Source organism: Pseudorasbora parva, chromosome 4 (genome assembly GCF_024679245.1).
Source record: "Pseudorasbora parva isolate DD20220531a chromosome 4, ASM2467924v1, whole genome shotgun sequence".
Classification (NCBI taxonomy): domain Eukaryota; kingdom Metazoa; phylum Chordata; class Actinopteri; order Cypriniformes; family Gobionidae; genus Pseudorasbora; species Pseudorasbora parva.
Genome location: NC_090175.1, coordinates 29,377,238 through 29,665,595, shown reverse-complemented (window position 1 = coordinate 29,665,595; position 288,358 = coordinate 29,377,238). Strand labels below are relative to the sequence as shown.

The following is a 288,358-nucleotide window of genomic DNA, read 5'->3' as shown; positions in this document are numbered from 1 at the left end:
TGTAAAGTCTATGTACTGAACTCTTATTATTTCACTATGGCAAGGTAAATTAAATTTTTCATTCTCTGGCACCTTTAAGGACAGTGTAATGCCGTTTTCTGTACAGTAGCCTATATAAATGCATATGCGCTCGCCTTTCAATTATGCAATGCGTCAGAATAACTTTGTTTCATATATAAGATTAATGTTGGGAAACTTAAACTTGTAGATAAAGTACCCTATTTGAGATTGAGTGTATATGAATGCATCACAAAAATCCCATGCCATTTAATAGAGGATGAAGCGAAAGTTGTTTTACACTTCGTGATAAATGCCTATTACATACCTTATTTAATATTTTGTGGTAAACATAAATCCGTGGCAACCGCATGACGGTAACAAATGCGAACGCGCTCTGATGAGCTGATGACTGGTGAGCCGATCTGCTTGATAAGGATCACGCCGATCACATGTTAATGCAATGTGTAAACACAGCCAGAATAGGTTACCAATACAGTAGATTATTACTGATAACAAGCAAATAAATAACAAGTAAATCACATTAGACGTCATAGTCTAAATTACATTAGATGCTGCTCTCATATGCAGTCAGATTGGATAATTGGTAAGCATTCAAGGCTTTTTGGTGAGTCGCACACAGTTTTTGTGCTGGTGTCATGTGCTCTCTGCTTGATTTTTTTATATTTATATCATGTTATCCAAGAATAGTACGTCAAAAATGTGTTTCTACTGAGTAGTGCTCCATACTATCCACTAGCCAGACCGATAAACAAATACAGACCGGAAGTTAACTTCGGGCCAGAAGTGTAACCATAGCAACGTGTGTGCATTTGATGAAACTGTCTATTACTGGTATGCACTGTGTTGATTTAATGACTTTAGCTGTTTTTATACATCAGAATCCCATCTTGCACTTGTCCACTGCAAAAATACCTCTTTAAAGTTTAAAAAGATGCACTTGCAAGCTGGAGAAGAGTTTATTAAGATGCTCATAAAAAGCAATGCGACATGTACTTCATAAAATGTAAGGAGTTTATTAAGGAGTAATGCAATAATATGAGAACTTGAAATTTATTTAAAATACTCATGCAGAGGATATGATGAATTTTGTGTTTCAGGTACATCTCGTGGCGGTAGAGCATCACAAACTGATGCTAGCAGTGCTAGTGGGCATGACAGCTGGGAGTCCCGCAGCAGTCTGAGAGAGCGGAGCTCAGAGAGGAACGCTGACCGTGATCGCTATGACAACGACAGACCGAGAGGAGAACAGCCCAGAGATGAACGCAGGGGAGGACACGCAGAGAGAGATCGCCGTGACAACAGAGAAAGAGGTGACTAAGCAAGAGATGTTCATAATTTTGGGAGCCTGTTCTATATGACAATCATATGGAATTAATTGGATATCCTAGATGCACAATATAGATGTAACATTACAACTGTATCTGCACAAAAGGATCCAAATGAATTGAACTTGAACTAATTTACGTGCTAGCGAGAAATTTTACTGGCTTTGTGGATGTGCTCTTCCTGACGCAATTCAAGCATTAAGAGTTCATGACAGTCTACTGTGTTATCATTATAATGTTATGTTGACACTGCACATCTTGCACTTAAAGGTGCACTATGTAGTATTTCTGCAGTAAAATATCCAAAAACCACTAGGTGTATTGTTCAGTTGAGTACTTACAATATCCCAAATGTGTCCAACTATTTGTAAATTGTGAGAAAATTGCTATTTTAACTAAGGAACGGGACGTTTCAGCATAGCGTTTGAGGGAGTCGCCTGTCAATGGCGTCATATCTGCGTTACCCTCGGTTTTATTCTGAAGAAGCTCTTTACTCTTAGCAGTGTGAACATGTCACAGCAGCGCCAAGCGAACGCACAGAGTAACGTCATAACATCTTTTTAAACACTCTTAAATGTATCTAATATGATGAACAGAGCTGCTTTACCTTATAATCATGACCGGAAAAAGTGGAAGCGCGCGCGCCCAGCGACTGTGTCCCGCCCCGTCATAATAAAAGTCCCGGTGCTCGCGAGCTGTGTGTTTGTTTATCAGTCGCTCCAGCAGCTGTGCTCAGCTCCACAACACTCGGTCCTGCTCTGCTTTACACTACAGTAACGTTAATAACCGCATCTATCAACATGATTTCTGCCCAAGTCCTATTTTCCACCGGCTGTGAGGTGAAGACCACATGTCCCAAGATACTGCGCTCACACTTGGCGTCATCAAACTACGCCTTTGTATAGAATAGGTGCCCTTCAGTGGACGGAAAGTTGCATAGTGCACCTTTAACTATATTTTCATCTACTTAAGTGATTCCAGACATTCCTGCGCATTAAAACAAAAAATCCGTAAAAATAAATATGCCTGCTGTTTTGAATAAATTACACTGCTGGATTATTAATAAAATCATCCATGTTTTGGAGAAGGAAATAAAATCTAAAATGAATACCACAGACTGTCTCAAATAACAAAATCTTAGTCAATAAGGTCAGGCATTGCATTTGAACTGAAACTGAAGAGTGAATAAACACCAGTAAACTCAACCTAATGCATTCTATATGAGATTAATCAAAGTAAAACTGCATCTGCAGAAAAGGGCGCAAATGCGGACATTACATTTTATTGTGCTTGTCTGAATGTGTAACTCCCGTTGTGGATGTGCGCTTCCTGTAACAATGATGCTGAAACGGCATCATGTTTCAATAGTGTTTTTTATTCATGTTTCAATAGTGTTCTCATTATGATTTTATGTACATGGCAGATTGGCACTGCACATCTTCCACTTAACTGTATATTAATAAGCATGTATTAACATATTCTTTTAAACGGCACACTCAGCAACGTGGGAAGCGTTGGGATGCTCACAAACAGTTTACATCTGTTAACTTGTTTTAAACACCTTTGTACCCCAAAGCCAGTTATGTTATAGCCTTAATGTCACTGAATTGCTGTCAGAGTTATATAACAGTCAATCATTGTTTGTGGATACCATAAAAAAGGAAAAAAAGAACAGATGTTGAAATTTGATTTGCACCAAATGTATCTATCAAGCATGCTGTTTAAAAAACAAAAACAAACATGCTTTATAATGATCCATACACAAGATGATGTCAACAAGTATCTTAGATGAAGCCCATTTTGATCTAGTGTTAATGAAAACTGCCCAAACAGACGCTTTAAAAAATATAAAAATATCACAGAAGTTTAAAATGAATGAAGGTCAATGTGTAAACAAAATCCAATGCTTGCATTTTTCAAGTTTAATGGCTAATTTCAGGAATAAGACACAAGGGTTTCCATTAACTAGTCAAAAAAAAGTTAAAGGAATTTGCCACAAAATGGTAATTAGTAACAGTATGTGTTTGACATTCATTAAGCTTTAAAGCTTGATGGACAGAAAGGCAACAAGGTTATTTAGCACAGCAACAGTAATTTTCTTCTATGTAAAAAGTTCTGTCAAGCTTCCAAATACGCAAAAAAGTGACAAAAACACCATAAAGCAGTCAGAGTGACTCGTTTGAAATAGTTAAACTGTTCTGAATTCATACAGTAGCTCTGTGTAAGGAACAAGCCGAAATTAAATGTTCACTACTGGATATTTTCAATTAAGTGCATATGTCTGTGAACTGTTCCTTTAACATCAGATGGCATGAGAGCAACTTTTGGTGTTATTGATGGAAGTTTATTTTTGTTTGACAGAACAAAGAGCGCCCTCCCCTGGCCGCCAGCAAAGCCGCGGCGAGGACCTTGAGCGTGAAGAGAGGAGAGATGATCGAAGGAACGATCGAGGGGATGACAGACGAGATGACCGTACCCGTGATCGAGAGAAGGACAGGGATCGAGAAAGAGAGAGGGAACGGGAAAGAGAGAAGGAGAGAGAGAGGGAAAAAGAGCGGGAAAGAGAGGCTGAAAGAGAACGCGAGCAGGTCCGGGAGAGAGAGCGGGTGAGAGAGAAGGAAAGAGAACGAGAGAGGGAGAGGGAGGAGAGAGAAAGGGAGCGGGAAAGAGAGCGGGAGGAGCGAGAAAGAGAGCGAGAAGAGCGGGAGAGAGAACGGGAACGAGAGAGGAAGGAGAGGGAACGGGAAAGAGAGCAAAGAGAGAGGGACAGGCAGAGGGAGTGGGAGGAGAGAGAGAAAGGGAGGGAAGAAAGGCGGGACAGAAGAGAAGAGCCACGAGAGGATCGGTCCACCCGAGATGTTCATGAAGAGAGAAAGAACACGTAGGTTCTCTAGTATTATTGGTCACTTTTATGTACATCAGCTCAATCAGCTCAACTGATATCAGTGAATTTAAATATCTCTAACAGCAGCCCATAGCCAGTATATTTTATAAATATATCATGCATTCCTATTTAACCCCTTTAAAAAAAAGTCAAAAGCTAATCTGCACCACTTAATGTTTAGCTATAAAAATAGAAAACACTATCTTGCAGACTTGAGTATTAATTTCATATACATGGTGAGCTTGTGAGTCCTCTAATAAAGCAGGATGTTTTGTGATAATGACCAAATTATATAACATTTGCACAACTGCTCAACTTTGGGGTCAGTAAGATTTATTTGGGAAAAAATTACTTTTATTCAGAAAGGATTATTTATTGTTTCAAATAAATAGTCTTTTGAACTTTCCTACATTCCTGAAAAAAGTATATAATGGTCTCTATATAATGAGAAAATAACTGTTTTCAACATTTGAAAATATTAAATATTTGCTGAGCCAAAACAGCAAATTAGAATGATTTCTGATAGACCATGAGACACTGAATACTGGAGTAATGATACTGAAAATTCAGCTTTGCCGTCACAGGAATAACTTGCATACAATTGCAGACTTTTCTGTATTTCTGATCAAATAAATGCAGCCTAGGTTAGCACAAGACTTAACCATAGTTCAGATATTATAAACATTTGGAAAATAATACACTTCCTCAGGTTTTTTTAAATCATATTTTGCCTTTCTGTTTGTTTGCAGCCGTAAGAGACACCGTCCTGAGAACACTCCCAGCCCACGGCCATCTCCCAAACGAGGGCGAGATGTTAGCCCTGCGGACAGTGACGGTTACAACAGCACTGAGGAGAAAGGTAGGACTTTATCTGAGCAAGTGAAGGTTATGTTTTCACCCCTTAGTGAAAACATGAACTTGGCATACTCTTGCTCATAGATATTTAGTGCACATACACAGAATATTTGCACTTAAAATGTATGGTTTTGTTTCAGGCGAAAAACACAGACTGCTAAGTCAAGTGGTTCGTCCTCAGGAGACCGCTCGCTCACCTGTCCGCTCCTTTACTGATGAAAAACCGAACCGCTGGAAGGATGAAGAGCGGCGTGTTGATAAAAAAGAAGGCCGTGGCCGCCATGAGGAGGTAGATTCCCGTGCTGAGAGAGGAGCAGGAAGAGGAGCAGAGCGACGCGGAGAACACGCTCCAGATGTTTCTGCTACGGGCATCTCTGACTCCAGGAGGGGAAAAGAGCAGAGGGACCTCCCTTCTGTCGCCATCACTCCTCCTCCCATGGAGGAGAGAGACTCTTTATCAGCCGTTCATGAGGAGGGCAAAAAAAAGACTAAATCTCAGAAGAAAAATCTGAAGAAGATCCGGAAAGAGGTGGAAGTGCCATCTGTAGAAGGGGACCGCAGTAACCCTGAGCCCCCATCCTCCTCCACAGTGCCTGAAGCTCCCCAGGCTCTGCTCTCACCCCGCAAGGTGCCCAAGAAGAAAGCCTTAGAAAGGAAGCGCAAGCGCTCACAAGGTGCCGAGTCGGATGTTTCTGAGGACGAGCTAGTAGCCCAACACCCCCTCAGCAAGAGACGGCGAGGCCCACGTACACCCCCACCAATCAACAAGGATGATCTTCCCTCCCAGAGGGCTTTAACGGCTGGACAGAGTTCAATCTCAGCTAAACTGGAAACCAACTTCAGTGACTGGTCTGATGAAGACGTTCCAGAGCGAGGTGAGAGCTCCTCTGCCTCCCTGCCACCCGATAGGCCTGCGGAGCGCCTGCTTCCCTCAGAGCGTCCACCCAGAAGGGGTGCACGTGTTGTGGGCCGGGACCCCCCTATCGCCCCCCTGCTTCCTGACCCTCCGATGCTGATACAGTCTCTTCCTTTACAACCGTTATTGCCGCAACACATGCTGCGTAAACCACAGCAAGCAGACATGCAGCAGCAGCGTAGCAGTAGCATGGGCAGCAACCAAAGCCGTGCGTCTTCACGAAGACTACGCTCGCCCTCCAATGAATCGGCTCACCGGGATGAAGGCCCTCAGGGGCTGAGGTCTCGCAGAGGACTCATGCAAGGTGCAAATTCCCGGGAGAGAGAACGAGAGCGAGAGAGGGAACGGGACAGGGAGAGGGAACGAGAGAGGGAGCGAGACCGGGAGAGAGCAGCGGCCAGTGAACAGATGGGAGGAGAGAGGAAGTCGAGGATTGATCAGCTTCGGAGAGGAGAACCCAGTCGGAGTACCTCCTCAGGTGAGTCTCCTTATAGAAGCTTGTGTAAGTGGGAACTTTTTGGAATCTCTCAATTGGTTTGACCAAAGATTAAGGAATAGAGTAGGGATGGCTCGATACCACAATTTTGGCTTCGGTACGGTACCACAATCTAATACCGAAGTACCGATATTAAATCGATACCACACAAGTCTAATATTAGCGCGGGTAACGTTATATTGCACAAGAATGAGTACAATTATGCAAGTTTTGAGTTTATAACGTGGAAAATCACCACAAATGTTTATTAGTAAATTAATTAGCAAAGCTTATCACATCAAATCAATCATTTGAAAATTTTCTTGTGAGAAATAATTGCAGCAAAAATCTCTCAAAATTAGCAAATTGCTTCTGGGTTGAAAAGACATCGCACTACACTAAAGCAGTCTGCATAATCCGATTCAACATTTCACGTTCGTCTCGGAATGGAGAACAGAAATCAATTGAACATGCAAGTGATTTTATAGCATTTCGTAATAACAGTTACAGGAGACATGAGCTCATAACAGCGACACACACACACACACTCCTGTAACGTAGAGCTCGCACATTACAAATTAAATTTCCTTAAACAGTCAAATACACAGAATTATGTAAAAATGTCCATCTTTAGTGAGTATTCACATAAACACAGTCGGCTGTGTCTAACGCGAATGTAAACAGTGCAATAGTAACGTTACGCATGCAAATATTATGAGATCTAAATGTCATTGGTTGAAACGAAAGCTGGAGATTTTGTGATATTCGATCTTATGTTAGGCTATGTATGTGCGTTGATCAGTGTAAAAAGAAAATAAATGTCTAAATGAGATGGTCTGAATGATCCACTGACCTGTCGATCTCTTCAGAAGTCTTAAAGTCAGGATAGTGACAGATGCTTCTTGGCTAGGTTTGATGGTTCTTCATCAGTTTTATAAGCAAAGTAATTACAAATTCCACTTCTACTCCTCTCTTTATTAATTTGTTTTGGGCATCTTGAGTGAGATTCAACTGCTTTATCCATTTTGTTCGTCTATGTTGTTGTCATATTTGCCGGTTGTTTCGGGTCAGTTTGGGTAGCGCGCTGCCATCTAGTGGTGAACTTCGGAAAAGCAGCATATACCGGAATGTGCAAAATCAGGATATCGTACTGTTTGAAATAAAATATATACCGGTATTTTTCCAGTACCGGTATACCGCGCATCCCTAGAATAGAGTACCTACGTGAAAAGATTGGCAAACGATCAAAACAACATAAAGAAAAATATTCTACATGACGAAAATCAGTCTAATATCATTCTCAGTATTTAGTGATTTGGCATTAGCTGCAGGGAATTTTCACTCGCTATCACAAGCAGGTCTTGTTGTTGGTTACCACAGGAACCGCTTGAACACGCTTCCATTCATTTGCTTTCATTTGCTTTCACAGACCGGCAGGACTCTCGGAGTCACAGTTCCCGCCGTAGTTCACCGGAGTCTGAGCGCCAGGCTCGTTCCAGAGCCGGCTCCTACGATAGCCGTGAGCGTGACCGAGACCGGGAGCGAGAACGTGAACAGTTGGATCGAGAGCGTGAGAAAAAGGATCACCGTCAGCTGCAAAATCAACAAACCCAACAGAGAGATTGGGAACCTGAACCCCGTGAATGGGGCGGGCGGGGAAGAGAGCCCCTCCTCCGTGGCAACCGGGAACCAATTAGAGAGAGAGACATGCGGGAGATGCGTGACAGGGAACGACTCTTACCTGAAGGGCTGCTGGCACATGAGCGAATGGATCGCGAGCGTGGTGAAAGGGACCGCGAGCGTGAACGGGAAAGGATGCTTCCGTTTGAGCTTCAAGCCCACAGGGAACCAAAGAGCAGAGGTGAAATTAAGATGGAGAGGGGAGAGTATGAACCTCTGTTACCCAGAGAAGCTCTCATGGATGTAGATAAACCAGCCGACAATTCACACCTGCAAGGGGAAGCATCTGAATTAGAGAAAATGGATAGTCTTGATGGTAAGTCAACCCACTCCCCACACCCATTATTTCTCAAAATATAGTCTGATGTATTAGAAGATTGTTAAATTTTACCATATGTATGTGTGTTTGTTCTTTCTCTCAGAAGAAGAGGATGGAAAAGTGGAAGATGCGCCGTCTGTTGTGTCAGGTGGTGAGGAGTATGAGCCAATCAGTGATGATGAACTGGATGAGATTCTGGCAGACAGTCAGAAGAGAGATGACCAACAAGATGAAGAAAAGATTTCTGGTACGTAACACCAAGGTCCTGTGAAGACGCATATATCAGCACAAACAAATGGTCCGCCATAGTCAAATCTGCTCACAGTTTCATAATGATCCTCCAATGTGCTCCATTATGTGATTTAATATTCATGAACCCAGCAGCTCATCAATATGTTGTATGTATTATAGGAGCCAATTTGATGACGGGTATATTTTACTTTAGCCATAAATACCAGAAAATAGTGTGATCAATTTAAGTCTTTATCGCCCATCCCTATGGGCAACAAACTCAAGCTCCTCCAGCATTTCTTTTTAAAAATTCAAGTTTTAGACCTCTAATTTGTGACCAGTGTTTTCTTTTGCTCTATTCTCTGCACTTCTGCATTCGTCAATATGTAATGCATTGGGTCAGAGTTCACTCCAGTGATTTACAGTATATAAAGTTATAAATATGGATATTTTTCTTACAATAACACATCACTTCAGTTTATAAGGCCTTTATTATCCCCCTGTAGCCGTATGGATTACTTTATAATAGAAGAATAGATGCACTTTTTTGGTGCTAAAAAAATTGTATAATCTACTCCCTTTATAAAGCTGAGAAGGATACTTTTTAATATAACTTTTATTATAACTCTTAATATAACTCTGATTGATTGTGTTTGGCGCGAAGAAGAAGGTCATACACCTACGATGTCTTAAGGGTGAGTGAATTATGGGATAATTTTCTTTACTTTTTTTAAAGGATAGTTTCCCCCAAAATTTTTTTCATTAGTTTACTAATCCTCAAGTTGTTCCAAACCTGTATACATTTCTTAGCCTAGAAATCTAGACCCACCCTAGCGGCAGCAAATATAATCTGCCTGTGAGTGTCGTCTAGCAACTCTCAATACCCTTCTGAGTTGTTTTCGCCTAACTCTTGCCAGGCCAATCACATCGTGTATAGAGTGGATGGGTGGGGCCATAATGACGGCAGCCGAGTTGCGTTTGCATGCTTCTAGTAAACACAGAAACTGGCGAACGGTGGATTTTCGAATCAGCTTTGACCGCGACTCTGGAAGACTTGAAGTTAAGCTTTTCTCTGAGAAAAGAACAAAGAACGGCACTGAAGTCATTCTTAAAAAGGAAAGATGTGTTCGGAGTTTTGCTGACCGGATACGGCGAATGTTTAATCTATCAACAAGCTCTGTTACAGAATATAACATATATAATATAATTATATTCTGTTCTATAGAAGTCAGTGTTATTTGATTTATAATGTATTCTTTTTGCTTTTGATGTGACGTGATGCTCATGTCTGGTGTAGGCGGGTTTCAGCTGTTAATTATTTTTTATTTTTTTAAATGTGGGGAAAAACGCCCGCGGTAGTAGAGGCGTGGCTGTTTGCTTTGAGAGTGGGCGCTCATGGGCACGAACGTGCCTGAGGGTGACAGGTTGCAGGAGACGCACTGTCAGGGACTGCTGAAATTTGATGCGTCTTGCATGGAAGTTGGCAGAAAGCGCAGAGCCCAACTCGACAGCAGCAGAGAAAGCGATTTTAACCCTCCAAAATCTAAAAAGCCATGTGTGGAATAATGTCAGTAAAAATGTTAAGCCACGAGATAAAGTGTATGCAAGCTGCGTAGGATACAGTTAGCATACCATGCCTCCTTTTATTAACGTTAAACAGAAACATTACTAAAGTGTAGGCTACTGTACTGACTGAATGGATATTTGCATGGAAAAAGGATAAATGCACTGCTTCCACTGGTTTGATTATTTACCATTTCATGTCAAGGAAGAGTTCCATGTTTACCACAGCATAGCTCGCTTGGAGCGTTCAATATGCCCCAAAACTTAAATTAATAATAATAATATTTTTTTCAATCACTAAATGAAGTCAAACTTCAGTTGCTTGCACAAAACTCTTGATTCTTGATCAGCACTCAAAGTTTGTTCATTTAAACCGTTATGCGCAGAGGGCGTGAGGGAGAGGTCGAAAGAGAGAGTGAGTTCTGCGGTCTTGGCCATTAGTTGATTTACTTGTTTTTGTGTAATTAATATATTGTCAAATATGTTTAAACTTAAATAGACTACCTATACAAGTAGTTATGTCTCTTTGTATTAATTTGTCCTGTCATTGACGTAATGCATGAGCATTACATCAATAACAGGACAAATTAATACAAAGAGAATGCGCATTGACAATGCGCACCCAGATGTTTGAATAGTTCGAATATTCTGGTTTTTTTTTTTAGGGAATATTTGAAAGTCATTTTGAGCAATTTTGACAGCCCTAATCAGATGTTAACTGACAGAACGTCAGTGGGCAGAGCTTGTTTAAATAAATGCTTATTTTATAATGAGAATGTTTTGAGCTATAAAAAGTGCTTTAATGATGCAAAGTTTTTGTTTAATGATACTAATGTTAAAATTTGTTCCAGGTGAGACCCCTTTATTGTGAAATAGTTTTTTTAAACAAGTGCCAAAATTAAAGCTTGTGTTAAATGCAAGAAATTAAAGGGTCAGTTCACCCAAAAATGTAAATTCTGTCATTAATTATTTACCCTACTGTCGTTCAACACCTTTAAGACCTCCGTTCATCTTCGAAACAGAAATTAAGATATTTTTGTTGAAATCCAATGCCTCAGACAGGGCTCAATGTCATTTCCTCTTTCAAGACTCATAAAAGGCACTTAAGACGTCGTTACAAAGCCCATCTCACTACAGTGGCTCTACAATAATTTTATGAAGCGACGAGAATAGTTTTTTGAAAAACTAAAAATACTAAAAAACTAAAAAAACTAAATAACGACTTATATAGTGATGGGCCGATATCAAAACGGTTATGAATCAGCGTAATGAGTCGCGATCCGAATCATGAATCGATAAATTGATTCATAACGTTCAAAACTGTTTTAAAATCGGCCCATCACTATATAAGTTATTTAGTTTATTTTTTGCGCACAAACTATTCTCGTTGCTTCATAAAATTATTATAGAACCACTGTAGTGAGATGGACTTTGTAATGACGTCTTGGAAGAGGAAATTACATTGGTGTCAATGAAGGCCTTTCTGAGCCATCGGATTTAAAAAAAATATCTTCATTTGTGTTCCGAAGATGAACAGAGGTCTTAAAGGTGTCGAAGGGTAGTACATTAGGGTAAGGTAATTATTGATAGAATTTTCATTTTTGGGTGAACTAATAACCCTTTAAGATGTGCATGTTGTAATTTTGCTTCTTTAAAATAATGAATATACTTATGAACACACATATTTTTTAATAATATCAAAAAAGTTTGCATTGTGACAATTACAATGAATGTGGTCATCTCTAGCACAAAACAAAACGTCACATCTGGCCACATGTAACTTTTTCAGTTTGAACAGTTGATTTAAATAAATTGAGAAAAACAAAAGATTTACTAATCAGACAAGCCCATGACACTGACAAATATGGAGAAACTATGAGATGGTAATGACCATCTCAAAATTCCTCTACCCAAATTTGAACTTTTCATAATATACTATTTGCTTGTTCTGTTTCAGGGCCTCTGGATGTGATTGATGTAGATTGGTCCAGTTTGATGCCCAAGCAAAAACAGGAGCCCAGAACTCCCGGAGCAGCACTGCTGCGATTCACCCCAGGGGCTGTGCTCCTCAGAGCAGGAGTGTCCAGACGCTTAGCTGGGCCTCAGCTCCTTGCCAGAGTTAAAGAAGTGTGCTCCAGAGAGTTGGAAGACCCTAAAGGTGAATGTGCAAATATACCTTTGAATGAATATTTTAGTTTTATTATAAAAGACGCTCTACTGAATTATAAAAGAAGCTCTACTTGTAGCATGCAAATTGATTTTTTTTTCTAAACAAGTGACTTTAATCTCAAAATATGAATCCATAGATGCTGATAAACTCTTAGAGCATGATCTGGGTGCTCTGAACATGGCTGCATACAACAGAAGACTGGAGAGGGCCAACCTACTGAGGAGCCTGGGCCCTTGCTGCAAGGCGCTATGTGCTCGCCGAGACATTGCCATACGTAGACAGCTCCTGAAAAATGACAAGGTGCTCTTATGGCCTTTTTAATATGGCCCAATACAGTTAACTTGTGAAATATATTTTACCATGTAATTATTCCTGTGATGCAAAGCTGAATTTTCAGCATCATTACTACAGTCTACATTACTACATTACTACACTCACATAATCCTTCAGAACTTATTCTAATATACTGATTTGAAAAGAAACTATCACATTGCGTAATCTTTTTTTCTTTCAGGATTTTTAAATAAATATAAAATTCAAAAGCATTTATTTGAAATATTTGTTTTTGTAACCATGTAGAAGTCTTGACTGTCACTTTTGACAAATTTTATAAACACTGAATAAAGGTATTAATTTATATTTATATATTTATTTATATATATATATATATATATATATATATATATATATATATACTATAAATCTCATCTTGTAAGGGGTGCTATTTGTGTGATTTTAAAAGGGATAGTTCACCCTTAAGAGTAGGATAGTTGTCATTTTATTACTCATCCTCATGTTGTTCCAGACACGCAAGACCTTTGTTCATCTTCCAAACACAAATTAAGACATTTTTAAATTATATCCAAAAGCTCTCTGACCCCTCCATAGACTGCAATTTGATTACCACTTTCAAGGCCCAGAAAGGTAGGAAAGACATTGTTAAAATAGTCCATGTGACTCCAGTGGTTCAAGCTTAATTTTATGAAGCGACAAGAATACTTTTTTGTGCATAAAACAAACAAAAATAATTACTTTATTCAACAATTTCTTCTTGTTTGTGTCGGTCTGCTACACAGTTTACATTGTAAATATAGTGCAGTGCTTCTGAGTTTGGTGACTCACCATTGGCCGATGCTGTTCATGAGAGAACCATGCGTGTATGCATGTGATGCGGATACAGGGGCTGGCCAAAGGTGAGCCGCCGTTCAGACGTAGAACTAGGAAGTGGTAATTTAATTGCAGTCTATGGAGGGGTCAGAGTTATCAGAGTGCATCAAAAATATCTTAATTTGTGTTCGGAAGATGAAAGAAGGTCTTGTGGGTTTGGAACGACATGAGGGTGAGTAATCAATAACATAATTAAACATTTTGGGTGAACTAACACTTGAACTGTTGCCTTATAATATAAATATAAAATCCTAATAATTAGCTTAATAATGGTGTATGTGATTTCAATATTTGGTTTAATGCTTCTTTATTCCTCATGTAGGGCACTACCAAGCAGATCTACACCAGCGCTCCGGTTGTGGACAATGAACTTGTGCAACTGAGTTTGCGTCTCTTTAAAAAGAAAATGGCTTCCAGCCAGTCGAGTGCACAGGAGAAGACTGATTCAGTCTCTGCAGCCCAACAGCTTAGCACACCAGCAGAGTTGTGCGTCTCCTGAGCACGCTCAGTGAGTACAGTCTGAAAGAACTGATCTCAGATCATGTTAACCCATACTATCAACGATTATTGTAACACTGAAACTGCTTTTAAATCAGTTCTGATGGAGGATTTATGCTCTAAACCTCAGAAGAACCATAGAGACTGGAAATTCTAGCCTGTGGAGATGCTGTCTAAGGTTTCATGACCCTTGAACTTTTGAATCAGAAGTCATAACTATGTACTGCATCTGAACTATGTCATTTACATTTGTTTTAGTTTTTTTGTAATGTCAGATGTGAGAACAACGGTTGCTTAATGTTTGTGAGATTTAAAATGGGTACTGAAGATGTACAATAAAATGACTGTTATGTGCATCTAACTTTTGTTCCCTTTGTTTTGAAACATTTTTGTGATCCGTCTGTTTTAGCACTCATGTTCTCAGTGGTTCCTTGTTTTATTAAAACATGATTCAAGAAAAGTTGGTTATGATTCAAGAAAAGGTGATTTTGTTACGCATGTATCAACTTTGTTGCTTCTAAGTGTTATCCATTATAATACTATTAAATACTCTTACATAGACTGAATATTTTATATCCCATAAATTAGATTGGCAGTAAATATTAACCAATGGGTGTATTAAAATATTTTCTTGTAAATTGGTGATATTAAAAATAGGTGCTAAATGAAATATATCATTTACAGAGAGCACAGCATTCTGAGTAGAGATTTTTATTTTTATGCGTTGGTGTTATTCTCTTCCGCATTAGAGTCCTCCGCTATCCCATCATGCTGTTCGTGACGGGTGACGTGTCTGAGGAGTCAGATGCTGCTACGCAGGCAGCAGTTTCGCTAGCGCTTGTGCTTAGTTATCACCAATGTCTGGATTTTGAACGCATATCTACATTTTACGCATGTAAATACATCTTCCGAATCCTTAACCAGTCGGTCAAGGCAAAATGGTCGTGTTCCACCGTGTCCGTGTTGTTTTTTTGTTGCTTTTTGTGTGCGGATCTCTGCGGGACGCGTTGAGTTTCTATCTTCCTGGTTTGGCCCCGGTCAGCTTTTGTGAAAAAGAAACGAGCGAAAAAAACAGTGATGTGCCAGACTGCAAGGTAAACATTTACATTAATAAGCATAGTTAATAATTTCGGGCAAATGTATGAGATGTGTCGTTTTTCTTTCTCTAACGGAGTGTCTTGTGCTGCGTGAATGCTAGCTCCTTATGCTATTGATGTGTGCAAGTTGTGGAGACGTTATTGATAAGAGCTAAACCTAACGTACTCATTTCAACTCTTGCACAAACTTTTTATTGCCAAATAACTGACTTTTCCTTTGACGTTGCGTCTGTGAGGCCTTCAAAAGAAGAGATTCCGTTCATTCTCATGTGTCGTCTCCTCACCTGGAGTAACGTTAGTTTGTCTTAAAAAAAAAAAAAAGTAAATTCTAAATTAATTTAATCAGCCGGTGCTTTTTTGTTTTATATATTATTTACATAGAGCACAAACATTTGGAAAAATGTTAGCAACTGACCGCCTCACTTTTAATGTATGGTGGCGATAAATTTACAATTCAACTAACGTTACGGTCTCTCATACCGCAGCTTTTGAAGTAACGTATTCTAGTATAGTTCCGAGGTGAGAGTGCACAGCGCACAACAGTTCATTAAAATCATCTTCATATGCATGATGAACGAAAGAGGTCACGAATCATTTGGATGCATCCCATTGACTAGTTAAAGTTTGTGTCATGACGCTCATTATATTATTGTTGAATAATGCAATTCAATAGTGTGTTAAATAACAGCTGGGGAATTAGCAGGTCTCACTGTAGACGTCACGTCCACGTTAAAACTGGTTCAACAGGTGTGACGGACGTTTGTTCTCCTTATGTCCACATTCTTTATGGGGGGGGGGGGATTCTCTTATACACTGCAAACAACTCTTAAATGCATTTCCTTTGTAAATAACTATAGTTAAACTATAGTTAAATGTGGTAGCCATAGTTTCCACCTAAATAAATAGTTACACTAATATTTTTTTTAATAAAATATCATACAATAACACTTACCTTTACTGCAATGTGACTGTTAAAAACAGCACCATCATCATCAAGAAAATAAAATACATCTAAAATACGTTTTACACAGTATCAAAGAGATCACATATGAATGTGTTTTACTGTAGTAACTGACATTTTGATGGGCACTATGGTTCTTATCATGGGCGTCTGAACCATTTTATGTCGGTGGGGCAAGACCCACCCACTTTTTAAAATCAATGATATGGGACCCACACACTTTTATCATATATAATTCTGCTCACCTGACCCTAACCAATAAACATGTTATTATTAAACACGTTATACACTTTATTGGCACTTTTATATGTTTTCTTCATTTTTATTGAAAATAAATGCCTTTCCGTTCTGATATGTGATAGGAAAAGGGAGTAGAGTGAGTTCCTCAAAAGGCGAATTCGAACCTCTGGCTGATTTGCATCAACTTTCTGCCATGCATCTTACCCCTACACTATTGTCACTAAACAATCTCTTTTTTTTTTTTTACAGTGGCCATCACGACACATGGCACAGCGTATGAACATTTGCATGTCAAAAAAAAGTGAATGGAGAAAAAAAGTTAATACTAGGGCACAATATATCAGCCTTCGTATCGACCGATGTATGGCCCTTTTTAATGTTATAGTAATCAACCCAATAATTACCTTTGGTGGATATGTTACAGCCAATAAATAATGGATTATTTTCTTCAGCTGAAACACTTTAGATATACGCTTTTTGCAATGGCCCATGATGTTTTTGAATTTCTTGAAATATGATTGGAAACATTATCGTCTTTTAAATATAAAGAATATTGGTTATCAGCTGAAATGTTCATATTGGTGCATCCCTTAATTTCAAACGATGGCACATTTGACTGTGAAACCACAGAAATTACCGTGGACATTGCCTTAACCTTTACTGCTTCTCTTTTCCACAGTCATTCATTGAGCTGTTTGTGAACAGGCTGGATTCTGTGGAGTCTGTGTTGCCCTATGAATACACAGCGTGAGTAAAAAACATTTGTCATTTTTGTCATTGATGGATAGTGTTATATACATCTAAAATATGTATTGAAGCCACAATATGTTTAATTTTTTGCCGCTAGAGGTCGTTTATTTCAAAACGAAGGTGTAGCTTGATGGCGCCTTGATTTTAATGAGCTTTTGTAATGCCGCAGACGACTGCTTCCGCTTCTTCCGGTCATGCATATGTGGGGTAATGCAGCGCTGTTTTATCAAAGTTATGTTATAATAATGCTACTCTGTGCGTTCGCCACTATGAGACACTTGTTGCACATTGCAGCAAGTTAGAAAGGTATTAGTCATGGTAAAACAAGGTAGTCGCAGTAAAATGAGACTTAAACAATTAAGACCAACTGTGTTAAGCTATATAACACTGATTAGTTTTCTGATGATTAGTGTATCCAAGCAGTTGCTCACCTGTTTAATAAATATACACATAATATATGAAAAACATCTTTGGTATTTCCATGGTTTCTCCTAAATAAAACAAATCAAAGGAAATCAAGGGTAATAGGTATTATGTCATTGATGCCCAAGGCAGTGTTTCTATTTTTAATTTAAGTTTTTTTTTTTTATCTAATATTTATATTTTAGTTAATTTCAACATCATTTCAATGAATGCAAACACATTTTAATAGTTTTATTTTTAGTTAATGAGCAACACTGATGAAATCTTACTTTCCCCCCCTCACATTTATTACTAGACAGTACAGGTTTTGCATGAGCAACTCTTTCTTTTGCATTGGAATTTACAAAGCTGAGGGAAAACCTGAAAAGCATGAAATTCAGTGATGGTGTGTGCAAAACACTAGGGAGACACTGGAGAAGGAGGAAAGGAAACTTTGAATGTAGAGATTTGTACTCAGACTGTCTGCAGGCTGAGGAGGGAGCGCTGTTATCTTAACACAGACTCCTTTCAGTCAAACCACCGCTGTATAATCAAATGGAGGCAAAAAAATGTCTTACTTTTCCTCACAAGACATTCAATATGGCATATGCTCTGCATTATTAATCCACTTTGCACTTAATGTCTGCTCAAATGCCTGAGGTTGTTCTGTCTGTGAATTAACATGAGTGCTCATGTGACAGCTTTCTTTTAATAAAATACACTTTTGTGTTGTCTGATGAAAAGAAGATATTTTGATCAATTCTGGTAACCAAAAAGTTACCAAGTTATTGACTTCCATTGAATGGTTTAAAAACACTGAAACATTTCTCAAAATATTTTTTTAATGTTCCAATGAAGAAATAAAGTAATACAGGTTTGGAATGACACAGGGGTAAGTAAATAATGACAGAATTATCATTCAGAATGATGTTATTTTTCGGGTGATCTATAACTCACTGATTTCCTCCAGTCCAAGCAAGGCCTCAAAATCTGTTTGTAGTTTATGAAGTTTTGTTGTTTAATGTTTAGGTTAATGTCAGTTAATTTTTTTGTTTTATAACTACATAGTGAATAAAATTCTTCACTAAGAATTTGAATCCATTTTAAAATGCTCACACCCACCCAATAGTCTACTGTATAGAGAATACGGCAACTTTGCGAGCTGTGTTTAAATATTGACAGACGAAATATTTTTCACTTTACATGTCATGACACCGGATAAATAATTAAACAAGACATCCATCTTAGAAGTGCAGTAATGGTGCATTCATGGTGTTAACACTTCTAATTGGCTTTGAATGGGAACATCATGCATTGGCGAACTGAATTGTGGGTTCCGTTGCTTGCAGCAGAAGTTGAGAAATGTTCAACTTTTCAAGGGATACTTCACCGCTTTTTCATATTAAACTGTTATTAATATGAAAAAGCGGTGAGTATCCCTTTCAAGCGCCAAGCCGCCAACACAGGTGTTAGCCAATCAGATTGCCTATGCAAATACCCTAGCCAGTTGCATTCATGCAACATCAGAAAAGTAATCCGATTGGCTGTTATCACTATGATGGTTTCATCAGCACCAGGCTTCAGACGCGCCCCTTCCGTCACGCATTAAAGCTGACGCCCCATGTGAATGCAGTTTAAAGTAGCATATCTGAAACCTAACCAATCATACTGGACAGATTATCAAGTGGTAGATTTTGTGATGGTATGACTGATATTCCAAACATGTTGTGTATGGTTTATTTTGATGGTTAACTGTGTCCAGAAAGCTTTATACTTCATTATTTTTAATCTTCCAGGTTTGATTTTTGTGCTGATCAGTCTGAGAAGCGTCCATCTGAGAACTTGGGTCAGGTTTTGTTTGGAGAAAGAATTGAGCCGTCCCCGTATAAGGTATATCACACAATTGCTATTTTAGCAACACCTATATCACAAAATGTCTACCTTAAGTGCAATGTAATTCACTTGCGATAAAATTAAATGCATAATTGAAAATTCATGTCCACTCAAGGTCTGACTTTGTCCTTACTTCAAAATTTACATTGCAGTAAATGTATTATATTGTTCTCTTTAACATTAGCATTTTATTCAGTGTCATTGAGTATCTCTTTTTTTGTCTAGTTTTCCTTCAACAAGAATTTGGAATGCCAGCCTGTTTGTGTTAAATCTTACAAAACTGATAAAACGGATGATAAAGCCAAACTGGACTTCCTCAAGAAGGGAATGCTCCTTAATTACCAACACCACTGGTGAGGCTGTCACTAAGTCTCTTTCTTTTCCAGCAGTAACACAGAACGACGTCTTAGAGAATGAAGCATAGCTTCTCATGACTTACTTGTCTCTCTCAGGATTGTTGATAATATGCCAGTGACGTGGTGTTATGATGTGGAGGACAATCAGAAGTTTTGTAATCCTGGTTTCCCCATTGGTTGCTATGTCACGGATACAGGACGAGCCAAAGATGCCTGTGTTGTCAATGTGAGTAACGCTTACCCACAACCTTTTCACAGGTCATATGTTAAGTAGGGTTGTGCCAATAGATGATAGTTAGACATATCACAGATTGCTGATGCCTTTTACTATATCAAAATTATAATTGCCTTGTTTTTCCCATAAATGTATTGAATAATAGTTATTAATATTATTATTATTATTTATAGGTTATTATTATTATTATTATTAAATGAATAATCATTTGCCTTCCCTAATTTCATAACTACATCACCACAGTTGTAACACCAACACGTGGACGTCCAGTGAGGATTGAGCACTCCTCAATGATAGCTTAAAATTAATTTAAATATATTATTATAATATATTAATATATTATATTAAATTATAATATAATATATTAACATACATTTTATTAATACTTTCAATTGTGGCCTAAAGCACCCAACATAGAATCAACATAGGATATGCAAACTAAATCTCTTTTTTGGATAAAGAAAAGCAGTGTTGCTAAAAAAAAATGATGGATGATGACTTCATCTTTACCTTTACCTACAGTGACACTGTTTTTTTTTTTTATGATCATGAGTCGTATATTAGGCATGCGCAAGTCAGTTATTATTAATGCGCAAACAAACCCTGTGTGCCCTCTCGGCTTACTGATCGCTATAACATCATATTTCTGCATAAGCACAGTAAATATAAATGGTTGTGGTATTGTTTTAAAGAGGGGGTTAATGAAGTGACAGATACCAAAAGCTTGGACAGTTTTTGCTTTCACAAGTCATGTAAACGTGTTAACCCATTTGCTTTATCATAGTAAAGTCATAAACCCCTTACCTTGATTTGTCTGTTTGTAAACGCGTTTGTAAGGTCTTATGAAAGACCTTTGGTCTTAATGAAAGTGCGCACATGCTTTATTACAGGAAAGCGTCCTTAATGTGCATTTAAGCACGTCCAGACAGTGTGAGCCTTCCGCGTTAGGAGGAAGAAATAAATTGCAAGCCTGGCTCTTTCTTGAGCCAAGAAGTTATAAAAATGTGTTCTTAAATCTCAAAAGGTATACAAGTTATATATCTATATAAGTTTACTGCTGACATGTTTAAATATTCTTCAGTTTGTAATGCTTTATTTAACATCACAACAGACATATTACATGTAATATGCGAAGTCTGATACAGAAATAATCAGGCTATGTTTTGTTTGACTACTGGGAAATAACCTGATTTATTAATAAACTCTTGTGAACGCAGTTTACTTGCAATGCCAGTGGTTTTATGCTCCTTCACTGGCATAGCTCTCATGTAAACTTGGTAAATTCCCTGTGTGATATCCACAGGTTTGACATTTGGGTGAAATATTTCAATGCAAAGTGACATTTTTCTTCATCACCAACTACATCTTGGCTTGCAAAATGACAGAAAAAAGATTCCTGTGTTTATAAAACAAAATTCCTAATTTCCTGTGATTATAAAACAAAGTAAACAAATAAATGAGTAAAGAAACAAATAAGCTAATTGACCTCACCCATCCACTGATATCATCATGCATCTCCGAGATCACAGGCTGACTATTCAACGATATGACTGTGGAGCATATCGCCCAACACGAATGATGAGTGTTACGTTTAATACAACTTGTTCAAGAAATGGAAATGTTCACACAGGCTGACTTCAATGACAAAGACACCTTCTACATCTTCAACCATGTGGACATCACTATCTTCTACCACAAGGTGGAGACGGAGGCTGCTGGTGCCAGACTGGTCGCAGCTAAATTAGAGCCCAAAAGGTATTTGAGGCTCTAAAAATTCCAACCATTAATATTGCAGCAGAGAATTAGCCAATTAAGATTTAACAAAAAGCACAACAAAATATTTAATTGTCAGATTGTGTGGATAATGGTAGAAGGTTTATGTTAATATGTACATATGGAGTATGTTTCTCTCTCTTCTTAAAGCTTTAAGCACACCACCATAGACAAACCAGACTGCACAGGACCTCCCATGAGTCTGAGCAACAAGTTCAATGGAGAAATCAAGATTCCCTACACCTACTCCGTCAAATTTGTGGTCAGTGATTTTAAATACTTCTAATTCAGCCTTATAGGAATAGTTCACCCAAAAAGGAAAATTCTCTCTTTATTTACTTAGCCTAATATTGTTTCAAAGCCATAAGCCACGTTCATCTTTGAAACACAAATTAACATATTTTTTATTTTCTCTTTAATCATTTTATCCATCCATTGAAAGTTTGGACAGTCAGCATTTTTTAACTCCAAAAAGTACATAAGGACATTGTAAAGTTAATCCTTATGAATCGAGCGGTTAAATCCGAGTCTAGAACACAGACTATCGGTTTATGTGATAAACAGATTTTATTTTTTAGATTTATAAATGCATATAAACATTGATTACCACACACATACATAGAGCACATTAAATAAGGTAAACAAACTCAACCATGTGTGCAATAACCAATGAGGTTTGACTTTGCGCACCAAGCAATTAAGATTCAGCTTCCGTTTACCATATTTGATGTGCTATGTATGAGCGTTGATCAATGCTTACATGTGAATAAAAGCCTTTGGTTAAATTTGTTTGTCATATAAAGTGATCATGTCACTTTCACTGGTTTTATTGTTTATCATATACTACACTATGTATGAAAATTAAAGCGATGATTACATTTACATTGATTGGTTGAGTATGTAAACATGTAAATTTGGGGTTGTATACATTATTACAGACCAGGTTTACAGTGCAACAATAAGTTTCATACAGTATGTAACAGTCTCCCTACTCTCTCTCTATTAACAAATTGGTTATTTAGCCTGTAAGAGACTGGAGACTCTTGCTGTGTTTTAGGATGTCAGTGTTTCTGCAGAGCTCTTGTAAAACTGCCGGTTTGGTGTTTGCAGGAGGAAAAACACATCCGCTGGGCCTCTAGATGGGATTATATTCTTGAGTCTATGCCACACACCAACATTCAGTGGTTCAGGTGAGAGCACATATCACACACTACATAGATTTATATGGCCTTGTCCTAAATTACATACATACATGTTTTCCCTGTTCTCTTGAAACATGTGATTTGAAAATGTTATGCACAATTACGCATGTTGATGATACATTATCAAATATATGTACACCCCTTACATTGTCACCAAAGTTGGAATGCAGAGGGTGTTATCTGGCTCAGGGTCCATATCCTAATAAACCCCTAATGTAATTTAGCTAATTAAAACATGCATACTCAAATGTTCTGTTCTCTGCCACCAGTATTATGAACTCTCTGGTCATTGTGCTCTTCCTTTCGGGGATGGTCGCTATGATCATGCTCCGAACACTCCATAAAGACATCGCCCGATACAACCAGATGGACTCAGTGGTGAGTTCTGCTCTACAACTATCATGTCACAGTCTGATATGTGATCAGCCCTCTCGTGTGTGTGTGTGTGTGTGTGTGTGTGTGTGTGTGTGTGCTTGGTTTTGTGAAATATCAGGACACAAATGTGTATAATGACAAGGCTATGACATGGGTATTACAAGGAGAGGGTGAAATATACCCATGTCCACACTTTTCAAAATGCTTATAAATCATACAGAATTCGTTTTTTTTTTGTTGAGAAAGTAAAAATGCAGAATGTTTCCTGTGATGGGTAGGTTTAAGGGCAGTGTAGGGGGATAGAAAACAGTGTGTACAGTATAAAAACCATTAAGCCTATGGAATGCACTCACATTTCACAAAAACAAATGTGTGTGTGTGTGTGTTAGGTTGTTTTTTAGTACAGCCAAGTTGTCTTACAAACTAAGCACACTGGTACATACACTCTATTGTGTGTAAGTTAACGAGCGCAGCCTACAGGATGTGTATATGTCACTTGTGTTTATATGACTTGGATCATTTGCTGCCAGCAATGAGGGTCGCACTGATGAAAAGAGACAAGCATACACACATATCTACCTTCACCAGTGGCAGCTCCCGGATGTTTTGTTGGGGGTGTAAGGTTAGGGTGTGCTATAGTAAAATAATTGAATTCTGTAGGTAATGAATGCCTAAACTGCAGGTATCTAAACAATATGCATACAACGCAGCATTTTATTTATATATTTTCCTATTATTTGGGGTCCTATTATACTTTCTTTTTTTTTTTTTTGAGGACAATACATGACAAAAGTTATTTTGAGATGAATCTGAAGTTTGCGGTGTTTTGTTTGAGATTAAATGGGACTGCATAATGATTGATGATTGGCTGTTGAGGATTTAATTAAAATGATTACTAAAGCGGGCCATACCTGAATGAGGCATAATTGACTTTTCTACCATTAAGTCAATGGTTTATACATGTTGGCACAAAAAACACCTTACATATAATTTTTTGACTAATTTCATTAACATTTAAATAGAAATTGTAATCGGTCTAAAAGTTAGTTGACGTAAGTCAGCACCTTAAGGTAAGTAGGTCATTGCTTCTTGTCTATAAAAAGTATCTGTACACATGACAGGAGGAAAAAAATGCATATCGCATATTCTCTTCATTAGGATTTTCATATAGCAACTGTTCAAGTGTCAAGTAAGTTTCATTCATAATGTTTCTCCTTTACTCTTACATAAAATGGTCCCCTAGTGCTGCCACTGGCCTTCACCCTTGATATGAGTCACCTATAATACACACACTTCGCATTCAGATCACTTCATATCTTGGTATATTTAGCCCCTCCCATCTGGTGTTGGAGGTCACGCAAGGTCAGGCGTGATGCACACATCTGTTGCTTTTACGTCTTCTCTCTTTCCTGTGTCTCACCATGGCCCCTCCTCCCTCCACACACATTAGACTCATTAAAAACAGATCGAGAGTGACACAGTGTATCATTGGTCTGAGCAGCAACCAGCGTCTTTTCTTTGATCTCCGAGAGCCGTAATTGGGCTTTAGACCCAAACCCACGCCTGAACTGGGTTCCGTTAGCTCCTGCTATTGTTAAAGCCTCGCTTTTCCACTCCATCTATTCCAGGAGGATGCCCAGGAGGAATTTGGCTGGAAGCTTGTTCACGGAGATGTCTTCAGGCCTCCTAGGAAAGGCATGCTGCTGTCTGTGTTTCTGGGCTCTGGGACTCAGATCTTCATCATGACATTTGTTACTCTCTGTAAGTGTACTGAGAGATGAGCAGTCGTGTACAATTTAAGCCCTTATTGACAGAATGCAGGTTTTCCTTTTAACTTTTTCATTTACTTTACTTTAGAAGTTTGTCTTTGGCATAAAAACAGTCAGATGTCTAAAATCAATGCACAAATATCAAAATAATGTCCTAATTAACATGATCTTGACTATTATTTAATGGATGATACTCAATTAAATGTGACGAGAGGGAATCTGACAATAAAAAAATGAAATGCAGCATGAACAAAAATACAACAATGGTAAATGTTTGCTTTGTGATGACTGACAAAATTAACTTTCTTGTGTATCTTGTGATGGAATTTGATGATAGTTTGAATTAACTTAGCGTTCAAATTTTATACATTTATGCAACCCTGAACTTGACAACGTTTTCCTCCTCTCTCTCGCTTGTGTCTTATAGTTTTTGCCTGTTTGGGTTTCCTGTCACCTGCCAATCGCGGAGCTCTGATGACATGTGCGGTGGTGCTGTGGGTGCTGCTGGGTACTCCAGCTGGTTATGTGGCTGCCCGCTACTACAAATGTAAGTACACAGCAGAGGTTTGACCCTTGACCTCTGATCCTCCCTTCATTAGGGCTGTCTGCAGTTCGTTAGATTTAATTAATGTCAAAGGAGCCCTCTACACGAACTGACAGGCATACACGCCCCTGCTTCTTTTTTGCTTTAGTTGTGTTTGACGGCTTGTGCAGATTACAATGAGAGCTTACTCTTCTTTTTCCAGACCTGCCGTGTCCTACTATGATATCAGTTGTAGATCCATCTGCTGAGCTATGTCTGTTTTAACATCAGTCATTCAACAGATGTTTAACTGTCTCCTTTGATCTTCCATCTGCTTGTTTCTTGCTAGAAATGGAATCATAAATTCATTTAATAATCAAACATTTTTATTATTCTTCCCACCAAATGTGATGCACAGGTTTGTAGGAAATAACAGCTAACAAAAAAAATTACTTGAAATAAAGGTAAAAAAAAAAAAACTTTAATTGGATATAACTAAAACTGAAATAAAATAAATAACTTTTATAGACATTAAAAAACTATAGCTATAGCTAGTATCTCAATGATAAAATAACACAGAGGAAGCAGGCCAGTGCCTATGGCTTTCTCAATACTTCCCAGTGTCAGTCAGAATAGCAGACATACAACTTACATGTCCAACCTAAATAAGATAACAGTTAGTGTTTTCCTTATATGTGAAATATAATGTGTACTTTACTGTTTTGGGTGGATTTTGGAAGTATATTTAAATGCAGTTTTATTTAATATTATCCACCTTGTGAAATGGTCGAGGAGTAGTTTTGACTTTTTCACACACACAAAAAAAAGTGAACGTTTTTAAATGTTTAAAGTCATAACAAAAAATTATTTAACAATCATTTTAAAATGTCAAATTAAAAGTCAGTAATGAAATAAAGAGAAACATCACAAGTAAACTCTTAAGAGCTCAAACTTAAATACACACAGGAGTGTTTGAAAGCAGCTGCTTATCAGCGGGTACCGAATGGAGTAAGTTCTCTGTACTTCCAAAACAGTTTTATTTTTACAATTACAGTATCAACTTAATGTCAAAGTACCTGTAATTTTGATAACACTAATTATTAGGGGTTGAAAGGAAAAAAAGTTTCTCCAATGCATCACACACAAAACCCCTCAAACCTTCCATAAAATAAGTTGTTTAAAGTGGTTTACAAGGGCATTCACAGCATATGCACTGCGAGAAATGTTACACTTGCAATGTGCGGTCTCGTCTGCAGATATTTCAGTGCTTTCTCTTACAAATCATCTATGAAGGCATCATTTATACAGTTGGGAATGCAGTAGTATTATACAGTCAATACACGAAACTCACTTACTGACCGATGGCTGCTTTCAAATGCTTGCGTTAAATCTACTTGCATCTCAAAAATGCTTTTATGATGCAAAATGAATATAAGCACAGTCAGTTATTCTGACATCATACCACTATTAGCATCCACATCAGTGGATGATATTTTGTTTATTCTAAGCGCGTTCTGCAGCTTTAAATGCTCAAGCTCTTTAAAGCAGGAAGGATTCTAATTGGTTGTCAATGTTTTTATCATTCATTATTCAAAATTCTGGAAGTGATTCAAACTATATTGTTTCTCTGTGCCGTTATAGTTGTGGTGTGGACTGCTATTCTTTTATATTTAGAATGATTTTAGAACTATATCTTTATCGTTTGTCATCCTTGATGTGATCTGTCTGTTAGGTACTGACATCATTCTGTTTAATACTTGTATGGTTTCTTGGATCCTCTGTTATTATTTACTATTTTCTTGAATGTTTTGAAGCTATATTTAGTTTGATAAAATTCTTAACATAAAATAGTTTTAATTAAATGTATAATTCATTATTCTAAAAAGTACTTAGGTAAAGTAGGTAAGTAGGTAAATAAAAATTTACAAATAAATGTAATATTTGAAATCTGTAAATGAATTAATAAGAAAAAAAAGTTCGTTTTGGGATCGGGTCGTCACTCCTAGAATCCGAATCAGATTGGATTGGATTGTGAGGTGCCTAAAGATTTCCACCTCTACTAATTTCATGTAAAATCTATACTTTTAGAGCGTATTAAAAATATGTGATATAAGATGCTGCCTCACATGCCAGAATATATTTAGGACCCCTTTTTATATTATGCACCTAATAAAATGTAAAAGTAAAAAAAAGGAACTCTGGTCATTTTCTTTTTGTGGTTTAATATTTGGTTTTGTAAAATGTAGTTTAATATTTGGTTTGTCACATGTGCGGTCAACTGGTCTCTCTCATTTTTTCCAGCCTTCGGTGGGGAGAAGTGGAAGACCAATGTCCTGTTGACAGCGTTTCTCTGTCCAGGGTGGGTAAATGAGAAATCCATTATTCCTTGAATTTAAATCCAAAGATTTCATTTCATTAAGCAGTTATATCGTTAAATGTAAAGGTTATTGGGAGATCTGGGCCATTTTGCTGAATTTTAAAAATGCAATTTGATGTCTTGTGGTTTGATTAAATATGGCTTGTTGTTGATAAACCATTTTCATGCTTTTTCAGGGTGGTGTTTGCAGATTTTTTTGTAATGAATCTGATTTTGTGGGGCGAGGGTTCATCAGCTGCCATGCCATTTGGCACTCTGGTGGCCATCCTGGCTCTGTGGTTCTGCATCTCAGTGCCTCTCACCTTTATCGGAGCGTACTTTGGTTTCAAGAAAAGCGTAAGCTTTCTTTACTTTCAGATTGTTTCCCAAAAGCTTTTTTCAAACTAACTTTTTCCCCACCAGCATTTTTGAAAAAAGTTGCATCAGCGCTAGCATTTTTGATCATTTTCACAAAAAAATATATTTGTATATGAATATCTGAACATATAAAGAGAAAGAACAGAGCCTCTGCTTTTATGCAAAAAAAAAAATCTAAATTCTTAACATAGATGGAGTAGATCCATCAACACCCCAAATCTTGCACAGTCCTATAGCTCGTCCTGGGTTGACATTTCATTGGGCAACATTAGGCAGTTTTGATTTATATGCTTGTTTAATGTTCACGGTCACGTTATTTTACATATGCAGCAGCTTACGTATTCTATCGCTTGTTTAAGCTGCTGTTTCGCCTGTGTTTTGATCAGGAGATTCGGTGCTTGTTCAGAAGATGAAGATGATTTTAAAAGAATACTTATGAAGAGGTCACGCGAAGTGTGGCGTGGGACCATTTTGATTTAAAGACTGAAATAGTTGGCTGCAAACATTGCGTTGCGTGTATAAGAAGTATACACCACAGCCACGACTCTAATGATCTTAGTACACCCTTAGTACACACTTAAACAAAGTACACCCGTCCTTGGTTAATGTCGGTTGCAGTGCATCCTGCTGGAAAAGTTAGCGCGGAGGCAACTTGTGCATCCCAGCAATGCCAGTCTCCTCAAAGCGGGTGTGTTCGTGGCGTGTCCGTTTTTACACACTACCTGCATGACGCGCATGTCTCAGAAGCGGCTCGAGCCGAGAACGTGTGCATGCTAGAGAACCGATGCCTATTTTTCACCCGACACGCAAGCGTGTTGAAAGCGTTTCCAGGCAAAATTAGAATAGAACAATATGTTTGTCATTTTGACACGAAGGCACATTAATAAATTACATTTTTATGTTTGAAAGTCTCTAGGTTAACGTAAATGCAGATATAGGCCTAATTGTAATTAAAAAAAACATAATTATTGATGTTGAAATATTACAGAACTAAATATTCGGTAGCATATTTTGCCAACAATGTCTTTGCTGTATCATTAGTCTATATATTTATGTTAAACATGAAGTCTAGCCTTCCTGTACATCACCTAACATTATAGCAGCATTACATTACACATATCAGACACGCTTCTGGTGTGCAAAGGCATGGAAAAACATGCTGCATTTTTGAATTACAAAAGTTAAATAATTAATTTTATTATAGAAAATATTAATGATTAATTGATAGTCGATCGTTAATTCTCCCGACGATTTGACTAAGAAAAATGTATCGAATGCCCATCCCTAGTCTGAAAGAGAGCTTCAGCATGTCCCCGTCCTCGCGGACCTTAAGAGGTTAATGTAATGTCACTTTGATTTGTCTTTATGTACTGGCAGGGTAACGTTAGCGTAGTGAGATACAAATGGTATGTGTTTACTGATGTTCGTTAGTTCATTGACAGATTGATGTTACAGCTAATGCCAATAAAAACTTTATTTCTGTTTTGTCGGTTTGTCAGTGATGCGTAACGTTATCTATGCAGTGTAATAACTGTTACAACACGATTTGTTTTTTGACAGTAACAGACACCGTTAAAAACCATCTACATAATTAAGCTTAGTGTTACCACGACCACATGAACTTTAAAACCAGCGTACACAGTCCATAATGCATTGGTCATTATAAACGTGGGATTATGAATTATATTGAGAACGTCATACATAGAAAGCATGCCGTAACGTAACTTACCCACTTTAGCCGCATTCATCGTGAAGCGTTTCAAACTACATTCACTTCTTCTGGAGGGGCAGCAGGAACACGACAGATCTGAATCCTTTATAAAAAGCATAAAAATCCTTTTTAAAGCAGTCTGGTGAGAAATGATTTGCGGTTCGCACAAACATAAAAGCATTGACGAAAACAAAACTCAGCCACTGCATCTTCAGGGGTTTGGATTTAGGAACATCAGAATGACTGCTGTGTTCATTATTACACCCAAGGACAGACCACTAAAATCGCTTGGACGCCATTCTGCTCCAGGGTAATGGCGGACTGTGCTGATGATGACAGAGCTCGCTCAGGGCGGGTCTGAGATGAAACGCTGCTTGTCACTCATCAATCGTGGGAGGGGCGTCCGACCGCGTGACATCACGTGGTCGAATAGTTTGATTTGAAACAGGGGAAAACATATAAGGAGATTTAAAAAAAAAAACACTGGATGGGTTTTTATCATTATAGGATGGTTTGTGTACAGGCACTGCCAACACACATTTCCATACAATCAGCTTGTAAAAGTGCATGTACCATTATATGACCCCTTTAAAACACGGAAAGCCTGACCATTACGTCAATGGTGGAGAAAGAGTTAATTTGCTTTATTAAATAATCCAGAACACCATCAGTTATCCATAATTATCTCTTTTTATTGGAAGTTATACATGTGTATTTTTTTTTTTACAATCAGGGAATTGAACATCCTGTAAGGACCAATCAGATCCCCAGACAGATTCCAGAGCAGTCCTTCTACACTAAACCTCTTCCTGGCATTGTCATGGGTGGAATCCTGCCATTCGGCTGCATCTTCATCCAGCTATTCTTCATCCTTAACAGCATCTGGTCAGTGCTGATGTGAAGTTCATGAGTCTAATAATGGTTACTCAGTACTCCTGTTTTATTAGGCTTTACGAATACCAGAGCATGAATCCAATTGGTTAAGGTTTACAAACCAATGTAATCATTTATGTTGTAGGTCTCATCAGATGTACTATATGTTTGGCTTTCTCTTCCTGGTCTTCATCATCCTGGTCATCACCTGCTCTGAGGCCACCATCCTCCTGTGCTACTTCCACCTGTGTGCTGAGGTGAGAGAATGCGAAATGCAAATTTCGGACAATTGTGTGGGTGTTTTTTTTAATTTATTTTTATTCACTTGTTTTGTGTATGTGTCATCTCTTAGGACTATCACTGGCAGTGGCGTTCCTTCCTGACCAGCGGATTCACAGCTGTTTATTTTCTGGTCTATGCCATCCATTACTTCTTCTCTAAGCTACAGATCAGTGGACTTGCCAGCACCATTCTTTACTTTGGCTACACCATGATTATGGCGCTCATCTTCTTCCTCTTTACAGGTGTGTATAGAGCAGGAGTGTTGATCTCAGTTTCTGCTTGGGACACATTATTTGTACCCCTGATGGCCACCTGAATATCTAAGACCAATTTCATAACTCATTAGAATCTCAAAAAGCTGCTACTACGGAGTAAAACATTAAACTCTAATTATTTTAAGAGTAGTCTATTTACGCATTTATTTCTTTAACCATATTATGTAACAAACATTACAAGTGTTGCAGGTCATTTAATTAGTTCAATTTTACGGTGTAATATACTGGCTTTGTTAAAGTTGCCTATTAGGTATAAAAACTGTTTTCTTGATGACATCTATATATATTCTTTATATGTTTATTCTTTCAAACTCTGTTTCATCGTGGTCATTTTTTAATAGACTCCTAATGGTTTTATTAAAGGGTTACTTCAGCGATTAGAAGTAGATTTATACAAAGCCATATGCTAATTTCCACCAACCCAATTGTCATTCCAATTATGAAATATGTGCAAGTAAGCAGTTAATCTCGTCCTGAATGTTCTAAACACACCGGTGATTGGAGGCATAAAAGGGTTAATATTTGCAAAGGAAAGCACTAACTGAGTGATTGTGAAGCCCTAACACTGAGAAGTTTCATTCATGCTTTTCAGAAATTAACTTGCAAGCTTAACAAAATGAGGCACGAGGCAAAATATGACATGATCAGGTTCACAATATAATTAACTTATTTGCAGAGCTCATGAATGAGGTAACAGGCCAGTTTTGGCCCACAGGCCTTGAGTTTGAAATTTATAGTGTAGAAAGACCACAATTCATAGAAACTTATGCTTTTCACATAATTTTAAAGTAGCTTTAAAGAAATTAGATTGTTATATCATGATAAATACTTTGGAGTCATCCCGAGGCCCCCTTGAAAGTTTTCCTCCTTGAGAACCACTGGTCTATAAAAAGTCAGCATTAGTTAGCTGCTGTTGAGACTGTAAGTGAGATAAAACGGGGAATACTCGTGAGGTGTGTGACTGGTGATGTTACAATGGTTACTTGACAGGTTGTGATTGCAGTCCTCAGTTAGCAACATATACAGTGAGGAAAATAAGTATTTGAACACCCTGCTATTTTGCAAGTTATCCCACTTCCTCCCACAAATCATGGAGGGGTCTGAAATTGTCATCGTAGGTGCATGTCCACTGTAAGAGACATAAATAAAAATACATAAAAACATACAAATAAATAGCTAAAAAATAGTGATTTCTGGATTTTTATGTATGATACAGCTGCAAATAAGTATTTGAACAACTGTCTATCAGCTAGAATTCTGACCCTCAAAAACCTGTTTGTCTGCCTTTAAAATGTCCACCTCCACTCCATTTATTATCCTAAATTAGATGAACCTGTTTGAGGTTGTTAGCTGCATAAAGACACCTGTCCACCCCATACAATCAATAAGAATCCAACTGACATGGCCAAGACCAAAGAGCTGTCCAAAGACTCTAGAGACAAAATTGTACACCTCCACAAGGCTGGAAAGGGCTATGGGGAAATTACCGAGCAGCTTGGTGAAAAAAGGTCCACTGTTGGAGCAATCATTAGAAAATGGAAGAAGCTAAACATGACTGTCAATCTCCTTTGGACTGGGGCTCCATGCAAGATCTCACCTCGTGGGGTCTCAATGATGCAAAGAAAGGTGAGAAATCAGCCCAGAACTACTGGTCAATGACCTGAAAAGAGCTGGGACCACTGTTTCCAAGGTTACTGTTGGTAATACACAAAGATATCATGGTTTGAAATCATGCATGGCACGGAAGGTTCCCCTGCTTAAACCAGCACTTGTCCAGGCCCGTCTTAAGTTTGCCAATGACCATTTGGATGATCCAGAGGAGTCATGGGAGAAAGTCATGGTTAGATAAGACCAAAATAGAACTTTTTGGTCATAATTCCACTAAATGTGTTTGGAGAATGAAGAATGACGAGTACCATCCCAAGAACACATTACTGTTAAGCATGGGGGAGGTGCCATCTTGCTTTGGGGTGTTTTTCTGCACATGGGACAGGGAGACTGCATTGTATTAAGGAGAGGATGACCAGGGCCATATATTGCAAGATTTTGGGGAACAACCTCCTTCCCTCAGTTAGAGCATTGAAGATGGGTCGAGACTGGGTGTATATTACCCAAAGCACACAGCCAGGATAACCAAGGAGTGGTTCTGTAAAGATATTATTATATTTCTTATTGCATGTTAAAGGGGGGGTGAAACACTCAGTTTCAGTCAATCTCATGTCAATCTTGAGTACCTATAGAGTAGTATTGCATCCTTCATATCTCCGAAAAGTCTTTAGTTTTATCATATTTATAAAAGAAATATGGGCTGTACCGAGTCTTTCCCGAAAAAACCGAGCGCCTGGAGGCGTATCGTGTGGGCGGAGCTAAAGAATGACGAATGTGCACAAAGCGGTGATGTCCTCAAGCGTGGAGAAACCCATCTAGCTCAGCTAATACAGATAATGATCCACAATCAAATCTGAGGCTGAAATAAATTGAACAGGAGAAACGGCAACATCAGGATGTCCGTCTCTGTGGTATGTACTGTATTTAGGGGCCTTTGTGTGTCTTTACGCGCAGTTTATGAGGACATGATTCGGTTTATGGACTATTGTATGTGACTAGACCTTAGAGGTAGCAAGCAAAACGGTTTTGCACGTCACAGTCAGACTAGTGTTATACAGAACAACAATGGAGTAACCGTTAGCGCATTTGAATGACGAAGCACGCGATCGTATCGTTTACTGATGTTTACTCATGCGACGGTAGCCAATAGCAGAGACATTTGAAGCAGTTTAACTCACCGGCTGCTTCCAAAGCAGGACCAAATCTTTATCGCTGGGACCGCTCCGTCAAAAACACACTTCTTTGGTATGATTTGGTGAAGTCCTGTGACAGCAGTGACCGTGGAAATCCACTTTGCGACGCGACTGAAGCGATGCCTTGAAGCTTCCCGTCATTTCTGCGTTCAAATTGGTTCAAATGCAGCGCTGCCTTCCCTGAATGCTCTGCTGAAGCGTTGAAGTTGCTCGACGTCACCCATAGCAATAAAGTGGAGCGCGGCGCGTCATGAGTGTTCACGGACGACTGGATCTGCACCTAAGAGACTGTTTACAGCGTGCATTTCCTCTCTCTCCCTCTAGTTACGCGCGCGCGCACCCTTCCGGGAGAAGAGCCCGTACAGCCCATACAAGGTCCTTCCGATCTATTTAACGTCAAGTAGACCCATTACTCGAAAAAAACTCGCCGAAACTTGTGAGAAACCGGAAGGAGTATTTTTAACACAGAAATACTCCATCAAACGTCCAACATTAGTATTTGAAACTTTGTCTATGTTTAGGATGGGAATCCAAGTCTTTAAAGGTGTAAAAAGCTCAGTATGCATGAAACAGCATTTCACCCTCCCTTTAAGGTTCTGGCGTGGCCTAGCCAGTCTCCAGACCTAAACCCAATAGAGAATCTTTGGAGGGAGCTCAAACTCTGTGTTTCTCCGCGACAGGCCAGAAACCTGACTGATCTAGAGAAGATCTGTGTGGAGTAGTGTGCCAAAATCCCTGGTGAAAAACTACAGGAAACGTTTGACCTCTGTAATTGCAAACAAAGGCTACTGTACCAAATATTAATATTGATTTTCTCAGGTGTTCAAATACTTAATTGCAGCTGTATCATTAAAATAGTTTAAAAATCATACATTTTGATTTCAGGATTATTTTTTTGATTTTGTCTCCCACAGTGGGCATACACCTATGATGACAATTTCAGACCCCTCCATTATTTCTAAGGAGGAGAACTTGCAAAATAGCAGGCAGTTCAAATACTAGAAGTAGAAGTAAAGGGAAGTAGAAAGGACAATGATATTGGCAATAAAAATCCTAGTCCATTGAACATATTTTAGTATAACAATACACCTGTAGGTGTGGAAGAACCAGTCAAATCAAAGCAATAACTCGCATATTAGTATATAAATATTTCAGAGCAAAGCTATTTCTTGGAAGGCAACCATTTTGACATCAACAAGAAATATTTAAAAATGTCATTTTCACTGTGCTATTAACCCTTTGAGTTCAGAGCACTTTATCAAGTAAAATTGTGGGATATACTTTGTTCCAAACATTCAATGTTTGTAGGCTGTCTTTGTGTAATTTACACAATATTGTGTTGTATTTTAGTAATCTCAATTTGTATTTTTTGCTTCCAGGTACAATTGGATTTTTTGCCTGCTTTTGGTTTGTCACCAAGATCTACAGCGTGGTCAAAGTGGATTAAGTGAACGCAATCTCAGATGAGACTGAACTCTTCTTCGCCCAATGTGAGATCCCAAAGGGAGGGACCTGAGCGCTGTTTAACTTACTCTGTTGCCGCGGCGACCCTGCTTTACACCAACAACTTTGAATCAACAAATTCCTTTTACTTTGCTGTGTATGTGTGCGTGTGCATTAGTAGTGCATATTCAATTTGAAGAAATCGACACCTCTGCTTCTAACAGAATACAGCAAACATACGGCCATTGCAACTCGCTCGAGTAATTACGATTTTGAGTTGTCCCTTGTAAATATTACTTGCTTCTCTTTTTTGCTAACATTCAAATGAAAGGGTAATAAATAAATTACAGAGAACTTGCTCCAGTCACTGAATCTTTCAGACATATGATTTTGTAAATAGCATTTTTTTTTTCCTAAAATGCATCAAAAAAGAAACTAGGGGTTAAAAACAGAAGGACTTCATTCTTTGAGAGTTGATTTAGAAGTGAGGCTGTGTGAATTTTCTTTCATCATGTTCATAGTGTACAATTACTGCTTGCGTATACTTGTGTATAACCAGTGGGGAGGGAGGATGTCTATTTAACTTTTTGTTTGGGATTTTGTTTCTCTCTGTTTCCATTTATGCCTCAACACTTTGTGTGCCTCATTATCACAGAGGAAAATCAAGACCTTTTTTTCGGATAAGACCAGGTTTGTGAAAATGTGAAGTTCCCCGTCCATACACAGGGGTGCTGGTGTGAAGTGATTTCCTTTGTATATATGCACAGCATTTAAACGTGTGTCCATAAAACTACATTAGCTTGGTTGGTCACTCAGTTTTGGTTTTTGTCTTCTCTGATTTTGAGGTAATGAGATTACAAGAAAACATATTAGAAATAAAACCTCCTTGTCTCCAAACACATCAGTTTACTTGTTTGTTTCAATGTATGAAGTTCTTCTCTGTTTTGATCATTTGTCCATTTTTCTTTTAATTTTTCTATTCCATAATATCAATGTGAATAGGGAAAACACATTGACATTCTCTAAAAGAACATCTTCAGCATAACATCTTAGATTTTTTTCACTTTAGAATACTAACTTAGTAAAAAAAAAAAAAAATTATAGGATTGTTTGACGCTTGATATTGTTAAGTGTTATGTTCTGCTTGTATTTTATTGGCCTAGCGCCGTTCTAAGAGCACTGGGACTTTTTACGGTTGGTTTTTACTTGGTAGTTTTTTTTCCTCTCCTCCCAAGGTTGGTTACGTCATTAGTGTCAGTTGGTTGGCGGCCAGACAGAGCGACACGCGTCATAATCTGAAAGCCACGCCCATCGAAAACAAAAACCCGTCTCCGTTGACTTTCTATTGCGGGAAGCGGCCTCCTTCTCATTTCAGACTTATTACAAAAAAACGAACAATATCTAAAAGCTGATATGTGACAAGGTGTACAGAAAACAAGCGCAAAACCCAGAAGTTTTTATAAGCTGTTGACCCAAAAAACGAGCGTTTAAAGACATAAAAGTGCAGAGCGGGACATGCGAGATTACGCTGAGAACTACGCCCGCTGGAGGAGAAAGTAATCAGCGACAGGAAATATCATATATAAAACTGACATTTGGATATTTGACAAAATGTTTACTGCACACGTAGACATACTGAGGCATACTGAGTGTCAGGATCCAAAAATTGACCTAGTCTTCCTGCTGAAGCATGTCTTTTGTCTACTTAAACGCTCGTTTTTTGGGGTCGACAGCTTATAAACACTTAGTTATGTGTTTTTTAGCTTGTTTGCTGCACACCTTGTCACATATCAGCTTTTAGACATTGTTCTGTTTTTTGTTATAAGTGAAAAAAGACGAGGCGACCGCTTCACGCAATACAAAGTCAATCAATGGAGAGCGTTGGATTGTTTCCCCCAATGTGGGCGTGGCCTAAATGTGGCGGCAGGGAGGAGGGGCTTTCCCGGGCTAAAACACTTAAAGTAAATGCAGGCGGGGAAAGAGTTAATATAAATTAGTGGAAAATTATATTGAAAGTGGAATATTTAAAACAGCGAGCTCCTTTTTGTTTAACGGCCAGCAGGTGTTCGTTTCAAGTTTGTAGCGTGAAAAAAGGCACTAATTTGCTATTACTTGACATCCCGGAGTATGTATGATTATAAAATATATGTGCAGGGTTTTTTTAGATTTAGTGTGTGTATGTGTAGAAATAGCAAATGTGTGTGTCATAGTAAACCCTAACGTTTCCATAGACATGATTTTTTTTATAGTGCACGTGTGTATCTGTCCCTGTCCCCTAAATCTAACCACCACACAAAACGTTTTAGCATTTTTATATTTTAAAAATATATATTTTATTTTATAAGAATATTTTATAAGCTGTTCCGTATGAGGACTAAAAATGGTCAAGTATTTTGGATATTACCATCCTTGTGGGGACATTTTTTTATACAGATTGTACACCAAAAAAACGATGTCAATGGAAAGTCCCCATAAACCGTTTGTGTGTGTGCGCGCGCGCCTTGTTTGTTTATCCCTTCCAGATGGCTGCTTCAGTCACTCTTTTGTTGTGTTGCTTTTCTTTTGCAGGAGACAAGTTTTATTGCTTCTCGTAATGGGTCTGGACTATATTCCACACCTGACAAAATGGCAAGCGGCTTTGGTGGAAAAACGTATCCTGCAAGAAATGGCTTCAGGCTTATCATCATAAATCTGACAGATTTCACATGGCTGAATTGTCCTGTCATTTTCACTCACTTACTCTGCAGAAATTTGTATTGTTTATCTGTTATCAACACAATAGAGATTTTTGAAAAAGACTGATGAATAACTGCCATTTCCTGGTATCATGTAGGCCTAATGTTTAGCTGTGTTGAGTCATCCTTTTATAGTGAACTTCACCGATATTTTCTCTCAAACATAGGACAAACCACCATTTGTTTTCTTGATGTCTGGTTTATTATTGCAGGAAATATTGGAAGACACGTTATGCCCCTTTTGTAGACTAGTTTCATGGTGAATACAGCATTCTTTTAAGCACTGGTTGCAAAAAGTAAAGTTCCACTGGGCATGTCCCACTTTTTAGGTTGCATCTAAAACAGTGCTCAACAGTTACTGTACATTATACTGTATGCTTAAATCATATGAATTAAGATATTCTATAAATAAATGTCATAAATATATTTAATGTGAATATATTGTCAAAGAAATGTGTTGGACGTAGGCTAGCTGAATCAGCAGTTCTATATTTTTTTCTTTCAAGATTCTGTGATCCTTCCTCACCATCATCCTTTCTTGTTAACGTGTTCCTCTGAACAATGGCTGACTGTGGCAGTGGTTCGTAAATAGTGTGGGTGGACAGCCTTTCTCTTTCAAACTCACTCCATATGAATGATCACTTTCCGGCTTCCATCACAGTGCCCTGATCTGAGATCAGTCAGTTCTTTCCCAATTCAAACGTTTAACTTAGTCACACAGACTGCACAAGAGCTCTCAAATCAGCTATAAAGTGCAACTTTTACCAAGAGCCATTAAAATGAGGGATTTTCACGGCTGAATCACTCTCTATTCTAATCCTGCTTGCTAAACGCTTCATTTTGGGGCTCTTGTTCTTATTCAGACACCCAAATGAGGGAAAGTCTATTCATTGGATCAAAGGCTTGAGTGGTTTCCTTTAAGGACGGAATAAAAACTCCTGAGAGTGTGTCTGCTGGACAGCTCAGTGTTAGTCAGCTGTGTTGTCGGCTTTAAGAGTGAATAACACCAGCCTCTTTTGTTTAATGAACACATTCAGCATGATAAAGAGTCTTTGTGGGGTTTTTCTTGCAAATGTAGACAGAATCAAGAAGCTGCAAGTAAACTTAACATTTCTACATAAGGTTCCTGCACTATATGTTTTCTCATTGGACACTTCAGTTTGTCTGGCCACTGAAATCTTTGAGACTTTGTTCTTACTTTATCATATCATAACTGAAATGTTTCCATATATTTATATATTGCCCCCTAGTGGCTATACAGAGTTTTATGATGCATGATGAGCTTCCCACTGCCAAAATAGTCACTTTTTGATCCAATAATTGTAGTTGTGGTGAGCATAAGAGACTTCTTTCAGAAACATAATTTTTTTTACAGACCGCAGACTTTTGAACGATAAAGTTCATTATTTTAAAAATTACAAGAGCATTTAAATTGTATCATGCTTTTGTTTTCCTTCAGCTTTTTGAGTTTGTCCTGAGAAAATCAATCCAAATTAAATAATAGAGTTTGTCACGGTTCTGTAGCACTGCGGAGGCTTTGATGAGGTCATAAAATGTAAAGAATGTCGGTCACCCAGTGACACCAAGACTTTCTCTCTCTTTTCTCTCATTCACTCTCTTTTGTCTCCTTCTCTCCTTATGTTGTTCTCCCACTCTTTCTTTTTGTGGTACCTCAGCTTTGATGAAGTGATTTGCAGGAGTCTGTTTAATTTCTGTTTTTTTTCAGTCTAAGATTAAATATGTTTTCATTTATGACCACTATGACCACAAATCCATCCATAAATTAATAAATAAATAAATAAATAAATAAAACACTACTCAACCATGACAAATGATTTGTTAAAAGGGATAATTCACCCAAAAATGAAAATTACCCCAATTTGAAGACCAAAAAAAGTACATTCATCCATTATTATTAACATCCTCCACATGGATCCGGGGGGTTAATAAAGGCCTTCTGAAGGGATTTGATGGGTTTGTATAAGAAAAATATCCATATTTGAAATTTTATAAACTTAAATATCTGCCATTCAACGTATAAAGAAATTGTAACACCACTCTCAGTCAAACCGCTTACCCTACTATATCCTTGTCATACAGTGCATCTGTAAAGTTCACAGTGTTTCACTTTTTCCAAAAAGTTTTTTTTTTTTTAACCTTTATTTAACCAGGCAAGTTACTTAAGAGCAAGTTCTTTTTTTTTCTGTTATTTATTTATTTATTTTTGTTATGCTACAGCCTTATTCCAAAATGGATTAAATTCATATTTTTTCTCTCAATTCTACAAACATTACCCCATAATGACAATATGAAAGAAGTTTGTTTGAAATCTTTGCAAATTTATTAAAAATATAAAACGGGGGGAAAAAATATGTACATAAGTATTCCCAGCCTTTGCTCAATACTTTGCTGAATTACCTTTGGCACAAGCTTGGCACACCTATTTTTGCCCAGTTTCTCTAATTCTTCTTTGCATTGCCTCCCAGTTTCCATCAGGTTGAATGTGAATGAGCACAGTCATTTTCAGAACTCACCAGACTTCATCAGGTTGAATGGGATGTTCGATCGAGTTCAAATCTGGGCTCTGGCTGGTTCATCTCACAGACATTCACAGAGTTGTCCTGTAGCCAGTTCTTTGTTATCTTGGCTGTGTGCTTATGGTTGTTGTCCTGTTGGAAGATGAACCTTTTGCCCAGTCTGAGGTCCAGAGCGCTCTGGAGCAGATTTTCACCAAAGATGTCTCTGTACATTGCTTAATTTATCTTTCTCTCGGTCCTCACTAGTCTCCAAGTTTCTGCCACTAAAAACATCTCCACAGCATGATGCTGCCACCACCATGCTTTACTGTAGGGATGGTATTGGCCAGGTGATGAGTGGTGCCTGGTTTCTTCCAGACTTGATGTTTGTCGTTCAAGCCAAAAAGTTAAATATTTGTTTCATTAGACCAGAGGATTTTGTTTCTTGTGATCTGAAAGACCTTCAAGTGCCTTTTGGCAAACTCCAGGCGGGCTGTAATGTGCCACTCTACCATACAGGCCAGATTGGTGGAGTGCTGCAGAAATGGTTGTCCTTCTGGAAGGTTCTTCTCTCTCCACAGAGAAAGGCTGGAGCTCTGTCAGAGTGAGTTTTGGTTTCTTGCCACTGTTGCCTTTTGCTTGGCTTGCTCAGTTAGGGACACTACAAGTTCGAGTTATTAAGTTATTTAACTAAATATCCAAATAAAATCATTTATTAGGTCTTAATTAATTGTGTAAACTATAATACTGATCTGCCAACATTGTCGCTATATGATCAATTAAAATGATAAGCTGATAACATCACCGTTTTCTCCAGAACGACTGTACAGCTGAATAATTTTTTTTTGTGTGTGCAATATTGTCCTGTTTAACACTGTGACGCTGCTTTGAAACAATCGTCATTGTAAAAGCGCTATATAAATAAAGTTGACTTGACTTCTTTGTCACCTCCTGACTAAGGCCCTTCTCCCCCGATCACTCAGTTTGGCTGGGCAGCCAGCTTTAGGAAGAATCCTGGTTGTTCCAAACTTTTTCCATTTACAGATGAGGCCACTATGCTTATTGGGACCTTCAATGTGGCAGAAATGTTACTGTACCCTTTCTCAAATCTGTGCCTCTATACAATCCTGTCTCAGAGGTCTACAGACAATTCCTTGAACTGTATGGCTTGGTTTGAACTGTGGGACCTTATATAGACAGGTGTGTTCTTTTCCAAATCATGTCCAATCAACTTAATTTACCACAGGTAGACTCCAGACCAATTATAGAAACATCTAAATGATGATCTGTGGAAACAGAATGCACCTTAGCTCAATTTTGAGTGTCATGCCAAAGGGTGTGAATACTTTTTCATTTTTTATACATTTTCAAAGATTTCAAACAAACTTCTTTCAAATTGTCATTATCGAGGATGTGCTCATGGCCCCGGGCAGACTTCGGAAGCGGCCCTACCAGATCCATTGTTTGTAGAACTGAGGGGAAAAAATGAATTTAATTCATTTTGGATTAAGGCTGTAATGTGGAAAAAGTGAAGTGCTGTAAATATTTTTCGGATGCAGTATATGTCGAGTAAGTTTAATGTGGAAGATATTTTACTTTATAAGGTGTTAAATATGGACATTTTTCTTACACAAATACATTGCTTCGCTTCAAAAGGCCTCATGTGGAGTATGTTTATAATGGGTGGATGCACTTTTTTGGGCTTTCGTTGCCATTAGAATGCTTGGATTAGCCTGGAGATTTTTTTAATATAACTCCAATTTTATTTGTCTGAAAGAAGAATGTCATATACAACTCGGATGGCTCGAGGGTGAGTAAATCATGGGATCGTTTTCATTTTTGGGTGAACTAACCCTTAAAGGGTGACTCAGATGTCTGTGTGCTACTCTGATCTTTAAATAAAAACGAATCATTCAGTTTACCTAAGCATAAAATCTCTAGTTTTCAAACAGCTTGTCAAGTCATATTACACTTTGTCTGCAATTCAATCTTTAAGATAACTTCATCTAAATATGTAAGTCCTGATTATATATATTGTCCATGCTTGTGCCGGAAATGACCAACTGGCATAATATTGTCTTTGCTTTTTTTGCCTCTCCAAACACTTTTGTCCACTGTCTCTCTCTTTTATCTCTCTCTTTCTCTTTCCTCCACCCACTACAACCACTTGCTCTCTTTTTCCCGTCACGGGTCTTTTAGACTCTTTGTCCCTCCGTCACACTGCAGACGTTCGTCACTCCCCTTCTCCTTTTTTCCCCTCAATCCTTGCTGTCTTTCTTATTTTCCTCCCTCTCTTTCTCACTCTTTCACCCCCTTTTCACCTGGAAAAGAGGGTCAGTTGTGGCCCTGTGTCTCTTGGGGCGTCCCGTCAGATTCTGATCAGTGGGGTGTCTCTTTGTCCTCTTTCATTCTGGTCACAATAGGGCCGTGGAATGCCAGCGTGTCCGTGTCCAATCCTCACTTGCCCTACAATGTCTCTGTGTCTATAACCGATCGTGCAATCTGGTTATTTGGTTTGCCGGGAGTCAATAAAAACGCGAGGCCTTGAAAAGATGACCCCGTCCATCCTGCGAAACCCCTCCCAATGCTTGTACAGGTCCTCCCTCAGATCAGACCCTCCTGTCTCACGTTTGCTTTCAACCATTTTATTTATGAAGAAGGATGGATATACAGTAGGTGGTTATTCACTAATTAAAAGGACTGCCTCATTAAATCTGTTAGATTTGGATATTTGTACACAAGCAATCTCTTTTTGAACATTTAGACTAAATTCTTCTGTCCTCTACCACATTATAACAACGGATGGTGTTGGGTAAGTGCAGATTGTGTGTAGAAAGGCAAAAGTGGCCTTTCCAAGAGATCAGATTAGACTCCTGAAGTTAATTAATCCCACTTTATCCTGTTTCATACACTACACTGCCTTAATCCTGTCTAATGACTCCACTAAGACCTGTTTCATGTCCTTTGAGATTATTTTGTAGTTTTGAGGTTTGTTTTCCATTCAGATACTTGAGTTGACTGAAATGGCGCCACTGAAGTGTAAATAAGAATAAGAACGTCTTAGGGTCAGTATGTACAGTTCATCTGTGCTCTGTTTTAGGGTTAATTATGCAATGAGTCCCAGTAAGTCTGACGCTGATTGATGCTGGAGGGCGGTTGGAAGCGTGGATGATGGGATTTAGGCCCTATTGAAGTCACTGAGGATCCTTGACACCCTCAAGAGAAGTAGCTATCAACTTCTTCATTTAAAGCCTCTTAAGAACTGTAGGACACACATCCCATCTTAAGTGTAGTTGATCTACTCTCTACTGAATATTTTCAACACAAAGTTTAATTGATTGGGGAAATTCTATTCTATTCTATTCTATTCTATTCTATTCTATTCTATTCTATTCTATTCTATTCTATTCTATTCTGTTATTCCATGAAAGTCTTTATCAATGCACAGTTTTGCCCTATTGGACTTTTTTATTTTTATTGATTGGTATCAGACGTTGATTTTGGACATTTAATTTGTGCATGCTCATTTCCCAGTTTGTGTGTGTCTGTGTGTGTTTCCATTTATCTTAGTCATCATCTAGCACTCACTGGAAGTACATTTAAAAAAAAAAAATGCAAATAATTCAGTAAGTCTGTTAAATTTAATATTTACCCAATCTCAAAATGAATATTGCATATATATATATATATATATATATATATATATATATATATATATATATATATATATATATATATATATGTGACGGGGTTAAGAAGATAGTGCAGGTGAGTTCCCCGAAGGGTGGATTTTATTGAGTGTTGTGGTGAAAAAGTGGTGAAGTCGCTGGTGCAAGGAACCACCACGTCACCCTGGCGTTGGTGTCTTTGGCCCAGGCCATCCATTAAAGGGGAGCATGGGCGGTGACCAGGATGAAGTGACGGCCCAGGAGGTAATAGCGGAGCTCCAGGACTACCCACTTGACGGCCAACGCTTCCTTCTTGACAGCCGTGCACCGTTGTTCCGCCGGGGTAAGCTTTCGGCTGATGTAGATCACCGGGTGTTCCTTACCGTCAGTGACCTGGGAGAGGACAGCTCCCAAGCCGGTGTCGGATGCATCCGTCTGCAACAGGAAGGGGCCGTTAAAGTCGGGAGCCCGGAGCACGGGCTCTGCCGTGAGGGCTGTCTTGACCTGCTGGAATGCCGTCTGCTTCAGGGCTCCAGGCCACCTTCTCCGGCTGCCCCTTCCTAGTCAAGTCTGTCAGGGGAGAGGCTAAGGAGGAGAAGTTAGGGATGAAGCACTGGTAGTAACCCGCCAACCCCAAAAAGGCCCATACCTGAGTCTTGCAGGTGGGAGGCAGCGCGGAGTGGATGGCGGTCACTTTCTTCTCCTCGGGACGGATCAGGCCACGTCCCACCTGGTACCCCAGGGACTTTGCTTCCCCCATGGCCAGGTGACATTTCTGGGGGTTGGCGGTCAGTCCAGCCCAATGGAGCTCCTACAGCACCATCCGCAGCTGGTCGAGATGGTCCCCCCAGGTCTCCGAGTGTATCACCACGTCGTCCAGATACGCGGCGGTGTGGCCCTGGTGCAGCCGTAGGAGGACGTCCATCAAGCGCTGGAACGTGGCTGGGGCCCTGTGCAGGCCGAAGGGAAGGACCCGGTATTGGCAGTGGCCGCTCGGAGTGGAAAAGGTCGTCTTCGGCTTGGGTGCTGCCGTGAGGGGGACTTGCCAATACACTTTGGTCAGGTCGAGGGTAGAGAGGAACCGGGCCCTTCCCAGGCGGTCGAGGAGCTCGTCGACGCGGGGCATGGGATAGCCGTCATGCTCTGAGACCTCGTTCAACCGGCGGAAGTTATTGCAGAAGCGGAAGGTAACATTGGGTTTGGTAACCATGACGACTGGGCTGGACCATGGGCTTCTGGATGGTTCGATGACCCCTAACCTCAACATCTCCTGCACTTCCTCTTCATCGGCGTGTAGCAGAGCTTCCGGAACCTGGTAGGGCCGTTGCTGTGAGTCCGCCCAGGCCGGGGGGAGAACACCGCAGAAATCTGACTGACCAGGTGCTGCAGATCGGCCTTTTGGGCGGCGGAGAGCTGGGCATCCATATCCACAATCACGGGAGGTGACTCAGCGAGGGCGGATAGCTGGAATCCGGTCCCGACCCAACACTTCAGAAGGTTTATGTGATAGAGCTGGTCTTCCTTCCTCTTCCGGTACTGATTTAACCTCTCCACAATCCCGTCGGTCTGGGGATGGTAGATGGTCGTCCGAAGCTGTTGTACCTTCAGCAGTTTGCAGAGGTCCGTCATCACCCGAGACATGAATGGAGTTCCCTGGTCAGTCAGTATCTGGGCTGGCAGGCCAACCCGGCTACTCAGTTTAAACAGCTCCTGGGCGATGGCCAGCCATTGATCTTGACTTCCGCCCTTGACGCTTTCACTGTGGGGACTGCACAGCCCACCAGCCAAGCTCGTCCCGGTGAGCGGGGTCCCTCAGTTGGCATGGGTTCATCTGCTGGGCCAGGAACCGGTGGTCTGCTGACTGGTCGCGGGGTGCCCTCCGGCGCGCGTCGCTCCTGGACCACCCTCTGGGGAAAAGGCAGCGCTCGTTCCCCAACCTCCCAGTGTTGGGCGGCCTCCGCCAGCTCAATGGCCTCCGCTAGCTCGTTGATGTTGCCAGGGTTCCGCATACCTGCTGCTTGACGAAGCGACTCGCTCCGCTACCTGGTGGGCGGTGGGACCCCCGGCCATTGAGAGGTTCGCGGCCTGAGCCCGGGCAGGCTGGCGCGCATCGTAGGTCCACTCGTGAAACAGCTGGGCTGCGCTCAGTGGTGACAGGCCAGCCCGGCCTAAGATCTCTTTTTTCAACTCGTCATAAGATGTTCTCTGTTCAGCTGTCAGGGCGAAATAGGCAAGCTGTGCTTCTCCCGTCAGTAGTGGCACTAGGATCCGGGCCCACTTGTCTCAGGGCCACGCCTCTCGAACGGCGAACGCCTCAAACATTTGAAGAAAAAGTGCCACATCATCATGAACGGTCATCCGCGGCAGTAATTGTGTCGCTTGGGCCTGGGGGTTAACTAGCGGAGTTCGCTGGGCGGCAGCAGTGCGGAGCGCGGCGAGCTCCCGCTCGGTTTCCCCTTGGCGGGCGGCCATGATTTGCTGCTGGCGGATGCTCACTTCGGTAAGGTGTTTGAGGAGTTCGTCCATTTTAGGGGAGGAGCGCCACCTGGGGAAACAGAAAAGAGACTTGTGCCAAACGAAAACCAAAAATTTGTGAAACCAAAAACGTGAGCCCAACCAAAACAAACAACAAACAACATGGCATGAAGCTCCTGTTCCACCCAAGCCTGCAGTCTCCCTCTCATTTACTGAAGCTTTCGCGCCTCGATCGCCCCCCGGTGACCGGTCCCAGTATAGCCGCCCCTCAGTGATTTCTAATGGACTCGAGGCAAACTAAATAATAAAATTACACTTCAAAATGTTTTCCCCAAAGTTAGTTTATGTCACTGAAGGCAGTTATCATCACGATGATTTCATTTCAGGTGTTCGTTTTAAAAATGAGTTTAGTTTGAGTTAGTTATTTGATGCTATAAAAACGGGGGGTGTGACGTCATGATTGACAGCTGAGACTGACGGCTTCTCTGAGTGAAGTTGTCACTGAGGCACTAACGGACTTTTTTCGAAATTTTTGGGAGCAGATTAGAGCTTTAGCTTTAATTCCTACATTTCCATAACTGTTTATTTCACACCAACATAATTAATTGTTCTGCATCTGCGAGAGTGTGGGCGGGCTTTTGATATCGCAGCTGTACTTCCTGCTCTACTTCCTGCGCTCTACTGCGCAACTCCGGTCCCGAAATCGCTACTGCGCAGACTCGGTCCCAAGATGTCCGCGCCGTGCAAGGCCGTCTGAAAGCTTCAAATCTGCCAAGCGGAAACGGATGATGTCGAGTCGTCCATATTTTTTTACGGTCTATGGTTCCACCACATCCCAAAGATGCTCTATTAGGTTGAGATCTGGTGACTGTGGGGGTCATTTTAGTACAGTGAACTCAGTCATGTTCAAGAAACCAATTTGAAATGATTTGAGCTTTGTGACATGGTGCATTATCCTGCTGGAAGTAGCCATCAGAGGATGGGTACATAGTGGTCATAAAGGGTAGCCTAGAAATCTAGACGCACCCTAGCGGCAGCAAATTTAATCTGCCCACGAGTGTCGTCTAGCAACTCTCAATACACTTCGGTATTCGCCTAAGCCGGCCGGGTGGGCGGGGCCATAATGATGACGGCCGAGTTCGTTTGCGTGCTTCTAGTAAACACAGAAACTGGCGAACGACGGTCTTTCGAATCAGCTTTGACCGTGACTCTGGAAGACTTGGAGTTAAGCTTTTCTTTGAGAAAAGAACAAAGAACGGCACAAGTCATTCTTAAAAAGGGAAGATGTGTTCGGAGTTTTGCTGACCGGATACGGCGAAATGTTTAATCTATCAAGCAGCTCTGTTTCACCTTCGTTGCTCTGGTTGGTTGTTGCGCTATCCTATAGTGTGCAGAGGGAGTTTGAAAGACAACCATTTATACCGCCCCCCGGATTGAGCCCTGTCAATGGTGAGTTTCCAGACCAAACATCTTGATGTGGGTCTGGCTTGTCAGGCTACATAAAGGGATGGACATGGTCAGGACAATGCTCAGGTAGGCCGTGGCATTTAAACGGTGCCCAATTGGCACTAAGGGGCCTTAAGTGTGCCAAGAAAACATCCCCCACACAATTACACCACCACCTCCACCACCACCCTGCACAGTGGTAACAAGGCATGATGGATCCATGTTCTCATTCTGTTTACACCAAATTCTGACTCTACCATCTGAATGTCTCAACAGAAATCGAGATTTATCAGACCAGGCAACATTTTTCCAGTCTTCAACTGTCCAATTTTGGTAAGCTTGTGCAAATTGTAGCCTCTTTTTCCTATTTGTAGTGGAGATGAGTGGTACCTGGTGGGGTCTTCTGCTGTTGTAGCCTATCCGCCTCAAGTGTTGTGGCTTCACAAATGCTTTGCTGCATACCTTGGTTGTAATGAGTGGTTATTTCAGTCAAAGTTGCACTCCTATCAGCTTAAACCACTTTGCCCATTCTCCTTTGACCTATAGCATCAGCAAGGCATTTTCGCCCACAGGACTGCCGCATACGGGATGTTTTTCCCTTTTCACACCATTCTTTGTAAAACCTAGAAATGGTTGTGTGTGAAAATCCCAGTAACTGAGCAGATTGTGAAATATAGCTACATCCACAATATAATAATGAACCAATAAGAGCTTGTGGTCAAGATTTCTACCTTGACTATATGCTTTGATTTAGGAACAACAGACCCCTGCAATTCAGTAGAATCTCAGTTTGACATCAAAACCCGATAGACAGTGTTTATATCTCATAATACAAACTAAAATGCCTAATACTTCACTACCAACTCTTTTTTCCTTTCTTCGTTCTGAGGGAAAACAGCATTGAAGCTTGTAGTTTTCATAAGAAATTGTCATGCCATTCCCTTGTGGTGAACCAGACGTTTAAAAGAACCATATCATATAGCTTCCACTGTGCGAACCCATAATAACCTGAAAAGAAATAGGCATTTATGACCTGAAACAATCTTCACAGCTAGAGACTCCATTAGTGTCCTCTTTGCCTATGGCTCCAGCATCGGTGTGTGTTAACTTGCGGTTATGTGAAGCTAATGCTGAACTAAAGCCTATGAAACACTATTGCATTGTCCTCCTCCATCACCTGTTGTCCACAGATGCCCGGCGGGTGAGATCCTCCTCCAATGTGGATGGCCTAAGGCCATGTGTCGTCCATCTTGGTAACCCTTCTCTCTATAGGCATTGTTCTTTGACCTTTAGCCTCTTCAGAGCTTCTTCAGCCCGATAATCGGTTCCACCCCCCCCCCCCCCCCTGGCTGAAACACGGACGACGGGGGTTCTATCATAGATATCTTGCTGAGAGTGATGTGACCTGGTCATTTAGCAACAGGTGATAAAATTAGGAGGCTACAGGATCTGTTCCTTTCACACACTGGAGATAATTTCATTGTGAATGGTTCTGTGCAACAAACTGTCATATTCTGAAAACAGGGCGCATCACTTCTGGTTCAAGTCTTTTGTATGTGCTTAAAAGAGCTGTTTTACTAAATATACCTAAAGATAATGTTTTTCTTTTTGTTGTTGTTGTTGTTGTTGTTGTTGTTAGGTATTGCTTTCTAGGTTAGCTGATAACCTTAAAGGGTTAGTTCACCCAAATATGAAATTGATGTCATATCATTGATGTCACCCTAATGTCGTTCCTCACCCGTAAGACCTCCGTTCATCTTCGGAACACAGTTTACGATATTTTATATTTTAGTCCCAGAGCATATGCATTCTATGCACACTTTACTGTCCATATCCAGAAAGCTAATAAAAACATCATCAAAATAGTCCATATGTGACATCAGTTGTTTGATTAGAATCTCTTGAAGCATCGAAAATACATTTTGGTCCAAAATATCAAAAACTACGACTTTATTTCTTCATTGTTCATACTGCCATTAACACGTTCTATGACAAGTGGATGCAATGAGACCTATTGTCCCTTTATGTTTGTTCATGTGCCATTCAGCATATTAATTATTCTTGAGTGAATTGTGTAACGATTTTCACAAAGATACTGCGCTCATATCACTGTAGGTCTGTTGGTAAATATTATAGTAGATATTCAAATAAATATATGCAAAATAGTTATAAACTATGATAGAAAATATGTTATAACCATGTAATAACAAATGCACATTTTAAAATCTGTTTAATAAATAATTTTATTTCCCAGCTAAAATGATCCACATTATATTGTTGATCCAACCATCGGACTATATGTTGATTTAATGTAAGTTGATTTAGATGTCACTTTCTAGTACCAAATTCCCTCCATCAACATCATCATAATCTCTTTCTGATGTCCCCCATGGTGAAATGATCTCCTCAGCTCTATAGAAACATTTAATCTTCCCCCTTCAGCCTGTGTGCCTCTCTCTCCAGCAGAGAGGTTTAATTGAAGCTGGTCCCACACCTTTGGTCAGTGTTATGAAGGGTTATGTGGTCAGATAAGCATGTCTGACACATAATTGACACACAGCAATATGATGATTCAGACGGAAGGGTTTCTAGAAGAAAATTAAATGTTACAGCCTTTACAATTTATATTATAAACAGTGCTTTTGCTGCTTTTATTTTAAGTGTAAAAATTACTCAAATATTGTTTCCCCCTCACAATTCTGAAGTTCTAACAGCTATAAACTTACTACACAAATTATGCATTTCTGTCTCTTTACTCAGATATTTTTAGGCTGACACAGCAGGTGAGTTGGAGTAATATTTTATTTTATTACTTATTTTTAAGCTAGGCCAAGACGAAAAGATTTTGCTCACTTCCCAGCATTCACTGGGACATACATTTTGTGTGTTTCCATGTTTGGTATATGCCAGTTTTATTGACAATAGTGTTGTTAAAAAAATACACTACTGTTCAAAAGTTTATAATTTGTAAGATTTTTAGAGAAAGTTTTTTTTTTCAGCAAGGACGATTAAACTGATTAAACTGATCAACAGACAGCAAAGTCATTTGTAATATTTCAAATCTATTTAAAATAATTTAAATTAAATGATGTATCATGGTTTCCACATAAATATTTAGCGGTACAATTAATAATAATGATAATTGTTTCTTAAGCTCCAAATCAGCATATCTGAAGGATTTCTGAAGGATCATGAGACAAGTGTAATGGCTGCTGAAAATTCAGCTTTGATCACTGGAATAAATAATAATAATAATAATAATAATAATAATAATAATAATAATAATAATAAAAAGATAATTAAATCAATTAAAATGAATATTACTAGGCTATATAATATTAATATATAACAATATTAATGTTTTAATGTATTTTTTGAAAAAAGTACCACCTTTTTGATCAAAAATGACTTTCAAACACATTTTTTTTAAAAACTCAAAAAAACAATTTTTTGATTGGAATAATGTAACTGGCATTTTAAAGTATTTCTTGAGTGTTATTTGGTTAATGAATATTTATGTGATGTAATTTATTTAACATTCATTTAATTAGAACAACAAGAACTTTAATAAATCAACTTTGATGCACTCTTTAAAATGGTTATTTTCTATAAATAAAATCCTTGAAAAATTTCCATCATACAAAAAATTCTTTATAGTAGAAAAATTCTCTTCTAAGAAATGTTGACTGAAAGGTTTTTTGGGGAACCAAAAATGGTTCTTCATGGCGTTGCTGCAGAAACCCCCTTTTGGAACCTTTATTTTTTATTATATTATTTTTTTAGTTTTTAGTTGACATTTTAACACTTTAAGTTTAATTAATACATGTAATTAAAATAAGTACGCAAAGTCTCACTCCTGAGAAATGCAGGTGGGACGAGGCCCTGGCGCCTGCTGCTACTGTTTTCAATAGACCAAACACGGTTCCTTGTTTCTCCCTGCAGTGGTCCGTCAGTGCAGATATTATGCTAAGCCCTCCAAACTACCCTTTATATATATATGGTTGCCATAGCAGCATTATTCCTGGGGAGTAGCAACTTCAAATGATTGTAGAGGCTTTTGGGGTTTGAACCTCAAAAAATGTGTGTGCATGTGTGTCTTTGAGAAAAAGGGACTGAGAAAGAGAAAAGAGATGAACTGTGATGATGAAAAACTTTTTTATAGGAGGCCTATTTATGCAAATTTGCCAGATGTAAGAGCCAGATTATAGCTACCCACCTTCATGCCATAATTTTTCTTTTTGGCCACCCAAACCACCTCAAATGTCAGATAGATATATTTGTGATTGACCAGTCTCAAGACAATGTTTAGGCAAATATGCAGGTTTTTTAGTTTTTGTTTCGTTTTTTTGTCAAGCATGATAGTCTGATGCCAGCAGCAATGATTTTGTGTCATTTATGAATATATAAGGAGGACAGAATTTCAGAACAGAGTTGAGGTTCCCATACTGATTTTACCCAAACAGATGACAATATCTGAAAATCCTTGTCCTTGTGGGGACATTTTTGGACCCCATGAGGGAAATAGTATATAAATCGTACTTAATTGTTTTGTGGTTGTTTTTAATAGAGAGAGAGAGAGAGAGAGAGAGAGAGAGAGAGAGAGAGAGAGAGAGAGAGAGAGAGAGAGAGAGAGAGAGAGAGAGAGAGAGAGAGAGAGAGAGAGAGAGAGAGAGAGAGAGAGTTCTCTGGTCCACTGGTTGACAATGCAGAAACATTAAAAAGCATATGGGTGATTCAGCTCATTAGTGCATCTGTGTGTTGTGTGAACATACTAGTCTATTGAATGATGAGCTCGTTTACACACACACAGACACACACACACACACACACACACACACACACACATCCGCACGCACACTGTACATAGCTAATTGTTCACTCAGAGCTCTGCAAATGTTTATGCATGTTTGTGTTTGTGCACACATTTTACAAATTGCTTAATGGGACACTTTGCGCCTCTTATTCAATATCAGGAAAGTCGTACACACACACACACACACACACACACACACACACACACACACACACACACACACACACACACACACACACACACACACACAGTGATTCAGAGACACCAAAAGGTCCGGGATCACTACACAGATAGACTTTATAAAAAATTAAATGATGCTAGGTTCTAAATGAACTTGACCATAAACCTGATATCCTCCCATCCAGGATGCGGGAAATAACCTCCTGTTCCAAAATTCATTTGGTAAATTGATCATCATTTTCCCAAAACTTATTCCAGACATATTCAGTGAAAATGCGTTTTTTTTTTTTTTTGTTACGTTTTATCCTGTCTTTTAATTTATAAATCTGTTAATAATTATCTTTATTCATATACAATATAAATAATATAGGCTAATAAGGCTATTGATGAAGTTATAAAGCGAATTTTTTTTTTAATTAAACCAAAATTATGTTTTTATATAATTATATTACATTGTCAGATACTGAGAATGTTTAAATGCTTACAGACCTTTGCATTTTACATTTTTCATTTTTATCGCAATTGAGCCAACAATAGGTAAAAATGTACTAAATGCAGCTAACAGATTAGTTTAAATAAATCACGTCTTTGAAATATTTCATACATAAACAGGTTTTATGTGATTAGCGATGTTATTTTGCAGGAAGTTACGCAGAAACATTAAAGATCAATTAAAACCTAAAAGTATTTTCTCATGTTTTTTAAAAACAACTTGTCATTACCCACCTACTTGATAAATAATCTAAGGGGTATTTTGTTGTTAAAAAGCATTGCCTGTCGATTAGTAGGCTATGACTGATTTAAATAACCAGTTTTAATTTTTAAATAATAAAAAGGAAGATGTTTTAATTAAACTGCTGCTTTAAAATAATTAAATTAAACTGCTTCTTCAATACATGTCATCTGAAACATTTGTGAAATGAATACGCCAAATGATATATAAACCTTCTGAAAAGTTTGAAAATTGTTCTAAACGGTTCACAGAATCACAGGGCAAAAGATTATGACGTGCTCAAGGTAATTGATTTAATGAATCTATTTCGAAATCATTTACAGGTCAGTTGTTAAGACCATTTTTTGGCTCACATTTCAACTTTATATATCAAGGGCGTCCACTGCATGAGAAGCAGGAAATATAATTATTGCCTTTTCTTAATAAAATTCCAGTCTAGAGGAATTGATACGAGCAAAATAAACTATTTTAAATTCGGAATGTTATGTGACTGCGAACCCCAGATAGTGTAGCCTATTGGAGTGAATGTTTTTGAAATATGCATGAAGTTGTTCTGTGCTTTTCAGAAAAGGTGAAAAGGGTCAGTTGTTCCATTTTAACCTCTTGACACTGTTGATTTTATACTCATGGCATGGCGGCGTCTCTTCGTCTGTGTATGTCACCAATTCAAGTCTCGCCGCGTAAATATGTGTCTAAAGGTTAGATATCCTCTGAAGAGGAGCAACTCCATCCACAATGGAGAGACTTCCCATCTCACCGCCGTTGTCAGGACAACCCGAGCGGTATCCGTCCCCATAATAAGTTTCAGTTCAAAGCCGGTGACTTACCTCTTTACAACACTCCCATGTCCTCCCTCTTCCTTCCCTTTGACTGCTCATTCTGAGACCTAAGGCTTGAGCCCTTGTCCAAATAAGATATAGACAAAAGTGTTGGTTTTTCGGGGACGCTGGAAAGAAGAAGAGTGTGTTTTCCTATTAACTTTGGACTCTGTCAGAGATGATGCGACTAGGTCTTGAAAGCTTTAAAGGTTAGTTTATCATCAAGTAGCCTACATTGAGTTCTCATTGACACTGTGCTGAATTCAAATGAATAAAATTAATTACGCAATTTGAAATAAGTGTTAGGCAACTAGCCTATCATAAAAATAGTAGGCCTACATAATTAACAATCTATTTCCAACACTGCTGATTTCAAAATGTATGTTTATCCACTGCAAAAAAAACAAACAAAACAAATGCAGCCTACAAATGAACTTAAACAGCACATCAGTATTTACTCCGGAGACTGAAATGGTTGGGACCTTTTCACTGGATTATTTTATAATTATAAACCTTAAAATCAGGAAAAATCAATCGTTTATGCAGTTGTACATTTTGGTCCTATCGATCAAAAATACAAAAATGAGGACGAGTCAGCACTGACATGGCGCAGTTCTCCATAACGCAATGGCCAAACATATGAACCCATGAAATAAACATTAAAATCACATTTAAATGTGTTATAAATGAGGCACTAGTTTAAAACTCGCAAATAAAATCGGGGCTCGGTTTTTTCATACAGTTCTGAAAAGAAGTGAGCGAATTACAGAATCATTTTAGTCCAGATTTTTGACAGAAGTAGCCTATGTTATCTTAAACAAGAGATACCTGCACATTTATGTTAGGTATAATTTACTAAACCAGTGTGTTTAACACAGTTACTGAATACAAACCAAATATCGACATAAAATAGTATTGCTCTTCAGTGTTTTGTATTTCATTGATTTTTTCCCCCTCACATCAAGCGCAGACTCTCCTCTCGTAAACGCATAAAACTGGGCGGAGCACCAAGAACCGTCAGCCCTGATTACTCACGGTGAGTAAACGTATGATTGGTCGAGTGAACAGGATTTGGGAGTTACACAGACCAATGAGATTCTTAGATTTGGGAAACGGGGTTACTGTCGTGAGGGGGCGTGGGGTGCCCTGGAGAGACCCCAGAGATAAGCGCAGTCAGGAGCGCAAAAACACTCAGTTGGATACACGACGCACAGAGAACCTGCGCAACCTCTACTAGTTCCACTTTGGCGCACTGACTGAACCGATGTACACATTTAGTACATTTGTAGGGCTTTTCCATCGTATCAAAATGATTAATTTGATTTCACTCTAACTTCATCACGTGGAATGAGTTTTGATTAACCTTATTACGGGCAAGTAACAAACACTCAGCTTGTTCATAGACTTTTTTCCTTTCTTTCGTTTTTTTTACGCGGGTGTAGTCTCTTTACGCATCCTTTAATAAAAACAAAACGTGGTAATGTTACTGGACGCCGGCCACCAGATCTCTGGTTTAGGAGTCGGCACGTTCACAAGGCATCATTCGGCTGTGAGCGAGACGCAGGACAGAGATATGACTTTCATGGATTCGGCGCATATGGGCGCGTTCAAACTGAACCACCCAGATTTATCCCCGGGCCAGAGCGCAGCTTTTGCGCCCCAAGCAACCAGCTATTCCGCTGCCGCTCTTGGAGCGCATGCGGCGGCCCACGCTGCCTCGTACGCCAGCTCCACTTTCAACTCCACCAGGGAGTTCCTCTTGCGCAGCCGAGGCTTTGGGGATTCGACTCCGGGCAGCGGACAACACCCCATCTTCAGCTCTACAGCAGGGCCTCTCCATCACTCTCACCCAGAAGGTCAGGGTCACCTACTTTTCCCTGGAATTCATGAGCAGCACGGGTCCCATCACGGCTCCCCAAACATCCTGAACGGACGCCTTGGATTACCCGGTGAAGTTTTCGGGCGAACAGAGCAGTACCACCAAGTGCCCAATGCGCGGGCCGATCCTTACAGTCAGTATGGCCTAAATATGAGTATGAACATGGCGCACCATCCCGGCGCTTTCTTCCGCTACATGCGACAACAGTGCATCAAACAAGAGCTCATTTGTAAATGGATCGACCCGGAGCAGCTTGGTGACCCAAAAAAATGCAGCAAAACTTTCAGCACTATGCACGAGCTGGTCACGCATGTGTCCACGGAGCATGTCGGCGGTCCCGAACAGTGTAACCACATCTGCTTTTGGGAAGACTGCCCACGGGAGAGCAAGCCGTTCAAGGCAAAATACAAACTGGTGAATCACATCCGAGTGCACACGGGAGAGAAACCCTTCGCGTGCCCCTTCCCGGGATGTGGCAAGGTGTTCGCGCGGTCGGAGAATCTGAAAATACACAAACGGACTCACACAGGTGATTATTTATTAAAGTTCTTTTTTTTAATTTAAATATTACTTTTGATTTTATAACGCATTATTGTAAATGTTCAAATTTTGTTTCAAATGACATTTCAGTCAGTTATATTGCTAAATAAGCTACTAAATGTTAGGATACTTGACCTTGCTCCTTTTCAGTAGGCTAATATAGCTACCAAAGACAACACTTTGTCTACGTTTGTTACGCATACTGGTGTCAGCAGCTGACACGTTAAATATATGAAACCATAGAGTGGTGTTTTATCATTGAAGGCTGGTGCTTTTGTAACTGCGCATTACTGTGGAATTCTAATGCGTAGATGTGTGCCATCTATTGCGCCATCATCCCTGTTGCAGCATCAAACTCACCCTACTTTTTCAGAGAGTAGTTGTAGAAGTAGCATTCTTTAGTTCTGTGTGCTGTCGTGTTAACCAAGGTGGTAAAACTTAAAATGAAAAATGCTTGTCTTACAGGGGAAAAACCGTTCCTCTGTGAATTCGACGGCTGCGACAGACGTTTCGCCAACAGCAGTGACCGGAAGAAGCACATGCACGTTCACACGTCTGACAAGCCATATCTGTGCAAACTGTGCGACAAATCGTACACACATCCCAGCTCTTTAAGGAAACACATGAAGGTGAGAATTTAATCCACATGCCAGCTACTCTGTTCACCAATTGCCTTGCATATCAGAGTTTAGACAGAATGAACTAACTGTTTGATGCCCTTTGTAGGTTCACGAGGATCAAAGGCCGGTAGTCGACTCCTCTCCTATTGGAAGCTCCGGGTACGAGTCCTCCACTCCCTCCAGTTTGATCTCTCCATGCTCGGAGACTCACAGCACCATGTCGCCCGACTCAGCTGCGCTCAACAGCAGCGGGCACAGCAGCTTAACTTCTAATTTTAACGAGTGGTACGTTTAAGGACCAAAACGACATATAAAAGAAAATATTATTTGTAAATAGTAGCCCAAATAAGGGTTTATGTTCTCAGCATGTGTAAGATTCAGTGTTGCACTGTGACTTAAAGTAAGCCGACAAGTAGCCTATTATGTGACTCAAATGAAGGCTGTTTTATATGAAGAATAAAATGTAGCCTATACGTTGGTGATTTGTTTGCAAAAGACGAAGGATGGATGTATTTTTTTTTACTATAAGGTCAATTGTTTTACAGTAAGGTCGTGTCAAGTTACCATTTCTGAACACAATATTCCTGTCGTATAGAGCTATTTGACGTTACATGATTGTTTAAGCATAACGGGGATCCTATAAGTGCCGAAGTCAAATGTAGTGAGTTAAAACTGATACAATTTGTGAATGTATTTTATTGTAATAATTATTTCCATGTATGTTACAGATGTCTGGAAATCATCCACTTCGAGTTAGAGTAATTTTGAGAAAGTCTCTTGTTCTTAAATTATGGTTACTTGATTAAATACATAATATTTATGAAAAACTCCTCAAATAAATTGTGTACAGAATTGTTACCTTTAAAGTGTTTGTATATTGTTATTCAGTTTTAAGATGTACATTCTTGTGATAACAAATGCCAAACGGTCAAATGAAGGAAATTATATAAAAGGCAATAAAATACCAAAAATAAAACAATATGCCTCATTCGTTTATTAAAATGTTAAGAACGATTTTAATTAAGTTATAATTTGACATAACAGTCTAGTTCAAGTTTCAAGCATTTTTATTTTCATTTCCTACTGACACTATAGTGCAAAACAACATTTTATAAAACAAGACAAGCACAAGACACATTTCACAATAATATAAATATAATAATGGCATAATAATATAGTAATAATATAGCTCAACAATGAGCTATATATGCGATTATATAGCTAGCCTAGTGCAATAAATATGCTATCAAATTTTGTGTTTATAGGCCTAGTGATTTTTTTTATTATTATTCACATCACGCTATATCAGGGGTTCTGAAAGTTTTCTCCTTTGTGTGAATTAAATTATATTCATTATAGCCTAATAGTAATTATATGGCTTTTTTTCCTCATTACAATCATAAATAGGCCATTGAAACCAATAAAATAGAACGTTACAGGAGCTGCATGATTGCCTGCCCGTTTAAATGTACAATTAAAAAATATAGACCAGAGAAGCTTTATAGAAATAAGTTTGAGTCCCGAAAAAGACACAAAATTAATAAATGTCTGACTGTGACATAAATGCAGATACATAGCCTATATAGATAGATACAGGCAGATACATAGCCTATGATGGAAAAGAGTTTATTTTCACACGCTCTTGCAAGTTTTCTAGATGTAGCTATAGGCTTGGGAAGTGTCTCAATACAAAAGAAGGACATATCTTAATTAATTAGGAAAATTGTAGCTGCCTATTGGAAAGTTTCTTTTCTTTTTTCTTTTCTTTTTTTTGTTAAATAAAAAAAGACACATTTTAAACAATCCAAACAACAACCACAAAAAAAACTTTAATAATTGTCAGGCACTATGAAATATTAACTGTAGGCTATATTTAATGCATATGCATAGCCTACTTTAAAGATTCGTGGTGAATGCTGATACAAAATAATACATTCAGATTATCCTCCAAGGTCACGGTTTTCATCAGCAACCTGTCGTATAACTCCAAATGTTGTCTCACCCCCTCCTCGGAAAACATTTCTGTTTCTGACACATCTGATTGGTCGAGAGGGCAAACACCCCCAAATCCTGTCTGTTACGTCGTAAGAGCGCGCCGCTCTGCTCTCAAGCAGCTTCGACTATCATGGCGTCTTACAGAACCGCTGCAGGCTTTCAAAGAGTTTTGCATGCTGTTAAGGTGAGCGTTTGTTATCTGAAATCGCTGCGTGTCGGACAACAACCCGTATAACGAATCTGACGATTTGTTAGAATGATGTATAAAGCACGGCAACGTTATCTGACTAAGCGCCCTAGGCTTGTCTTAGAGATCAGCAAGAATGTTCACTTGACTTGAGTCGACTCACAATACACGGACAGTTTAATTGATTGGTAACTTAACTGAAAAGTTTTATTTATGAAACATCGCTTTCTCCTTATAAGAATATTGTGTGTTCTTCATTATTGTCGTTGCAGAGAAAAACAACCAAATGTCTTTATCACTAATGATGACAGTGAATGTCAATGTCAAAATGTGTTTTCGCTTGCTAATTCATCTGTGCCTAATAATGTATAGGGAAACTGAGCACTTCTTTACAACAAACATGTAATTTGACTAAAATATTATTTGTCATTGAACACATAGAGTTAACAATCATACTATTTTTTTTAAGTCAATTCGATGCACTTGTTATTAATTAACTTCTATAAACCAGAGGTGCCTAAACCCTTTATCATGAGAGCTAAAAATGAAACATGATTGAGCGCTGGCTGTGGACTGAAAATAAATGCTGTATTATATCCAACTATTTCAGCATGCAATATGATAGATAGATAGATAGATAGATAGATAGGTAGATAGATAGGTAGATAGAGGGCTAATCAAATGTTTGGAAACATTACTATTTTAATGTTTTTGAAAGAAGTCTCTTATGCTCATCAAGCCTGTGTTTATTTGATACAAACTAATATTGTGAAATATTGCTACAATTTGAAATAATGGTTTTCTGTTTTAATATACTTTTAAAATATCATTTATTTCTGTGATGCAAAGCTGAATTTTCATCAGCCATTACTCCAGTCTTCATTGTCACATGATCCTTCAGAAATAATTATAATATGCTGATTTGATTCTCAGTTATTATACATTTTGGAAACGTTTGTGCTGCTTAATATTTTCTTTAGGGCTGTGCGATATTGAAGAAATATGCGATATGCAATATCTTGTTAAATAATGCGATATGCGATACGATATTGCAATTAGTGTGTGAAACTATTTAAATTATATTTTTGTAAAAATGTAAAAACTGAGAATGAAACTATTTGTGTTTCACATTCTTTATCGGAAAAGAAAGCATCGCTACAACTTCTGAAAGGACCAGCAGTGTTTTAGCAAACATTTATGTCACAAATCGTTAAACGTTTCGGTATGTGTGTGTGTGTTTTGCGAGACTGCAAGTTATTGTTTTGCGCAAATGATTGCATTTAATAACTCTTATTAACTCTCATCAAGCAAATCACATAAGTAAAAGTCGTGTGCCCAGTCTATTCTCTGCTCTATGCGTTGACCTAAAACGTACACTTTTCACAATGTTAAAGTAGCCTATTTAAATCATTAAGATATTGCATGGCGTTGCGATATGCATATTGCGATAGTTCGATATATTGCACAGCCCTAATTTTGTTTTGGAACCTGTGAAACTTTTTTTTTTCAGGATTCTTTGATGAAAAAAAGAAAGAAATAAAAGCTTTTATTTTAAAATAGAAACCTTTTCTAACAATAAAAATCTTTACTATAATTTTTAAAATAAATTTAACACATGCTTGCTGAATAAAAGTATTAAAAAACCCTTTTGAATGGTAGTGTGTTACACAAGATTTCTATTTTAAATGAATTATTCATCAAAGAATCTTGAAAAAAAGTGTTGTCATAAATTAATAATAAATCAGCATATTAGAATGAAGGATCATATGACACTGAAGTAATGATGATGAAAATCCGATTTGCATCACAAAATTAATTTTATATTAAAATTGACCATTATTTTAAAATTGTATTAGTATTATTAATAATGATGTTAATGATAATGCTTTTTTCTGTATTTTTGATCAAATAAATGCAGGCTTGATGAGCATAAAATACTTCTTTAAAAAACAAAATAACTTTTGACTGGTACTATAATCAAATTCACTTATATTGACTTATATTTTAATAAAAAAATGTTTAAATGAAGATATGCTTCAGTGGCATGTTGTTGTTTTTTGTGATATGGAATGACATGACAAATCAAAGGTTTGGGCATCTGGAATAAACAGTTCCATTCATTGACAGCACATCTCTCTCTGTCTTTTAGCATGTCTGTCTTAAGCAGAGGTGTGGTGTTATAATCTGCAGATACTCTACAGTAAATGACACAAATGAGAAGGTAAGAAGGAAGTGTTTTGAATTCATGGATGCTTCTCGTTTCTTTAATTGTGAGTCCTTATTTCCTTTCGTCCTTGCATGTGCACATGTTGCTGTTTTACAGTTTTATACAATTGTTGCTTGTCAGACTGTGATAGATTCCCAGTCAAACTCTGAAGGTGGACGGGTCACACCACTTTTTTATGTCGTTGATGACAGGATAGAGAAGTGAGGGATTCATATCTATGTGTTGTAACCATAGTAGTGGCGATCAAAGCTGGTTTGAGAGCAAGTTGACTGTGCATTTGCAACCTAGTTATTCACGTGTATGAATATTTATATCTGTAAACTTTAGAAGGTAATTTGCTTAGATTTTAATTTATGGTTGGGTGTATGTGTACAATTTATTATACACTTAAGTACTGAGAATACTAATTAACAACATGTACTTATAGGGTTAGTTGCATGTAATTATGCACAATTTATTGTTATTACAATAGTAACTACTTGTAACTTTTGTAACGGACACTAAAATAAAGTGTTACCCCTATTTTCACAGGATTTAATTTATCATTATTGTTAGATATTTCTGCATATGACAAATAATAATAATATTGATTATTGGTTGAAGCTATTGTAAATATTGTTATAGTTACAGTTTATTTTAACCTTTATAATACTTCTACTGACAACCGCATTAAAACACTGATGCTAAAGAGAAAGCCACATGATGAATCCAAGTTCATCACAAGGAGCTTTCCCCCAAGCGGAGTTAAATACATTTATATTAAAAGTGCACAAGTTCGTACGCCAAGACAAAAACACCATAAAGGTAACGTGCATAACGCTTAAATAATGCAAGAAGCATTCGTTTGATAAGATGAGATGTAATGCACATATCGGATAAGAAAAAACGAAAAAGAAATGGTTATTTCACTGAAAAACACCACATGTGAGCTGTCAGAAAGAGAATTCTGGGAATATCAATTTAGTTTTTGACTATGATTACACTGTAAGATGATTTGTTCTACATTAACAGTATTTTACTGTAAAATTACGTAAAAATATCCCATTAGATCTCTTAGAAAGTATTTTGCCATACAGAGTAAGGGACCTTGCCATTAACCAGGTTTTTACCATGGCATTTTTCACTTTTCCCTTTAAAATTGAAATGTAGCATTTTCGCTGAAAATAGTGAGAGTGATAACCTTTGGAACAGTCAAATGAAGTATCTACATACGTATTTGTGGAGGAAACTAAGATGCATCGGTTATTTTGAGAAACACCTTGTGTATATGGCTCAAAATTCTCTTTGCATCTCTATACTCCCAAAATCCTGTTGCATCCATGTAGCTTTGATGTGCTATTCTCCAAAAATCAACCTTTGCCTAGAGGGTGTGTGTTTGTGTTTGTGTGTTTGTGTGTGTTGTGGTTTAATGGATTGGGGGTGTAGCGATATGAGCAAATGAGGAAATATGCTTTGAGTTTAGGAATGTGTTCTTGGGAGACACGTTGCCCAAGGCTCATCTTGACACATGGTTTATGGGCAGACACTTCCTTCAGTTTTTCCATAAATTGTTTACATGTGGCAGACAACATTAGCAAAGCCTCATGCTTTGATCTTTAAGGCACACTAACACTAACCCACATTGACACTCAAAATCATCTAGATCTCCCCATTAGAACTTGAATGTTTAATAGTAAATGTTCACTTCATGAAATAGAAGTAATTTAGTATTTATGGTCTGGACATGGCTAAAGTTGTTGGACTTGCTGTAGCTGTTTAATTATGTTAGATCTCAATCTAAGATTTTTATCTCTTCTCTTTCTTGTCATCTAAAAAAGCATTGTGTGTTGTGTTGAAGAGCTTTCACTTACAGCTAAATGAGCTTTAGTCGGCGTTAGAGCACACACACACTGTGGACAAATGAAGTGTTGACAAAACAAATATCTTAATCGCCCTGTTCCCTTTTCCTTTCCACAGACCTTTGATAAAATCCTCATTGCAAACAGAGGCGAGATCGCCTGCAGGGTAAGCGTGTTCTTCACCAGGAAGGTTCTTTTCAGTGTGTTTATGGCAAAACATTACATGTGTCTTTAGGTCATTTTTATTTGAAATCAAAAATCTGACATGTATAACTGTTTACATGAAGTTAAAGTAACTTTCAGAGCAGTTTTACTACTTTAAAGAAATATAAACATTCACATTTATGTGCAGTCAAATGTCTTAATTCTCTTTATTTCTGTTCATAGGTGATTAAAACGTGTAAGAAGATGGGCATCAAGACAGTTGCAGTTCATAGTGATGTGGACTCTAGTGCGGTGAGGGGAACTAATATATAAAGTGCCCTACTTATAGACACTATTACATCCACCTATTTTATGCGCATTTTGTAATATCGCATTAAAAAAAAAAACACTGGATGGAAACCCCAAGATGCGCATACATTTTTTTGTTGTTGTTGTTGATTTGATTGGATAACTGGACAAACCAGTGGACCAATTTCAATGCACAGCCTCTCAAATGTTGGTTTGATCATTCTGGAATACCTCAGCCAAAGTCTGTAAAATGATTATTTGGTTTAATTCCCTTAAAACACCACGTGTCTGAACGCAAGGTAACATGACGGCGTTTATTACGTTTTGTCTGCACGCTCTGAGACGCAAGTCATTTATGATGTTGGTAAAAGAGCCACAGTGACTTGAAAGTGACATGTGGCAAGTGGCTTGAAAATGACCTTTGGTTCTGGAATGGCATAAAAACCGAAAGGCATTCAAACCAACTTTTGAAATCAAGTTTTAAGATTTTGACATATTTAAACAAATAAATCCTAGATAGCTAGATAGATCCCTATTTAATAATTTCTTAATCGACACATCATCCTCAATAAACTCGTCTACGGTATGATGACTCGGATCTTTTGAATATTCCTATTTAATAATTTTTTAATCAATGTCATCCTCAATAAACCCGTCTCCAGCGTGTTGCCTCCAATCCTTCGAATATTCCGATCTAATATGACTTTTGACCTGTAAAGTAGCCAAGATAATAATAATACGCTGTTTGTTTATTGGCCAGAGGAGAACTGGCACCCCGACTGAGTCTGGTTTCTCCCAAGGTTTATTTTTCTCCTTCATGCCCTGATGGAGTTTTGGTTCCTTGCCACTTTCACCTTTAGCTTGCTCAGCTGGGGACTCACATTTTCAAGAAAAATATCCAAATGAATCTAATTAGTAACTAAATTAACTATATAAACTAAATTACTGATCTGCCCACATTGTCACTGTATGATAATTGAAATGAGCTGATGACATCACCTTTTTCTCCGGAGTGACTGTACAGCCGAATCAAATTCTGTTGCGAAAATTCTGTTTTCGTTTTTAACACTGTGAAGCTGCTTTGAAACAGTTGGCATTTTAAAAAGTGCTATATAAATAAAGTTGACTTGACTGGACTAGATAGATAGATAGATAGATAGATAGATAGATAGATAGATAGATAGATAGATAGATAGATAGATAGATAGATAGATAGATAGATAGATAGATAGATAGATAGATATGCTTGCATACATACCCTCATGTCGCTACAAACATGACCTTCTTTTCTCTGTGGAACACAATGTGAGTTATTTTGAGGAATGTTGGTTTAACATTAAAAAAAACAGACATTTCTCAAAATATCTTCTTTTATGTTCCACAGAAGAAAGCAACAGGTTTGGAATGACATCAGTATGAAGAAACAATGCCAGAATTTGTATTCCTTGCTCAAATTCGTATCCTGACAGTATTATTTATTATTGAAAATGTATTAAATGAGAACTATTCCAAATGGATGCATTTTCACTTTGCAGATCTTTTTTGGCCTTCCAAATATAAAGGAAGAGTACTAATGTAACTGCCCGTATATACAGTACATGAGTTGAATAAATAGATTTGCTGAAGCAGGTTAGTCGTCTGGATGCAGTCTGGTGCTAATATCTAAATTACCCCACTAGACTTTTACAAGCATTGCAAGATAAACCAAAGCTTTTGCTCCTCTCACCTTTATCTTTTCATGGAGAGTAATCCTCTGTTGCCATGATTGATAGCTGTCAGTTTTCTCCCCCTCCTATTCCATATGCATGAGAGTTTGATAGAGGCAGTGTTTTAAACTGTGCTCGGTTCCCCTGCTGTGTTCTGTGCTGGATTGGGGGAATGATGGGGGGTTAGAGGTGGGGATCTTTTGCATTTGATTTGCAGCCTCCAAAGAGCATCTAAATGAAGATGTTTAAACAGAGCAGTGGGGGATAATCTGGACTCTGTGTGGGGGAACAAATTGACATTAGAAGTCCATATACTGACCCCAGCATTGATGTTCAAATATTTTACAAACATTTTCCTAATTCTAGGAGTTCTTTCTTTCAACCTTTATTATATGTTTTACTATACTTTTTTTTTACTCCTCCTGATGTGATTTTCTATAACACTATATTATAACAATAAATGGGCTTAGTAATTTGGTGTTGACATTAAAGTGTTTCATTAAAAGTAATTGTAACTGGACCCACAGGCTATCTCACGCCCCCCCCCCCCCCCCTGCTTAACAGGGTAGGTGCTGACAGAAAAATACGTTTATTGGGCTCCTGAAACAAATGGTGGGAGGCCGTCAAGTTTTGCTCCGCTTTAAAAGACTCAGGCAGAATGCTCATTAAACTCATTGACAATAAAAACATGTCTAGAGATTTGTCTGTCAGATTCAGATATTTAACCAAGACCGGTCAGTTTTTTTAACATTTTAATTTAAGATTTCGATTAAGTAAACACAAATAATTTATATATTTAGCTATAAGATGGTACAGAAAGCAGAACATGCATACTAAGTGCTAAAGTCAGAGTTAGCGCTTCGTATGTGCTGCTTCAGTGTTTTGTGCTCACTTTAGCATCTTGCATCTATGCTGGATCTTTGAGCGAGCTCCTCCACCTCTGTTGAATGTGAGGGAAAACCACTTTTCGTCTCTCTTTTTACACATGTGTGGAGAACATTAGTAGAGAGCAGCAGTTGGCTAGCGAGCCTTTTCCAAGCCTTCCCTGTTGATGCAGTTGTCAATATTAATGCTTCCCCATTGTGAGGTCTGTCACTCAATCAGTTCCCTGTCACCGTTGCTTCACACCGCGTGTGACGACATCTTGGCCACACAGACAATCTGTTTGTGATGAACACACTGGCATTAACAGAACTGAAAGTGAGTGTGTTTAAAATGCCTAGTATTAGCTTCAAAACATCGGTATGACAAACAATTCATCAAACATCAGACTATGAAAAAGAAAACTGAAAAAAAAAAAAAAAAAACCTACAGCAAAACGCTACATTAATATTTTTCAAACATTTAAAAAATAAAAAACCTTGAGCGTGACTTATAAAGCTAGTTTTTCCATAAATTATATTATAATTATAATTTTATTATTATAATTTAATTTGTAATCTTTTTACATTTCAAAAAGTTAACATGTCTTTGGAAAAGCACTTAACCCCAACACACACACACACACACACACACACACACACACACACACACACACACACACACACACACACACACACACACACACACATGCACACTTTTTGCTTTTAGTTTAGCATGGCATTAGCCAAGATCATAGGTTCGATTTCCAGCAAACTGAACATGCATGAACTGATGAAAATGTACAACACCTGCGAACATTACAAACATAATTTTGTACATACATTCCACAGTTTTGTATGTAATTTTGTATGCATATTTCACAACACATGAGACTGTCAGCACTTCTGCAGGTCTGTTCATGGGCCTAAAGGAGGTTAAAAGTAACAGAATTTCAAGAGAAAACACAGGTTAACCTGTATTTCCAACAACAAATGAGAAAAATAAATAAATGAAATTGCTCTCATATTTTCCTTTTTTTAATTTTTTATTCCTTTAGGTTCATGTGAAGATGGCTGATGAAGCTGTGTGTGTCGGTCCTGCCCCTACCAGTAAAAGTTACCTGAACATGGATGCTATCTTGAATGCCATCAAGCAGACTGGAGCTCAAGCTGTGAGTCTCTGTGTGTGTGTGTGTGTGTGAGAGTGTGTGTGTATGTGTGTGTGTAAGGTAAAACACGGGGAACTTTAGCCCAGTTGGAGCTTAATCCGTGTTGGTATAAACAAGGTCATATACGGTATTATTAACATGGTGAACTGGTCAATGCTATTATGTATATACATTACTGAATGATGCGATGCTGTAAAATGTCACCTGGGTAACACAAATACTTTGAATGTGTAAAGGTAAATAATTTTCTAAAAGCTGTTTGTCTCTTTCATAGGTTCATCCTGGCTATGGATTCCTGTCTGAAAATAAGGAGTTTGCCAAAAGACTAGTGAGTCTGCCTTTTTCCTTAAAGAAAAGTGTTTAGTTAAAGAAAAGAGAAGTGGATAGTTGAATATTTAAATGAGTTGGGGGCAGAGTAGCCCCTCCACTTATTGTTCCACGTCAGCCAGTGTCCCTCCCACACACACACACACACACACACACACACACACACACACACACACACACACACACACACACACACACACACACACACACACACACACACACACACACACAGTTTTTGTAATTAACAGCTCGGACCCCCCAGTAGTAATTTAATTAAAGGTGTGAGTTCTGAGGTGAGAAGATTATTTGCAACCCAAATAAAGGCAGAAAGGCCAAAAGGGTCATTTGATAAAGAGGTTCAGTTCCACATTCTTTCCCATTCATTTCCCATTCATTCCCAGATTCATTATTGTTTTTGAAGTACAGTGCTCTGTTTCTTAGAATGATAGTTAAAAATACAATTCGTAATATCGTAATACACATACATTTTAGAAACATGTTTTTATTTTTATAATAAAACGTTGACATTGTGTTGCTTTTTTAGTATTCTTTGATTTAATAGAACGTTATTATTAAAAAAATTATAAATAATTATCATAATCATCATAAATAATTATTAAAAAATTAACATTTTAACAATGTGAAAGTTTTTACTGTCAGTTTTGATTAATATAATGCTTCCTATGTGAATAATTAAGTAATAATTTCATTTAAAAAAACAAAAAGCATACTGACCACAAACTTTTGGTGGTTGATATTCAATAGTCCTAACTGAAATATTAAGCCACATGACTTGCTTTCATCTATGAAACTTGTATGGGAAGACTATCCTGATGAATTTTCCCATGCAAAAACATTAAAAGAAGATGCAAAAAGCACCATAAAATTGGTCCAACTGGTCCAAATTGGTCCACATGACATGATAAAACATTTTGAATTCAGCTTTGTGTGAAGACCAAAATTGAAATAGTAGTTTTGCGATATTCTTCCTCTCCAGAGAGATGTTAAGATACATTTTCAAACAAATTTGTATTGTTCAGTGTCAGTATTATATGTAAATGAACAATGTGAATTTTTCAGATTCATGATGTAAATAATTTACATTGGGTTTTTGATTCAAATAAATTGAATTAAAAAAATTTGACTAAAAAGAATGTTTTGTTCAAGAATAGAGTATAGCTACTTCTCTCATGAAACCTTAGCTTAGAGGAATGTCAAGATTTTTAGACTGTTAAACTTAATGCAAACATTTTTTAAAGACAAGACTTTTATATATAACGCACAAACCAAGTGTACTAATTTTATGGGACGAATTGCGCGTCCCATAATTGTTTTTGAAGTTTGAAAGCTCCACCCCCTGTTTTTTTGTAATAACATGAAAAAGTACCTGTATATTATTCAAGAAAGATTCCCTTCCTGTTCCACTGAAGAAAGTAATACAATTTGAAGCAACATTGCGATTTGAAAACGTTAAATAGAATTTCATTTTTTGGGTGAACTATCCCTTTAAACCCCTGTGCCTCAAAATAATTGAGCAAAGTGCTTCGCTGCGGACAACTGCATGTGCCAACCTCCAACTGTGCCCCAGTGTTGCCATGGCAACTAAACTCAGAAGCTACCATCTTTTTTTAACCCTTCAATCGATTATGACTAAATAAGGACATGCTTCGTGTCATGGCAGGCCTCAAACACACTGAGAGAGTTCGCATGGGGCCGTCACTCTCTGGTTTTGATCTAGATATTTTTGCTTTTTTAGGATTCCAGATTTCTTCTTTTTGTCGAGTTTTGCTGCGCCGTAGAACAGAGAAAAGCAGAACAGACAGAATTTGAGAATAGAGATGAGGGAAGATGACACGCCTCTCTGGTTCTCTTCTTTTTCTCTGTTTCTTTTTGTCCACAATAGTCAGCCCTGGTTATTTATTGTGCCATACGCACGTTTCTGGTGCGCGCGTCACCTGTGTTTGTGTCTCTTACCCTCTGCTGTGTAGTTTAAAACGTGAGACTCTCCAGGCAGAGTTTCCGGCAGCTGCGCTGATGAGCTTGCAAGAGCTCCTTTGATATAAATCACATTCAGGCAGGAGGGAAACACACACGGGGCGTCGTCACAGCAACGGCGGACTCACGTTGATAGGTTGCCTAGAAGTAGTTGTAGATAAATTTTTTAGCTAAAAATCTAAAATAAATGAGCTTTTTCTGGTGCAGTTTTAAAGGCTTTCGGCAGAACGTCCTACTGTTAATCAACAGAGCCTGTTAAAAATTCATCAGGAATGTCAAAATAAGGGTTAAATATTAAGCGGTCAGGGGCCCGAATCAGCTCAGATTTGTTTCATGTCTCTTCAAGGTTTTGTCGACGGCATTGGTGTAGAGGACACCTTTCAATTTGGCTGTTATCCTGCGGCGAATAAATCACAAACCCCTGTTTTTTAAATCTACATCAAGGAATATCTGCCTAGCAACGCAGATTGAGACGCTGTTTTCTTTTTAGGATTTCTCTGTTGTGGGTTGTATCTCAGACATTAGTAGAATTCAGAAAAATTCAAACGCATATGCTCCACAAGACTACATTCCCCAGGCCGTCTTCATTATAATTGGGACGTTAATACAAAACTCTCCCTAAATGCAAGTTGAAATGTTTGATTTTTTTTTTGCGTTACTAGCAGCCCGAATGGAATTGGGCTGGAATGAATTGTGACATTGCAAAACATTTTACCCGCTATTTTTCTTTAAGGAAATTGTTAAATTATGCAGATTTTGAGGAATTTTTCCAAAGAGAAATGAGTTTGCATCCGAATATGCATACTTTGCTACTTTATAGTGGATGAAAAACAGTATGTGATAGAAATTCACAGTATTCGTAAATCAGTAGGCAAAAATTAGCCGGATGACCTGCTTCTTCTGGCAAGTTTCTGAAGTGCAGATCCTGTGGATACTATCTAACTCACATGACAGTGAATGAAATTAGCTTAACCCTACATCCGTCATGTTGGCACTAACTACAACATGTTCCTGAATCAACTGCTTTGTTGATTCTTGAACAACATTCAAATCAACCAATCAGATTTTAGGGAGACGTTTTTAGTTTATGTCAAGTTTAGGCTTACAACCAGGGTTAGGTGCTTCTAATTTAGTGTTATTCACCTGTAATTTCATTCTAATTTTAGGGATAAGTTATGGGTAAGCTTAAGTTTAGGGGTAGAGGTTAAAAGGGATGGTTCACCCAAAAATGAAAATGTTATGTTTATCTGCTTACCTCCAGGGCATCCAATATGTAGGTGTGTTTGTTTCTTCACTAGAACAAAAATTAAGATTTTTAACTCCAACCGTTACTCGTATAATGCATGTCATTGGGGTGTTTTTCTATGAGTGTAATAAACACAAATCCATATTAAAAGGTGCCCTAGAATAAAAAATTTAATTAACCTTGCCATGGTGAAATAATAAGAGTTCAGTACATGGACATCACTTACTGTGAGTCTCAAACATCATTGCCTCCTACTTCTTATGTAAATCTCGTAAATCCAAAACACCACAGAAAAAAAAGTGCTTCTCAACATAAACCCAACCGTGATGCAAGCATTGGGGATCATTTATATGCACGCCCCCAACATTTGCATCTGTCCAATCATGGTCATTGTGAGGCGGAAATGACGGAGCGAATCATCAGAACAAGCTGCTCGCATGGACACACTTCATGTTCCAGGCTGTGCAGGAGACTTTTCTACCCTTCCCACAGATAAAAAATGTCAACGGCCATGGTTGATGTTTATAATCCGATATCACAACAATTTAATTCAAGATCGTTCGTTTGTTCAGCCCATTTAAAGCAAGCTTTGCTCAGCGTCTTAATCTGAAGAAAGTGGCAATTACAACTGAATTCCTGCAAGTAGTAAGTAGCGATTTATCCACTTATTGACTGTTTAAACAATTTCTGATTAAATTGAAAGTTTCTTAGAGAGACAGCATTGTCTAGATAAAGCAAGATGCTAGTACAGTAACAATAGGAAACACCAAGTACTATACAAAACTAAATAGTGTGACTAATGACAAAGGGTAGTATTATTTTGTATTATTATATACAACCGTAGATACTTTGCTTAGATCGTTCACGCGATCCTTTTAGCAAACATCACCTTTTCTACCATGTAAGTTAAAATGATAGTCATTTGACAAGGCTATTCATTTTGTAAACATATAAGTTATATATTTATATTTTTGAGAACTGAAGTATGGTAACATGCAATATCGTTGACGAAAAAATACAAGTCTAAAATGTAGGCTGAATGACACACTTTAAGCAGAACATCTCAAATGGAGATTGATAAAATGCAGCTTACTTGTTTATTGGTGTTTTCAGTTCATCGTCGTGCGAGAGAGAGCTCGCATATGTTTGCCGGATTGGCAAACATATGCACGTGAGTGTGGATTGGTGTTTAGCTGCATTTTAAAGCCTTGCTGGTTAAACATTTAATTTGCGTGCTTATGTTTAACCGGCAAGGCATGGACAGTTCAATGCATGCACTTGCACTGCGAACTAGTGCGCGAACTAAACGTCTGTCAAACACACATTACTGGACAGTCTTACAGCACTAATACTGTCAAATACACACAAGGTTAACATATAAACACAGTCGGATATGTCTAAAGTGAAAGTAAAATCTTGTGCATCTAAATATATGAGATGTGAGCAGGTCTTCAATTGACAGCAGCAGCCTACTTAACACACGCTGTCCTTAAAGGGACAGTTCACCTCTAAAATGATTTTAATAAAAAAACAAAATACCTTTTATACAGTAGCTTTTAATCAATGTTGTATACTGAAGACTGTAGTTTTAATTTTAGCCTACATTAATTCATTCAAATTCATACTTAAATGCTACTGTACATCTCTACCACTGTAAATCTTTATAAATATTTATTTTATAATATTCAATACACTGGGAATGTGTACAAGGGTTTTTTAAAGTAAAGTTTTAAGTTTAAGCAAGGGTTTTCAAGTCTTTTAAGTAAAATAAAGAAAGATTATTGCAATAAAAACATTTTCTACTTAACCTTTTTCTGTTCCTGTCGCCTAAGAAAGAATAGCAAAAAAAAACATACCGAACTGAAAAACCGTGGTTGAAAACCAAGGTATGTAATGTATTGAACCGTGGACTAACTGCTGATTGCCGATAACAGAATGGCAGGGGAATGGGAATCTTTTATCTTTAATCTTGCAGAGTTTGCACCATTTGTAGAAATGAATATAACTCTAAATTTAAAAACCCTGTAGAAATAGGCTAGATTTAAGATCTTGAAGAACCACCAAGTGTTTATTTTAGAAAATGAGAGAACTTAAGGCTACTGTAGGCCATCTTTCGCAAATAAGACAGAGTAACATAAAATTATTCCAAACAAAGAGGGGTTAGGCAGACCAACACACATCAGTTAATGGGATGTAGCCTCTTAAAACACTGATTACATTTAATAATTGGCAGCTATATGTAAAACGTGTGACACCAAAACTGGCTAATGCCACAAAGGACAAAACTGTTTTTTTTCCCTGTTATTATTATGGACATCTGATGTAGTTGAGGAACCAACTACATCAAATCCAAAAAATAAAATAATGTAAACTACTGTATGCCAATGCCATCGTTCCTAAATAATAAGGGTTCTCTGATCAGGATTTTTGGAGCCGATCGCCGATCACAGGAAGCAGTATCTGCTTATCTGATCACAGATACCGACCTATTTGAAGCCTTCTTTTTATCATATAGAATTATTTATAAGGAATTTAACAAACAAATCAGGGAAATTATTGTTTCTGAAAATGGGGGAATTCCCCCCTTATACAGTCCCTGACAAAAGTCTTGTCGCTTATCTATTTTCTAGAAATACCTGATATTAACCTGACTTTTAATTAATTCATTGGTGTTAGAAATAGCTCATATGAAAAGCTAAAACCCTCCCAAATGATGTTTAATGCACTGAAATAAATAATTTTCACAGAAAAAATATTTATCATTTAATCAAGACAGAAAGGTCAAATTTTGGCAACACAAAAGTTTTGTCGCCTATACAGAAATTGAACAAATTTACTGCAAATACAAATATATGTCAGAAATTTAAGTTGTGGTGCTGTGAGATCCAAATTTAATATCTTGTATGACTTCCATGAGCTTGAAGGACTGCATCTATGCGGTTTGGCAAGGATTCATACAATTTATTGATAAAGTCATCAGGAATGGCTAAGAAAGCAGTCTTGCATGCCTCCCAGAGTTCATCAATATTCTTTGGTTTCGTCTTCCATGTGTCCTCTTTCATCCTACCCCACATATGCTCAATGATGTTCATGTCTGGTGACTGGGCTGGCCAATCCTGGAGCATCTTGATCTTCTTCGCCTTGAGGAACTTTGATGTGGAGATGGAAGTATGCGATGGAGCACCGTCCTGCTGCAGAATTTGGCCTCTTTTATGGTTGGGAATATAAGAGGTAGCTAGGATTTCTTGGTATTTTAGACTATTGATGTTGCCTTCCACCCTGCAGATCTCTCGCACACCCCCATACTGGATGTCAACCCAGACCATGATTTTTCCGCCACCAAACTTCACTGTTTTCTGGGTGAATCTCGGATCCATTCGGGCACCAGTAGGTCTCCTGCAATATTTGCGGCGACTGTGATGTAATTCAACAGAAGATTCATCTGAAAAATCCACCGTCTGCCACTTTTCCAGCATCCATCCTTTTAGCAGGCTGTGGGCCTTGGCAAATGCCACACGGTTTTTCAATTGTCTTTTGTTTAGTGCTGGCTTCTGGGCACTGATTCGACCATGGAGGCCATTTCAAGACAGAATCCGACAAACTGTTCTGGTTGACACAGGGACTTCAGGTGACCAGGTCTCGTGGAGCTCTGCTGCAGTGGAAAATGGGCTGGCCTTGGATTTTCGAGCCAACAAACGGTCCTCTCGAGCAGTTGTCTTGCGGGGTCTGCCTGACCTGGACTTGTCAAAAACGTCTCCAGTCTCTTCAAATATTTTTTTTAATCCTCTGTACTTGACGCTGAGACACATTGAAGGTGTCTGCCACATCAGCAGTGGATCTGGTCTTCAGCCTCTTGATAATCAAAACTTTAGTCTCTGGGTGAATCTTAGGCATGTTTGCAGAGGTCTAGTTGCAGTTGATGTGAAGGTCTAGTGCACTGGGGTTCTTTTTATACACACTTGAGACCTAATTGATCCATTCTTAGTCACAGGTGAAGCTCATGTGACAAGGTGACAACACTTATGTCTTTGCAAAAATTGACTCAATGGGCTTTACCAAGCTGTGATTATTAGAATACTTTTTGAAAGCCTTCTTTTTATCATATATAATTATTTATAAGGAATTTAACAAACAAATCAGGGAATTTATTGTTTCTGAAAATGGGGGAATTCCCCCCTTATACAGTCCCTGACAAAAGTCTTGTCGCTTATCTATTTTCTAGAAATACCTGATATTAACCTGACTTTTAATTAATTCATTGGTGTTAGAAAGTTTAGTTTTTCACTGAAACATTATCACAAAAGCTGGTGGGATTAAAATTAGCCATTTCTTGTAAAAAAAAATCTTGATTAGAAATATATTTCAGCGGCACTTTAGGTCAATTTGTACACAAGCGACAAGACTTTTGTCAGGGACTGTAGGTGACTCTTGTTATATATTATCTCACCTAAATCTTTGATTATGCAGTGCATTTTTGTTTTTAAAGACATTTTTTTCAGGTAGGTCTGACATTAGTATTGAGGTAAGAAATAATATAGACATGTATTAAAGAATCAAATGTAAATTTATATTGGTCTTCCCTGAATAAATTAGATTAATCCTTCATGACCAAAAAAAAAAAAAAAAAAAAATTGTCCTTAAAAAGTTGCAAAAGTTAGCTATTCAAGATCAGTGAGTGGCAATGTCATTAAGGTTAATCAAACAACAAGACAAAGAGAAACTCAAAGACAGCAGCAGTTTATTCGACTGCTTTCACTTTAAGAGCGAATACATGGTTATGCAGTTACTCAAATGTTAGCGTTAACTCGCGAGTCACGACGTGGTTTATGTGCATTCAAAATGGTAATTTAGTATATACGTTTTTATGTGTATTTGACCATTGCAGAGCAATTTGTACCCGCAAAATTTTTGTGAGATGGGCTGTGTGTGTGTCAAGTGTGTGTGTGAGATCACAGTCTCTTGGAGAGCGCGCGAGTGCCGAGAGAACACTGGCAAGACTTAAAATTAAATGCAAATGATAAACTTTAGTGACGATGCGACACTGCCTCGATTGTGCAAGTGGCAAATCCTGTGTCAACTGTGCATCTCGATTTTAGTTGCAGATGAGATGCAGTGATGTAAAGACATTTGAGCACTGAGCGAAAGAGAGAGAGCGCGTGCACGCGGTGATTCACTCGCACTGTTTGTGAACTTACGTCTTACAAAAAGGTTTCAAATAACATCGTAAGTTATTTAGTACAGAAATCAATCAATCAATCAATCAACTTTATTTATATAGCGCTTTTACAATGGCGATTGTTTCAAAGCAGCTTCACAGTGTTAAACAGGTCAATATTGCAACAAAATTTGATTTGGCTAGTTTGATTTGGATAGTTTCTAGAATTAAATATGACCTAATTAATACATTTTGATAGGCCCATATTGATAGGATAGCATTTTGCAGTTGATGGAGATTTGTGGGATGCACATCCAGGGTACAAATCTCCCGTTCCACAACATCCCAAAGATGCTCTATTGGGAAAATATCTGGTGGCTGTGGGGGCCATTTTAGTACTGTGAACTCTTTGTCATGTTCAAGAAACCAATTTGAAATGATTCAAGCTTTGTGACATGGTGCATTAGCCTGCTGGAAGTAGCCATCAGAGGATGGGTACATGGTGGTCATAAAGGGATGGACATGGTCAGAAACAATGCTCAGGTAGGCTGTTGCATTTAAATGATGCCCAATTGCCACTAAGGGGTGTAAAGTGTGCCAAGAAAACATCCCCCACACCATTACACCACCACCACTAGCCTGCACAGTGGTAACAAGGCATGATGGATCCATGTTCTCATTCTGTTTATGCCAAATTCTGACTACCATCTGAATGTCTCAACAGAAATCGAAACTCATCAGACCAGGCAACATTTTTCCAGTCTTCAACTGTCCAATTTTGGTGAGCTTGTGCAAATTGTAGCCTCTTTTTCCTATTTGTGTTGAAGATGAGTGGTATCCAGTGGGGTCTTCTGCTGTTGTAGCCCATCCGCCTCAAGGGTGTGCATGTTATGGCTTCACAAATGCTTTGCTGCATACCTCGGTTGCAACGAGTGGTTATTTCAGTCAAAGTTGCTCTTCTATCAGCTTGAATCAGTCGGCCCATTCTCCTCTGACCTCTAGCATCAACAAAGAATTTTCGCCCACAGGACTGCCGCATACTGGATGTTTTTCCCTTTTCACACCATTCTTTGTTAACCCTAGAAATGGTTGTGCGTGAAAATCCCAGCAACTGAGCAGAATGTGAAATAGTCAGACCGGCCCATCTGGCACCAACAACCATGCCATGCTCAAAATGGTTTATCACCTTTCTTTCCCATTCTGACATTCAGTTTGGAGTTCAGGAGATTGTTTTGACCAGGACCACACCCCTAAATGCATTGAAGCAACTGCCATGGGTTGGTTGATTAGATAAGTACATTAATGAGAAATTGAACAGGTGTTCCTAATAATCCTTTAGGTGAGTGTATATCTATGATCATGCCTGGTTTTTGACCTTCTTTGACGGAACTAATGGCGATGTGAATTTTAGATGAGATTCTGATATGAGGTAAAAAAATTAGCACAAATATGTTTCATGTATTAAGACATCAATGTGTTGCCAGAAGCCACATGATTTAATATGGATTCAAATGGATTCATGTTCTTTACTCTCATAGTGGCTCTATAGAAAAACACCCCATTGACGTGCATTATACAAGCAACATGTGTTAAGTTAAAAATCTTCATTTGTGTTCTACTGAAGAAACAAACAAACCTATGTCTTGGATGTCCTGGGGGTAAGTAGATAAACATCACATTTTCATTTTTGGGTGAACTATCCCTTTCAATTTTTCGGACCAGAATGTTGTTCCAGAATCAACAAAATATGTTTATCCAAGAACATGTCTTTTCTAGGTAAAATCACTGTGACAGCAAATGTAGTTTTCCAGATTACATTCATGCTACATACGTTCATACTATACAGAATGTCATGAAGTATGTACTCTGAGATTTTGGCTCGTGATGGTTTATTGTGATTTGAATTAAGATGTAAATCCATTGACATTGGGAAAAGGAATACCTCTGGTTACAATTTCTGCAAAATTCAGTTTAAAACTATTCAAACTCACAAGACGTTCAAAGTATTATGTAAAAAAAAGCTTCAGAATCAATTGCAATCAAATTTTATTTTAGCAGCTGAACTTGACTGTCTATAAAGCCATTGTCTCAACCAGTGTTGTAAGTTTGGAAGACCTGTTTGACTTGGATAATGGCAGATGGAAGCAAGGTGTGGAACTTCAGTCTGAAAAAGTAAAACCGTTTGAAACAATGTTGTGGTCTTGTTTGGTGCTGTTCATGGTGCAGGAATGACACACTTATGGCCAGATTAATTTAACAGGGCTAATTATTGTGCAAGCATAATCCCGTAAAAGTGCAGATGGGAGTGAAAAGTTCTGCGTGTGACCTACTGAAGACGTGCAAATGAAAGAATGTAGACGCAGCCTGAGCATTTCCATAACGACCAACACAATATACCAAGACGGGCGCCAATTACATATGGTTTAAGGCATGCTTTTTTGGCGGGCGTTAAATAATGGCGCAAAAAACAGTAAATTGTAGGCTGAGTAAACCCAACCTGATCTGCCGGCGATTTGATTTCGCCCTGCAACTCAGTCTGGAAACCTGTACATTAATTTCTACTGCTTCTGTTACAGTTTTGGGGGAACCAATCACAGACTGGCTTATCCACCTGGCATGTTTTTGGTTGGATTAACATGATGACTGATAGAGAAGGGATGGGTCTTTGCCCGTTGATCACGCCTCTTGTGGTCTGATTGGTTGAAGAACTATCCAATGGCATACAGTCATTTGAATTATGCTCGGTAATCACACCTTTTGGGGTCTAATTGGTTGAAGAACGGTTGATGGACAAACCAATTGCGTACAGAGTCATTTGAATAATGCTTGTTTATTACGCCTCTTGTGCAGTAGAAAATACACAGCAGACTCCCCAGACCAATGTTCAATTTTAAATTGAGCTTGGTCTGGAGATAGCCAAACAAAGTAAATTGACCAGTGGAAACCTTGCGTGATTCATTTAAATGCTCTCCTCCCATGAATTTTGCATCTGAAAGGGAAACTCCTACAAATGCATATGCAATAAGGTCAGCTGCAAAAACAACACTGTCCACAACTTTTCAGCACTTATTCACTGCGCGAAACCTTTATAGTCATTTTTGTTTATGCCAATAGAGCATTGTACTGACAGAAACTGTTGGTAAATCTGGCCCTTAACCTTAATATAATAAAATAAAAAATTGCATGAATGTATTTCAGCTAATAATAGAAGTAACTTAATATCGGTTCAAGCCTGAAAAAAGCAGAAAGCAGTCTGATTGTGTGTGGGCTTTCAAATGAGAACGGAGTGTCATAGTAATGCATCACTTACAGAAAATAGTAAATGCAATGATTCACAGACTTACAGAAAGTTGTAAAAGCATAAGCAGTTCATGTAAACCATATGTTTGCCTAATGTTGAATATTGAGCTATTAGAAGTGTGTTTTAATCTTGTATTTTCCAGATATATTCTTCCAGTTTGCCCTATATACTTAATTGCTTTGGATGAAAGAGCTTGCTATATAAATAAATGTAAAATAACCAATCCCTCAACCACATCTGTACCTGCTCAATTCTCTCTACCTTTCCATCCCCCAGTCACTCGTTTACACACACACACACACACACACACACACACACACACACACACACACACACACACACACACACACACACACACACACACACACACACACACACACACACACACACACACACGCGAGTGGGCCATCTACTGCCTTCTGTGTGTGGAAATGAAGATGTCATTACATTAGCAGTTGAATAGCGATACCCCCCACATGAATAAGGGGTAAATCAGCCCCCCATCCTGAATAGCTGCCCTCTTTGCCCAACTGTTAGTACAGTTTTACGCAGCGCAAACGATTGGCCAGAGCCCCTGGGCATGCGCAGCTTCAGCCTAGATTGGTCTGTTAGGATTACCTCTACTGCCTCTTTAGCATGTTAAAAGAGAAGCACTTTTCAATAGCAGAGAGGAGATTGAGTTTGAGTGTGCGTGTGTGTTTTCATGCCTTTTCACTCTTTGGATGTTGTCTTGAACAAGATGTATTCATTATCATGTTCTCTTGCTCACATGCGCAGTGGTACACAAGTTCTCGACACTTCTAGTCGCTCACACTCTTTACTGTTGTTGTAGTGCCTTGCTGGTTGTTTAGCCCTTTAAATCTACCACGTGCACAAACCCACATGAGGGAAGTGTAAGAATGAACAGAAGGAGGAGACCGATTGAGTGACATCTGAATGGGCCCAACCGTTTTATTGGATTTAATTTTCCAGAACCTGACAGAGACACAGACAAGGGTTTGAGTGAAGGCTCTCTAGCATGACTGGGGCCCACTGTAATTTGGCAGAGCATAAAAAAAATAGTTTTTATTTTCTAGTTGTTGTTTCTTTTTTTCTCTTTTTTTTCTTTCTAGGTAATTTTATTCTACAGTGATGTTATGTCCAATTCATGTATTTTTTTCTATAACATATCCCCTGTTTTATGCCTGCTAGTTTAGTATTCTAGTCTTTTTTTATTTTATTTTTTGTTTTGTCTTGTTTTGTTTACAGTGATATTGTGTCCCATTCATGTTTTTTTGTTTATGTCCCTGTTTATTTTGTTTTTTGATTTGTTCTTTTTTGTTGTGTTGTGTTGTTTTTTTTTTTTTTTTGTGTCCCATTCATGTTTACTTTTTATTTATGTCCCTGTTTATTTTATTTTGTTTTTTGATTTGTTTTGTGTTGTGTTGTGGTTTGTTGTGCTTTTTGTTTTTGTTTTGTCCCATTCATGTTTTTTATTTTTTATTTATGTCCCTGTTTATTTTGTTCTGTTCTGTGTTGTGGTTTGTTTTTTGTTTTATTTTTTGTTTTGTTTTAGTGTTGTGTTGTTTTTTGTTTGTTTTTTTTGTTTACAGTGATATTGTGTCCTATTCATAAATATTATTTTGCTATATTATGTCTACTTTTTTTTTTTTTGCTTTAAAGTTTTTTTGTTTGCTTTTCTATTTGTATTTAATTTTACAGCACAAGTACTTTTTAAAAAATAGCAAACAGTCGGTAGTTACTTCAAGGGTTCATTTGTCTCATTATTTAAAATCAAGCTTTTTGTGCATGTGAACTTGTCACTCAATGAAAAATAAACTCCTGTGTGGGTTTATTCTATTACTTTAGTGATTTGTAATGGACTTCAGTTGATTACAGAAGTTACAATTTTTGACACTTAGTTAGCTTTTTTCCCAAGCACTTGTCAAGAACAAACAAATCACTTTTTTGCCTAATTTAGATTTATCCTTTATCTCATGACACCATGGGTCCAGTTGGAGCTGAAAGAGTCATGGGGTCAAATCCCTCTTTTAATTACAGATCTCCGTGGGTTCTGCGCGCCTCAGGCATACTATCTGTAGTATATTAGCCAGGAAGCAATAGTCTCCCGATTCTCGAGACTAACAAAGAAAAGAACAGATCTCCTTTTTCCCGTTCTTTTTTCTGGCTTCGTTATTTAGATGTATGTTTCTGCAAGCATTACCTGAAGCTACCTTTCTTTGTCACCAAAGTTCAAACCCTAGGGTTCTTATTTGTGGAGGGATTTGGTTCATCTGGCAACAAAAGTATGGTAGCTTACCTCTTTTATATTTTTTAGAGATTTAGATATTCATGATGTCACTTTGCCGTGCGTGACCAGTACTTGAGCATACATGTATCTGTCAATAAAAAATATTATTTTATAAAGTAATGGTTTCTATTTGTTTACACAACTAATTTAAAGTATTTCACCATAAATCTTTCTATATACGCTGCTGTTCAGAAGTTTGGGGAATTAGAAGTTTTTGAAAAAAGTCTCTTATGCTCAAGGCTAAGGCTTAATTTATTTAACCAAAAATAAAGTAAAACAGTAATATTGTAAAATATTACAACTTTAAAAAAACATTTCTATTTTAATGTCTTTTAAAGGGGTGGTTCTGTGTTTTTTCTAGGCTTGGTTGTGTTTATGGTACGGAGTATAACATGTCTTAATACTTTTTTTCTTCTTTTTTTTTACGCTGTATTTTCTTATATTTGACCTTTATTCCACACTGCTGTCTCCACTGTCCTTTGAACGGCTCGTTTGCTTCCTGCTTCTATGACGCCCATTAGAGGATGGATAACTGACCCGAGCCCGACGGGTCCCAGCGGTACCCAACGGGTCTGGGCGGGGTCGGACAGATATTTAGAAATGACTTACGGGTTCGGGTCCGGCCGGGCTCGGTCACGTCAGTGCGATACGGCATTGAACCTTTTACATTTAAAACAGTTTACTATGTAAGTAGTCAATGGACCTGTTTAACTTGATGTAAGGGTTTGTTTTTGTGATTAAAATAAATTATAAATATCACCTGTCAGGCTTGGGTCGGGTTCGGACAGAAAAATGCAGCCCGATCCCGACTAATGCCCATCCCTCCAAAAAACGCAATGGTCTTAGATTGGTTCGATGGCCAAATGTAGTTTCATGTATTTTTATTGGCTGAAGTGCCAAGCACAGGTTGCCAGAAACCCTTATCATTACGGGCAGAAGTCATCTGTGGTGACTAGCAAAGGTTTATGATGTCACCAACCCAGGAAGAAGCTTGTTATAGTCCAAACCGGCCGTTTTTTGTAGGCAATAAACTGCTATAGCTTTAAAAGACAATGGCCCTCATTTATCAGAAGTGCTTACACCAAATTTCCAGCGTACACCTTGCGTACACCCAAAGCCATGGTGACTTAGAGATTTATCAATATGTACGTTGGCATATGGCACGCTCAAATCCGACGCCAGCTCAGGAGGTGGTGTACGCACGTTTGGAGTTAGTGCAAACACCACAAAACGCACTGACAAAGATATGCTATATTATGACTCACTGTAAAACAACAACAACAACATAGTAATTATAAACTTCAGTGCTTATTTTTGTGCAACATGGACTTCAATGTTTAGTTTGTGTGACTTTACCAAAGCATTTGATTTGTAGGCATAATTCCTCCAGTTGCGAGCCTGTGCGCTTTACCTGACGTTTCAGGGTTAGGCCCGGCATCTGCGCACGGACTGGGACTGAAAATAATTCAGACTGACAAAATAATAAAAATGACATTCTTCTTCTTTTAAATAATAAAAAATAATAACGACATTCTTCTTCTAAATAACAATAAGCATCATTAATAATAATAATAATAATAATAATCTTACAAATTGTCATGCAATTATTAATGTGAATTAATGGTACTCCACATCACATCATCACTATTGTACACTCCAATACATGTGCCGTAATAGGAAATTAAATGCTAATTGTTTCAAAACGTGCTGTAAAATTATGCATTGTGATGGGTAATTTCTCATCCAAACAGCTGTTTAAGTAAAGTTTCTCAACCCCCACACTATTAACAGTACTCGTAATTTGGTTCCATATTTAGTTTTTGTGGGTGCCTTTATTCCCACTTTTTAAACTCCCAAGTAAAACAATTACATTTTTTCCCACCGGGGGATGGTCTCGATCTCCACGTCGGAGAAGCTTCGCTTCTTTGCCGTCTTCCGTGTGTCCATGGCATAAAATGAGGGCGTGGGGGAGGCAGAGACTTGAATATATAGGGCCGAGTTATTCTAATGACGATTGTTTTCAGCCGCAGCATTTATCAAGGGCAGGTATATCGTACACAGGTTTGAATAAAAACAGGGGGCGTGTGTTATGATGTACGAGTCATGAGAGTCATGCAACGAGACGACATTTTCTGATTGTTTGCTATAATCCATTTGATGCCTATGTTCTTGATTTGTAAGTAAGATTTCTCCAGAATAAATAACTTGGATTACACAAAATGTACCTTATTATAAATTCTTTCTCTACAGGCGGCCGAGGGGGTGACCTTCATTGGTCCTGACACACATGCCATCCAGGCCATGGGGGATAAGATCGAGAGCAAACTCCTCGCCAAAGCTGCCAAAGTCAACACCATCCCAGGCTTTGATGGGGTAGTCAAGGTCAGATCAACATTTGGGATGTTTTTATTTGTTTATTTATTGGTTTGTTTTTATATTTATATCTTTTCCTAATAATCCAACACATCACATATGCATCTAATAAAAGCGTCTTCACAACCTCACAACTTCACTTTTTTTTAGGTTTGCAAATAAATGTGAAAAGAAATGGCCAGCACAGATAGGTAATTTATTCAGTTGAAAATACTGTAATATACTCCATATGTTACAGATAGCAATACACAGATGTTATATAGTTTATAATATACAGTACATACATACTGACATTCAAAAGTCTTCATTTATTTAATCATAAAAATATTTAATTAGAAATAGTATCACAATTTAAAATGTTTTTTTAATTAATTTTTTAAAATGGGAATTTTAATTAATTTGTCAGTTAATTACGTTATGAACTGACTGCCATGTTCTTCTACAAAGAAAGCCAATATGTTGGTGGTTTTGGCAGTATGATATGGAATGATTTCAGGTAAGACTTAAAGGGTTCGTTCACCCAAAAATGAAAACGGTGTCATTAATGACTCACCCTAATGTCGTTCCACACCCGTAAGACCTCATTTCATCTTCAGAACACAGTTTAAGATATTTTATATTTAGTCAGACAGCATATCTACTACTATACTGTCCATGTCCAGAAAGGGAATAAAAACATAATCAGAGTAGTCCATATGTGACATCAGTTAGTTAGTTAGAATCTCTTGAAGCATCGAAAATACATTTTTGGTCCAAAAATAACAAAAACTATGACTTTATTCAGCATTGTCTTCTCTTCCACATTTGTTTTCAAACCTCAAATAAAGATTCAAACAGTTATGAATCAGCGGATTGATTCATGATTCGGATCGTGTGTCAAACTGCCAAACTTCTGAAATCACGTGACACTGGTGATCCAAATCATGAATCAATTCATGACCGTTTGAATCTTTATTGAACCTTTATTTTATTTAAATGCTTTTAAGAGATTCTAACTAACTAACTAACTAACTAACTAACTAACTAACTAACTAACTAACTAACTAACTAACTAACTAACTAACTAACTAACTAACTAACTAACTAACTAACTAACTAACTGATGTCACGTATGGACTACTTTGATGATGTTTTTATGGACATGGACAATATAGTGTGCCTACACTTACATACACTCTCGGAGTAAATATAAAATATCTTCAACTGTGTTCTGAAGATGAACGGAGGTCTTACGGGTCTGAAACGATATTAGGGTGAGTCATTAATGACATAGTTTTTATTTTTGGGTGAACTAACCCGTTAAGAAAGCTGATTGTTCAAATACATTTTATTAGTACTTTTCACAACTGCTCATTCATCCGATAAAGTAGTTGACTCGTTGGTGGGTTGCTGTTTAAAATACGTGAAACGACTGTTGGCATATAACATCAGCAGTTTGCCCAAGTCCATCGGCACATGACAGTGGGATGGAGTTTGTGGACAGAGCAGCTTTCCTCCTCCTGTCACCGTATTGAACTGCAGTCATGTGAGCCGCAAATAGTTAAGACAGACCCAAAGCGTCGACTAGTGGCAGAAATAATCTAATAGTCAGTGCAACTCCTGTCATTTGTAGGGTAGATAAGAATTGGTTAAAAAACTTTTTTTTTTTTCAAATTAGTTTAAACGTTCTTTATATATCAATACATAATTAAAATGTAAGTACTCTAAAAAGAAAGTATAAAATTTGAGTGTCTGTAGACCTCTCATGACTTTGTTTTAAAGACAGCTCATCTATCTGTATGAATATAAAGAAATAAGATGTCTTTTAGTACTCACTATCAAGCTAGAATACCGATACTGGTAACGTTTAAAATATATTTTTGTTTAATTCGGTCACGAGCTAGTTATATTTATAAGGCAAAGCTAAAAACGGTTATTGATACATTTTTTTCTCCAATAACATCAGTTATACTGTGATGAAGATGAATTTCGTGTAAGATTCATATCATATAGTGTATTTTGCATGTAAGAGTTTCCATCATGAATGCATTGTTGATTAGCAGTAGCTAAAGCTAACTTGGTTCTAAAAAAAAGTTCCTGGATGTATGCATTTTGTTATCTAAAGTTAAATTTTGCGAAACTCAACATGACAGCGATCAACTTGAGCTAAACATATTGAGTATTTATCATCTCTACTAATGGCTAAGTGTATAACATTGTAACTATATGCTAAGTAATGTTATTAGCTATATTAGGGAGCTACATGTGCTAGTGATACATGCGTCATGAAAACATAAACCAAAAAAATGTATAATCAAAATGAAAGATTTTTCAGCCCCTTTAGGTCCCTCAGTTTTTGACATTGTTGGAAAGCCACGCTGATATTTTCTCACGTTTGATTTCTTTGTTTATCCAAAGACTTCTTGTGCATTGCCTTTACATGTAGGCCTACTGTCTTCCTTATTTTGCATTGTTTGCCTTCGCTGACTGCAAAACCCGGCACCGTGCATTTTGAATGCTTTTGCTCTTTTTAGGGGTGCATGCATGTGTGGGCAGAACATGTAGCGAAAGCGGTGGTTGCCATGGTAGCGAGATAAGTGACAGTCGCCCTATCCAATCATTTGTTTCGTCCCGAATGAAAATAATGAGCGGTGTTTATTGCAGATTAAAAAGTCTAGTCACTTGATTTTTATACTCTCTTTTTCAGAGTACTTACATTTTAATTATGTATTGCCATATAAAGAAAGTTTAAACAAATTTGGACAAAAGTGTTTAGATCATTCTTACCTACCCTACATTTAATGTAGCTTCTGTTTTGAACTGCACAGGAGTTAATCCCGATTCTAATGGGAAAACCTGGCAAATGATGACTGTTGTTTAAAGTACAGGCTGTGATTACAGAACATATTGTCCTATAGACCTCATTTAGTTTCTCTTTTTCTATTAAGTTGTTATATATGGTATGCACTGTCATTCAAAAGTTTGAGGTCATGATTTATTTTTAAAAGAAATCATTGCTTTTATTCAGGATTGATAGAAAGTGACAGTAAAGTAATTTATAATGTTACAAAAGATTTGTCTATTCCAAAATGTGCTTTTTAAAACAAATAATCCTGGAAAGTACAAGTTTTCCATAAAAACTGTTGTCAACAAGTAGTGAGAAATGTTACTTCAGCAGAAAATCAGCATATTAATTGATTTCTGAACGATCATCTGACACTGAAGACTGGAGTAATGGCTGCTGAAAATTCACAGTGCATTGCATTTCGTTTTAAAATACTGAAAATTCTTACTTTAAATTGTAATAATATTTCACAATACTACAGTTTTAATGCATCAAATCATTGATCAAATAAATGCACCCGTGGTTAGCATGAGACTTATTTCAAAATCATTCAAACTGACCCCACACTTTTGAGCAGTAGTGCTTGAATTTGTATACGCCACTTGCTCTGTTGTAAAGCATATAACAAAGCTCTTAACCACAATAAAGCTACATATCAGCCCTCCAAAATGTCTTTAAACTCTTTCTCCTGCCTCTATTCCCATTCCCCCTCCCCCTCCCATCCCCTCCTCCTGCGTGCTGTTTAAATGGCCTTTAATGGCTGTGCGTGGTGGCCGTTTTGACACTTCCTGAGCTGATAGGGCTCTATAAAGCAAAGATGTGCTGCATGACACTCTGATTGTATGGGCATTACCATCTGTGAACACCTCCTCAACGACCCTGATAACATCAGCACACTGATCGCAGTCTGACTCTCCCACACGCAAAAAAAAAAACTCCCCTTTAGTCCCTTCTGCTGGATTTCTCACCTTAGCTTAACTTCATTTAATGCTAGTGTAGAACTCAGCTGTTAATGTATTTTGATGTCTTGTGAGATAAATTTCAATAGTTGTTTCACTATTTCAATAATTGTTTGTAAACGATTCTTTTGTCGCCATTTTGAGCCCTCAGAGATTTGCTGTTGCATAATTGCAGCAATTGTTTAAAGCAATTACATATGACCTATTTGTCACCAAACACAGCAGCTTGGAGTCTGAAAGGAAGCACAGCAGCAATTTTGTCAGAACATATCAGAAAAAAATTGTTTCAGAAATGTAATATAGTGGGCCTCAATTTTCATTTTTGGTGTTATTTATACAACAAAACAAATTAAGTAAATTACAGATAAACTGTTCAAAATGAATTGTCTTGAAGCCTAGTCACACATTTTCTTACATAGGGGTGCTCTGCTATGAACATGTTGGAGTTTCAGCCTCTTAGTTGACTGGAAACGGTTTTATTAAGATCAAAGCTGTTCTATAAGCATCTTAATATGCAGTTGCTGGTTGAAGAGCGATCTGGTGCAAGATCATTTTAAATAAAATCAGAATAAGCCAGAATAAATTTGTTTTGTGTTCTTTTCAGGAGTTCAAAACAGTGTCTGAAATCACCCCCTATACAATCATTTACTATTCCCTATTAGTCTACTACTACTTGAGAGTGAATTCAGACACCGAGTGCCAGAAGGGCTGACAATTTTGTATAGTTTGTGCTTGCTGTTTAATAATCATTTGAAACTTAGCAAACCTGCAGTTTCAGTAATGAAAATATCTATCTTAAGCTTTGTCATGGAAACTATGTATAAACTTTAATTAAACAATTTATTAAACACTTAAAAAAGAATGTATACCTGTATGATATTACGCTGTAGCCACATTGGACCAGCGGTTTGGAAAACTGATTGATGGATGATTCAGCTGCGAGTGCCATCTTCTGGTCAGACGCCTGAATTAATTTGGCGTGCAGTTCTCACAGTGCATTATGGGTATTTTCTAGCCTTTGAGCGTACAGCGGTTGTACACTCGTTATTGTGGTGCATTGTGGGATTGAGTGCACTTGGTAACATCCACTGTGCTTTTGGACAATACAACAGATGGCTTTCCCCTTAAAGGGTTAGTTCACCCAAAAATGAAATTTATGTCATTAAAGGGATACTCCACTCCATATTAAACTGTGTTATTCCCTTAACTAAAACAGGTTGACACACACCTCTCGTCTCAGTGCGTGCTCTTAATCGCTCTGACGGGCGGTGACATTCTGATAGCATTTAGCTTAGCCCACTAAGCCCAGTTCATTCACTATAATACCAAACAAAGATCAAGTTAGAAACGACCAAACACCTCCACGTTTTCCCTATTTAAGTACAGTTACAAAAATAGTTGAATGATCAAGTATGGTGACACAAAAAAACTAAACATGGTGCTTTTCTTAGCGGGTTTAAATGGAACTATAATGTATGGCGGAATAGCACTGAGAGTACTTTGACTCGGCGCAGTAAAAAGTCATGCCTGAAAAATCCTCCCTCAAATCTCCCCCTCCCCCCTATTGACAGAAATGAGAGGTATGTATCAACTCGTCTTAGTTAAGGAAATAACATAGTTTAATATGAAAATGCAGTGGAGTATCCCATAAATGACTCACCATAATGTCATCTTTGGAACACAGTTTAAGATATTTTATATTTAGTCTGAGAGTGTATGCAAGTGTATGGACACTATACTGTCCATGTCCAGAAAGGGAATTAAAACATCACCAAAGTAGTCCATATGTGACATCAGGCGATTCGAATCATGAATCAGTCCGCTGACTTATAAACCATGAATCTTTATTTGAATAGCTATACCTGTATATAATATAAATGAATTGGCATGAAAAAGTTGGCATGAATATAAATATCTTAAACTGTGTTCTGAAGATGAACGGAGGTCTTACGGGTGTGGAACGACATTAGGGTGAGTCATTAATGACATTTATTTTTGGGTAAACTAACCCTTTAAATAGTGCCCCATTTAAGGGTAAAGGGGGCGATTTCAGGCACAACCCTTGCCAAAGCAAACTATGATCAAATGCTTTCTTAACAGCTGTTTTCTCATCACAGTCATTTTTGTTGTGTTTCTTTTGTTATTGAAAGGAAAGCACATAATTGCATATACATCTCAACTACACATTAGTGTGGGCGGCATCAGCATGTTCGCTCTGCTCACATTTTTCGAACTTCTTTTTACACCAGACCAAAGCGAAGAATGAAAACGAGCTTTGCCATGAGTATATTGCAGAGGTGGACAGTAACAAAATGCATTTACTTGAGTACTGTACTTAATAGGGATGGAACAATACAGTTAGTCCACGGTTCAATGCATACCTCGGTTTTTAACCACGGTTTTCAGTTCGGCTTTTTGCTCTTCTATTCTTAGGCGACAGGAACAGAAAGAGGTTAAGGACAAAATGTTTTTATTGCAATACTCTTTCTTTATTTTACTTAAAAGACTTGAAAAACCTTACTAAAATTTTAAACGTTACTTAAAAAACTCTTGTAGGCTACACATTCTTAGTGTATTGTATAATATAAAATAAATATTTATATGTAAAGAAGTGGCAGGTCAGGGTACAGTAGCATTTAAGTATTAAATTGAAAGAATAAATGTAGGCTAAAATTAAAACTACATAGTCTTCAGTATACAGTATACATTGATTAAAAGCTACTGTATTCAAGTTTTTTAAATTTATTTATTCAAGAGCAGTAAGTGATTTTCTTTGTCTTTTTTAATAAACATAATTTTAGAGGTGAACTGCGTTCACTAGGTTGCGCTGATGTCAATAAAGATCTCGTATACAGATGCACAAGATTTTACTTTCACTTTAGACATAACCGACTGTGTTTATATATGTTAAACTTGTGTGTATTTTACAGTATTTTTTTACAAGCTTTTAGTGCGCGTGCTCAGCACATGTAAAACTAACGAAATGTTTAACCGGCAAGGCTTTAAAATGCAGCTAAACAGCCCCTAACTTTAGTGCATATGATTGGATATTTGCTCATATCAGCAGGTAGACTCATGAATTAAACAGAGAAATTACAAATAATTAATTAAATGCAACACTGAAAAAATGCAATTCTCAAGCACGCATTGAACCGTGAATGCCTTACCCAATGGTTCAATATTATATTGAGAATTGTGGATTTCCTAGTACTTAAGTAAATTTTTTTCGTATCTGTACTTTACTTGTATTATTTTTCTTGAAGCTTGTGACATTAACTTCACTACATTTGAAAGACATCGTACTTTTTACTCAACTACATTTCTATCAATGTTCTCAAAGTATAAATCCCTTTCTATTTAGCCACTTTGAAAGTCTTTTGATTTCTTCTTTTAAAACGTGATTGTTTTGTTGTTGTTGTTGTACTTGCAGGCAGCCTATCAGTAATAACTCTTGTAGGGTCATGTAACGGAAGGCGTCGGATTCCTCTGTGCAGTGCATGTACACGTGACCATACTTTTTTTTGACATACTACATGACTCAAAAGATTAAATATTTGTTTCATTTTTAAGCGTCTGCTCCTTTTGCCTAAAACGGACCATATCACAACCTTCAAAAAGTCACCGTCCAACCTGCAGAAGCATATTGAGAGGTCTAAACTTTTCATTTCTGGTGAAAGCTTGGAATGGTTTTGTGCTTTTAGAGCTAAAGTTTCAGTATGAAGCAGTGTTCATTTGTCATAATTTTCGTCAATCACATTTTCTGACGAAAATGAGATTACAACTAAACATTTTTTATTTGAATGACAAAAGCTCTGACAAAAATCTCTTAACATTTTCGTAAATCAATAAAAATGAGATGAAAATTTCACGGAGGGACAATTTTAGGAAAAGACGATTTCACGCCTATCCTTCGTGAGATTGGAATTGTAATGTGCTGATACCCGGCAGGAAAAAAGTTGGCATGCACTTGCTGCATGTCTCATAAAACTCTCAAAAATGTAAACGTCTGGGAGATTAAGAAGAGCAGACATGTGGATAAGTCTTAAAAAGGCTGACGACATGAAAGAGAACTCAATTCAATCTGGTTTTATGTGCGCACACAGAAAGCTGCCTCTCAGACACCAGAGCACAAGTACTACATTTGAGTCAATTTAATCGACTAAAATCGTATTATACTTAGTCAACTAAAACTAGATTAAAACTAAATGCACTTTTAGTCAAAAGACTGATTAAAATTAAATACATTTGCTGTCAAAATTACCACTGGTATGAAGTATGGTTACTTAAATGGATTTGCCTGCCACGTTGCATAGCCTTGTGGATACACCGCTAATACATAGGTTAAGTTCGACAGTGATGTTATTTAGCATGCAAAAAACATGGTTGGGCTAATAACTTAAGTCCTTTCAGAAATATGTAATAGCATGATCTTATCAAATAAACACAATGTAGAAATCCTTCTTTTCTTGTATGATTTCACTTTGAGAAGAGCTTTGTAACTTTTAAACAAGTATTGAAATGAGTTTTAGTTGTATGCTAGCATGTCAGATGGAGCATCACTGACTGGCTTAAACCACCATGATGACACAGCATGCATATAACAATAATAAAATAATGCATTTACTTTTGATACTTAAGTACTTTTAAAAGAAAGTAGTTCTGTACTTTTACTTAAGTAAAAATCTGTTTTTAGAACATTCACTTGTAATGGAGTAATATTTGACCAATAGTACTTTGCTCAAGTAATGGAGTTGCATACTTTGTCCAGCTTCTTAGGGTTTCTTCAAATTACTTCAGTCACTGATGTCTCAGGCAATGATTTATTAGGGCCCATGGACAGATGGTGTGAGGACCCTATTGTAATTGCTCAGTCCATTATTCTTCTTCTCCCAAATGAATCACATTTTTGAGGGCCTACACTCTAAAAAATGCTGGGTTAAAACAACCCAAGCTGGATTAGAAATGGACAAACCCAGAATTTGGGTTGTTTGGAACCATTCAAACAACCCAATTGCTGGGTTTGTCCATTTCCAACCCAGCTTGGGTTGTTTTTAACCCAGCATTTTTTAGAGTGTAAACACTCTCAAAAACTCACAAAACTTTCCACATGCATTAGAAGGGGTGAAAATTTACATCTGATATGGGATTCAGAAATAGGAGTGGCAACATGGCTCGATAGCGCCACCTACAAAATTTCAATTAAGCGCCGTTCGAACTGTTTCACGTACTAGTGTGAAATTCAGTAGATACATGTAACAGCCCAATACATACACAAATTACAGGTGCAAATTATGAAAACCCAACAGGAAGTCAGATATTTTGAATTTTCTCAGTAAAACTTTTGCAGTTTTTGCCATTTCCAGACGCTGTACTTTAACAAACTCCTCCTAGAGAATTAATCAGATCAAAATCATATTTGAACAGCCTAATCTTAAAGGTCCCGTTCTTTGCGTGTTTTCGAAGCTTTGATTATGTTTACAGTGTGCAATATAACATGAGTTCATGTTTCGCGTGTAAAAAACAAGTATTTTTCACACAATTGACTGATCTGTACAGCGCTGTTTCCTCTGTCCTAAAAACGGCCTGATGATTTCTTTGTTCTATGAAGACCCTCCTTCAGAAACACGTAACGAGTTCTGATTGGGCCAGCGCTTCCCGTGTTGTGATTGGACAGCAGCTTAGCGCACTTTGCCGGAAAGGTCCCACCTCTTACCATAACGGGGAGATGCAAGCGCTGAATGCGCGCTCTTCTTCACGTGGGAGAGCAACAAGACCACGCCCCCTTTTTTGTGTTTTCTTGTGGGCAGAGGGTTAGTCAACAAATGGTTCTAGTGACGTCATTACATCCTGGTGTAGTCCAAACCAGCCGTTCGCTGTAGGCTTTGAAAGGGAACTTCTGTTAAATAAAATATCTTTGAAAGGGAATTTCTGTAATAAAAAATATCTCGCATGGCATTGAACTTTGAGCGTTATAATTTTACAGGTATTATTTATGCTCTAACAGCAACATTACACACTAACTAAAGTTTGAAAGATGGAATCGCGAAGAACGGGACCTTTAAGGCCTTGGTGATGCTAAATTGTGAAGATCTTGAGTTTTTGCCTGGAGGGCGTTTCCTTTGGCAGCCTCGCAAAGTTTGATGCTTCGGCATGAAACAGGAAGTTGTTGTAACTTGGGCATACCATGTCTGATCTGCCCCAAACTTCACATGTCTGATAAGAGTCCTGAAGACATCTGCATATGAGTTTCAGAATTAGGCATGGCAAAAGGGCTTGATAGCGCCACCTACAACATTTCAATGAATTGCCCTTTCGCTACATTTCACATACAAGTATGAAATTCGGTACACACATGTAACAACAGCCCAATACGTACAAAAAAGTTTCTTCATACAAAATCTAAAAACCCAACAGGAAGTGAGATATTTTGATTATCTTATTTGATTATCTTATATTATTTGATTTAATCAGGTCAAAATCATAAAATTGCGAATATCTTGAGGTTTCCCTGAACCGTGGTGGCCTCACAAAGTTTGATGTGTCGCGATGTAACAGGAAGTTGTTGTAACTTTTAGTTTTAAAGTGATTTTAAAACCATTGTAGATTTTTTATTTTTTTTTGGTGCCTTTTCTCCACGTTTCAAGTAACTGTTTGTAGATTAAGTCTCTTCTAGGTTTCAAATCTTGAAACTTAAAGGGATAGTTCACTTTGAAATTAAATTTTGATATGTTTTAGCTTACCTCATGGGCATCCGAGATGTAGGAGTATTTGTTTCCCCAGGCCATCTTAGGCCATCAGTGTGTACGTACGATGGGGGATTGTTTAATTTGGACTTCTCTGTGTATGCTTTTTGAGGTGGTGACCATAGACCTGCATTATGTGAGGCACAGACAAGAACGGTTTGACCTAAAATGATCAAAATTGAAACTACTGGGGAAACATATACTCCTACATTTCGGATGGCCATGAGATAAGCTAAAACATATCAAAATTTAATTTCAAAGTGAACTATCCCTTTAAGTTACTTATTTTAAACAAATCATTTTTGTTGGAATCATTTCCACCACTACCAGCAAATTTGCCTTTAAAATGGTTTCAAAGGTTAGTGTACTTGGTAAGTGTCAGCAAAGATGTGAGGGTAAATTTCACTTGTGAATAGCATATGCTTATTGTGTGATTTCAAATAAAGCTGTTATTTTGTCATTATGCAATAAGTATGAGGTATTTCAGATGCTAGAAAATTATCATTAAACAAACCCCCTAATATACACCTCTTTTAGTATATACCACAACAATGCATTACTCAATGAATACATTTTATAGAAATCTTCTTGATCTTTGACATAGTTTGTTGTCCACATTGTTAGGATACAATTAAGCAACAAAACTGTAAAAAAAAAAAAAAAAAAAAGTGTGTATATATATATATATATATATATATATATATATATATATATATATATATATATATATATATATATATATATATATATATATATATATATATATTATATATATATATATAATATATATATATAGTGGTTTTAGAAAATGAACTCGGTTTCAAAAGTGCCACCCATAGCAGAAGAAACATGCATCAGTCCTTTGATTTCATATGGTTAAAGCCATTTTACATAATTATCATAAATAGTTGCTCTTAATTGAATGGTATTTAACCTTGCATCATAACAACTGTCAAGGTAGTAAAAACTATTATGCTATGTAGCTCCCTCTGCTGGACTAGATGAGAAACTAAATGATATGAAATATGCAGGCCATGTCTCGTGATACACATAACTAAACAACGTGTTTATTATTTTTTTCAAGGATGTGGATGAGGCTGTGAGAATTGCAGGAGAAATTGGTGAGAGTGAATGTAGACATTTTATCATAGTTTGTGGTAATGTGTTAAATATGCTAACTCAGAATTTGTGTCCATCTCTTGCAGGCTACCCTGTTATGATCAAAGCATCAGCTGGTGGAGGTGGTAAAGGGATGAGGATCGCCTGGAATGACGAGGAAACCAGGTAAAACATGAGGAAAGCTGATTCAGGGATATTTTTTATACTAAAGGATCACAGACATCTGATAACTAGACGGAACAAGAGGCCCTATGTAAGTTTTCTTTGGAGAGACTCTTGTCTAAGCTTCTTTTTCATGCAGTATTAAGCTTTGTTAGGCTTATCATTTAATTAAATACATTTTGCTTTTAGTGAGTGCTATAGGGAATTGAAAACGTGGCTATACAGTTTAACAGTTTAAGTGACGAGTCTTATATTATTATTTTTCATTTTGTAATCCATATTTACATTTACAAATCAACAGCTCATAATCTCTCTCTCTCTCTCTCTCTCTCTCTCTCTCTCTCTCTCTCTCTCTCTCTCTCTCTCTCTCTCTCTCTCTCTCTCTCTCTCTCTCTCTCTCTCTCTCTCTCTCTCTCTCTCTCTCTCTCTGCCCCCTCCCCCCATTCCCTCCTTATCTTTCTTTGTTCATGCAAATATTAATATAAACTTCAGTGGGACATGTTGGTGTTAATTGTTAATTGTGTCTTTATTGCTGTAGGCTGAAGCCGGGCTTTTGTGTAAGCTTTAATTGGATTTATCTTGAGAGGCAAAACACTTACTCAAAGCAATGACAGAGAGAGACAGTGAGAGATAGAGAGCGAGACAGACAGACAGACAGACACAGACAGACAGAGACATCAGGCAAAGAGATACTGATCTGCTTAAGTTCCCTTCAAGTTTATTCAGCTATTTAAACCGACTTCCAGGCGGTTTAGCTAATCTGAGTAGGATCTGGTATTTCATTCTTCTCTCATTTGTATAAGCAGACATGAATGAAACCTCAGAAGTTTATAATGAAAACACTATTCATTTCTAACTACAAATAAAAGTACTAAACAAGTAGATGACGTAGAGTAAAATATGAAAATAAGAACATCTGGATCAAAGTATGTAAAAAAACAACAACAACAAAAAAGTAAGTTTATGAATTAAAAATGCTAATGTTATTAGAAAGTGATGAAGTCTTATGAAACTTTGTTTTGTTTCAGGGAAGGCTTTCGATTCTCCTCACAGGAGGCAGCATCTAGTTTTGGAGACGACCGTTTGCTGATTGAGAAGTTCATAGATAATCCCAGACATATTGAGATTCAGGTATTTTCTGGATAAAACCATTCTTTTGTATGTGAAAAATGTTTTTATTTAATCAACATGTATTTAGTGAGCCAAAAATATTAAATAAAGCAAAAGTTATTATACACTACCATTGAAAAGTTTGGGGTATAGACATTTTTTATGCTTTTGAAAGAAGTCTCTTGTGCTCACCAAGGCTGCATATATTGATCAAATACAGTAACACATTGTGAAATAATAAGAGTTATTTCTTTTCAGAATTCTTTGATGAATAGAAAGTTCAAAAGAACAGCATTTATTTGAAATAAAAATATTTTGTAACATTATAAATGTCTGTACTGTCAATTGAATTAGTCCTTGCTGAATTAGTTAAAAAACATCTTACTGACCCCAAACTTTTAAATGGCAGTGTATCTACTGGACACTCAAGTACATATCAATAGCCTTCAATTGTCTCAGGAAAATTAATAAGATAAAACCAATTTTATTCAATCATTCAAAAAATCCATTCAGCCATCCAGCCATCAAACCATTCATCCATTTATTCACCCCTTCACCCATTCATTCATTCATTCATTCATTCATTCATTCATTCATTCATTCATTCATTCATTCATTCATTCATTCATTCATTCAACAAATTAATTCATTTCATTCATTCGCCAACCAAAACTAAACTGCTAAAATATAATGGTTATTGCCCATAAATGTGGAAATTACCAAAAATGTACTAGCAACATCAATTTTGTGTTCTATGACTTGAGAATGCTAGCCTGACAAGCCAGACCCACATAAAGATGTTTGGTCTGGAAACTCACCATAGACGGGGCTCAATCCGAGGGGCGGAATAAACGGTTGTCTTTCAAACTCCCTCTGCATGCCGTGCACGCAATTGGATAGCGCTACAAACAGCAGGAGCAACGAAGGTGAAGCAGAGCTCATTGACAGATTAAACTTTCGCCGTATCCGGTCGGCAAAACTCTGAACACATCTTCCCTTCTTAAGAATGACTTGGAATGCCGTTCTTTGTTCTTTTCTCAGAGAAAAGCTCAACTCCAAGTCTTCCAGAGTCGCGGTCAAAGCTGATTCGAAAGACCGCTGTTCGCCAGCTTCTGTGTTTACTAGTACCATGCAAGCGCAACTCGGCCATCATTATGTTAAGCCACGCCTACCGACTCTATACACGATGTGATTGGCCCGACCAGATTTTGGCGTTTACAGCTCAAAAGTGTATTGAGAGTTGCTAGACGACACTCGCGGCAGATTAGATTTGCTACTGCTAGGGTTCGTCTAGATTTCTAGGCTATGAGAATGCATAAAAATGTATTTAGATAATAGCAGAAAATGTGATTGATTTCTAGATTCTAAAGCTAGATGCATGACAAAGGACATAATTAAAGGACTACTTCAGCACTGGGAAGATGAATCTGTTTTTAAACTGGGTCATTAATGTAGTTGAAATGTGAAATTATTTTGGAATTTGGTTCTTTCTAGACTGAGAAAAGACAGAAAATGTTTTTGTCTCATGGGGATGAAAGAGAACAATTCCCAGAATGCTTTGCTGCCCTGTGAGGCCATTCCCAAAGCCACCGCTACTGAATCACTTTCACTTGCTCACCACTGCACTCATTTTCATAAAATCAGTTCAGTTAGAGAACAGACACTACAATTAAAAACTGAACGTGTCTGTTCAATATATTGATTTAGCCACTGAGTGAGTGTCACACTCGTCGTGAATGAGCTGAGGTAAGAGCTCTCATGATTAGAGCTGAGGTAAAAGCGTCCACGCTCGCGGCAATAGTTCTCAGCGCGAGTTCAGTCTGGTGCGTTTTCAGTTCATTCCTTTGGTAGCTTAACTTTCATAGGAATTAATCTGAGAAGTTAAAACACTCACTTTGCTCCGCCGGCCGCACCGTTTACTTGAATACGATATTTCGAATATACTCCAGGGTTTCTACTGATAGAAAGCCATATAATCGCTAATCGCTGAAGTAACCCTTTAAATCTGTTTTGGAGCTGATTTTGGAAGAGACTGACTTGAGGGTTTGAATCAACACCTAGTAATTTGCTGCATCACCATCTTTATCTACAGCAGAGATTATGTGCTCTACACTCAGTGGCCACAGTGTGGATATTTGTGCTAATGACTTCCGTTCTTTTGGCTGCAGGTTTTGGCGGACAAACACGGCAATGCACTGTGGCTAAATGAGAGGGAGTGCTCCATCCAGAGAAGAAACCAGAAAGTGGTGGAGGAGGCACCCAGGTTGGTTTGACCATTTTTTGTATTTATTTAAATCTAAAATCAACCTGAGAGATGTTAAGATATAGTACCAAATATCAGTCTTGCTGTGACCTGTGAGGCACTCAGCCTGGAAGAAAGGGGAAAAAATGAAATAAATGAAAAATATTAAAGGGGTCCTGAACACTGTTTATATACAGTGCCTTGCGAAAGTATTCGGCCCCCTTGAACTTTGCGACCTTTTGCCACATTTCAGGCTTCAAACATAAAGATATAAAACTGTCATTTTTTGTGAAGAATCAACAACAAGTGGGACACAATCATGAAGTGGAATGAAATTTATTGGATATTTAAAACTTTTTTTAACAAATCAAAAACTGAAAAATTGGGCTTGCGAAATTATTCGTTATTCAATGTTGACCTAAATGACTAATGATGATAAATAGAATCCACCTGTGTATAATCAAGTCTCCGTATAAATGCACCTGCACTGTGATAGTCTCAGAGGTCCGTTTAAAGCGCAGAGAGCATCATGAAGGCAAGTCCGAGATACTGTTGTGGAGAAGTTTAAAGCCGGATTTGGATACAAAAAGATTTCCCAAGCTTTAAACATCCCAAGGAGCACTGTGCAAGCGATAATATTGAAATGGAAGGAGTATCAGACCACTGCAAATCTATCAAGACCTGGCCGTCCCTCTAAACTTTCAGCTCATACAAAGAGAAGACTAATAAGAGATGCAGAGAGAAGAGGCCCATGATCACTCTGGATGAACTGCAGAGATCTACAGCTGAGGTGGGAGACTCTGTCAGATTTTGAACAATCAGTCTTATACTGCACAATTCTGGCCTTTATGGAAGAGTGGCTAGAAGAAAGCCATTTCTTAAAGATATCCATAAAAAGTGTCATTTAAAGTTTGCCACAAGCCACATGGGAGACACACCAAACATGTGGAAGAAGGTGCTCTGGTCAGATGAAACCAAAATTTTATTTTTGGCAACAATGCAAAACGTTATGTTTGGTGTAAAAGTAACACAGCTCATCACCCTGAACACACCATCCCCACTGTCAAACATGCTGGTGGCAGCATCATGGTTTGGGCCTGCTTTTCTTCAGCAGGGACAGGGAAGATGGTTAAAATTGATGGGAAGATGGATGGACCCAAATACAGGACCATTCTGGAAGAAAACCTGATGGAGTCTGCAAAAGACTGGAACGGAGATTTGTCTTCCAACAAAACAATGATCCAAAACATAAAGCAAAATCTACAATGGAATGGTTCAAAAATAAACATATCCAGGTGTTAGAATGGCCAAGTCAAAGTCCAGACCTGAATCCAATCGAAAAATCTGTGGAAAGAACTAAAAACTGCTGTTCACAAACGCTCTCCATCCAACCTCACTGAGCTCGAGCTGTTCTGCAAGGAGAATTGGGTAAAAATTTCAGTCTCTTGATGTGCAAAACTGATAGAGACGTACCTCAAGCGACTTACAGCTGTAATCGCAGCAAAAGGTGGCGCTACAAAGTATTAACTTAAGGGGGCCGAATAATTTTTCAGTTTTTGATTTGTTAAAAAAGTTTGAAATATCCAATACATTTTGTTCCACTTCATGATTGTGTCCCACTTGTTGTTGATTCTTCACAAAAAATTACAATTTTATATCTTTGTTTGAATCCTGAAATGTGGCAAAAGGTCGGAAAGTTCAAGGGGGCCGAATACTTTCGCAAGGCACTGTATATAAAAGGTCAAGGTAATATAAGAATATCCTCTAAGTTTCAGAGCTAAAAACTAACCTTGTTAGTCAAAGAAAAGCTTTTATTGATGCCAGGCCCAGCAAACGCTAGATCTCAGAATATGCCCGGCTGTGACGTCTGAGTGTGGTGAAACACCACCTTGAACAACGCCTGATTCTGTAGCCCCGCTCACCGACTCGTGCCACTGACATGACATAGACCTACATAGAGCAAAACCGGATCGAACTTCGAAAGCAGCAATAAACATGCCGCATAAGATTTATTCGGATTCCAATATTATAAATGTATCGCGTGAACTTTACTTTTAATGAATATCCAGCTCACGTGGGGAAGACATTGCATGTTTTTTCCTTCATTTCACCACAGATTAATTTACAAGAGACTGGATTTGCAGACAGGATAAGATTACATGAATAAATGAAGCAACATATAATTTGAGTAAATAATAGGGGTGTCCCCGACTAAGGATTTACACATTCGAATCAGAATTTTTGAATTTCTCTATGGTCGATTCTATAGTCGAATCATCTATGTGTGTGTCCGTATCATAGACCGGAAAAAATAAACGGAAAATTAACCGGTCTCTCATAACATGTTAAAGCCGCGATCGAAACACAGAACATCACACAAATATATAAAAGAACATTTTGATAAATAAACCTATAAAAATACCTGCCTAGAGAGGAAAAGAACACTTTGAGTGCGTTTATATGCACGTTCTTAAGCCGATTGTGCCTAAAGGGGGTCGCACACCGGACTGAAGCTAAGCGCCGTGGCTCCGGTATCTCACACCAGGCAGACGTGAACATTATATACGCGCAAGCTCAATTTTGAATCAACATCTGACAGAAGAGCTGCACGATGAGTGTATCTTGTAGCACAGGGTGAAATCAGTATGTACATTCACGATTTGAGGGAAATATACATTTAATTGCCGTGGACAGGCGTCGAATGCCGCCGTCGGTGTATACGTGTTCGAATTTTAAAGGCGCTGCGCGTCCGGTGCCAAGCTCAGTGCTCTTAAAGGGGCGATTGCGACATGTCTTTATAACACTAATATTGAGCACCCCCATATTGCCAAAATGGTATGATCCTCATTTCATAACACCCGCGACGATTGTATTGTTACAGATCCTTTGACACCTATATTGATCGTGTACGTGTTTAAAGCTGCAGTCCATAGTTTTTCCTCTTTGTCGCCATCTCTGTTCAAAAACTGCAATTGCAGTTATTGGCGGAATTATCAACTTTACGTGAGTAGTACCCCGGTCGCCACAGCGCGGAGGAATCAAATGTTTTGAGGAGAATGTGCAGGAGAAGGGCTTTCAGTCACTGCGCCGGTGTGGATACTGTCATTCACAATCACAGACTTTACTGTTTGAAAGTATGACCGACATAAGATTGTCATCTGAACAAGTAAGTAGCTAACATCCACTTTTGTTCTGACCAACTAAGGAGAAAAAAGCATTGCAATACGTGATGATATAAATGATCGTTAGATTCACCATCGCAATGATATCTAACGATCGTTTATCATATCACGTCAAACTGGAAATTATACTTTTTCAAATTGTTAATGTTATCAGGATTGCATGACTACATTTAATGTGTATTAGGGTTACTTGTAGTAGCCTACAGTTTCCATTTCTGTGCAGTCTAATTTCTAATCGTCATATACCAACACATTAATGTGGAGTAGAGGTGAAGCTCCCTCTCATAGCAATCACAAAATAACTGATGTTACCATAATGCGCATAGCAAAACGAGAAAGGCACAACAAAGGAAAACTCCTTAACTGCATGAATTAAGCGAACAGGTGTGATACTGTTACATAGCCTAATTCAACCATTGAAATGTCTTACCTGTCCAGCAGAAAAAAAAGCTGAAAAACCCTTCAAAATACGGAGTTCACGCCACCTTTAATTATCCTTGTTTTCGCATCACCCGGGTGAAGTCTCTTTTTTTACTCCAAAGTCCGAAAACTTTTGCATTTTACAACGGATGAATCTCCAGTTGTCACTGGTGACAGTCGTTTAAACCTTTTTGGATCAGCCATCAAATTAATACATTTAATTATATCAAGTGCTGTGAGAAAAGGCTATCTCCACTTCCAGCATCCTCACATGCGATAGCCTGCTAACCGGGACTCCTCCTTTATGTGTACAGATGTGACGTAATAACGCAAACATATGCTTGAATTTCCCGGGGAAATCCACCAGTACCACTGGAATTAAAAATATTATTACAAGCTTACTGCTGTAAATCGAGCTACGGTAAGCAGATAGTTTTGAACACTGGCTGGTTATGTACTTGCTCAAATTTATTTTGGATAATTTTTAACCCAAAAAAGTTATGGACGGCAGCTTTAACTGAACACCTTAAAATGCTGTCAAAGGCTGGAGAATCCTTTGTTTGTGGTGGTGTTGGTTCATTGCGATTCGGGATCAGACTCAGACATGTATGGGCCAGGGCTCGCATGCCCAATGTCCCGGGGCTGTGTTTTTTTTTTTGCGCGCGCGTGTGCGTGGTTCACAGATTTATTCACTGGTCTGGCGGTCTAATGGGTCCTGCACACTGTGCGATTTTTCAAAATCCTTTGCGAATGTCCCTTGTCAGACTGTACGAACATGATCCCCGTGTCACACTGTAAGATCTCAGTTGACATTAATGTCAGACTGCACGATAGTGAAGGCGCGCTAAAAACGGACGCGCGCAAGAAATCTCACCCGGAGTTTTATATCATCAATGAATGACGCGTTCAGTGACAGTGAGCTGCATTACACGCGGGACTGAAATGCTGGCTACAAATACATTTCTAGCTCTCGTTTTGGTCATAGTTTGTTTTGAAAAACCGAGATATTTGACTGTCGTCATAGGAGAAGTCACACTGCAGGATTCTGTGCCAAATCTTCTGACACTGCCAGAATTTCGTCTGAGGTCAAATTTGATCGCAGAGCTCATTAATCGGTGGCCGGTGAACATGTCAAACTAACGACCAAAGACGTCAGATTTTAGCCCAGGATCTGAGGAATCTTTTAGGATTTCCTAAATTTGTCTCAGACGGCCAAATCGTGGCCAAAATCGCACAGTGTGCACCCGGCTTAAGTAATAAAAAAACCATTCCAATGAATCGCGGGTGGCCGCTTCACCACAGGCTTTTTTAAAACAATCGTGTACTCTGCAGAAAGTAAGCTCTACCCCCATATGCAACTATTTTCATTGCTATACGTTTATGTTTCTGTCTGTTTAGCACTTTTCTGGATCCTGACACTCGGAGAGCAATGGGAGAGCAGGCTGTGTCTCTGGCTAAAGCAGTGAAATACTCCTCAGCTGGCACAGTGGAGTTTCTTGTCGACTCCAAAAAGAACTTCTTCTTCTTGGAGATGAACACACGTCTACAGGTTTGTGTGCATGTGTATGTTAGAAGCACATCCTTTTTGCTTTCTTGAAATATCATTACTTTACATTCAGGGTTTTAAATTAACCACCCGCCACCCCACCCCACTAAATGCAGATAATCATCCATAATGATTAACTCTTTCCCCACCGAAAACAAAATTTTCCGTTATTTGTGAGAAAACGCTTCCCTGCCAAACACAGAATTTTCCGAGGTTTATGTGTGTTAACTGTTTCACGCTAGGGGGCACTATTACACGGATGCATATGTAAAATGACATGATCATCAATATTAAACAGCAAATAAATCCAAACTATCGAATGTTACTGAATGAAATGTTGCTGCAAGACTGTGCAAGCATTAGGGATGTTGATGGACTCGATCTACTCCATCTGTGTTAAATCATCATTATGAAGCAGATCTGGATACAGTCTTTGACCAAAACATGATTTTCTCAGCTATTTGTACAAAATGTTGCTGTTTTTGTTTAAAAACTGAGTGTCTACTCCTTTTGATATAATGCATGTTCAGATATTCATAAAACAAAATATTCTAAGGATCATTACATTTTTGTGAAAATGACAAATCCTGGCGGTGGCTGACAACTTTTTTTAAAACGCTGATGGGGAAACAGTCAAGCATATCGACTGATTTAAATTCATAGTTACGTCCTCCAATGACCATATCCACAGCAAACAAAGCATAGAGTCGCACACTGGATGAGAAGTGCCATGTTTTTAAGGTTCAAACAGACTGTTTTCTGTACAAAAACTGTTGGCAGACTTCATTGACACTGACTTCAATGACTGTAAACTCCAGACTCCAGATTCTGTTCAAAATGCTCCTTCGCCATTCACATAGTTTTTCATTAAATTGCATTTAAGTTAACACAATTTGGTACTGACAGACACCCTAGGCTTTAAGATTTCACATTATGTAAAGGTACATAATGTACATCCAGCCAGTTTTTATCGCAGAATTAACAGAGTGATCAGGACCCCTAAGTGAAGGATTAACATTTCGCTTTGCGTCGGGGTCCTAAACAATCTGTCGGGGGTTTATTCTTCAATAACAACTGGCTGGATGTACATTATCCCGCTTATTACACGGCTACTTGTCTCAAGTAAATTACACATGGCTACTTGTCTCAAGTAAATTACACACGGCTACTTGTCTCAAGTAAATTACACACGGCTACTTGTCTCAAGTAAATTAGACACATAATATTGTCATGAGTTTAAATTTTTTATTAGCTCTTACGTAAAGCTTATGCATAGAAAAACAGTTCCAAACAGCTTTAAGCCTTTATCTATTGCTGAAGATTTGTTTTTACCATAGGTTATATGTTGAAAATGAATGCTAAAAGGGTTAGTTTACCCAAAAATGGAACTAAGCCCATGATTTACTCACCCTTAAGTAATCATAGGTGTGTATATGACATTCTTCTTTCAGACGAATACAATCAGAGTTATATTTAAAAAAGTCCAGGCTAACGTTAATCCAAACAGTAGGATAGCTGTAGGTAGCTGTATTTGAAGTCCATAAAAATGCAGCTGTCCTTCAAATAACATGCTCCGCACGGCTCTGGTGGGTTAATAGAGGCCTTCGCTTTAAAATCGATGTGTTTGTGTAAGAAAAATTTCCATATTTAAAACTTTATAAAGTAAACCCTTGAAAACTTACATTGTAACCCATGGCGGTTAAGTGTTTAACAGCCACAAGATGGAGAAAGTCAACGACAGCGCTAAGCATATAAGTAGTACCGGTCAAGATAACCCGTAGTATCCGGATGAGTGGTGCTATTCAACTTAGGTGGTTGTCATCTGGGAATAACATACCACTGGAATGCGCGCTTGACCAATCAGAATCAAGTATTTCACAGAGCCGTGTAATAAGAACTGATAATATGTACGGTAGCGTATGTGTACAGTCGGAACACTTAGCATTTAATTGAATTTACTCCATTTGACACGTCGACACATGCGCACTAGAACATTTAAAGGAACTAGCCGACTTTTTGGGACTTTAGCTTATTCATCGTATCCACGAGAGTTAGATAAGTCCATACATACCATTCTTATCTCCATGCGTGCCATAACTCTGTCTGACGCACCCACCACAAGCCTAGTTTAGCACAAAGACTGGAGGAGGTAAATGTTCCATCTAGCCTACTGCTCAATAAATTACTAAATAATGCCAACATTTTCCTATTTACATGTTGTGATGTGTATAGTAACATTGTGTAGTAAGATGGACGGAAAATGAAAAGTTGCGATTTTCTAGACCTATATAGCTAGGAACTATACTCTCATTCCTGCGTAATAATCCATGAACTTTGCTGCCGTACCATGGGTGCAGTGGCGCAATATTACGCAGCGCCAAAAACAGGTTTGTGTCAACATAACCAACGTGACTTGGCACAGAGAGCATGCTGGGGACTATTTTCAGGCGCTGCGTAATATCATTGCGCCTGCTGCACCCATGGTTCGTCAGCAAAGTTCCTTGATTATCATGCAGGAATGAGAGTATAGTTTCTAGCTGTATCAGTCTAGAAAATTGCAACTTTTCACTTTTGGACAGTTCATGTCAGACTTCGTTGCTGGTTAGAAATATGTTTTTTTTTTTAAGATTTCAGGATTCCCCCATTCATGTAGATGGGACTTGTTCTTGGATACCTGAAATTGCTCCCCGAAGCCATTACAAATATGGCTGACGAGTGAACAGAATTAGCTTGAAAGGGATTTTTTTTAGCCTTACATTAGCTTCGCAGTTCGTCTGAGCACCCATTAACAACAAGGCAGACTGTCTGCATGAGAACTTTGCAAAGAGTGCTGTCTGTCCTTGACATTAGAAAAAATTATACCTCACACTTAAGATGTAGACTTTTATAAAGAGCTTTAATTTATGCCAACAAACTGCATTGCATTTAGAAATTCAATAATAATATACAGCTCAATTATATGTGAAGTTCAAGTACATTACACACACACACACACACACACACACACACACACACACACACACACACACACACACACACACACACACACACACACACACACACACACACACACACACCTTCAAAATTCAATTTAATGGAATTGGGAATATTGTAATAATCATTTGTGTTCTTTCTACTTATTTTAGCAGCTACACTATATAATACAGAACGTTTTTGTAGGGTGGCTTTTTTGGTCCAGTGTTAAAGGTGCCCTAGAATGAAAAATTGAATTCATCTTGCCATAGTGAAATAATAAGAGTTCAGTACATGGACATCACATACTGTGAATCTCAAACACCATTGCTCCTATTTTTTTATGTAAATCTCGTAAATCAAAAACTCCATGGAAAAAAAGAGCTTCTCAACATAAAACCAACCATGACGCAATCATTGGGGATCATTTATATGCACGCCCCCAACATTTGCATCTGTCCAAACATGTTCATTGTCAGGCGGAAATGACGCAGCCGAATCATTAAACGACACTTGATATCAAAAACGGCTCTCATGACACACGTCATGTTTAGGCTTTGCAGGGGACTGTTGTCATATGTCAACAGTCATGGTTGAGGTTTAATTTAATCGGATACCGCAACAAATCGTTCGTTTGTTCGGCCCATTTCAAGCAAGCTTCTCTCAGCGTCTTAAGGGGCAACTGTATTCCTGCAAGCAGTAAGTAGTGATTTATCCACTTATTGACTGTTTAAACAATTTCTGATTAAATTGAAAGTTTCTTAGAGAGACAGCATTGTCTAGATGACGCAAGATGCTAGTACAGTAACAATAGGAAACTCCAAGTACCATATAAAACTAAATAGCTAATGACATGTGTCTAATGACAAAGGTTAATATTATTTTGTATTACAAAATACAACCATAGATACCATTCACTCAATCCTTCTAGCAAACGTCACCTTTTCCACCATATAAGTTAAAACTATAGTCAGTGGAGATTGATAAATTGCAGCTTACTTGTTTATTGGTGTTTTTAGATCATCCGCGTGCAAGAGAGAGCTCACGTGCATATGGTTGCCAGATTGGACATGTTTAGGTAAAACACCGGAAAGTATACAGGTTTTTTTCACAGAAAAGCTCTCTTGGGGGATTTAATTACTGAAATCTGGCAACCACTCAAACGCGAGCTCTTTCTCGCGCATGGATGGTCTCAAAACACAAATAAACAAGCTCTATTTTATCAATCTCCATTTGAGATGTTTTGCTTAATGTCGTTCAGTCGGTCTGTGTTCTGTCAGGACTCACGAGCCGCTTTACTGAACTGCTGTGAGCTGCTGAAATAAGCCAATCAGAGCAGAGTTCTAATTTTAATATTCAGGACTCTTCCAAATAAGGCAAAAACAGAGCATTACATCCTAGGGACAATTTATAGGGTTGTAAATGGACCTGTAAAACTGTATCTGGACAATGTTTTCCCTTAAATAAGCCACATACCCTCTATGTAGATATCAGAGGACAATTTAACATATTGTTTCAAATCATTCTAGGGCACCTTTAAGATTGTGCCTATGCTTTCGATTGCTGTCACTAAATATCCAGGCCCCCCATTGTCCAGCACAATATTCAGGATGCCTCCATAGATATTTCTGGTATAATGTCAAAGCTGCTTATTTCCAACTTTGATTAATTATAACTTTAAGAGGCTCACTTGTAATGTTAATAATACATTTTTTGGCATGCATCATACATACGTAACAAATGTTTTTAACCCTCTTTCTGACCTTCTCTCTGTAATGATCCATTTTTAGGAAGCGGCTCCTATAAATAAATGCCTTGTTTAAGCTATGAACTTGCAGGATGTTTTAATGGTGCAAAGACCTCTTAGATGTCATTTCTATCTTCTTCTTGATCTTCATCACCGTTTCACTTGCCACCTCACTAGAACCCAGAGTTGCAGAGGACATCAAAGTGTCTATAAATCTCATTAGTGTGGACCTCCCAAAGGGAAACGAGCAGAATGGAGAGGGGCCGCACTGCTCTGGGCAGGAAAAAGTTTCAATACTTCCGCTCTGAGTTAATGAGTTGTTGTTAGTGGCGCTGTCTGGTTAACAAGAGTCTGTTAAACACCTATGTTAGTGTTTGAGTGTGTTTGGTGGGAGCGTTTTAATTCTGGTTATAGATTCCCATTTTTACAGTAAAATTAAATTGATGCAGTATGTATTGTTACATTTGTGCACAGCAGTCCATGTATTATTTATGTGTTAACAGATGTTAGTGTGCGTGTCCTTTTTTCTCAGGTGGAGCACCCCATCACTGAGTGTATCACAGGGCTGGATCTGGTGCAACAGATGATCCGCGTCGCGAAGGGTTACAAACTCCAGCACAAACAGGCCGACATACCCATAAATGGCTGGGCCATTGAGAGCAGAGTCTATGCTGAGGTAAAAAACAATGGAATGCATAATACAGTGAGTTCTTAGTATTTGTGAGATTAGTCATGGGCTGATGTTTCAGTTGGTTTTAATCTCAAATTTTAACAGATAATAGTGCCCTCATTGCTGGGTAACAGAAAATAGACTGGTTGTGTATACTCAGTCCTGATCAAAAAGTTATATGCTTCAAAAAAACCTGTTTTAAGATGTTGATTTATATATTTTGCTTTAGTGTGCCAGTAGAAAAGATCAATTTTAGATTTCCAAATATTCCTTTAGCAAAGATTGTGTTACAGCAGGATGTAGGTATGGAGTTATCGCCCACAGAGAGATCTGATCACTATCATCGCATCTGGGCTTACATGGATTGAAGCAGAAGAACTGTCGCTACCTTTCGAAGATGCTTAGAACAACCTTAAAAACAAACTTTCTTAAAACCGTGCAAATGTACTTTGGAAAAGGATGATATAAATTTCAGCCCAAAATAAATAGCTTCTTTTTTATATCAATGGTCCTGAATATAGAATTCATTGACTTTGATGTGATTATTTTCACATGTGATCTATACGTTATCGACAAATTTACCCACATAATTGTTTTTCATCTTTCACAGATATTTTAAATAAGTCCTGCCCTATTAAATGATTCATTGTATATTATACCGGCAAAAATTTTAACATTCAGCCTTACATTGTGGTTTTAAAAAACAATTAAATGGGATACAGAGCATTTTCAGTCCTTCAACAGAGCTGCTTAATCCTTTCTCACCTTAATCCGTGTCTGACAAACTGCTTTTGTGTGCTCAGGATTTATTATAGCCTGACATTTCTATAAGCCTGAATAACACCTATTCAGATGATGAGAATATTGAATTCATCAATATTCAGTAAACGCACCCCAGTCCAGTGTGGGTCGTCTGTCTCATCTCATTACGCTGAAATGTGACCGCCCAACTCAACCCATTATGGATGGCAGAAGTGTTTGTGCTTGACAAAGATGAGAGAATACGAGCAGGCCTTATTAACCCAGCCACACTTTAACTGAGCCACAGTTTGAGTTAAGACATAAGCTTAGAGGGCAGGCACTTGACCTTTTGATTCATGTGTTTTATTTAAGAGATGTCTCTCTCCATACAGGATCCATACAAATCATTTGGGCTCCCCTCCATTGGTCGGCTGTCTCAGTACCAGGAGCCGCTCGACTTGGCTAATGTTAGTACACAGATCTATTTAGCCGCTTTTTTTGTTGTGTGTGTGTGTGTGCGCCGGGGAGACTGGTCATCTGGAATAGTGTCTTTTTTAACAGGAGCCAAGCTATAGTGATGACACTTTTTCAGAACATTATATTCATTATATTATAAGTGTGAAGGCTATATATTACTATAATTATAATTTCTATAACTATAACGATAACTATAATTTCTTAGGCTAGATATTTTTGAGCCTTTAAACAAAAACATTTTATTTCTAGGTTGTTGATAAAAAAATTACATGACAGATATTTACGGTTAGCTAACATACAATATTTAGGGTGCAATATTGGGACCAATTGTAAAACTGGCTGTGGTTTCAATTCATTTGTGACATAAAAGCCACATTATTCCCAAGTAAAATAATGTAAAGTTACAATTATTATAGTAATCTTAATAAAAGTCTACTAAAATATTACTTTAATTTGTGTGCATTTGAGTTATATTGGGTAAAATTTTATAGTAGCACTTCTGACTTATGGCATTAGTAGTAGTCTGGGAGTTATGAAGGAAAAAGGAGAAAAATTCCTCTGGTACCCTTTACTCTCTGCATAGTCAAACATTTAAGTGTGTTTAAACCAATTAATGACTCGTCCTCTTCAATGAAAGATCACTGGTTTGCAGGAGCTGCTTGGAACAGGATGTTTTTATCACACGCACGCACGCACGCACGCACACACGCACTAACACAAACACACATGAACACACGAACACACACAGAGACCGATGATGTTTAAATGTCTAAAGAAAGCAAACACCACTGAGGATATTTACATTATTCTTTCATTTATAGGCAGGTCCAAAAAGATACCATTGTGTGATGTTTAGTGGTTATTAATAGTTTTGCGTTTTGGGGATTTTTGCCTTAAAAATATTTGTTTTGAAAAATCTCATGAAATGCTGATTTTTTTTGTCAAGTAGGCCATATGAAAATGTTCTTAAATGATTTTAGACATGCTGGTCTTCATGCATGAAGGTTTCAGGAAAAAAGGTTTTTGAATGATAATTGTTGTTTTGCTTTTCTCTTGAAGGTTCGTGTAGACAGTGGAATTGAGGAAGGAAGCGACATCAGTATTTATTATGATCCCATGATTTCTAAGGTAATAGAATAATGATATCAGACCATCTTCACAGTTTTAATTGTTTTAAAATGTCAAGACTAGTCCATTGATTTATTGCTGTTGTCGTTGACTAGTTGGTCACATATGGTCAAACACGAGAAGAAGCTCTGAAGAAAATGGAAGACGCACTTGATAATTATGTCATCAGAGGTAAATCACATAAAGATGTATGCAAAAACATTTAAATGTGATAACATATTCCAAATGCAAATTTCTTTCATTTCTAATTCTGTCATTTGTGCAGGTGTAACCCATAACATTCCTCTACTGAGAGAGATCATTGTTCACCCACGGTTTGTGTCTGGTGATATCAGCACTAAGTTTCTCCCGGAGGTGTATCCTGATGGGTTCAAAGGTCACATGTTAACAGCAGGAGAGAGACGGGAGCTGCTGGCTACGGCTGCGGCACTCTATGTATCAGCACAGCTTCGCTCTCAGAAGTTCCTGGGAGATCTGAGGTGAGAGACAGATGGGACATCTGGATTACACACGCTGACAACCACCAGTTAGATTAGGGGCGCATTCTGCACTCTTGTAGCAGAATTTCTTTTTTCCATTTTTTTGCATTTAAATCAGTCATTTAGTCAAACAGTATTTCACATTACCATTTCCCAGTTCTATGACTCTTGTTAGACTCTTATCAAACAAACATGATCATTTAATCAGATTTGAGATGAGTAAAGGCCCATTCAGTCCGATAATAACTATACCTATAAACATAATACATGTAAAATAATCATTTACATTCTCATTCTAATATAACTGCAAAGTCCACACCACAGCTATGAAGAAAATGACACATAAACAATTATCATTGGAATCACTTTCAGAACAATGTTTTCCTGCTGGTGAGTGATAAAAACGCTGATATCCAATCAAAATCCACGACTTAACGGCAGCATGCTTATAATAAACAGAATGTTGTCGTCCCTGGGTGTGAATGCAAATATAGTACTGTTATATTTCTTGGTGTGGGCCTTAACAATGACTCTCCCAATTTGCTGGATATTGAATTGACATTGATGTGTAAACATGAGTGTTCACACGTTAATGTGCCTATAGTTAGATCATTTTTGAATAACATTCATACATTAAAGTATATCTATTAGTAAATTAAACTCCATCTACATTTATGTCTTCATAAGATCTGTGAAAATCCTGTTTAATATTTTCCATTGTTTTTTCATTATTCTGTCTTATGGTAGTAGCAGGTCTTAAAGGGTCAGTTCACCCAAAAATGAAAGTTCTGTCATTAATTACTTACCCTCATGTCGTTCAACACCTGTGAGACCTGTGTTCATCTTCGGAACACAAATTAAGATATTTCTGTTTAAATCTGATGGCTCCGAAAGGCCTCCATTGGCCAAAATGTAATTTCCTCTTTCAAGACCCACAAAAGGCACTAAAGACGTCGTTACAAAGCCCATCTCACTACAGTTGTTTTTGTGCAAAAAAACCCTTAAATAACGACTTGTATAATGATGACCGATTTCAAAACACTGCTTTGTAAAGCTTCGAACCGTTATAAATTTGTGTATCGAATCTGTGGTTCGGATCGCCAAAGTCATGTGATTTCAGCAGTTTGGCGGTTTGACACGCAATCTGAATCATGAATCGATATGTGCTTATTCATTAAGCTCCGAGGCTTCAGGAAGACTTGTTTTGAAATAGGCCATCACTATATAAGTCGTTTTTCTTTTCTTTTTTGCACATAAAAACTATTCTCGTCACTTAATAAAATGATTGTAGAATCACTGTAGTGAGATGAGCTTTGTAACGACGTCTTTAGCGCCTTTTATGGGTCTTGAGAGAGGAAATGTCATTGTGGCCAATGGAGGCCTTTCTGAGCCATCGGATTTCAACAAAAATACCTTCATTTATGTTCCGAAGATGAACGAAGGTCTTACGGGTCTGAAATGGCATGAGGGTGACTAATTAATTACAGATATATCATTTTTGGGTGAACTAACCCTTTAACAGTGAAGATGGCCAGTGCCCAAGAGAGTTTGTACACTTATTTTTTGAACTTGCTTTAGCTTAAACATTTTATTTTTCAGCCAAATTTTGTATGTTGGTGCTGCGCCCTCCTACGCACTTCCACTCAATTCTCATTTTCCTTCAGTACTCAGTCTGGGATTGCAGTATATTCTCTTGTTTTCTCCAGTCAAAATTTAACCAGTCCAGTCAGCGCTGAGAATGGTGATGTTGATGTTTGAGATGACATGCGTCCCAATCAAATGTTAACGATTGGTTATGGCAGATGCTCTGGGCAGAGCCAATAGTTTTAAACTTCAAAAGAGTACCCGCCTTCAAGGAAGTTAACACTTGTCAAGAGTGGCCAGACTCTCTGTACAAATGAAATGTACGAGAGTCTGGTGGAACCAGGCTAACACTGTATAGCTGGCTCACATAAAACTGTTTTGGTGAAATTGTGAGACTAACTAATGACAGTTTTAGTAGCATGAGTTAGTCTCAAATTCTAAACAAAGCAGTAATGTATTGCACCATATGACATAATGATGATAATGAGAGAAATATTGGAGAATGCCAGGAGAAGAAATCCTTATTGTTGAACCTTAGGTAATAATAAATAATCTAATACAAACCTGGTTCCCAAAAAGTTAGGACACTGTACAAATTGTGAATAAAAAGGGAAATCAATAATTTACAAATCTCATAAAATTTTATTTGATTCACAATAGAATATAGATAACACGCCAAATGTAGAAAGTAAGACATTTTGAAATGTCATGCAAAATATTGGCTCATTTTGGATTTCATGAGAGCTACACATTCCAAAAAAGGTGGGACAGGTAGCAATAAGAGGCCAGAAAAGTTAATTTGCAACTTATTAGATCAATTGGCAACATAATTGGGTATAAAAAGAGCCTCTCAGAGTGGAAGTCAAGATGGGCAGAGGAACACCATTGCCCCCAATGCTGAGGCAAAAAATGGTGAAGCAATATCAGAAAGCAGCTTATCAGAGAAAAATTGCAAAGAGTTTGGTTATCATCATCTACAGTGCATAATATCATCCAAAGATTCAGAGAATCTGGAACAATCTCTGTGTGTAAGGGTTAAAGCCAGAAAACCATACTGGATGCTTGGATCTTCGGCCCTTAGACGGCACTGCATCACATAATAGAATGCTACTGTAATGGAAATCACAACATGGGCACAGGATTGTTGGTGAACACAATCCACCGTACCATTCGCCGTTGCCGGCTAAAACTCTAAAGGTAAAAAATGAAGCCATATCTAAACATGATCCAGAAGTGCAGGCGTTTTCTCTGGGCCAAGGCTCATTTAAAATGGACTGTCGCAAAGTGGAAAACTGTTCTTTGGTCAGACGAATCAAAATTTTGAAAAAATGTTGATTTTTTTTTTTGTGGAAAAACGCCATGTCATCTGAACTACAGAGGACATGGACAGCCCAAGTTTTTATCAGCGCTCAGTTCAGAAGCCTGCATCTCTGATAGTTACGGGGTTAATGAGTCCGCATGGCATGGGCAGCTTACACATCTGGAAAGGCACCATCAATGCTGAAAGGTATATCCAAGTTCTAGAACAACATATGCTCCCATCCAGACGTCGCCTCTTTCAGTGAAGATCTTAAGTTTTCGAACATGACAATGCCAGACCACATACTGCATCAATTACAACATCATGGCTGCGTAGAAGTATCCGGATACTGAAATGGCCATCCTTCAGTCCAGATCTTTCACTCATAGAAAACATTTGACACATCATAAAGAGGAAGATGCGACAAAGAAGACCTAAGACCAACTAGAAGCCTGTATTAGACAAGTCGGACAACATTCCTATTCCTAAACTTGAGCAACTTGTCCCCAGATGTTTGCAGACTGTTATAAAAAGAGGGGATGCCACACAGTGGTAAACATGGCCTTGTCCCAACTCAACTTTTTTGAGAAATTTAAAATCAACATATTTTTCCCTTAAAATACTAACCCTAACCCTAACTCAGTGTAAATATTTGAAATGTAATCTATGTTGCATTCTAAATAAAATATTGAAATTTGAAACTTTCATTCTGTTTTTTTTCACAATTTTTACTGTCCCAACTTTTTTGGAATCGGGATTGTAGGATCTTTCCATAGAGTTGTTTTGGACAAAGTTCTTAACATCTGCAGCAGTCTAGTATCTCACTGTTCTTGTGAGAGAGAGCTCATGCCTTGAGGGGGCACTTGTCCTCCTGTGTAAAGACATTAAAACAACATTCCGGGTTAAGTACAAGCTTCAGACAATAACCTCCTAATGTGCAAACAGAAAATGCGCTTGGCAGTAATATGCAAATTAACATTTAGTGTATGCAACTATCAAACTGCTTTGAAAGTCTAACCACAAAACATAAAGTTGTATTTAATATAAAATAGTCCTTTCAATATAAAATATTTGTTTGTCAATGTACCTTTTAGACTGGGCCAATGAAATAGTCATGATTTATTCTTCATCTGGGAAAGAACACCAATTTACACTTGAAAAAGATGCAGAGAGACCATCTGTCTAAACATCTCTCCAGTTTCCCCCTCCACTGTCTCTTTCTTTTCTCTTTTTTATGCGTTTCAAAAGTTATTGGTGGGGGTGGGCCTTCTCTTTGTAGTGAATGCAGCCCACCATAGTGGAAAAACACTGCATTCCTCCTAATACATTTACTTTAGGTCTCCTAGCAGAGGAGCTGTCAGTCAAACAGCCAGTGACCAGGTGGTTTGTGTGTGCATGTGTTCTGTTTTTTAATCCATCCGTAGAGGAGAGAATCTTTATCATTGAAATGATTACAGTGAGAGATCTAGGAGTGACTTAAGGAGAGGAAAAAGAAAGTGTTTTTGTTGCACCTGATATGAAAGATGATAAACACTGTGTGTGTCTGTGCATGTTCCAGGGTGTCCAGTGTTCCTGCTGAGAGCAGAGTTTGGGAGTTGTGTGTGGAACTTGATAAAGGTGTTCACATGCTGGGTGTGTCTCGGTCTGGAAACAACTATACGGTTAGTAAAATTGTTCAAAATGTTAAATCTCGTGTCAGATCTCAGTTTATCTTCCACGTGTAGGAGCTGTGGTGCACATATGCGTGACACATTGAGATGTGGTGCTCATATGGGGGATATTGGTTCGATCCTATTCCTTCTCTGTATCTTTAATAATTTCCTGTCAAATTCTAAAAAATAATGTTGGTGTCCTAAACTAGGGGTCAAGATTTTGACAGGATAGCCTGGTTAAGTACACCATTTGGAGTCTGGACCCAATCTTTCATAGGCATAAAGTGCTAATATTTCATATTTAATCTATGTCTACATTTCTTTTTTTTTTCTGCATTGTCAATGCTTTTATCTGTGGCTTCAAAGTGATGGATAAAATGAGTAACCTTTATTAGTAACCTCTTAGTTTAGGTGTCAATTCTCACTTTTAACTAGTTGCTTATTAGCATGCATATTACTAGAATATAAACAATTTATTGGTACTTATAAAGCATGTATTAATTCCTTATTCTGCATGAACATATTTAACATCCATTTATCCTAAACAAAACCGAAACTTATCAACTACCTTACTCACTATTAAGTAGTAATTGGGAGTTTGAGGCAAAAGTCATAGTTAATAGTTAGTTAATAGTAAGATTTGAAGCCTAAATTAAAGCGTGACCGATATTTCACACAGCAATTCCAGCTGTAAATATTGTCCTCATTAAGTCATAACTGCCGATCCAGTTGATTTTTGTGAGAAAGCCTATTCTCAACTTCTGTTATAGTACTTCCAGTGAGCGCTCCTGCTCACTCGCTAATGTCTAACAGTGTCATCTGTGGTGGTATTTGCATTGAAATCAATCCCTCGACTCTTGAGTCTAAATCACTTTAGGATCTGTGTGTCTTCCTCTTCTGTTACTGAAAGGCCCTCATAGAGCGGCAGCTCTCGCACTTTCCCTAAGACGTCACTCACTAACTGTGTGTTTAGACACCTGTGGCCCTTCAGTCAGGGATAAAAGGAGCCTCGGGGGTTCAGGGGCCTCACCTGATCTCCGTGGACCCCTCTCTCTCTCGCTCTTACAGCTGAGGGCTGGATGTGTGTTTCTCTCCCACAACTGCACATCAAACTGGACCCCCTGCTCCACAGATGGCCCTGGAGCTTCCAGTGTCCCAGCATGCATTGGGAATGTAACGGATTATTCAGAACTGTTGTTTAGACAAGTGTTTGAGGGCTGAAGGTAATCAGTTTGACCAGAGACACTGGTTTAAAGAAAAGACTAACATGAAACCCCCCACCTCCCCTAACAGGCATCAGGTGGATTTGAGTGCTGGAACTACTGAATGACCTTACATGGGTTCAGAAACTTACATTTGGATTTATTTGTCTTGCTGTTTCTTTCACACACATCAGCTCAGTCTCTTTGTGACATATAGTAACTCAACTATAACATGGACTTTGTCCTATGTCGAACTCCTACCATGTGTTTGTTTGTTGGTTCAGGTGGAGATAGATGGAGAGAAGGTTGAAGTGTCTGGAGAATGGAACTTGGCCTCAGCACTGCTGCCCATCACCATCAACGGAAAACACAGGACTCTCCAGGTTCACAAACATACATGCACATATGTAGGGAATAACTGGCTCTGGTCCATTATTGAAAATTTATGATAGATTATTGAAAAGTAACGCACACTTGAGTTGGTGAAATTTACACCATGGGTTCAATCCAATAACAATCCAGTCAAACCTCTCATGTGTAGCTTTGAAAAGTTTGATTAATTCTAGTGCAGAGGTCTTCAACCTTGCGCTTGGGGACCGACTGTCCTTCAGAGTTCAGCTCCAACCTAATAAAACACACATGAACCAGCTAGTCAAGCTCTTCAGGATGACTTGAAAATCACATGCAGGTGTGATGAAGCAAGTTAAAGACCTTTGTTCTAGTCAAACAATTCTTCCTGAACAGACCCTCTTGAGTCTTGGAAAACCAGAATAATTCTGATGAATGTTCTAAAAAGATCCATACCATGTATGTCATGTATTTTTCTTAATTTTTTCTTTCTTTATTTTTTTCACTAATTATTATTTTTTCAATGTTGATGTTGTCACTAGCTGGGATTGTTGTTATGAAAATCCTAATAATGTAATTGGATAAAGTCACAGAAAACTGGTCCACCCTATTTTACAAATATCTACCCACTTGGAGATTACTAGTCCAGAGTCAGTTATTTATCTTATTACATTGCTCTTTGGAATATTTGATTGGTCAGCCATATTTGTCACTCTTATCACTGCGCGATTTATTTATTAAAGGGTTAGTTCACCCAAAAATGAAATTGATGTCATCACTGTGACCTCTGTTCATCTTCAGAACACAGTTTAAGATATTTTATATTTAGTCCGAGAGCGTATGCAAGTGAATGCACACTTTACTGTCCATGTCCAGAAAGGGAATAAAAACATCATCAAAGTAGTCCATATGTGACATCAGTTAGTTCATTAGAATCTCTTGAAGCATCGAAAATACATTTTGGTCCAAAAATAACAAAAACTACGACTCTATTTAACATTTTCTTCTCTTCCGCGTTTGTTTTCAAACCTCAAATAAAGATTCAAACGGTCATGAATCAGTGAATCGATCAATGATTCGGATCGCCAGTGTCACGTGATTTCAGCTGTTTGGCAGTTTGACACACGATCTGAATCATGAATCAATCCGCTGATTCATGACCGTTTGCATCTTTATTTGAGGATTGAAAACAAATGTGGAAGAGAAGACAATGCTGAATAAAGTCGTAGTTTTTGTTATTTTTGGACCAAAATGTATTTTCGATGCTTCAAGAGATTCTAATTAACTAACTAATGTCACATATGAACTACTCTGATGATGTTTTTATTCCCTTTCTGGACATGGACAGTTTAGTGTGCATACACTTCCATATGCTCTTGGACTAAATATATAATATCTTAAACTGTGTTCTGAAGATGAACAGAGGTCTTACGGGTGTGAAACAACATTAGGGTGAGTCATTAATGACATCAATTACATTTTTGGGTGAACTAACCCTTTAAGATGAAATCAAGGTTTCTTTTTATTTATTTATTTAGTTAGACATGCTCTAGATAAATAAATAAATTCCCTCAGCGTAATACAAGACTATAGCAATATGAAAGACATACTTTTTAATAGCATTTTAATTAAAATAATTAATATGAATTACAGGTATTTTTTTAAATATTTAGCAATGTTGTAATTTGTATCAATTTCACCATTCACCTTGAACTCCCGAGAGTCCATACTGACTGCATCTGCCTACCCATGACCACATCCAAATGAGCTTGGCTAGTTTTTTCTTTTGTGATTCAGCACACAATCGTTACAACAAATACTATTTGTTGTTGTGTCTCTGCATGTTTTTGTGTGAGTTTGTTGTGTTTGGATTAATTAGAATGTAGTATATGATTCTTAGTCATTTAGCACATGATGCCCAGTTTTTCTCTGTAACCATTTACAAAGTTCCGCAAATCGGTTAATGACTTTTAAAATCAGAACAGATTTTAGGTAAGACTAGGTAGTGTATTCCAGCCTTTACTCATCTATTTCAACCTATAAACTTATTTTGTGTAGAACTACTTTCTTAAGCCAGCTTTATGCAACTGTAATGAGGTCAGCAAACCAGCTGTGTAATTTTAGAAAATGAACCAATCCACTTGACCAGGGATGGGCAACGCCAGTCCTGGAGTGTTGTTTCCTGCAGAGTTTACCTCCAACCCTGATAATATAAAATAAAAGTACCTGCCTGTAGCCTTAGTCAAGTGAGTGAATTCAGACACCGAGTGCCAGAAGGGCTGCCGCTTTTGCATAGTTTGTGCTTGCTGTTTAATAATCATTTGATACTTAGCAAACTGGTTAGCATTATAGCTCCTGTAGTAATGAAAATATTTATCTTGAACTCTGTCATGGAAACTATATATAAACTTTAATTAAACAATTTATGAATCACTTAAAAAGGAATTTATACCTGTATGATATTACGCTGTAGCCACATTGGACCAGCGGTTTGGAAAACGGATTGATGGATGATTCATCTGCAGGCGCCATCTACTGGTCAGATGTGGGAATTAATTTGCAGCAATTAATTACACTGTTACAGTGCATTATGGGTATTATTTAGCCTTTGAGCATAAATCAGTTGTACACTTGTTATCGCAGTGTATTTTGGTGCACTCGATAACATCCACTATGGTTTCATACATCACTACAAATGCCTATTAAAGGGTATATTGGGCCATTTTAGACACAGCCTTGGTGATCCTGAAGACATGGATTAGTTTGTTAAGGTGTGATTTATTTAGGGTTGGAGCCGAAATCTTGCCCATCCCTGCACTAGACAGTAACATTTCAGCCAATCAGAATTATAAATTCACCATTGCTGTGGTATAAGTACACCACAGTATACATTCAAAGACTCAAACAGTCATTATGTCTTAATGTCTCTTCTCTGATTGCAGTGCCTCATGCGGACAGCGGCTGGGGAGATCACCCTGCAGTATCTGGGCACTTCAGTAAGTCTTTAAACAAGCACCTCGTGGTGACATGCACCAATATCAACTCTTTGGCAATGGTTCTCAACTGGTTTGACTTCAAAACCCAGATTATACGTTGGAGATAAAGTGGTGACCTAGCATAGTAGCAAACGTTATGCTATTATTAATCAAATTCCAAGTAACTAACAAGTTTGTGTTAGTTATCTGTCTGTACTTCATCCTTGGGTTTTTCTTGTGCGCTGTTCTGTATTTGGCAGTAAACTAAAAGGCTGTGCATACTAAGGCCGACACATATAATAACTATACAGTTTTAATGTTCATTCTGATTCTATGAGAATTGGGAAGTCCACACCACAGCATTAACAATAACTGCACAGGGGAACAATGTTTTGGAATCACTTTCAGAACGTCTTCCAGCTCCTGAGTGCTAAAAAAACCCAATCAGAGTACACCTGTTTGTAAAACGCTTGAGCATTTAAAGCATATAAACAAATCATTATCATTTGAGTGAGCACTGATATAGTTATCGTTATATTTCTTGCTCTTGGTGTGATCGTGTCTTGTTTGTTTGTGTGTGTTCATGAGCCACTCTGTGGTGTTTTTCTGTGTACCTCATGCTGGGTGATGTATGCTACATTATGTCACTCACTTGGGCATGTATCCTGTCTTTACACTCCAGTCGATCTGCCAAACATTCACACGCAAACACAGAGACTCTCACACTCGACGCACAGGTGTCTCAACCCAACTACAAATCAAACCAAGCCGTCCTGTCTTTGTTTACCTAAAGCCACCTAAACAATCAGCATCAACGTTCTGCAAGCTTAACCAAACAAACAGGGTTAAAAACACAGTAACTCTGTAAAAGAAGAGGAAATACCGGCTTCCAGGCTGCACACGCGTGTGCTTCATGGGGGGTCTCTGCTTCAAAGTCCTTCTGAGGGGGTTTGTTTCAAAGTTTCCATGGGGTCACTGCTATTATGGGATCCTTTCCGTTCATTCTATGTTAACAGGTCAGTGGGGCTGTGATCGTCAGTGCTCGTCTGTTTCCCTGTCAGATCCAGCAGAAGCCAGAGTTTCAAAGTTTTTAGGGTTTCCTCCTGTCCAGTAATATAGATGGTTGTTCTCAGGAATCATGCTTAAAAATTCAGTGAGACCATTTGCAGGGTTCCTCAAACTGCCTTCTCTAATGCCTGGTACACATAGTACGATTTTAGGCTGTTCCAAACAAAAGATGAGCAATCGTAGCGTTTTTTTGTGTGTCATGGCTCCTAAATTGTCCCGTTGTCGTGGTCATGTGACCAAAGATAGCCTTCAATTAATTTTCTGACAGTGTTAGAATTTTAGCATGATAATTCACAGTGTTTGCTGCTATGACTTACGTCTGCTGACTAGCCTATAAATATGCATCATGAAATTGCATATTGATTAACGCGTCATTAAATGGATTTCTTAAAGGAACTGTATGTAAGAAATATATTTCTATTAATCATAAAATGGCCCTGATATGTCAGTACACATTAAGAAATCATGTTAATTTCAAGTACTTATATCACTGACAGTAGTCCGGCCAAGATAGTCGTTTAAAAGTTGTTGCTGCAGCCCTCAACTGATGTTGATGTTGACATGTTGTGTTTTGGCCTGAAGCTCCGCCCTCCACCTATTGACCAATCATGAAGTCAGTAGTGTTTGGGCATCCGGGTTGCAAGATCTGCTCTAGTTACCACAGCTGCAGCTACAAACGTTCCTGCTGGATCCTTTAGCCTATCTGGCAACCTCAAGTCAGGGGGGAGGGGGAGAGGGGATACACCGCTCTACAGTCATTTCAAAGTGATTGCAGTACCAGTTTTGACCACAATCTTATATACACTTCCTTTAAGGATTTTGTAACATTGTTTTATTAGTTGACTGAATTAATGACAGCTGGAAATAAGACTTTGCCATCACAGATTACAGATTAAAAAATGAGGTATATGTATTTTTTTTAATAATATATTTTAAAATCTGTAGAAATAAATTAATTATTTGTTTAATCTTTATCATAGAAATAAAAAAATGTATTTTAATTAAATTAAATGCTGCATAGGTGAATACAATATAATAATAATAATAATTCTAGGCTTAGTGAGCGTAAGAGTCCCCTGCCTGCACTGTAGTGTAATTTGGAATGATACATAATGAAAAAGTAATGGTAGTGGTCCCAGGCCGTACAGTATATATTAAAAGATTTAATTCAAGCACCTAACCATGCTGTAGTGCTTCGCATAAGCACATGCTAGTAACATCTAAATATTTCAGTTGTGACTTCACCTTGTTGCTCAGAGATTTAGTGAGTTGACCCCGGTCACAGAATCATCACCCTTCATTACCGTGTGTGACCCGAGTTTAGCAGATTGATGTAAGGCTTCCTTTGTTGAATTCCTGGAAAGCAGACATATTCCCTTCAGAGAGCTACCCAGTGATTAAATAGTGAGCCACCTTTTCCTTTTTGCCAAATATAGCACAGCAATGACATCATCACACACATACAGGGGGTCTTCACAATGACCACACTGGCCAGGAAGTACCACTGAGGGGGAGGAACTAGTAATACAAAAGTATCTGGCTCTTTTGTTGAGGGCAGACAACATTCAAAACGACATCACAAATAGGTTTTTGGACACTAGATGGTTTTAGACCATCCATCCATCCATCCATCCATCCATCCATCCATCCATCCATCCATCCATCCATCCATCCATCCATCCATCCATCCATCCATCCATCCATCCATCCATCCATCCATCCATCCATCCATCCATCCATCCATCCATCCATCCATCCTTACTGTAACCAGAGTGTATAATTGTTTTTGCTAAGGTCTTGAGTTCTGTAATCAATGTTCTGAAAATGGCCCTAAAGGTATGACCTCCACCCCCTACACAACTGTACTCAAATATCCATCTCACCTCCGTCTTATCACTCCATCCCGCAGTGTCAGTACCCTGTTCATGTGACTATATTAATTAGCTCTTCATTTGCTCTGCAGGCTGTTATGAGCTAATGGCTCTCCATTAGTGTCTGTATGGAGAGCAGAGGGCTGATGCTCATGGCATACTGCTGCTACTGTGAGAGAGAAAGAGAGAGAAAGGGAGACAGATTGCTTGTGTGTGTTTGCGTTGGTAATCATTAAATTGACAAAACTGCATTTCATTCATTGAGCAGTGTGGAGGGCCAGGCTTCACTCGTCTGTTAATTGAATTAGACTGGGCACTGACAGCCTTTCAGCTGTTTGAGACGCACAAAGAAAAATAAACAGTTAGCTGCCCGGCATGTGTTTGGAAACGGATTTGTGCTGCCATCTAAAGGAGGAGATAGGAAGCTTAGGACCAGGATCAGGCCAGCCTAGTTGTTCACTGACCATATGTTGCCATCAGTAGGTCTGAAATAAACAGAGAACGCAATCAGTTAGCTTTCATATTTATCTAATTGCTACTTTTTTTCACTGGATCCCCTTGGAAGTATATGATGGCACCTCTTCACAGCTATCATGAGCTGTACCATAAAAAGGGGTGAAATGAATCCATTATAGCCTTTAAAAAATAACTAGGAACTGGTAAAACATATGTTATGTTACATTCTAATATTGTGTTGTTCCCCCTTTTGCTGCCAAAACCGCCCTGACCCATCAAGGCATGGATTCCACTAGGTTCTTATAGGTGTGCTGTTAAGATGTTAGCAGCAGATCCTTTAAAAGTCATGTAAGTTGCGAGGTGGGGCCTCCATGGATCGGACTTGTTTGTTCAGCACATCCCACAGATGCTCGATTATATTGAGATCTGGGGAATTTGGAGGCCAAATCAACACCTCAAACTCGTGCTCCTCAAACCATTTTTGCTTTGTGGCTTTGTTTTTCAAGACGAATGTGAAATTATCACTCTGAATCTTAAAGAAAAAAGGGTAACACTTTAGAATAATGGTCATTAGTTAACACTAGTTAATGCATTAACTAACACAAACTAACCATTAGCAGGTCATTGGTTACTGTATTTGTTCGTCTTTGTTAACATTAGCTCGTATAAATCCAGCTGTTCATGGTTTGTTCAAGTTAGTTCACAGTGCAATAATTAATGTTAACAAGATTTTAATAATGCGTTAGTAAATGTTGAAATTAACATTAACAAAGATTAATAAATGCTTCATAAGTTCAGTTCATTATTTTGTCTTTTGGTTGTTTATATCATTGTTTTCTGTATTTATTTTTGTATTGATGTGTATTTCTATGTGTTTCATGTGTTCAGTTTAAGTTGCGTGTGCTGAGTAAACTGGCAGCGTCCCTCAGTAAGCACATGCCAGAGAAGGTTCCTGAAGACACCAGTAGTATCCTCCGCTCTCCCATGCCAGGATCAGTGGTGGCTGTGTCTGTTAAACCAGGGGATACAGTAAGTGGCTTACTGGAAACTATATTACTCTTATTTTCTCTGTTTATGATATGGCTTAAAATTCAGTCTGGATTGCTTAATGGTCTCTAGGTAAATTGTTAGGTGGACTTTTAAGGAAGCTGTCCTCCATGTATTACACATAAAAACAATCATACAGTATTTAAATGCCAGTCATTTAGAGAGAAGATAAAAAAGGATAGAGGCATAAATGTTGTGTGAAAGTAAAATGTACCTTTAAAGGATAGTTCACCAAGAAAGGAAAATTCTGACATAATTTACACAACCTCATGCTGCAAAGAAGTGCAGTAGGCTCGCGTATCAATTTCCTAGTTCTCCAATCAGTTTTAAGAAAGAAAAGAAAAAAACGATAGTGAAGCAGTTGGACAGTGGAAATGTCACAGAATAAAACATTTAAAAAGATCATTGCGTCTTTTCATCTCAAAATTGCGTGATATGTCAGAATTGTGTTATAAAGTCATAATTATGAGATATAAACTGATGATAATATATAGAGATATAAACGGTGATAACGCAATTTAAGTTATAAATGTGAGTTTATATCTCACAATTCTGATGTTATATCACACATTCTCGACTTGTTAGATAATTACCTTTACCTTTGTTATTTTTTTTATTTTGTGGTGGAAAAAAGCTTCCATAGAAATGCATCTTTTATTCTGGTTTAAAAAAATCTAAATAATGGCATGTTTCTGCCACCCACTGGACTGGAGTATGCAACACTAAGTGGCACACAAAGAAATCGCTAATTTTTACTGTAAAAACTTCTAAAAGCTACATCATGCAACTAGCAATGAAATGATAGAACTAGAAGTTATGTCTGGAGTTAAGTTTGTGTGAGTGTTTCCGCTGTTCTTCATGGATGATGGCTTGAGGTGCATCGGTGTGCCCGTGGGTACCGTACAGGTCTGATCAGTGTGACTGTCACTCAAATATCAATGACAACACAACTCAATAAATGATGATGATAAAAAGGATGCATATTGTTTTCCGATGCTTAACTCGACACCTTTACCTTATGTTCTCAGGTTAGGTAATTGAACCTGACTTAAATTATAAGCTTTTTAATATAGTGTATAACAGTAATTCTTAAAGTGTGGTCCACTAGTGGTCCGCCATCAACCCCTAGTGGTCCGCGAAAAGATGACCTAAACTAGGCAAGTGTTTATAAAATCGTCACTTATTTAAGTAGATTTTTAATGTACTTGCGAAACAGTTCTTGCCATTCTGTTTTAATAACGTAAAAATGGATCGGTGGCTAAACCAAAGAGGAATCAAAAGAAAAGCTCAAGCGTCCACTGAATGCAGCAAAACTACAGCACCACAAAGGCCCACTGAAGCCGGAACCGAAGATACCGAGTCATGGCCACTGGCCACAACACTCCCGCATACCACGGAGCTAGCGCACCATGGAAAACCACGTGAGAAAGTTAAGCGCAAATATCACAATGAGTACATGAATTTTGGATTTTTCTGGACTGGGGATCTTGAGGATCCTAGACCTCACTCTGTTCTGTGTTATGAAATATTGGCTAATGAAGCAATGAAACCATCGAAAGTCAAGCATCACTTTGAGTCTAAGCACAAAGATTGTACAGATAAACCAGTGTCATATTTTGAGAGAAAACGTGATGAGCTTGAGCGACACATGAGTAAAAACACCACACAGTTTTTAATGCCCGGCGAAAATGCAAAGGCTACTGAGGTATCATACAGAGTGTCTCTACTCATTGCAAAAACGGGAAAACCCCATTCAATTGGAGAGACTCTAGTTAAGCCTGCTACAGAAGTTATGGCAAACGTAATGTTAGGGAAGAAAGCTAGTGATGACATGAACAAAGTACCCCTGTCCAATGACACTGTCCAAACTTCCTATACCCACCACCTCAGTTTTAAACTAATGGCTCTTTGGAGTGGCATTAAGTGGGACCTAAGCTGTTACAGTAGGTTTAATTGCAGGTTTTTTTTTTAACGTGTAGTTTGTTGTTCATATTAAGCTGCAACTTATTTCATATTTACTTTTTCAAATTAAATAAAAATGTATATAATAATTTCTGATCATATCATCGCATTTGTGTTTGAATAATTAGTTATTGACTTGAAACAGTTGCATATTAAACTTAAATTTAGCGTATACTTCCTATTTTGTTGGTTTTTGTGGGCGTGTTAGAGTGGGATTCTGTAGGTGGTCCTCAGAAAAAAATTGGAAGATGCAGTGGTCCTTGGGCTGAAAAAGTTTGAGGAACACTGGTGTATAATATAATTTTATAAGCAATCATACAGGAGATTTCTCTGTGGTCTGTTCCTGCTCTGTGCACCGAGAGGAAGACTGTGGTATAAAAATAGAAGTCAATTTACTAGTTTCTCTAGCAGTAGAAATTTTTTAAAAATAGTAAAAATATCAGAAACTTTTTTAATCAAGGCAATATCAGCGATGGTTCTGGTGCCGGTGAAGCTCTTCTGAAGCACTGTTCCCGCGGTTATTTCCAGACGTGTAGACCAAAGTAATAACTGGTTTAGATATTGCCTTTGGCACCTTCATAGGCTAAACATAGTTTTGCAAACTTAGTCAATGCACAGCAATGTGATGCTATGTAAACTGAACGTATGGTAGTGATTTCCGGATAAAGCAAAAACTTATTATTTACATTATTCTTAACTCTTAATCTTTAAATTGTGTAGCTTTAAGTACTGGATTGTTTTCAAAATAAACAATTGGAGCACTTGGAAAATAATCATTGAGCCACTTGTGCTTAGTTGCTGACACTCTCGGTGCTTTTATTAAGTGTTAAGTGCTGCCATTGTATTAAATTCACCCAACCATCAAATTATCTCCTTTTGTTATCCACACAACAAATAAAACCATACAGGTTTGAAGTGACGATTAAAAGAGGACATCATTTCGAGTGAACTATTCCTTTAAATTGCGTGGTTTGCACTAGGATGACATCATTTGTTAAGCTGACAGTGCACTTCGGTGTGACAAAACGTCCCTGTGGGTGCGCGCGTGAGCGTTGCTGTCGAGTTGAATTGAATGAGTCCTGACTCAGTTTGTTAATGACTTATATATAATGCACAGACCGACTGGCTCCGACTAATACATCTGAGGCCTTCCAGTAAAACATCTCATTCACTCAGCAACGTCACACGCACACACAAAAACACTGCAATGAAGAGCTCTCACGTTGATTAGTCACCACACACACACACACACACACACACACAGCAGTGTGTCACACCACCTGATTTGACCACTTCCGAATAGATAAGACAGAGATTAGTCCTTGTGGATGGAGGGAAACAGCAATTCCTCAATGCTCGCTTATTTCCATAATCCATTTCCCTAATGGAGAGTTTGATGGATATAAACAGAGGTTTCCTTTATAGATTTTGCTCTCACGTTACAGTGAGCTTTGTGCGTTTGTTAACTGTTATCACTCTTCTAATGCATGCGCCTTTATGAAATGATATTACAATATTCTCCTGCTCTTTGTGCCTAGGTCGTTTTATGTACGGTCCATGAAGTTAATAAATATACGTGAAAGGAGATATTCTGCGAGTCATACGTTTGAAGAAGACGTTATTAGATAAGTACTCATTGTGGAAGGCCTGTTGTGGTTTGTGTTCATTTATCTGTGTGTGTTCTGAAGGTTGCAGAGGGACAGGAAATTTGTGTGATTGAGGCCATGAAGATGCAGAACAGCATGACCGCAGCTAAGGCAGCCAAGGTGAGCTCGGTCGCACGCATACACAGACATACTTTGATACATAATCCTCCTCGCTACTCTGTGCATCATAAATCGATATGACAAAGAACATGCTCTTCCACATACCTCAGCTACATTACAGTATCCGAGAGAGAGAGAGAGAGAGAGAGAGAGAGAGAGAGAGAGAGAGAGAGAGAGAGAGAGAGAGACTTCAAGGGGCCACAGTCCATTATCCACACTTGTATTCTGACCAGACCACTTAGCTCCTTGTGAAAAAGTCTCTCCCTTCTTGTCAGAGGGCTGAAACCAGATTGTGGTCATAGTGTTTATGATTCTTTTGATGGACAGCAGTACTTTATTGTACTTCATGCCTGGGTTACTATAAAAGAAGCTGAGAGTGTGTTTTGTGATTGTTTTGTGTCTAGCAAACTCCAGTTTGATGATCTTGAAATCTCATGAAAACTTTTCTAAACCATAATTAAAAAATGGAATAATACATTTAAAAAGAATTTACACCCGTGTGATTCCTCTGTGGGTGCTTCTTTTGATGAATAATGGGAATGCATTTGGTGTGACATTGGTTGTACACGTGTTATTGAGTTGCATTATGGGATTGAATGAGTGCACTTAATAATTCCACAATTTTGGACGGCACTGCAAATGTCTGTCCCCTCAAATAGTGCACTATATAAAGGAATAGGTGGTGATTTCAGACACAGACATATACTTACACTACCGTTCAGACGCTGGTAATGGTATCATTTTTAACGCTTTCGGTAGTCTCAACATTATCCTTTTTTATGTTTGTGCTGCTAATCTCTGGACAGCAGTGATTTGAAGATCAAAATGATATATATGTACAGTCTTGTTCAAAATAATAGCAGTACAATGTGACTAACCAGAATAATCAAGGTTTTTAGTATATTTTTTTATTGCTACGTGGCAAACAAGTTACCAGTAGGTTCAGTAGATTGTCAGAAAACAAACAAGACCCAGCATTCATGATATGCACGCTCTTAAGGCTGTGCAATTGGGCAATTAGTTGAAAGGGGTGTGTTCAAAAAAATAGCAGTGTGGCATTCAGTCACTGAGGTCATCAATTTTGTGAAGAAACAGGTGTGAATCAGGTGGCCCCTATTTAAGGATGAAGCCAACGCTTGTTGAACATGCATTTGAAAGCTGAGGAAAATGGGTCGTTCAAGACATTGTTCAGAAGAACAGCGTACTTTGATTAAAAAGTTGATTAGAGAGGGGAAAACCTATAAAGAGGTGCAAAAAATGATAGGCTGTTCAGCTAAAATGATCTCCAATGCCTTAAAATGGAGAGCAAAACCAGAGAGACGTGGAAGAAAACGGAAGACAACCATCAAAATGGATAGAAGAATAACCAGAATGGCAAAGGCTCAGCCAATGATCACCTCCAGGATGATCAAAGACAGTCTGGAGTTACCTGTAAGTACTGTGACAGTTAGAAGACGTCTGTGTGAAGCTAATCTATTTTCAAGAATCCCCCGCAAAGTCCCTCTGTTAAAAAAAAGGCATGTGCAGAAGAGGTTACAATTTGCCAAAGAACACATCAACTGGCCTAAAGAGAAATGGAGGAACATTTTGTGGACTGATGAGAGTAAAATTGTTCTTTTTGGGTCCAAGGGCCACAGGCAGTTTGTGAGACGACCCCCAAACTCTGAATTCAAGCCACAGTACACAGTGAAGACAGTGAAGCATGGAGGTGCAAGCATCATGATATGGGCATGTCTCTCCTACTATGGTGTTGGGCCTATTTATCGCATACCAGGGATCATGGATCAGTTTGCATATGTTAAAATACTTGAAGAGGTCATGTTGCCCTATGCTGAAGAGGACATGCCCTTGAAACGGTTGTTTCAACAAGACAATGACCCAAAACACACTAGTAAACGGGCAAAGTCTTGGTTCCAAACCAACAAAATTAATGTTATGGAGTGGCCAGCCCAATCTCCAGACCTTAATCCAATTGAGAACTTGTGGGGTGATATCAAAAATGCTGTTTCTGAAGCAAAACCAAGAAATGTGAATGAATTATGGAATGTTGTTAAAGAATCATGGAGTGGAATAACAGCTGAGAGGTGCCACAAGTTGGTTGACTCCATGTCACACAGATGTCAAGCAGTTTTAAAAAACTGTGGTCATACAACTAAATATTAGTTTAGTGATTCACAGGATTGCTAAATCCCAGAAAAAAAAAATGTTTGTACAAAATAGTTTTGAGTTTGTACAGTCAAAGGTAGACACTGCTATTTTTTTGAACACACCCCTTTCAACTAATTGCCCAATTGCACAGCCTTAACAGCGTGCATATCATGAATGCTGGGTTTTGTTTGTTTTCTGACAATCTACTGAACCTACTGGTAACTTGTTTGCCACATAGCAATAAAAAAATATACGAAAAACCTTGATTATTCTGGTTAGTCACATTGTACTGCTATTATTTTGAACAAGACTGTATGTATGTATGTATGTATGTATGTGTGTGTGTGTGTGTGTATATATATATATATATATACACACATATATATATATACACACACACATATATATATATATATATATATATATATATATACACATATATACATACATACATACATAGAGAGATGGGGACAGGGATTTGCCTCCATTTTGTGTCTTATTTCCATTATAGAAAATAGAAAATATTTTGGATGTTATAGTAATAAGAACAGTGTTGCAGACATCGCGTTGATATTATCACATTAATATTGTGATATCAGATTTAATATTGTGTAATTTATAAAAACAAAAGTAAATTTTCCTGATTTTAATATAACACAAAGAAGAGACACGATAACATTTAAAGCTATTAGTATCTATCTTTTCAAAGTAGTTATTGATTTTATTTTTTTAAAGCATATTTACTTTAAATTGATTGAAGGTGACTGAAGAGTCCCCCTAGCTGAAGAATAATCCATATAAATTTTTTATAGGAAGATATGGGTGAAGAAACAATGGAGTTAAGTGGTTGCAAAATCATGTGATTTTATTCAAATGTAAACATAAAATGTTATGTCTTTGGTAATATGAAAGCATTAATTTCTTATTAAATCATTTTCTCTATTGTTTCTCAAGGAAGCTCCCTGTGTTCGTGTGTTTGATAGTCATTTATGTATTAGTGAACACAAACAGCTTTTTCAGATGCAGAATGCATGGACCTTTCTCATGTGATGTGTGTTGTTGTTCAGGTGAAGAGTGTGCACTGTAAAGCTGGAGATACGGTCGGAGAGGGAGATCTACTCGTGGAGCTGGAGTAGCAGGACATCATCATCTGCAGGTTCAGAGGAGATCATCAGTCGCTCTGGAGGAGCAAAGACACTAGTAGAGTAGATGGAACATTCCTCCATTCGTTTTTTTTCTCTTCCTCATGGTTTTACTCTGTTTTCTACATTCTGACTATAATATATCCATCTCCCTGGAATTCCACCTGATCCCAGTGAAGGAAATGTCAAAACACTAACATTATCTTGTGCCTTGGCCTTCCGTTGGAGGTTTTCTCGTTTCACATGGAACCAACCGCAATGTAAAATCAGCAGTAGCGATTGTATTTGAACACATGTTGAAAAGCGGTCAATGGAAGCTGTTGACACACTCACTCCTTCTCTCTGTGTACATTTAACCTGGTTTGAGAAGTGCCGTGAATTTGCATTGCTTCAACTAAATTCTTATTCAGTAGGTTCGAGTATATAGTGATTTTTCTGTTACATGATTATTTAAACATATGTGCTTTTCACCTTCAAATCGCCAATCTCACACTCGTATATTTAAGTGTTTCTTTAGAATATACAGATTCACTCCTCGTTTTTATCATCGGATGCATGAAATTAGTGAAGAAACATGCAAGCTAATAATGTCACATGATCATGTGTGATCAATTCTTCAAGCTGTTCATAGATCTGTAGGTGCACTATTGAAACACTTGCTTTCTGCTTTTAAATGGAAAGAAACGGAGGAGTGGACCATTAACAGAAGGCGAGGGCAGATATAAATACTCACAAACAGACAGCTATGGTCAGGCTCGGAAGCCAGAAGACCCACCGGCACTAGTGCGGTTTCCTGTTTTGTATTACTGAGCCACCTTTATCCACTTTCTGTCTGTATTTGTTTTGAGAGAAAAAAAAGTGTTATAATAAAAATGGGATTAATGTAAAACATTCCAAGTGCTGTTGATTGTTTGAAGCCCCAGGCTTGGAAAGAAAATGTGCTGGAGAACATTAAATGCATTACTTCAGTTAATGATTTGATTGAATATGCTGTGTGACTGTAGTCAACTCATTTCTTTCTTTGCATAAGCAAATCAGACACATACAACAGTTAAACCAGTTGAATGTCTTTTTTTTTAATGTAGCAACCTTTTTTTCTCACATATTTAACAAATGTAAACAAAATAAGTCTAAGATTTGCCTCAAATTGAGCCACTCTTTTATAGTAGATTGATTGCTGCACGTGGTCTCCACTGTAACATGGTTTCCTGTTATGTGTACAAGACTGTCAAAATCAGAGAGGATTGATTTCCCTAAAAAACTGTAACTGCCTAAAAGTGTAAACACAATAGTTTGATCCTCAGATATCCCATTTGGTTTAAGAAATAGGGGCTTCATTTATAAAACGATGCTCAGAAACCGTCCTACATTTGATCTTGCAATCATTTCTCAAATGTGTGCATGTGTGATTCAGAGAAAGAACGCGCACACAAAACAAATTATAAATTGCAAATGATCTCGAAATTGTGTGAAGCAGAATGGTTTCAGATCTCCGCCTTGTAAACGCCGCTGAATTCATCTCATTAACATATAAAAGAGCACCAGTCAATGTCCAAATCCTTTGCTTGAGAATGGTGAGCGGCAAGAATTGCTTCGATTTCCAAATACCTGCAGTCCTCCATCTCACTGCCACGAGGAAAAGTGTGTACGTCTGCTTAGACCCTGACAAGGCTCTACGCACTGTTCCGTGTCAAAGACCGTTCTACTAAATATGAACGCTGGCGTGGATTTTATAAACGAGGCCCCGGATTTAGACTTGCTTATTCTCGCAAATGCCACATTGACATTTAATAATAGGATTTTATCTGAAAATACAACCTTTAGTAATCTGAAAATTAGTGCGATGCTGCATGTTTGACATACAACGCATTTGTTGTTCATTCTGAGCCATTTTCGTTCAGCAGAGTGGCTGTCAGTGTAGAAACTGGATTGCATTGTTAAGGTTGTGCTTCAGAATGGTCACAGCTCTGACCTTGAGCTGACAATAAATTCAACTGATGCGCACACATCAGAGACTCCACTTCACTGACCTTTCTCAGTGGCTCGCATCATTTCTAGTATGCAGCTTTATGCCCATAATCTTTCCTGTAGCCACTACGAGAGAAACTGCTTTCTTGTTTTATTCAATACTGTAAAAAATAGAAAAAACAAAACTGCTCAAACCCGGACAGCACAACACTGGGTCCTCGGGTAACGGTTTAATTCTCTTCAGTGAATCCTTTCTTTAAATACGTCGCATGCAGAGATTCAACCGTAAACTAGGCCTCACACTGTAGTGACTCTCATAACCAGTTCACGGTTGCTGTTGCTGGTCTGTCCGCGGGGCTCCTGGGGCCTCAGGTGGTGGCTGAGGAGATGAAGGATGTTGTAAGCACAGTGGTGGTCTGGCAGCGAGGGCTGCCCGTTGCTTGGCTCAGACGAGTCCTGCGGCTCTGTCGTGGGACCTGCTGCCAATGGGACGGTGTTTGTGGTGGGGCTTACGGTGCCCGCCGCGGCCGCTGCAGCCGCAGCCATGAGGGAGGACGTGGAGGTGGAGGCTTCGCCTTCCGTACCGGTCGGTCCCATGCGGTGCGTCAGCTGCAGAGAGAAGGTCCGGAATGTGGCACCGGTCTTCTGGTGCTCCTCATTGTCTTTGATCTTGTCGTAGTTTAAGACTTTCCACTGCTGATTAACAGCTTGCCAGCGGTTAAAGATGCGAAATACGGAGGGACCCTCGTGGACAATCAGCGCTGAAAGAGAAGAAAAGACTGATTTGTTAAGTGAGAGATAATGTGCAGTCAGAACAAACAGGTTTGGCTATGAAGAGATTCAAGTCATGTACACGACAACGATGTACTAAAAACAGACGACAAATGATCCCGTTCTTAAGTCTTAAGAGTTGCGAATATGACTTAAAGGGCTGTATTGTGCATGCCAGGCCAGTAGTAGGCGATGTCACTTAGTCAAGAAACTGTTCCAAATTCACATCTTTGTCATTTACATGGAGACGGTAAAGGTATCGTTTTCAAAACTTTGTTTTCAGGACCTCAAAACGCTGTTGTCGTGTAAATAAATGGCCAAAAGCATTATTATTTTTTTCAGCTGAAAGCAGTCGTGTTTACATACCCTAAATTTGCTGAAATAACTTTTAATGGGTACTAAAAATACAACTTTTAAAGGAAATGTATGTAAGTGTATGTGGCCAAAACTGGTACTGCAATCGCTATCCCCTCTCCACCCTGACTCGAGGTTGCCAGAAAGGCTGCAGGATCCAGCAGGAACGTTTGTAGCTGCAGCTGGGGAAACTAGAGCAGAGCTGGCAACCCAGATGCCGAAACACAACTGACTTCGTGATTGGAAGGCCAAAACACAACATGACAACATCAACATCAGTTGAGGGCTGCAGCAACCACTTTTAAATGACAAAATCCTGTCTGGACTACTGTTGTCAGTGATATAAGTATTTGAAATTAACATGATTTCTTAATGTCTAGTGACATATCAGGGCCATTTTATGATTCATTTAAAGACATTTCTTACATACAGTTCCTTTAAACGTCCCATGGCATGAAATGTTAATTTTATGAGGTTTTAAAAAAATTAAAGGGTTACTTCAGCGATTAGCATATGGCTTTGTATCAGTAGAAACCCTGGAGTATATTCAAATGATTGTGCTTTCCCCCCTCATATCCCCCTGAGACAAGAGATTTATGCATTTTATTTCTGGAAAAATTCCTCCTATGATGCAAAATTGACGATATTTGCATCATAGGAGGAATGTTTGGCCAAAGGCTAAAGACTACAGCCAGCAGAGGGAGCCATTTCCGCATGTTTTGAATCTGCGCATGGGGGATGGAGATCACACTCAGAGCTCAGCTACAGGCACTCATTTAAACTGAGATATGGTGATTAATGTAAGTCTTTTAACTTCTCAAATTAATTTCTATGAACGTTAAGCTTGCAAAGGCATGAACTGAAACGCGTCAGACTGAACTGGTGTTGTGAATGTATGTCGCGAGTGTAGTCGCGATTACCTCAGCTCTCATCATGAGAGCTCATTCAGCTCATTTATCTGACTCCTGCAGTTAGTGCTCAGTGCTGTGATACTCGCGCGGTGACTCACTCATTATATTGAACAGACACGTTCAGTTTTTAATTGTACTGTCTGTTCTCCAACTCAGTCACAGTAATCCAGTAGGTGGCTTTGGGAATGGCCTCACATGGCAGCGAAGCATTCTGGGAATTGTAGTCTTTCATCCCCATGAGACAAAAATATATTTTCTGTCTTTTCTCAGTCTAGAAGGCACCAAATTCAAAAATAATTTCACATTTCTACTACATTGATGACCCAGTTTAAATACAGATTCATCTACCCAGCGCTGAAGTACCCCTTTAAGTTAAGTTCCCCTAGCCTGAATATTGTTCCCAAGTGGCTAGAAATTTGGATCGGTTTAAACCGAGTTCTGTCTGCCTTTGAGAAAATGAGAGCTCAGATGAGCTGATCTTGAATTCCCTGTTATGATGTCACACCAGGAACGGTTACCTCCCTTTCCTCCGCCCAGAGAATTTGGCACGGTCATGTCAGCGCTATGTTTGTTTGTCCTCGAGAGATCATGGCTTGTGAACGAGTGAAGCATGGCAGTTGTTCAGTGTTTGGATGTACAGATGAAAACAGAAGTCTTTTTTCAGTTCCTTTATCTGAGCCTCAGAAGAACCAGTGGGTTATTTTTTTTTTCTCTGAAAATTTCGTGATCTTTGATTTCTGATGTGTCGCGCATTCAAGTTCACAGAGACTTTCTTTCTAAATGTTACTGTATTCATATTGATGTCGTGTTAGTTGTGGTCAAAGCATTTTGTGAGAAAAATAGCGTTGCAATAACGAGATGACTGCATTCACAAGATCAGCCTAAGTACTCAATGCTCAAAGGAGGAAGAATACCAGGTCGGCGTGAATGTGTTTATTCAGAACTCTCAGATATAAACAAAATAAACTTGCGCTCTCAACAACTCAGTAGAATACAACTTTATCTGCAATCTTTATCATCTCTTTGGTCCACAGTGCTCACAGTCCGCCTCTCTGGCTGGCAGCGTTTGCATGGAGAGGAGACCTTGCTAAATCACGCCCCCTCCGGTAATCTAAAACTCATTTCAAATACAAAGATGTCAGCCAATCACAACAGTGGGCATTTTCACTGAAGTCTCAACGCAGACACGCCCCTTGAAACAGACCATTCAAGACAGAGGGCTAATATCAGGAAAGAAAAATGATGGCATTTTATGATGTAAAAATCATACTAACAATATAAGTACACCTCAGGAAACATAAAATAAAATAAAAAATCCAAAGCCATTAGACCTTTAATTATAAATGTTATGTCAAATATTATGCAGTGCAACTTCTTAACATTGATAGTAATAAAAATAAAAATAAAAGTTTTTTGAACAGCATATCAGAATGATTTCTGAAGGATCATGTGAGGCTGAAAACTGGAGTAATGGCTGCAGAGGAATCTTAATATTACTGTTTTGAACTTCTTTTAAAAACGTTTTAAAAATTGTAATGACCCCAAATGTCTGAATGGTAGTGTATTACTTTGTGCAAAAAAAATAATCATCCTAGCAACAAGACAAACACAGCAACATTAAAGTGATATTAATACTTAATTATCCCTTTTGATATCTGATACGCAAGATGGCAGCAGTTGCATTTCTATGAAAACACAAGAGCATGAGTCCTTTTTGTGATACGAGACACATGGAAGTAGCACTGGTTTCATTTGACTGGATGAGCAGTGTGATTATGCAGTGTTACTGGTGACGATTGGTGAATATTACACTGTTGGATGGGATGTTTGACCAATCAGAATCAAGTATACCTTAGAGCTGTGTAATAACTGACTGCTAGATTCCACTCATACTAACATGAGCATCATGTAAACTAATAACTTCAACTCTATTTCGTAACACTGAACACTTTACTTTTACTCAATTCCATTTCCCAGGCAAAAAAATATACTTTTTACTTCTCACAAATCATTTAGACCGGCAAAGTGCATTTTTCAGCGGTCATCATGACATTTTGCTGGCCAATCGAATTAAACATTTAAGTACTTTTTTTAAAATTATGATGCACCACTTTTCTGTATTTAATCACTTTTGGCATTTTATAACCTCTTTAATTAAAGGTGTCACGAACTAGCTTTTTTTATATACTGTTGTCTGAGGTCAACTAATGACGTTTGTGTAGTTTTTACATTCAAAAACATCATAACTAATAAGTAATAGGCTATTTTCTACACTGCTTTTGAGGCTCTGTCCAAAACGCTGGGTTTTGATGGGCGTGCCGCACTGAAGACTTGGAAGTAAACGCCCACGGCTAGGATTGGATAAGATTTGCATATTTAATGAGCTTCTGCTCCTGTCATATCTAGCCTCTGTCAGTTCAGTTCACATGAGGGAAGGTTGTTTTGAAAGCGGCAACTGGAATGAAATAATACAAAAAAAAAATAGTTTGACTAAAAAAAAAATAGTCCAATCAATCGTGGGTGCGTGAGAAATAAATCATTGTGTTTGTTTGATAAAGACAAACACAATGATTTATTTCTCATCCACCTATGATTGATTGGACTATTATTTTTGTATTACATGGCCCGCACAATATCGTTTGATTCCACAATGAAATGAAGTGAACATGTCTGCCCCACGTGAGCTGGAACTTCATTAAAAATAAAGTTCAACCACACATTACTAATATTTGGATCCAAGGAAGCTTATGCAGCGTCTGTGTTCTTCCACAAACAGGAATAGCGCAATATCTTGCTATATTCTTCGGCATGTTTATTTTTGCTGTCTAGCGTGATCCGATGAGTCGGTGGGCGGGCCTACTGAATTAAACGTGCTTATTATTCTGTAGAGGTGGTGTTTCGTCAGTCGATGATGTCAACCTGCGAACACGATCGTTTTCTGGGCCTGGTGTCTATAAAAGCTTTTCTTTGACTAACAAGGACGTTTTCAGCTCTGAAGCTTATAATCAGGATAATCTTGTATTACCATGACCTTTTATATATCAAAAGCTCAAGGGAAAGTTGATTTCTCAATTCATCACCCCTTTAATATTTTATAATAAACTGAGACGTGGTAAACAGTGTATGTCTTGAGGCTACAAGGTTAATACAGACATTTTCCCTCCGCTTACAGAAAAAATTTACGTCAGAATTTTAATTGCAATAAATCTCAATAGCCACGTTTACATGCACACTTTTTTGTCATTCCGATTAAAATAATTCCGACTGAAAGATTCAGTGGACTGTGTTGACTTTCAATCGCAATCATCACAGAGCAGTTTGTCTGCCGCGTCAGAAATGTCAACGCTGTCCTCTCCAGCAGCTGAATGTGTTCGCGGATGCCATAGCAACTCTTAACGGCCACCAGGACTTATATGGTTTTATAAAAGCTATTTATTTGTTGTAAAGTGTAATAATCATCTCAGAAGAAAAAAAAATCTTCTGTCAGGCACAGTTGAAGTAAAAGTGCCTGCACAAACGCTGTCAAGATGAGAGGATGTAGCCGGGCTATGTCTGTATCATTATGCCAACATTATCTTCATAACTTCTTACGAAATAAAAAGTTTACCCTTCAGAAAAATTTACTTTCCTCTCAACATTATAACCTGAGTGTGAGTCAGGTCAGTGGTGAAGGTGTATGCTGTGTATCACGTCATAAGGACGCACACTGAAAAGTAATCGGGTCAGGTCGTTTACATGGTTACATTTTTTCATTTGATCGGTTCATGAAAAGGTTCATCCCACCCCTCTCAAACCGATTACAATTTCTTTCGGTTTGGGCATTTTTATTCCGATTGAGGTGTTTATATGGAGCAAATTCATTCGGATTGGACTTTTAAACCGATTACAGTGCTCCATGTAAACGCACCTAATGACTTCATGGATCAAGAGCATTTGCAATGCACAGTGAGAAACAGGTATTTAGGAAAGTGTTGATGTGCTGTCAATATGTTTTCTTTGTGTATTTTTTATACCTCTGGCTTGGTTTAACTCACACCATTGTATTTGTTTGTTCAGAGGGCCAGATAAAAAAAGAGTGGTGGTCTGCATTAATCTTTTATGTGACATTATACTTTTATGGGTTCCCCTCTGAATGTCTGCAAGACTGCACATATCGTTACACTTTTTTTTTTCAGACTGCTACCATCTCTCCAACCCCCCCCCCCCTCCCCACTTCGTTTTTCACTCTCTGTGCTCTGATGACACTAAACCTCTTTTTTTCCCCCAATCACACTGCAAATGTTAAATTAGAAAGGCTTGCATTTTGTGGAGTTGAAACCGATCTCTGTTCATTGTAAAAGGCTAGTGCCCTCCCTAGAGCCCTTGAGGTTCTCCTCTCACTCTAGATGCTCCAGAATCAATGAGACAGACCACTAACAGACGTTATCACTGTACACTGCAGACCACTAAAACAAGCAGCGTGTGAGAAGGTAATAATAACCCACGGGTTTCAATCGACTTTTCTACAACAGCCAAAGCCCAAGCCCTGCGGTTGAGAAAACCTGAAATGAAACAAGACTGTGCCAAATTTGTTTCACCTTTCATATCACGTCAGTCATATTTGTTCAGTTAAATGGGTGGAAAAGCGTGGTTTTTAATCTTGGTGTTGATGCTGTATTTGTTGCTGTTATTAGCTTTATTGGAACAGATAACTGGAGTTTCAGGAGACAGAGCAGAATTAATGTGTCCACAGCGGGATTTATATGCAGCAACTGTGTACGAGTCGAAATTAGGTTGTGGAGGAGTTTATTAGCGTTCCAGCATCATGAAGATGCTATTGCTGCTGCTGCAACCTGATTTTCCACATCCCCATATCTCTCTCTCTCTCTCTCTCTCTCTCTCTCTCTCTCTCTCCTGCACATCCTTCTCATTACAAGGAGAGAATGTGAGACGTGTATTGATTTAACACACACACACACACACACACACACACACACACACACACACACATTTTCCTTGCGCCAAGGGGATAGCTATAGGAAATTCTCGGGGCAAAGCTTGAATTTTTATCAGCAGTTTATTCTGCTGTAGTGTGGGATTTTTGGCTCTCAACCAGTCCAGTCCCACAGTGGATGGGAAGAGCGCTCGGCTGTGAAAAGCCACTTTGCCACCTGTCTCTTCTCTTAGCTTCACTCTCACTCTCAGTCTTGGTCTCCCTCTCCTTCCTATTTTGTTCCCATAGTGCTTACCCTGTTAGATAAATCTACATTGTGGCAGATTATATTAAACTAATGACTATAATGAGGCACAATATTATATCCTATTTCAATATTAAGAGTTAGAGCTCATCCCATCTGAGCAATCTTAAATATATACAACAATAATTCTTGTGTAATGGTGATAAATAATATGTTATAAAAATAGTAATGAAACAACTTTAGAAAAGCTTTGAAATGTTTCTTGCAAGAAAACCCCTATTCATACAGTATTTTGGGTAAAACATCAAACAAATGTACACTATATTTCCAAACATTTTATATGCACATGAACTTTGATGACATCCCATTCTTAATCCGTAGGGTTTAATATGGAGTTGGCCCACCCTTTGCAGCTTTAACAGCTTCAAATATTCTGGGAAGGCTTTCTACAAGGTTTAGAAGTGTGTTTATGGGAATTAATTTTTGAGCATTCTTGACACTGATGTTGGATGAGAGGGCCTGGTTCGCAGTCTCTGCTTTAATTCATCCCAAAAGAGTACTATTGGGTTGAGGTCAGGACTCTGTGCAGGCCAGTCAAGTTCCTCCCCACCAAACTCGCTCATCCATGCCTTTATGAACCTTGCATTGTGCACTGGTGTGCAGTCATGTTGGAACAGGAAGGGGCCATCCTCAAACTATTCCCACAAAGTTGGGAGCATGAAATTGTCTAAAATGTCTTGGTATGCTGAAGCATTCAGCGTTTCACTGGAACTAAGGGGCCAAGGTCAACCCCTTAAAAACAACACCACAGTATAATCCCCCTCCACCAAACTTTACACTTGGCACAATGCAATCAGGCAAGTATTGTTTTCCTGGCAACAGCCAAACCCAGAGTCTTCCATCGGATTTCCAGACAGAGAAGCGTGATTCATCACTCCAGAGAACACGTCTCCACTGCTCTAGAGTCCAGTGACGGCATGCTTTACACTATTGTACCCAACGCTTAGCATTGCACTAGGTTATGTAAAGGGGGTGTCACACCGGATGCGAAGCGCCGTACCGCGCTACGTCTTTAAAATATGAACACATTGTTTTCAATGAGTGTACACACACCAGCGGCGGCATTCGGCGCCTGTGCGCAGCGACCCAGGGGTTTTAAAATCCTGTCGCGCCACTGAGCACCATTTCAAAGTATTATATTAAATGTATATAATATTTCTCTCAAATCGTCAATGTACATACTGATTTCACCCTGTGCTACAAGCTACACCCATCGTGCAGCTCTTCTGTCAGAAGTCGATTCAAAATTGAGCGTCCGGTGTGAGATACCCGAGACGTGACGCTGAGCTGTGCGGCCGGTGTGCGGCCGGCCCCTTAAGGCTTGGATACAGCTGTTTGGCCATGGAAACCCATACAGCTGCCACACAAAGTTTAGAGTTCTGTAGCTACAGACTCTGCAAAAAGTTGATGACTACTTTGCGCCTCAGCGCGCTCTGATATTTTACGGGTTCTACCATTTTGGCCTACCGAGTTGCTGTCCCCAATTGCTTCCACTTTGTAATACCACTAACAGCTGACTGTGGAATATTTAGTAATGAGAACAGTTCATGAATGGACAGGTGGCAATCTATTACAGTACCACGCTTGAATTCACTGAGCACGGAGCTTCTGAGAGTGACTCATCCTTTCACAAATGTTTGTAGAAGCAGTCTGCATGCCTAGGTGTTTGATTTTATACACACGTGGCCATGGAAGTGATTGGAACACCTGAATTCAATGATTTGGAAGAAGTGCAAGAAGTAAAACAAAATAAATTTAATTAATTTTAATTAAAATAATAACTGTTTTCCACTCATGGAATAAACACAAAGAAAAATTATATTTAAATGTAAAAAAAAGCTAAAATGTTTGAAAAAAGGACTTTGCATTGCGACGTTTGCAGGGAAAGTTAAATGTTTTCATGCATGTTCCACACTGCTTTTGAGAAAAAATATGGAGAGGTCTGTGGAATGTATTTCACATATGGTGAAAAACAAGCAAACAGAGATTATAGTTTTAGTGTTTTATTGGTGGCCGAAAGCATCAACAGTTGATAAACACACATTTTGGATAAATGAATATCTATATATATAAATGTTGTGTGATACGTTTTTGTAAAAAACTCAGAGGACCTGATGCCCCTTCCTGTCAGGAGGGGAAATAATAAAAGGCTAAAGCTATTCTCAGTGATAGTGTTTCAATGAAACGATCGCCTTTAGGCATTATCTCCATTCTCTCCACCTAATCAGACAGAATGGACTCTTGTTCTGCCTCCCCCCCAGTCTGGCTGCTTAAAGAGACAGAGCGATACATCACGGTGAGAAACTCTTGAGGAGCTCTGCCATTGATCTACAGCATGCACACGCACAAACGGATGAGCCACTAAAACAATCTCGACATCACCATTGTTCAGCTCCATCCCATTCACCCTCTTTCTTTTTTCTTGCAGTAGCGATTACCCAAGATAGCGCTGCTTTGAGAAAACCTCATTATTCCCTCTGAGCCACTGGAGAGGTGAAACAGCCATTCCACTTCAGCTTCTGCAGCATTGTGATGCCCATTTACTAGGCGGCAGATATTTTATGTTGTAGCTGTCATTTGCGGATGTTAAGGAGAAGGCTGCACTTGTTGACACTCTTGCTTTAATTCCCGTATGACTTTATGTCCAATCTGCAATACATCATAGAGAGCTGTCTAAACCTCGTACATCAAACTGCCACTATAGCGCAGATACTCGGTTCAATACCTGTACGTTTATTCAAATGGCCACATTCACACAGCAGTAGAATACAATTGTCAGTGCTGAATACATTATCTGTAGTCAGAAGTGTAGAGACACTTGAGTGGTAGGTACTCACTAGGACATTAAGTCACTTTCAAACCAAGCATGTTAATGTGGTGAAATTTGCTGACCGACTGAACCCGATATGAAATCTGCAAGGGAAAACCTTTTGTCTTCATGTGAAAATCCTGAGCGCATTGATTCCTACTGAAATGGTTAGTTTTCCAAAAAAAGGTAAATTTGACCACACCTTTACTGTAACTATTTAAAAATGCGAGACATTGGAAAGTAAATAAAATAAATCTAATTCCAAAATGTGCAAGGTCTACAGACATGTTTTATAAAACTTTTTTTTTTTTTTTGCATGTCATACATGAGATGCTGCAAAAGACAAAAGACCAATTGCAATTGTCAAACATATCCGTCTAGTGCATGTTTGCCAAAAATAATGGTAAGCAGCACAGTGGAATGCAAAAACGTGTTCTGTGTTACCTTAGGGTACTTTCACGCTGCCTTTTCTTGTGGCCACCAGAATGATGAACACTGTTTTTCAAACTTGGGTGTGAACTGAATCCAGAAAGGCCAGGGAGAGGCAGTAGCAATAAGACTCTTGTTTGGACCAAGCAATTGAACTATGTGTGAAAGAAAGTGTGTTTTCAATCATATTTACAAACGCTTAAAGGGGTGGTAAAACACGATTTCACTTTTCTAACTTTAGCTAGTGTGCAATGTTGCTGTTTGAGCATAAACAACATCTGCAAAGTTACAACGTTTAAAGTTTAATACAAAGGGAGATATATATATATATATTTTTAAAATCAATTTTAAGGAAAATAGCAAACTATAGCAATATTTAAATAAATCCCTCCTCCGAGAATATTAAATAAGGTGGGTGAGGCCATTTTTTATTGCTGTGGAGAAGAGTTAGTAGGCTGAAGTGTTGTTGCCGTAATGCCAACGAAACGCTGTTATTTTCATCCGGATTGCAGGTCCACTTTGTTCAGCCTTTCTAGGGACGGGGGAGTTAGGGATCAATGGTTAAAATTTATTTTGAACTCGGCCCCTCATAATTATAACCCAAATCTCGCTCTCTGTGCAACACATTTTACGGAGGAAAGCTTCCACAGTCTTCAATGCGAGTTCAATGCACAGCAGCTTGTCCTGAAAGATGGAGCAGTTCCAACTTTAAAAAACAGAAGCTGTTTACAGGCCACAACCTGTAGCCTAAGTATGATATATTTTTCGTTGATGTGTTTTCCTGTAATAGTTTTTATTGTTAATTGTACGTTGTAGCAAGTTAGTAAACAAATGACAACGCTGTTTGGCTCTGCAGACCAGTTTGTTAAATGCTCATTCATACTTAATGTTTTCCAAAAAAACACATGTTACAAACTTTTTAAAAATCTCAACAGTGGACTAGAATTAGTGTCAATTATTCTTTAATTACAGCTTTTATGTGTTGTTTATCTACATGCTTGTTTATCTACAGGCATGCTAAACATGGTTCTGTTCATTTTGGGTTAATAGTTTTTGCGAAAGATATATGTCTATAATCGTTCTAAAAACACAAAAGGTACCATTCACGATCACCATAGTCTTTACAGACTACAGGTAAAGGTAGGGGTTTCTGAAAAATGTGCACTAGCTGATTAGCAAATCACAACACACTGGGCTAGCTAACCAATCTGAGCCCATTGTGTATTTTAAGGGACCCGCTTCATAGAACCTGGAAACCATCAAACCGTTTTTACAAGGAGAGACAGAGCAGTGTAGAATAAAGGAAAAAAATATGAAAAATAATGCCTTTTTTTAAACGAAGCATGAAAACATGTTACAGTGCGCCACAAACACAATCAAGCCTTCGAAAGAATGTTTCACCACCCCTTTAACTCTAAAATGATCTTGTTCATACAACAGTTGAGCTTACACAAGCAGTTTGAATGTTGTCTGTGTGAATGAACAGCAAAAGTTGAGTCTTTTTCTGTCCTTTGCTGTATATAAATAATAATAACTGTATCAGTGATGACAATATATATAAAATATGGTGACTTCCATAACGCTGGAAAGTCTCATTACAGTTAACATGACCTTATTTGATAAACGAGCCAAACGGAGGCAAAAAGTCATCCATTATCCAACAGTGGCATTGAATTGTTGAGTGCGGAGCAAAGCTCTGGGAGGGACCCAGACCACAAAACTGATAAAGGCTTTGATGGAAGACAGTGGTTGGAAGGGCTCATAACTCCATCTCTGCGAGTTATCTGAACCCCAGAAGAATACATGAAATACGTCAGCTGTGTGTGTAGTGTAGATTGGCTATAGCACTGTATGACATGACTACTAAACTAGTTTTCCAACGTGATTCTATTTACCCAGTACAGGTCAAACAAAATAGTAAATTAAGGTGTGAGTCCTGATAATAAGTGAGTTCGGCTATAGATTAAATTTAGCACTTTATGGGGCCATTCACACAGAATGTGTTTTTCCATTTGACTGCACCACTTTTCATTATTTTTCTATGTAAACATGAGTGAGACAGACGTGTTTGACCGTTGCACTCACAAATTGTGTCTTTGTAGTGTCCTGTGCATAACATGTTGTTCTCAAATGCTCAAGTTAATATAAGTTTAAAATTATAAATAAAACTGTATAAATATGAAGGAATTTTCTGTATTCGTTTTTTTTACAGGTGTTTTATCTGTATTTTGAATTACACATTGCATTAGTTTGTGTTTTAAGGGTCACCGGACATTTCTGTAAAATTACTGGATAATGTTCTGGCAAAAAATTATTAGTACATTTTCCATAAATTGTGTGTAAAACTGAAATTTATACTGCAGCTGTGTGAACCTTTCCCTAGTGGTATCTAAAATGTAAATGAAATACAAAATTGCAGAGAATAGGAGTTTTGAGTGAATAGAGAGACAGATAAGCAGATAAAGATCGTTTTTGGCTGCATATCTGAGAAAATGAAAAGAGCAGAAATTATCTGAAATAGCTTAGAAATATTTAAATTCTCAGGTCGCAATGCAAAGTTCAGATTTTTTCGCTATCTGTTGCAATGGTTACAGGCATTGCTCAATACTATTGCGAGTTAAGGTGCAGTCACATTTACCATTGTCCCGTAAAAATTAAAAATTAATTTTGTGTTAGGAATCTATGGAAGGCCGTTTCCGCCACTAAATAAAAAATAAAAATAAAAAGTAATTGCGACTTTTATTCTTAGAGTTCTTACCTTTTTCTCACAATTGCAAGTTGCAAAGTCACAATTTCTAATTTTTTCTCTCACAACTGTGAGTAATAAAGTCACAATTCTGATAAATTCGCAATTGTGTAATATAAAGTCCGAATTCTGTGACTTTTTTTCTCATTCAGAATTATGACTATTTCACACAATTGCAAGTTTATATCACAGAATTCTGACTTTATAACTCACAGTTGTGAGAGAAAAATTCTGAATTCTGAGATAAAGAGTTGCAATCTCTTTTTATTTTTTATTTAGTGGCAGAAACAGGCTTCCATAGGAATCTGTGGAATTTCATGTGAAGGTGAAAAAAAATTCTCATACAGATTTCGCATGAGGTTCAAGAGTCAAAATTTTAAATTGACAATGTTTATGTCAAGTCAAGTCACCTTTATTTAAATAGCACTTTTTTACAATATAGATTGTTTCATAGCAGCTTTACAGTGATAATAGGAAATTAATGGAATAGAGATTGTTTTGGCTGTACAGCAGCTCTAAAAAAAAAGTTATTGTATTGTTATTGTATTTAGTTTTTGATTGATTCATTTCTGTTGTAAAAAAAAAAAAAAAAAATCTGTACATTTTTTTTTTGGGGGGGGGGGGGGGGGGGGCGCGCTTACACAACACTCTTTTCAATGCTTCCGGCCGCTCATTCGCACAGAAACAGTGCCCGGTTAGAGAACGCAAACCTTGAAACAGGTTTTGAAATATTTTTGAAACTATACCATTATCCTCTTTGTGTAAACTTGCAATCTGAAAAAATGTTAGTCTGTAAGGACGGTGACGGCATGCACGTAAGCGTTAAGTCTAAAGGCAAGTGCGTTTGAATACAAATGTGAATATGTTAATGAAACTCTTCAGAAGTGTTTTTATGATTCTCTTGACTCAATCAGCAAAATAAGAAAGGCAGATTTGTTTGATTCAAATGAATATTTTAAACTTGATTCAAAATGTTGACTACATAACTAATGGACAGGGAGAGACTATTAAAAATATCTTAATTTGTATTCTAAATAATGAAATTTGGACAATAAGGACAATTTTTTGCTCTAGCTTTAGCTGCAGTACCCCCCCCCCCCACCACCACCAAATGATTTTGTTACAACAATGCAACTCTAAGCTCTTCAGCTGAAGCATAATTGGAAAGAAAAAAAAGTTATCATTTAATTAGGTGCACATTTCCTTTGAGAGACAAAAAGACAGACACAATATGTCTGTGCGTGTTATTTACTGCCTCAATTGTATGTGGATCATCTGGGAGCAGTGTGTACTTTCTCTCATGGCGATGCATTAGAAGGATCACCCCTTAAGCTGGCCTGTTTGGACTCATCGTCTCGCCCTTTCTCCAGAGATCAAACCCAGCATGTCCTTCCTTGTAATCCTTTATGCCAGTGTGACAAAGCATCACATATCACATAAAGTCATAAATATTTGGTCTATTCACTTCCAAATTACATATGACAAATGTTATAATATCTGCAAATCAGGGTGAATTACAATCAGAAGTGAGCATCGCTGAACCCCATTTAATCTGAAAGGCAGGGCTCTTGAAGCGAGAGAGGGGCTTGCTCGTGTAGAAAATGTTTTTCGAACACTTATCTATATATAAATGAACCTTCATTTTGAATGGGAAAAAGTCTAGATTTAAACTTAAGATTGTTGTGGAAAGTATACGTTTGCATCAAATATCGACCCTTTGTAATTCTATTTCTGCTGATAGTCCTTTGGTGTTTAAGAACAATTGAGCATTTTAGAATCTATTGCAAAATCACACAAATGGCAAACAAACTGCAAAATGACTTCCTTTAAATGATGATTGTCTATACGCTGTAACAGCCTTGTGAAAGAGAAATTCAGTTAAAGGGTCATTCCAAATAAGGGAAAGTAAGTTATAATTGAAAGTACCATTTGGAACAGAGAGCAACAGCAGGGTACTGGAAGTAAAAATTCCATTACTTTTCTCAACAGAGAAATAGATTTTTAATGATTCTGCATAAACCTTTCAAGACAGGTCGAATATTAAACTATGGTATGCTTCTGTTAAAGCTCTAACGTATGTTTTTAAAGTTTTACAATTAGAGAATGACAACAAACAAAATATAGCTGCAAGCAGTAATGACAGGCCCAAGCCTCTGTGGCACCACCACCCTGGTGGCTTTAGGGCAACTGTGCATGCACGTAAAACAATTTATTTAAACTGGGAGAATGTAAAAGACTATGTCAAAGTCATTTAAATACAACACATTTACTGCAGCAGCAGGTGCCCCTATTAACCACAACCACAAGGTCCTTTAAATTTAGATTAATTTAATGTCATAGAATGTTGCAAAGTTATCTTTTACAACTCAAAAGTACAGAAGTCCAGTATTTATCTCAAGGTCTTTAAATATTTTTATTAACCTAGTTATTAACCCTTAAAGACTGAGACAGCCACCCACGGCTAAAAATAACTATCGTTCTAAAATGTTTAAATAAGGGATAATGAACACCCAGCCGGTTGTTATCGCAGAACAAACCCCGACAGAGTGAAGCAGGGTTTATTCTGCAATAACAACCAAGTGGGTGTACATTATCCAGCTTATTACATGGCTAACATTTACTTGTCTCAAGTAAATTAGACACAACATATTGTCTTGAGTGTAAATATTTTATTAGCTCTTATGCAAAGCTTCCGCGGAGAAAAACAGTTCAAAACAGCGTTAAGCCTTTATCTATTGCTGAAAAGATTTGTTTCTTTTTTTTACCATATATGTTGAAATTAATGCTGAAAGTTATAGTTCACCCATATATTAAAATTAGCCCATGATTCACTCAACCTCACATCATCCTATGTGTATATTCTTCTTTCAGAATAATAAAATCATAGTCATATTTAAAAAGTCCTGGTTAATCCAAGCTTTCTCCGGGAAAAAAATGGTGTTTGGGGGGTAAAATGTGTGTTATTTTGGCAAGGTTGCCTGCTAAAAGTCGCATTCATGGGTCTATATATCACGTAATAGTCGCTTCAACCCGCGGACATAAAAAACAACCTGCGGGAAAAAAAAGCGGACTTGGCAACACAGTGCAGTTGAGTTCTGTTGACATTTGACAACTAACGTTATGACATCGCTTCGTTGCTCTGATTGGTTGTAGATCTATCCAATTGATGTCTTTCCTGGTTCGGTTGAAACACACCCCATAATCACAGCCCAATGGAGCAGTTTCAGACTCATATTCTGACTACATGTTATGACCACATCAGGCTAAGCTTTGGCAGTAGTTGTAGCTGCTTTTGAAGTCCTTAAAAATGCATCTGTTCATAAAATAACGTGCATTTGTTTATGATGTCTATGGTAAAAGCTGACGTGATGTAACATCTCTTCCGGCTGAAATTTTTGAAATGTATTTTCGGGGATGGACTTAACATTACTGATCGCAATTGGGGATTTACTTCACACAAATTAATCGTTTGGCCTTGAAACACTTGGAATATTTGTACTTTCTGAATGAATTGTGCCTGCAGTATCTTACTGTTATACTGTTTTTTATAATAATTTTTATAATAACAAATGGTTAGGTTAAGGGAAGTGAGTTACGCGTTCAAAACGTGTCTGAATAAAAATAAAATAAATGTAAATAAAATGATGCTGACTGAATCAAACTGACGAATAAGGTGTTGGAACAGAGAATCTGTGTGTGAACTACGGATGCTTCCTGTCATTGACATACATAGGCATCACTTCCGTGGACCCATCTTGAAATTTGCGGCGATTCCGTGAAACAAAAAAAAATCTACATTCAAACAAAAATAGCTGACTTCCTGTTGGCCAGAGCTAATGACTGTAAATTAGAAAGTTGTCTGGCTCGATGAGAACAATATATTTACTGAGTTTAGTGACTGTAAGTAAAACTGTCCCCCAACTTTTGTCAAAAGGTGGCGCTATAGAGCCCCTCCTCCAGACCAGTTTCTAAAGCTTTGCCCATGTCTGCTTGCTGACAACTATATAATGAGTATGTTGAGTTTCATGCAACTTGAACCATGCTATGACTCTCACATGTAATAGGAACATGTAAAAAAAAAAAAAAAAAAAAACTTTTTTAAAATAAACAGTTTTCTTAACTCAAGAAATGTCTATAAAGGTTAATATTTTATGTATTTGAGGTTTGAGACATGAGGTTCATGAACACTGAAGAGCGAAAAAGGGCAATATACCAATATACCAGAGTGCAATATACTCTCGTGATCAACTGGAAAGCAGTCCGCGATCGACTGGTTGAGTACTCTTGCACTACAACTTAATTGAGTTGTTTACTGAAATAATTAATGTGATGAGATTGTATGAAAACTATTTAGCAAAATACTGTTTGAAACGGTTATTGTTAAACGTGTTATATTTAACGTTATTTTAAAGCTGCAGTCCATAACTTTTTTTGTTCAAGAAATTAAAAAATATATATAATGAGAATGTACAACATGAATCCATTTTCCAAACCGTGTTTTTGTCCTACCCTGAATCATTATGGTACACTTATAATAAGTGTTTATATTGGGTCTATTTCAGAGTGGTCTGGTAGGAAGGAGCACAGTCCCTGCGTGACTCACCATAGACATAAACAGAGAGAAGTAGCTCCAGCTGCAATGCTTTTCCACAACACGCATGCAGTTCTGTTTATTAACTGAGTGCAAAAAGTTACAGACCGCAGCTTTAATTTAAAAAAAAATCTGATTTGTAGCAATTATCAGTCCTTAGCAGTAATCATTAAGATAGTTTAATTCTAAATATAGCCCATTTAATTTAGCATTGCTAGTCTAATCGTTTAAAGGGGGGGTGAAACACTCAGTTTCAGTCAATCTCATGTCAATCTTGAGTCCCTATAGAGTAGTATTGCATCCTTCATATCTCCGAAAAGTCTTTAGTTTTATCATATTTATAAAAGAAATATGGGCTGTACCGAGTCTTTCCGGAAAAAAACGAGCGCCTGGAGGCGTATCGTGTGGGCGGAGCTAAAGAATGACAAGCGCGCAAAGCGGTGATGTCCTCAAGCGTGGAGAAACCCATGCTATCTCAGCTAATACAGATAATGATCCACAATCAAATCTGAGGCTGAAATAAATTGAACAGGAGAAACGGCAACATCAGGATGTCCGTCTCTGTGGTATGTACTGTATTTAGGGGCCTTTGTGTGTCTTTACGCGCAGTTTATGAGGACATGATTTGGTTTATGGACTATTGTATTTGACTAACGTTAGACCTTAGACGTAGCAAGCAAAACGGTTTTGCACGTCAGAGTCAGTGTAACAGAACAACAATGGAGTAACCGTTAGCGCATTTGAATGACGAAGCACGCGATCGTATCGTTTACTGATGTTTACTCATGCGACGGTAGCCAATAGCAGAGACATTTGATGTTGATTTACTCACTGGCTGCTTCCAAGGACCGAACCTTTATCGCTGGGACCGCTCTGTCAAAAACACACTTCTTTGGTATGATTTGGTGAAGTCCTGTGACAGCAGTGGTGTGGAAATCCACTTTGCGACGCGACTGAAGCGATGCCTTGAAGCTTCCCGTCATTTCTGCGTTCAAATCGGTTCAAATGCAGCGCTGCCTTCCCGGAATGCTGTGCTGAAGCGTTGAAGTCGCTCGACGTCACCCATAGGAATAAAGTGGAGCGCGGCGCGTCATAAGTGTTCACGGACGACTGGATCTGCACCTGAGAGACTGTTTACGCCGTGCATTTCCTCTCTCTCGCTCTAGTCACGCGCGCGCGCACCCTACCGGGAGAAGAGCCCGTACAGCCCATACAAGGACCTTCCGATCTATTTAACGTCAAGTCCACCCATACTCGAAAAAAACTCGCCGAAACTTGTGAGAAACCGGAAGGAGTATTTTTAACACAGAAATACTCCATCAAACGTCCAACATTAGTTTTTGAAACTTTGTCTATGTTTAGTATGGGAATCCAAGTCTTTAAAGGTGTAAAAAGCTCAGTATGCATGAAACAGCATTTCACCCCCCCTTTAAGTCACTTAATATTGGATGTTTTAAAATCGTACATATTCATAGTGTAACTGCCAGTATATAGTCCCAATTTGAATTTTAATTGACTTTGAATGGCATCTATGTAGGAATGAATTTCCAGTTCTCAATCTTATTCAGTAGATACATAAAAATGCTAGCCTAGAAATCTAGACGCACCTTAGCGGCAGCAAATATAATCTGCCTGCAAGTGTCGTCTAGCAACTCTCAATACCCTTCTGAGCTGTATTTCCCTAACTATTGCCGAGACAATAACATTGTGTATAGAGTCGGTGGGCGGGGCCATAATGATGACGGCTGAGTTGCGTTTGCGTGCTTCAAGTTAACACAGAAACTGGCAAACGGCGGTCTTTCGAATCAGCTTTGACCGCGACTCTGGAAGACTTGGAGTTAAGCTTTTCTCTGAGAAAAGAACAAAGAACGGCACTGAAGTCATTCTCAAGAAGGGAAGATGTGTTCGGGGTTTTGCTGACCGGATACGGCGAATGTTTAATCTATCAGCGAGCTCTGTTTCACCTTCGTTGCTCTGGTTGGTGTAGCGCTATCCTATCGTGTGCAGAGGGAATTTGAAAGACAACCGTTTATCCCGCCCCTCGGATTGAGCCCTGTCTATGGTGAGTTTCCAGACCAAACATCTTGATGTGGATCTGGCTTTTCAGGCTATAAAAATGCATGATATTAAGTCAAATGCAGCAATTACGCATGGCTCCCTTTGGCTTGCCTGAAAAACACAATCGTCTCTGTTCTACCTGCATATTTAGTTTCCTGTGTTTTAGAGTAAAGTGGGCTTGTCTTGTTTACTTTCAGCTGATTCCAATTAATGTTGGTTACCAGCGAGAAACAATGTACTCAAAAGTCCCCCCACATACAGTGTCTGACACTCAGACAGGTAAACAAGCAAACATGTAAAAGTACAACATGAGCCAGGTGTCTGCAGTAATTTGAGCATCCAATGACCTACCAATGCAAACCAGGTCCATGAAGCCGTACATGGCATAACAGATCTGGAAGAGCATGTCCTGCCTTTGCCACTTGGCTGAGGGGCTGAGGGAGGACCACACCAGCCAGGAGATACTGGCTATCAGGAACAGGGAACCCAGAACAGCTGCAGCTATCTGTACTTTCTCTATCACGGTCAAAGAGATTGCCTGCCACTGGAGACACAAAAAAATATGATGAACTAATAGATAGCACAGTACCAGACATACATGAAAAACAAGAAGACACTGCAAAATATGTATACCTATTATCAGTCAGAATAAGCCAGACTTATAATATAGACAAATGCACCTATAGATTTAGTCAGTAAAGTAGACTGATGGAGACGTACACTATCTTTCAAACCTTTTATTCAGTAAGAAGGCATTCAATTGATCAAGACTTATAAATATTAAGCAGTGTTTACATATTGTTTTAAACATTGATAATAATAAATGTTAAATGTTTCTTGAGCACAAATCAACTTATTAGAATGATTTCTGAAGACTCTCGTGACACTGAAGACTGGATTGCATTAAATTACATACTATATATATATATATATATATATATATATATATATATATATATATATACACTTTTAAATAGATATTAAAAAAGGAAATTGCTGTTTTAAATTGTATGAATATTTCACAATATTATTGTTTTTACTGTATTTTAATTATATGAATGCAGTTTTGGTGAGCAAAAGAGATAAACATATATTTTAAGAAAGCTAGCTTACCCCAATCTTTATAATGATAGTAGTTGTATTAATCATATCATTATTTTAAAGGTGCACTAAGAAATTGTCTTGCCTGAATTTTATAACTTTTCAGATTCATGGAGTTTTAAATTCTTTCCATATACTAAAATATGGTCTGTCTACAAACTCAGACAACTATATCCTATTTATCATCTGAAGGTCAGATCAAAAGAAAAAGGCTGAAAGTAAAATCAGTGAGAGCAGAAGCTTTGAACCCAGACGAGCAGATTAATCATGAGCTGACACAATATGAAAGGAATAAGATAAACACACTTCTAATGCTCTCAGTATTGTGGTGGTGGTATGGGTTTTTGGTGCTGAATGACTATCATATCATCATACATGGTATACCAAGGTGCACTATATGGCCAAAGTATGTGAACATCACCTTCTAAGGAATGCGGTTTATATTTTAACCAATTATACATCCATGTAATTTCCAAACAATGGGACAAAATGTTTTATTTTCCAACTTAGTAATGCTCTCTGCACAAAGCGGGATCTATAAAAAAAAGTTTTTACTGACTCTGGTGTGGAAAAACTTGGCTGGCCTTCAAAAAAAACGCCAAATCAATGAACACCTTTGGGATGACAGTGAGCCAAGCCTCATTGTACAAAATCAGTGTCTGACCTCAATGATGTTCTGGAGTCTGAATGAGAGCAATGCTCCCTGCAACCATGTTCCGACATCTAGTGGAAGCCTTGCTGGAGGAGTGGAAGGGAGGACTGATGCCTTATTAATGCTCATGGTTATGAAATGAATTGTCCATGGTTTTGCTCAACAAATACATTTGGATGTTGAGTTCAGGTGTCCACATACTTTTTTTGGCCATGTAGTGCACGTATGGTGGACCGAAATTAAGCAGTTTTACTCTGATACACGTGTAGGCCTAAGTACATTTATTTATTTGGACTTAGAGAGTTTTCATTTTAAGAATTTTTTTTTTTTTTTAATCTTCACTACATTTCAATAGTAACAAATCTTTCTTTGAGTCAATTTTTTTTTTCAATTAAATGTTCACAATTACTGATTTAATAACTCAAGTTAACAAATCACTGAATTGGTCTCGTCTGAGATCGAAATGAGCCTAGAAGCAGGAGCAATGTGATCCTCAGAGCTCAACTGTGCTGACTTCTAAAAAATTCATAATGATGTCAGCCTAAGCTCTAACTATCCTTTCTGTGTGACTGGGGCATTATGCTGCCTTCATGTGCTATCGGAAATGTTGTACTTTCCACTGAAGTTGTGACAAGTTGTGTACAAGCTCATCGCATTCAAGTTTTGACTTGAGAAGGTGTTCATGTCCAATATTTGAACTAGGAAACTATAGCACGTGAAGGCAGCATTAGACTGAGCAGGAGGATGGAGTATATCAAATAAATAAATCAAACCATATAGATCAGTTTTTAAACTGAAATGGATTACTTTTACCAGACTAACATCAGGGTACATGGAACGAACACACACACACACACACACACACACACACACACACACACACACACACACACACACACACACACACACACACACACACACACACACACACACACACACACACACACACACACACACACACACACACACACACACACACACACACACACACACACACACACACACACACACACACACACGTTTGTTTTTGTGACATCTGGGGACATTCCATAGGCGTACTGGTTTTTATACTGTAAACCGTATTTTCTATCCCCTTACACTGCCCCTATACCGCTAAACCTACCCATCACAGGAAACATTCTGCATTTTTACTTTCTAAAAAATGTATGATTTATAAGCCTTTTGAAAAGTGGGGACATGGTCAATGTCCTCATATTTCCCCCTCTCCTTGTAATACCTACGTCATACCCATGTCATTATACCCATTTGTCTCCTCATATGTCACAAAAACATGCCCACACACACACACACACACACACACACACACACACACACACACACACACACACACACACACACACACACACACACACACACACACACACACACACACAGTAATAATGGTGTCATAGTATTGTGTCCAGCATAAGAATAATAATAGATTTTGTTGTACCAAAGTCCACAGAAAGCTCAGGCAAGCATTGAGATACCTGAAGTGGGTTCTTGGTGCTAATGGCGATGACCTGATATTTGTAGTAGCACAGTTCGCAGCTCCAGGATCCTCTCTCACTAATCCACTTTATAAGACAGGGTTCATGAGTGCAGCGAACAGAACCACTACAGCGACACGGACTCAGCAGCTCCCCCTGCAAAACACAACACATGCTCACATTAGCAGAAGCTAATCTCCCCCAATTTATCAAATGGTCGATGATAAATAAGACAACAATATTTTCACGATGTGTATGGCTCAGTCCTATCCATTGGTGCTTGGGCTCTAAAGTCTTTAATAAACACAGATAATAACCCAGGAGAAATCATAATCCACACACATTAAATAAAGACGAGAACTGACAAGCAATAGAACCAAACAAGGAGTATGATGGTGAACTAAATGAAAATCGGTATCTAAGGAGTCTAATAAAAGAGAGTGATTAAAGTCAAACTAAAATGAAACCAGAGGCGGACAGTGGTGAAGTATTTTTAAATTCTAGTCAAGTACATATTTCAAGTATATGTACTTTATCACAGTTTTTCTTTAGAAAACTTTTACTTCACTTCATTCCAAAGAACAATGTTGTTCTTTTTACTGCACTACATTTCATAAATAGAAGTTATAAAATTACATAACATTTTTACTAATTTCTTACTTTTACTCAAGTAAAACTTTGAAATACTTTTACTTGAGTAAAAATATACAGTACTGCATTTGTAATGTAATTACGTATTAAATGATATTCAATATGAAACAGTGAAGTGAAAATTACAATGTTGTGAAGTATAACTTTTCCAAAAAAAAGTGATAAAGTACATATACTCAGAAAATAAAATTTTAGACAAAAGACACAGCAATGAAAACACAAAGATAACAAACATAACCCTGACAAATATATATTTTAAATAAGTGTAAATAGCAACAAAAAGTATTTTCTTTGCAGCCATAGATGCTATTTACAGTAAGTGAAAATAGCAGTGTTTTAATAGCGGTCATTTAGATGCCTACTTGGTGCAAATAGTGGCATACACTAAAAAATATTGGTAAAAAACAACCCAAGGTTGGGTCAAATATGGACTAACCCAGCAATTGGGTTGTCTTTAGCAAATATTTCTAAATTCAATTATAAAACTCAACCGCAGGATTAAAATAACCCAATCGCTGGGTTAAAACAACCCAATTGCTGCTGGATTAGTCCATATTTGACCCAACATTTTTTAGAGTGTATGCTATTATTTGCACCTCAGTGCATTGTAGCATATATTTTAAAAGAAATACAACAATAACAACATATTTAGTGCATTTGCTTTTATTTATTCAAATAATAAATGTATGCTGCCTCAGTGGGACATTACTAATAAGAATGTACACACTTTATTCTAATGGTCCCCTTTGAACATTCTGTTGACTCGAAGTAACTTTGCAACTAACTCTCATTAGAGTATTATACTGTCCGCTTGATATCTGCTAACTTTTTATTGTGATGGTCCTTCAACCGACATTCCACTGACTATAAATAACTTTGCAACTACATGTCAACTTATTCTAGAGTTAGTAGATGTGTAGGTGCAAGGGTCCATCAAAATAAAGTGAAACCACCTGGCCTGCGAGGGCCGATGTGGGTATGTGGCAAGCAGGACGAGGCCTAGGGCCTGAGGCGAGGGCAGGGCCGGTGGTGAGTGATAATGAGCGCCACCTGGGTGCTTGGGTGCATAAAAGAAGATGCGCCGACAGTGAAGGACGAGAGAGGACCAGGGGCCTATTGCACAAAATTATATAGGATAAGGGATAAAGCCGGAATATCTTGGTGATCTTGTCATCTGTATGCAAAATTTAAACGTACCCTGAAGCCACACTCACACAAAGAACGATAAAAATAATGAAAATAACTGTATCAGTGGATAAATTGAGCCAGGATCAATAAGATATCCTGGCTTAATCTCTTATCCTATTTTTGTGCAATAGGCCCCAGGCCTGGAATTTACGCTGTTTTGTTTATACTTTATTATGTGTGTGTGTGCGCGTGTGTGTGTGCGTGCGCGGCAGTCGTGCGTGATGGGCTTTCTGTGTATTTTGTTTGTTTTATATATATATATATATATATATATATATATATATATATATATATATATATATATATATATATATATATATATATATATATATATATATATATGCTCATCATATAGCTGTTCAAGCCCTTGTATAAAACACTTTTTTTTGTTCATAGATACCGGCCAAATCACAAGTGTCACGTCATTGACCCATCCATTAGGCTAGTTGAACAAATTAATAATAGGCCCCACATAAAAGTCCACATACTAGTGGACTGTTACTAGGGGCATGAACTTAGTGACTTTCACAAGAATTATACCCCAGGACGTTCATTTGGGGAATATGTCTAACAGTATTTGCCTTGTTAAAAAAACAAAAAAACAAAAAAACAGAGCTGTCCGGTTTGACTTCAATATATAATACAAACAGTATCTCATTTCAGCAGCAAAGGGACATCATTTGATTGATTGCTCCTCTGCAACCCATGTGAATCATGCATAAACAGAGACAACACACCTGCTGCCTCAAAATCACACGTCTTACTGCAGGCTTAAACATTTCAAGTGCTGCATGTCAAAATATCTTCACAGAAGCCTCACAGCGGTATTCTCAATGTTTCAAAACACAGCACATCTCAAACGTGCCTCATAGGGAGGTTTGTGTGGGTGACAAATAGTTTGCTAATCCATGTGTTTATTCTTGGTTGATTTAACCAGTGCAAAGAATATCTGCACACCCGTACGCTGCTGTCAAATTTACAGAATTAATTACGCAAGTGCAAACATTGGTCAAAGCATTTTCCTTTAATTAAAACTATAGCTTTGTGAATAAGAAACATTGACGGCATCCATCACTTGGCCTCACAGACACATGCACACACACACACACACACACCATAATGAGGGATGATCAGATAAAAGCATCTGTTGGGTCCCTGGCAACAGTGTGCTGGGACTTGCTCACTGATTGGAGAGGAGTCAAACTGATCCCTGTGGCACTGATAGAAATTACCTTCCTGTGCTGATCAGATTTGGTTTCTCTTTTGCGTTGCTTCAGTTTAGCACCTAGATAAGGGGGACTGAATTTCCATCAGCATAAATTATTAATTATTTACTCAGAGCGTTCTTAGAAGAAGATGTTTAGGGAGAGAACAGGATGGCAACTCAACTTCCCTTTAAGTTTTGCAGGGTAAGAAAACAGCGATCATAAGTTTGCACAGGAGCTCTGATCAGCAGTGTTAATGAGCTTAGTTTCCAGGAATCGACTTTTTTTCTACATGCACACGGTTATGACCAGTGTTTTTAAAGGCCCACTGTTTTTATTCAATATGTTGGCGAAAAATTTCTACTGAAACAGGAAGACAGGGTGGGATACATCGAACAGCTCCTCCCCCTTTTTTTACAATAGCCAATAGCATTTAGTTTATATTACAGTTAGCGCGATTAAGCTTGGTAAAGCCACAGTTTCTACTAAAGTCTAACCATTTCTCCATTATTGCTTTAAAATATAATAATCTAAAGAGACAGCAAATCTGAAGCTGAAGTGCAGCATGATGTAATAAAAGTCATTGATCCATATCGGCCGACGTGAGAGACTGTAAGTTTTGAATGCATACATCTAAATATGAAAAATGCAAACCATTATATATATATATAAAGTTAAGTATACTTCAGGGCAGGCTTTATTCATTACTCTTGTGGAGTAAAAGGGTAAAAGTAAGTACAACATAAAAAAAAGTAAAAGTAAAACATCTAAAAAAAAAAAACAATAAAAAAAAAACATTTTGTTATTTAAAACAAGTAAGCACTAGCCTAGAAATCTAGACGCACCCTAGCGGCAGCCAATCTAATCTGCCACGAGTATCGTTTAGCAACTCTCAATACCTTCTGAGCTGTAAAAACCAAACTCTGGTCGGGCCAATCACATCGTGTATAAAGTCGGTGGGTGGGGCTTAACACAGTGACAGCAGAGTTGCGCTTGCGTGCTTCTAGTAAACACAGAGGCTGGCGAACGGTGGTCTTTCGAATCAGCTTTGACCGCGTCTCTGGAGGACTTGGAGTTAAGTTTTTCTCTGAAAAACAGAACAAAGTATGGCACCGAAGTCGAAGGGAAGAAGTGTTCGGAGTTTTGCCGACCGGATACATTGAATGTTATCTATCAACGAGCGCCCCTTCATGCTCCTCTGGTTGTCTGTAGTAGCGCTATCCTATCGCGTGCAGAGGGAGTTTGAAAGACAACCGTTTATCCCGCCCCTCGGATTGAGCCCTGTCTATGGTGAGTTTCCAGACCAAACATCTTGATGTGGGTCTGGCTTGTCAGGCTAAGTAAGCACAGCCCAGATGAGAAAAAGTAACACAAAAGTAACAGTGCATTACTTCCCATAAAAAGTAACGCAATTAAATACCTTTTGAGGGAGTAATATATTATTGTAATGCATTACATTTTACAGTTTTTTTGGATTGCTTACACGCTAATATTAAAACTAGTACACTATTAGCAAAACCTTACACTCAAGAAGCAAAACATCAGCCCATATTTGCACAACTATAAGAACATTGTCAACCTCACACTTGTTGCAAAACTCTATACACACTTAACATATATTACACACAAAAATCTATCGTGAAGTCACTTCCTTGCAATACCAAAGCAGTGACTGTCAAATTACCACACTGCCCAACTAATTGGTCCAGCACAGTCATCAGGTGTGTTGTTTGCTTGATTGTAGACACACCAATCAGGTGTATAAGCACTATAAAAAGCAGCAGGTGAGTTCATCGGTGTTCAAGCCAAATTAAAAGTGTCAGAGAAAGAGTAAGGAGGAGGAGGAGGAGGAGGAGGAGGAGGAGGAGGAGGAGGAGGAGGAGGAGGAGGAGGAGGAGGAGGAGCAGGAGGTAGCAGCAATGAAAGCATGGATTTCTCATTCAAGATGTTTCTTTCCAAGGTGTCTTGCTAATGACAACATTGCAATGTTGAATAAACTCTCTGACCAGATCCAGCTAGGCAAAGAGACAATGTCTAGTTTTTGTTGTTGTTGTTGTTGTTGTTTTTTTTTTACAGTAAACTTACAGTACAATATGTAAAGTATCATTTTGTTACAGTATTATGAATGTCCATGTCAACATTGTGGGCGTGTTGAGAAATAAAATAAATGCAACATTGGTCTTGCTTGGTTAGGTGGATTTACATCATATTTGTAGTTTGTTGATGGTAGCCTACTCTAATCATAGTAGAAGAGCTAAAGGTGTTTTAGGTTTATCACAGCAGTGTGTAACCCGTTCAAACAGAGTATAGTAATGTGAAACGTGTGCTTCATATGGCAACAAAGTATGTTTTTTAAACAGACGTGCATAGTTTATACAAGAGTGTTTAATTATGCAAAGGATCTGTAGTGTTTTGCTAATTGTGTGAAGTGTTTTGACAGGCCCTGTTTTGAAAATCGTGCTTAAGCAATCCAAAAAACTGTAAATGTCACTTTCCCCAACACTGGTCATTGTAGCCAACAAAGTATAGATGCAAATAAGAGATTCACTGCAGTCAGCTCTTTGATTGCAAAGATATTTTGTGAGTGCAGAACGCATGAACTCGCACTGAAATGATTGACAGTTTCAGTGATTAAACAGAAAGCTCTCTTTGATTCAGAATTTGAATAAAGCATTTTTGGCATGCATGCTAAGGTCATCATGAGTTCAACTGCCATAACTGACAGAATATACCTGAATGCACTGTAAGTGACTAAAATGTAACAGAATTGTTTTTAAATTTAAAACCCAGGTAGGGAGCTCTTTGTAGAAAATCTATTTTATGGGTTTGTTGGTTTAAAAGATTATTTGATTAAACGTTACTTGGAGATATTTTGTACATTTCTAGAAAACAAAACTCGCTTGCAACTCCACAGTGGACATTTACCAGAAAAATACAGTGATAGCTAGGGCAATGTTATGAATTAACTAAAATGAGGGAACAAATTAGTACAACGTAGCCATGATTTACTAAAATGAGAGAAAATTATGGAAGATCGTTTCTGCCACAGAATAACAAATAAAAAAGGGTTAGCAAGTTATAAAGTCAGAATTGTGAGATATAAACTACCTTTTCCTCTGAATTGGACTCTAAAACTTGCAAATGTGAGCTTATATGTCACATTTCAGAGAAAAGAAGTCAGAATTGCGAGATATAAATGTGCAATTGTGAAAAAAAAATCACATTTATCTTTTAAAATGTTTTATTTACGTGGCAGAAACAAGCTTCCATAAAAAAGCAAGTCCTGGAAAATAAATATTAATTTTTGAGCCTAAATATTTTTTATTTTAACGTATTTCCCTTTTTGGAAAAAATAAATAAATAAAACAGTATACAGTATACACTGTATGTCATTACTGAGCAACAGTTCATTTTTCCTTATAATAAATTGTAATAAGCTGTTAAAGATACTGTATGCAAGTTTTTGACTGTACTAAAATAAAAAAATGTTTGCAGATATTTAGAAAACATGCTCATTTCATACTCGTTTCTCTGAAAACAATGCTACAGGCAGTTCTTTTACTTTGAAATGTGTGTTCTGTGTCAGAATGTCTGTTTTTGGTTTGGTCTGTGCGATACCGCATATTGCCAGTTTACCCAATAGTATTTCGACACCACAGGTTGCTGTTTGTTTGCTGCCATGGGAGCCAGCAAACAAACTGGGGTCAGAGATCGCAGACCTACCTGACCTAAAAAGCTTCGACATCCATCTAAAAATCTCTATGAACAGGAGCACATTAAAATGTGGAGAAATTAACTCAACTTGAAGTGTGTAAGTCTCCACACCTTCCAATGCCAACTGCGCTTGTTCTTGTTGTGTGTCCTCAAACCTGCATTTTGTCAAGTTTGAGGAGGAGGGGGCAGGTTAAACAATATTTTGAATTTGGACTGCACCCATTTCAACCCCTAGCCATCATTACATACAGCTCCCTTAATGGCCAATGTATTTAATTGTGCAATTTTTTTTTACAGTCAGCAGAAACGAACACCAGACCTTTTCATTTCATCTTGGGTATTGAACAGGTCTGACCAGTTGGGCCTTTAAAATAAAACTACATTTAATTATATCATTGTATAAGGCAGAACTTTTCAACTGGTGATCACGGGCCAAATCCGGTCTGTCAGTCATTTTTTCTTGCCCACCAAATGATTTTGATGAAATTGCAGTGCTGCTCGATACACACTCAGCAGTGAGTTCAACAGTACGTCAGGATCATCAATTACAACTCTGCAGTCCGAATCCAGAGGAGAGTAAATGTGTGTTTAATACTTTTCTGGCCATAGTTCAGATATGCTATTTTCCTCAAACACATTTAAACCCACATATTTGATTGCATCTTTAGCAAATCAAAATCATTTAAGCAAGTTATTTAGCCGTGGACAAATCTTTTGAAAAGAAATTAGAGGAAACTGCAGCATGCCAACTCCTGTGGACAACAAGAATGTCATATTCAACAAAAGAGAAATTGTTGATTAACATTCAAAGAATGAACAGAATAGTTTGCTTTAATTATGAACCTGATCACTGAAAAAAAAGTGATCAGGTTCATTCTGTTTAAATACTGACAAAGTCCCTTTCAAGGAAAATCTGTTCACTCTGCTGCCTATTTCGGGCCTCCAAGACTAAGCACTATCTACTTGAAGGAAGGGATCCTGACATCTCAAAAACTACATCCTAAACTTAAATAACCTATTTCAAATCAGCAGCAAATCTGACATGAACTGCCCCATACATGTTTTTTTCGTACGTTCAAGTAGAATGAAAAAAGCATATTTTTCAGGCTAGACCAGGCCTGCAGCACCCCTCTCAGAAACTGAAGCTTTCGCGCCTCGATTGAACCCCCCCCCCCTCCCCCAACCCCCTGTGAGAGTGTGGGCGGCTTTTGCTATCGCAGCAGTACTTCCTGCTCTACTTCCTGCTCTCTAATGCGCAACTCCGGTCCCTAAATCGCTACGGCGCAGACTCGGTCCAAGATGTCAGCGCCGTGCAGGCCGCCTGAAAGCTTCAAATCAATCAAGCGGAAATGGATGATGTTGCGTTGTCCACATTTTTTTACGGTCTATGGGCTAGACCAGCCAATGTGCATGTGCAGTCCTAAATGCAAGTCTCAGGTTTTTTAGGAACCGGAGCTTCTAACGGCAGCTGCAGTGACACAATTACTTTACCAAACAGCAATTGGCTCTTTTACTTAGAAGGCATTCTACCATATTGCACGTTGCAGTTTCTCCCCTTCATAAGTAATAGGAGGTGAACCATCTTTGCATCTGCTCAAAAATCTCAATACACTGTATACAAATTTACATTTGCAAAATAAAAAAGGGAAAACTTTTCCTTAACAGAAGGTTTATAAACAAAAAGGTAGAACCGACACAACCCCCCCCCCCCAGTTTATTTAAAATTACATTTCTATAGTAGATGACTAATGTTTATTGTTGTTATTCTCAAACATAATATATCTTACATTTTAACATGTAACATCTATAGTTACATGTTGAGATCTAATAATCTCCTTGCAAAATTTCTTCCTTTGCAAAGGTCCCTGCAAAAAACTTTCCAGGTATGTAAGGTCATATCAGTATGTCTGCAGACCTCTTTATAAAAACCAGACTTCTTTTCCAGTGTAGACTTTGGCCAGACTATTCAAGGCTGGTGTAAATGTAAAGAGAACCTGAACAAAACATTTGTCTTTGAGTTATCCCATTTAAAATGGACTTTTAACAATGTTTTTGATAAAGTGCATTTTGAACTCTAAATTAGATTAGATAACCTTTTTCCATTTAATTAAAGAAACAGCATCAACATCATTTCTTTGACATCAGTATAAGTGTTTTTTCCTCACTTTGTAAAAGTTGATTGTAAAATCTATGAAATACTGGTAAAATTAGGATTTTAACATTTTTATTTTTTTATAGTGCATTCCCCGAGTGAAAAACAAACCAAAATGTATTTGAAATACATTTATTTTATGTTAAATATAAATGCCTTTATATATTTATGCATTTCATATAAATACCCTGCAATCGTAATTTTGGTATACTAAATTGATATACATAAAGTCTGCTAATTTGGAACAACTATCCGGAAATAGTGGTCCAATGGGGGTCCAACTACAGATTGATTGTGCTAAAATGGAAATGTTGCAAGTATACTTTAGGTACACTTCTATGGAAGTAAAACTGTGCCACTGGATTTTGAATTCTAATTTTTAGCACTGAATTTTTTTACATCAAATTTTTAACACTGAATTTTATTTTGCATCTAAATCAGACTTTGAATTTTAAAAGCCATCGAATTTCTAGCTCTGTTTTTTTTTTGCCAATGACATTTTTTCAATGTTTTAAAAAAATTCAGTTTAAAAAGAAATTCAACGTCTCAAAAAATTAAGTGTAAAAAAATGCAACGTCTCAAAAGATTCAGTGTAAAAAAATTCAACGTCTCAAAAGATTCAGTGTAAAATAATTCAACGTCTCAAAAGATTCAGTGTAAAATAATTCAACGTCTCAAAAAATTCAGTGTAAAAATATTCAGAGTCAACATCCGGGTAACCAAGGAGAAGCAATCGATCCCTGTATCAAATCATCCAACATCCAGCCAATCATTTACGCTCCATTGGTCATGAGTAAACTCACTGAAGCGCCATCGTGTGTGTTCTGAGCCATGCTGCTGAGCTCTGGAGCTCACCTGAAGTGAACTTCGCCTTCCTGTTTCAGCGTCACATGACCAATGGAGCGTAAATGATTGGCTGGATGTTGGAAGATTTGATACAGGGATCGATTGCTTCTCCTTGGTTACCCGGATGTTGACTCTGAATATTTTTACACTGAATTTTTTGAGACGTTGAATTATTTTACACTGAATCTTTTGAGACATAATTTTTTTTACACTGAATATTTTGAGACGTTGAATTTTTTTACACTGAATCTTTTGAGACATTGAATTTTTTTACACTGAATTTTTTGAGACGTTGAATTTCTTTTTACACTGAATTTTTTTAAAACATTGAAAAAATGTCATAGGCAAAAAAAAAACAGTGCTAGAAATTCAATGGCTTTTAAAATTCAAAGTCTGATTTAGATGCAAAATAAAATTCAGTGTTAAAAATTCGATGTAAAAAAATTCAGTGCTAAAAATTAGAATTCAAAATCCAGTGGCACAGTTTTACTTCCATACCACTTCTTTAAATATCTTGCATTTTAAGACTGTTATTATACAGTAATCATACTATCCTTACTAATAGTGATATTAAACACTTTTTAGGCTTAATATAAAAAAAATGTGCATTGTGCAATAAATATTTATATCGGTAAATCTCAAGCGATATGTCAGTAAATAATATGTTAATAGTTTTGTAGTAAACTTTGTAAGATATACATGTATTTTAAATACATTTTGGTATATATTTGTTTCACTAGGGCTTTGCCATCCTTTATTCTCTTTGTCTTGCATTTTATTATTTGCTTGCCTATAGTGTTGCTTGTTAGCTACTGTCTGCTTCAGAACAGTCCTACAACCTAAGAGTTCACTGGGTGAGGGATGTCATTCATTATTATTATTCTATTTTAATTTTTTGGATAATTTGCTTGATTTATTTACTTCCTCTGACAACTGATGCAAATTTAATTTGTACAATCTCTTGTACATGCACATAATGGCTCATAACACACACGTGCCCACACATTCACTCACACATCACTTCCCTGCTCATAACACCTACTGCAATTCAGTGGGGAAAATTATCCAGATATAATTTGACAAGACAAAGTGTTCCTTTTTTCAGAAAGCATAACTAGAGACAAACCCCCACCTTTTCATTGTGTTCAGTGTCTTGAGTGGCCCATTTAAAAAACATGAATGTATTTTTCAACATTCATGATCAAAATATTTCAATATTTGGAGTTATGTCAATGGCTGATGTGATTTTTTTTTTTTTTGAGGGGGGGGGGGGGGGACTGATTAAAAACTGATATTTACTGTAAATATAAGGTCATACAAATACATTTGGATTATTAATAATTATTTTGAATTAACCATAATTTTATAAATAACATTTCAATCAAATATTTTGGCTTAGTAAAATTACAACATAAATATAAATAATTACATTTTAAAACTTAAACTTGTTGTTTTTAAAAAAAAATGTTTTTATTATGTCACTTACAATTTTTTTAAATCTTAAAAAATATAGCTGTTATATATATATATATATATATATATATATATATATATATATATATATATATATATATATATATATATATATATATATATATATATATATATAAGGTAGGGGCCCTTTGCAGTGGGTCTTTGGCATTAAAAAGATTGAAAAAACCCTGATGAGCAAGGTTGATAATCATATAGTAATGTTAGCATTTACACAATACAACCTTTCTGAAAAAAAAAAAAAAAAATTACAATACACCCATTCACCTTGTTTATTGATAAGGCTAGGCTGTCAGTATTTTTTTTTTTTTTTAAGAACAAGTGACACAAGGAATTATTATTGTCTATGCAATAATTCAAAATGTTCGTAAAGTATTGCGTTGATCAGCATTAAGATTCAAGAATAACATCCAAAACATTTAGCCTATATCTTCTGCAATTAAAAACAAAAGCAGGAAGAATGTTTGCACATCCTCTCTTTGTCAAGATTCCACCTCTCACCTCCTCTCTGTCATCTCTGACACACTGGCAATGTGTGAACATTTAAACCCCAACTTTTGTAATGTGTTTCTATCTGTGACAGCCTAGGCTCTCTGCTATTGCTGCTACTGTCATTCATATCCGTGTGTTTTAAAGCTGCTTATTCTCCCTCAAATTAATCATACAGGCATGAAATGATTCAAGGGTGAATCTCACACACCCTACAGCACAGTCTAACTTCACAAAGAAGAGTTACGTTTCTAGAGCATAAATTCACATATGACAGGAATGTAAAGATTAGGGCTCTGTCATATGTGGAACAATTGAGTCCACTGAAGGCAAGTTGGAAGAGCCCAAGTGCAGTTTCTTTATTTCAAAATCCAAAAATAAAACAATAAACTTGGCTTGACTAAACATAAAACCTCTTGAACCAGTGGGTTAGCACATTCCATATCAGACAAAGACACACGGCAAACATAAGGGCTTAAATACACATGGGCTAATGACAAGACAAGGGACACCTGTGAACAATGATCAACCATTAAAACAATCCCTGCGTCCCAATTCGCATACTATCCATCCTAAATAGTATTCGAAAATAGAATTAGTATGTCCCAAATCGTAGTATGTTGAAAAGAGTATTCCAAAGATTCCCGGATGGTTTACTATTTCCCGGTCCGAATTCGTAGTATGGATCGATGGGCACTCTAACGGCGGATATTGCCCACAACCCATTGCGAGTTTGACGAGGATTCGATCAGAACTACAAACGCGGATAAAAAACGTAAAAAAAACCTACAAACATGAGGGCTGTGCGAGTTCGACGGTTAAGTAGAGAAGTTTAGATAAAGGGGTTTGAGTGACCAACTAGCAATATTTTACCCGTAAAAAATATATTTATTCAGTGTGGTCCACATTATATTTCACCTACAGCATTGTGAACTTTTTTAATGACACGTTTGGCCATTAACTTTTAAATGCATCATTATATTTAAACTGCAAACACATGAGGAGAGTCTCTGACCACAAAGACCCACACATGGCAGATCAACGAGCGGCTACATTTCTCTCCAATACGGTAGGAGATTCAATTGAATGTGGAGGATTTGAACTGTGACGAATCTGACGATGATTGACAGGGCAGAAAAACGGTGACGGGATGCACGTAACTAAGCGACAGAGTCCGTTAAAGATGGCGAAGTAGTATGTCCCGAAGCTTGCATACTTTTCTGCTACACACTCAAAAGTATATACCTTTTCTTCACAAAAAGAGTACATACTTTTAGGACGTAGTATAAGTAGGTGTATTGGGACGCAGCAAATGACAACGGCGTCCGAAAACCTAGGCAGCTGACTCGTTGCCTCGCTGCCTTATCAGACAATGACTCTACAGGCAGTGTTTTGTGCACGAAGGCACCTTGCTTACTTATTTCAGACAGACTTCTGAAGCTTGGAACATACTCTACAAGAACAAAGAAATCTGTTAGTTTTTTCGAGGTGGCAAGAACAAGAACAAAGTTCGTTCTGGCAGTACATGCTACACTTCACGAGAAAAGCAGGTGCCGATCATCTGCCGCATTAACCACGCCTACTTTAAATGTCTGACCAATCACATTATAGTTCTCGAACACCCGCAAAAAAAAAGTTCTGCTCAGGCGATGTGTCGAGAAGAAGCTGCGAGAACTCCCAAACCAGGGCTGCGAGGACAAAATGACGTCATTTTGTTCTCGCAGCCCTGGGAGCGAGAACTTTTTTCTCTGTTCTTGCGGAGTATGTTGCAGCCTTAAGGCAGTGTAACACTTTAATGATTGACAGCAAATTAGAGCGAGCATAGTGAGAACTAAACACATATTTAATTACTACATTAGTAATTTCTCGCTAGAAATAACATCAAAAGTGGAAAATATTGGTAAAAAACACATTTACACATAAACTGACCAGCAAACGCAACTTTCGGACGCCATCTTTTTCCCCCAGCTCGACTGTCACTGAATGGAAAGCATTCAGTGACAGTCATGCCCAGATGGAGTTTTGGTTCCTTGCCACTGTTGGCTTTGGCTTGGCTTGCTCAGTTGGGGACACTAAAATTTCAACAAAATACCCAAATAAATTTAATTACTAAACTAAATTAACTGTATCTACTGAATTACTGATTGTCGCTATATGATAATTGAAATGAGCTGATGGCATCACTGTTTTCTCCAGAACGACTATACAGCAGAATCAAATTATATTGCATTATTTTCCTGTTTAATACCTTGAAGCTGCTTTGAAACAATCGGCATAGTAAAAAGTGCTATACAAATAAAGTTGACTTGACTTGACAAACCAGGAAATGCATGACAAAACAGAAAGCATGACTGTAAACAAAGCAAACTGAGAAACATTAACATGAAACACAACCAAAAACACACTGTGACAATATGTATCCAAAGTACATTTATCAAGGGTACAATGGTCATTAGACTGTGACTGTATTTAAATAGAGAAACATGGAGGTGTTTGGTCGCTTCTAACTTGATCTGGGCTTAGTGGGCTAAGCTAAATGCTATCAGATCGTCACAGCGCATCTGAGTGCACACACTCAGACGAGAGAGGTGTGTGTCAACTTGTTTTAGTTAAGGGAATAACAGTTTAATATGAAAAAGCGGTGGAGTATCCCTTTAAGAGAGTATATCACTGCTGTTGGGCAGAAATCTCCATATTTTGTCATTTTATTTTTCCCTTTACTACTGTCTGTGGGCTTGCAAATATTTAACCAATGAAAAGAACAGTTTGTTAAAATTGCTTTGACACTAAAAGTAGTACTTGAAGCTCACTCTGTAAAACCAATCATTCATGTATATCTTTAGAGCGAGTCTGCAAAAGCACAGTACATGCTTCAAACTCAGTTTGCTATTGTAAAACAAACATTTTTGCAAAACTCTTAATATAGTTCTCTATTACAGGATGTTTCAAACTTGTAGATGCCAAGGACCAATTCTTTTATTAACACCCAACACACTATTATAAAAAATATAAAAAATACTATTATATATCTAACATTAGTTTCTATAGCCTATATTTTCTATTCCTTATAAGAATATTCTGTTAATTTTGTCATTTATTTGTATATTTAAGTCCAATTTTTATTAATTTATAGTAATCGTTAATTGAATAGACTAATAAAAATGTATTCGTTTATTTTTATTTAATTAGTTTATTTTGACTTTTTTTACATTTTATTATATGTTAATTTAACATGTAATCAATCAATTATTTATTTATTTTATCTAATTAATGTATGTACTTCATTTAATATATATTTTTTCTCTCTAAACTTTTGCAGGTTTATTTAAGCTAATTTATTTATTAATTAATTAATTGTATTATTATTATATTCACAGATTTACTTAAGGCTTTTCCACATATATTTATTGTAATTTATTTATTCATTTTTTTAGGTTTAGGTTTCAGCGCCATAGAGAAACATGGAAAGATCCAAAGCTGTAATTGGTTTGATGGTGTTTATGCTACAAACATGGTAAAATGATGCTCCTGGGGTACTGTATAACACTGATTCTCTCACATTTACGTTTGAAGTTAGTGAATCAATGCTAAAGTACTGTACAAAACTAAACAGCTAACTGTTCTCACTTCATGTACAGCAGGTTTTTATAATTTACTATGACAGTATTTTCAATACTTGTAACAATTTTCCTAAACTCTTAATAAAGTAAGCACAACATCTGTCTGTAGGCTATACAGTTAACATTTATTGTTGCTATGAGACAAAATGCATATAGTTAAAACAAATTTAAACAAACTCAAACAAGACCAAAACAATACATTTTTACTTCCAAATTAACCAGTGCTTTAACACTGATTGTCAAAACAGATAATACCTTGTCCTAAACCTAACCTTATAGACTAAAGGCAAATTGAACAGCTCTTCATATTGTGAATTGAAACAAAAATATGTCCCCTTGTATTTAATTCCATTGTTACTGAGAAACAGCTGATCGAAGTTGTGCAAATATATAAATCACAGCTGATTCCCATCTAGGAATTGCTCATGTGTTGATGTTCTTTCATTCACATGACCATACAGTAAACAAGGGCCTCTTTGGGCTGATCTTGTGTGAAAAAGGAACAATATTGAGCAATACAACGAAAGTAAGAAAAATGCCTTCACGAGGGAGAGGAAGATGAGTACCAGGACAAGGGAGCGGTTGAAAAGGCAGAATGCATGGTGGCGCTCAAAGAAGGGCTACAATTAGAGTAACTGATGAAATAAGAGCTACTATCATAGACCATGTCATAAACCACAGGGTTTAATTCCAGACTGAACGAGTACAGCCAAATCACAAACAGGACACACTGGGCATCCATTATCCAGATTTTTCAAGAAACCAACAGGTATTTTATAAGGGTTTCTCCTACTGCAAATTTTAACTACTTTTACAATGTATAACAGTGACTGTATGCCTCTGGTCTCTAATATGTAACTGTATTTTGACTATCTAAAGATTCAATGTCTGCCTCCCTCAGGCAAGCTCCTAAATGAAGAACAGGCACTTACTATAGTCAACATGGTGATTGCTGATAATGAAATAAAACTGAAGGGCATTCTATAAAGCTACTCTGAGAAGGGTCATTTATTTTTTGTATTGAATTTTTGCAGCAAAAGAAACAAAATGAATGGATTTACTAAACCTAACAAAACAAAAATGTTTAGAGGCTTCAAAAGACACAACAATATGATCGTTACAATATACTGTCTATTGTATAAGGGCAGACCTTAAACATAAAATAATGTAGTTTCTGTAATTACATCTGGTGTTAGTGTTTTTATGACATCGTGTTATGATTGACTAAATGTTCCTGTTGGAAGAGAACATGTGTTAGTGTTTTGATTTATTTTTGATTTTTTGAGACAGTGTTTTGGTAGACATAGTGTATAATTGCGCTAGTGTATTATTGTACAAACCCGATTCCAAAAAAGTTGGGATAGTGCACAAATTGTGAATAAAAAATTATTGCAATCATTTACAAATCTCATAAACTTACATTTTATTAACAATATAATATAGATAACGTATCAAATGTTGAAAGTGAGACATTTTGAAATGTCAAGCCAAATATTGTCTCCTTTTGGATTTCATGAGAGCTACACATTCCAAAAAAGTTGAGACAGGTAGCAATAAGAGGACGGAAAAGTTAAATGTACATATAAGGACCAGCTGGAGAACCATCTGCAATCTGACCAATCTGAATCTGAATCTGTTCCCCAAGAAAATTGTATGCTCTTAAGATCTGTGGACCAATCCGAACAAATAAAATAGATTGTTTCCCTTAAATAACTACACATTGTTTTCTGTTATGCAAATAATAGTTAAACCATAATAAAGAGTTTTGAGAAAAAACAATTGTATAAAGCTTATCTAATAATAAATAATGATCAACTAAATCAAAAGCCTTTTTAAGATTGATAAAGATAGCCCCCTGTAAGGTCACCCCTGTCTAATGCTGAATACACAAGAGTTTTAAAAGAGTCGTTTTAAAAGAGTACTTGTGGTTGAATAATTAGGCCTGAATCCAGATTGTTGATAGAATTGTTGATAGATTGTTGATAGAAAGGTGATAGAATATTATTATTTTCGAGACATTGATAGTTGATTATAAATACATTTTTTCAAATACTTTAGCAATAACACAAATTATTGAAATTGGTCTATAATTTTGTGGATCAAGAGTATCACTTCCTTTATAAATTGGAGTAATTCGGGGAATACTTCCAGAGAGTTGGTAGCTCACAAGTCTGTAAAGACATGTTAAAGAGATCAGCAAGTGGATATATAAGAATATCAGAGGCTAGTTTAAAGGTGGGGTAAGTGTTATTTCAAAACTGTTTTAGAAAAAGGACTCAGGCCGAGTGGAATAACAAACTTGTAGCCAATCAGCAGGTAAGGGGCGTGTCTACTAATGATGGTGAGAAGAGCGCTCGCTCTCGCTCTGTGCACGTCATTATTCAAAACACACGAGTCACACATGACGGACATTAGCCGAGAACTAGCCTAATATATGCTGCTGTTGCTTGACTATGCTCGTGTGTCATGTTCGCTTGTTTGTCCATTCGCGATCGTATTGTGTCTCACTTCAGCGATGATAAAGACCCGTTCATTTCCACACCGTATGGAGCATCTAAATCTCCTCACTGTGTGCTTCAAGCATCAGCTCACAAAATGTGTCCGACAAGTAAGATACTATAGGCTAATCCTAATATATGTTTGTTTACTCTTTTCATGATCGCTATAACTAATCTGGCGTTAATTGTAATGTTGTTAACTGGACTGCCGACTTGTGTACTATCGCGTTGTTCATGAGAACAGTTTGTGTTTTTGTGATCGCTATAACTCTAATCTTGTCATAATTGTAATATGTCGTTAGCTGGACTGTGTTTTTGTGCTGGACTGCCGTGCTCGAGTTGTTCATGAGAACGGTTTGTGTTTTTGTGATGGAAGTAGGGCTGAACAATATATCATTATCGTATCTATATCTAGATATGAACTTTTAAGATATTACTATCGAAAAAAGCAACGATAGACGATACAGATTTCTCCTCTCCACGCTCGCCCTGCATACAACTCTGGCAGTCACAACAAACATCAGTTTTATGAGTGCCCTTGAATACACCACTAAAGCCAGTGCGCACACACGGGGGCAGCATTACCATGGTGACGCGTCATTGCTTGTCACGTGGCACCGTAGCAGCAACAGCGCTGAATGAATGATGATTTTATGCTTTTATGTCATTTTTCCTTTTTTATTCAGAATATTCACAAATGTGTTAGCTATGGCATGGCATATCCGATATTCCGATTGTCAAATACATGCAAGTGAAAGTATATTGTTGTTTAAACACCTTTATAACGATCGCGTTAGTTGAGCTGTATGCGTGATGGGGAGTTCAGAAAATCAGATCTGTTGGATTTACAACCTCTATGTTTACAACATGTGAATTAATCCACTTCTCCTGAAGTACTTAAAAGTAAGTGGCTGGTGAACTGGGAATAGAATAGAGTAAACACTGAAGTTACTTACACAATGTGTATCTGATATGAATAAAACGTGTCGAATTATAATGGGAAGGATTATTATTAGGCCTACCTCTTCCATAGATATCAGTGTGTATTTTACAAACTCTAAATGTATTGGTTTTTTTTAGTACTTATGTGAATTTATATGTTTGTAACCTAAAATAAACAGTATGTGGTTGTAAACACTGAAAAGTTGTGATATATGACAGCCTGTCTCTGGATATTCAACATTTGAATTTAGCAGTTGATCGTGATGCACTTGATCATACGCTCCAGGGACCAGCCTAGACTGATTACACCTGTGTGATCGTAGGCTACGTGCGAAAAAAGGCTTGAAAACAATACATTTTCTGACACAAATTTTTGAAATGTAGGCTTAAATCTTTTTATTTTTTCTGAGAAATGCTTGGTTTTCACTGAACACGTAGTGATATCGTAATGAATCGATATCGAGATATCTGCCATGAAAATCGAGATATGAAATTTTGTCCATATCGTTCAGCCCTAGATGGAAGGGATAACTTTTTCATTGAATATTCAACCTGGATTAGTTACACAGAGATTCTGCCTGGGTTACGTATGTGTGGGGCGGAGCTATCAAAATAGGGCCGAGACCCTTTTGGGGGTAGGGGCGTGTTTGTTTTGGTGATTTGAAATATCAACAACAGTTACCAGATAGATAGCACTTACCGCACCTTTAATATATCTTGGCTCAAATCCTTCAAGTCCAGCACAAGTATTAGCCCTAAGCTGATCAATAACCTTCAAAACTTCTATAGATGCTATTTTAAGTATCAAACAAATTTGATTTATTATAACAGTTTATTGATGAATAATTAGATGGTAAATGAGAACAAACAGTAGAAAATAATTTACCAAATACTTGGGCAATAGATAGGGAATCATAAACTATAGTGTTCTCATCTCTTATCTGCTTAATATCACATCTGTCTGAATTATTTAATAAACCTTTTATATTACTCCAAAACTGTTTGGGATGTGTAAAGTTACTAAATAAACAATCTTTAGAATATTTAGATTTAGCGTTACGAGTCATAGTTTTTTGATATATTTCTTAAGGATCTATAGTATTCCCAGTTTTCATTTGTTCTTGTTTTACGGAATTTAGCCTAGGCTTTATCTCTCTGTCTGAAAAGACTTCTAAGTTCTGATCCAAGGTAAATGTTTTCCCTTAACCTTTGACATTTCCCATGGAGCATGTTTAAAGTACGTAAAGTCTGAATATAAAAAAATCCCATGAATCCTGAACATACCTGATATCTATCCCAGTTTATTGAAATTAAATCATTAATAAATTAATCTAAATTCATCTTCTTGTGTTGTCTGATATGATGAGAGTGAGAGTTCTCATGATGAGAGCTGAGGCAGACGCGTCCGCGATCGCGGGCAGTAGTTCTCAGCGCGTTTTCAGTTCATGCTTTTGGAAGTTTAACTTTTATTAGGAATTAATTTAAGAAGTTAAAACACTTACATTGCTCCACCGGCCGCCCTTCCGTTTATAGAGTCTGGGAATCAACGTCACTGCGAGTTGCATTCTGGGCAGTCGCCGCCATGTTTTAGGTCACGCTCAGGAGCGTACAATGATAACAAATATGAATCACTAGAGAAGAAAAGACTGTATTCACGTTAATACTTTTTAAGAACTGCTTGCACTCACTTGGAATGAATGTACTAATATTTGAATCTCTTGCGTATGAGCACTCAGTCGTAATGCCAGGACATTGCACATATTCATCTTAGGGATGTCAATTTTCACAAATTCCCATGATCGATCGTCGTTTAAATTAACGATCAATTAATCGATTAATCGTTAACCATAATACTGAAATATGCGTCTACAGCAGTGACTTATAGCCGACAGCATGACAGTAGGCCTATGCAATGCTGCTCAAAACGCTATGTTCTTCACCAAATGAATGAGAAGGATTTTTTAAAATCTAAACAAAGGGCTATGGGACTGTAAAATTAGTCTATGTTATTTTTTTTATTTAATTTAATGACTTATTTAATAACCAAATATAACATGTAGCCTAATACAACACGAACGCCGCCTCAGATCTGTTATTCAGAATTTGTGGACGCACTTGCAAGAGCAACGTGCTGAAACGTCACCTAAACCCAATTAATTCAAAACGATTTATTAAAATATTGTTTTCATTAATGTTATGTAATGTGACAGTCCCAATCATAGTTATTATTAGTCGTGCGTTGCTGTTTGAACTGCGCGAGCTGAAGCAGATGCGCTGAATCAACACTGGTAAGTTACACTGAAGCTCTTTGCTAGCGCTATTTAACTCAACAAAAAGCTTCCTATATGAGATTAATCAGCTTTATATAAAGTTAATAAAATATTACAAATTATATATCTTCACAAAATGATGCGAATGCCCAAGTGAACTTGAATTGAGTTGCTGATATTCATATTCAGAATGGGAGACGCTCGTCCTGGAACAACGCTCTGAACACGGCACCTAAACCCAATGACTTTACAACCATTTATTAAAATAGTGTTCTCATTTCTGTTATGTAATATGACTGTCCCAATCATCGTTATTATGCATCTGTATGCGCTAAAGCCGAAGCACTGAATGGAAACCGGTAGCCATCACCGACTGAGGCCATTTGCTAGTGCGTTTTATTTCACTAAAAGAAACGCATCCTTTATGATTGATCACATATATAACGTTACAAAATAAATGTAATATTACAAATTACTTCAGCACAATCTGATGCGAATGCACAAGTGAACTTGAACTAAGTTACACGCGCGAGTCAGAATGCGTGACTCATGTTGTGCACGCGCTCTTCCCGGATCAACGCAATGAAACACACGGCAAATAAACCCAAATACTTAACAATCACAATGTTTTATTACAATAGTGTCCTCATTAATGTGGTGTAATATGACAGTCCCACTCATAGTCATTATAGCTGCACATTGCTGCAGGAGCTGAAGCTGATCACCGCCACACGCTTTTACTACCGCTCCACTCTAACGTTAATTATTAACCAAATGCATCCTTATGAGATAAATCAGCTATAGATAGGCCTGCACAAAAGAAACAATATTACAACTTACATTTGCACAAAACAAACGGCTGCGAATGCACATGCAAACTTGCAGTCATGATAAAGGTGTAACTCCAGCTGTAAAATGGTCCCAAATAGAACTCGGGCACGCTCTCATCATTTTTCCTCCCGTTTCGCGGTTGAGTCGCACGCACGCGCATGACCCTGCTTAATCGATGATCGATAAGCCTTATCGATCAAATGTCTTATCGACAATTAATCGATCATCGATTAATCGCTGACATCCCTAATTCATCTCATTTCATACAATCAGAAATCATACGGTCGTCTATCGCACCACACATGGGACTACACATTGATTTCTCTTTCGCAGTTTTTTTTTAATATAGCCTAATGAAAAAGTCTGTATCTGATATTTAAAATAATATTGCTTGATCTCAGCCAGTGGGTCATTTGTTTAATCACCATATATCATCGTTAAATCATAAGGGATCACCATATATCACCATATATCAACGTTAAATCATAAGGGATAACATATGAGAGTATGGACTGATGCAGCTTTGAAATTATTTTAATTGTGAAAGCAACTTTAGCCTTCAGTACTAAACAGTTTTACTGGACTTAAAAGGTACAAGTACAAGATTCCTTCTACTGAGAGAAGCAATGAAGAATTTCCAGATGTGTTTACATTATTTATGGCGTACGCATATGCGGTTCAAAAAATCATACATCTGTAATATCTGTTATGAATAACAAATAAACACAAATTATAAAGACACATTTTGGGTAAGCTGTTTATTTTCATTGAGGTTTACTTTCACCTTCACCAGTTGTTTCCAAGCTGGTAAACTGAAAAATTGTGCGTCATTTGAGGGTTTTTTCCCCCACGCAGTTCATGAGAGCGGCTATAGCAGTCCATAACACAGCAAGCGTACACCATTATATCTTATATTTATGTTCATATATCTGTTATATCTAACACAAGTTTTTTTGTCTACTTACGTACACTACTATACATTCGCTGATGTAGTGTCTGTGTCCTAAAGTCCACAAATGAGATCCAATGTGCTGTTTCCAGGAGGGAAAGCTAAAAAAAAAAAAAAAAAAAAAAAAAAAAAAAAATCGCACTCAATTTGCGATTAGATTTCCACTCTGGTCGTGAGTGCGATTATGGCAGTTAATGACACAACACGCAGTGTTCACCATTGTAACTTTTTTCAGCTGAACTAGTTCTACTTTTAGAACTAAAAGCGTCAATTTCCTATACAACACAGTATCGACAGCGGCCTCCGTGACCTAAAGTCCCAAAATGCATTGCGTTTCTTATGTCACGGTCCCAGACTCTATTTAAATGCCTGCAGCTCCGAGCTGAGCTGTGAGTGCGAGCTCCCATCCCCCATGCATGGGTTGAAAACATAAGGAAATAGCTCCCTCTGCTGGCTGTAGTCTTTAGCCGATCTCCAAAAATCATTCGAATATACTCCAGGGTTTCTATAGCCTGACAAGCCAGACCCACATCAAAATGTTTGGTCTGGAAACTCACCATTGGGTGTGTTTACATGCACACCAGTAAGCTGATAATTCCAAAAAATCAGCTTTTTGAAATAACCAGTTTTCCCCGTTTACATGCAAACCAGTAAACGGACAACGCAAGTAAACCGCGTTTACATCCGACTGAGTTTTTCAAATGTTACTTCAGTTGTGATGTTAAATAAAGCGTGCGCTGTGTCAGCGGGAGATTTACGGCTCATATTATCCCTTATGCAGTTATGCAGCGTTCTGACTGAACCTCTCTGCTGCATGAGAAAAGAGAACACCTCTACAATTTTCTGGGTCTTAAACAAGTCTGCATTTGTGATATATGTCCTTATTTCATGCAAAACGCTAGCTCACTCTGTCTGGATGCATTTAAATCTGCTCTAAGTTTGTCACCTATCACACATGCACACTCCAATAAGCTGACAGAAAGCAGGTTAATGCATTTACATGCAGGGCGAAATCGAGGTAAGAGGAAGAAAACTACCTGTCCCGACCGGTTTATGCTTATGCCGTTTATGACCGGCTTATTGGGCATAATCGGCTTAAGAATGTGCATGTAAATGCACCCATTGACAGGGCTCATTCCGAGGGGCGGGATAAACAGTTGTCTATCAAACTCCCTCTGCACGCGATAGGATAGCGCTACAACCAACCAGAGCAACGAAGGTGAAACAGAGCTCATTGATAGATTAAACATTCGCCGTATCTGGTCGGCAAAACTCCAAACACATCTTCCCTTCTTAAGAATGACTTCAGTGCCGTTCTTGTTCTTTTCTCAGAGAAAAGCTTAACTCCAAGTCTTCCAGAGTCACGGTCAAAGCTCGAATTTACATTTACATTTACATTTAATCATTTAGCAGACGCTTTTATCCAAAGCGAATTACAAAAAAGGGGAGAGTAATAGAAGCAACGAAACAGACAAGGCCAACAACCTGTAAGAGCTGTAAGAAATCTCAATTAATTAACACAGTACACAATTTTTTTTATTTATTTATTTTTTTTTAAATAGACATGTACAACAAAAAATCACGTACGCAAAATGCCGAACACTGGATTTTGATAGCTATGATAACAACCCATTAGGACTAAGGCTGTTGCCCCATCTGTTGTCGTTAATGCAGATTCAGTGGCCCAATGGGTTGGTTTTGCATGGCATTCTAGCTAAACGCGCAGCAATAGCCATCTACAACAAAAACTCACGTACGCATAATACAGTACACGGGATTATGATAGTTATGTAACACACCCGCCTGAGGGCACAAATCCGGATGAGAGACGTAGATATGATCCAGGAGTGTGCGCTTTTTGGTCGTTGCTGTGGTGATAAGTAAGTGCTATTCTGTATTGGTCAAGTGCAATTGGAAAAGATATGTCTTAAGATGTTTTTTAAAAATGGCTACAGACTCGGCAGCACGAATTGAGATCGGCAGGTCATTCCACCAGTTGGGAACGGTCCAGGAAAATGTCCGTGAGAGCGATTTCATGCCTCTTTGGGATGGAACCACGAGGCGCCGCTCGCTCGCAGAACGCAAGCTTCTGGAGGGTGTGTAAGTCTGAACAAGTGAATTTAGGTATATTGGTGCAGAGACAGTGGTTGTTTTGTAGGCAAGAACTAGTGCCTTGAATTTGATGCGAGCAGCCATTGGCAACCAGTGCAGTTTGATGAAGAGAGGCGTAACATGCGCTCTCTTCGGCTCATTAAAGACCACTCTCGCCGCTGCATTCTGGATCAGCTGCAAGGGTTTGATAGTGCATGCTGGAAGCCCAGCCAGAAGAGCATTACAATAGTCCAGTCTGGAGAGAACAAGAGCTTGAACCAGGAGTTGTGCAGCCTGTTCTGATAGGAAGGGTCTAATCTTTCTAATGTTGTATAAAGCAAATCTGCAGGACCGGGCCGTTGCAGTAATGTGGTCAGTGAAGTTTAACTGGTCATCAATCACAACTCCAAGGTTCCTGGCTGTCCTGGATGGAGTTATGGTCGATGAACCAAGCTGAATGTAGAAATTTTGATGAAGTGCTGGGTTGGTTGAGAAAACAAGTAATTCTGTCTTTGCAAGATTGAGTTTAAGATGATGCTCTTTCATCCAGTCAGAAATTTCTGTCAGACAGGCAGCGATACGAACACTGACTGTAGGATCATCTGGTTGAAATGAGAAGTAGAGTTGAGTGTCATCAGCATAGCAGTGATAGGAGAAGCCGTGTTTCTGAATGACAGAACCTAATGATGACATGTAGATGGAGAAGAGAAGTGGTCCAAGCACTGAGCCCTGGGGAACCCCAGTATGACCGCCGTTCGCCAGTTTCTGTGTTTACTAGAAGCACGCAAGCGCAACTCTGGCGTCATTATCAGGGCTCTACATAACGCCCATTTTGGGCGCATTTACGCCTAAAAATTACTGCGTGCGACTGTGAAAAAATATTTAGGCCCACCGGTGCGAGTGACCCGATCGATTCTCATGAATGGATGTGTTCAATCGGAATAAAAACTAAAACACTGAGTGAATCAACAACACTGAGAAACTGTTAGGCTATGTTTCCTACTGCAATCAACTGCTTTGCATGCCTTCAGTCAGCAGAAGAAGTGCAAAAACGTGTGCGACGGACTAGGCAGCAATTCGAACAACGATTGTTTACAACGATTGAAGTGAAACGTGTGTGACGACGCAGCCATGCGCACTTTACCAGACGCCTCGCGCTGTTTATTTACAGCCAAATCAAAATTAACTACCACAGGAGATACCACATTTGGATTATCATAAAGAAGCCCAGAAATTAGCGGATGCTTGGGGCATAAATGCCATCAAACAATAATGTATTAATACATTTAAAAAGCCCTTGAGTTAATCTTTATCACATTAGTATATTTTTTTTAAAAACAGCATGTGTGAATCACACATGCTGTTTAAAAAAAATACTAAATGTATATAATGAGCGAGTATATCATGAAGATTTTTTCCAAACCGGGTTTTTGTCTCATTCTGAATCAAAATAAATTATTCCCGCTGCGGATTAGGACAATATCTGCGTGACTCACCACAAACAGAGAGAAGTAGATCCGGTAGCAATGTTCTCCCGCGAGACGCATGCGGTTCTGTTTATGAAGCGCCAGAGCGCCAAAAGTTACGGCTTGCTTTAGCTCCGAGTATTGGCATGATTGCATGTGTGATACTGATCTCGTACAAAAATCTAATAGACAAGTTGATATTAAGTAACAAACGTTTTAGCCACAGCACTGTCTATTTGTGAAAATCAAAGCCACACCAGAACTGATTCGCATCTTCAAGCGATTCGATTCAAATGAATCTTGTGTTTTGAACTATTGACTGAATGACTTGCCGCCACCTACTGGCGGTTTTTATTTTCATATTTATACTTTGCATGGACTTTTTTATTTAAAATATTAAACTTTTAAAGTTTAATTTATACATATTTCTAAATTCAAAAACGTATATGTAAAACATTCATACAACATTAACGCATGCATTAAATGCATAGGTGTTTGATTGTATGAAGTCCAGTTCTGCTTTGTGTGTGTGTGTTTGTGTGTGTGTGTGTGTGTGTGTGTGTGTGTGTGTGTGTGTGTGTGTGTGTGTGTGTGTGTGTGTGTATTTGTGCTGTACTCTCAGAAGTTAATGATAATATTATGTCAGAATTATGTTGAATTTAAGAAATTGACAGATGATGCATACATTTAATAAGATTAGAAAACATTGCTCTTATAATGGTAAAAATGACCCTGGACATTAAAGGACAAATATCGTCCTGTAATAGGAAAGTTATAATTGGAATGTGTTTGATCGATTAGAACGTGCTCCTAAATTTTTGACTGTGCTCCTAAAATTTTTTAATTAGGAGCACAAGTGCTCCTCAAGAAAAAAGTTAGCGTAGAGCCCCGATTATGTTAAGCCCCACCCACCGACTCTATACACGATGTGATTGGCCCGGCAAGAGCTTGGCATTTACAGCATAGACTGTATGGAAGCATGAAGTGTTTTTACAGCTCAGATAGGTATTGAGAGTTGCTAGACGACACTCGCTGGCAGATTAGATTTGCTGCCGCTAGGGTGCGTCTAGATTTCTAGGCTAGGGTTTCTACCATAGACGGTTTCTACTGATAGAAAGCCATATGCTAATCGCTGAAGCAACCCTTTAAATGATTCACCGGGTACAGATGGCGGGTCTATATACTTCCGTTAATGAATAAATATTTATTCTGATGAAAGGTTATCTTGACAAAAAGACCTTCAAAATATCTAGGTTCAATTGCAGGTATAATTAATTCAGATATTAAATTAGAAGAAACATAAATCGCTTCACCACCACCTCTGGAATTTCTATCAGTTCTATAAAGTACATAATTTTCAAATTTAATTTCCCTATCAGAAATCTTGCTACTCAACCACGTCTCTGACAGATAACATTCTGATTATATTGGGCTACCCAAGCACGTAGCAGATCAATTTTAGGTAGAAGACTTCTTATATTCAAATGTGCAATTATTAAACCTTTAATATTATCCATTTAATCAAAAATAAAATAATAATAATAATACATTTTAATGCTAAAATTAAATTAAATCAAATATTGGACAAAAATAGGAATATTGCAACAGTATGGTCGATTGTAGTGGCATGGCAACAAAACACATCCACATATAAAGACCAACAAACCTAACAGAACTCCAAAAAACACTAACCAACAACACCAAAAACATTAAATCTGGCACAGCAGCCTTAGCCATCCTAAGCCAAGGCATATTCATAAGTGGGTCAAATTAAACAACAAAATAAACATTTAGTACATTTAGTCCCCCTTGGTACTTGGTGCCCTACGCAGATAGCGAATTCTGTGAAAGGGATGCCAGTGATCACAAAAAAAAAGTATTTTTATCTTATCATTCAGAAAATGTATTCTTGCAATCGTAAGAATCTCAGCTCACAATTTTGACTTTTCTTCTCGGAACTGTAAGACATAAACTCACAGTTGCAAGAAAAAAATGTCAGACTTGTATTTTCTATTCCATGGCAGAAATAGGTTCCACATGCAAGGTGGAAAAACATGGAGAAGCACAGTCCAGCACACATTCCTCCTCCTCTCCTCTAACTCTGATCCAACTACTCCTCTCCTCCTTCAACTATTCATCTACCTCGCCCAAATATTCTCTCTCTGCTCCCATGAGTTGTTATGCATCCACACTGAACTATTCAGTATACTATTCTGGCATTCAGTATATCTGTACCTAACCAAAAAAGGCTTAGAAATGCAGTTGTTTCAATATTTTTTTACAGTGTTTCTCAATTGTTTACAAACAAATACTAGTACTTGAGACACAATGACCACAACATGTAACTCATGCTCTAACCACCTGAACCAATTCTGCTAAACTACAAGAACAATTCCTGCTTTTCAAATTGCAGTTCTAAAACACACTTTTTTTCAAAACACTAGACACAATTCTCTGCATGATATATATATATATATATATATATATATATATATATATATATATATATATATATATATATAAGGGCTGGGCAAGTTAACGCGTTATTATCGCGTTAACCCATTAATTAATTAACGCCTACAATTATTTTATCGCGCATTAACGTATTTATTATTATATTGAAAACCCGTTGCCCACTGCCTCTGAATACACATAAAGACATGGTCACAGGAGAATACAGTGCTGTCTGTAAGCCAAGGGCTTGACATTCTGTGTCTGTGACAAATTAAAATAAAATAACCAGAAACGCGAGAATGAATCAGATTTTTGTTGTTGTTATTATTATATTCAATGTAAACAGCGATTGATGAGTGAATCTGCCTCTGGTAACAAAGTCGCGTTGAGGCTCGCGCTGCCGTCTCTTTGTGAGAGACATTCGTGGAGAAATCAAAAAGTGAGCAGCAATATAAACTCACAGAAGAAACATACTGGGGTAAAACTGAGTTATTTGTAGTTGTTGATATTTATGATATTGTTAATAACAAGTCGACTTTGCAAGCAATCATGAATTGTGCATGAATGGTGTAGCCTAGTTCAATAAACAAGTAGCCTAATTAATATTAAGTTACTTACATTTTAGATCCAAACAACCTTTTTTGTTCCATTTCATCCATGATTTCACCGAAGAATAGTTCCAAAAGAAAGCAACACTCAGCGCGGTATTTTGATACTAAATGAATCAGCGTTTTGAATGAATCATTTGAATAAACGACTCAATGACTCACTTATGAAGACGATCACTTGCTGCCCCCTATTGGTGGTTATATTTAAAAGTCTGATTGCATGTTTTATTTAGAACATCAATCTTATAACATTATTATTGCAGCTGTTTTTTTTTTTTGCAGTTTAAATTATTTAATTTGATAGGCAACAGCCTACAGTGTCTTTACTATTGTAACTGAATTTATTAATCAAATGTAAGAATTTAACAGGAAATATGATGCATACATTTAATAAGATTTTAAAAAATGGCCTTTATAAAATTAAATAACACCCTGGGGTGAGTATCACAAATATGCAGATTTAAGTAGGCCTATGTTAACGCTGACAGAACACTGATGATAATATTACTACAGAAATATGTATACCACCAATTTCATTTAATTTGATTAAATTAATGTTTAAGTTGATATTTACAAAAAAATATTGTAACTGTTACTAACTTTTAACTGCTGTATAAAGCACCTTATTTGTTTAAAGTGTTTTTTTGTATTCATTATAAAATTTTGTGCATACTGCGATTAATCACAGAAAATGTGATTATTCGCGATTAAAGGGGGGGTGAAATGCTGTTTCATGCATACTGAGCTTTTTACACTGTTAAAGAGTTGGATTCCCATCCTAAACATAGACAAAGTTTCAAAAACTAAGTTGGACGTTTGATGCAGTATTTCGGTTTTAAAAATACTCCTTCCGGTTTCTCGCAAGCTTCGGAGAGTTTTTTTAGAGTCGGCTTGACGTCGATAGAGCGGAAGGTCCTTGTATGGGCCGTACGGGCTCTTCTCCCGGAAGGCTGCGCGCACGTGTCAAGAGACCAAATGCACGCCCCATAAACACTCGCTCAGCTGCAGATCCAGTCGTCCGTGCAACACTTCTGTCACACCACGCTCCACTTTATTCCTATGGGTGACGTCAAGTGACTTCAACGCTTCAGCACAGTATTCCGGGAAGGCAGCGCTGCATTTGAACCGATTTGAACGCAGAAATGACGGGAAGCGTCACACCATCGCAAAAGTGGATCTCCACGGTCACTGCTGTCACAGGACATCACGAAATCAACAGTTACCAAAGAAGTGTGTTTTTGATGGAGCGGTGACGATAAAGGTTCATGGTCATGTTTTAGAAGCAGGCGGTGAGTAAAAATGCTTCAAATGTCTATGCTGTTGGCTATCGTCGCGTAAGTAAACATCAGTAAACAACACGATCGTGTATAACGTTAGTTAATTTATCAATGGAGCATGCGATCTATGGTGTGTGTTTAAAAACATTTGTTTAGCTGACCACTATGTGTCAGTTTGTTTATTGTAAAACCACCCAAACATAAACCTAGCGTTCTCACAAAGCGTGCTTCGTCATTCAAATGCGCTAGCGGTTACTCCATTGTTGTTCTCTGTATAACGTTACACTAGTCTGACGTGCAAAACCGTTTTGCTTGCTACTGCTAAGGTTTAGTTGAATACAATAGTCCATAAACCGAATCATGTCCTCATAAACTGCGAGTAAACAACTCTGTTATCGTATGAGAGCTTTATGAATATATACCAATATCCTGTCCCGTTTAAAGAATTTAACTCTATTATAAAAGCTATTCCAAGTGGTTTAAAATGTCTGATGAAAGCTTCCCTATCCCATGAGTCATTTTCCAGACAACATTGTTTGTTATGTTTGGAAGGCATTTCCCTTTTGAGTAAAGAGTGTAATAATAAATTTATTCGTCAACTCTCTCAGTCAAGAAACGTAATTACTCCAAAAGGGAAATTTTTCTGGAATTCTATAATAGATAATATTCATTGGAGAAAAACATGGTTACTGCCATATAAATATTGCATACCAAATAAAATGAGAGAAGTGCACTTTAAAATTTTGCATAATATATACCCTTGTAATGCCCTTTTGTCCAAATACTGTGATGTAACCGATACATGCACCTTCTGTAAAATTGAAAGTGACCATTAGAGTTGAAAAGATCAGCAATAAAAATTATGTTTTTATTAAACCATTTATCAAAAAAAATTGACCTATTTCTAATTCTAATATCTGAATTATTCCATAAGATGGTTTTGTGGGGTGAAAAGTTGTGGTTGTAGATCATTTTCCAGGCTAACAGAGCTTGTTGATGAAATCTAGCCAATTTAATGGGAAGTTTACCAGTGGAGTAATTACACTTCATCAAAAAAGAGAGGCCACCTACTCTTTTAAATATATTATTTGGGATAAAATACCACATAGAATCTGACCCAAGCAAGCATCTCTTCAGCCAATTAATTTTGAATGTGTTGTTAGTATCATCAAAATTCAGGACTTCAAGACCCCCCTCACTCCTTTTATTTGCCAAAATAAATTTGTTTAATTTGTGAGTTTTATTATACCAGATAAAATCAAGAAAAACCTTATCAATATTTTTTGAAGTGTGATTATCTACTGCTAAAGATAGGGAAGGGTACACAAATCTAGATAGTCCATCAGTTTTGGATAAAAAGACTCTGCCTAAAATGGATAAATCTCTTTGGAGCCAACTATTGAAAATATATTTTGTTTTGGATAGTCGAGGAGAGAAATTCAAAGATTGTCTACTAATTAAATTTTTTGTAATATGAATGCCTAAATATTTCACTTCATTTTTAACTGGTATATTTTCAATTTTAGTTTCTACATTGTCAAATAAGCAAATTATTTCACACTTGAGTAAATTAAGTTTGAGTCCAGAGGCATTAGAGAAAGCATTAATTGTAGTTAAGACTGGAGAAACTTGCTCTTTATCTTTTAAGAATAAAGTGGTATCGTCTGCTAATTGTGAGATTCGAATCTCCCTGTTAAAGATATTAAGCCCAACAAAGTTATTATTGCGCAAAATATCAATAGATAAAGTTTCTACAACAAATAAAAATAAAAATGGGCTTAGAGGGCAACCCTGTCTTATTCCGCGAAGAATAGGAAACCTTGGTGACGTACGAGAATTTAAAATTATACAACTGTCAATATCTTTATACAACATTTGGACAATATTAATAAAATTGGAGGGGAATCCAAAAGCCTTTAAAGAGTTTATGAGATACTGGTGCTCTACAGTGTCGAAGGCCTTATAAAAATCGAGGAATAATATAATTGCATCAGACTTAATTTCTTCTTTATAGTCAATAAGATCCAGAACAAGACGAGTATTACAACTGATATGACGTCCTTTCATAAAGCCGGTCTGGGTTTCATTAATGACATGATGTAAATGTTGTTTTAATCTCTTAGCAAATACAGAAGCAATTAATTTATAATCAAAATTTAGAAGAGTTAGGGCGCCAATTATCAATTATAGTCACATCTTTGTCTGGTTTAGGAATAAGAGATATTATTCCTTGTCTCATAGTGGGAATCATTATTTCATTTTTTATACAGTCCTGAAGCATTAAGAAAAATGGTTGCTCTAAAATATCCCAGAACTGTATAAAAAATTCTAAAGTAAGGCCATCGCAGCCAGGCGACTTCCCCTTTTTCATCAATTTCATTGCATCTCTAATTTCATTTAGAGATATAGGAACTTCACATAATAGCTTAAATTCATCACTTATTTGCGGTATATAATTCTTAATCTCATGCAAGTATGATTCGCTTAGGTTTGCCTGAAAGTCCGAGGTGTATAAATCTTTAAAAAAATTGGTGACAAAATACTCTATTTCTTCAGGGTGTTTAGAAACAGAATTGTTAATTTGCATAGCAGAGATACTTTTCCTTTTAAAATTCATTTTCTCAAGTGAAAAGAAGAAACTAGTATTTTTCTCTCCTTCCTCAATCCATTTCGCTCTAGATCTAACGAAGGCACCCTTAACTATTTCTATATATAATTGGTCTAATTCTAATTGCAAAGTTTTTAATTGACTCATCTCTATAACAGAGAGATTCTCTTTTTTGATTAGGTTATTTATATCACTAAATAAGTTGGCTTCTCTATCAGCATTAACCACCTTTAGGGCTTTAGCTCTATTTATAGCTAGTGATCTAGCTTTAAATTTAAAAAATTCCCAATTAGCACCATGAGACTCAAACTCATTTTTTGAGAATATTTCATTAGCTAAACTCTTGATCTGATTATTAAATGTTTTATCTTTAAGCAGAGTATTGTTCAACTTCCAATATCCACGCAATGTGTTCTTCCTGTTTTTCGTCTGCAAATTCAGCTTAATTACTAAGTGGTCAGAGAATGGAGCATACTGGTGGCTAACATCAAGCACATATTGCAATATCTGTTGAGAAATCAAGAAAAAGTCTATTCTGGATTTAGAGGTTAGTAACTTATTACTCCATGTAAATTCCTTAACACCTGGGTGATAATAACGCCATGCATCTGCAATATGAAGATGATCACACAAAGTGAAAATAATGGTATTACTGAGGGCCGTTTTGGGAGGAAATCTGTCAGCTGAGTTATCTAAAACTTCATTAAAATCTCCAGCAATAACAATAAAAGCCTGTTGATGTTTATTTTTTAAAGCTTCAATTTTCCGTTGTAATGATAGAAAAAGAGATTTGTTGGCAGAACTTAAATTGTGGCCATATACATTACATATGATAAAAGTAGCATTATCAAGTTTAGTGACAAGAATAACCCATCTTCCTTCCGTAGAAACCAAAGACTCTACAATATCTCCTTTAAACTTGTTAATCAAAATGAGAACACCAGCTGAGTGGTTAGAACCATGGCAAAAGTAAATCTTATCGCCCCATTGTGATTTCCAAAAACGAACATCATTCTCACAGGAATGAGTTTCTTGTAAGAGTATTAAGTCAGCATTCGTTCTTCTACAAAATAAGAATAACGCCTTTCTTTTAGTGAGATCTCTCAAGCCACGAGTGTTTAACGAAATAATACTCAAAGAGTTAAACTCCAAGTCTTGCATTTGCATAGAAGAAGAAGAAAAAAAAAATAAAAACAGAAAAACACTAACTTGGGATTATGGGAATAAAACCCAGAACAGTAACAATAACGCAGGAGATTGAAGCTTACCGCTGTAAACCTGAGGTAACAAAAGAGGTAGTTAAGCTAACATATACCTTAACTTAGGCAAACGTGCAAAATTAAGGGAGGGCATAACTTACTTATGCTGTGTAGGAACCACAACAGTAGTACAACAACAACAACAAAAAAACAAAACTTTCATGTTGCGCCATAAGGTCAGACTGCACTTAGTTCGTTCATTGGCAACTCAGGAGTCAAGTTAGCTTTCAGGAACTTCATGTAGTCTGTGAATAAGAGTCTATCCGCGCACAACTTGAAAGTTGAATTTGAGCGCCGCTACTGCTCCATGAAGATTGGTTGTAAACGAGAGACTGATCGAAAGCAACTCAGTGCATCACAAAGGAAAAACTGGAAATCTGGCGACCTTTACTGTGCATCTTAGGGGTTAAGTTCAAGTTTTTTTCCAGCAACAAAAGCATGAGGACCCTTCCATGAGACCTTTTTTCCTTCCTCATGAGCCTTCTTCACAAGCGGCCATAATTTAGCTCTAGCATCAACATCTTGCTTGATCAATGCCTCTTTGATGCGAAGCTTGTTTTCCTTTAGAAATCGAGAGTCTTTCGCCGCCCGCCATACCATATCTCTGTAGGTTCGCATGGTAAAACGCATGATGATGTTGCGAGGTGCTCCGTCGGATCTCCTTTGGCCCAGGCGGTGTACAACATCAACTACCTCATCGAACTTGTTCTGGATACTGGGAACCATCTTTCGTAGGATGTCGATCGTCACGCTTCTTGCATCTTCTCCATCGTGTTCTGGGACCCCCTGTAGCTTGAGGTTCCATCTACGCGAGTACCGCTGCATTTCTTCCATATTTTCTTTTAAACATATGTTTTCAGCGCGCAGTTCCACATTCTCCTTTTCAAGTTGAACGATCTTGATATCATGCCTTTTGACGTCTTCACTTATATGGGAGACCTTCTCAGACAGTTTGTCGAGTTTTTCGCAAGAAACAGCAACCTTACCGTGCGTTTCATCCACTTTAGCCGTTAGCTTCTGAATCGCGTCAAGGAGAGTAGATAAAGAAACTTCGTTCGTGCCTTTTGAGCTCGCAAGCTTGGATGGAGTAGAGCAAACAGGCCTCGCAAAAACCTCTTCATTGGCACCGATTTCTGTCTCAATATTAACCTTCTCCAGATCGGTCGATTCCATGCAGGTGTCTTCCATGAGGTGTCCAGCTAATATGGCGCTTTCTTGAAGGGACTGATTCTTTCTTTTTTTGCCCATTTTGTCAAGTCAGGGTTAAGTATTGCCCAAAATTAGTGTTAATAAGAAATAAATGATCGCAATCTGAACTTTACATACTTAAATCTCAGCTTGTTAGTCTTAACACCTCAGACTACTCGGACGCTTAAAAAACGTGACAATTCACACCGCTGCCATCTTGGCTCCCATCTGATTTAGGGTAGCGTTTTCTTCTCCACGCTTGAGGACGTCACCGTTTTTGTGCCCACTCGTCATTCTTTAGCTCCGCCCACACGATACGCCTCCAGCCGCTCGTTTTTTTTCCGGAAAGACTCGGTACAGCCATTTATTTTATATATATATATATATATATATATATATATATATATATATATATATATATATATATATATATATATATGAAACTAAAGACTTTTCGGAGATATGAAGGATGCAATACTACTCTATAGGTACTCATGATTGACATGAGATTGACTGAAACTGAGTGTTTCATATATATATATATATGCTTGTATGTAAATAAATTGTAAGCATTTTGGAAATGTGTTAACTGATTCCATATTGTGTGAAAACAAACATGAATTGTGTTAATGGTATGATCACAACAGACGGATGCTGTGCTAATTGTGTTTAGAGTTTTGAAAATGTGACAACAGATTGAACAAAATGATGATGTAAATTATGTGCAATTATAAATGGCCCGTGTGTAGTACTTCCTCATTAATAAAATGTTGGCCAAATGACAGAAAAATGCTCACATAGCTACAAAAAACAAGAAATTCCCATGTCAAAATCTTTGTAACTCAATTGGAGCTTGATTTTGATGCAAGCACTTGACCGTAAAGCCACATTATCAGCTTTGACAACATGGTGTTACAGTTTTTCTCAATTGCTAAAACACTATTTCTGAAACCTTGCTCCATTTTCTGAAACCATTAAACACAAAACCTCCTCTTCGAGCACTATTCACAAAACCTCTGACTCCTCTTGCAAAAGGAAACTTTCGCCTCAAAACAGTTTTACCTGTGTTCAAAATCAAACACTGCTCTCAAATCATAAACAAAGTGATCAAAATGATAAACACTATCAAGCAATCAGTAAACAATACAGCAAAAAATAGAAAACACATTGTTCAAAACAGTTCTCAGGCAGAAGTACATTTTTAATCTCAAAACAAATTTAATATTTTTGTCATTGTCTTGTGATGAATGAAAACATGTTTCATCATAGTAGCTCAAAATTGGTCAGAATTTATTGCTACTCTGCTTTGCTTTGAATTTTTTGTTCTTCCTCTTGCTTGTAGCCCTATTTTTACCAACTCATTGTCATGAAATGCATATACATCACAAATTGTATTTATTGTGCGATTTATACGGCACAATTAGTTTTTATGTGCATATGATTTGCATTGCCAACCATTGTCATTGGGTAGGTTTAGTTGTTTGGAGTACGTGCACACGTATCATATGCACACGAAAACTACGTAACATATGCACATAAAAACTCATTTTGGCATATAAATCGCACGATAAATACAATTTGTGCTATAGATATGCATTTCCATTTGATCAGGCTGATTTTTACAGTACTGTACTCTGCATCTCACAAACTTGTCCTTTGTTTCTGTAATACTGTAATACTTTGTTGATATGAACCTGCAACCACTCAAAATCTATTGAGCAGTCAGTACTGTCAACAAATGCAAAGCATCATGTTCAGGGAAATACGATTTGTCAATTGTACAGTATACAGCCTATGCACTGTACTTATATTGGTTGTGTCTCATCATTTGAAACAGGTTAAATCAGTTTTGAGCGGTTGTGTTCAATCAATGACATTGTGTTCTCCATTTGTATTTGATTGTTGCCACTTGTGTTAACCCGTATGAATGGCATGTGCATTAGAGTGCAGAATGTGTCTTGACAATGAGAATGTGTTTAGAGTTTTGCTGAAAAGTCTAAGTGAGATCTGCAAATTGTGTTTTGCCATGTGAAATGGTTTAAGGTATTGAAAACAGACTGCACAATTAGCTAAATGAGTTCAGGCAACTGAGAAATTAGTTCAGTCGATGGGTTTTAGCAATTGAGAAAAATTGTAATTGAAAAGTAGCCAAATAGTAACATAAATATAATACATTAATTCATAATTATTTTAAACAACATGTATTTATTTGAGCTCTTTGTGAACCTATAATTATTACGCATATTTCTTTGATTCACATAATTGATATAGTCAGATATCTTTCAGTTGCCTTCTCAAATTCTCGCCGCAGCAGCAGTGCTTATTCCTGCCTTGTAAACACATTTAATTTCATAATCATTTTCAAAACGATCTCTCAATCTTCAGAAGAGAAGTGAATCAAACAGACACTGTGATTGGCTGTTTGCCGCATGTGTCACACTTTCAGGTGCACACGCTTTAGTATTGATCACAAATTCTGGATTAGACCTGAATTGACAGAGAAAGTTTATACCAAGCTTTGAGAAATGTTTGAACTTGATCTAAACCATGTTGGCTTTATCTGGATTTGTCAACTCGAAAGCTACTCTGAAACTCCAAGTTTGTTCAGCTAGCTTCATGCAACAGGCCTCAGGACATGAAGCTGGAGAAATAAATGTTTATTGTTCACTGTAGGATAAATGCATATTGCTAAAAAAAAAAAAAAAAAAAAAAAAACATGTTTCATTTAGCACTTGTACAAAAAGACAAAACAGAAATCTTCCTTTACCACTTGTGTACAGTACCCTTCCTCTCAGATTTCTATCCATTGTAAGGCCTTAACAGTTGAAAAGTGGTTATGGTTTTGCCAAAAGAGTAATTGATTCAATCAATCAGTTCAGGCAACTAAGCATTTTGTTCAGAAAATAGGGTTTGGTATTTTAGCAATTGAGAAAAACTGTAAACAATTGAAAGCCAAATGTTCAGGCTAATACAATTTGTTCATTGTACAGTATACAGCCTACAATGCTATGTGCTTATGTTGGTTGTGTCTCATCATTTGAAACAGTTGATTTGGTACATTTCTCCAAACTCAGGTAACTGCTCTCAAAACATTTAACACAGTGATCTGTAAACTTTGTAATTGTCCTAAACAGATAGTAATTTCTCCTTCATTTCATACAAATTGCAAATCAAAAGCACAATTTTCTCAAAACACTGTGCTTTTGTTTTTCTCTAAATTCCCTAATGTTCATACAGCCAACTAGCCTGACAAGCCAGACCCACATCAAGATCTCCAGCTCACCATTGACAGGGCTCAATCCGAGGGGCGGGATAAACGGTTGTCTTTCAAACTCCCTCTGCACGCGATAGGATAGCGCTACACCAACCAGAGCAACGAAGGTGAAGCAGAGCTCACTGACTGATTACAGTAAACATTCGCCATATCCAGTCGGCTAAACTCCGAACACATCTTCCCTTTTTAAGAATGACTTCAGTGCCGTTCTTTGTTCTTTTCTCAGAGAAAAGCTTAACTCCAAGTCTTCCAGAGTCGCGGTCAGAGCTGATTCGAAAGACCGCCGCCGTTCACCAGTTTCTGTGTTTACTAGAAGCACGCAAACGCAACTCGGCCGTCGTCATTATGGCCCCGCCCATCGACTCTATACACGATGTGATTGGGCCGTCCAGATTTTGAGGAATACAGCTCAGAATGGTATTGAGAGTTCCTAGACGACACTTGCGGGCAAATAAAATTTGCTGCCGCTAGGGTGCGTCTAGATTTCTAGGCTAACAGCCAACCAAACCTTTTTTTTTTTTTTGATTGGTTACACACAAAAATGAAAGGTAGTATACTATCAGCAAAACCTTATACTCAAAAAGCAAAACATCAGCCCATATTTGCACAACTATAAAAACATTGTCAACCTCACACTTGTTGCAAAACTCTATACACAGTGATTTGCAAAACACTAAACACGCTTAACATACATTACACACAAAAATCTATCATGAAGTCACTTCCTTTCAATACCAAAGCACTGACTGTCAAATTACCACACTGCCCACACAATTGGTTCAGCACAGTCATCAGGGGCCTATACGATGAAGCTGGTTTATCTGGCTGGCCAGATATGTTTAAGCTTAGTCTGTGCCAATCCTGGGTTTTAGGTACCATTAAAGTGGTTTGGCTTTTAGCTGTGTTCATCTCCATAGTAACTTACGCTCCACAGCTAACCTGCTCCAGGGCATGTTCTGGATTAGAGATCGCAAACTGAAATTGGACCAATCAGCTGTGAGTAAAGTGACACACCTCTGATGCAGTAAAGCCACTCCCCCTGTTTCTGCTCCAAATTAAAGGTCACTACATAGCAAAATGTTTTAAAAGACTAAAATGTCTGGCTTTCAACAATGCTTATTTATAATAATTTTAATTTTGAATGATTTAGATATAATTTATGTAATTATTATACCCTTAATCAAGTACACATTTATAATTTTAGTAAATTAATAATTAATAGGCACTTTTCTTTTAGTTGTCCTCTTTTATAGATAGCTATTTTCTTCTTGCTGATTAATTTTTTTTAAATTCTTAATATATTTAAATCATGTAATATTCTGCAGAAAAGCGACATGAATCTTGCTGTTTCTCTCGTGAGAAGTGAATCTCGGTGATCCACAGCGTGTGATTGGCTGTTCACTGCTGATGTCACCTGAACTCAGGATTAAAGCCTGAGTTGACAGAGAAAGCTGATGATCAGCATCATGGGACCAACAAAGCCTGAATAGATTGGTTTTGTTTTGTTTTTCAACTCAAAACTAATCCTGTAACCCTGAGTTTGTTAATCTATCATCATGGTATAGGCCCCAGGTCTGCTTAATTCACACTTGTTTGCTTGATTGTAGACACACCAATCAGGTGTATAAGCGCTATAAAAAGCAGCTGTGAGTTCATCTGTCTTCAAGCTTACCAATTCACAAGATTAACGGAATGCATAGCTGATATCAAAAATTGGATGAATAGTAATTTCCTGCAACCTGCAGATAAAACTGAATTTTTAATTATTGGACAGAAAAGCTCCACAAGTTGTAACCTAGAATACTGTCTAACACTTGATGATTGCTCTGTCAAGCCCTTGTCGTCAGTGAGGAACCTGGGTGTGCTCTTTGATACCAATCTTTCATTTGAAAGCCACGTTTCTAGCATCTGTAAAACCGCATTCTACCATCTTAAAAATATATCTAAATTACGGCACATGCTTTCAATGCAAAATGCTGAACAGTTAGTACATGCGTTCATGAGCTCAAGGCTAGATTATTGTAATGCTCTACTGGGTGGTTGCCCTGCTCGCTTAATAAACAAACTCCAGCTAGTCCAAAATGCAGCAGCTCGAGTTCTTACTAGAATCAGGAAGTATGATCATATTAGTCCAGTTCTGTCAACACTACACTGGCTCCCTATTAAACATCGCATCAATTTTAAATCTTGCTTATTACTTACAAAGCACTAAATGTTTTAGCTCCCCAGTACTTAAGCGAGCTCTTAACACATTATACTCCATCACGTCTATTGCGGTCTCAAAACTCTGGCCAGTTGATAATACCTAGAATATCTAAATCAACTGCAGGCGGTCGATCCTTTTCCTATTTAGCACCTAAACTCTGGAACAGTCAGCATTGTTTGGGAAGCAGACACACTCTGACAGTTTAAATCTAGACTAAAAACACATCTCTTTACTATGGCATACACATAGAACATTTTTAACTTTCATTATTCAAATCAATTGACTGATTGTTAGGCTGCATTAACTAGGTCAGCCGAAACCGGGAACACTTCCCATAACACCTGATGTACTCGTTACATCATAAAGAGAGTGGCATCTACGCTAATGTTAGTCTCTCTGTTTATCCTGAGGTTTATCCCGGATCCGGACCGTGTCCGGATCAAATGGTGGACCTGCGCCTGGACATGACCAAAGCATCCTGGAGTGTCTGCTGAGACCGTGTCAATTGGTGTCTCCTCTGAATTTGCCTCACCAGCACGTCATGCTCAAAAAAACCCATCTCCGGCGCAATAATTCCGATCTTTCATGTATTCATACTCTTGTGTAATCGATGCACCATCCTAAATAAACCCGTCTCTTGCGTGATACCCTGCAATTTTGAATAATCCGATCTAATATGATTTCTGACCTGTAAGGTTGCCAGAATAATAATCATATGCTGTTTGTTAATAGGCCAGAGGAGAACTGGCACCTCGACTGAGTCTGGTTTCTCCAAAGGTTTATTTTTCTCCATCATGCCCTGATGGAGTTTTGGTTCCTTGCCACTGTCGCCTTTGGCTTGGCTTGATCAGTTGGGGACACTAAAATTATGATCAAAGTTATTCAACTAGTTATACAGATAAAATTTATGAATTCGGTTTTAATTATTTTATTAAACTATAATACAGATCTGCCAACATTGTCGCTATATGATAAATTAAAATAAGCTGATAACATCACTGTATTCTCCAGAATGACTGTACAGCCAAATCTAATTTTGATGCAATATTGTCCTGTTTAACACTGTGAAGCTGCTTTGACACAATCGTAATTGTAAAAGCACTAAATAAATAAAGTTGATTGATTGATTGATTGATTCAAGCACAATGGAAAGAGTCAGCGAAAGAGTAAGATGAGGACGACAAGGAGGACGAGGAGGAGGAGGACGACGACGAGGAGGCCTGTGAGAGGCAGCAGCAATGTGAGGAGGTAGCAGCAATGAAAGGATGGATTTCTCATTCAAGATATTTCTTTCCGAGGTGTCTTGCTAATGACAAAATTGTCTGTGATGTTGATGAAAATCTCTGGCCAGATCCAGCTAGGCAAAGAGACAATGTCTAGTTTTATTTTTTACAGTAAACTTACAGTACAATATGTAAAGTGACATTTTGTTACAGCATTACAGTTTTTTTGGATTGCTTACAGACTAAAATTAAAACTAGTACAATATTAGCAAAACCTTACACTCAAGAAGCAAAACATCAGCCCAAATTTGCACAACTATAAGAACATTGTCAACCTCACACTTGTTGCAAAACTCCACACACACACACTGTAAAAGCCAATAGTAAATCTTACTTAGACTTTTAAATAACTTTACATAATGTCCAATAACTTGTTGAACTTACTTTAAAAAAAAAATGTAATCTGGACTATTTGCATGCTAATGCATTTTTTACTAAAAAAACCCAAGTAAACATTACTTGACTGGTTTGAGTAACATTTTGCCAAAGCAAAAAAAAAAATTGGGCAAAAGGTTGAGGCGTGGCAATTCTTATTAGACTTTTTACTCATTTTCTCCACTTCTGCAGTCATCGTTCTTCGTAGTTGCATTCACTCATTTGTTATTGACTATACAACTAAATACTTTGGGAAAGCGTCACATAAGCTGACTTCATACATTTACTGTAAATCTCTTCCTATTGATGCAGCAATGCAATATGAAATCAAAGTTATCTGATTTCAAAGGAAGGAAAGTAATACGTTTATATATGTGTAATGCCAATAAATGATCTATAAACTTCTATTTGTGTTGATATAATGCTTTTATATTTGTGACAATATCTAACAATTGACCATGCTTGAGTCACACACAGACTTTAACATTCAGCATACAAAACACAACAATGGTAAATTATTATTATTATTTTTTTTACAATTAATACAACCTTTAAAAGTTCATTTGCTGTCATTATTGGGGTTATACTGACAAAATACAGCAAATAAAATGGTCAAATAAAGCAAAAAATAATAAAACAAAGTTACGATTGCCCTGCGATTAATTTATTCGTTCTGCAATGCATTCTGGGAGTACGCTTCCTCAGCTCACAGATATAATTATGTCGACACAACTTGAATGGTTTAAGTAAGAACAACTTGATGCAATTAAGCTTACTTAATTGAGGGTTAAGTGTATTCATGCTAGGTGAACTACTAAAAATATGTTCATGTCACTTGAAGAAAACTGGAAACCGATTGCACATAGTTTTTTAAGTTGCCATAGCTGAAAATGACAGATTAAAACTATGTTGAGTATAATAGTATTTAAGATGTTTGCATAATATAATATAACACTGTTAGTTAAATGGAACAACTCAAGTATTATTATTACGAATAAATCTTAAGTAAGATAAATAGAGTGTGTTAGCTAGAATAGGCATTAAACTGACTTGATATGTATTACTTAATTCAGTTGAGAGGTAATATTAATATTAAATTAACTTCAGTTTTCCCTTTAAGTTTGCTTTGCAAAAATAAGGCAGTGGGTTCCCCAACTTTTTTTTAAAGTAAACTGAACTTGTTAGAATTTAAAGTGTATAAGCACTATAAAAAGCAGCAGGTGAGTTCATCGGTCTTCAAGCACAATGGAAAGAGTCAGAGAAAGAGTAAGACAAGGAGGACAAGAAGGAGGCCTGTGACCAGATGGCGGTCAAGACGTTTCTTTCCAAGGTGTCTTGCTAATGACAACATTACCTGCGCTGTTGATGAAAATCTCTGGCCAGATCCAGCTTGGCGAAGAGACAATGTCTAGTTTTTGTTTTTACAGTAAACTTACAGTACAATATGTAAAGTGGACATTTATAATACTGTAACAAAATGTCATGTCAACATTGTGGGCGTGTTGAGAAATAAATGAGTTTCTTCAGTCTGCAACATTGGTCTTGCGTAGTGTTTGGTGGATTTACATTATATTTGTACTTTGTTGATGGTAGCCTACTCTAATCATAGAAGAGCTAAAGGTGTTTTAGGTTTATCACAGCAGTGTGTAACCCATTCAAACAGAGTATAGTAATGTGAAACGTGTGTTTCATATGGCAACAAAGTGTGGTTTTTACAAGAGTGTTTAATTATGCAAAGGATCTGTAGGGTTTTGCCAATTCTGTGAAGTGTTTTGAAAACGCGGGCCTTGTTTTGAAAATCGTGCTTAAGTAACACAGGAGAAGCAAGAAGAGCTGAGGATGTAGGAGAAGCAGAAAGAGCTGAGGATGTAGGAGAAGCAGAAAGAGCTGAGGATGAAGGAGAAGCAGAAAGAGCTGAGGATGTAGGAGAAGCAGAAAGAGCTGAGGATGTAGGAGAAGCAGAAAGAGCTGAGGATGAAGGAGAAGCAGAAAGAGCTGAGGATGAAGGAGAAGCAGAAAGAGCTGAGGATGAAGGAGAAGCAGAAAGAGCTGAGGATGTAGGAGAAGCAGAAAGAGCTGAGGATGTAGGAGAAGCAGAAAGAGCTGAGGATGAAGGAGAAGCAGAAAGAGCTGAGGATGTAGGAGAAGCAGAAAGAGCTGAGGATGAAGGAGAAGCAGAAAGAGCTGAGGATGAAGGAGAAGCAGAAAGAGCTGAGGATGTAGGAGAAGCAGAAAGAGCTGAGGATGAAGGAGAAGCAGAAAGAGCTGAGGATGTAGGAGAAGCAGAAAGAGCTGAGGATGTAGGAGAAGCAGAAAGAGCTGAGGATGAAGGAGAAGCAGAAAGAGCTGAGGATGTAGGAGAAGCAGAAAGAGCTGAGGATGTAGGAGAAGCAGAAAGAGCTGAGGATGAAGGAGAAGCAGAAAGAGCTGAGGATGTAGGAGAAGCAGAAAGAGCTGAGGATGTAGGAGAAGCAGAAAGAGCTGAGGATGAAGGAGAAGCAGAAAGAGCTGAGGATGTAGGAGAAGCAGAAAGAGCTGAGGATGTAGGAGAAGCAGAAAGAGCTGAGGATGTAGGAGAAGCAGAAAGAGCTGAGGATGTAGGAGAAGCAGAAAGAGCTGAGGATGTAGGAGAAGCAGAAAGAGCTGAGGATGAAGGAGAAGCAGAAAGAGCTGAGGATGAAGGAGAAGCAGAAAGAGCTGAGGATGTAGGAGAAGCAGAAAGAGCTGAGGATGTAGGAGAAGCAGAAAGAGCTGAGGATGTAGGAGAAGCAGAAAGAGCTGAGGATGTAGGAGAAGCAAGAAGAGCTGCGGATGTAGGAGAAGCAAGAAGTGATGGTAGAGTGGAAGGCAATGGCATTAGTGGAAAGAGCAAGAGAATAAAATAAGACATGGCGAGAGGGGAAGGGGAGAGGAAAATGTAACAGAGGGGAGGAGAGGTAGAAGGACTGGGTACAGACAGGTTTCAAATGAAATCAGAGCCACCCTAACTGACCATATCATAAATAATGGTCTTTACTTGAGAGAAACTGGACAGAAAGTTCCGCCCAGTATAAACATCATGCCACAGTCAATGTCCCTGCATGTGCTGCAGTCCACTGGTGTTGTGGCACACAATGCTTTTTTGGGGTTTTACAACAGAAAGGCTCCTACATTTTTTAAAATCCCTCAATGAAATTCTCTTTCCGCAAGGGTGATCAGGAGCAAATTGAAAGAAATTGTGTAGTTGTATGGGACGATATCCAATTTCACCTTTCAGCACTGGTGCAAGAGCGGTTCGAGCATCACTCAGATTTCAGGATGATGTTCCTTCCAGCATATTCTTTTCAAAACCGCAGCTTTTTCTACGCGGTTTGGCTGTTCGTCCACGCGCAAACGCTGTATCCGGTTACTAAAACCGTACTTTTTTGAAAACTCCGGCCAGGGTAAAGATTTTTAGAAACTCCGGTTACAGCGTTGTCGTGTAGATGGTGAAACCGGAGATTTCGGCTTTTTAAATTGAAGTGCGCACCATTCTCTCCTTTGTTTGATATCAGATTTTCCACATCTCCTTTTGATATACTTGAGTTGATTCTATGCGGTGGACTCCACTAACAGCGCTTATCACATGTATATCCTACAGATACATGTTCAGTTATTTCATTGTATTGCAGAACAAAGGCGCCAGAATGCAATAATACAAAATAGTAAAGCAAGTGTGTGAAGCTATTACAGTCCGCTTCGTCCACCCTGCACCTACAGTTACCTGTCACTGAGTCTAAAGCAAAGGAACTTGTAGGAAGTGTTTCACTTGAGCCCATGGCATCCCTCAGTCAGTGCAATGTGCATCGGTGCAGTGAATGGGACCCATGTGGAAATCAGGCAGCCACTCATAGCGTAGTTTTGCATTCTCATGTGGACAGATTTTTTTAAAAACCGTGATTGTGTGGACGCGATTGTTTTTTAAAAGGGAGGAGGAAAAACTCCGGTAATAAAAATACCCGTGTACGTGTGGACTAGGCCTGACAAACACAAGGAGCGTATAAAAGGGGACAACGAAAGCAAGGAATGGGGGGACACAGGTGGGGCCAATGAAACCAATAAAGAGATAACAAGGGGGGAGGGATCAAACAATGACATGAGCACATGGCCACACTAACAAAACCCACGTGCACACAAGACAGGACAGGCATGCCACATTACCCCCTCCTTAAGTACATTTAATACATTAATAGGATAAACTGCAGTGCTTCGTTATGCAGTGAATAATGAACTGTTTTGACAAGAGTGTGTTTAATTTGCTGTGTTAATAGTTTTGAGAGCAACTACATTCATTTGGACAAATGTGTTAAATCGATTGAGAAAAACTGTATATGCCAAAATAAGTTTTTTTGTGCATATACGTAGTTTTTATGTGCATATGATACACACTTTATATTGTGTTATGTGTACACACTCCAAACAACTGAACCTACCCAATGGGGTGACAATGCAAATCATATGCACGTGCCTAATAAATCAAACAATAAATACAATTTGTGCGTGTGATATACATGTACCCACATTCTACACCACTAAGCCCAAGCGTGTTATATGCATGTGCCCCACTAGGGATGCGTATATGCACAACAATACGTACAATAAACACAATTTGTGATATATTTGCATTTCGTGAGAACGAGTTGGTAAAAATAGGGCTACACGCAGGAGGAAGAACAAAAAATTGCAAAGCAGAGTAGTCATTTCTGATAAATTTTGAGCTACTATTATGGAACATGATTTCATTCCTCACAAGACAATGACAGAAAAATATGAAATTTGTTTTGAGATTAAAAATGTACTTCTCCCTGAGAACTATGTTTTGAACAATGCGTTTTCGATTATTTTGTATTTGTTTTAGCAATTGTGTTTTAGCAATTGAGAAAAACTGTAATTGGAACACACAGAGACACACTTCATGTAAGTACATACACTCAAATTCATACCATACATAACAGATAGCTGATGTTTTAAAGTGTAAAACAGCTAGATTTAATTTGGCTTTATTTGCACCACAGCCATATCACCCTGTAGCCCAATACTAGTTGCCCAGTATTAAGCAGGGTTGAGCCTGGTCAGTACCTGCATGGGAGACCTCCTGGGAAAGCTAGGTTGCTGCTGGAAGAGGTGTTAGTGAGGCCCGCAGGGTAAAGCCTAAAGCCCCTGTACTGTAACAAGCACCATCCTTCAGATGAGATGTTAAACCGAGGTACTGACTCTTTGTGGTCATTAAAAATCTCATTACACTCCTTGTAAAAGAGTAGGGGTGTAACCTGGTGTCCTGGCCACATTTCCTCTATTGACCCTTATCAATCATGGCCTCCTAATAATCCCCATCAATTGAATTGGCCTGATCTCTCTACTCTCCACCTACACTAGAAAAAAAGGTACAATACAGGTACTCTTTTGTTCCTTGGGGAACAAAATGTATAACTGTACCTAAAAAGTACACAACTGGTCCTTAGGGTACAATTATTCCATTGTTTTTCTCTACTTAGAGCAGGAGTAGGCAAGTTCAGTCATAGTAAATCTCTGTCCTGCATAGTTTGGCTCCAACCCTGAAAGAATTAGCAGGGTTTACTGTAGATGTTGATGTTTTATTGAAAATGTTCGGTCACCATTGGTCTGACTCTTAGCTTCTTTTTTCTGAGTTTGCGTTTTTGTGATATACAGTTTTAAAGGAACACTCCACTGTTTTTATAAATAGGGCTTCTTCAACTTCTTTCCTAAATTTAGATATGTGGGCAAATGCACTTTTGTCTCAGTGCATGCATTGTTTTAGTTTGGCTGGGTCGCCGCTAGCTTAGCTTAGCATAATGAATGGAATCCTATGTTGCCAGCTAGCATGTCTCGAGTGAAAGGGATCCAAAAAAAATCCCCCACCTAATTACTTCTTGTGGCCTGCGTATTCACAACGAGTACAAATAGTGATGCAGTTTAAGTTTAGGCGATTTCCTAGGCAGATACTGACTGACTATATTATAGGGATGCACAGGCAAAGCACTGCTACTGGCACAGAGATATTACAGCTCTCAACTTCATCCCCTGGCTGTTGAGCATAGGCCGTAAAAAAATATGGACGACGCGACATCATCAGTTTCCGCTTGGCCGATTTGAAGCATTCAGACGGCCTACACGGCACTGACATCTTGGACCGAGTCTGCGCAGTAGCAATTTCAGGACCGGAGTTGCGCAGTAGAGCGCAGGAAGTAGAGCAGGAAGTACTGCTGCGATATCAAAAGCCCGTCCACACTCTCACAGATGCAGAACAATGAATTATGTTCATGTGAAATAAACAGTTATGGAAATATAGATATTACAGCTAAAGGTCCAATCTGCTCCTAAAAATCCCAAAAAAAGTCTGTTAGTGCCTCAGTGACAACTTCACTCAGAGAAGACGTCGATCTCAGCTGTCAATCAGGACGTCACACCCCCGTTTAAGTAAAACTAAACTTATTTTAAAAAACAAACACTTGAAATTAAATCATCGTGATGGTAACTGCCTTCAATGACATAAACTAACTTTGGGGAAAAAATATTTGAGGTGTAATTTTATTGTTTTATATGCCTCGCATCCATTAGAAAACACAGAGGGGCAACTGTACTGGGACCGGTCACCGGGGGGCGATCGAGGCGCGAAAGCTTCAATTTCTGAGAGGGGTACTGCAGGCTTGCTGTTGAGTGATCGCAATGTGTTGTGTGATATCTCTGCGCCCAAGTAGCAGTGCTTTGCCTGTGCTTCCCCATAATATAGTCCCATGTCAATATCTGCCTAGAAATGGCCTAGTTTTAATCTGTATCACTGTTTCTACTCGTTGTGAATACGCAGGCCACAAGAAGTAATTAGGTGGGTGTTTTTAAATTTGGGACATGCTAGCTGTCAACATAGGATTCCATTCATTATGCTTAGTTATTTGATTTTTGAATTGAACGAAAACATTTGTTTTACTGTTTTCCACCCCCTCTCTCTTATCCGTGGGGCCATTTGGAGTTCCTAAAGACAATAGCTGTGTCTCTTTTCGTTAAATTTGAAGGCTGCATCCTCCGGAGGACACGTCCTGTGTAGGATGCAGTATACGAAGTGTCCTCAATCAGAATTAAACGAGACGTCCTTTGTAGGACACACAGGCAGGAAGTATCACGTTGCTATGCCAACACGTTCAGCCTTGTTGCGCTCTCACGCCAGTTTATATGAATGAAAATTATTTATAACTTGAAAATTACTATGAAATGTTTCTTGTCTTGACAGCAATGTACTGTTCTAAACTTTTAAAAAGCACTAAAGCGTTGTAATCCTGTTAACCACAACTATCTGTTTGAGGTAATAGAGCTTAAAAAATAAAAACAAACTTACATTTTGAACACCACACCTACGCTCGCATGTATATCTGGCAGTGGTGCAGTTTTTTCATATAATATAAAAAAATATATATGACGGTTGTTAACGGCGACGCAAAAAATTATGGGTTATCTCCAGCCATGAAGGCTACACCTCATGCACACTCCGAAATCCTGTGAAAGAAGGACGCATTCGAAGGCCGCATTTGGAGTGTCCTTCTCACCTTTTTGAAATGAGACGGCCTTATGACGTATGCACCCTTCAAATGCGACCTCCGGAGGACGCAGCCTTCTGAAATGAGACACAGCTAATGAGATGTTGAAGGTCTGTAGGCCAAATGGTGCCACACCTGTAGTACAGTGGGGGAAGCTTTGCTCTGATTGGTCAGTTTAAATGTCTCAGGGTTTCAGTTACATGGTCAAGGGATAGATAAAAGAAGATTGGAACTGTTGCTCTGGTTCTCTATTATCTGGCTGTCTCTTCTAGGGGCCTTCTCTTTGCTCTCTCTCTCTCTCTTTCTCTCTCTCTCTCTCTCTCTCTCTCTCTCTCTCTCTCTCTCTCTCTCTCTCTCTCTCTCTCTCTCTCTCTCTCTCAATTTCTCTCTCTCAGGTAACATTCTGTAAAAAAGGCCACCAGGAAGGTTATATTGATATATATATTAGTATGCCAAATCGCATCATCTGTCACATCATCCATCCAGCGAGCCAATCAGCGCTCAGAACAGAACGTGCAGAGTAGTGCACCCGCCCACTAAGTTGAGTCAGATCGATCAGTGATGCAAAGGGATGCGAGCTGTACTGTAACGATTTATATTTGCTAAAGTTGTGTGCGTGCCTGCAAAGTAAGTAGCAGTCTGTTTATGTATATATATATATGTATAGAGATATTGTTTCTTACTCCGTTGAGGACCGGTTCGATTGCCTCGAGTGTGTACAAGTTAATGTATGCGAGTGACAAATGCGATCTGCGAACGTGTAAAGATGTTCGTGTGTATATTTACATACCAGTTTCCTCACATATATCATTGTCATGTAGCAAAGACATATTCTGTGCCATTTATTTATCATATGGTTTATTTAATATGTATATATCGCTCATTTCCAAGAGTTAGAGCACTCTGTAAGCGCATGCGCACTAATAAGCTAGACAGAGCGGCTCTGTCTCTGTATTCAGCATTCAGCGCTAAAAGGTGTCGAATTTCAACTGCACTATATCAGTAATTTGTAACGGTTTATTTTCCTATATAATGGCACATTTCATTCTTACTATTTACTGTATTAACCATTGTATTTAAACATTCCTTGTGGAGATTACTGTTCCCATTTATTGGGATTGCTGTTATTTGTCATTGTTAACTTTGTACTTATTTCTCTTTTATCTTTCAATTGTAGAAAACCACACACACATGCAAAGAAGAATTTATTCGATGTACTGAGTTGTGGTGACAATAAATGGGTTATTCCCGTACACCTGATCTTCTGTGTTAAACGTCTCTCACCGGACGCTCTGTAGTGGGTCTGTTATCAACCGGCAAATTCACATCAGGAGAGCTTCTAATAGCCATCCTTTTTACATGGTCCTTCGAGCCGGATCCAGATTTACTACAGAAAATGTCACAGTATGGGGAAGATGAGCCGGTCGTGCGTGTCAGGAGGAAGACAGCCCTCCCCGCGCGATATGAAGAATATGACCTCAGCGGCTTCACTCTCCCAAGACTGTTTCCTGAACCCATGTCACCACAATCTCAGTTTCATCCTACAGTGCCTCCTAGCCCAGAACCAGAGGAAGGTGCAGCTGGTACCACTCAACCATCACTACTGCGCAAAGAGCTTGAAAGTCCTCAACAGTGGTCTGAAGATGAAACCAGCATACTCCAGCGTGAGAATAGGGATCTACGCCTTGCCCATGATAATCTGATACAGACTTTGCAGACGATGCAGCACGAAAGGGACACGTTTCAACAGTCGACAGATCAGTATTCACAAGAACTTTCTCAGTTGAAACGACAGATGCAACAGCTACAGATCCAACTGGAGCAGTGACAGCCTGTAGTACAATCTTCTCCTCCTGTCCCCCCTACACGACCTAAACCTGCGCCACGCAGTTTTCTGAGAACACAACAGAGTGATAAGAGCTTTGCACCAGTGCCAGCATCACGATTCAGGCCTATTGAGTCAGATCAGCCCAGGCACTGTGCTGAGTCTTTTCTAGATCCAATAGCAGTACCCAGAGCAAAGCAACATCCTCCCCACCATATGTCACACTCTGAACATGCCAAATGGGGTGCTACAAGGGAGGAAAATACTTATTACTCCAGAGTTGAGGAGCCCTACAGACAAAATTGTTATGCATCATATGAGCCAGAATCTGCCCAACGCTCTTACTTGCCATGCAGAGCATCCAGCCCAGTCCCTCCTGAGCTAGCTCAGATGTACCGTGGTCCGACCCCCACAATTCCAGACTTTGTACATCCGAACCCTAGGGAATTCTCACGGCTCAAGATAGCCCTGGAGAACATTCTCCCTGCAACTGCCACAGAGAGGTTTAAATTCCAAATACTCACTGACCACCTTAAACTAGAGGAGGCCCTGCTTATCGCTGATTCTTACAGTCATTCACAACAACCATTCACCAGGACCATGGCAGCACTGGATCAGCAATATGGTCAGCCTCATCAGCTCGCATTGCAACGTATAGCAGAGCTCATGGATGGTCCAAACATAGCCAGTGGGGACATTAAAGCTTTCCGACTTTTCGCCCTCAGAGTTCGTTCCCTTGTTGGTATGCTAGAGCAACTAGGAAGGAAAGGCACCTTTGAGTTGCAGTGTGGCTCTCATGTCTCCAGGCTCCTAGGAAAACTGCCACATGACCTTCGGTCAAGTTTTCGACGCTTTGCACATCCTCACCAAGTGCCAATTCCTACCCTTTTTGATCTGTCAGATTGGCTAGAGTACGAAATTCAAGTGCAGGAGGACACATCAAGGTTTGTAGGCGCCAGTCGTCGTGGATATCCAGTACGAACACGAGATGTGATCAGAGACACTAAGCCCTTCGCTAAAGGTGCCACCGTCCTGTTTGGCACAGATAAAGCACCTCCACCGACAAAGATGACTTCGTCAACCGACAAACCTACTTCAACTCCATACTGCCCTTACTGTGACCATCATAAACACTCCCTTAACAATTGCAACAACTTTAAGCAGCTTACAGTTGAGCAGAAACTAAACTGGATAAAGGACTGCAACAGATGCTGGCGTTGTGGGAGGAATCATCAGGTTTCAGAGTGCAATCTGAAAATGCGTTGCAAACAGTGTAACGGCCGCCACCTACTGGTCCTTCATGGCATCAATCTCAAGAGTGCAGTCAACCCAAAGCCTCCCCCACATGAAGGCACTTCAGCTAATGCCTGCCTCCTGAATACTATGAACGAGATACTTCTCATTCGTAAGCCTCCTTCCAGCCGAAAGGTTCTCCTGAAGATCGTCAAAGTCATTCTCCGAAATGGGGCACACAAGATGAAGGCTTATGCCATATTGGATGATGGATCAGAGAGGACTATCCTTCTGCATAATGCTGCCCAACAGCTGTGCCTAAAAGGTCAGCCAGAAGATCTTCCCCTTCGGACAATTAGGCAGGAATTACAAATGCTCACTGGCGCCGCAGTGTCATTTCACATCTCCCCCCTGTCACAGCCCCGCAAACTTTATCACATAAAGGGTGCATTCACAGCCCAGCAGCTGAGTCTTGCTGAACATTCACACCCAGTTAAGACTTTAAGGGAGAAATACCATCACCTCAGAGGGCTTCCTTTGAGCCATTTAGAGGCAGTGCGCCCTGTACTGCTCATCGGATCCGACTACCCCCACCTCATTACAGCAGTCGAACCAATCCGCTTAAGGCCTCCAGGGGGACCAGCAGCCATCAAGACTCGTCTCGGCTGGACTTTGCAGGGCCCTGTACAACATCTGCAACAAGAGATCACTGAACAACAGTGTCTTTTCACCTCAATGGCACCTCCAGAAACGGATCTTCTTAAACAAGTGGAGAGACTCTGGCAGATAGACGTGCTTCCCTGGCAAAGTGAAAAAATGAGCACGAGATCCAGACATGACCAGGAAGCAGTGGAAATTCTGGAGAGCAAGACAGAGAGAGTAGAGGTGGATGGCATTAAGCGCTATGCAACCCCACTGTTGCGCATTAAGAACATGCCAGACCTCAGGGCCCCCAAAAATGCTGTTCTCCCTCATCTGCGAGCCATGGAGAAAAGGCTGGCCAAAGATCTAGAGCAAGCAGCTGCCTACACTGAGGAGATTCAGAAACTAGAGCGGGCAGGTTATGCAGTCAAGGTGGAAGAAAGTGCAGAAACATCTTCAACCAACACATGGTACATACCCCATCACCTGGTCCGACACAATGGAAAGAACAGGGTTGTGTTTAATTGCTCGTTTCAATTTCAAGGTCAAAACCTTAACAAGCTCTTGCTCCCAGGGCCGGTGTTAGGTCCCTCACTTCTCGCAGTGTTGCTCAGATTCAGAGAGCATTCCATTGCCATCAGCAGTGATATCCGGGGGATGTTCCACCAGATCAGATTGCTTCCAGAAGACAGGCCACTTCTGCGATTCCTCTGGAGGGACCTAAAGACACAGGATCCACCTAACGTTTATGAATGGCAGGTTCTTCCCTTCGGAACGACATGCAGCCCCTGCTGTGCAGTTTTTGCATTACAAAAGCATGTCCTGGATCATAGCCAACCTGGGGAAGACGTTCGCCATTCTGTCCTGAAGTCTTTCTATGTAGACAATTGTCTGCAGAGCTTCCCCTCAGTGGAAGAAGCCAAGAGTCTCGTTAACAAAATCAGAAGCTTATTGGCAGACGGAGGTTTCGACCTGAGGCAGTGGTCCAGCAACCACCTCTCGACAATAAGCCATTTGCCCCCTGAAGCCAGATCAGATGGCACTGAACTTTGGATCTCACAAGGGCAGAGTGACACCCACGAATCTACTCTTGGGCTTCTCTGGAATCACCAAACGGTACAGAGAGAGGTACACGTTTTCTGCGATGCCTCTGAGCAGGCTTATGGTTCCGTTGCTTACCTCCGCACAGAGGATCAACGTGGTGAGGTAGAGGTGGCCTTCCTCACAGCCAGATCACGAGTGGCACCCAGAAAACAACAATCAATCCCTCGGCTGGAACTCTGTGCTGCGCTGACTGGGGCACAGCTTGCTAAAGTAGTCAGAACGGAATTGAACCTGCCCATACACCAATTCACTCTGTGGACTGACTCCACTACAGTCCTCACTTGGCTGCATTCAGACTCTTGTCGATTTAAAGTGTTTGTTGGAACCAGAGTCGCAGAGATTCAGGACCTAACAGAACAGCACACATGGCGGTATGTACCATCAGCTCATAACCCAGCAGACGATATAACACGGGGTAAGAGCCTATGCAGGCTGGGACAAGACAGCCATTGGTACCAAGGGCCATCCTTTCTCAAAGATCCTCCAAATCTGTGGCCAGAAATCCCACATCCTGAGGCTGGGAATGAAGAGGAGCTCCGAAAACCAGTTCACTGCCTCCTTACCTGCTTCACAGTCAGCCAGTCATTCCCTGACATTAGCCGTTATAAGACTTTCGAAGAACTACTAGAGTCTAGGGCCTGTAATGGGGCGGCAGGCAATAGTCCAACAGCTGATGACTACAAAACAGCAGAAATTCGCATTCTACAGCAGGCTCAAAGGGAGTGCTTCCCCTCGGAGCTGGAGGAGTTAACCGCAGGTAAATCACTTCCCAGAAGCAGTCGGTTGAAGACACTTGCCCCCGAACTAGACCATGAGACTCAGCTGATCAGAGTAGGAGGTCGTCTACGCTGGAGCCCTTATCTAGATCCGGATACCGTGCACCCTATTGTCCTAGACCCGAAACACCCAGTCTCTAAATTGCTCATACAGACTTACGACACTAAACTCCACCATCCAGGCCCTGAGAGAGTCTTTGCCGAGCTTCGGCGTAAATATTGGATTCTTCGAGGTAGAGAGGCCATCAAACGGTGTCAGAGTGTTTGTGTGGACTGTCAGAAGTGGAGAAGAAATCCAGAGGTACCGAAAATGGCAGACCTCCCCCCAGCCAGATTACGTTTATTCAAGCCCGCCTTCTACTCAACAGGAATGGATTGCTTCGGTCCATATACTGTTAAAGTAGGTCGCAGAAATGAGAAGAAATGGGGCATCCTGTTCAAATGTCTAACGACTCGGGCAGTTTACATCGACGTCCTTCACAGTCTTGACTCTGATTCACTCCTCATGGCTCTCAGACGATTTATCGCCAGACGAGGCAAGCCATTCGAGCTGTTATCGGATCAAGGGACCAACTTCAAAGGAGGGGAGAGAGAACTGAAAGAAGCATATGCAGCCATCGTCCCAGAACTGCAAGAGCAGTTGGCAAGCCAGCAAATACAATTCCACTTCAACCCTCCTAATTCTCCACATTTTGGTGGCAGCTGGGAAAGAGAGATTCGTTCCCTAAAGCAGGCCTTGCGGACAACACTAGGTGCCCAGTCTGTCACCTTCGAAGTACTGTATACTGTGTTGGTGGAGATCGAAGGGATCTTAAATTCCAAGCCACTAGGCTACACTTCATCTAACATTTCTGATCTAGACCCCATCACTCCAAACTCCCTTCTGATGGGGCGGCCAGATTCTTCACTTCCTCCTGTGATATACCCGGAATCTGAACTTATCAGTCGGCGCAGGTGGCGCCATAGCCAAGTGCTGGCCGACCAATTCTGGATGCGCTTCATCAGGTTCTACCTTCCCAGCCTGCAGACCCGTCTGAAGTGGCAAGATGAAAAATCTGAACTACAGGTTGGCACCGTCGTCCTGATCGTTGACCCCCAACTGCCCAGGGGACTCTGGCCAGTGGGCCAGGTGTCAAAGGTATTCCCTGGAGTAGACAGCAGAGTAAGAACAGCTCAAGTTAAGGTGGGGGACAGGTTGTACACACGCCCAGTCGCACGCCTAATCAGATTGCCGGCAATACCAGATTAAAGCTAATTTGAATGGTATAGGTTATAGGCCTTTTATGATTATACATATTTCCTTCTGGAAATCTGGGGCGGCTGTAAAAAAGGCCACCAGGAAGGTTATATTGATATATATATTAGTATGCCAAATCGCATCATCTGTCACATCATCCATCCAGCGAGCCAATCAGCGCTCAGAACAGAACGTGCAGAGTAGTGCACCCGCCCACTAAGTTGAGTCAGATCGATCAGTGATGCAAAGGGATGCGAGCTGTACTGTAACGATTTATATTTGCTAAAGTTGTGTGCGTGCCTGCAAAGTAAGTAGCAGTCTGTTTATGTATATATATATATGTATAGAGATATTGTTTCTTACTCCGTTGAGGACCGGTTCGATTGCCTCGAGTGTGTACAAGTTAATGTATGCGAGTGACAAATGCGATCTGCGAACGTGTAAAGATGTTCGTGTGTATATTTACATACCAGTTTCCTCACATATATCATTGTCATGTAGCAAAGACATATTCTGTGCCATTTATTTATCATATGGTTTATTTAATATGTATATATCGCTCATTTCCAAGAGTTAGAGCACTCTGTAAGCGCATGCGCACTAATAAGCTAGACAGAGCGGCTCTGTCTCTGTATTCAGCATTCAGCGCTAAAAGGTGTCGAATTTCAACTGCACTATATCAGTAATTTGTAACGGTTTATTTTCCTATATAATGGCACATTTCATTCTTACTATTTACTGTATTAACCATTGTATTTAAACATTCCTTGTGGAGATTACTGTTCCCATTTATTGGGATTGCTGTTATTTGTCATTGTTAACTTTGTACTTATTTCTCTTTTATCTTTCAATTGTAGAAAACCACACACACATGCAAAGAAGAATTTATTCGATGTACTGAGTTGTGGTGACAATAAATGGGTTATTCCCGTACACCTGATCTTCTGTGTTAAACGTCTCTCACCGGACGCTCTGTAGTGGGTCTGTTATCAACCGGCAAATTCACATCAGGAGAGCTTCTAATAGCCATCCTTTTTACACATTCCAACCCAGGCTCATTGGAAATACGTGACTGCCTACATTTTTGCAACACCCGAAATATGTACCTCCAGGTACGTTTACCTGCACTTTTTGGGTGAAACATCCACCGGAGGCGCTCCGCCAACCTGATCTCACAGAATGAATATTTATAGCCTAATTTTATATTTTGGAGGAACTAACTCCACTCCTACCCTAAACCTATCAACTCTCAACAATATAAAACACGTAACAGGCAAATAAATGTACAGTCACATGTATTTATTGCAAAAACTGACCAAAAAACTATAAAAATATTAACTCATGTTGCATTCCAAGTCTTCTGAAGTCATACGATATCTTCATGTGAAGAACAGAGTTGATCTAAATGTTTTAGTCGTTGAAATGACGATCGCGCTCCTTTGCGAACAGAACACACACGCACGCACGCACTCGTTCATTCATATTTCTGACCCTGCGTCCCAATTCGCATACTATCCATCCTAAATAGTATACGAAAATAGAATTAGTATGTCCCAAATCGTAGTATGTTGAAAAGAGTATTCCAAAGATTCCCGGATGGTTTACTATTTCCGGTCCGAATTCACAGTATGGATCGATGGGCACTCTAACGGCTGATATTGCCCACAACCCATTGCGAGTTGGACGAGGATTCGATTAGAACTACAAACGCGGATAAAAAGCGTTAAAAAACTACAAACATGACGGATGTGCGAGTTCGATGGTTAAGTAGAGAAGTTTAGATAAAGGGGTTTGAGTGACCCTATCAATATTTAACCTGACAAAAATATATTTATTCAGTGTTGTCCACATTATCACCTGCAGCAGCATTGGGAACTTTTGTAATGACATTTTTGGCCATTAACTTTTAAATGCATCATTATATTCAAACTGCAAACACATGAGGAGAGTCTCTGCATTAAAGACCCACAAATGGCAGATCAACGAGCGGCTACATTTCTCTCCGATACGGTAGGAGATTAATCTGAATGTGAAGGATTTGAACTGTGACGAATCTGACGATGATTGACAGGGCAGAAAAACGGTGACGGGATGCACGTAACTAAGCGACAGAGTCCGTTAAAGATGGCGAAGTAGTATGTCCCGAAGCTTGCATACTTTTCTGCTACACACTCAAAAGTATATACTTTTTCTTCACAAAAAGAGTACATACTTTTAGGACGTAGTATAAGTAGGCGAATTGGGACGCAGCATAATTCAAATGATACACACGGAAAATGACGCGATCGGTCACGAGACACACGAGAGCCAATGGCATTTTACAATCAAAGCGGACGTAATGACGCAATTGGTCAAGAGACACACGACAGCCAATGCTGTCAAAGCTGACGTGACATTTCTTCCGGCGGCAATATTTAAAAATGTATTATTAATATTCGGCGGATGGATTCGACGTTACTGATCGCTTTTGGGGATTTTCTTCACACAAATGAATCGTTTGGCCTCGGAACACTTGGAATATTTGTACTTTCTGAATAAATTATGTATGCAGTCGTATCTGCCTGATCTTGTTTTTTATAATACACAAATGGGTAGGTTTAGGAAAGGGATTGAGTTACGCGTTCAAAATGTGTCTGAATATGTGTGTGTCCACAAGGTAAATGGATTTATAAACGTCCTAAATGTTTTTTTTGAAAATGTAAAAATGCAGAATGTTTCTTGTGATGAGTAGGTTTAGGGGCTGTGTGTGTGCGTGTGTGTGTGATGGGTAGGTTTAGGGGTAGGGGCAGTGTAGGGGGATAGAATGTAACAGCGTTGATAAACACGCTAAAAAGCGATTATGCATCTTGATAGCACGCCAAAATGGCATACGATTTAACATGTCATACATACGCCATTTCATGAGATCAGTCTGGGAATGGAGAAAAAACATTACCACTTAGCGCCTCCGGTGGATGTTTCACCCTAAAAGTGCAGGTAAAAATACCTGGAGGTACATATTTCGGGTGTTGCAAAAATGTAAGCAGAGTCATGTATTTCCAATGAGCCTGGGTTGTAACATTCTATACATGCCGGTAAGTTTTTATCATCTCATACATCTATTTTGTAACTATTTTAAGTGTAACCATAACCAGATTTTGTTATTAAAGCAGCACTAGGTAACTTTTCAACCTTCATAATATATTTTTTAAGACTCTTGTGATGATAAATCGACTTACAATAGGTTGAATGACATGTCTGCCATAGCCTGATGGGGTCTGTATCGTTTTTAATCGTACTTTTAAACTTCGGGTTTCGGGTAGTAACCCGAGAAAAAGAAAAGAACTACAAAATTCGACTGCTTTACGGCATATACGTCACTTCCACCAACACACACACTTCCTTACATTCGGATGTGCGAGCCCAACTTTGTTCGTCGGATAATATAGTCATGTCCGAAGCAGCACAGACAAATAAGATAGAAAAGGTTTTGTTGGAGGAAAGCAATAAGAGGAAATGAAAAAATGATGGGATTAAAGGCAGGACACGGATCAAAATGTGACCAGGGTTTGCTCGTCGGCGTGAGCTGAAGGAGGCGTGCCCGACCGATGCTGTCCTGCTTGTTACGGTGAGCTACCACTCAAACATTGAACTGAAGTATCATATAGATTCTGTAAAACGGTAACCAATAGACTACTATAATGACGCTGGCTTGTAAACGTGAGCATCGGGATTATTTGGCGTTTGAAAAAAATAAAACCCATGAAATTATATTCATATGACATGCTGAAACATATGCCACTGACTGTAACGTTACCTGGGATGAAGACATTTCACACGCGACGCCAGAAGAACTCCTCTTGCAGTTTTCAGGGGAACTGTTAGTGCTGCACCGACCCGCGGGACGCTTTTATGAAGTTATTTGGCCCACACCGCACCACTGTATATATTTTTACAACACGCCGCGCACCCGCGACCATTAAATAGACATACGGGGTCCGCGGGTTATGAGACGACCCACGCATCAATAGTTCAGGCCTATCAGGGTTGTCATGTCAACAAATGCACGCGCGATGGCATCCCCTGTTGTAGGAGGACAGCTCTTACGACAGTAGTTGAGGACATTATTTTTTCCAAACTGTAGGGGGACCCCGAGAGCAAAAGTAGCCAAGTGGGGCTTTAAATTCTTTCAGTTATAAACTATTTGCTAACTATTTTTGATTTGGTATTGACTTCGAAGTGTTACCTACTGCAATACAATATAGTCACATTAAAGATGTACACAGATATCGAACATCAGCAATACTTGCTGGGAGTCATGAGTTTTATATTGTGGTGGCTTAGTAGGATCAGCTCTCTAGGACTGAACTTGCCAAACATGTACCCTTAAGGGTACCACCCCAGAGACGGCCACTTGTACAATTTTGTCCTCCTTATTTTTTGAAAGTGGAGACAGTGTGTGGTGAGTGCACTGGCACCTTTGTACTGTGGCTGCCGTCGCATCATTCAAGTGGATGCTGCACACTGGTAGTGGTTAAGAAGAGACCCCCTGATATGACTGTAAATCGCTCTGGGTGTTCAGTAGAAATACACTATATAAATAGCTCATTCATTCTTTTAAGAGACTTAAAGTTACAATCTTATCCACTGACTGCTGTGTTTATATATGTGTATTGTGTATTCTGCGTGTCAAGGCCTTTTACTGCTTTCTCCATCACTTCCTCTCTCTATGAGAGGATTAGAGTTTTCAGGTTGACAAACACAGTATGAATGTGTGTCATTTAATCCGTCATGAACAAACTTCAATTAACAGGATTACCGTGATAGGCCTTAATCTCAGCACTAGTCTCTCCTCTAAACAGATTACATTCGTTTTGGAAAAACTGTGTCTTTGATGCAGTTTAGTTCCACAGTTATGAAACCTGTATCAAATGCGGACACTGCTATTCAGATTCCCTCTGATTCATCTATGATCAAATATCCATACTGCAGAACATTAAAAACTGAATGCAGATAATTCCCCGAGCAAAGTCCCTCTGATTTCCTTTGACATGCGTTATTATGCGTCAAATCTGAGGACGGGGAGATTTTGGAAGCGAATGTACATCCATTTGTCGAGTAAATTCAGATTCACTCGATTTGCTATACACTAATTATCCATAATCACTGATGGTTTTGGGTTGTAATGATACGTTGTGCTGCAGAGATGTGTGACGGGAGATCAGAGAGCAGCCTGTCAGAGTGGAAGAGGCCACTTTATCTAATTGTGGTATTAAAGCAGAACTATCAATACAATCTGAATGACTGATCCTTTATACACAACTCCTAACAGCCCACGGCGGTGAGCGCAGCCTCAATTTATTGTGCTGGATGTTAGGTCAGCGTTACATAGCAGCCGATTCATGGAAGCAGAAAGAAATGAGACCACTGCAAGAACCGCGCACAAGAAACAACCAAGTTTTATAATGAGAGAGCGATACTACCCGTACCTATGTACAAGTTTGAGTGTTAAAGAGGCACGAAGGGACATAAAATAAGCAGAGAAAAACAGTAAAAGGGACAGCAAGCCTAGGCTATAGTGAGAATAAGAGAAGTGAAAGAGAGAATTCTTGTAAACAGCCCAGAGCGGTGATAAAATAAATCGTATTTCATGTTATTAGCATACTTGAAGGGTGGTGAGGAAGTGTTTGAAAGACAGTATGAGAGAGAGAGAGAGAGAGAGAGAGAGAGAGAGAGAGAGAGAGAGAGAGAGAGAGAGAGAGAGAGAGAGAGAGAGAGAGAGCGCAAACGCAAAAATTCTTGTTTTTTTTTTTTAGCTATATCATTCTCTATTAGGCAGAGTAAGGTTTTGGACAATTTAATGACAGCATTTATAAGGTCCAACACTATGAATAATATTTTAGTCAATACAAAACATTTTGAATGCAGAAAAGTACTAGAGCTATTTATAAACCATATCTAAGTTTGTTGCCATCTCCAACCTACAACCAGTTAGTTCCAGTTGTCAAATTCGATTGGTTGGGTGGCCAATGCTGCATTTCAGGCAAGTTTTTGAGCCCGCAAGTAACGACTTCAACCCATGACTCACAACTTTGTAGCGTTCCAGACAAAGTCACGCCAAACTGCCTGAACGCAAGGAATAGTGGTAGCTAGATGTAAACAAAGCATGGTGGACTGTACGGGGCATATGCTCATTTACAATCATTTAGACCTTGGTCTGTTTAAATACTCGATTCTGATTGACTGGAAGGTGTGCAGTAAAACCATTTAATTCACAGGTAGTTCCAGTCAGTTTGATTACAGTTAGAAATTAATCTATCACTATAAACACTGGTAACCATAGTAACGCTTGCAAACAGAGTGACAGAGTGATCAACCATAGATATGTATACGTATACATGTCTGGCATATGCCAGTAGATAGTGGCATGGGTCACTGACATTATCGCAACACACACTGACACTGACCTCCAGTAGTGACTGACAGATTACTCGAGCACCTATACTGACTTAATTGTGACACAAAATCCTAAATAAATAGCTTAATTTTGTTGTATTTTAAATGTCAACAAAAGGCATTAAAGTCAGTAATATTTCTTCAAACAAGTTATTTGTGTCACATCTGTATTTGAATGTGATGTGCCACTGAATGTTTTGTAATACATCACCAATTTTGGGAAAAACACGAAATTATTCTATCATGGGTCACTACGAATAATGCATGTTTGCTTAAACGATTAACGCATTGCTTCCGTTACTGTAAAACTTTATTTTGCTTGACATACTGACAAAAAGCAAAGCGAAACATAATTCCAACTCCAAGCCTAAACCTGAAATAACCCTACTCATTTCCATGTCTAATTTCAGGATAACAAACACCAAAAACAAAATTTCCAACGTTTTGTATTTATTTTTTATTATGTAATTTAATGCATTTCAATAAATGTAATGTGTCTTTATATACAGTAGCCTAAACTGTGGTTAAAGACGGCAGGTTTATTTCACTCTCTTCATAATTATTTAACATATTAAATAATTATTAAAATATTATAAATATAAAAATATAAAATATAAAATATAAAATATTATGATTAGTTTAAATAAATTGCCTTTTTAATGTCAGTGTCGCTTGTCATTCATAAATAATTTTAATAAATCCATTAAAGAATGCCTATGTTAGCTCTATGCTTAAGCAACAAGGGGACTTTAGACTGTAGACTTTAAAGTAGAGACGCACGCAGTGCAGCAGGTAACTTGCGCACGCATATCTCTCTCTCTCTCTGTCTCTCTCTCTCTCTCTCTCTCTCTCTCTGATCTTTCTTTTTCAGTTCTCTGTCTCGCTCTTTAAATAATGAATTTAAATAAATGTGATCATTCATTCATATAAAAACATTGAAAGTGGACAGAGTAAAAGCAATGAGTCGTAACTTACCGTCAAAATAACCGCCATTTTAACCCATCTGTCACAAATTACACTGTATTCATCAGTTACAACTTTAACTTGTTAATAACCAAGGTATAAGCTTCGCTTCGCGTTGGGTGGTTCTTCACCACTACATTGTGCATTAAAATTCTTTAATGCATGACCGTGGATTATCCCCCTACTTCTATCTCCAAAGGTGCTTACTCCTTGCTTATTTGAAGGAAACAGAGGAGAGAATCCTGCGCATAAGGCAAGGAAAGCTGTTATACCTTTTATTTTACATTATTTGTATATTTTAAAATGTATTCGGTGTACGACTTTTTTAAATACTGCATCCGTAGGGGCTGCCATTGTTGTTTCGCAGGCTATGACGTCAGAGCGCGTATCTGGGAGTACACCGATCTAGTACGAGTTCACTAGTGGGAAGTCACGGGTTTGACTGCTGTTCCAGTGCACTTTCATGGGTAGAAGTTTGGAAAAACATGGGTTATGGGTTGCCTGGAATGCGGCATAAATAAACATATTTGTTCAAAAACACAGATTCATACAGGAATCAATCGAGTAGTTTTTAAGAAGGTTTTTAGAGTGAACCATCAAATGATTTACTCAATCAATTCAATCAAAAAACACATGCTCATTCTGCTGGCTTTCGAAGTTTCACTGACAGAGCATAAATATACAAAGCACATGACACATGAAAAAAATAGATATTGTATTGATATTGTGACACACCTAACACCTCACCTTACCTCGCCATGTATGTGAGACTCTGTAATGGCAAAAGTAACTGGCAATATTCTGGTTAACTGATAAGTCACTCAGTAATTCTTGTTTATTGAACTGCTGATACTGCACGGTTGTGATTACCTACAGCTGAATCACATAAAAAGCAATCCACATGATCAACAACACTGTTGCCGATTTAATATTACTTAAAGACTACAAAAAAGAAACATGGTCCAAGATTAATACACTAATCAGGCATCAAAGATGCTTAAGGGCAGTGCCGCCGCTCCCACCAGGGCACCAACTGCTGAGGGGGGCACCACGAGAATTTTCTCTCAGCACCTCCCCCCCCATAATGTTATGATGCATACGGCATCAAGGCGGTCAGCGGCGGTACTGCTTAAGGGGCATGTCTCACAGTCATGATATAAGTTAATGAAGTGCACTTGTAAAACTCTAAATATTTATCATGCAAGCTTAATGAAATATAACGTGCTATTTTGCAATAGTAGGCAATTTTCTAAAAATCACACTGTGATTTTCATTCTGGTCATTTAATTATTTCTGCAGTAAAAGGCAAAAACTGTACTCAGTATACACAGAAAAATAGGGTGTCAAAATTGTACCTTTAGGGCTACAACAGCTTGTCGCTTTGGCAGTACTCTTAAAAAGACATCTTTGTACCTTTTTTACTCCTAAAAGGTACATATTAGTACCTTTGAGTACAAATGCATACCTTAAGTTACTACTATGAACCTTTTTGTGGTAAAAATGCTACAAACTTGTCCTTTTAAGGGTACTGCCCCAGCGACAAGATGTTGTACCCCTAAAGGTACAATTTTGACACCCTATTTTTCTGTGTACCCTAATCAAAAAGACTGCTTATCTACAAGAATGACTGAAAATTACTTCAATGCATTTACACCACAACAATAAGGATATACTAGTTGATATATAGAGATATTAGTTTTTTATGATTGCTTAAGCAGAATTTCAAATAAAGATTTAGTCAAAACACAACTCACAAATCCGAAAACATGCAGAACTTAAAGGGGGGGTGAAACACTCAGTTTCAGTCAGTGTCATGTCAATCTTGAGTACCTATAGAGTAGCATTGCATCCTGCATATCTCCGAAAAGTTTTTATTTTTTTAATAATTATATAAGAAAGATGCGCTGTTCCGAGTCTTTCCGAAAAAAGCCGAGCGGGTGGGGGCGTGTCGTGTGAGCGGAGCTAAATAATGACGTGTGCAGCAGCGCGCTGTGTGTTGAGTCGAGCGTCATCCCTAACAGCGGAAAAAAACTTTATTCAAAATAAAAATATGGCTTTTAATCAGATACAGCCATACATCTATGATCCGGAATCAGACCCAGAGGCTGCAGTTGAACAGGAGCAGCAGCAAAAACGACTAGAGCAGGACGTCTGTATGTGGTAAGTTACAAGTTATACACTAACTATATAATATGCTTAGCGGCTTGTGTTATTTACATATTTATACTTGAATTATATCGTCGTATTTTTGTCTTTGAAGGTGTACATGTGGGAAGTGCAGTTGTGCACGTGTGTTTGTGTGTTTACGCGTGGTTTGTGTAGACAGTAAGCGGACTAAAAGCAGTCTCACTCACCCTTCTAACGTTGGGACTGCTCCATCCTTCAGCATTAGGCGATTGGGAAAATTCGGCGTCGAGCTGGGCCTTGTTTATGAAACAGTCCGAAATGCAGCGAACAGATATAAACATTCGCGCAACTCAGTTGCTGATCCGGAAAAGCAAATTACATCCACTGTTGCCTTAACGCGGGGTTTTTGGCGAATCTGTGCAGGACTGTCTTGGTCTGGCAACCAAAAACCCACTTTTTTGGTGACATTGTTATGTGCTATGTGTAATTGTCACCTGTCCAGCATCCTACAAGCCCCGCTTTGATGGGCGTAGGCTGTTGCTTTCGCTCTCTCCCTCGCTCTCTCTCACGCGCTTCCGGTAGAATTGTCCGTAAGGCCCATACAAGGAAATTCCGCCCCCATTAACGTCAATGGGGACGCATGATCTCAAAAAACTTGCCGAAACTTATGACTAACCGGAAGTAGTATTTTTGACAAAGAAATACTCCCATCAAACGTCCACCTTAACTTTTGAAACTTTGTCTATGTTTAGTATGGGATTCCAAGTCTTTAACAGTGTAAAAAGATCAGTATGCATGAAACAGCATTTCACCCCCCCTTTAACGAAACACTTGAAAATTGTACAATAATTTAACAAAACCCAATTTTGACACCATATGCACATCATACAATCTGATTTAGCTTGATTCATTTACACACTGCTGTTCTCAATCTTAAACACTTGTCAAATTTCTACTTTTCTAATGATATTCTCTTTTGAAGTACAAATGAAGTACAAATATATTGATCAAACAGTAAACACAAGACAAGAACTGCATATTGATGAAATTATTTATTTCTCTCTGCATTCTAAAATCATTCGATTCATTCATCAATTTTTAAAGGTTGCATTTTATACTGAAAATCAAATTTATTACATTTATTAATAAATAATTACATAAACAAAAACATTTGTGGAGACAAAACAAAAGCATGGCTTTATACTTTTATATATATTTATGTGTTTTTTGTTGTTGTTTTTTTTAAATGGTAAAATCACCTAAGCATCATCTCTTCGTCTAGCTTGATCTGGCCATAGCACTTCATCCACATCACAGGTGAAGAATCTTCTCATATGGTGAATCCATCCTTGCACAGACCAAAGTATTGAGAGAAAATTGTGGATGATCATGAAACCAGTTTTGGCAGATCGGGGGAAAGATACATTGTCCCAGATGACAATGTACCTCATCTGCTCTGCATCCATTTGTTCTTCTGCTGTGACAATGTTGTGAAGTCTGTCTAAAAATGCGAGTATGTGGGCCGTGTTGGAGGACCCCATTTTTGCATGATTGCAGCACACATTATGATGTTGCCTCCACATTGGCCCGGGGCAATCAAAATAGCTCTGTGGCTGATGACGTTTCTTCCTCTTCTTTTTACTTCAGTCAGGTTAAACCCAGTCTCATCTTTGAAGATAAATTCATGTGGGATTGGATCAACATCAATTAGCAAAACACATTTAAAGAAGATACAATATGTAAAAAGATTCAGTGTGCAGTGCACAATAATGAAGTGTACATTACTTACGTCCACATATTCATACTGTAGGTCTTTTACTCTTTCAGAATTTCTTTCAAATGGCACTCGGTAAAGATATTTCATCTTTCAGTGTTAACAGAAAAGGATCTGATTGGCATTATTGACAACTGTGTGGTCATGCAGGATGTTTGTCTGAATTTCTCAGAGATGTATTACATTATTGGCAAAAACTATTTATGACAGCTCTCTTTTGTTTCTCTGTGAATATTGCGGCCCCTTCCTCCTTTATGTTCTCGACCCTGTAGATCAATCGAAACACGGTACTGTAAATGTCACAGGACAGCACACAAGACATTGTTTCGAACATGGAACACAGTCAATGCTATCAAATAGTAGTGATGGAGGTCATATAGTAGGCTATATTGTACTGCAGATAGTAGACAAAAGTAGTTTTTTTGTTTTTTTTTCCTGTGCTCTTGTCGAAATGTCCGAATTACTGTAGCAACAGTATATCTGCTGAGGTTGGGCTGAACTCTCTGCCCAGCCTCTCTCAATGTCAACCCATGGGTACTCAGACTCATGGTCAACCAAGGTTGCGCGAATCCAGGTCTGACCCCCCCCCCCCCCCCCCCTTCTCATTTTCCTTTGCATGTCTAAAATTATGTTTTACATTGTAAAGACAAGTGTGGTTTAAACAAGCTTATCTAACATATCCAGTATTTCCAAGTTCAAGGGCAAGACATGATTTTATTAATTGGTGGTTAACTGGATTGTGACAGCTTATAAGTTGAATGGCCTGCTTAGAAAAGTCCCAGTGTTCCCTTTTGCCAGATCACCCTAGCTGTAAGTAACATAATAGCTTTATTCTGGTAGAGTCATTGACTGTCATAATGGGGTGACAAAGACACAACATGACTGTTCTACATGCACTTTTGCTTGTGCATTCAGGAATTTGAGACATGCTGACTATTTCAGTTGCAGCTATTTTCTATTGAGATATCTGAAATAACTCAGAAATATTTCTATTTCAGCTATTTCACCATTGATGTATAATAACGTCACTTTCATAAACACTGTAAATTATATGTTTTATGTTTCCATGTTTTGTGTGAATGACATAAGGTCCCATGGCATGAAAGTTTAATTGTATGAGGTTTTTCAACAGAGCCCCCTTTCCCCTAGCCTGAATATTGTCCCCAAGTGGCTAGAAATTTGGCTCGGTGTAAAACGAGTTCAGGCTGTCTTTCTTTGCCTTTGAGAAAATGAGAGCTCAGGCGAGCTGATCCTGAATTCTCCTGTTATGATGTCATACCAGGAAAGGCTTCCTCCCCTTCCTCTGCTTTGCCCGCTCAGAGAAATAGTAGAGAATAGATTCAGTTTATCAGTCGTGATGTCAAAGTTCACTCGTGTTTATTCAGAGCTCTCAGATACAAACAAAAACTTACGCTCTCAAAAACAATAACACTTTATCAGCATTCTTTCCCCAGTTCTCCCTCTCTGGACTGGCAGTGCGGCAGCTGCTCCTGCTCATGCCTGACTAAACCACACCCCCTCCGCACGTAATCTCATTTCAAATGCAGATGTCAGCCAATCACAGCAGTGGGTGTTTTCACTGAAGTCTCACAGCAGACACGCCCTCTTGAAACAGAGCATTCAAGCCACAGGGCTAATATCAATATAGAAAAAAATGCCTTTTATTTCTAAATTATTACATTTTTTGATGTAAAAACCATACTAACAATATAAGTACACTACAGGAAACATTATAAAATAATAAAACAATCAAAAAATGGGACCTTTAATGCAGGTCACACTGGGAGAGAGAGAGAGAGAAAGAGAGAGAGAGAGACAGAGAGAGAGAGAGAGAGAGAGAGAGAGAGAGAGAGAGAGAGAGAGAGAGAGAGAGAGAGAGCAAATGGAAAAGTAGGAAAGAATGGGAAGATATAAAGAAAAGCTACCCACCCCATCCATGCATTTAAATACTTGTTAGATCTCATAATAAATACTTGTATAATTTTGGTCAACTGTTTGGCCAAACACAAAGGGAATGTTTAAGCAATGCTGCAGTCCCTATTTTTGCTATTCTAATTGGCAGTGCAGAGTCGTGCAGAAATTGCCCATTGCATTTGGTCAATTTCTTGATTTCTACTTCTGAAACGTCACACTTGGTAGCCTTGCTCACAATATGAAATCCCTCTCATAACTACAGTTTTTCTGAATTGCTAACCCCATTCTCTGAAACAAATTCTCAATAGCATAAACCAATTTGTCAAATACATCACTCTTTCTGTAATACCTTAAACAAGTTCAGGCAGTTTGACACCATTTGCAAATCTCATGCAATATTTATGCAAAACTAAACACATTCTGACACACTAAAAAAAACATATCACACTGTGATGCACTTGTGTTGCAAAATGCTAAACACAGGCAGGCAAAAGTTAAAATAACTACAACACAGTCGTCATCATTTACACAAAATACTTACTTCTTAAATACTTACTAAAATACTTACTTACTTCTAATAATGTGATCAAACCAACTGTGCAAAATAAACCAGTTCAGAGAGCACATGCAGATGGCAAAGGTGCACTGAATGGTGATATGAGCAATAAATGGAAACAATCTGCAAAGGAGTCAGGAAGATGATGAGGACCAGAAAAAACAAGGTGCGGACAGTGTTGTCAAGGCTGGATCCGACACACAAGGGTTTTTCCCTTTGCCTGGCAAGAGACGATATTGCCTGTGATGTGGACAAAGTCCTGAGGCTGCGGACCCCACACGAATGCCTGATGCTCAGGCAGAATGTATCTCTCACTGCCTGAGATGTTTTTTTGTTGGCTTTTTTTGGCTTTTTGCAGTAGTTGGACTACTATATTTTTACAGTATGCAATTACAATGTAATATCGATTCAAAAGCAAATAATATATATTTTTTATGCTATATTTTTTGTACCCATGTGTGGTACATAATCCTGACCAAAATGATTTAAATGTCGTAATTACGAACTTCCCTGGAGGACTTTAACTCACCATATGTCACAGCAGTTTTGTGTTCAGTATGGACCATAGACTGTAAAAAAATATGGATGTAGTGTCCGTGACGTCACCCATAGGATTCCGATAAGCCGTTCAAGCTTAAAGTATGACGAGCTGGCATCTTGCCATCAACGTTTCAACAACGTTGCCATCTTGTGAGCGAGTCATCGCGTGTCACTCCCGGATAACAGAAAATGGGCAAAAAGGCGGGATGTGCGAGGAACTGAGGTGACGCAATGATTATAGACGGCAGATAAATGGATATCCACTTGTAACCACACCCTTAATTATGCAGAACTTTAAGGCTTTATGTAAGGTAAACGAATGAGTTATAAAAAAAATTCACCCCCCTCACAGTTGTTATCAAGATCAAAATTAGCCTTATAGGCCAAAACCACAATTTATAACTAACATAGGGCTCAATGAGATTCTGCTCCCTGGAGGAGCCTGCCTCTAGTGGCCAGTTAAGGAATTACAGTTTACATTACTTCCGTATTGGCTCGCGGGAGGTAGCCGCTTTGTATGGACAGACACATTTTTGTTAATTTTTTTGTTAAAAGGACAGTGCTGCAAAAAAAAATTCCAGTAACACTTTAGAATAATGGTCCGTTATAAATAGATAACTATGCAGGAAGAAGTAGCACTACATTAACACTTCAGTTACTACTATTAACTAATATAGAAACACGTTGAACTAATCAGTAAGTAACATTGAATTTAGGAGATAGTTCCTTATTAAGTAATCAATAATTACTGACTGAGATTAGCCTCATTAATAACTATTAACTAACTGACCAATTATCACATCATTGTGTGTCTGAGATGTAATTAATCATATTCTTTCCTCTGAATAAAGTCATAAAATGCATCACTAATTACTTAAGTGTTACCTAGTCATTATGCAAGAGCTACTGGACCATTATTTAAAAGTGGAAATTATGTTTTTTCTTTTTGAAATAATGGTCCAGATTACCAGTAGTCCTTGAGAGTGATTGGTTACTTGAGTAATTGATGCATTTTATTACTTTATTCAGAATAACAAAGGATCATTTTTAAGAACTACTAGTGATCTAACAATGTTTTCCACTTTAAAATAATGGTCCAGATCAAAAGTTCCTGCATAATGCCTAGTTAACACTGAAGTAATTAGTGATGCATTTTATGACCACAATGAAAGTAAACAAAGAAAATGTCTCACATCTCAGACATGTTAATTTTGTGATTAGTAATTAATTAGTTATTCTTTATAATTTGTCCTTGTTACCTATTAGTTATTATTGACACCAGTCTAATTCAGTAACTATTAATTACCTAATAAGGAACTATCTTAGTCCTGAATTCAATTTTACTTACTGACTAGTTAAGCGTGTTTCTATATTAGTAAAAATAAGATAATAATAATAAGATAATAGTAGTAGCTGAAGTGTTAATGTAGTGCTACTCATTAGTCCTGCATTTCTTCCTTATCTATTAATAACAGACCATTATTCTAAAGTGTTACCTGTTTTTCTTACTTAATATTTTTGTCTTGTTTCTAGTCAAAATATCAAAAACTTCTTACATTAACAAAAATTTGCTAGACAAGTAAAAATGATTGTCTTGTTTTGGGGGAAAAATAACTCAAAATGAAGAGAGTTCTTGCTTAAAATAAGCTAAATAATTTGCCAATGAAGTAAGCTAATAATCATGTTTTCTATTTGAATTAAGATTATTTTTCTTATTTTAAGCAAAAACTCTAGCCTGCCAAGCCATAGACAGGGCTCAATCTGAGGGGCGGGATAAATGGTTGTCTTTCGAACTCCCTCTGCACATGATAGGATAGCGCTACCACCAACCAGAGCAACGAAGGTGAAGCAGAGCTTGTTGATAGATTAAACATTCACCGTATCCGGTCGGCTAAACTCCGAACACATCTTCCCTTTTTAAGAATGACTTCAGTGCCGTTCTTTGTTCTTTTCTCAAAAGAAAAGCTTGACTCCAAGTCTTCCAGAATCGCAGTCAAAGCTGATTCGAAAGACCGCCGCCGTTCGCCAGTTTCTGTGTTTATTAGACAACAGAAGCACGCAAACGCAACTTGGCCGTCGTCATTATGGCCCCGCCCGCCGACTCTATACACGATGTGATTGGCCCGTCCAGATTGTGAGGAATATAGCTCAGAAGGGTATTGAGAGTTCCTAGACCTAGACGACACTTGCGGGCAGATTAAATTTGCTGCCGCTAGGGTGCGTCTAGATTTCTAGGCTACAAAAACTCTTCATTTTGAGTTTTTTCTTCCCAAAGAGAACTACTTTTGCTTGTCTGGTAAATACTTCTTGTTTTAGGAATTTTTAGATGTTTGGACTACAAACAAGACAAAAATACTAAGTAAGAAAAGCATTTAGGCCGTGATCGTAGAATAAAGATTAAACTAAGTACAAAGCAAAAGAACCCAATTCACACAATTTAATAATGCTACAGTAAATTAATCATTTATAATCTTTCTGAGTCATATCCAATAACATGGTTGCCCAATTATTCTCTCTAATGAAGGTGAAATGATGTGGCTCCTCACAACAGGGTGTGAAAAAGAGTTTTGTGATGATTCTCTCCCTCTCCATTTCTTGTTTTCACACTGATTAAAACAAAACCTTAAGGGGTCCAGGACATTTTTTCCTCAGTTGTTTTGTTGGTGTGTGTGAAGGGGGGGGGGGGGGGGGGGGAAGCAAGAGGACAGTGGAGAAACTATTATTTCTTTTCTCAAGCATGTAATTGTTCCTGCATGTTCTGTGTACACGAAAGAAGGAACCTTCTCGCCGCCCTGTTGGCTTTAGGGGAACAGGAGACCTTCCTTATCTACTACTTGGCGTTCCCAAAGATAGAAAAAGTGAGAGACAGCTGGAGGAAGTCAAAGCATACAGTGGAGAGGAGAGCGAGAACGAGAGAGAGTGTGTGTCTGGATTGGAGACATATACACAGCTCAGTCAGAGCGGAGAGAATCTCCTCAGCCCCATCTGCTCTCTACACAGCTCTCATTACACTCACAGCCCCATCCATCAGCCCGCAGCCACACAGCTCTGCCACAGCCCACATTAATGGAAAGAGGAAAGAGATGTGGGGAAAGTGAAAAGGAAAAAGACAGGAAACAACTGAAAGAGAGAAAGATAGAAAGGGGGAGAGAAAGAGAAAATAATGTCACATGCATTTACAGGCTAAATCAGCCTGTGAAGAGGAAATATAAGTGATATTACTTACTAGGTTCGTATCTATTTCGCAATATATTAAGTCAAAACACACAAATGAAACAAGGGCAGTATTAAAGTGTCCGTTTGCTAGTCATAATGTTCTGCTTAATGGCTGTCAATCTTTGAGGAATGTTTTGTGTCCAAACCTTTGACCTTTCAGTCACGTGGTGCATTCCATTAGAAAACATCACCTTAGCTGTGCGGATAAATGCCACCGTCATAAAACCACTGAGGCAGAGCAACAGTCAGATTTATGGGGACAAATCACTTCGAGAACAGCAGCAATCATGCGGAATCTCACATACAGTACGCAGACACATTTGGATAACAAAATATCAAGTGTAATGGGAAAAAATCATGACCTTTTCACAGAACTATGCAGTGATATGAAGTCAGATTTTTTATCTATGAAGTAATTCAGTTCTTCTTCTCTGGAACTCAAAAAAGAAAGAAAGATATAGAAAATCTCTCTGTGCGTTTTTATTCTTTACTCGATGGAAGTCAGTGGGGTGCACTGTTGTTTGGACCCCACTGACTTTCATTGTTTGGACAAAAACAGTTCTTCAAAATATCTTATTTTGTGTTCTGCAGAAGAAAGAAAGTAATAGTTTTGAACCTAACAACATTTTCAATTTTGGGTGTACGTTACTATCCATTTAACTGTGAACATTTTCAACTAAGTGTCTACCAAGAAAACGTCCAAATGCATTTGCATTAGTTTTGAACAGTAACTGTTTTTTTTTTCATTTTAAAAACCTTTATGGAGATGGTTTGCTTTAAAATGTGCTTGTACTATGTTTTTTTTTTTTTTTTTTTTTTTTTTAAGTAAATGCTACTGGCTTGCTGTAATGCATTCACATTCATACATGAGTGAAGTGATGAGTGATGCGAGTAAAATGCATGTTACCTAAATACTTTTTGAGCTCACTGAATAGAGATATTCATGCTCTATAAATGTTCTTACAGTAATATTATAACAACATCATTGTTTTCATACATTTAGTGACACAATAATTGCTGCTCTACTTCAGTTTTCAGAGTGTCAGCGTAATGTTCTCGACAGTAATTGCACTGAAAGTGGTCTAAAAATGGCAATGAACTTATCACTTACAAGGCACCAGACTTTTTAAATTACAGAGTGTTTTATGTTTTAGTTTTTTGGATTGAGCAAATATGTGAATTAAACAGCCATACATCAATTCAGCCTTAGCCACAGCATGCACAAAGTGTAGTCCCTACCTGCTCTGGGCCCTGAAAACAGATCCGACACAACGGAGTCCTGACTCCACTGTCCGTGCAGCTGTTCAGAGACAACCTCTCGTCCAGCTTCTCCTTAGAGCAATCCTCAGATGAGCTGCAACAGTCCAGCGTCCTCGGCGGATCCAAAGCGCTGTGAGTCCAGTCTTCGGGCCCTCGTGTGTCCAAAGCCTCACCTGTTACCGGCTGATAATGTCCGTTGGCTAAAGAGTGGCTCTCCGTGGCGCTGCTCGTCGCATTGCCCTCCGCGTTTAGTTCGTTCATGGGTGTGAAGGCAGGTGGCGATGCCGACGGTGCCGGTGGCCTGAGTAGGAAAACCTTCAGGTCACTGAACAAGACGCAACAGCGGCCTTTCTGCTTGCCCTGGCGGCGCAGCATCGGTCTGCGACTCAACAATCCCCAACACCATACAATGACACCGATAGCCAACAACATGTGCCCGTCTTATAAATAATGGAAAGGCGGTCTATGTTTTAAACGGCCTAAAAAGAGCTAGGGCTATCTGTTACTGGACTCCGGCAGGTCACATAACATAACTTACTGTTTGGTTTCCAGCGAGGAAGAATCACCTGGGCAGCCGGGTCAGTCTCGTGAGCAACACCGTTTTCTAGTCCCCCTCACCCCAAGTGACCGTTTGGATATAGAGAACGTGTTTATTTTCAACAGTTACTCTGAGAGCGATTGCTCGCGCCAGTGTTCCACTGAGAAGATGACGATTGTACGCACATGTTATAGTAGCTGTCAAAAGTGGTAAGGTGCAGTCGTTACCTTGAGGATCTGTTTAACACGCGTCTTGGTAACCTAATGTTTATTAAATGATAATAAACATAATTTTTACTTGGGCAAAACCAGTTCATGTAGACGCTGCCACGTGAAGCACGTGTTAGGTTACCTGACAAAACAGTTTACTGGGATTTTAAAATTGTAACCTACAGCAAATGGCCTTATATCCACAGACACATTTTTCACATAAACCTGCGGACAAGTACACCGGGAAAATGTCGGGGATTCCCGCGAACAGCCCATGACATATTCATTAAAGGAGGAAAACAGAAATGCAGGATATTCGTCAGCAGAGCCAAACAAATGGCAGCCTTGGTTTTTCTAATAATTAAACAAGTCTACCACACACACACACACATACTGGACCAGCCATGAAATATTCATTTCGGTTCTACAATTCACATTATCCGCGATCATTAACCATCTTCCAAAAGATGCGAATAGCTGACTACCGTGTAATCGTGTAAATGTGAACGCAAAGTGTCTTGCGTTCAAAGAAATCCAGCCCCAATCTTGACAATTAGCCAGCAATTGTCCTTTCCGATCATCTCATGTTTCAGGTCCGACCGTTTACAAATGCATCCCGCACAAGTCCCCTTCTGAAATATATAAGGTGCCAACGTCTTGTTAGTAGCCTACAGGGCAGCCTATCTCCTTAAACACCCAACCCTTGTTGCAAAAAACCCCAGGCAGTTTCGACTACTGTCCCGTGTGATGTCAGACATGTCTCTCGAAAATCAGTCCTGAAAAGAAGCAGATTCGCGGTCAACGAAGAGGAAATGTTTTTGCCATCCACAGTCCGTCGTTTTGTCATCTGCTCTATAGCCTTTCCTTTGAATTAAAACACCGAAGCGGCTCCTGTTCGGTCATCCAAAGCTTTGCGGTTCATGCGACGAAATGCGCGGTGGAGCTCTAACGCGAGTTGTTTATGATGGTTATCAGTAAAGCCGGAGGATGCTCGCTCTCGCTGCGGTTTCAGCACCATGTTGCCTGGGACAGCTCCCAGGCGCGGGCCCGTCTCTCCTCGAGAGTGTGATGCGAGCAAAAGGGGGCGAGCTCACTACTAACCGAACGAATGTAATCACGTCCTTAAAATGTGTGCTACGTAATCAGTGAAGTCATTACTCTCGTCTATGGGATTCAAATAGGTTTTGAAATTAGAAGTTTTTCTAATGCGATCCTGCATGTGGAGACCGTTCTTGTAGTCTGCTTTCCTCGTCTATCCTACGAGCCACAAACAGATTTGGTTTCAGCCCTCATGAGAGACCTGCTCACAAGCACATGTTTCTAGGTCAGTGTTACCACCAGCGTTCCTCTGAGACGCTGAACCCGCTGAACTCCACCAGAAGATATCAAGTAGCTAGACTATTGTGTGCGGACATTTCCTGAACTTTAAGTCCTGCTGCATGGGATTTTCCAGCATAAAGCCTCTGTATAAGAGATGACAGGAATCAGTCGTTGGAATGATTTGGTCTGATTGCAGCCTGAGATTGCAGCTCTGAGTCTGCACGTGAAAAAAAGAAAGAAAAAACACGTTGAAAAACGCACAGAAAAACTGGCGGCTGTGTTTTGTCAGAGCATAAATAGTGTTATTAAAGTGTTATTAAATGACGACTAAAGTTTACAGTTACAGCCATTTATGCCATTCAATTATATAATGCTAATTTACCAACCTATCTGAGCTATGCAATTGTACTGGCTGTAAAATGTGGTGTAACAGATGGCCACACGAATCATAATTGAAGTTAATCATAATTGGTCTTTCCAGCAACTGTAATTAAGAACACACACCTGATTAACCATCTTTGGAGGGGCTCTTTGGAGAGGCACATTTTAAACAATTCTTTGTAGTACAATTTAATCAGTCTTTCAAAGAACGGCTGTGAACCGCAACCTAGTTAATAGATTATTTTTCCGTTAAAATAACTAACATTGTTTACACGGACAGCACTGTAAATGTTTTGTCAGATGCATTGGTATATTAATATATACATACTCATATCTGTGTACTAGACTAGTAAACTTGTACGTGTACTATTTAAGTACTGCTTGGGACTAAAGTCATGTAAATAAAATTATATGTTTAAAGGGTTAGTTTACCCAAAAATTAAAATTATTTCATTAATTACACTGTAAAAAATTATTTAGAAAAAAAGTTATCTGGTTGCCTTAAAATTTTGAGTTCATTGGAATTAAAATTTTGAGTTAATACAATGAATTTTTTTTTGAGATTTGACAACCTTTATTAAAATATTATTAAAATATTTTGTAAGCACATTTGGGTAATTGTGTGTGTTTTATTTCTGATGATGCAGTGAAACATGCCAAATAGTGCTATTTTCATGATTTATCACATTTTTTATGTGGTTCAAATACAATTTTGAGTTTCTATTTATTAAACAAATTGCCTTCATTGTATTAACTCAAATGTTAATACAAAAAACTTAAAATTTTAAGGCAACCAGGTTACTTACTTTTTTAAGTTAAACCAACAAAAAACAAAAAAAATTTGTGTGTGTGTGTGTACTCACCCTCATGCCGTTGGAAACCTGTAACACCTTCATTCATCTTCAGAACACAAATGAAGATATTTTTGTTGAAATCTGATGTCTGAGAAAGGGTTCAGAAAGGCCTCTATTGGCATTCAGTACATTTACACTCACAAGACCCATAAAAGGCACTACAAACGTTGTTACACTGTTGGGTTTTGTTGGTTTAACTTAAAAAAGTAAGTAACCTGGTTGTCTTAAAATTTTGAGTTCATTAAAATGAAAAAATTGAGTTGATACAAGGAAGGAACTTTGTCTAATAAATTGAAACTCAACCGACGAGAATAGTTTTTGGGCGCAAAAAAAAAATCTAAATAATGACTTTATCTGCCAAGTTATTGTCTTCCGTGTAGGTCTCGGACGTGAACTCACATGATAGCGGTGCTCCTCCTCTTCTGGGTCATGTATCTGAACGGCGGCTCTGCATCATATTCTCGCGCATGCGTCGAGTTCACGTCGATAACTTGGTGGATAAAGTCGTTATTCTGATTTTTGTGCACTCAATAACTATTTTCGTCGCATTGTAAAATAATTGTACAGCCACTGTAGTGAGATGGACATTGTATCGATGTTTTTAGTGCCTTTTATGGGTCTTGTGAGTGTAAATGTACTGAATGCCAATAAAGGCCTTTCTGAAGCCTTTCTCAGACATCAGATTTCAACAAAAATATCTTCATTTGTGCTCTGAAGATGAACGAAGGTCTTACGGGTGTCCAACGACAAGAGGATGAGTAATTAATGAAATAATTTTCATTTTTGTGTGAACTAACCCTTTGAGTGTATATTGTAACAAGTCCACTGGAGGTAAGGTTTCAGAATCCAAGTGCAGTTTTATTTTCAAAAAGCAAAAATCACAAACAAAACAAAGACTTGCTTGGCAAAACAATAAACTTGGCTTAACTTAACTTGACATGAAAAGAACGGGCACTCACCAACAGCGGGTTTACACATTCAATATCAGACAAAGGGTGCATCTCAATAGAGCTCCCTAGTTCAGTAGTCAGGGCACAGATCAGGGAGTCAGCCCACTGATTTATGTACTGATCAGTGCCCTGACTACTGAACTAGGGAGATGATTGAGACACATGCCAAGACACAAGGCAAACATGAAGGCTTAAATACACATTGTGGGCGCTTCTCAATATCGCTCCTCGTTACCTCGCTCCTCCATCCTCCATCCTATGACCTGGAAACCGATGGAGCTCAGCCATCTTGTAGGAGATCTCAATTCTGAGGAGGCGAGGATGGATGAGCGAGGAGGCTTCCTGAGGAGTCATGAGCAATGATACACAGGTGTATCCTTTGCGGAATTGTTTTATCTACTAAACGTCATGCACACATTAATTCTCCTCCCCCTTCACATCGCGCCACAGTTTATTCATTATTAGTATGTTTATGTACAAGACACAAATGTTTGTCAAATAACAACATCTGACAAATAGAGAAACAAATAGGAACTATAGGCCTACTATACAATGAATAAAAAGCAGTTAATAACTGGCATAACTGGTAGTATTAATTAAAATATGGACAAATATGGTATTTTGTGGAGGCTGAAGCAATATAAATAGTTATCTATAATATTTAAGAATCCCGACTAAATCCAGCGGTGCAGAGTCATCATTAACTGACGACGCTTTGAAGTGATGTTAAAGAGAGCGAGTATATAATTTCATTTGATTCAATTACTCCGTCCTTCGGCCTTTTCCTCGCGTCCTTCCCTCGCATTCTGAAATGGTGGAGCGAAGGCGTGAGGAGAGGAAGCTAGGATGCACAAATAAGAATTGGGAAGTCAATGACAAGACAGGAACACATGGCAGGATCACATGAGGTCAAAGGAGTCACATGACAAAACCAAGAAGTGCATGGCAAAATAAGAAACATGACAGAACAGTAACAGTGAACATGGAAAATTTAAACACATGGAACATGAACCCAAAACACACTGTGTACTGTGGGATTGTGGGGTTCCTCTTCTGCAATTCCCACAGTAAATGCAGAGCAACAAAGCAGGAGGGCATGATCAATGTACTGGGCCAGAGTCCATGGCAAAGCGCTTTCAGGCATTAAATGAGTAAGGTGCTCATTAAGTACAAAATTAAAAATGTCCTTGAGCACCTTATTAAAATCTACCTAGCTAGAAAGTTCACAAAAGTCCACAACAAAATCTTCCAGGGGACGATTTCCCTGGCGTAAATGCAGGATGGCTACTGCTGGGTTAATTTTGGCAGTCTGGTAATCATTAACATAAGTCCACAGGAGGAGAAGCTTCAGAACCAAAGAGCAGTTCCGCTTTTAAAAAGTCAAGATCCCAAACATAAAACAAAGACTTGCTTGGCAAACCAATAAACCTGGCATGAATCAACTTGACTTAGACCAGCCAACAGTGTGTTACCATATTCAGTATCAGACTGAGGTACACAGCAAACATGAGGGCTTAAATATACACATGACTAATGACAAGAAAAGGGACACCTGTGAACAATGATGAACCAATAAACCAATGACAACATGACACAGGAACACATGACAGGATCACATGAGGGCACGGGAATCACATGACAATGGAACACATGACAAAACCAGGAAGTGCATAAGAAATGATAAACAGAGAAACGTAACAGTGAACATGATAAACAGAGAAACATGACAGTGATCGTCAGTCAGTCAATCAATCAATCAATCAGTCAATCAATCAATCAATCAATCAATCAATCAATCAATCAATCAATCAATGAACTTTATTTAGCGCTTTTACAATGATGATTGTTTCAAAGCAGCTTCACAGTGTAAAACATGTTTTAAACAAAAATTCGATTTTGCTGTACCAACCCGATCACACAGAAATGTGTGTATTAAATATTATTTAAACATGACATCATGTATTAATTCCCTAATAACATATTATATTAACTAATAATGTAAATTAATGCATTAATTACCACAATGGGTCAAAGCCATGCATTTAAACTTTCAGTTGTCTGCTTTAATTAATCATTAGCTAATGATTTATAAAGGTATCATAATGATATGAATTTACTTTTTGAGGCACATGACTATTGTACATAAAAAGTAGACTGAACGTATACTTTCTTATTTTTATTTAAAGTAAGTATACTAATACAAGGGAAATGCTGAAACCAATTTTTCAAAAAAAAAAAAAAAAATTCATTTTTAGAGTTTGAATGATTTTTCACATAAATTGGTATTTTGTTATAGATTAAAAATAACATCTTCTAATTTTACTAATTGTATTACAGCATAAAGAATGAATGAGAAATGCGCAGTACTGGAGCTTCAGCGGTGTCAGGGGTCATTCAGTGTTGAGTTTGTATGTTCTCTCTGTGTAACACATAACATACAGGACAGGTGAATTGGAGACTGTAAATTTGCCTGGAGGTGTGTGTGTGAATATGAATGTGTACGTGTGTCATCCCTGTGATGGACCAACCATTTGTTTTTCCATGTGTTTTGGATGGATGGATGTATAGCACTGTGAGGTTTCATGTCCTTTCTTTTTGTCGCTCTTATTTCCCCATGTGACTTCGTTGATACATGTTTCCAAACAAAATCACAATGTAGCCATCCCGATTTACCAAAACATGACTGAAAATAAATAAATAAATAAATAAATTACTATTGTAATATAGACTAAAAATTGGACACTTGGGCACTGGGTCTTCTTTGTAATTCATTGTGTTTTTTAATTCATTATATTGTAAATATTCTGCTTGGATTATAATTCCTGCAGAAATGCATGAGTTTGCCATCATTCTGAATCGAATGTGCTTTTTATCAGAAAGTCACATTTGAAAGCAGTGTTTTAGCATTCGAAAAATGTGCTGCAAATATATAGTATTTTTGGAGAAGATGAAGTATGAATGACACAAGTGTTCATGGATTTTGGGAAATGTGGTAATTGGATTCGTTTTGTGTGAAAGCATTGAAAATGTATTCACAGTTTGGTCCGTATAGATGAGAGGTAATACCAAGGTATTGTCCGTATAGACCACCCCTGAGCAATTCCAGTCCTGGAGGGCCACTGTCCTGCAGAGTTTAGCTCCAACCCTGATCAAACTCACCTCCCTGTAGCTTTCAAATCCTGAAGACATTGATTAGCTGGTTCAGATGTGTTTGATTAGGGTTGGAGCTAAACTCTGCAGGACAGTTGCCCTCCAGGACTGCAATTACCCACCCCTGGTATAGACTTTTGTTGAATGTGAAGAGTTTTGAACATGTGGCTTCAGTATTGCACTAAAACAAGTGGAATACATTAGGTTACACCAGCGAGTAATTTGAAGGGTACAATAAAAAATAGTTCCAGTAACAATTGCCTGTTATCACTTGGGTTATTGACAGAAAATCTGTATTAAATATTATACTGTCCAAATGACAAAATAAACACTTTGTTTAATAAAGGTAAATTCTACTTATCAAGAAAGCAAAAATATTGATTTGTGCTGCTGGGCAAAAACTGCCCAGCGGTGGGAAGTATAAAACTCCTTTACAAGTGAAGCTGAGAGAACTGAGGTAAATACACAGAATATATTGAGACATTTGTCTTGCTGAAACACTAACCATCCCTGGCAGACTGGCCTATATCTTTCACTGGCTGTGAGCCATTTCATTGTGATGTGAAGGAAAAATTAAACTTGGAAGTACTCAGCATTTCAGAGAAGTTCCTATTACTTATTATGTTTAAAACATACATTTGTGATTTAAAAATGTGGGTCTCAGGAATAAATCATTGCTTATATTATTTTAACAAATGGCACAGGAGTTTAAAATAAATTCATGCTTCATTGAATATCCCATGAAATTCCTGAGCTAACTGGCTTTTTTGTGTGCTTTGGGATACTACAGCTTTAGCAGATTTCACTGGAGTGATGGGTAAAGCCATCGTAATGAATGGCTTTGTGCATGTTCTGGGAGGAGTTGTGGCTGCTCACAGCCTCTTCCACACTCCTGTGAAGATAAGCCACGGAGACAGAAGAAGGTAAACCAGGGATAAAGAGCCACGCAAAGACCAAACCAAAGCTAAGAGAGCCAGTCGTGTGTGAAGCGATGGCCTTGTCTGACTGGCTGTTAATAGCAGAGAGAGAGAAGTTTACAACTGATTGACAGTGAGAACATTTCATGATTGAACAGAGAATAGTATGATAAACACCATATTAATATTTTGAATGTAAGAAGTCATTTGGAAGATACTTTTCGCTAATGCATTTTGCAAAGTAGCTCAGCCTAGATCTTTTTTTCTTTCTTTCAAGAACACCAGGAAAAGCCATGAACAGATGTTACCATTTTATTCAGACTTGTTACTTTTCCCATAAACCGTGTGCAGGTTATGAGTCAGTGTATTTTTTGTTAAATTGTAACATATTTAGATATTCGTCTAGTATGCACCAATATATTGAGTAAAACATTGAGTTTTTTAGTTGTTATAACACAAAAAGCATGAAATGAGTAATCTGCTGTTTGCAAATACTTCTGATATTATTTTTAAATAAAAGCTGCTTTATAGGTGAATATTTGATCATTTCCTATTGAAGATTTTGTAACATTGATGCTATTTGTTTTGTTTATTATTATAAAGTTATGAATTATAATGATCAATGAATTAAATAATAAAAAAACAGTGACAACTGATTTCTGTCCCAATTCTTGAAAAGAAAAAATTTCAAGGGATTACATCAAAGACTGTTTTTGCCATTAACACTGAGGGAGGGTGAGTTGTGTTAAAGCTTATTTTTAATAAATGTATGTAAGCAATTGCAAATACTTTTTCTATCTTCACTAATAATCATTGAGATAAATGTGACTGAACAATAAAGACACATATTCCTTTGTCATTGCAGCTTGGGAGAGTATCCCAGCTAAAGTGGTACCCAGCTGTGTGCACTGATGTGCGGACAGGTTTCTTTGACAAGCTGAGCTGGGAAGAAGAGAGACCCATTCAGCTGGAAAAGGTATTTTGAAGGAGGATTATCTCAGATCTAACCGAGGAGCTGCTCCACACATACATGTCCAGCACTAAACATGTACACACCAGAATATGTACACACAAATACACTTATTCTTAGGAGTACAAAAGCAGTCAGCTCTCAGAATTAAATGGTCTGTGCTGTATGGAACAGTTGGCTGATGTTTTTTACCCCCTCTAAATTCTTAAAGGAAAAGGTTTAAGTCCAGTCATGTGACTGAAAGATTTTTACATTTCTGTAGAAATTATGGTTCTCTTTCAGTTCTCTAAAGAAACCCACTTCTCAAAGAAGTGAAACATGGAACTGGATGTCTTTCCGTATCTTTATAGAATCAGAAATCAGAGCAGAGGGATATTCAGTTTCATGGTTTACTATTAAAATGTTGCTTAAATATCAAGATGCATGATGAAAAATAAATGTCCATGCTTACTTGCAAATCATGTCCATATTTTGTGTAATCCATTAGTCCAATCTGTTTACATGCTGCATACTTATTGAATTATTCATGTAGCATATTCAGAATAAACTAAGACACAGGCATTTTTTTTCCTGTACTGCAAAGGAATTGTTGAGAACACTTAAAAATGCAATGCATTTTGGTGCATTTGGAGTGTACGGCCGAGGTAGGCAAAGTACACAGCTCAATTACTAACAAAAGTAAAGTTAAAGTGAAAGTACTACTAGTCAAAATTTGTTACAAGTGAAAGTTCTAAAAACAGACTTTTACTTAAGTAGAAGTACAGACGTATTTGTTTTTAAAAGTACTTAAGTATCAAAAGTAAATGTCCTTTTTTATACCTTTAATGCATTATTTTATTATTGTTGCTTTGTTGTATAAATGCACATTATGACCATTGAAGTCCATTATGCCAGAATTAAATGGTCTGTGCTTTGTGGAACGGTCACTTTAAGGCCGAATGCACGGACCCTATACTCTGATACACATCCGATATTCTCCCAACTAGTGCTATAAATGCAGTCCATTTACCAATTATGAGAAATTTAGGTTAAAAAGTATTAGAGGTGTCCTCGACTAAGGGACACTTTTGAATCCGAATTTTCGAATCTTTCTATGGTCGACCGATAGTCGAATCTATGTGTGTGAATGGGTTGGAAGGGGCACGATACTAGTCTATTAATAAACTAAACCTAATAAACCTAAAAAAAATTTACCTACCTAGAGAGGAAAAGAGAACTTTGAGTGCGTTTACATGCATGTTCCTAAGCTGATTGTGCCTAAAGGCACACCGCACACGAAGATCAGCGCCGTGTCTCAGGATCTCACACCAGACGCGCGCATTATATACGTGCAAGCTCAATTTTGAATCGACTTCTGACAGAAGAGCTGCACAATCTTGTAGCACAGGGTGAAATCAGTATACATTAACGATTTGAGGGAAATATAAATTTAATATAAAACCTTGAAATGGCGCTCTGTGGCGCGGCAGGATTTTAAACAACTTCCTGAGTCGCCTCGGACAGGCACCGAATGCCACCACCAGTGGCACACAGTGTGTGTGTGTGTGTGTACACCATAGACTGTAAAAAAATATGGGCGTAGTATCCGTGACGTCACCCATAGGATTCCGATCCTGAAGCTTAAAGTAGGGTCGAGCTGGGCGTTGCCATCTTGTGAGCGAGTCATCGCGTGTCACTCCTGGATAACAGAAAATGGGCTAAAAGGTGGGATGTGTGTGGAGCTGAGGTGACACAATAACAACAGACGGCAGATAAATGGATATCCACTTGTAACCACGCCCCTTAATTATGCAGAACTTTAAGGCTTTATGTAACGTAAACGAATGAGTTTCCCCAAATAAAAATCACCCCCCTGACAGTTGTCATGAAGATCAAAATTAGCCTTATAAGCCTAAACCACAATTTGTACCATGTTGTAAACAAGTTTTTTTCTGCTGTAAAGTTGAGAATTTTAACATTGAGCTCAATTAGATTCTGGAGCCAGCCTCTAGTGGCCAGTTAAGGAATTACAGTTTACATTCCTTCCATATTGGCTTCAAGAGAGATCATAGGAGGTTGCCGCTTGGTGTACACTCATTGAATAGCTCATTTCAGAAGGCTGCGTCCTCCGGAGGTCGCATTTGAAGGGTGCATACGTCATAAGGCCGTCTCATTTCAAAAAAGTGAGAAGGACACTCCAAATGCGGCCTTCGAATGCGTCCTTCTTTCACAGGATTTCGGAGTGTGCATGAGGTGTAGCCTTCACGGCTGGAGATAACCCATAATTCTTTGCGTCGCCATTAACAACCGTCATATATATTTTTTTATATTATATGAAAAAACTGCACCACTGCCAGATATACATGCGAGCGTAGGTGTGGTGTTTAAAATGTAAGTTTGTTTTTATTTTTAAGCTCTATTACCTCAAAAAGATAGTTGTGGTGAACAGGATTACAACGCTTTAGTGCTTTTTAAACATTTAGAACAGTACATTGCTGTCAAGACAAGAAACATTTCATAGTAATTTTCAAGTTATAAATAATTTTCATTCATATAAACTGGCGTGAGAGCGCAACGAGGCTATATGTGTTGGCATAGCAACGTGATACTTCCTGCCTGTGTGTCCTACAAAGGACGTCTCGTTTAATTCTGATTGAGGACACTTCGTATACTGCAACCTACACAGGACATGTCCTCCGGAGGATGCAGCCTTCGAAATTTAATGAAATGAGACACAGCTAATGTGTTCGAATTTTAAAGGCGCAACGCAGCCTGCTTAACACCTGCGAAGATTCGAATCAGGTCGAATTATTTTAATTTTTTATAAAATGACTGATCGTTTCGCTAGATAAGACTCTAGTTCTCAGCTGGGATCGTGCAGAGCCCCTGAAGCCCTTCCAAGCCCTTTGAAACTGTATTGATTTGTACCTTGTATGTAGTGAGTATAAAAATACTGAAATGTTTTTCTCAGAAAATTAATTTATTTTCCCCTGAAGAAAGAAAGACATGGACATGGGAGTGAGTAAATTATCAGGAAATTTTAATTTTGAAGTGAACTAATCCTTTAAGTATTGCATCATATAAAGGAGTATATTGCATAAACATCAATATCATCAACCCATCTATTAAGAATTGCATCATATAAATAAGTATAAGGCATAAACATCAATATCTTATAACTTGTAAAGAACCTTGAACCAGATTTTTGAGAAAGCATGTTTCCCTTTTGAAGGCTCAGTGGGTTTGGTTTGCCTGCTTCAGTCCTTGGTTTAAATTATAATGCGTTTGCTCTTTCTTTCTGTATATCTCTCCCTTACTTTTTCTCTCTCACACACACACTCACACACACACACACACACACACACACACACACACACACACACACACACACACACACACACACACACACACACACACACACACACACACACACACACACTTTATTCCTTCTGTTCCTCTAGGGACATTGGAAAGCCAATTAGTATCTCTGGGCCAATGTTACAACTGGCCCTGCTCAATTAACAGTCTAGCATAGAATTCTCCATGAATTTTACAGCTCTCTTCATTCAGCCAGATGAAATGATATCTGAATCCCTCGGTTGTTTCTCTGTTCTAACATTTAGCATGTACATAACATTTAGTGAGTTATTTGGTCTTGAGTTTCGATTAGAAATGTATGTTTCCGCCCCCTGTTTTGTCTTGCAGTGAATTGACATAATGTTGTTGACATTTACCATCCCATAAGACGATCCCTTTCGATACACTTCACTCACATTGCGTCAGTGCTTTTTTATGCTTATGGGGAAAGTCTGTTTTCTCTGAATATTGAAGCCTGATTGGTTCACATCTGTGCAACTATTTCAGCCAGATAAAACGGGCAGGGCCGAATGCCTATTTAAGTCTTGCCGAAAGCAATTTTAAGACCATCTCTTGGCTGACTTCAAATATGACAAGACTCTACCTCTTTACTGTCTACCTGCAGCGGATCACAGCTAACTCAGTGCTTCTCCTCAGCAGCTTTCTGGTGGAAGCCACAGAGTAAATTTCGCAGCGAAAGCCAAAAGATACAATTTTTAACCAAAAAAAGCAAATTAAAGGACAACTCCGGGGAATTTTTACGTTTATCTTGATCATTATATCATTGAGTACAGTGAGTACAGTCTATAGAAGAAAAAAAAAAACGAACCGGATTGGTGCTTGCAACATGGAGCTATTACAGTTAATGAGCCCCCACTCAGCTCAAATGGCAATTATGGGGTATAAACGTAAAGGGTGTCTTTGTGCCTCTTAACAGCCACAAAATGCTATTAAAATGTCTGTCCAACATGAACAGGTCCCTTACATGACAACGAGATGAGTTTAACCACTTAGCCATTGTTTAAATTCACCTGTTTTAGACGGCTAGCTGTATTCTCGTGCTGAAGTCCCGTGGGAACTCAGTTGTAGCCGGAAAAAAAGGCAAATAGTCCAGTTGGGAGGAGTATTGTGTGTGTAAAGCATGATTATTTTATTACTGCACATCTTTCCTCAAGCCGCGTGCGCCCAAATGTAAGGATAAATAAAGTTTACATTACCTCTACAGTGGTTGCACCCATCCTCGACCACGGAATGGCACCAATCCGTTTCATTTTTTTCCCCTATAGACTGTACTTACAAAGATATAACGATAAAGATAAACTTAAAAATTCGCTGGAGTTGTCCTTTAAACGATGTTTGTTGTAAAATGTCACGCCACGAGTGTGGCTTATGCAGGGCTCCCCTGCTTCCCTCAGATGAGCGCACTTCTCACACTGCGAGATCATGAGTCTTCCGCTGCTGTTATGGATCACTTTTCTTAAAGAGAGCGTTCCCACCTCTTACACTTTTAGTGAGTTGAGTTCGGACTAGTCGGCTCCAGAAGAGCCTGTCTAACGTCAGTGACCAGCCCATTCTTCCTGGAGGTCTACCAAGATATATTTCTTGGTTGGGGGAGATTCCATGTCTCGTCTGCTGAACAAGTTGGTACTTCTGTTCAAAGGAAAAAGACACATTAGCCCACAAGTGGCTTTCTCTGCACCTTTAATCCTTCCTTCTGGTAACTCTACTCCCACAGGTCTTTAACTGAATCAGGGATGACAGATGCTTGGTAATACTCATGGCACCTCTGGCAGAACCAGCAGTGGTTCCCGGCAATAGTTCAGCTGCTGTCAGCAGCCCCATGGCCGTTCCTGCTAAGACGGGACCTCCTGTCCTAGACAGAGGGGCCAATTTGGCATACCCAACTTGAGTTGTGGAGCCGCTACCTGAAGCCTCTCGATGGGAGTCTTCACGTCTTTCCCATCAGAAGAACACTGACAAAAAGCAAGTGAACTGTATCACAAAGAACAAAAATAAACCAAGGTTATCTGAGACAATGGGAATGAGCATTGTGTAGCTTTTGAAAAAATTCAGTATTCTGAGAAAATAGAGTTGCTCATGGCCATTATCTCAGGGAACTGAGGTTACGTTAGTAAATGGAATGTTTTTTTGCAATTCAGGTGTGTGTTAACACAATGCCAAGGTAGAAATCTATCAGCAATGATCTTAGAGAAGCAATTGTTGCTGTCATCAATCTATGAAGGGTTACAAGGCCATTTTCAGACCATTTGAAGTCCATCATTCTACATTGAGGAAGATTATTCAAACGTGGAAACATTTAAGACAGACACCAATCTTTCCATGAGTGGATGTCTCAGCAAATTCACCCTAAGATCAGACTGTATAATGCTCAAAAAAATTGCAGACAAACCAATAAGTACACCCCACACTCTACAGGCCTCAGTTAACATGTTAAATGTTAAAGTTCATGACTGTAGAATTAGAAAAGATGGTTCAAGTATGGCATTTCTGGAAGGGTTGCCAGGAGAAAGCCTCTTTTCTTGAAAAAACATGGCAGCACAGCTTAGGTTTACGAAGTTGCATCTGAACAAATCATAAGACTTCTTGAACAATGCAATTTGGACAGATGAGACCAAAGTGGAGATGTTTGGCCATAATGCACAGTGCCAAGGTTGGTGAAAACAAAAAGAGCATATCAGCACAAACACCTCTTCTACAACAGAACGACTGAAAAGGTGCAATGGCCCAGTCAAAGTCCAGACCTCATCCTGACTGAAATGCTGTGAAAGAGCTGTGCACTAACACATGCATGCAAACCTCAAAAAAAGTGGATTCAAATTTCTTCAGAATGATGTGAGAGACTAATAAATCATGCAGAAAATGATTGCTGCTAAAAGTGGATCTACACACAATTGAATGATAGGGTGTCCTAACTTTGTCAGCCATGTTTTTTTTTCATCTTGTCTTTATTTGTGTTAAATAAATAGTGACATATATAGTGACATGAATGGTGTAATATGTCACATGTTGTTGTTTTATTTTCCAAATGTTAAGGCCTGCCAAGCATATGATGATATAAAAACCATGGTCAATTCAATAGTGTGTCCTAACATTTTTACATGACTGTATGTAATGTTGTCAATACTAATTTTACATACATAATATATTCAGTGAAAATGTGAAAAATTAAGAAATTAACATTAATTAATGAACATTTAATAAATTCATATTTTGGGGAGGAATGTTCCAACAAGCATCGTTTTGTGCTTTAATGTAAGCAAGGAAAATTTTGGTGATGTATAACATAGTTAGTGCCACAAATTTGCTTAGTTTTTCTGATTTACTTTTTTAAGTGTGTTTTTCACTCACTCTTGTGATAATTGCTCAATGTTTCTTTTGGTCTGTGTGTTGCTTTTATTGCCTTTGACTATCACAAAGGCAACTGTTCTCCCACAGTCCTGTCTGCTTGCCTCTTTTTTATCACTCCATCCTCTGATCAGCATTTCTGCCTCACTTATCTCTCTACTCTCTTTAATGCTGCTCTCATTTTAAGATCTCATGCTCATTTGAGGTTTTTCAGATTACACCTTCCATGGCCAGCCATCACCTTATTATACGGCAACCAAGATAAAGGGCCACTTTCTTTCCGGGATGAACGGAACTAAAGTTCTTGCAAAGAGAACCCCTTCTGTTAGGCGATCTACAGGTTTTGGCAAATCCCAGACTCTGAACTGAATCATGAATAATAGATTGATTCAGCTGGCTTGATCTAGACAGCCAGTGAGAATAACCTTGGATGTGAATCGTGAATCATGGACAGAATACGTGTGTGTGTGTGTGTGTGTGTGTGTATGTCACCTTGGAGACATTCCATTCCAGACTTCAATTTCCGAAGTACCATTGACAGATTCACCTTCTCTTACTCTTGCAATTTTGGCTACATCTCAAGTCTGATCTCTCTTGAATGTCTAATGTGGGTAAATCACCTTGGATTTTCTCTGGTGCATATGGAGCACAGAGCAATATGTAACAGCAGACTGAAACTTTTTTGTCTCTTTTTTAATTATATGCAGCTGGATTTTTGAAGAGGCTGATATTGTCCTTAAAAACTCTAACCATAACCTGCCTCCTCATAATTACAATTATGTTAAAATGAAAGCTTTTGAAAGAATTGCCTTGTGGTTGATGTGGGCGGCTTCAAAGATCATGCATTTTAAAGAAAACTCGTAGGCCTTCTGCCTTCTCTAGTACATATTTGAAGACAATTAATCTAATTTATGCTGTAAATATTATGAGAGGTAGAGGGTGAGAGAAATATATATATATATATATATATATATATATATATATATATATATATATATATATATATATATTATGGTTTTGCAAAGGCCAAAATTGTTTTGTAGGCACCATGTTGTGATTATGATATCTGATCTAACTTCCCAATATATATATGCTAGACAATTAAAGGGTTAGTTCACCCAAAAATTTAATTTATGTCATTAATGACTCACCCTAATGTCGTTCCACACCCGTAAGACCTCCGCTCATCTTCAGAACACAGTTTAAGATATTTTATATTTAGTCCGAGAGCTTTTCTGTTCCTTCATGAAAGTGTATGCACACTATACTGTCCATGTCCAGAAAGGGAATAGAAACATCATCAGAGTAGTCCATATGTGACATCAGTTAGTTAATTAGAATCTCCTGAAGCATCGAAAATACATTTTGGTCCAAAAATAACAAAAACTATGACTTTATTCAGCATTGTTTTCTCTTCTGCGTTTGTTTTCAAACCTCAAATAAAGATTCAAACGTTTATGAATCAGCAGATTGATTCGGATCGTGTGTCAAACTGCTGAAATCACATGACTGACAATCTGAATCATGAATCAATATGCTGATTCATAATCATATGACATATATATATATATTGGATATGGAGTCATAGTCTACATAAAACCAAAAATTTAAATTTTTAACCAATTAAAAAAATTTTTTTTTGGAATAAAGTCTCCCATGAAGGCTGCAAGTAACAAGTAAGTTAACAAATGAGAAACAGCATGTTGGTCCCTGGTTCGAGTCCCAGCTGAGCCAGGAGTCCTTTCTGTGTGGAGTTTGCATGTTCTCCCAGTGTCTGCATGGGTTTCTTCCAGGTGGTCCAGTTTCCCCCACAATATGCTAAATTGTCTGTATGAATGTGTGTTTGTCCCAAGCATGTAATAGGGAGGGTTTCGTCTCTCGCGGATCACCATACAAATGGAATAGGTAGCTAAAATGGGTCTAGACCGCTATGCAATATAGCTACAATAAATTGCATAAACAGAACTTTGGTCTTAAAGTGATCTTGGACCAGTCTGTATGGTCTTTTCGTTTAGAAAACTAGCCTATTTGGAGATGCTGGCTCTAAATATGTGCATGAGGGTGACCGTGAATCAGAGCCAGAAACACCACCCTGTCTTTGGCTTGCTCTCCAGATCTTCCTTCAGCCAAACTGAGAGCTGTGCACGATCATCCATCTGTGATTAGCAATCAAATATTTCTCCTGCATGGAACCCTGAGAAGAGACATTTATCTATATGAGAGAAAGTGGTGTCTTGCTAACTACTCCAGACAACAAATGAACACTGCTGATTGTTTAGCATTAATCAGATACAGTAGCTAACCTGCTGGAGTTATATTTTCACTCCTCTTGCGCATATCAGAATGGAGCTGAATGGAACAGTAACAATGTGAGGTCTGTCATTACCGCACAGAACCAGTGTCCTTTTTTCAGAGCAATAAATGACGAGGTTGACATTTGCCTGCTGTCTCTGGTGTATCTCTGCCTGTAGATGAAAAGAGGAAAAAGTCTCTCACTAACAAAGGTTGGGTTAGTGTACCATATCTAGCTCATGCATTATACACTATGATATAATTACCCTACAGTTTCATAAGCAGTTAGGATGTTTTTTAAGATTACTCTGACTGCAATTTAGACTGATGTGACAGTAAATCCAATTAATAAATTTATTATTAACCCATTTACAGTTTTTCTCAGTCGCTTTGGTACATTTCCCACATTACTATTTACATCTGCACAACAGTAACCTCCACAACATTTAGTCATTTGTGCACATCATAGCAGTTTTTCATTCCTTCCAACAAATTGCAAATGTTTTTGGACATGCATCAATTGCTTTTATACAACTCTCTGCTTTTTTATAACAATATAATTTGCTTATGCCATGTAAGTAAAAACTATACTTGTGAATGCTGAACAGTCATTCCATATAAAACTAATAGTTCTCATTTCATAACTTTAGTCACTACATACAAAAATGTTTATGTAGTTGTCAAAATCTGTCAAGCTAATTTTACACTCTGAAAATGTCTCCTAAATTGAAAAAAATTCTCTCAGGTGAATCTCAACTTTCACCGATGAGAAGGGGTGTGTGAAGCATTAGTTCTACGTATGTTGTATGTTCAGTTCTAATATGCACTGCAATTTCTATTTATTTTTTTACAGTTGTGCACAGCTCTACCCAAAGGGAGTTTATGTTTGTTGTGAATAAGAGTGTATTTTTTCTTTTGCACAATGCTGTGAACAAATTAGAATTGCAAATAGCATATGCAGTGAAACATACATATTCAGTGTCTTGTACTCAGTTACCTCACTAAATACAATAATGTGTAACTTTACTGCATTTTTCAAATGGCTGTGTAAGAGTATATAGTGCTGACTTGAGCATTTTCAAACTTTTTGGCATTGGAAAACATTTACAGAGTAAACTGTCATAATGAAAACATGACAGAGCTATTTGACTATCTTGTTCATAAACAATGGTGTCAGGACTATTCATCTTGATGACACTGAAACTTTCATTTACATTTACATTTATGCATTTAGCAGACGCTTTTATCCAAAGCGACTTACAACTCAGGAGTACAGGAAGCGATCCGTCAAGAAGAGGCAAAGAAACGCAAAAAGTGCCCTAAATACCAAGATTTGTATACTACTCAGAGTAGCAAAAACCAGAAAAAGGGAAGAAGGAAAGAGAAATAAAGGAGAAAGAGGGTTTTTATTTTATTTTTTATGATAAGATTAAGCGCTCATGGAAGAGTTTTTACCTGTCTTTTGAATGAAGCAAGTGATTCTGTCGTACGTATGTAGGACGGAAGATCGTTCCACCAACCAGGAACAATAAAAGAAAAAGTTCTGGAGAGGGATTTCATGCCACTCTGTGATGGTACCACAAGCATTTGCTCGTTAGCTGAGCGAAGGCTTCTGGTGGGGGTGTAGACTCGTAGGAGTGAGTTGAAGTATGCGGGTGCTGAGCTTGTGGAAGATCCATAAGCAAGAGTCAGAGCTTTGAATTTGATCCGGGCAGCGAGTGACGGTCTGATTTTCCTGATGTTGTGTAACGCAAACCTGCATGATCTTTGATGTGGTCTTTGAAGGACAGCTGATTCTTGCAGAACAAGATTTCTGACCGACCCTGAAGGGGTAATCAAAAATGAACCTAGCTGGATGGTAAAATCATGTTGGTCAGATTAGCAGGGAAAACGAGCAGCTCAGTCTTTGCTAAATGGAGTTGCAGGTGATGTTTTTTTTTCATCCATGCCTATATGTCCGCCAGACAGTTTGAGATTCGTGCAGCTACTGTCATCTGGTTGAAATGAGAGTTAGAGCTTTGTGTCATCAGCATAGCAATGATATAAGAGGCCATGTGCCTGAATGATGGTTCCCTGTGATGTAGTGTAAATGGAGAAGAGGAGAGGTCCAAGCACTAAACCCTGAGGAACCCCTGTGGTCAGTTGATGTGTTTTGGATACCTCTCCTCTCCAGGCAACCTTAAAAGACCTACCTGTGAGATAGGACTCAAACCAGTGTACACTCTCAGAAAAAAGGTACAGTGCTGTCACTGGGGCGGTACCCTAAGGTACAAAAGTGAAAAGCTACATCTTTGTACCTTACTCACCCCTAAATGGTACATATTAGTAACTTAAAAGGTACATATCAGTACTTTAAGAGTGCAAATTAGTACCTTAAAGGTACATAGTAGAACCTTAAAGGTACATATTAGTACCTTTTCGGTTTTGTACCTTAGGGTACCACCCCAGTGACAGAAATGTACCTTTTTTTCTGACAGTGTAGTGGAGTCCCAGTGATGAGAGGGTGGACAGAAGAATCTGATGATTCACAGTGTCAAAGGCAGCAGACAGATCAAGGAGGATGAGGACTGATGATTTAGATGCAGCTTTTGCCATCCGCAGGGCTTCAGTAACTGACAATAATGCTGTCTCAAGTGAGTGGCCCTTTTTGAAACCTGACTGGTTTAGGTCATGTTGATTAGACTGTGAGAGGAAAGATGAGACCTGGTTGAAAACAACCCTTTCAAGTGTTTTCGTTATGAATGGTAGGAGAGAAACAGGCCTGTAGTTCTCTACAAGGGATGTGTCTAATGCAGGTTTTTTAAGCAGTGGGGAGCCTGCTTGAATGTGGTAGGGAAGATGCCGGTGCAGAAAGATGTGTTGATGATGTGAGGGGATGGGATCTAGAGGGCAGGTAGTGGGATGGCTGGAGAGGAGAAGTTTCGATACTTAAGCCTCAGTGAGTCTAGAGAACGAAGAGAGAAAATGTTTGGCTGTGGATGTGGGTGATTTAAAATTGTGTGTGTGTGGAGGTGGGAACTGACTGCTGATGATTGTGGTTTTATTGGTGAAAAATGGGCAAGATCGTCTGCAGATAGAGATGTGGTGGGAGGTGGTGGAGGGGGACAGAGGAGAGAGTTGAAAGTTCTGAAAAGTGTGCGTGTGTCTGAGGTGCTGTTGATTTTGTTGTGGAAGTATGAGGATTTAGCTGTATGGACATCATGTGAGAAGGGAATGAGCAGAGATTGATACTTACTCAGGTCAGATGGGTCGTTTGATTTGCACCATTTTCTCTCTGCTGCTCTAAGTTTGGTCCGGTGTTCACGAAGAACATCAGAGGAGTAGAGTGTGCTGGCCTAGAAGATAGAGGGCAGATAAAGTCTAGACAAGAAGTTAAAGTAGAAAATAAAGTGTCTGTTGCTGTGTTGACATCAATAGAGGAGAATTGTGTGGGTGACGGAAGAGAGGATGACACAACGGAGGAGAGGTGAGAGGGAGACATGAATACTTGCTTTTGAGGAATGAGCTATCCATTTTGAGCAAGTGACACGTTTTTGCAGGTGATCAGCTAGGTTTTGCATGTCTGGTGGGGACAGGACCAACACAACGCACAGGTGTTCAACCTGAGACGCAGGAGGAGCCAGGCCCAAAATCACCCCACAGTGATTCTCAACCATCTGGTGTTGCAAATGAATCCCTTCAGTATCAAGTCTGAGAGGAGGTGGATTATGTGGCCAGCAGCGAACATGACCTTACTGTGGAACCAGTTTGACATATATGTTGACCAGATTCTAGAGGCTACAATGAGGGAAGAGGTTGACAGAAAACTGCAAGCCATGACAACAATCATCCTCAGCATCACATCCGGTTCGGTGAAAAGGTTAAGGAAGGAGACTCCAAAGGACCTCACTCTAAGAACCAATGTGAGGAGAGAATCCACAACATAAGGCAGGAGATGAAGACCCTAAAGCAACAATACAAGCAGGCATGAGAGGAGGAGCCACCTATAAGAGCATTTGTGGATGACCTCACTGTCACTACAGAGTCAGTCCCAGGCTGCCGGTGGATTCTAAAGGGTCTCGAAAAGCTAATGGTGTGGGAACGGATGCGTTTTAAACCAGCAAAGTCTAGATCAATGGTGCTGAAAAAAGGAAAGGTAGATGACAAGTCCCGGTTCAGTGTTGCAGGGACAACAATCCCGACCATCACAGAGAAGCCTGTTAAGAGCTTAGGCAAGGTGTTTGACAGCACCCTGATGGATGCAGCATCCATCCAGTCAACCTGTACTGCTGAATGGATGGCTGAAGTCAGTGGATTGGTCTGGATTGCCAGGGAAGATCAAAGCTTGGTTACCAGCATGGCATTCTTCCCAGGATCCTGTGGCCACTCCTCATCTATGAAGTGCCAATCTCAACTGTGAATCAGAGATTCAAAGGTGGCAAAGGCTGGAGCTGAAGTTAGGACTGGGCGGAAGTGGAAGGCCAAGGGGGCTGTTCAACAAGCAGAAGCAAGATTACATCACAACGGGCTGGTAGGAGTGGTAACAAGAGGCAGGGCTGGACTGGGTTCCTTTTCAACTACCCATATTGACACCACCAAGGTGTCGCCTAGTCCAGGAGGAGGTGAGAGCAGTGATTGAGGAGGACATAACCTTCAGGACAGTGGGAATGTGGCAACAGGGTGCCTGGATATGATGGGAGAATGTGATTGAGAGGAAGGTGACATGGGCAGAGCTGTGGAAGGCAGAGCCACAGCGGATCAAGTTTCCCTAGCCCATCAAACCTTAATATATGGGGCAAGGTGGAGTCAACAGCATGTTCATTGTGCTCCAGGCATAGAGCACATTCTGAGTTGCTGCCCAAAGGCACTGGGAGAGGGGAGATATAGGTGGAGACATACCCAGGTGTTGAAGGCCATCGCTGAAGCTATTTCTGCAGGAGTCAATTGGGCCAAGCGCTCCTGCCTCTTCAAGAAAGCCATCATCGTCATTAGAGCTGGAGAGCAGCCAAGACCAGCTGCAAAAACATCTGCAGGCATCTTGGCTTCTGTGAGGGATTGGCAGCTGCTAGTGAACCTGGAGAAGCAACTCAAGCTCCCCAACCACATTGCAACCACCACCTTAAGACCAGACGTTGTTCTCTTGTCTGAGTCCACAAAAAAGTTGTTCTGTTGGAGCTAACAGTCCCTTGGGAAGATCGCTTTGAAGAAGCCTTTGAAAGAAGCTCGCCAAATACGAGGGACTGGTCACCGAGTGTCGACAAGCAGGATGGAGAGCAAGGTGTCTCCCAGTTGAAGTCGGAAGTAGGGGATTTGAGGCCTGATCCTTGTTCAGAGCCTTCAGTCTCTTAGGCATTGATGGAGGGAGGAGGAGAAGAGCCATCTACAACACCGAAGCAGCAGAGAAAGCCTCAAGATGGTTATGGCTCAAGAAAGGAGATCCATGGGGCAAATTAGCTATATATTTGCCAACTGGACACAAGCTGGGGTCTGATCAGCCTCAGCCAACACAAGCTGCGTTTCCATTACAGATTTGCGAAAATTTTTGCGATATATCTTAAATGTTGATTAAAAACTATTGCGAAATGACAGCGTTTCCATAGCTGCAGTTATACGACTAAAACGTATTATTTTCCTCTCGCGATAGGTCATTCCAAAATGATGGCACTTGGTAGGTTTGTATATCCCATCCACTGCACTATTCATTATTTTTATTGGAAGGAGACGTGTCCAATGTCCAAGCATTAATTGCAAGGAAAGCCCCAGGTTACTTAAGCGGCACGGATATGAGGTGTGTGTGTGTGTGTGTGTGTCAGATCTACATAGCATTTATGTGTTTAGAATCCAGTATTCCTTTAATACTATTTTCTAGTCTTTTATGAGTTTATTAAAGAACTCAGTCTTGTCTTCTCTCCAAACAAACCATGTAAAGAATGATCGATTTTATGCGTGCCAGGTTGACGCATAGAGAAGAGCGAAATGTTTGAATTTACATGGTAACTCAAATGTTTTTTGAGTTGACAAATGAAATTTCGTTTGTTGGACATATGAACTGAATTTAGAAATGCTTTGGAAAAGAAAAAAATGGCATTTAATAAACAAAATAATATTTTTGAAATGAAGACAGCTTTTGGAGTGAGTGCATGCAAAATAATTTGTTCCCTGAGTCCACAAATAAAAGTAGACAGTTTATAGTTTATAATTATGTCTTGAACTTAAATCTTATAGCTAAAAAATTACAGAGTATTGTGAATTGTTTCCGCTGTCTTAAAGGAAGAAGGAAAAAATGAGAAAATGTTGGCGCTTTTATCGGCCGTGGATTAAAGAAAACATAGCCTAACTAAATAGGCGTCACACTGAAGACGCCACAGGTATACCCCTCGGCATCACGCAATAGACGAACTGGAAACTCCATTGGTTTCAATGGGAGACCTTTGGCGTCATCAAAAGACGGCAATCCTATCGGTATGAAATCGCACTTAAGAAGTCTCATTCAGAACACATCGCGTGGTATGATTACGTGTGCCACATGTTGATGAGTAGACATAAATATTATGTCCTAATGTTTGATATAAAGCATTTTCTGCTTGTCGTTATAGATTATGTTTAGTCACTGCATTATATCTGTCATCATCTCCACTGAGGCTTTGCATTTCTTTGCTTTCTAAATAAACACACCTTGCTAATAGACTGATTAAACACTGTCACGTGACTTGCTATAGACCTTTTAACAGTTATTTATATTTAATAATAACTACCTGTGTAGTTCCAACGTGGCATTTGTAGAAGCACAATAAAATAATACTTGCCATGCTTTTAACACAGCCTTAGTTTTAATGTGGAGAGTAACCTCAAAAAATCAGTAACCACAACAATTGCCATGCTTTAAATGCTTTTTAATGTAAAATCTGAATATTGTAAAGTAAATAGTAGTTTTTCCTGAATATAACCCTTTATATTATATATTATGAATTTTTTTTTCTCTCTTTCTCTTTCTTTTTTTACCTGAAAAGACCAAAAGGGCTTCTCGGACGCCCATTCTTGTTTGTGGAGAAGTAACATAGAAGACCGAAAGCTGCAACACCAAATATTTGCAATGGTATGTATGTGTTGGTTTGAACCCTTTATCTAACATTTTATTAAGCATTTGTTATTACTTATTCTTACAAATCCCATGGCTCAATCAGTAACATATTCTCAAAGTCATGTTTTCAACCCACGCATGCATGGGATCCCAATCACAGCTCAGCTTGCAGCTGCAGGCATTCATGTAAACGGAGTGGTGAGGAGCAAAGTGAGTGTTTCAACTTCTCTAATTAATTCCTGTGAAAGTTAAGCTTTCAAAGGCATGAACTGAAAACATGTCAGACTAAACACAAGCTGCGAATGTATGCCACGAGCGTAGATGCGATTACCTTAGCTCTCCTCATGAGAGCTCATTCAGCTCATTCATCACATAGACTCTGTATGCAATTCAATAGTCCTTCAACCAATCAGACCACAAGAGGCATGATCAATGATAAAAAATGGTAAATGGACTGCATTTATACAGCGCTTTTAACAGACCCTATGGCCATCCAAAGCGCTTTACATTTTTTGCCTCACATTCACCCATTCATACGCCGACGGCGATGTCAGCCATGTAAGGCGCCATCCAGCTCGTCGGGAGCAGCTGGGGTTAGGTGTCTAGCTCATGGACACTTCGACACTTGGTCAAGTGGAACCGGGGATTGACCCACCAACCTTTCAGTTTGTAGACAACCTACATGAACCACTGAGCCACTGTCGCCCTATGGGCAATGACCATAAAAAAATATGCACGTAGTGTACATGACATTCCTGAAGTGCAGTCTTGAAGCACAAAGTAGAGACGAGCTGGCCACAACATCATCGCATGTTACGCCTGGATTACAGAAAACGGACAAAGAGGCGGGACATGGGCGGAGCTGAGGTGACACGATGACTAACAGACAGCAGATAAATGGCTATCCACCTGTCAATTAACATGGCCACGCCCTTATGCAGGACTTTAAAGCTTTATATAAGGTAAACAAATGTAAAATTAATGAGTTATAAAAAATTCACCCCCCTCAAAGTTGTCATGAAGGGCAAAATTTGCCATATAGACAAAAAACACAATTTGTACCAAGCTGTAGACGTTTTTTCTGCTGTAAAGTTGGGCATTTTAACATGGGGCTCAATGAGATTCTCCTCCCTTCTGAAGCCAGTCGAGGAATTGCAGTTTAATTCAATTCTGTATTGGCTTCAACAGAGATGTTTTTATGATGGAAGGGGTGACATTTTCATTGAATATTCAACCTGGATTTGTAACACACAGATTATGCCGTAGTCCTTGCCTGGGTTACGTATGTGTGGGGCGGAGCTATCAAAATAGCACCCTTTTGGGGGTAGGGGCATGTTTGTTTTGGTGATTTGAAATAACAACGGTTACCAGAAAGCATTTTCCCCACCTTTAACCGACTTGAAATGTTTTACAGTATACATTTAGCTCAACAACATATGAATTAGTAAATCCAGGGAAATAGTCTTTGCATTTAACTTTTATCTGCACACATGGCTGATGAAATTAAAACAAAATGTAAAGTTTATGAAGAGAAGAGAAAGTTGTTGGCATCTCTACGACACCAAAACTCTCAGAAAGTGAATAAGACATTGAAATAAACAGAGAAGATGGGGAAAGCAATAATCGTATGTATGAAAGTTATAATGTTACAATAGTTAAATTTGAAAAAGAGATCACGGACTGTAACGCAAAGAGAATCCAGTCATCTGAACTCACAGGTACTGAGATTATATTATTACACAACATTGCAGCAAATATGGGATCAGTAATGACACAAGCATTTACTCCATTCATAGACTCTATAACTGGATGTTTGTTGATCTTCAGGAGCTGACGGTGTGAAGATCAGAAGCTTCAGAGCAGCTGTTGTGTGTTTGGTCCTGCTGTGTGTTCTTCTGCTGACTGCAGTCATAGTGTTGTGTGTCATGTTCACTCAAGATAGACAGCAGTTTGTATCCAAAAATGACAATCTGACCAAAAAGAGAGACCAGCTCATATTCATGAATGAGAATCTGACTAGAGAGAGAGACCAGCTAAAACAGGAGAACAAATATCTCCAGAGAAGTCTTTGCACTATTGGTGAGTTTTGCTGGTAATTTTAATATATGAATTGCTTTTTTGTTGTTGTAATTGTTAACCTCAAAGACATGTGGATCAAGTTAAAAATATATATCATTTGGAAAACTGCTATGATCATACAACAACTTGTTGGCTATATGCACTATAATTGCATTAGAGGCTGTTCAGCGCTGGGAAGATGAATCTGTATTTAAACTGGGTCATCAATGTAATAGAAATGTGAAATTATTTTTTAATTTGGTGCCTTCTAGACTGAGAAAAGACAAAAATTTTGTCTCATGGGGCTGAAAGACTACAATTCCCAGAATGCTTCGCTGCCCTGTGAGGCCATTCCCAAAGCCACCAACTTGATTACTGTGACTGAGTTGGAGAAGACACTACAATTAAAAACTGAACGTGTCTGTTCAATATAATGAGTGAGTCACCGCGCGAGTATCACAGGACTGAGCACTAACTGCAGGAGTGAGATAAATGAGCTGATCAGCTCTCATGAGGAGAGCTGAGGTAATCGTGACTACACTCGCGACATACATTCACAACGCCAGTCCAGTCTGGTGCGTTTCAGTTCATGCCTTTGCAAGCTTAACGTTCATAGGAATTAATTTGAGAAGTTAAAAGACTTACATTGCTCACCATAGCTCCGTTTAAATGGGTGCCTGTAGCTGAGCTGAGCTCTGAGTGTGATCTCCATCCCCCATGCGCGGGTTCAAAACATGCGGAAATGGCTCCCTCTGCTGGCTGTAGTCTTTAGCCTTTGGCCAAACATTACTCCTATGACGCAAATATCGTCAATTTGCATCATAGGAGGAATTTTTCCAGAAATAAAATGCATAAATCTCTTGTCTCAGGGGGATAGGGGGGGGGGGGGGGGGGGCATGATTATTTGAATATACGCCAGGGTTTCTACTGATACAAAGCCATATGCTAATCGCTGAAGTAAATCTTTAACTTACCCTATACCCTGAACTAACGGTTGATTAACCCAAACTGTTATCTTAAGTGTTAAAAGTGATCTTAACTTTTAAAAGCCTTTCTAGGTGTTGCGAATTAGCCCTGGCTATAAACACTGTGATACATGCCTCAGATTGTTCTTTAGGTAATAATCTCTGTCGATTTTGTCGATCTGTCCCTATTCGAATAAAGAACAATACATTTTTTTATTGTTGTCTTACTTAGTCTTACTCGATGTATGCTGGTTCCAAAAACACGTCTGGGAGTAAGTTCAGACAACTCAGAGTATCCCATAGTCCCAATTCGCATACTATCCATACTAAATAGTACTCGAAAATAGAATAAGTATGTCCCAAATCATAGTATGTTGAAAAGAGTATTCCAAAGATACACGGATGGTTTACTATTTCTTGTTCCGAATTCGAAGTGCGGATCGATCCGCACTCTAATGTCTGATATTGCCCACAACCCATTGCATGTTGGATGAGGATTCAATAAGAACTACAAACGTGGATAAAAAGCGTTCAAAAAACTACAAACATGAAATATGTGCATGTTAAGTAGAGAAGTTTAAATAAAGGGGTTTGAGTGACCAACTATCAGTATTTAACCTGACAAAAATATATTTATTCAGTGTTTTCCACATCTGTATTATAGTTTATAGAATTAATTAAAACCAAATTCATAAATTTTATTTGTATAATTAGTTGAATAGCTTTGATCGTAATTTTAGTGTCCCCAACTGAGCAAGCCAAGCCAAAGGCGACAGTGGCAAGGAACCAAAACTCCATCAGGGCATGATGGAGAAAAATAAACCTCTGGCCGATTAACAAACAGCATATGATTATTATTCTGGCAAACTTACAGGTCAGAAATCATATTAGATCGGAATATTCAAAATTTCAGGGTATCACGGAAGAGACTGGTTAATTTAGAATGGTGCGTAGATTACACAAGAGAATACATGAAAGATCGGAGTTATTGCGCCGGAGACAGGTTTTTTGAGCATGACGTGCCGGTGAGGCAAATTCAGAGGAGACACCAATTTACACAGTCTCTGCAGACACTCCAGGATGCGTTGTTCATGTTCAGGCACAGGTCCACCATCCGATCCGGACACGGCCCGGATCTCGGGATAAACAGAGAGACTAACATTAGCGTAGATGACACTCTTTTTATGATGTAACGAGTACATCAGGTGTTATGGGAAGTGTTCCCGGTTCCAGCTGACCTAGTTAATGCATTTTTTTTTTTTTAGTCTAGATTTAATCTGACAGAGTGTGTCTGCTTCCTGAACAATGCTAGGAAGACAAGTTCCAGTGTTTAGGTGGTGCTAAATAGGAAAAGGATCGACCGCCTGCAGTTGATTTAGATATTCTAGGTATTATCAACTATAATGTGTTAAGAGCTCGCTTATTAAGTACTGGGGAACTAAACCATTTAGTGCTTTGTAAGTAATAAGCAAGATTTTAAAATGTATGCGATGTTTAATCGGGAGCCAGTGCAGTGTTGACAGAACTGGACTAATATGATCATATTTCCTGGTTCTAGTTAGAACTCGAGCTGCTGCATTTTGGACCAGCTGTAGTTTGTTTATTAAGCGAGCAGGGCAACCACCCAGTAGAGCATTACAATAATCTAGCCTTGAGCTCATGAACGCATGTACTAACTGTTCAGCACTTTGCATTGAAAGCATGTGCAGTAATTTATATATATTTTTAAGATGGTAGAATGCGGTTTTACAGATGCTAGAAACGTGGCTTGCAAATGAAAGATTGGTATCAAAGAGCACACCCAGGTTCCTCACTGACGACGAGGGCTTGACAGAGCAATCATCAAGTGTTAGACAGTATTCTAGGTTACAACTTATTAAAATAATTACAATAATTAAAAATTCAGTTTTATCTGAATTAAGTTGCAGGAAATTACTATTCATCCAATTTTTTATATCAGCTATGCATTCCGTTAATCTTGTGAATTAGTAGGTTTCATCAGGGCGTGAGGAAATATAGAGCTGAGTATCGTCAGAAAAATAACGCCATGCTTCCTAATGATATCTCACAGTGGTAGCATACAGGGTGAAAAGCAACGGTCCCAACACTGAGCCTTGCGGTACCCCATACAGAACTTGTGATCAGTGTGACATCTCTTCATTTACTGCTACTAACTGATAACGGTCAGATAAGTACGATTTAAACCATTTAAACCATGCCAATGCAGTTCCACTAATGCCAACATAATTTTTGATTCTATTCAGAAAAATATTGTGATTGATAGCATCGAATGCAGCGCTAAGATCGAGTAACACTAATAGAGAGATACAACCATGATCAGATGATAAGAGTAAATCATTTGTAACTCTAAGGAGAGCAGTCTCAGTACTATGATATGGTCTAAATCCTGACTGGAAATCCTCACATATACCATTTCTTTATAAAAAGGAACATAATTGTGAAGACACGGCCTTTTCTAGTATTTTTGATAGAAACGGTAGATTCGAGATTGTCCTGTGATTGACTAATTCTTTAGGATCAAGTTGCGTTTTTATAATGAGTGGTTTAATTATAGCCAACTTAAAAGTTTTCGGTACATATCCTAATGTCAAGGATGAATTAATAATAATAAGCAGAGGATCTATGACCTCTAGAAGCATCTCTTTTAATAGCCTAGTCGGTATAGGGTCAAGCATACATGTTGTTGATTTTGATGATTTAACAAGTTTAGCCAATTCTTCTCCTCCTATAGCAGTGAATGAGTGTAATTTTTCCTCAGTGACACTACAATGCTCTGTCTGAAGTGATACGGCAGTAGACGGCTGCATGGTTATAATTTTATTCCTAATATTATCAATCTTACTAATAAAGAAGTTCATAACTGCTGTGCTGTTTACAAACGTCAGAAGTTGAAGCTTTATTTTTTTGTTAATTTAGCCACTGTATCGAATAAATACCTAGGGTTGTGTTTGTTTTCTTCTAAAAGAGTTGAGAAATTAGCAGATCTAGCAGTTTTTATTGCCTTTCTATATGCAATCATGCTCTCTTTCCACAAGTTGCGAAAAACCTCCAGTTTTGTTTTCTTCCAGCTGCGCCCATTTTATCTGGCTGCTGTTTTAAAGGCCCGAGTGTGCTCGTTGTACCACGGAGTTGAATTATTTGCTTTAATCTCCTTTTAGTGCCGGGGAGCAACTATGTCTAAAGAGAGAGTCAATAGTTTCTGTTGCAACATTAAGTTCCTCTTGGCTATCTGTAATGCTGAGGAGATGGAACTGATGAGGAAGATTATGTACAAAGCAATCTTTAGTCGCAGCGGTTATTGTCCTGCCATATTTGAAGCGAGGGGATGGCTTTGCAGCCTTAGGTAAATTAAGTATACAAGATATTAGGTAATGATTTAAAATGTCATCGCTCTGCTGCAGAATTTTAACAGTATCAACATTTATTTAATGTGACATTATTAGATCTAAAGTATGATTAAGGCGATGAGTGGGTCCCGATATGTGTTGTGTAACTCTAATAGAGTTTAGAACAGCCTTTCTCAAACTTTTTTCAGTCAGGGCACCTTTCAAAAGTGAATAAAATTTCAAGGCACCCCAGTTTAAAATATATTTTAAAAAACACTTCATAACCCAAATTTAAATGCAAATGTCCTGTTTATTTAGACCGGACAGTAATGAACAGAGCATAATGTGAAATCAAATGTATTTTCGCGGTTAAATTATAAAACAATGTAGCCAACTGCACAGTCACGCGACCCCGGTGAGGACGTCATGACAGTTACTGATGTGAGATGGATTTTTATGGTTAATTTTATATATATATATATATATATATATATATATATATATATATATATATATATATATATATATATATATATATATATATATATATATATATATATATATATATATATATATATATTTATCTAAAATTAATTTACAATTTTATTAATCCGCTCATATGTTTAACTCTTTCACACGCAAATGTAAAACATTCTGGCTGACCCCCCAGCGTGAGTTTTTCAAAGCGACCGTTATTAATGTGTCACTTTATGGTTTCCATGGTGACGCGTCATTGCTTGTCATGTGACACACCGCAGCAACAACAGAGCTGAATGAATGATGATCTGCTTTTATCATTTTTCCTTTTTTATTCAAAATGTTCACAAATTTGTTAGATATGGCATGAATTATCTGATATTCCGATTGTCAAATATATACAAGTGGAAGTGTTTTGTTGTTTAAACACCTTATAACGATCGCGTTAGTTGAGCTGTATTCACGACGGGCGCCGCCATCGCCGCCACAGGCGCAGTTCAGAAAATCGGATCTGTTGGATTTACAAGACGTGAATTCATCCACTTCTCTCAAAATACATAAAAGTAAGTGGCAGGTGAACTGGGAGAAGAATAGAGTAATGTTAAACTTTAAAGTTACTGACACAATGTGTATCTGATATGAATAAAACTAATTATAATGGAAAGGATTATTATTGCCTCTTCATTTTTCATCATTGTGTATTTTACAAACTCTAAATGTATAGTTTTTTTAGTACGTATATGTATGAAACCCAAAATAAACATTATGTGGCTGAAAACACTGAAAAGTTGTGATATATGACAGCTCTGAGCGTGCCTGTCTCTGGCTCTGTGCAAGCCAACGCTAGAGCACATCTGAATTTACATTTGAATGAACGTGATGCACTGACCGTTCTAACCACGTGTGAATGTGTGATCGTAAGTGCGAAAGGGATAAAAAGAAGAAGAATGTATTTATATAAATTCAAATATATTTTATATATGAAATTTCAGATTTTTTTTTTTTTTTTTTAGCCTATGTAATTTTTTGGCGGCACCCCTGACACAGTCAGGGGGCACCCCAGTGTGCCGCGGCACCCACTTTGAGAAAGGCTGGTTTAGAATGTCTCTAAATGCCAATCCAAATGCGTCTTTTTCATTGTCTACATGGATATTAAAATCACCAACAATTAGTACTTTATCTACACCTAATACTAACTCTGATACAAAACCGGCAAATTCTTTGATAAAGTCTGTATTGGGCCCTGGTGGCCTGTCATGGGCGTAGATTACGCGGGGGACGCGGGGGACGTGTCCCCCTCACTTTTAATAAAATGTATTTTCGTCCCCCGCACTTTTACTGGGTCTCACCGATCCTAGTCGACCCGCTCTGAGCGGGATCCGAACCGGCGTTACCTGCGCGGGGGCGGGCAAGTTAACAGGGACGCTAAAAACAGCTTTCTTTAATCTAGGTTGATTGCGCGCTTCTTGAGGTCACGGGCAAGTGTATTTACATAGAAACCAATGTGAATACATCAAGATTTAAATTCAGAGACAAAAAATAATCTATGCATGACCTGTCATTTTATTCGCATCTAAATATGAGGAGGGCGCTCTCTCACGGAATGTCAAACGTGGATTCGTAGAGGTAATATCCAGTCACGCTGGAGCTGCAGCTGAAGGAAAACAATCGTTATGAGTGATGAAACGTGACGACGACAATCAGGCGATTGCGACAATATATGCTTTGTGTGTGTTTTTCAAGTCATCTCAATGTAGGCTATTTATTGACAATAAAGTATAGGCCATCATATGAATAATTCAGTTTTTAATGTTAAGTATATTCTGCTCACCAAGGTTGCATTTATGTAATCAAAAATAGTTCAAACAGTAATATTTTGAAATATTATTACAAATTAAAACAGCTTTTTTCCTATGTGAATATATAGTAATTTATTCCCGTGATCAAAGCTGAATTTATCATCATTACTCCAGTCTTCAGTGTCACATGATCCTTCACTAATCATTCTCATATGATTTTATAATCAAGAAACATTTATGATTATTATCTGTGTTGAAAACAGTTGTGCTGCTTAAAAATGCTGTGGAAACCATGATAGCCATGTAATACATGTTATTTTTCAGGATTCTTTAATGAATAGAAAGTTAAATGGATAGCATTTATTTGCATTCATTAAATAAATTATTATCTTTTGTAATATTAAAAATATCACTTGTGATCAATTTAATGCATGTCTGATCAACAAAAGTATTAATTTCTCTCTTTTTTAATTTTACCACAAATGTTTAGATGGTTTCCACAAAAATTAAGCAGCACCTTGAGCAGCACAACTGATAATAATCATAAATGTGTGTTGATCATCAGATCCTCATATGGGAATGATTAGTGAAGGATCATGTGACTCTGAACATTGGAGTAATGATGATAAATTCAGCTTTGATCACAGGAATAAATCACACTTTACTATATCTTCACATAGAGAACAGCATGGTTTACATTAGAATATATATTTTTTTACATTGCATAAAATATATGGAGTCTTAATGCACAAGTGTTTGTATGGCTAGTATATAAACCAATCATAAAATTGGCACAAAAAATAGGAGAATAATATTATAAATATTAATTAGTGGTTATTGTTCAGCAGTGCATTTGATATCTTGCCCAATTAAAAGCAAGAGATGCGATAAATTATTTTGGTCCAAAAAAATACAAATAATTTCTGTCCCCCTCACTTCTGAAAAGATGGCTACGCCCCTGTGGCCTGTATACAGTAGCCAACACAAATGTCAAACGGGATTTATCACTTACACTACACAATGTTACATAAAGCACCAAAACTTCAAAGGAATTAGGGGCCAAGCACCGAAGGTGCGGAGGCACCTATTGAAATTGTTAGTGTTCCTATTATTAGGGGCCAAGCACCGAAGGTGCGGAGGCACCTATTGAAATCGTTAGTGTTCCTATTATTAGGGGCCAAGCACCGAAGGTGCGGAGGCACCTATTGAAATCGTTAGTGTTCCTATTATTATTCTGCTTCTTCTTCTTTTTCCGCCATAGGAGTCTCTGGCAGCCCATAGAACCGTATGGTAAAAAGTTGTGAAATTTGGCACACTCATAGAGGCCAGTCTGAGCTGTCACTATAGCAAATTTGGTGCCTCTAACTCAATCCCTCTAGCGCCACCACCTGTCCAAAGTTTCACTCATATTTATGCTTATAACTTTTGACCCCTAAGGGCTAGAAACAAAATTCTTTTTTCATCGGATTCCTTGGCTCAAGCCGATTCGATTTCACCCTATGATGTCATTTTCCGGTATGCAAATTTTCCCGCCATTTTGAATTTTCTGAAAAACCTACTTTTTCGAACTCCTCCTAGGCCGTTGCTCCGATTTTCACGAAAATTGAAACAGATCATCTTCAGAGCATGTTGACAAAAAGTTATGGAATTCAAGTTGATTCGTCCAATCGTTTTCAATAAACGCACAAACAAATTTTACGTGGAGGTTGCAAAAACACACTAAAGGCTATATCTCCGCAACGCTTTATCGTATTCAAACCAACCTTGGTACATGTCATCACAAGCATGACTTGAAGCAACATGCAGCGTTTCGGCGCAGCGCCACCTACCTGTCCGGAGATACGAAAAATGCCTATTTTGGCTTATAACTTCTGAACCGTTTATCCAAAAATCATAAAATTGGTCTCATTAGATTCAGGGCGTCATGCCGAGTCGACTGATATCCAATTTTACCATGTCGGCCATTTTGGATGTCGGCCATTTTGAATTATGTGCAAAAATGCTGTATTTTATGAACGCATGAACAGATTGTTATGAAACTTGGTATGGGTCATCACCACGATGCCCTGAAGTAGCCTGAGAAGTTTCGAAACAGCGCCACCTAGTGGAGAATTTTTTTTTTCAAACGCTTATAACTTTGGGTGTGGTTGACATATTTTGATGGGAGTGTGTTTTTTGGTCTCCTGAATCCTTGCCGACTCCAACGATACCAGACTTGCCAGGTTTCGGCATATGGTTTGCGCAGAGTTGTAATTTAGTGCTTAAAAAACATTTGCTGATATCTTCGAAACCGCTAGTCCGATCGAGACGAAACCAGCCTCAGAAGTTCGGAAACATAGGTCGATAGCTATACACTAATGCCCAAATCTCAAAATATTGATAGTAAGGGGTAGTAAAATCCAATCAAAGTCAGGTGTCAGTCATTTTTTACGTGTTTTTTCATATAAATGTCTATAACTCCAAAACAAAATGAAATATTTTCACCAAACTTGACACACATATGTATGGGCTCACTACGAGGACACATAAAAAAATTGGTGGGATTGTGCCTCTTGGTGGCGCTATAATAAAACAAAACATGAAATTCCCATTGACTTCAATGCAGTATTACGGTTTAAAATGCTAATGCTATAATTTAAGAATGCACTAGTGTATCATTACAAAACTCGGTATGTGTCTTCCGCTCTATGTCCCGAAGATATTCAAAAAGTTTCGGGGCAGCGCCACCTTGTGGTCAAAAGTTGTAATAAAATGTACAAAAATGCTAATAACTTTTGATTAAATTAGCCTATTGTAATGAGACTGGTCATAATACATTCATTGGCTCATGCCGAGAAGATAGATACCAATTTTGCCATATTTTGCAAACATATCTGTGCTCCATCTTGTTATTTGTTAAAAATCTACTTTTTCAAACTCATCCTAGACCGTTTGTCCGATTTTCACCAAAATTGATCCGTATCGTCTTCAGACCATGCTGACAAATAGTTATGGATTTCGGATTGATAGACAAAACAGTTTTCATATACCACTGCAACAGAGTTGAGCCATGATGCAAAAATTACTCTTGAGGCTGTATCTCTGCAATGCTTTGACATATTGACACCAAACTTTGCATGTGTCATTGTCATCTCAATCTGACTAAACCACATCAGTTTCGTAACAGTGACACCTATTGGTCGAAAGTGATAAACCATTAAACCATTATTATTGACTGTATTTAAAATTTTACTGCTATTTTGCCTAAAATCAACTTAATAGGTCCTTAATGGCTCATTGTTGCAGTTGGCTTGAGACTTCCAGCCATGCTGGCATGTCTTGTCTTCTTCTTTGCGCTTGGCCCCGATAATGGCTGCTTGTTAGGGGCCAAGCACCGAAGGTGCGGAGGCACCTATTGAAATTGTTAGTGTTCCTATTATTATTATTCTGCTTCTTCTTCTTCTTCTTCTTCTTCTTCTTCTTCTTCCGCCATAGGAGTCTCTGGCAGCCCATAGAACCGTATGGTAAAAAGTTGTGAAATTTGGCACACTCATAGAGGCCAGTCTGAGCTGTCACTATAGCAAATTTGGTGCCTCTAACTCAATCCCTCTAGCGCCACCACCTGTCCAAAGTTTCACTCATATTTATGCTTATAACTTTTGACCCCTAAGGGCTAGAAACAAAATTCTTTTTTCATCGGATTCCTTGGCTCAAGCCGATTCGATTTCACCCTATGATGTCATTTTCCGGTATGCAAATTTTCCCGCCATTTTGAATTTTCTGAAAAACCTACTTTTTCGAACTCCTCCTAGGCCGTTGCTCCGATTTTCACGAAAATTGAAACAGATCATCTTCAGAGCATGTTGACAAAAAGTTATGGAATTCAAGTTGATTCTTCCAATCGTTTTCAATAAACGCACAAACAAATTTTACGTGGAGGTTGCAAAAACACACTAAAGGCTATATCTCCGCAACGCTTTATCGTATTCAAACCAACCTTGGTACATGTCATCACAAGCATGACTTGAAGCAACATGCAGCGTTTCGGCGCAGCGCCACCTACCTGTCCGGAGATACGAAAAATGCCTATTTTGGCTTATAACTTCTGAACCGTTTATCCAAAAATCATAAAATTGGTCTCATTAGATTCAGGGCGTCATGCCGAGTCGACTGATATCCAATTTTACCATGTCGGCCATTTTGGATGTCGGCCATTTTGAATTATGTGCAAAAATGCTGTATTTTATGAACGCATGAACAGATTGTTATGAAACTTGGTATGGGTCATCACCACGATGCCCTGAAGTAGCCTGAGAAGTTTCGAAACAGCGCCACCTAGTGGAGAAATTTTTTTTTCAAACGCTTATAACTTTGGGTGTGGTTGACATATTTTGATGGGAGTGTGTTTTTTGGTCTCCTGAATCCTTGCCGACTCCAACGATACCAGACTTGCCAGGTTTCGGCATATGGTTTGCGCAGAGTTGTAATTTAGTGCTTAAAAAACATTTGCTGATATCTTCGAAACCGCTAGTCCGATCGAGACGAAACCAGCCTCAGAAGTTCGGAAACATAGGTCGATAGCTTTATGCTAATGCCCAAATCTCAAAATATTGATAGTAAGGGGTAGTAAAATCCAATCAAAGTCAGGTGTCAGTCATTTTTTACGTGTTTTTTCATATAAATGTCTATAACTCCAAAACAAAATGAAATATTTTCACCAAACTTGACACACATATGTATGGGCTCACTACGAGGACACATAAAAAAATTGGTGGGATTGTGCCTCTTGGTGGCGCTATAATAAAACAAAACATGAAATTCCCATTGACTTCAATGCAGTATTACGGTTTAAAATGCTAATGCTATAATTTAAGAATGCACTAGTGTATCATTACAAAACTCGGTATGTGTCTTCCGCTCTATGTCCCGAAGATATTCAAAAAGTTTCGGGGCAGCGCCACCTTGTGGTCAAAAGTTGTAATAAAATGTACAAAAATGCTAATAACTTTTGATTAAATTAGCCTATTGTAATGAGACTGGTCATAATACATTCATTGGCTCATGCCGAGAAGATAGATACCAATTTTGCCATATTTTGCAAACATATCTGTGCTCCATCTTGTTATTTGTTAAAAATCTACTTTTTCAAACTCATCCTAGACCGTTTGTCCGATTTTCACCAAAATTGATCCGTATCGTCTTCAGACCATGCTGACAAATAGTTATGGATTTCGGATTGATAGACAAAACAGTTTTCATATACCACTGCAACAGAGTTGAGCCATGATGCAAAAATGACTCTTGAGGCTGTATCTCTGCAATGCTTTGACATATTGACACCAAACTTTGCATGTGTCATTGTCATCTCAATCTGACTAAACCACATCAGTTTCGTAACAGTGACACCTATTGGTCGAAAGTGATAAACCATTAAACCATTATTATTGACTGTATTTAAAATTTTACTGCTATTTTGCCTAAAATCAACTTAATAGGTCCTTAATGGCTCATTGTTGCAGTTGGCTTGAGACTTCCAGCCATGCTGGCATGTCTTGTCTTCTTCTTTGCGCTTGGCCCCGATAATGGCTGCTTGCAGCTATATTTATTATTCTGCTTCTTCTTCTTCCGCCATAGGAGTCTCTGGCAGCCCATAGAACCGTATGGTAAAAAGTTGTGAAATTTGGCACACTCATAGAGGCCAGTCTGAGCTGTCACTATAGCAAATTTGGTGCCTCTAACTCAATCCCTCTAGCGCCACCACCTGTCCAAAGTTTCACTCATATTTATGCTTATAACTTTTGACCCCTAAGGGCTAGAAACAAAATTCTTTTTTCATCGGATTCCTTGGCTCAAGCCGATTCGATTTCACCCTATGATGTCATTTTCCGGTATGCAAATTTTCCCGCCATTTTGAATTTTCTGAAAAACCTACTTTTTCGAACTCCTCCTAGGCCGTTGCTCCGATTTTCACGAAAATTGAAACAGATCATCTTCAGAGCATGTTGACAAAAAGTTATGGAATTCAAGTTGATTCGTCCAATCGTTTTCAATAAACGCACAAACAAATTTTACGTGGAGGTTGCAAAAACACACTAAAGGCTATATCTCCGCAACGCTTTATCGTATTCAAACCAACCTTGGTACATGTCATCACAAGCATGACTTGAAGCAACATGCAGCGTTTCGGCGCAGCGCCACCTACCTGTCCGGAGATACGAAAAATGCCTATTTTGGCTTATAACTTCTGAACCGTTTATCCAAAAATCATAAAATTGGTCTCATTAGATTCAGGGCGTCATGCCGAGTCGACTGATATCCAATTTTACCATGTCGGCCATTTTGGATGTCGGCCATTTTGAATTATGTGCAAAAATGCTGTATTTTATGAACGCATGAACAGATTGTTATGAAACTTGGTATGGGTCATCACCACGATGCCCTGAAGTAGCCTGAGAAGTTTCGAAACAGCGCCACCTAGTGGAGAATTTTTTTTTTTTCAAACGCTTATAACTTTGGGTGTGGTTGACATATTTTGATGGGAGTGTGTTTTTTGGTCTCCTGAATCCTTGCCGACTCCAACGATACCAGACTTGCCAGGTTTCGGCATATGGTTTGCGCAGAGTTGTAATTTAGTGCTTAAAAAACATTTGCTGATATCTTCGAAACCGCTAGTCCGATCGAGACGAAACCAGCCTCAGAAGTTCGGAAACATAGGTCGATAGCTATACGCTAATGCCCAAATCTCAAAATATTGATAGTAAGGGGTAGTAAAATCCAATCAAAGTCAGGTGTCAGTCATTTTTTACGTGTTTTTTCATATAAATGTCTATAACTCCAAAACAAAATGAAATATTTTCACCAAACTTGACACACATATGTATGGGCTCACTACGAGGACACATAAAAAAATTGGTGGGATTGTGCCTCTTGGTGGCGCTATAATAAAACAAAACATGAAATTCCCATTGACTTCAATGCAGTATTACGGTTTAAAATGCTAATGCTATAATTTAAGAATGCACTAGTGTATCATTACAAAACTCGGTATGTGTCTTCCGCTCTATGTCCCGAAGATATTCAAAAAGTTTCGGGGCAGCGCCACCTTGTGGTCAAAAGTTGAAATAAAATGTACAAAAATGCTAATAACTTTTGATTAAATTAGCCTATTGTAATGAGACTGGTCATAATACATTCATTGGCTCATGCCGAGAAGATAGATACCAATTTTGCCATATTTTGCAAACATATCTGTGCTCCATCTTGTTATTTGTTAAAAATCTACTTTTTCAAACTCATCCTAGACCGTTTGTCCGATTTTCACCAAAATTGATCCGTATCGTCTTCAGACCATGCTGACAAATACTTATGGATTTCGGATTGATAGACAAAACAGTTTTCATATACCACTGCAACAGAGTTGAGCCATGATGCAAAAATTACTCTTGAGGCTGTATCTCTGCAATGCTTTGACATATTGACACCAAACTTTGCATGTGTCATTGTCATCTCAATCTGACTAAACCACATCAGTTTCGTAACAGTGACACCTATTGGTCGAAAGTGATAAACCATTAAACCATTATTATTGACTGTATTTAAAATTTGACTGCTATTTTGCCTAAAATCAACTTAATAGGTCCTTAATGGCTCATTGTTGCAGTTGGCTTGAGACTTCCAGCCATGCTGGCATGTCTTGTCTTCTTCTTTGCGCTTGGCCCCGATAATGGCTGCTTGCAGCTATATTTATTATTCTGCTTCTTCTTCTTCTTCTTCTTTTTCTTCCGCCATAGGAGTCTCTGGCAGCCCATAGAACCGTATGGTAAAAAGTTGTGAAATTTGGCACACTCATAGAGGCCAGTCTGAGCTGTCACTATAGCAAATTTGGTGCCTCTAACTCAATCCCTCTAGCGCCACCACCTGTCCAAAGTTTCACTCATATTTATGCTTATAACTTTTGACCCCTAAGGGCTAGAAACAAAATTCTTTTTTCATCGGATTCCTTGGCTCAAGCCGATTCGATTTCACCCTATGATGTCATTTTCCGGTATGCAAATTTTCCCGCCATTTTGAATTTTCTGAAAAACCTACTTTTTCGAACTCCTCCTAGGCCGTTGCTCCGATTTTCACGAAAATTGAAACAGATCATCTTCAGAGCATGTTGACAAAAAGTTATGGAATTCAAGTTGATTCGTCCAATCGTTTTCAATAAACGCACAAACAAATTTTACGTGGAGGTTGCAAAAACACACTAAAGGCTATATCTCCACAACGCTTTATCGTATTCAAACCAAACTTGGTACATGTCATCACAAGCATGACCTGAAGCAACATGCAGCGTTTCGGCGCAGCGCCACCTACTGGTCCGGAGATACGAAAAATGCATATTTTGGCTTATAACTTCTGAACCGTTTATCCAAAAATCATAAAATTGGTCTCATTAGATTCAGGGCGTCATGCCGAGTCGACTGATATCCAATTTTACCATGTCGGCCATTTTGGATGTCGGCCATTTTGAATTATGTGCAAAAATGCTGTATTTTATGAACGCATGAACGGATTGTTACGAAACTTGGTATGGGTCATCACCACGATGCCCTGAAGTAGCCTGAGAAGTTTCGAAACAGCGCCACCTAGTGGAGAATTTTTTTTTTCAAACGCTTATAACTTTGGGTGTGGTTGACATATTTTGATGGGAGTGTGTTTTTTGGTCTCCTGAATCCTTGCCGACTCCAACGATACCAGACTTGCCAGGTTTCGGCATATGGTTTGCGCAGAGTTGTAATTTAGTGCTTAAAAAACATTTGCTGATATCTTCGAAACCGCTAGTCCGATCGAGACGAAACCAGCCTCAGAAGTTCGGAAACATAGGTCGATAGCTATACGCTAATGCCCAAATCTCAAAATATTGATAGTAAGGGGTAGTAAAATCCAATCAAAGTCAGGTGTCAGTCATTTTTTACGTGTTTTTTCATATAAATGTCTATAACTCCAAAACAAAATGAGATATTTTCACCAAACTTGACACACATATGTATGGGCTCACTACGAGGACACATAAAAAAATTGGTGGGATTGTGCCTCTTGGTGGCGCTATAATAAAACAAAACATGAAATTCCCATTGACTTCAATGCAGTATTATGGTTTAAAATGCTAATGCTATAATTTAAGAATGCATTAGCGTATCGTTACAAAACTCGGTATGTGTCTTCCGCTCCATGTCCTGAAGATACTCAAAAAGTTTCGGGGTAGCGCCACCTTGTGGTCAAAAGTTGTAATAAAATGTACAGAAATGCGAATAACTTTTGATTAAATTAACCCATTGTAATGAAACTGGTCATAATACAGTCAATGGCTCATGCCGAGAACATGGATACCAATTGTGCCATATTTTGCAAACCTATCTGTCCTCCGTCTTGTTATTTGTTAAAAACCTACTTTTTCAAACTCATCCTAGACCGTTTGTCCGATTTTCACCAAAATTGATCCGTATCGTCTTCAGACCATGCTGACAAATAGTTATGGATTTCGGATTGATAGACAAAACAGTTTTCATATACCACTGCAACAGAGTTGAGCCATGATGCAAAAATTACTCTTGAGGCTGTATCTCTGCAATGCTTTGACATATTGACACCAAACTTTGCATGTGTCATTGTCATCTCAATCTGACTAAACCACATCAGTTTCGTAACAGTGACACCTATTGGTCGAAAGTGATAAACCATTAAACCATTATTATTGACTGTATTTAAAATTTGACTGCTATTTTGCCTAAAATCAACTTAATAGGTCCTTAATGGCTCATTGTTGCAGTTGGCTTGAGACTTCCAGCCATGCTGGCATGTCTTGTCTTCTTCTTTGCGCTTGGCCCCGATAATGGCTGCTTGCAGCTATATTTAGGGGCCAAGCACCGAAGGTGCGGAGGCACCTATTGAAATCGTTAGTGTTCCTATTATTATTCTGCTTCTTCTTCTTCTTTTTCCGCCATAGGAGTCTCTGGCAGCCCATAGAACCGTATGGTAAAAAGTTGTGAAATTTGGCACACTCATAGAGGCCAGTCTGAGCTGTCACTATAGCAAATTTGGTGCCTCTAACTCAATCCCTCTAGCGCCACCACCTGTCCAAAGTTTCACTCATATTTATGCTTATAACTTTTGACCCCTAAGGGCTAGAAACAAAATTCTTTTTTCATCGGATTCCTTGGCTCAAGCCGATTCGATTTCACCCTATGATGTCATTTTCCGGTATGCAAATTTTCCCGCCATTTTGAATTTTCTGAAAAACCTACTTTTTCGAACTCCTCCTAGGCCGTTGCTCCGATTTTCACGAAAATTGAAACAGATCATCTTCAGAGCATGTTGACAAAAAGTTATGGAATTCAAGTTGATTCGTCCAATCGTTTTCAATAAACGCACAAACAAATTTTACGTGGAGGTTGCAAAAACACACTAAAGGCTATATCTCCGCAACGCTTTATCGTATTCAAACCAACCTTGGTACATGTCATCACAAGCATGACTTGAAGCAACATGCAGCGTTTCGGCGCAGCGCCACCTACCTGTCCGGAGATACGAAAAATGCCTATTTTGGCTTATAACTTCTGAACCGTTTATCCAAAAATCATAAAATTGGTCTCATTAGATTCAGGGCGTCATGCCGAGTCGACTGATATCCAATTTTACCATGTCGGCCATTTTGGATGTCGGCCATTTTGAATTATGTGCAAAAATGCTGTATTTTATGAACGCATGAACAGATTGTTATGAAACTTGGTATGGGTCATCACCACGATGCCCTGAAGTAGCCTGAGAAGTTTCGAAACAGCGCCACCTAGTGGAGAATTTTTTTTTTCAAACGCTTATAACTTTGGGTGTGGTTGACATATTTTGATGGGAGTGTGTTTTTTGGTCTCCTGAATCCTTGCCGACTCCAACGATACCAGACTTGCCAGGTTTCGGCATATGGTTTGCGCAGAGTTGTAATTTAGTGCTTAAAAAACATTTGCTGATATCTTCGAAACCGCTAGTCCGATCGAGACGAAACCAGCCTCAGAAGTTCGGAAACATAGGTCGATAGCTATACGCTAATGCCCAAATCTCAAAATATTGATAGTAAGGGGTAGTAAAATCCAATCAAAGTCAGGTGTCAGTCCTTTTTTACGTGTTTTTTCATATAAATGTCTATAACTCCAAAACAAAATGAAATATTTTCACCAAACTTGACACACATATGTATGGGCTCACTACGAGGACACATAAAAAAATTGGTGGGATTGTGCCTCTTGGTGGCGCTATAATAAAACAAAACATGAAATTCCCATTGACTTCAATGCAGTATTACGGTTTAAAATGCTAATGCTATAATTTACGAATGCACTAGCGTATCGTTACAAAACTCGGTATGTGTCTTCCGCTCCATGTCCCGAAGATACTCAAAAAGTTTCGGGGCAGCGCCACCTTGTGGTCAAAAGTTGTAATAAAATGTACAGAAATGCGAATAACTTTTGATTAAATTAACCCATTGTAATGAAACTGGTCATAATACAGTCAATGGCTCATGCCGAGAACATGGATACCAATTGTGCCATATTTTGCAAACCTATCTGTCCTCCGTCTTGTTATTTGTTAAAAACCTACTTTTTCAAACTCATCCTAGACCGTTTGTCCGATTTTCACCAAAATTGAACCGTATCGTCTTCAGACCATGCTGACAAATAGTTATGGATTTCATGTTGATAGACAAAACAGTTTTCATATACCACTGCAACAGAGTTGAGCCATGATGCAAAAATGACTCTTGAGGCTGTATCTCTGCAATGCTTTGACATATTGACACCAAACTTTGCATGTGTCATTGTCATCTCAATCTGACTAAACCACATCAGTTTCGTAACAGTGACACCTATTGGTCGAAAGTGATAAACCATTAAACCATTATTATTGACTGTATTTAAAATTTGACTGCTATTTTGCCTAAAATCAACTTAATAGGTCCTTAATGGCTCATTGTTGCAGTTGGCTTGAGACTTCCAGCCATGCTGGCATGTCTTGTCTTCTTCTTTGCGCTTGGCCCCGATAATGGCTGCTTGCAGCTATATTTATATTTGAAACTAGACTTCTGAGTAATACTGAAAATATTATTATAAATTACAGCAACACCTCCCCCTTTACCTTTCAGGCGTGGCTCATATTATATTTATAACAATAATCTCGGGGAGTGCACTCCTTTAAAGTAATGTAATCGTCAGGTTTTAGCCAGGTTTCTGTCAAACACAGCACATCTAAGTTATGATCTATAATCATATCCTTAACAATAAGTGTTTTTGGAGAAAGGGATCGAATATTCAGCAACCGAAGCTTTATCAATTGTTCACCCGTATTATATCTGTTGTTTATTTTTTGGACATCAATTAAATTTTTACTGTTGAATGGTTTTGATGGTTTTTTGAATTTACTAATTCGGGGAACAGACACAGTCTCTATGTGATAATATCTAGGTGAAAGAGTCTCTATGTGCTGGGATTTAGCTGACTTTGGTGACGTGAGACAGCTAGCAGACGGTTGGTTTAGCAAGTTTGTCTACTTCCTGACCTGGGCCCCAGTGAGTCAAGGTTTAGCTCTAAGACTATGTGCCAAATTATTAGAGAGAAGAAAAGCACCAGCCCAGGAGGGATGAATGCCGTCTATCTTCAACAGGTCAGGTCTGCCCCAAAAACTTTTCCAATTGTCTATGAACCCTATGTTATTTTGCAGACACCACTTAGACAACCAGCCATTGAGTGATGATAATCTGCTAACTATTTCATCACTCCTTTTAGCAGGGAGGGGAGCAGAGAAAAATACTACCTTTGACATCGTACTTGCGAGTTTACACACCTTTTTAATATTAATTTTGGTGATCTCCGACTGGCGAAGTCGAAAATCATTATTGCCAACGTAAATAATAATCTTAGAGAATTTACGATTAGCTTTAGCCAGCACTTTTAAATTTGCTTTGATGTCAGGCGCTCTGGCTCCCGGTAAACATGTGACTATGGTGGCTGGTGTCTCTATTTTAACGTTCCGTGTAATAGAATCGCCAATAACTAGGGCACTTTCAACAGGATCCTCAGTGGGTGTGTCACTGAGTGGGAAGAACTTGTTTGATGTTCTAATCGGAACGGAAGAGTGGTTTTTTGATCCGCGACTTCGCTTTCTCATCGTCACCCAGCACTGCTGCGCGGGCTCAGCCGGAACCAAACAATAAGTGTTCACTAAGCTAGTCGCATCCAAAGCAGTATCTTAAGCTGTTACATTCTCACTACTCTCACATAAGCTTGGATGCGTGTCTCTAAATCTGAAATCTTCTCCGTCAGCCTGATTAATTCCTTAAACTTATCACATGTGAAGCCCTGTTCGCCAACGGAGATAGATATGCTAAACATGTAGCATGCAGTGCAAGTGACAATGACAGGAGTATAAGACATGGCTTACCGTATTTGTTGATGAATCCCAAAACTTACCACAGTTGTTTGATGGAGTCTATTTAATAATCCAGCTCACCATAGTTGTCTAATGAATTTAGAAAACAGGAGACCCGGATGCCGGGATGGAAAGCTACCAGGCTAGCGAAAAGCTAACGCGTGGTAGTGATTTAGATTAAAAGCTAGTGATGTCAAATTTAACTTGATAGGCTATATTAAACACTATATGGTGATGAGTAAGTTATATTTAGCAGTGTAGATAACAAAGAAAATATATCAAATAGAGATTCAAACGCAGTTATACAGAGCAACAAACGCTGAGGCAGGCAGGCAGCAGCAGGCAGACAGGAGCAATTGATCAGGAACAATCCAAAGTCCCGAAGCTTGCATACTTTTCTGCTACACACACAAAAAGATCTTCACAAAAAGAGTACATACTTTTAGGACGTAGTATAAGTAGGCGAATTGGGACTCAGCATATGTTCCCAGGTAACACACAATATATTCTCAACAGAGTGACGAATCAATGATTCTCCATGGAAACATACGATGGGTGTGTCTCAATCAGCTCCCTAGTTCAGCAGTCAGGGCACTAATCAGGGAGTCAGCCCATTGACTTATGTACTGATCAGTGCCCTGACTACTGAACTAGGGAGCTGATTGAGACGCACGCAATAAGAAAAAGCGCGCCATTCTACTTCTTCTTCTTCTTCTGTTTAATGGAGATTTACATAACCTACTTAACCCCTTGCCTGTTATCTCCCGATTTGGCAAATGGAGCATTTAGACATTCTCATAGTAAAAAGACAGCTGCTCATAAGTTATTCTGAATATACACATAACCAATATATATTTAGAAAGCCAACACTTGAGAGTTTACAGCTTTTTGTCTAATGTCTGGTGAGGAGAACAGCTCAATTAATGCTTCAATGTGCTCACTCGACAATCTTTTCACACTTTTGAATGCATGAGATGTAATCTTCATTATTCTTTTGTTATGAATCTTTTGTTTTTTAACAGCCATTATTTAAAGGGTTGGTTCACCCAAAAATGACAATTATTTCATTAATTACTCACCCTCATGTCGTTCGACACCCGTAACACCTCCATTCATCTTTGGAACACAAATGAAGGTATTTTTGTTGAAAGCTGATGGCTGAGAAAGGCTTCAAAAAGGCCTCCATTGGCATTTAGTACATTTCCACTGACCCACTCACAAGACCCGTAAAAGGCACTAAGACTTTGTTACAAAGACTTTGTTATAATTTTTATTTTTGGGTGAACTAACCCTTTAAGCCATTATAACATGTATGCCTGCCTAAATGGCCAATTAACAGTGCAGTATTTAATTTGGTAGTCGACATAGTCTTTCTAGAAAAAAAAACTAAACTAAACTAAAAGCACATTAAATTATTGTAACAAAATAGACAACGCTCCTAGTCCAACAGGTGCATTAGAGCTTCAGTTAGCATCAAGGTACATAACACAATTTAAAAGATTAAAATTATGTCACTTTAGACCTCCATCGAGTGTTTGTATCAGTTTCCTGTCGCGATATAATGGGTATTTCATTCATATGGTGATGTTAAAACATGTTATATTTATTATTTTATATGGAGCTAATCGCTACACCTGTTAGCAATCATAATGTAAACATCCATTATTGATTTAAAATAGCTGAAATCACATGAAAAATCACACAAAAACCTTATTCCATAGTTAACGTGTGTTTATTAGCTTCTTAGTTCACGTGTAGAAATGTAGAATAGGCTCGTTCTTCACAAAGACAGAATGAGGAAGTGTCTACACAGGAGAGTGCATCATGCAGAGGGCAGTATTGAGCATGTCATATTATTGACAGCTCAGTGAGCAAAGGAACGCCTGATGAGAGGAGATCCAGACAGAGAGAGCTATGTGCATGTTTAAGCTCTCTTAGATCGAATAATTTAGTGAGAATTTAATAGAAATGGTATTCTGTATGACAAAATATTTTGCAAGCATGTGATAATATATTAATATTTCTCAAAATATGAGAACTATTGAACTAAGAGCTAAACTGAAAGCTGTTCTTTGCGAGCTGTGTGAACACATGAGACAGTGCAGATTAGAGAGAATTAATGTGCCTGTGATATTCCATTCAAAATATCCTGACATAAATTAAGAAATGAATGTCACTGCAACCCAGTTTGATCATAAACACTGTTCAAATATCGAAGCTGGAGTCTTTAATTTGTCTGATGATACTGAGTTTGTCTAGCCTAGAAATCTAGACGCACCCTAGCGGCAGCAAATCTAATCTGCCACGAGTGTCGTCTAGTAACTCTCAATACAGTTGAGAAATCTGTGAAAACCAAACTCTGGTCAGGCCAATCACATTGAGTATAGAGTCGGTGGGTGGGTTTAGCATTATGATGGCAGAGTTGCGTTTGTGTGCTACTAGTAAACACAGAGGCTGTCGAACAGTGGTCTTTCGAATCAGCTTTGACCGCAACTCTGGAAGACTTGGAGTTAAAGGGGGGGTGAAACACTCAGTTTCAGTCAATCTCATGTCAATCTTGAGTACCTATAGAGTAGTATTGCATCCTTCATATCTCCGAAAAGTCTTTAGTTTTATCATATTTATAAAAGAAATATGGGCTGTACCGAGTCTTTCCGGAAAAAACCGAGCGCCTGGAGGCGTATCGAGTGGGCGGAGCTAAAGAATCACAAGCGCGCAAATCGGTGACGTCCTCAAGCGTGGAGAAACCCATCTATCTCAGCTAATACAGATAATGATCCACAATCAAATCTGAGGCTGAAATAAACTGAACAGGAGAAACGGCAACATCAGGACGTCCGTCTCTGTGGTATGTAAGTTACTGTATTTAATGGCCTCTCCACATTTCTGTGTCTTTACTCGCAGTGTATGAGGACATGATTCGGTTTATGGACTATTGTATGCGACTAGACCTTAGAAGTAGCAAGCAGAACGGTTTTGCACGTCAGACTAGTGTAACGTTATACAGAACAACAATGGAGTAACCGTTAGTGCATTTGAATGACGAAGCACGCGATCGTATCGTTTACTGATGTTTACTCACGCGACGGTAGCCAATAGCAGAGACATTTGAAGTTGATTTACTCACCGGCATCTTCCAAAGCAGGACCGCTCCGTCAAAAACACACTTCTTTGGTATGATTTGGTGAAGTCCTGTGACAGCAGTGACCGTGGAAATCCACTTTGCGACGCGACTGAAGCGATGCCTTGAAGCTTCCCGTCATTTCTGCGTTCAAATCGGTTCAAATGCAGCGCTGCCTTCCCGGGGCGCGACATAAGTGTTCACAGACGACTGGATCTGCACCTGAGAGACTGTTTACAGCGTGCATTTCCTCTCTCTCCCTCTAGTTACGCGCGCGCGCACCCTTCCGGGAGAAGAGCCCGTACAGCCCATACAAGGACCTTCCGCTCTATTTAACGTCAATTAGACCCATACTCGAAAAAAACTCGCCGAAACTTGTGAGAAACCGGAAGGAGTATTTTTAACACAGAAATACTCCATCAAACGTCCAACATTAGTTTTTGAAACTTTGTCTATGTTTAGGATGGGAATCCAAGTCTTTAAAGGTGTAAAAAGCTCAGTATGCATGAAACAGCATTTCACCCCCCCTTTAAGCTTTTTTCTGAGAAAATAACAAAGAACGGCACTGGCGTCATTCTTAAGAAGGCAAGATGTGTTTGCAGTTTTGCCGACTGGATACAGCGAATGTTTAATCTGTCTAATCTGAATGTTTAAACTAGTTTCCGCTTCACGTTGCTCTGGTTGGTTGTAGCGCTATCATATTGCATACAGAGGGAAATTTTATAGCATAACATAAAGCAGCTCTACACTGTTCCGTTTGAAAGAAATTGTGAAAAAGTGAAGGAGCTGCGTTACCAATATGTACAGGTAAAACATGTATTGGCATTCAGCAACTGTACCTCAGAGTAAACAGTACAACATTGTATAGTGATATACAATACAGTAAGTGTAAACTTGACACATTGCATCTTCTTTTCTACAGCCATAGCAAATATGTGCTGTATACATTTGATGTAACTGTTTCTTGGCCAAAATGAAAAATGCATGTAATTCATAAAACTCATTTTGTGTCTTTTGGATATAGCGTATAATGGAACTGGAAGTAAGTGAACCACCGCATAGCTTCCTCTACATTGATGAAGCTGGCTTCAACCTAACAAACTGTAGAAGGCGTGGTCAAATATCTTCGGCCACAGAGCTACAGTTGATGTACCAGGCCAACGGGGCGGAAACATAACCATGGGTTATGCAATCTCTGAGAATGGTGTGCTAACGCATTCCCATTATTGGGCCAAACAATACAGAGCATCTTGTCACCCTTTTAGACACTCTCTACAGGGATCTCATCCCTGAACAAGAGAGGGGGCAGATTGGAGACGACCTGCCAAAGTATGTGATCGTTTAGGACAATGTCAGTTTCCATCATTCCAACATCATCAGGCAATGGTTTGCTGCTGCCCACAGTGGCGTTGTACTGATAAACAGGACGGAAGCAATTGCAATGCAAAAGACAATGTTTATTGAACAGATACTCAGTAAAGTGATGGAAGATCGTTGCACAGATCCTTCTGTGATGTAGCCGTAGAGCGGGAACACGGACAGCAGGAGATCGTGACGCAGGGACTGAGATGGGATCCTGATGACTGTGTGCAAAGTGAGGATAAGTCCGTGGTGAGTAGGTGAGATCGACAATAGAAGAGTCCAGAGTCCGGTGCACAGGAAACACGAGGAACATGGAACAGGCACGCGACACGGGGAACTCAAACAACGATCTGACAACATGGAGAGGGAGAGAAGACATTAAGTAGGCTGTGATGATCATGAACAGCTGCCGCTGATCAGGCTAACCAGTGACCACGCCCCTCAGAACAAACAACGTAACGAGACACACCCACACAACATACACCTGCACCACATACACACACACAAGACTAGAATGAGACAGCGGATTTACCAACCGTGACAGTACCCTCTCCCCTAGGAACGCCTCCTGGCGTTCCCAGACGACCCTACCTGCCGACGGTAATCGTCGATAAGGGAGTGATCCAGTATGTCTCGAGCAGGCACCCAACTCCTCTCCTCTGGACCGTAACCCTCCCAATCCACCAAATACTGGAATCCGCGTCCCCTCCGTCTCGAGTCCAGAATACGATGTACCGAATAAGTAGGTTCCCCATCTACGAGTCGCGGCGGTGGGGGAACCGGGACAGGCGGATTAAGATGTGAATGAAACACGGGCTTGATCTTGGAAACATGAAA

The 288,358-nt window shown here is 38.4% G+C and overlaps 5 protein-coding genes across 6 annotated transcripts in view; 4 read left to right on the top strand and 1 right to left on the bottom strand.

The window, feature by feature from the left end:
- Nucleotides 1–14,465, top strand: part of zc3h13 (zinc finger CCCH-type containing 13) — a 30,891-nt gene extending 16,426 nt beyond the window's left edge. Inside the window, exons 13-21 of one of the 2 annotated variants that reach the window (XM_067441507.1) lie at nt 1,119–1,331; nt 3,708–4,227; nt 4,980–5,089; nt 5,226–6,479; nt 7,906–8,472; nt 8,582–8,722; nt 12,227–12,427; nt 12,576–12,739; nt 13,929–14,465. In XM_067441507.1, coding sequence (XP_067297608.1) covers nt 1,119–1,331; nt 3,708–4,227; nt 4,980–5,089; nt 5,226–6,479; nt 7,906–8,472; nt 8,582–8,722; nt 12,227–12,427; nt 12,576–12,739; nt 13,929–14,105 — 3,347 coding nt within the window. In that variant the 3' untranslated portion in view covers nt 14,106–14,465. Of the gene's footprint in view, nt 1–1,118; nt 1,332–3,707; nt 4,228–4,979; nt 5,090–5,225; nt 6,480–7,905; nt 8,473–8,578; nt 8,723–12,226; nt 12,428–12,575; nt 12,740–13,928 lie in introns of both variants that reach the window. The other variant, XM_067441506.1, reaches the window with a different exon arrangement.
- Nucleotides 14,466–14,890: 425 nt separating this feature from the next.
- tm9sf2 (transmembrane 9 superfamily member 2) lies at nt 14,891–36,698 on the top strand. The gene is made up of 17 exons (XM_067441504.1): nt 14,891–15,198; nt 17,082–17,149; nt 19,351–19,444; nt 19,673–19,800; nt 19,900–20,029; nt 21,669–21,793; nt 21,962–22,073; nt 22,922–23,001; nt 23,283–23,391; nt 25,017–25,149; nt 25,585–25,704; nt 27,982–28,039; nt 28,234–28,393; nt 30,859–31,010; nt 31,144–31,255; nt 31,351–31,522; nt 35,736–36,698. Exons 1-17 carry the CDS (start codon nt 15,043–15,045, stop codon nt 35,801–35,803), a joined length of 1,977 nt encoding a protein of 658 aa, XP_067297605.1. The 5' UTR covers nt 14,891–15,042; the 3' UTR covers nt 35,804–36,698.
- A 19,695-nt stretch (nt 36,699–56,393) lies between these two features.
- On the top strand, nt 56,394–59,171 carry zic2b (zic family member 2 (odd-paired homolog, Drosophila) b). Its single transcript, XM_067442719.1, has 3 exons — nt 56,394–57,591; nt 58,068–58,231; nt 58,329–59,171. Exons 1-3 carry the CDS (start codon nt 56,664–56,666, stop codon nt 58,515–58,517), a joined length of 1,281 nt encoding a protein of 426 aa, XP_067298820.1. The 5' UTR covers nt 56,394–56,663; the 3' UTR covers nt 58,518–59,171.
- A 1,089-nt stretch (nt 59,172–60,260) lies between these two features.
- On the top strand, nt 60,261–135,278 carry pcca (propionyl-CoA carboxylase subunit alpha). The gene is made up of 23 exons (XM_067441499.1): nt 60,261–60,401; nt 62,554–62,625; nt 64,588–64,635; nt 64,857–64,925; nt 68,547–68,660; nt 68,932–68,985; nt 85,222–85,353; nt 96,955–96,991; nt 97,076–97,154; nt 98,180–98,282; nt 100,430–100,524; nt 105,504–105,654; nt 110,904–111,047; nt 112,175–112,249; nt 113,319–113,387; nt 113,483–113,558; nt 113,653–113,866; nt 118,309–118,411; nt 119,889–119,987; nt 122,895–122,948; nt 127,211–127,351; nt 131,020–131,097; nt 134,313–135,278. Exons 1-23 carry the CDS (start codon nt 60,348–60,350, stop codon nt 134,379–134,381), a joined length of 2,130 nt encoding a protein of 709 aa, XP_067297600.1. The 5' UTR covers nt 60,261–60,347; the 3' UTR covers nt 134,382–135,278.
- A 206-nt stretch (nt 135,279–135,484) lies between these two features.
- marchf4a (membrane-associated ring finger (C3HC4) 4a) lies at nt 135,485–237,696 on the bottom strand. Its single transcript, XM_067441500.1, has 4 exons — nt 235,589–237,696; nt 159,505–159,660; nt 156,613–156,805; nt 135,485–137,116 (listed from the first exon to the last, which is right to left on the bottom strand). Exons 1-4 carry the CDS (start codon nt 236,039–236,041, stop codon nt 136,653–136,655), a joined length of 1,266 nt encoding a protein of 421 aa, XP_067297601.1. The 5' UTR covers nt 236,042–237,696; the 3' UTR covers nt 135,485–136,652.
- Between the last annotated feature and the right edge of the window lie 50,662 nt (nt 237,697–288,358).

Coding starts and splice junctions, on each gene's coding strand:
- tm9sf2 (XM_067441504.1), top strand. CDS start 15,043: ATGGTCGTGTTCCACCGTGTCCGTGTTGTTTTTTTGTTGCTTTTTGTG. Junction 15,199..17,081: donor GTGATGTGCCAGACTGCAAG/GTAAACATTTAC, acceptor TCTTTTCCACAG/TCATTCATTGAGCTGTTTGT. Junction 21,794..21,961: donor GCTAAATTAGAGCCCAAAAG/GTATTTGAGGCT, acceptor CTCTTCTTAAAG/CTTTAAGCACACCACCATAG.
- zic2b (XM_067442719.1), top strand. CDS start 56,664: ATGTTACTGGACGCCGGCCACCAGATCTCTGGTTTAGGAGTCGGCACG. Junction 57,592..58,067: donor ACACAAACGGACTCACACAG/GTGATTATTTAT, acceptor CTTGTCTTACAG/GGGAAAAACCGTTCCTCTGT. Junction 58,232..58,328: donor CTTTAAGGAAACACATGAAG/GTGAGAATTTAA, acceptor TGCCCTTTGTAG/GTTCACGAGGATCAAAGGCC.
- pcca (XM_067441499.1), top strand. CDS start 60,348: ATGGCGTCTTACAGAACCGCTGCAGGCTTTCAAAGAGTTTTGCATGCT. Junction 64,926..68,546: donor GTGATGTGGACTCTAGTGCG/GTGAGGGGAACT, acceptor TTATTCCTTTAG/GTTCATGTGAAGATGGCTGA. Junction 112,250..113,318: donor AGCCGCTCGACTTGGCTAAT/GTTAGTACACAG, acceptor TTTCTCTTGAAG/GTTCGTGTAGACAGTGGAAT.
- marchf4a (XM_067441500.1), bottom strand. CDS start 236,041: ATGTTGTTGGCTATCGGTGTCATTGTATGGTGTTGGGGATTGTTGAGT. Junction 159,661..235,588: donor GTTTTCAGGGCCCAGAGCAG/GTAGGGACTACA, acceptor TGTGTTTTGCAG/GGGGAGCTGCTGAGTCCGTG. Junction 156,806..159,504: donor GCACCAAGAACCCACTTCAG/GTATCTCAATGC, acceptor TTGTGTCTCCAG/TGGCAGGCAATCTCTTTGAC.